The 251,995-nt window shown below is 40.2% G+C and overlaps 2 protein-coding genes across 7 annotated transcripts; one reads left to right on the top strand and one right to left on the bottom strand.

The window, feature by feature from the left end:
- Nucleotides 1–51,587: 51,587 nt before the first annotated feature.
- On the bottom strand, nt 51,588–159,078 carry PIGN (phosphatidylinositol glycan anchor biosynthesis class N). Its single transcript, XM_075052265.1, has 29 exons — nt 159,035–159,078; nt 143,157–143,416; nt 138,116–138,237; nt 136,883–136,981; nt 131,983–132,089; nt 125,223–125,347; nt 123,863–123,993; nt 119,861–119,977; nt 114,998–115,038; nt 113,014–113,073; nt 111,880–111,972; nt 109,925–109,980; nt 95,548–95,626; nt 93,227–93,409; nt 89,745–89,881; nt 88,606–88,705; nt 88,390–88,482; nt 86,899–86,990; nt 81,767–81,878; nt 77,896–78,004; nt 73,746–73,848; nt 71,222–71,324; nt 68,975–69,061; nt 66,236–66,291; nt 65,675–65,750; nt 64,301–64,374; nt 61,348–61,390; nt 59,570–59,622; nt 51,588–52,164 (listed from the first exon to the last, which is right to left on the bottom strand). The coding sequence occupies exons 2-29, from the start codon at nt 143,381–143,383 to the stop codon at nt 52,041–52,043; spliced, it is 2,802 nt and encodes a 933-aa protein (XP_074908366.1). The 5' UTR covers nt 143,384–143,416; nt 159,035–159,078; the 3' UTR covers nt 51,588–52,040.
- Nucleotides 159,079–159,319: 241 nt separating this feature from the next.
- Nucleotides 159,320–245,459, top strand: RELCH (RAB11 binding and LisH domain, coiled-coil and HEAT repeat containing). 6 transcript variants are annotated; one of them, XM_075052490.1, is made up of 29 exons: nt 159,320–160,029; nt 177,242–177,331; nt 185,524–185,595; nt 185,704–185,759; nt 185,870–185,983; nt 188,699–188,902; nt 188,994–189,085; nt 190,056–190,364; nt 194,715–194,790; nt 195,179–195,274; nt 204,146–204,258; nt 208,903–208,993; nt 212,511–212,582; nt 213,323–213,463; nt 214,156–214,320; nt 215,208–215,355; nt 218,490–218,646; nt 219,206–219,329; nt 220,415–220,463; nt 220,889–220,968; nt 221,736–221,842; nt 222,497–222,596; nt 227,525–227,607; nt 227,791–227,854; nt 229,474–229,612; nt 230,556–230,672; nt 231,718–231,806; nt 236,640–236,710; nt 243,125–245,459. In XM_075052490.1, exons 1-29 carry the CDS (start codon nt 159,522–159,524, stop codon nt 243,243–243,245), a joined length of 3,648 nt encoding a protein of 1,215 aa, XP_074908591.1. In that variant the 5' UTR covers nt 159,320–159,521; the 3' UTR covers nt 243,246–245,459. The 6 variants fall into 6 exon arrangements, 4 of the variants coding, with proteins under 4 accessions (XP_074908591.1, XP_074908590.1, XP_074908592.1 ...); XM_075052489.1 differs by lacking the exon at nt 227,525–227,607 and adding an exon at nt 226,711–226,793 and having other exon boundaries at nt 243,125–245,457; XR_012653790.1 differs by lacking the exons at nt 227,525–227,607; nt 236,640–236,710; nt 243,125–245,459 and having other exon boundaries at nt 231,718–231,808.
- The last annotated feature ends 6,536 nt before the right edge of the window (nt 245,460–251,995 follow it).

The raw sequence follows: 251,995 nt of genomic DNA, 5'->3' as shown, positions 1-251,995 counted from the left end.
AGAATGAACGTTCAAAGCAGATTTTTCGCATCCCACAGTGTTTCTTGGTTCCAACCTTCCTAATCAAATAATTGAGGTGAGACAGGAGAAGTCACATAGGCCAGATTTCAGGCACCAGTTTGAGTCTGGCTCCCCCCTCGTGTCTGACTCCGAAGTCGCTACCATCCCTGACCTCTCACGACATACTCCACACCGCAGGCATCGTTTTAGCACACGCTGCTGACTTTTGCTTCTCTGCTGATCGGCTAGGACTGTGTGAAAGACTTTGCTGCTCTCCCCTTCCCCCTCCACCGCCCACCAGACTAATCTGAAGAGCAAATGCTTGAGTTGCTTCTCCTGAGGCTTCCCTTAGCTGGGCAGGGGCTGCCTGCCATCCCTGCCCTCGGCTCTCAGGTACCGGCCGTGGCCCACACCTGCCCACCCCGGCCGTTCAAGGTTCTCCAGGTGGTTTTTTGGTTTGGTTTTTTTTTTTTGTTTTTTTTTTTCAGAAAAAGCCTTTGAGATGCTGAGGAGGGGGGGGTGTACAGTTGTTTTTACAATTTAAGGAGATCCTTACGGCAAATTCACATCGGGTATTTGTGTAACATCCTGTTTTTCGAAGAGACACGCCGAGTCTGGGAGGCACAACTCCTTACGTGCTTCTGTGTGCCAAGCCCCTACCATTCCCTAGATGAGTTCCCCCTTTCCTCCTTAGAAAAAAGTGGGAGCTAATGCCCACAAGCAGTACTATGGTACCAGATCTCCATGGACACAAGAGAGGAAAATTTATTACAAAATGGAAACAAACGTCCCTCCAACTAAGCGCCAGCCAGGACTGCTGCAAATGATGTCCACCAGAGAGGCCAGGAACTACACAGATGTAGAGAAAGATAACCCGCTCGCTGAGATGGATCCCGCAAGGCAGTGTTGAAGACTATTGGCACGATGACTTGGTTAATTATATTGCTATTGTTCCTGCTGTGGTTTTATCATTACAGCAGAGTTTAGACAGCTCAGCTGAGACCAAGACACCCCCGTACACCCCCGTCTCCAGGTTAAGTGGACAGCAAAGAATCAAGTGTTTCTGCTCCTGCATCCAAATACAAGGTCCTGATCCTGGAGGGGCTAGCACACATGCTTAGATTTTAGCATCTGACTCCCTCTACTGAATGGATTAAAGTTAACGTATGCGCACAGCTCCTGGCAGAAGCGCTACCAGATAGATGCAGCAGACAAGGGGAAGGGGAAAGGAAGTGTAATTACTCCCAGGAGGATTCGTGCATTGCCGCCGTCATCCCCCAGGCTGCACCTGTTCTGAGAAGAAGAGTCTTAAAATCTCTAGGGAAGAAATCTTGAAAAGTTCCCAGCAATGGGCTTGAAATAAAGGAAGGGAAACAGATTTCAGCTTCAGGTTGCTCCACATGGTTTATTTTGATAAAACTCTTTTCACTAGGACATGTCAAGTTCTTTGGCACTGCCCTTTTCAGTGCCTACCTGGTAAAACAGAGTAAGAGGGCGCATCCAGCGCCAGGGGTGTGGAAGGACGGACGGAAGGACAGCCCTGTGCTCTGCCCTGCAAAGGCAGCTCTGCTCTGCTGCCCTTTGCTATTCTCTCACCAGTTTGGTTAGATCAAGGGACCTTTCTTTTTCCATCTGGATTTTTTGAGCATTTTTTATAAGGGCATCATACGTAACAGTCAATTAGAGCAAATTGCTCTCAGACACATTCACTCAAGCACAGCTTGTAATGGGGAGGTGGGATCTCCCATCATTCACGGGAATAATAGAAGCAATCCCTACAAATGCTGGGATAGCACTGGGATACCATAATGAAGGTAACTAACTCCAGGTTTCTCCATTATGATCACCTAAGGGACCTCTAATAGGCAATATATTTATAAGACCTCAGAGTCAAACTTTCAGCACTGGGAGCGAGTCACCAAATAATTATAAAACCGAACTGGAGCTTCTGAGCATTTTAAAAATAATCAGCACATGGGGGATCCATTCCATTTTGTTCCTGAGCTCACAGTGGAGACTTAAATCATATTCCCAAGGTTTATTGTGTTACTAAGAGGCCTGGGAACTTTTTTTAGCCTAGTTTCCTAGAGAAACAAAGTTTATATCATGCTGTCTGTGTATCTTCCTGTCTTCCTGTTTTACTTCAGCTGCTTTTGAAATCCTTGGCCAAGCTGTCAGAGGAGGAGAAATCAGGAACAGTAATGTCCCTACTCTTTTTTTTTTTTTTCTTTTTAAAATCACTAATGGGATAGAGGAAAGAAACTTCTTTAAACCCCGCCAAGCAAGAGGCAGGGAGAGCTCAGCGCTTCTCCATTCGGTCCAGCAGCCAGCAAGCACGCTTGCGTGAGACAGCAGTACTAAACGAAACTTCATAATAACCCCCGCTCACGTAGACATCTTTCAGTGGAAAAAAAAATGAAGACTTCTACAGTCTAAGACCTCTGGGACTAATGGGAAAAAATTACATTGACCATTAAAATCGCTACTGAATCAGGGCCTGTCAAACCTCACACCTTGCACAAAAACTTCACAGAAGGCTGTTGCCTAAAACTGTGAGGCAAAAGTGCAGCCCATAGAGATTAAAAAGGCATCTATCGGTGGAAGCAGGTTCAAGCCCCACTGACCACAGGTAATTGTCGCTCCTCATATTGATACCCTGTGATAAAATGACGATGAACATTTTGGCTCATTGAAATCCGACAGGCTCGCACACATTCCCTTGTTCTCTTCCATAAAACACTGTTTTATTGCATGCTTTAAAATATTCAGCAGAGTGAGTATTTTTACAGATTGCTAACCTGAAAATTGGCATGTAAAAAGGCCACATATTTGTGGTAACTCAGTTTAATAAATTGCTTTGAACCCCCGTCTCTCTCTCTCTCCAAAAAAATCTCTACTTAGGAGGAGAGCCTTCACCCCTGTGCTAACATTAAAGGCTTCAAGCAGGAGAAGATGGTCAGTGTGCTTACCATGGAAGAGCAACAAATTCTGTATTCACCTGTATGCCATTCAGCCCACTTTTTGTCCTTGGGTTGGCCGCAGAAATTTGACCAATGATTTTCTCCTGTAATAGTTCGTAAATGCTCATCTATTAACTATAACCTTAAAAATGAAGGTGCATTGACATCTTTAGGCACAAACTGTAGGGAAGTTGCTCCTTCAGTATTGGCACGCTGCCTTTACAACCAATGGGGAGATGTCCTGGGAGATGATTCAGAGCAGGAATCCAGCCTGGATACTCTGGGACACCTTCCGCCTGAGCTAATCTCCCTCCGCAGACAAGATAGGGGAAAAAGCTTCCTGCATTGAAGTTTAGTGCCCAAAGATAGGCAGCACAAACAGTCCCCTGAGGCTCCCAATCCAGGAGAGCACTTGGGCCTGCTGATGCATCCCTTTGCCTCCCTCAAAGTGGTGGTCCAGCCTAAACCAGTCTCAGGGAGCCACCTCGGAGGAGCCACAAACCCCGTGTCCCACCAACCAGGGGCTTTTCCGTGGCACTGCCTCACCGCCGGCCCCTGGGCAGCCTGTGGGGACGCGCCTGAGATGGGCCAACCTGGCACCCCGGCCACCGGCCCGTCTCGGCACGGCATGGCTGAGGTGGGAAGGGACCTCCGGAGATCCTCCTGTCCGGCAGGGTCAGCATCAGCAGGGCGCTCAGGGCTGTCTCCTGCTGGGTTTTGAACGTTTGCTGCCAGTGCAGAGCGCTGGGTAAACACCCCAGGGGGGCTACCGCAGCGGTTCCTCTCTGTACAGTCCTGGATATTGTCTCTGCTGCTGCAGTTGTCAAGAAATGAAAGAGGGAAAAAAAGTGTTTATGAGCTCTGGCAATTCTCTGCAGAGCTGCACTTTTATCTCCCCTTACCCCATCACAAGGCGATGTTTAGAAAAATACACTGATATGAATCAAATCTTGATCCTTTGCTTTTTTACCGTACATCAGGAAAGAGCCATTACCTGTATCTTCTCAATAATTAATAGCTCACTGTATATTAAACAAAAGAGTAAACATCTATGTGAAAAATATTCTCATATCAGTGAACTTAAATTACCAAACCTTGATTATTTAAAAAACCAAAACTCTTCTGTTATCCAAAGCAATGTTGAATTTGTTGCTGGGCATTAACTATATTGAAAGTCCATTAGTTAGACAGCCCCTCATTCATCCATGTTAATTCACTCTCCTCCTCTGAAGTAGCCGAGGTTTAAGAGAATTGCAGTCCTCGTATACAAACACAACACAAATAAATGACATGGAGATATTTCATCATAATTTACCGACTGCAACAACTACTGCAATCACTGTTCAGGACTTGCATACTAGAGCATCATGATGGCCCTTTGGCACTAGCTTACTACAGAATAACTACAGACAGTCCTATCGCTGACAATAAGCTCCATTAAAAAGAAAGTTGAAGTTGCAAACACAAGCATTCAAAATTAGAAAACACCCAAATTAAGGCTGACTGGGCTAGTCCCTCCTGATGTAATCATATGCTTCAGTTACATGAATGTATGCTGCTTTTCAGAGCATCCTGGGCTCCCCTGCAGTTGCGTGGTGGTTGTCCTGGTTTTGGCTGGGACAGAGTTAATTTTCTTCCTAGTAGCTGGTAGGGTGCTGTATTTTGGATTTAGGAGGAGAATAATGTTGATAACACACTGATGTTTTAGCTGTTGCTAAGCAGCTCTTATCCTAAGTTAGGGATGTTTCAGTTCCCCATGCTCTGCCAGCGAGGAGGTGCACAAGAAGCTGGGAGGGAGCGTGGCCAGGGCAGGGGGAAGGAGCGAGCGAGCGGCTGCCTGGTGCTTAATTGCCGGCTGGGGTTAAACCACGACGCGTGGGATCTCGACAGCACAACCCCGTCATCCCGCTCCCCACCGCTGACCTCCCCCGCCACCTCCCCCTGTGCCACCACCCCAGCTCCGTGTCGCGGGCTCCCTGTGCCCTCACCCCCGGTCTCCAGCCCTGGTAGACCACTTTCCACTCTTCAACACAATCTCCCCGGTTTTCCTTGCCAGGCTGTTGGTCACGTTACACTCCGGCAGTTTCCAGCCCCCGTTTCCCACCCCAACTCCCAGACCAGGTTTCTTACAGTGGGGCCCCAGTATTTTCTCCACTCCAAGTCCCCAGCCTCAATCTTTCTAGGCTGCTTTAGTCCACCTGTTTACGCCACCTCCACAAATAAAGGCCAGGACCCTTCCTCCTCGCTGTTTGGGGTCCGGGAGGTGAGTGGCACAGAGCACAAGACTCTGGCTGTGCCAGGAGGCACCGAGAAGAGCATTGCCAAAAACCTCCCGCTCAGTCCCTGCAGCCAGAGACCAGAGCAGGGTCTCCACAGACAGAAGCATCAAAGACGTCAGCAGCCAAACTTACAAGCCTCTACCAGGTGTGTGCAAACTGCGATTTTCCAAGGGTTTATAACTTGGCTGAATCTAGGTATTTTTTGCAGACGCATGAATGAAACTAGATTTTCCACATAACGTTATCACTGCCTGATCGTGGTTTCCCTTTCCAAAGGGATGCTACATCTTACACAAGAAGCTGTTCCGGGAAAAAATTTCCTAGAAAGAGCTGAACAGCCAGAAATATCCCTCCAGAATCAGACTGAGGTAGGCATCTGGCACGGAAAATGTTAGCCCAAAAGGTTAAGTTTTCAACAAGTTACAGAATATGCAAAAAAAGTGGTGCAACTCAACTCCGACATTAATTAAAGAGAACTGAGTAGGAGAAAGGTCATTTTCTCTAGCCTAGCACAAGTACCACATATATTACCCTTAGGGTAGTATAAGTCCACAGTTCACGTTACAGGCCTTGAGAAGATGAAATCGCCCCGCGCTGTGTAAACACTCTAAACATAGTCCATTAGGACTGAACAAACCAGCTGTTTCAGGGTGTTTTACACCCCTTGATTGGTGTTATAAAACCTATGGTTCCCACAGGCAGAATTTGTTGTCCAACAATGAAAGTCCAGCAATCACCTAGACAGGTCCCACCAGGTACTTTAGCAGAGAAAATAAAGCAAGGCGTGGAAGTCTCTGTTTATGCAGACTTGTTTGCTTGACTTGTTTGTACCACACATTTGCAAACCACTGGTTGATCTTGCCAGCCATTACCTGCACCAGAAGCTACACTGAAGCATCGTCAGCTGAGTAACTTTACTCATATAGTCAAGTGTTAATAGGATTAGGACCGAGGGCTGGAATTTCAGTGTCAGATCTGAAGCACGCATGGAAAAAAAAGCACGCTGGGATGTTTATGTGCTCAGCACTAGCGTGGCAGCGAATGTGCTTCATCCTGACGCTTCCTGAAAATGACATCATTTATAATTAACACTACAGCTGCAGATTCACCACGATTTAAAATGAATTAAGTAACAAAGCTCTTTAGGAAATCCTATGGATTTCCTGGGATAGACAGTATGGCTAGTTAAGTATATGAATATGAAGTAAATATGTTTTTTTATTGGGGCTTCTGAAAATGAGAGCACCCTGTCCACTCCTCAGCAGAGGGGATGGCATTGCTGGTGGCTGGGAAGTAAAGTAAATATGTTTTTTTATCGGGGCTTCTGAAAATGAGAGCACCCTGTCTACACCCCAGCAGAGGGGATGGCATTGCTGGTGGCCAGGTAGTACATCAAAAACAATGCTGTCCCCGCAAGAGATGCCTGATCGGACGTCCTGCCCTGGTTGAGGTTACCCTTGCACAGCAGTCTTTCATTCAGGGCCTCATCCCGCAGTTCTCTCACCCCTGAAAGAAGCTTGGGGGATTTCAGCAGCGTCTAATTTGAAGACTAGTCATACAAGCAAACGTCTTCAGGACCAGACCCGCCAAGGCAAGAGCGTTCAAACCTATGTCAGCGTGTACAGAGTCCGGTGGACTGCAGTTGCTGCTGTGTCCTTACGGGCTTTCCATAGCTCCTAAACCCAAGATGATGCTGAGAGCATTTCAGACCTCACCAGCCAGAAAGCCATTGCGGCTGCAGCGGTGCAGACACCCTTGCTGGTAGGGGTCCTACTGCTGGGGCTCCCACTAACCTGGCAGAGCTGTATCCTTTCTACCACAGCCGTGGGAGAGCTTTCTAAACCACTCTGTCTTTTCCCAGCCTTGCTCAGTTAGTATGTGTTTTTCCAAACAACCTACTTATGGTCCAAGAGGCAATAAGCTTCTTATTAAGCTGATAGATCCATCTCATTAATACTCGCTCTCCTAGAGCTCCAGTCAAGTGTGTTCATGTTTTCTAGCACAATGCCACTTATATCACATTTAAGATTGCTGCCAGAAAATATGTATGGAGGTTCCTAGTTCAGACCTCTGGGCTGTGAAACTTGCCTGATCCATGTGTCTAATGTCAGTCCTGTGACATGTCAGATCTTATATATGCCCCCCATTTAAAAACAGTTGTTTAAAACCCTATATTCGCATCTCATTTAAAGGAGCACAGACCTCCTTAGAGATCTGGCTGAAGAGGAAGAAGATGTGGCTGAAGGGCAAAAAATTGCCCAAGCCTCATTTCTGAAGTCAGATGGGACTTACACCCTTAAATCACTAGGAGGCTTTTGAAAAATTTACTGTGTCACTGTCTGGACTGATAAAAATTACCTGTGAGAAAGGCTTTTCTTTTATATACCTTTTTAGGATGGAAAAGGCCTCCCCTTACTCCGGGGAAGAAAGAAAAGGATTTAAGGCCTTATCTTGCCTTTCTCAACTTCCCAACTTTCCCACTGATTAAATTGCTCAGGAAATTAAATTCTCTGAAGAGGCCAAAGGGTGTGAGTCTCAGGGGTGTGACCCTTGCAAGGCCACACCAATTCCCATTAAAACGAGTAGAGGATTTTCCACTGACTACAATAGGATTTGGATGGTCCCACAAAGAAGTTGCTAAGTATCTGTTAGAGCTGACTTCCCAGCCCATCTGCAAGGAATGTGTATGCACTGTGCACACCAATGGTAAAGAGAGATGTGTAGGAGGGAGTAAATTACGTTTCTCCTTTTTACAAGGAAGTTTAGCCTGATTCTCAGTTATTTCATCCCAATTTCAGCATTAATAATGGACCAAACTGCAGAATTTGCTCATGGGAGCCTACATGCGGGTTGTAACACAGCTGCCAGGTTTCTGCCAGGGAGGCTGGAGGGGAAGCTGCCCAAGGCAGAAGGGGGCTTTGGAGAGCACTTTGTTTAAAGTTGAAGCGCTCAAGACTGTTTTGGGCATTCATCATCCTCAAAGAGAAGTGCTTGGCTGCCCTCCATGGAGGGAGGGGAGTGCTCGGCAATTGGACCCTCAGCAGCTGCCAAGGAAAAATAATCCAGAAGGAACATGAATAAATAAAATACATTTTGCTAGTCCTAATATTACACAGCTTTCTTCATGCTCTCCCTCTAATGTTTTAACTCCCTTCCAACTATTTTCTGTTTCTCTGCCAGCCTGTCTATCATTTTCCATGTTTCTTATATTATTTCCTTCTTCTTCATATTTCTTTCCTCATTTTTTCTTTGAAGAGCAGCATCCTCTGCCTTCTCATTCTCTCTTTCCCATGATGTCTTCACCTGTTCTCCCCATATTCTGTATCACCTTGTCCATTTTTTCACTTTATCTGCATTTCTTTCCCCTCCATTGCTTAATTTCCTACTAATTTCTCCCTTTCAGTCTTCTTTTAAAACCATTCTGACATAGCTCCACAATACTTTGCAGACCTCTGAGCCTCTTTTTTTATCTCACTCTTTTCTCTGCAAATGTTTTCTTTGATCATCATCCTCCCAACTTTTAACAAAGAAAAAGCTTTTGACTCCAAAACCATTGCTTATGCTCAAAGGGCAGAGGTGCAACCACCCTCTTCTGGAAGTCCCTCCCCAGCCTCTTGCCACTGACCCAAGGGCAGGTTCCACCCAGGGAAAGGTGCTCTATGGGAGAAGTGACAGCAACATAGCTCCATGCTTAGATCACAAGTGCCCAACCCTCACAGTGAATAAGGATATTACTGGGTAAGTTACCACTATAGCAGTCGACACATGCTAGGAAATTCATTGCTAAAGGACTATGAGTTTGGCTGAAAGCTGCAGACTCTGGGTCTTTCAAATTACATGACGATGGTGCCTAAAGAAAAATGTGGCAAATGAACACAAAGAAAATATTTATAGGCAGAGTTTTCCAAAGCAGGATTCACCTATGTGTGGCAGAGCAAAATTGCATCTCAAAGTCGGAAGGGTTTTGCTTTCTCCGAATGTGTTTTTACGCTGATTTTTGTGTTGCTAGTGACAGATGACAGGAGACAGATTTTCTACTCCATGTGATACAACTATAGCAGGAGTGGAAAAATCCAGTGATCTGCAGGCTCTAAATTCAAGATCAGCATCTTTTAGGCAAATGCCCAAACATAATCATGAGAGAGAGATCAACTTCACTGAAACCTTGCCCTGCTTGGGATTTCGCCTTTCTTAGCTATCATAGCTGTCTTAAGCAATGTGGGCTGCTCTCCATGGGAGACTCATCGGCCCAGCTAGTTTTGATCTTGTTTGCTGTGGCTTTAACAGAGTCAGATCGAGCAGCGTCATTCTTAATGCTAGGATTTTTTTTTTCTTTTCACCTCACGTGCCATAATTCCTCCCCTGCCGCTATGAAGTATATTATTTGGCCTGAATTCTCATAACCACCTTCCTCATCATTGACGTGTTACAAATACAGCACCCTGCTCCAGCCAGATCCACCCCAGCTGGCTCGCTCTACCCTTTATTTTATGAGGAAAACTTCTCTGACATGCAACGGTGGCTCCAGGAGACTGCCAGGTGGCTTCGGGGGAAATGCTCAAATGAACGAGGAGGACCAAGCTGTAAATCTGAAGGGAGGAGGGAGCCCGCCTCTGGTCCTTTGCTCCTGCTGCTCTCAGTGCAGCCAATTCTTGCCTCGCATTGGATTATTTCTGAGCTGTGAAAACAGCTGCAGTTGCAAGTTGCTGCTTGCCAGAGCCTAATATTTCTCCTACCTGTCCAGACATCCCATATAACAAAAAAGTGCTGATGGCAGCATGACAAACCTCTCTCTGGAGCTGGTGCTATGTAGTCATGTCTGCAGCTGAAGAACCATCGCAGCCTCACCAGCGGGTTCGTTCTTGTTGACGCTGTTTTAAGGCATGGGGGGGTGCAATGGAGTTGCCACAGCATGAAAAATGAAAGTTTAAAAAGTGAACATTTAAAGAGCGAGGTTATTCTGGCTATCCGTGAAGTGTGGTCTTTTTTCTGCTGAGTACATGTAGCGCACAGTCTCATTTCATTAGGCAATCCGCAGCTTATTAGGTAAGAAAAGTGTGCCATGGCATAGGGCTTCCCATATGGACCCACCAGTATTTTCTACAGGTCTCACACACTACTAACCACTTCTGGGATGTAGGGGCTTTTTTTGTTGAGTGGTATCAGAGGGGGAGTTCCAGTTTATGGCCCTGGTGATAAGAGCCATGGCTGCTATTTATCCAGAGGTTTCTGTATACTTATCAAGATCGATAAACAGCGGCAGTCACTCCCCAGTGATGCACCCACACCTGCAGAGATTGCTCAGGATGTGGAAGCTGACAAATCTCCTTTTATCTGCTGATGGCTTAACTACCCTTATCCCGAGTGTGCCTCTTTCGGGAAACATCCAGGAGCGTAGTCACACTGGCCAGAGATTTAATTGCTTCTAAACCTTCATCTTCACTGTTGCAATACTGTAGCAGCCGCGGATGATTTTATTTTAAAAAGAAAAAAAAAAACACATTAGTTTGTTCTCATCACCATTATCTCCTCCAGGTAATGTCCCTGCAGGCTGGCCAGGTTTCCCAGTGACCACGAGGAGGACAAGTTTCACTCGCTAACCAGTCCTCAGCATCTCTCCTAGCTTCTTCCCTCGGGGCAACCATGGGAAGGCTGGGATGTGGCTGGGATGTTCCCTCCAGGAGCTGATCGCAATCACGGTCTTTGTCTCCTCTCCTCCTCCATGAGTCATTAGGATTCACTCCCGGTCCTTTGTCTCCTTACTTGGGTGTCATCTGACTGTAATCCTGTTCCTTGTCTTTCCGCCCTCAACTCCTAAGGGCCGAGGTCTTTGTTCGGTCCCTTGTTCTAGCTTGTCCTTTGTTTGCCCAGACTGGGTCCCTGAGGAGCTGCATGCAGATGGGCTGCGGTGGTGACAACCTGCTCAGCCGAGGGTTTTCTCTGGCCTGAGAAGCGGGAAGCAATGCTGGAAGGACAAACACCCCTGGGTGCCACGCTCCGCTCTGCCCCGTTTCTCACACTCCCTCCACTTGGGAGCTTGCCCACCGCACCAGCTGGTCAGGGGCCAGAATGGGTGGTTTTCTCCAAAACTAAAGCCAAGTTCACCTACCTTGGAGGACGACCATCGTAACAGAAATGTCAGTAGTTAACACTCCCATTTCCACCAAGATCAAGAATTTGAATGGAAGGAAAAAACACCAAACCACCAGTGTTGCATTCTGCACATAATCAAAGGGCACACTGAGCAATGCCTCCCTATAAAGCAGGTTTAAACGCCCGCAGTTTTGAGGGAACAGTTTGGTACCGGCGTTGGCTTGCACTAGTAGAACTGCAGGCCAATGCATATTCATCACTCTAATTTTATACAGCTGCATTATTTTCACAGTTTATGGTGGCACCATCTCATTTATGAAGTACACACGGCAGTTACACATATGGCTGTATTATTTTCAGTACATCGAGTGCAATTAGTAATTTCTCCGAGCTAACACTGTCAAAGCTACAGCAGCAGAACACACCTTATTGCAGCTGTCCAAAATTTAAAGCGCCCTATATATGTTTATGCAGTAAGTACATAGCCATTTGTGTGCTTGAATTTCGTTCTAAAATGTTACCAGATACAGCAGGTGAAATTCCCTGTCACTGACTGTGGCTTCAGCTCTTCACTTATACCTGGGATGATTCTAGCATGATCATGGGTCAAAGAATCACTGCCTCTGCCCTGCCCAGAGCCATCATGAGACAAAACACCAACCTGAGCCACCAGGTCTCCTATTCACAGGCCAGGGGATGAAACTGGCCTTTTGAGACATCTCAGTCCATAATGCTTCTCTTCTTTTGAGTCATTTGCCAGTACTGTAAATGACTCTCCCAATGAAGGATCAGTTTCCTAGGGAAAGAGGAACACTGCTAAGTGGGCAGGCTGGGCAAAAGGAGAAAAAGAATACGAATTTCATGGGCGATTGTGCTTGCCAAAAAACGTGCCTGTTTGCATGTCACAGATTTATTCCTAGCGCAGTAGTCATTAGGGAGGGTAAAACCACAGCGATAATGAGAGGCATTATCTAGTGCTGAGAGAACAGATTCAGAACTCTGCTGCAGTCAACTTCAGTGCTGACTTCCACCAGCATTTGCATGCTAGCAAATGTAGCAAAGAAGTGGCTGCTATTCAAAGTTATGAGGAAGAGCAGCTGCCCTTGGTTCCTCCTGAGTGCCCCAAGCGCTTCTGAAACCCCAGCCTTTCATGCAGGTGTCGAGCTGTAGGAAACTATGAAAATCAACTTTTCAGTGCTCCAGTTTCACAGTATGCAAACCAGAAAGAATAAAAGTTACCTTCTGGTGCATTCGAAAACTTGTTTATAGTCTTCTAAGCTTTCTTCAACCCCTGCGTGGAAGGTACCACTGGGATGTGAAGCTCCATGAGGTTTCCCGCAGCTCCCGTGGCTGGTTTTGGGACCATAAGAAGACAAAGTGGCCTCCAGGCCCCACATCCCGATAAACAGATGTTTCTAGCCGTCTTATCTTCCTCCTTGCTCCACAGAAGAATGGATCTATCCTTATCGCCGTCCCCCTACGCTTGGCCAAATATAAAAGTGGTAAAACACCAAGAGCAGCAAACGAAGGCCTGTCGGGGGACTCCGCTGCCTTTGGGCACGTTTCCCTTCACATTCTGGCAGAGCCTGGCACGGAGTCAGCCTCTGACACATAGGGGAAAGTATACCTTTTTTGCCCTACTTTTGTGGCAGTTGTTGCGAGTTTGGCTCACTTTCCCCTGCAGTAATGTTGACAAACACATTTCTCAAGTATTCAGGCAGTAGCATTTCAGCCAGCCCATTTGGGCAATTTATGCTTCAATATTTATAGGCAGTGCTGCACCTCTTGGGCAATAGGCTGAGCAGGAATTTGTATTTAAAACCTTCCAGGACACACTATCCCCTTTTTTATAACTTCAGGTGGAAACTTCCAGCACAGGGCTAAACCCCTTCCACCTTCCCCATGTTCTCCAGCCATGTGGTCTCTGCGTGGGGTTGGCACTTCACTCTCTCGGTCCTGATTTCATCTTCCCTTTGCCTGTCTTCTCTGGCCTTTCAGCACACTTTTCATCAGGCTTTCTTTCTGCGGCATTTTAACATTTGTCTTACCTCGTCAAGAGCAATTGCCTCATGCCAATTTGATCTTTTTGTAATTAATATGTTTTGACTTGAGACAGAGTAGGAACATTGCCCCTCACAGACATTGCACCTGAAAGTTCATGTCCCCAGTTTCACATTAAAAAGAAAGGTATTAAACCCCTGCACTACACTGTGGTATGTGGTTTTCTAGGCTTAAATTGGTGTGTTTCCTTCCTGTTCTGCTTATTGACTCATTTCCTTAAATCTAATTTGAGCTTGTTATTGAGTTTTACCCTCAGACAATACATCAGTGGTGTCCGTAATAGCCATCGATCCAGTAGGAAAAGAAGTGGCAGCAAAAGACAAAAGGTTTTCATTACTTTTGCAAGAGACTACAAATTATTATTTTCTGATGGGACACAAGGAGGAAGAACAGTGGCTAGGACAGCCATGGAGCAGACCACATATTTCTTCCAGGGGGAACCTTGCCTGTCACTCCAGTGTCCAAACATGTCCAAGTATAAACCCCATAGAAATAATGACTTGATTAATGGAGTTTTCATCAATACTCTCTTGTAGTTGAGCATGTTTAAAGATCCCTTATAAAAGAAGAACAGAAGCTGAGAGTGCTTTTTTCAGGAGTTGGGGAAATTAGAGAACAGCTACTTTTCTTCTCTACCTCAACAAACATTTGAGGAGGTTTCTGGTATTCATTCTGTCTGGATCCCGCTGGACATGTTACTTGAAGAAAAAAAAAAAATGTAGAGGAACTCCATTTAAGAGTGGATTAAACATTTCTGTTTCTAATCCACCAGAGCACAGATTTCATCTGATCTTGGTTTTCCACGGTCAGGTAGATATTTGCTCTGAGAGAAGCCTTTGAGTGTAAATACCAAGGATACTGCAAATGTACTTGATTCAAAACCACTTTAAAGCCAGCAGCTGTCTGGCTCCCTTATATCTGGTCCACGAGTGAAGACATTTTTTTGTTGAATGCTTGCCCCTGGCTCCCTTTTAGCAAGTTAAGAGACTTGTGTCCAATGAAAAACATTGTTATAGGAGTGGCTGGCTATTCAGCGTTAGCTGGGTTTTGCCCAAGCCTCCAATGACTTAAGCATAATTTTCTGTCTGCAAGTGCACCCATTTAGATATCTAACTACGTGATCTGCAAGAAGGTGCTGCGGCTCTAGTTTTATGCCCACACTTGAGCATAGATTTAATATTAAACTGCAGGCACCCTACTTGATACTCACATTTAATTGCACCTGAACTGTCAAAATGCAGCCTTTGATCACGGGTGAGTTTCAAGCCCTTGCTTGTAATTAAGGAAGATGTTACGGGAAGCATCAGGCTGCATTTGGAGTGGGAGTAAAGGAAGTCAGAGAACACAGGTGCTCTAGCAGCAAAAGACATCTGGGCTCCGCCCTTCCAACTTCAATAAACCGTGGATTTGCACTGCCATGAAATCATGCTGGTTCAGTGTAGCCCACGCTCAGATGTGGTGCATTATAGGATACCACCTCCTTCGGTATCAGACTCATCCAAACGCCGGTCAGATGAAGGCCCTCCCTGAGACACAATTTATTAGAAGCATTTCACAATTCAAATGTCAACGTAGCATAGAGCAAGCTTTTCCTCTCCCTTGCTCTTGCAGCCTTTCGCTACAATCAAACACCCCAGGAGCGGAGGTGGAGCCTGGCTGGGTGCTGCTGAGGGGTCCCTGCGGAGCGACCCGGCTGGCTGGGGCAGGGGGCTCCTTCCCCTCGCCCTGCCTGACCCAGTGCCACCCTCCCCAAAAACAGAGAGGAGAGCCTCAAGAGTCAAGCCTCCTCACCCTGCTGACAGAGTCTCCCGTTATTTTTTTTGATCTCCCTTGTGGGGACAGCCCTGGCCATCACACCCTGCCTACCTACCTGCACCTCAATACATACGGTGGACCAGATTCTGGAATACGTTACCAGATGAGGACTACAGCAGCCAGCCTGGGTCGCCCCAGCCTCACCAGGGCTTGTTCCTGCACCCTGGTGCTGCTTCATCCGAGGATTTTGGGTTAGACGCAGGTGGCTCCCAGCCACTTTTGCATCGCCTGCCCTGAGGTGACGCCTGCTGCACCGCGGAACTCGGGGAGTTGCGTCCGTCTGCAAATCGCCCAGCCGACCCAAGCCAAAGCCTGCCAGCTTCAGCAAGAGCAGTACCAGGTCCTTAGTAGCCAATTTAAAAAAGAAGCAGCAGCAAAATAAATTAAGCGTGGGGCTTCTGTGCCAGCAGAGGCCAGAGTGCTTGCCGGAAGGGCTGCCTCAAGGAGCTCTGCGCAGACAGATCAATCACAGCACTTTACACCTACAGCCAAATCTTCCTCCAGGTTTCCCTGGCCCAGCTTAAATTCACTTTAATAGCAGCTGGGCTGGTATAAATGAGAACAGAATTTGGCCTTTGCCGTCAATTGCATTTTTCATCTACAAGGTATTTTACGAACACTAAGTAATAAGCTCACACTAAGACCTGTGAGGGAAGTGAGGCGTTATCATGCTATCTCTTTAGAGAAGCCAAAAAGGCCAAATGACTTGCCCAAGGACAAAGACTGCCAAGGCCTGAGTATTTACGAGTCCAGGGCTCATAACGCTTTATCCCAGTGACAGGGGCTCAGGTCATTCTCACAGTGTCTTTACCCACAAATTCTGCATGAAGACACAGCATTTCAACTGTTATTTTGCCCTGTTTTCTGTGCGTGGTTCTTTCTGGAATGCTCTGAACCCAGGGCTCTGCGTCCAAATAACTGGTAGGAGAAAGCTTAAAAAAAAGCCAAAAACCTATTATCGTGTCTTTAAAAGTCAGAGCTTGCTGAAGAGATTGATAAAATACCCACTAACAATAAAACTTATTATTATTGCCAAAAGACACAGCACTATCTCAGGGCCCTGGTCAGACAATCAGGAAAATACACATAGCAGTTTCATCTAGCCTAGACTGTACTACAAAAAGATACAGCTTACTGTCTCTTCTGCCTGCTTAGCAAGAAAGGAATGTCCTCCTGCTTTGTTCTTTGGGAGGAGGAAAAAGCATAAATCATTCTTGTTATTTTTTATTATTACTGTTTGACCTGGCTCGCTCATACCTCAGAAAATTGAGGGAGACACCACTAAAGAACACAAGCTTGCCACACACCTGACTCTGAATTTACTATTGGGTAAAGGGCTGTTTCCCACCCTCTCTCCCAGCCCCGCAGTCCCCATCTGTCTGGTCTCTGCCTCCCGCTGGCAATAAACACGTTCCCAGACCCAGTGGACACCATGGGGTTTATCAGGTCCCCCAAAACTGGTGTGACGGCTGGGCTGACTGCCCTTTCCCACAGCAGCCCCAGAGCACAAAACGGACCTACAAGCAAAGGCACGGCACGTGTCATACTAAAACACGTCCGGACTTGGGTGTCTTCCCGAGTCACATGGATGCACATGACTTTTGGGGTCCGGGGGCCCCGTCCTTGGCACGCACCTCCCGGGCCATGCAGCCGCCGTTACGCAAGTCACGCAGCAGACAAGGAGCAAAGCACCAACAGCAGCCAACGACAGTATCATTAGCTTATAAACCTTGATAAACAGAGATGAACATCTTTTTATGGCAGGTAAAGTACGTAATAGTAGCCATCTCGTGGTTTGTGGTGATAAATGGTATCTCCGATACCCATATTATGGCTTTCCAGGGGTAACCTGCATCGATCAAGAATAAATGCGCCTTTCTGCTGCGGCAGGGTCAGCCGTCTGGGAAGGGAGCCCGCTCGGCAGTGCCAGCAGGGCTGTCCCCATTGCCCCCTTCCCTCCCGCCAGCCCTTCGCACGCTGGCAATCAGGATGACAGCAGCAATTCACCTGTAGCCCGAGATCCAAGAGCAGGAAAAGTCACGAGCAACTTCGTCATCACCTAACGTGCCTCGGGGAGCAGCGGCGAGGTGGCGTCGCGAAGAGCAGGGAGGGATGTTTGGGGAGAGCAGCGGTCGCAGGGTGGTGGTACCCGTGCGAGGCGGCACTCCGCCACGCTCAGCGCCGGCTGCCGGCACCGGTGCCCCTCCGGGGAGAGCCAGCGTCCCAACTGCGCTGCTCTCTGGGCAGCCAGCGCACGGGAAAAATTCCCCTGGGTGGGGCAGTGGGACAAGGGTTTCCTTCTTCTAGCGATCCGGAGAAACTTCTCCTTCGGGGAGGCTGGGGTAAGGTGTTCTCTGGGGCCGCTGTGTGCTAGCAAACGCCTTGGTGATGCAGGGTTTCCCAGAGTGGGTTTGGCTAAAGGCCCTCGCGCTCTTCTGTTGCCATTAGGGAGAAACATTACCTGAAAGTCTGGCGCTTTATACATCAAAGGATGTCAGGGGATTTTCTTTCTTAAATTGCTCGGAGTAAAATTAAGGTAGACATTTTCATAAAAGAGTATAAATTTAAAATCCACTTCGGAGCTGTTGAGTGAAGAAGCTAGGATGCAAAGAGAGGCTTAAACAAAAGCCCCACTGAAAAAAAGAAAAAAAAAAAGATATATACAGAATATTTGTTCCTCGAGGCATTTGTTTTCCCTTTTGAGATCCTTCATGAGCTACTCTGATGTTCAGCTTCCAACTCATGTCGTTGTTTTCAGGAAATTAAACACCATACCCCCAAATTTTTCTTTACATGAACATAAGGCATGCCTGTAAATCTCAGCTGTCTTCACATTTCTTAGTGAGTATATTGCATCTCCTACAATTATCTAAATAAAATGCGCATATCTGTAAGCTAATTTAGCTCTTACACCATTAACTCAGGTTTTATCTGCCTGTTGTTAGGGACGATCACATGTCACGGACGGAAAGCCAGGGGCTTTGAGATGTACAGCACGAGAGATTCGTAAGTTCCCAAGAATCTGATCTGACCCATCCTTAAATAAAAGGCAGGCTTTTCAAGGGGAGGATCCTCAGCACTTCCTAAAATTGCTCAAGCCTCCTTTACAGTGTCTTAGACTGAGCCCATCAATGCAGATCTACCCAAGACCGTGTGAAATCCTAGTATACATGTCCAGCTAAAGGACTCATTTTTTCAAATATCAGACCACACACACCGGTACGACCACAAGAAGAATCCAGAAGAAAACAGGTTTGACTGAATAGGATGAAAGATACACCAGAGGGACAAACATGGTTGAAAATACAAATATTATACAAACAACAAATGCGTACACTAATATACATAAAAGCAAAAATACCCCTAATGCTTGTGGTCCTTTTCTCAAGCCCAACAAACACTACAAAGGAAAATATTTTAAAATTTGCCTTTTTGTCCTAGGGCCTGAAAGTAAAACTAGTAGCTAGAAAAGGAAGCCAAATTTCATTTAATAACCTCCCAAAAGAATTAAAAGCAAACATGCAAAAAGATCAGCAAATACATATGTGTCAAATACAACTCTTTTACATTTTCTTCATTCACAATAAGTCCTGTAGTTACTATAAACACAGGAAAAGGATTTTAAAAAAATCTTTTCAGCCAGGGGTGCCTGCTCAAAAAGAATGTATATTGTGTTGTTTACATCATGGCTGCACAAGGCTGTTTCCTGCGAGAGTGGCTTTGAGTCGCCTCCCGTCCCCAGCAGGACAGGATACAGAGTATTACTACTGTCAGGATGCACCAGGCTACGTACAAGGGGTCAGCACTGCTCCCTATTCTCTGGGTCAGCTCAGGCAGAAAAAAAAGCTAGTTTAAAGTGGCTTTAAACTAGTTGCTCCCAGATCCCGCTCCAGTAGTCATCAGTGTGCTGGGTCCTTCTCAATCCCATAAACAAGCAGGTCGCTCACCTCTGACTAGTAACCACAGAGGGTCACCTTGTTCCAATAACCTGGGAGGGCAATCTGGAGAGCAGAGCTTTGAAAGGTATATGAGTCTGCATACAGCAAAAGTGCCCATCAGACTTTATGAAAGGCCATTATGTACACGTGCATCGTACATGCTAAATTACTGCAGGTTTCAGTCCTAAATACAAGGGAACTGAATGCATCTGAATCTATGCAATTTTTTCACACTCCTTTCTGCACAGCCTTTATGTTCATCTCTCCCCTGAAAAAAACCTCCTTCTAACGCACCCAAAACTCCAGCAGTTTCAAAGAAGCAGGTTCAGCACAGTGGAGAAATGCAAGGATGAGAATCAAGATCTGAACCTGAAACTCCCTCAGCTCAGGCTGCAGCAGGGCTTTGATCCAGAAACACCGCTGGTAAATAAGCGAGTAGCAATTATTTCAATTCCCATATTGTTTGGGGGCCAAGGGGGTGCGCTGCTTTCCGTCAGGAAACGAATCCATGGAGCCCTTTTTTGGGACAGGATTTCTTCTATCCCACACAGTGATAAATAGCCAGTCCTTCTCCTGTACAGCTGCCCTACCTCTTTCTCTGCCTAGGCTTTCTGAAGTAGAAATTCTTAGTTTAGGATGACATTGGGGCTGGTTCTATAAAAATGTCAAATCAAGGAACCAAATCCTTCCCCATGCAGGTGAGGCAAGCTTTCTGGTACTTGAGTGTTACTTAATTCGGCTCACAGTTAGTGATGGGCACGTACTTGAACACAGTTCATTTCTTCAAGGCATGGTTGAATAACGCAGCATGTACTCCCTGGGAGTCCTAGATACTTCTGGAAGTCCTTTGTAGCCTGCAATTGGCTGAAGAGAGAAATTAGACTTAATTTGGAAAGCCAAATTTAGTCCAACATCCTAAATACAACTACTTCGTCCTAAACTGTGGCTTTAGTTGACTTGAAACGCGTTATTACAGAAGACGGCAGTGACAAACTCAACAGCCATTTCCTGCCCACCCACCCCCCGAAGCAGAAATCAACCTTACGCTGAACCTTGCCAATCATGGCGCACTATTAGCGCAGGCAATTATAGATAATCACAGCAATTGCTAATAAAACATTATCAAGTGTAATGGAAGGGGTAATTGCTACCTTTCATTTAAGAAGGTCTAAGATCACGGCAAGATACGATCAAGAAGGACAGCACGGCAGTGATTGCCAGCTCCCCTCCCTATGTGAGGGTGTCCCTTAGGAGACCCCCAACTACAGCTCGGGAAGAGAAACAACAGAGGTGTGCCAACCCTCTGCCCTCCAAACGGCTCTCAGGGAACACAGCTGCAGTAAAAAGTGCCCCCAAAATTCGCTGCTTCTGAAGCACTGTGAACCTGAGTGGGACTGAGGTGCCCAAGAACACCCTAAAAAGATTCCAGCTCCGTGTTTCGCAAGAGAAGCCAACGCACCAAGGGAGCGCTGCGCTCCTCTGCCACGGCAGACCCCGAAGCTCTCTGTGGACCCGACCCCGGGACCTGCAGGGCAGAGCTGCGGCCGGCGATCACGTCTGCGGGCTCTCAGCAAGCCTCTGGTCGGGACGGGGACGGGGCAGCTCTGTGTGCGACTGGCCCCGACCCTTAGCGCCGATCTTCGGTCTCTGTTAAGCAGGAGACCGCACAGCCCCCCTCAGTCCCCCAAGACTGCCAGACTGTTCGGCCACAGGGGCTGAACGCAGAAAGCTGTGGGAATCGAGTGAATCCTCACCTCCAACCTAATGCACATTTGCAAAGGCAAAAGGTTAGTGCAAAAGGTCACCTCTTTACACAGCCATTAGGGAAGGTAGGAGGAAGGTGTTTTTCCAGCTGACCCACTGCCTTCAGAGGTTTGCATTTTACCGCAGTCTCAGACCAATTTCCCACATTCCACATTAAAAAAAAAAAAAAAAAAATATATACGAGCAAACGGTGGCTTGTGTGCGGGGTGACATAGATCATCATCAGCAGTTTCCACTCTGAGGAACAGCTCATACGCACACTTGCTTCCTCTGTCAGAGGAGCTGTATTGAAATGGATGTTTCCTGCATGAAGAAAACAATCCTTCTGTAACCCGGTGTACAGGCACTTAGTTCACTGACAACTGACATGCATCTGAAGTACTGGCTCCCATTGTCTTGGGGATTATCCAGTGAGGAGCCCCTCAAGCCATTTATGCTACCATAAAGGGTAGGCAAAGAGCAGGCAGCACGGCCCCATTTTATGGGGAGAGCGTTTGCACAGGGTGCAGCAGCAGAGGCTAGTGTGAACAACGGAGAAACTCAGCTTGTTTGGCTCATTTTAATGAATAAAAGTAAAGGAAAGGAGTCTCAGCAACGCACGGGAAAGAAAAAAGTTCAGTCTTGGTCCAAAAGTGAAGCAGAGAATGAAATTATTGCTCTTCTACGTGTCTTCTAATGATTCTTACTGATCCTCAAATCTGGACCCTGGCTCAATGCCCAGCTTATGTAGCCTTTTTCCTGCCACAGAGTCCCACCAAAATATTTGCAGTCACACGTTAAAGTACCTTTTATTGGTTTTACAGTCCCCTGTATATTGCTGTAGAAGAAACAGGATTCGAGTCAGTAGCAACTATGTGTTGCTGAGCACAGAGCAAATTCCCAGGGCTTTTTATTGGATTTCTCTACCTGGTACTAGGCAAATCACCCAGGGGGATCAAAATTGCTGCAAAGTCCAAGAGGAGCAAAAGTTTCACAATAAATAGCTGGCCCAGATCCAGCAGGCAGACTGGAGGGCTGCCAGGCTGCCGTTCCTCGAGTAAAGACGGCTGGAATCTGCAAGTCAGGTCCCAGCAGTGCAAGCAAGTTCAGGGCAATTAGCTGGTGGGTTGCTGCAGCGTGCACCAGAGTGGGAAGGAAGAATCACACGGGTCTGCTGAGTAGGTGGCAGAAGGGCAGGGAAGAAGAGCATACCAAAAAGGGGTGACGAGAGAATCTCCATTGGATCAATGCACAGAAAAACCACCTTACTGTTACAGAAAGCAGCATGAAGGCATATGCAAGTATTCAACTACATGGTCCTGTCTGCCACACGTGTGTAAACGGTCACAACAGCGTCTGGCTTAAAACAAGGGCTGGAAAACCATTAAAACAATAGCAAAAGCCCCATCAACTTTAAAATTTATGCTATGCTGGCAATTGGGTCTATAGTTAGAGAGAAAGCACAGAAGAAGGATTTTGCTGGAAATTTTCTGCAACATTTCTTGTGACTTACACGTTGCCCAATTGTCTTTTGAAGGATGCTTTGTGGGGAAAGCGTGGGCAACCATCCTACAATGCCTCAGCAAGGATGAGAAAGACTGTGAAACCTGAGCAGCATGCATACTCCGAGACACACAGTCACACAGAGATTTGAGAGCCGCTATAAATTCGTTACTTTGAACAACTGAGGCATCCTGCCCACACTGCAAAATATCGCTGTTAAGAACATCGCCATTGTGAAGGCAACCCCACGCTGCCAGCGAGGACAGCCTACAGCAGCTGTGGTGGAAGCTGCTTCTCCAATGTGCTCCCTTTTCACACTGCTGCTTTGGGGTTGACTCAGAAATCCTCACCTTTACCTGCAGGACACGCTAGGAACTACTATGAAATACAAGTTTATCAATTCTAGAAATACGGATGTCAAGCATGAGCATCTGGAATAAAGCAATTTAAGAGCAGACCTCTGTAAACTCTGCTATGAGATATAAACCACTTCGATAGACAATCCTTTTTGACAAGGCATTTCCTGAGCAGGACGAAGAATCAAAGTTAGATTCCTAGAGATCGAGGAGCAGTTCTGAGGAACGTGAAAGAAACATCCCAGGCCTGGGCAAGGAGAGAAGCACTGTTTTTCTTCTGAGCTTTTTCTACAAACGTTGCTGAGCATTAGCAGCATGATGGGCGTAACGTAAAACATGCTGGATGAGTAGACCAAACATATGGAAGAGCTATTTACATTAGGCTAATGGCAAGTTTGTGCTTTCAATCTGTATAACGTTGCTGGGGACTTAAATCTCAGTGAAGAGCCCTCTTCCCCTGGACAGCCCCTGACGTTGTCTTACATACCTGGGGGGGAAAGCACCCCCTCCCTTCACCGCAGCATCTCTGTCTGTGAAAATGAGGCTAATAAGACTTGTACAATATTCTGTGATCTCTAGAGGAAGCACACAGTGTAACTCTGCACCAGAGAATTGCCAGCAAATAAACATGGCTTTTCTCTCCAAGTCACTCAAAGCCTCAGGCCTGTATATCAAGTTTGCATGTGCAGTACAAAGGGTAGCAAAATCAGGCACACCAAGCTCAATTGCTTTTTTATCCTTCAGCCCAAGGAGCCCCAGGGTGCATGTGACCCAGGGTTTTATAACTCAGGGGTGGCGGCTGGGAAGAAGAGCACAGAGTCTGCTCTCACGCTCCACTTACATCTGGAAATCTGGATCTGGAAATCACCACTGCCTAAAACCAGGCAGAGCTTTAGCCTCGGCTGTGGCTCGCGTTGCCTTCCCCAGGAGCCACCCAGAGACGTCTCCAGACGACCGGCATCGCGCTGGAGACCAGCTGCCAGAAGGGACGAGCGGGACCGCGGCACAGCAGCCTCGGCCGGGGCTCCTGCCCTCCGTCCTCCCGTCTCCTCCGCCTCGCTGCAGCCAGGGAAACGGGCGGCAGCGACGCAGAGGAGGGACGACCTTCCACAACCGCCGTGCGGAGGAAACCGCGCACCAGCTCTCTGGGGAGGAACGGCTTTAGCCGCTCTTTGTAGAAGACGCCCCGCACAAGCAGATGGCAGCTTCTACCTACTGTCACCCCAATGGAAGCTGTGGCAAGGAGCTGTAAACGTAAACTGTGGAGTTTCCTACCACCTACAGGAAACCTCTAGTATCAGAGAAGTGCGCGTTTCTGTGCGAGCACACGCGTGCATGTGCACACGCGCGCGTATGCAGTCTAATGGCGTTATTTAGGTATTCCTAGGGAAGTGTATGGCGACAGGCTCCATTGGCCCTGCGTGATTTCTAACAAAGGAACAAACTAATCCCTTCTTAGACCTCACACAAGAGAGCAGGACTGAGTAACAAGGCAGCTCTGCCTAGCCGAGCTCCTGGAGTGAGTTCAGAAAACCCCAGCAAGTCAAAGGCTTGATAATCAAACCAGAAGGTGGGAATTCCTTTGAAAGATCTGAGCTCCGTGCCCGCAGTGCTGAGCCACCCGCAGAGGCGAGGAATTGCTTTCCACTGGTGAATTTTGCAGAACCCATTCCTTGATAACAAAGGATACCAGCAGGAACAGCGCTTTTGCTAATTTGTTAGCATCTTTGGAGAGGTTTGGGGGAGAGCATGTTAATGACCTCATATAAACACAGTTCCAGCCAAGGAGACTGTGAGACTCGCAGCCTGTTGGCATGAGGAAAACGAGGTCTAAACCTGACCTAGATGTTCATTAATTCAAGTCACATTCCCACCAGCAGTGCTGAAGTTCAAGTGTACCTCTTCCAACTCCACTTGGATCAAGTTAGCACGACACTTTATTATGTTGTCATGTTTCCACAGCATCTACTAAGGAGCAGATGCAACAGGATGATGGTAAGCTTTGGTCTTGCGGGAGCAAAGTGAATTCTATCTCAGAGCCTTTAAAAGGCACGAAGAGATAAAAGAGAAGCAAGACTTCCTTGAGGAAGAGATGATGTATGGATATTGCAGTGTCAGGCTATGTAAACACAGCTGCAAATCTCCATGCAGAGTCAAGCTGCTTTATGGGGTGTTTATTATACATCTAGATGGATATCTCTTTATATACTTATAGAAAACAAATATCCACATAAAACACCCTTCTGCAAGTGCTACACAGGCCACTGCACCATAAAGAAATTGTTACAAGTGGGATAAGGGAAATGGCTAATGTAACATTATGAAGCATTCAGATCCGAGTGATGACTACAGGTCAGTCATCTCAATGAAATCAACAGCACTTATGTTTGCGTGTGTTACAGTCTAACTTTAACCCAGCACCCCACGTTAGCAACGTCAAAGCATCTGCTACAGTCCTGCCAGTATTGCCACTGTTGGATCTTTTACGCAGCAGCCGGAGGCCATCGATCATCTGCCAACATGCCAGTCAATGCGCAGGAAAGACAATTACCAAAGGAGATAGTAGCACTACAGATTCATTAGACATACAATAGAAATTGGCTGTAAAAGAAATGTGGAGATAAAACTAAATAAAATCAGATGGCTTAGCAAGGGATCCGTCTGGTTTATCAAAACATTTATGGACATAATACCTCAGCTTGCTTTCCTGCATGCAGTCACCAGGGAAAGAAACGTGGCCGGGGGATAAGTAACAACTGCTTTTCGTGGTCAGATTGGGTACTGGGGTTTGCACCTTTTTAGCACGCTCTACACAGAATGCTCACAACTTGCAACCAGCAACTTAGCAGACTGCTGGTTCTCATACCAGTACATCTCTCAAACATGTAGTAGTTGAAGTTCACCTCCCCCCCAATAAGACTAACAATTTTTGGTTTGCTGTATTTATTTTCAGCCAGACCAGCACCCTAATCTCCAGCTACATCATCTTTTCTGCCAAAACAAAGAAGAGGGCAGGAACAAGTAGCCAAGGAAGAGAGGACTATCTCCTTTATGGTGGCTCTTCACAAAACTGTGGTGTGAGCTTTTCAACCAAGTTTGCTGTTCACTTTCCCCTGTACCCTGCATCACTCCTATGAATTCCAGCATCACCTGTATGCACCTTCTTTTCTCTGCCAGCAGAGGCTCAGACAGAACAAAAAAAAGCAATTGGGCTGTGAAGAGTTACAGGTAGGGTCTAGCCTGCCAATGAAGCTCTGGCTGAGAGAACACTGACCACAGCCAAAAGAGCCACCAAGGACTTCTCTACTCTAGGACCGGTATGTGCTAAGTAAAGGGAATGTTTTTAACGGACCTCTTGCCGCTCCCTTGGCCCCATGGAACAGGAGCAGTAGGATGTGGCAGACTGAAGACACAATAGTGTCCGGCCCACTGGTGGAAACCCTCCCACAGCTGGTCAACTGTTGGTGCTGACCCAGCAACACATAGGTGCTTCACTCCTGAGCAGCTTCTTATTGTACTATACACTGCAGAAACCAATCTATCAGAGCACATTTCTCCACTGTAGGCATAGCTGAAGAATTTGGAAAATAAAAGGAAAATTAGGGTAGGTGGCCAAAATAGAAAGCTCTGAGAAGTATATCCATAACCATCTAATGCAGGAAACCTAAAGGTCAAAGTAGTTATGTAGGTATCTAGCATCTTTTGCATAACTATCAGTGATGACAGCATTTGTGGATAACACTCACTCTTTCTAAGTTTGCTTTCTGTATTAAAAAAACAAACTTGATAATCACGTGGGTCTTCCTCACGGTTAACTTCTTACTGTGGCAACTAACCAGACATGCCAACCACCTCGACTCCCTCAAACTAAAGCCAGGTCCACACTTAACATTTTCAGCATAACTGCAGCAAGCAGCTCCATTTTATGATTTAAAAACAGAAGTTGTGAGATGCAGTAACGTGATTTTGCAGTCATTATATATTTTGTTTAAGGGACTCTTACAAACTGCCTCTGTGTAAGGAGCACTTTGCCAGCATTTTACCAGCAGAGAGCTTCTGATGGAGATCTAGCAAAAATATCTAGCTAGATCTAGCTCTAGCAAAAATATTCCACTGCTCTCCATCCCAACAAACGTTATCAGATGGGATGGGAGTTATCTTGCTTATTTACTTTTCCTCTGGGCAGGGCCAGTATCCAACAACCCAGAACTCCTTCAAGGACAATATAAGGCAAGAGTCTGCATCGTGGACGTCTCGGACACTCTCATGCCATCCTGCATCCCCACACACTGAGGGAAAAGTAGGGAAGGGCAACCAAATCCTCTCCCAGGAAAAATGAGGGGCAAAAAAGGTGTAAGATGCTTCCTCCTGCTTTTGTCTCTCTCCATGTCCTTCCTGTACGGGTGGCTCTGGGGAGCATGGTTGAAGGTGTGAGTTGTCATGGGAGGACGAGAAGCAGCATTTCTCACAGCTGAATTTTTGCCAGCATGAGCTGAGGTTCATGAACTCACTCAGCCTCTGGCCCAAGGCTAAGTTCAACTGCATCTGAGGTCTGATGAAATGCTTTTCATAGCTCTAATATCAATTTTTATTTCAGCTGAGGTTTCTTCCAAGGCAGGAGACAATTCCTCCACCTGACTGAAGAACAGGCTTTGAGCCATGTTTACTAATGTATTAGAAGGGATTTGCTTTTGTTAATTTCCACAAATACCAAGTCTGTTCTGCAGGCATAATAAATGTACAGAATAAAAAGCGTGATCCATCCAAGGAACACAGAGGTTCTCTTCTTTTCATTATGTCCAGTTAAAGTTATCAAGATCCTGAACTTCAGGATTTTGTAGTTCATAGCTAAAATTTTCACATTAAAAAGATATTTCTGCAAGTAGATGGCTCTTTATTCTAGGAGACAAAAATGTAGTGAGATCTAATGGCTGGAAACTTAGCTTAGAAACAAGATACAATTTATTTTATTCATCACAAACCATTGAAAGCAATTAGCTGCTAGACCAAACTACCACTGAATAATGAAAAAAAAAAAATCTTAATTTCTGGATTCATTTAATTAAAACTACATGTTCCTCTATAACGTACACTGTAGCTCAAACAGAAGTTACAGGACTGAAGCAGAAATTACTCAGCAAAATGCTATGACCTGCATTATGCAGGTCAGGCTGGATGATCTAATAGTCCCTTCTGGACTTAAATCCTATGAATTATGAATCTAGGGTGCTCTCCTCAGAGTTTCAAAACACTTTGCCAACACCAGGGTATAATCCACTCTCATACTGTGAGCCAGCCACAGCATCATCTCAGCATCCCAAAAGCTGTGTTATTCAGTTTTTATGGCCATCTCTAAAGGGATGAGCTTTACCCATTAGGGAATTAAATATTTCAGAGGAACAGCTACCAGACTTTATACATGGAAAATTTCCCTTTTACAAAGTGACAGTGGGACAGAGAGGCATTATGAGCTCCCCTGGTCCGAGGACCCAAAATCCCTCAGGACCTCTGTCTTCCCCGCAGAAGCACTCTTAGACGCAAGGTGACCTCAACTAACAATATGGTGGTGAAACCACCTCCGATTTTTTTCCCCCCTCACTGAAAAAACAAATAAACTGACCATCCGCCCCACCTTTCTGTATTACAGGCAAAAGACAGGGAGCAGAGGCCCGGACCGTCCCACCTTCGGTACTGCTAAATGAGCAACGTGGCAAGGCAGCGCATGCTCAAGTACACACACCGACACCAGCATTAAACCACATATTTCCATAGTGGGGAATAAATTATCAAGAGGCAGCTTTCAGCTATGCAGGGATGGCTTATCTGAGTTGCATACCAGCGTGGCTGTGGGTCGAACCTGGCTCTATGAAAACTCAGCTCGAGCTTTGGGAGATTTATCTGCCCCAACAGAGTAACACATCAAAGACCGGCTCCAAAGCAGCTCAGCTCCAGGAGATGCCCCACTTTGTACAGCAGGGAGCCCAAGCTCGTCAGCCAAGGTGGCAGAGACAGACGAGCTGTTCCCTCGACACCCTCTCACCGCCGGCGCAGCGAGATGCCCCAGGGACCCAGAGCCAGCCGGTGCCCAGCAGTCCCAGGGTCACTTCAGCAGAGCCGCTGGGTGCCTGCACTCCACGGCACAGTGGATCTCCAGGGATGCAGCGCGGGGTGCTGAGACACGATTCGGAGCCCTCCCCAAAGCATCCAGCTCCCACTCGAACCACGCGATGCTACTCTGGGGGGAAGGATTTGCCCAGGAAGCCCAAAGACCTCCAGTGAGATAGAGTTAACGTGCCTGAACCCAAATGGTTTCCAGCGCGGAGGCAAGAATTGCTCCAGAGGACTTTTCTGTCTGGCATACCTTTCAGATAAAGAAGGGCTGACTGCTCCTGCATAAACCTTAATAGTGAAACAAGCATGTCAACATCAAGGCTTGTGTCCTGGTTTCAGCTGGGATAGAGTTAATTTTCTTTCTAGTAGCTGGTACAGCGTGTTTTGGATTTAGTGTGAGAATAATGTCGATAACACACTGATGTTTTAGTTGTTGCTCAGTAGCTCTTGTCCTTAGTTAAGGGTTTTTCAGTTTCCCATGCTCTGCCAGCGAGCAGGTGTACAAAAAGCTGGGAGGGAGCGTGGCCAGGACAGCTGACCTGAACTAGCCAAAGGGATATTCCATACCATAGAACGTCATGCTCTGTATGTAAACTGGGGGGATTTGGCCAGGAGGGGCCAATCACTGCTCGGGCATCGGTCCACAGGTGGTGAGCAATTGCATTGTGCATCACTTGTCTTGGGTTTTATTTCTCTCTCTTTTTTTTTGGTTATATTCCTTTTCATTACAATTCTTATTATTATATTTTATTATTATTGGTTTTTATTTTACTTTAGTTATTAAGCCATTCTTATTTCAACCCATGAGTTTTCTTTCTTTTTTTCAACTCTCCTCCCCATCCAACTGGGAGGGGGGAGGAGGAAGCAAGCAGCTACGTGGTGCTTAGCTGCTGACTGGGGTTAAACCGCGACAGCTTAGAACAATTGTAACCATGCAAATTTCTAAGGGAATCTAATCACTGCGGTGTCAGAACTGCTGAAGCAAGGCTTGAGAGCAGACAGTAGGGAACGACCCCCGAGAGCATCATCCCAGGCCCCTGCGCGAACAGAGCGTGACCAGGCGGCTGCTCACGCCCAAGTGACTTGTGTAAAGCCCCTCGAGGCACCCCTCCATTGCAATCATCGAGCCCCAGATCTCTTTTATATAAAGCAACCATAGAATGAGCCCAAATGCTTTTCTGTAAAAGCCTGATCCAAACCTGCTGAAGAAGATATCACCATTAACTTCAATACTTTTCCAATCAAGCCTATAACAAGTGTTTTCTAATGTGCTACTCCATTGCTCTTCATGCCCTTTCTCTCCCTTAGTAGTCACACGGCTTTACTATTCAGCTTTATTTTGACCCAAGGTAGCATTTTCACAGGCACACATCATGTGAGTAAACCAACAATTTAACAGGCTGGTGATTTGCTACTGCTCTCATTAGATAGAGCAGAGAGAGCACCCTTGTTTTCATAAACCAGCACTACAAAAACCACAGCCAACGAGAAAAAGTTACGAAGCTTTTGCTCCCATCAAAGAATTTAGCTGTAGGTCTGCTATGAACCCTTTTGTAACCAAGTGAAAAAGGGGTGATGAAGGTCTCTACTTCCTTGCTGAGCCTTTTTATCTGCTTTTGCTGAGGACTCCTTGCTTCTGGAAAGGACTGGGTCCCATTTCTTCCCCACGGCAGACTGCACTAAGGCTGTGTAACGGGATGTATGTGGGTATGAGGCAGGCAGGAGCTATAAGCACTAGAGCACCAGCTGCATCATATGGAACATGGTTTAATGTTTCTGAATCATTGTGCTGAGGTTCTTCAAGACTTGGTGTTCCATATACTGAAACAAATACGCTGCTTTAAATGAGGAAGAAAACCCCTCCGAGTTCAACAAATGCATATGCTTTGTCTCAATTCCCCTTGTGCAAAGAGGGGGGTAGACACCAGCGTTAGTTCAGAGCAATGTACTGAACTACAGATTGTGAAAGGCACAGCTACTGCAATAGTGGAGCTCTATAAATATCTTAAAATAAAAACACATGGACAGACACATGTAGCTGAAGGACTTCATACTTCAGTGGGCATAACCACAAAATACCAAAATAAATAAATTCATCCCTCAAAAGTCTTAAAAATAATTAGGTCAAGTTTCCCTATTTCATCCCCTCCCATTTTATAAGATAATTATGATCAATCAATACACCCAGTTGTTGGAAGCAGAATTCTGCAGCTCCTTCTCTTTTCTTTCTGCATCCAAAAAAAGCAGTCGAGAGAAACAATAGCTAAGTCTGAGCACAGTTAGGTCTGCAATATGCCACTGGCTTTCCTCCATACAGCTCCCATTAAGTCAAACCAGCTGATTAGCTCCAAGATGCCCATCTCTGTAGAATCTCTTTTCCCACGGCCAACAAAAAAGGGGAATTGCTTTTGCGATTGCCTGAAAGAGAACAGCGCTTCTGGAATTTTTTCATGCACTCTCCCTTTATAGAACAGTCAACATAATAGTGCAACATGACAAGATGTTGAGCTGTAGTGCCCAGACAACTTGCACACTTTGCATTTTTCCTATTAGAGATACATCAGTGATTCTGGAAGGGAAAAGCGGGAGAGGAGGAGAGAGAAAAACAGTGCAGAACAGTCAAGTCTAGCCCCAAAAGCCTTTCTGTTTTCATGTTTGTATCAAGATTTAGCATTACAGGATAGTGATGATTTGTAGCATTCAAGTGTTGTAATAAATCTGGCCCTTTTTTAAAAACTGTTTTCCCAGGGAAAAAAAAACAAACCAAAACAAAAACCCCCAAACCAAAAACCAACCAAGCAAAACCCCAACAGACCAGAAGATTACAAACCATATAGCTTCCTCAGCTGCAGATCTCACACTAAGATGAGTAATGGGTGAACAACAAAAAGCAAAACCTTCTTTCAGATCCTTCCTCCCAGCTTATCTGTGAGATATTCCCTCCAGATCACAGCACCAAAACCTGTGAGTTCCATTTCTTTTCTTAATACCAGGAATCAAGAAATGTTGAATTATGAAAGTTTTGAATGCATTTTCCAATTTTCATTTTTATTCTGAACTTAGAGCTGGTTTTAGGCTGGCTTGTCCAGGCTTTTTTGATTTTAAAAATATTTAAAAACTCAAATAGGTGGATATCTATGGAGCTGATGCTTCTGAAAACACATATAAGAACTACTATACTAAAACATGCTTCCCTATGAGGTAGCCATTTGAGTTAGATTTTAAAAGACTGACCCATGAGGATGAAAGGGGCAACACTTTGCTACTAATGTTGTCATCCAGCAAGTGGATCAAGGAAGGAAACTCTTTGATCAAGAGAGAGGACAAGAAAATTCCCTCTCTGACCATTTTGCAGGATGAACATTTTCATCTTCTACACCAGGCTTTCAGGAGGGTAAGGGGTTTGGTTTTTTTTCTCTCTGCACCCTTCCAAACCGGGGCTCTCCCCAGTGCCAACGCAGAGCGTGGCAGCACCCAGAAAGGGGCCCCCTTTGCCGCGGTCCCCCCTCCCGGGGCAGCCTGACGGTTGGGTGCCCGCGGCGGTCCCCGGTCAGGACTCCCAGCCCTGCTCTGGCTCCTGCTCTCCAGTCCCCAGGTGCTGCGTAGCCGGGACCCTTTAAACCAACCCAAGCACCCAGGGTGCCTCTTCAGGACCCAAGCAACCAAGCGGCAAACCCGTAGCTGGATGATGACCCACCTGCCCCGTCTCGCCCCTTGCGGCAGCGCATCGGGGCCACCGCTGCCCTCCGTCCCGTTTGCAGCCCGCAGGGGAGCGGGCACTCCGGAGAGGTTTTGCAGCCCAGCCTATACCGCGACCCCCATCTCAGAGGGTGCCCCGTGCCTTCTGACAGCTCTTGAACCCTTTTAATCTGCAGTGACTGAGAAAGGGGTTGCCCATTGCTGAGGAGCCCCCTGCCCAGGACGGGCTTGTCTCCGTGCTCCAGCACACACGGCTCCATTCAGTCGTAAGGAGAAGGCAGATCGTTTTCAGCCTTTATCGTTGTAAATGCATTGTGAGATTATGGGGAAGGAGGGTGACATGACTTCTAATAGAAATTAGCTTAATTATAAATTAGAAACATTAAAATAGGATTACCCTCACAAAGGAAAGTATTAGCATGTAATTGTTAAAAAAACTGCTGCTCTGCAGACTGTTTTAACACAGGCAATTTAAAACCTCAAGGCCGATAAAAGAATTCACTTTCATTGCTCTTGTTTTCAAGTAGATAAAAACGACAAGATATTTGCATTGACTCCCCCCGCCCCACATCTAAAATGTCACTAAGTCGCATCATAGTGTTACTGACCCATGAGCCGTACTGTAGATGTTTGCTCTTAAAGGTCCACAAAACCCAACCGTTTGTTAGGTGACAACCTGTGCCGGCGGCCCTGGCAGAGATTATTAGCTTTACCATTTAGTTGGCTTTCTGACAGAGATTTTTAATCCTGTGAATCATTTTTAGAAGGGTTACATCAAGCAAACATACACATTTCAAAGCTGCTTTATCATCTATGAATCAAGCCTTGGCTACAAATTATGAACATCATCCCTACTTGAGAAGGGTAAACAGATGTATGTATGTATAGGGATATGACAAATGAGTCCTTCAGACTCATCTTGACAATTAATCTTCTAGATTTACACCCCTTATAAAGATGCAGTAGAAAAAGGACAGAAGGTCACAAGTTGTTTTCCAGGGTAAATCCCTATTTCAGCCCCAGCACAGCTTTGACGTACGGAACTGTTAGCCTGAAATTTGCCAGACATGCTCAGCATTTTTCAGTAAAAACAAAATTAATTGGAGGCTTGTTTTTTGGAATATGGCTCAGTGAAGAGTTACCCTCTGTTGAGACTCTGACACCTGCACTGAACCAATCAGCATTCCTGCACAGAAACTTTCCTGCAAAAACAGTTTTTTCTCTGATAAAAATTTAAATATAGAAACTAGGCAAAGGAGAGCTACTTTTTCAGATAGAAATCACTTTTCAGCAAAACATTTCCTTTTTAGCCTTGCCTTTGAGTTAAAAGTGTTTTTCCAAACTACTTTTTTAAGGCTTATGAAGCAAACTCCGAAAAGGTTGGGCTTTGGGGGAAGGGCAAGGCTTTTCATTAGATTTTCTTTTTATATATGCATGTATATATAAAAAGAACAATGTCGATAAGATAATTTCTGAGAGAAAAATTCTTTATACTTTTTACCAGCTTCACTGCCATCTCTTCCTAATTTAAAGTAGAATAAAAAAAATAGTCTCCACACCCTTCAAACTCCTTAAAAGAATTTTTGAAAAAAAAATAGATTTTTTAAAAATTAGCCTAGACTGCTACTTTTATTCAGCTGTTTGGGGCCCAGATCTGATCTCAGTTATTTCAGTGGGATTTTTGAGACTTTCTGGTTCTGTTGATGTTATGTAGGGTTTTTTTGTCACTTGGTTTCACTGGGAGCAGGACTGGGAATAAGAGAGATGTACTTTAGGCATTTCCCATCTAATGCAAGGGGTTAATCGAAGCAACAAAGTTAGGAGCATTAACTCTGCAGCCTCAGTGGAGGGCAGCCATCCATCCATGGGGTCACATCCATAGGACCATTAGGCAAGTCCTGCGGACACCTTTGGGGTTGAGAGAGACAGGGAGGTAGAGACCGTGTGTACACGCTCATGCCCATCTGGATGTAAAGCCCAAGGAGAAATAGGCTTGGCAAACACAGCAAGCTCCTTCCTCCTTGGAAGAGCCCGTTAGCCCATGCCCTCTCTTTCACGGCAGCAGAACGCCATCGTTTTGGCAGGGCACCGCCGAGCCCTGAACACCGCAGGGCTGGAGAAGCCTCCCCTCAAGGCCACCAGCCAGGGGCTGGAGGTCCCTCGCTTCTGTGCGCTTGCATCTGCCAAAGATACTGATGGAGAAAAATGGCCGCAAAAGCAGCAACACGCTGCCAAAAGGCACATGGCAACGGGTATGGGATTTGCCCTTCATCGGCTACGGGAATCCCAGCATCTCTTCCGAATTCCGAAAAATCTAATAAAATGGGAGTCAAGCGTCGCACGGCGTTGGGAACCATGTCCTCAGATCACCCTTTGGTCGTGTTTCTGCATTTAGGCTGTATGCAAAGTTTGTGGCGAGCTATCAATTATAAATCATAAAAGGAGTTTGTACTGTTAACATTTCTCATAATATATCATTTATAGAGCCACACCACAGTGTTTTCCTAAGCAAAAGCATGCAGCCTGAAGCCAGGAATGAGGTAATTACTTGTACAATAGAAATGTAAATTCAGTAACCTGAAGGGGGGGTGGGGGAAGACAGAAGTGATGCAAGTCCTTACAGAGCCAGGTCCCAGGGATAAGTCACAGGCACCAAGAGACAATCCGACAGGAAGAAGAGAAAGTTTTTCTATGAAGAAACAGGGCAACCAGAATAGTTTCTCTAGCAGCCATCTTTAAAATCAGAGGAATAGGTAGCAGAAGATGCCAGCCCCAGGGGCAGCAGCTAATGAACTGCCCCAAAAAGATAGCTGGGTTGCAGAAATAGCCAAAAAAATACTTAAAGCTAAGTACAATTTTAATAATTCTTTTCTTTTATTACCGTTATCTAGTAGCACACACCCACAGTCCTAAGCAAACATCCTTTATCCTTCAATCTCATCTCGTGAAAATGCTGACTGTCGAGTAAAGTAAAACAAAGCAACCAGGGTTTCCATTCCTACTGGGGTGGAATCAGGGGATTAGCGTGCTTTTACAACAAACAACAGCTGAAAAAAAATATTCCTGGGGTATCACAAAAGCAGCAGTACAGACCTCTGCTTAGCTGCTCGGGCAGAGAGGAGGAAATCTCCTTCAACAGCAGCCGGGCACGGAAGCCCCTCTGATACACAGCAAGAGAGCAGGAAAGGACCCTGAGCGCAAAGGGTATGCAGCACAGATACATTAGCAGCTTTGAAAACCTTTCTGCCTTGTGGTAAAAAACACATAGCAACCCCCCCATACAGCAAGAGCCCAGGACACATACCCGAAGGAGCCCAGGGCAGGAGGAGAATGACCAGGAGGGCCCCCAGCCATCCCAAGTCTCGGGGTCAGCAGCCAGACCCTCATCCCCCAGCTGCTTCCCATCATCCTCCAACCCCCCTGTCTAAACAGGCCACCTGAAACCCATAGCCTGGGGGCACCCCATTTGGGCGGCTCACAACCCGGGGGTCCACCAGCTGTATTTTGGCCAGACCTGATTGAAAACCCCAGTCCTGCACGCAGCAGAGGGCTGGCGGCGGGCACCGAGAGTTGCACACGTTGGAGGGCTGCAATAGCAGAGCGCTGGGAGCAGGGCTGTGGTCCCCATGCAAGTTGCCCCAAAGCAGTGACTTCTCTTCCCAGTTAAAGCTTATCAGCTGGTGCAAATCAGCTCAGCTTGCCCACTGCAGGTGCAGCTGTAGGAATTTACATCCAGCTCTCGTCTGTAGAATGAATCCCGGTTTCCTTTACAGCTCCGAAGACAAATCTGGATGTTTGCTGAGGTTTGAGATGGGGGGTGGGGACATGAAATCAACATCGTAAAATGTTTAAATAAATGGAGACAGCAGCATTTTGAAGCACTGCTTGTTCCTTTAGAGGCTTTGCCAAAAAAAAAAAAAGGCAAAAAAAAAAGCATGACCTTGTGACTTTTTTATAAAACCCTGCTACATCAGAAAGCTTGCAATATAAACAGCTGCTTTTACTGACTACATCAGTGCAGCCGGGCTGGGCTGCCTAATCCTTGGGTAGCAGTGTTTATAAATACTGTTCAGACAGGCAGGTTAGATCAGATTTTCTCATGAGCTCATCCAGGACGGTTAGCTTTCATGGGCAGGCACGTCCTTACCTCTTTTAACTGCCAGCTTTTGAAAGCCAGCCATGCTTTTCAACGAGTCAGTCCTGGGGAGGAGGAGGAGGCGGTGGCAAAGGAGAGTATCCTTCATCACAAACCTGCCATGGGTGAAGCTGTGACTGGATTGATGCCACCGGAGAACATGTCACTCGCTGTCAGCGGGAGCCGGGCCGTTTCCAACAGGCAGAGACAAATCTGCTGCAGAGCCCTGGGCTCTCCTTGGTGGGCACAGGCCCCTTGGGACCAAATTGCCCCTGGGGCACCCTGGTTTTTCTCCGGTGGGGTGAGCGTAGCAGCAAAGGACATGGAGCTGACCTCCCTCCTCTGCACACCGGAGAGCATCCCAGCACCCTGGCAGCCAAGGGACGGGGTCTTCCCATTGCAATGGGGTCTTCCCATCGCGATGCCTTACGCTAGAAACGCCGGTGGGGGAGGACAGAGAGAGGGGACGTGCGTATTTGAATGCGCGTTGCTCACCGTACCATCCACGCCAGGGTTAACACCGAAGAGCAGCAGTGCTTCCAGTTAGACCTCCTGGTGCTGCCGTTCCTGGCCCTCGGGGCTACTAATCCCACCTCCATGGAGGGCTACGTAACCTTAGCTAGAGGAAAGCGTCTTGCAAAGAAAGCATTTACCTGCCGTAGAAACAATAAAATGGAGATGCAATATCAGTAGAGCTTAAATATAGGAGGGTGACTAATTAGATGGTAGCTTTTGATGGCCTGCGCCTGGCAAGAAAGCGTTAACCCAAACCTCCTCTGCCAGGACACACAGAAAACTTCTTTCAGTTTTGCTGCCTTTCAGTTGATCATTACAGAGGTGTTTCACCGCAAAGAGATAATGGCAAACACAGGGCTGCAGCCCCAGGGAGAAATTAATCCACCAGACGCGAGTCGGGAGAAGTCCCCCAAGAAGGGCGGATTAAAGAGCGTTTTGAAGAACGTGGCGCAGGGCCCGACGCCACCTCGGCGCTTGCCCCCTGTGCTGTCCTCACACCGATAGTCATAACAGCCGTCGCAGCTGTGGGCCACGAGCTGCCGTTCCTGTCAAAAGCCATTTCGTGGCAATCCTGCTGTGGGCATTTGACTGATGTGTCAGAAGAGCCCAGAGGAGGTGGCAGGCGGGCGGGAGGTGACATTATTGCTGTCGCGGAAGAAAAGTGCAGCTAATGAAAACTGTGATGCTGTGAACAGTGCTGCTGAGGAAAGGCTTTTTCCCTCCTATGTTTCTGTTCCTTTAAAAAGAAAAGCAAAGCCCAAAGCTCTGGCAAAAAGTGTTTTTCTTATGGGAGCCCACTGAGACATGCATCCAGTGTGAAGCCATTTGAGCTCGCTGGCCCCACTAGCGTTAAACCCAAGGACTTCGTCTCTCAGCGAAGGACAGTGGGCAAAGGGGGCTTTTCCTGCGTTTTCTTGTGTGTCCCTCCTTAGGTGATCCCCAGCTGAAAAAAAGAAGCAGAAAAGAAGCGACTACAGCTGCGCACGCATTCAGGGAGGGCCGGTGCGTGGCAGCTCCCCAGCGAGGGGCCGAGCTCCAGCTACAGGGGAAGCCTCTCACACACGTCAAGCCCACGGGGCACAGAAGCTCCCTTTCTTTCCCCAAATTCCTCAAACCCAAAAAAAAAAATCAAAGCTCAGGTCTCCAGGGCACCCTGCCAGCTTCAAGGGAGTCGGTAGCGAACAGTGGGACGGGCTTAGTGTGGGCCCATTTGGATCACGAGGTGCAGAGACCTGCCTCCCCAGAGGCAGTATTTGCCCAAAAAAGGGTGATCTGCCTAGGTGATTTCTACCAGAGGGCACAAGTTGTCTTTAATCTCCAACTGCCAAGGGCTGCGATAAAGGAGGGGGGGGGGAAGGATGGGCAGAGAGAGGCCAGAGTTATTAGCCCCTGTCCTCAGGAGAGAAGGCTTCCTCCATCCCTCTCCGCCTCGCTCTCGAAGCCAATTTCAGCTGAATTCAAAGGAGTCTCAGAGATATGTCTCAAAAATAATTGAATTTCTACAAGGCTGACGAGACATAGCAGCCTGGGAGAATAAGAGATCCCAGGGAAAAGCACGCGGCCAAGACTGGGCACAACTGGCGGGTGGGTCAGTGAAATCCTTCCTGATTTCTGTGCTATAGATACAGACTCAGCATCAAATTCCGTGGCTGCAGTTTGAAGGTTGAAGGTTTCAGCCTACATCTAGGCTGAAAACAAGCTCCGTATTTTCAGAGGTGATGGGGGTTTGTCATGTATGCTACATGAACGCAAGTTTTCTGCTTGGGGTTGCACATCTTTCTTCACTGATGTCTAATTAGAGCTGTAGGCTTGACGCAGTAATATCTGGTAGCTGACCACACTGGTCCTTTGACCCTTAAAATTAATTCATCAAAAAATGAGAGTAAGATAATCACTTTCAGTTATAATTGAATAGGTGTCACATGACAGCAGACAGAACGAATACTCATCAGTTCTCTTAGTCTACTGATGAGATTACAAGCAGAAAGTGGAGAAGAGAACAAGAATTCCTTCACTTTTGCTTGTGTAACACAAAGCAAAAAGTAAATGAAAGAAAGCAAACAAACAGATGCAAGCCCTTCTTTCACAATGCATTTTACAGATATCTTCAAAAAAACCCCAGCCCCACAAGGATCTCCATTAAAAGACAGATTCAGTTCCTGTCACTTCTGACATGACTTCCAGAAGTAATGCAAGTTTGTTTTGCTTACGGTTCTCTGTGCATAGCTGGTGGTAATTGTTCTTACTGAGCAGTCAGGCATTCTTCTTTGTGAAAAAATCAGTAAATATTTAATTCATAAATGTAAGAGAGGAGATGAGCAAAATATATAACTAATAAAGATAAATGGCTTTCGTACTCATAAGGGCTTCTTATTAAAGAGTCAGTGGAAAAAGTGTTCCTGCTGGGCAAAGAGAACAAAATAAATTGTGGACTTTATACTGCAAACACAGCATTAAAAAAAAAGGAAAACAACATTAATGCATCGTTAAGGCTGAGCGTTTAAATCTACAGAAGCCAGCACAAACATGAAGGAAGATTCCTGTGGCAACGTTAATTGAGACTTATTGCGGACTGTGATATTGATCATTGCATACATTCAGTTGCATAAACAAATTGCCAAAGCTATATGCAACTGGAATGCAAATGAGAGAGCGCAGCCATGTGGCTTCTCCTACAATGAGAGACCCACCAGGTAACGAGTGCAGCAGGTATGGCTGACGGGTCACCTACAGATATACACACATGCATATCTATTACATGTATAAGCATAAGGCAAAAAACCCCAACCCAACCTACCAAATCGTCAAGATACATCTTCTAGTTATTTGTGTTTATTTATTTGCAGGCAAGTTAACAAAGACTGTGGCTAACAATGCATTCCTTTAGTGCATGCATAATTTAATTTGCTTCATCTGTTGTATCTGCAAATGCTGCAACATGACAAGAATGTAACACTCCCAAAGTCGTAAAGTACTTCTATTTAGTCATTTCCATGGCCAGATGAAAACTTTGTTATTTCACGTCCCATATTGCCAATAAAACTGCAGCTGAGCTAACATGCCCCAATCCCTATGCCTGTTTTCCAAAGCACAATGTCCTGGGGACTTATTCTCTAAACTGCCTACGAAGGCAGCAAAACCAGCCCGCAAAAAGACCCCATCCATCCTGGCAAACACATACTAGTGCTACGCTGGAAAGGCTAGCGTCTGCCTCAGCTCCAGCAAGTATCATCGGACCGTATTGGCACCAGGGAATCAAAACCTGGGAAATGGCGTTTAGCCGATGCTGGGGGGAGCATTATTATTTGCATTACTGCGGTTCCCAGAAACCCCAACCGAGATCAGATTCCTGCCGCAGGCAGTACAAAGGTAGTGATAGGAAACTGCCCCTCATGTCCAGGTAGGCTATTAACCTTTCAGAGAAGGGGTAAAGTGTGGGTCATCCTCTCAAATGATTCCCATTTCACAGGGGAAGTACCGACGTTGGCTGTACCTCCTACTGAATGCTGTAGATAGCAGTGGGAATTTTGGTGTCATGACGTTTTGTTCAAAATGAAGTCAAGTGCAAAAAAGTGATCCCAGACACTTTATCAAGTTGCCCGAGGTTGCACGCTGTGACAGAACCGAGAGCTGCCAATTTTCCCACTACTGCTTCCCACAACTAGTCAGCCTCTTCCCACCTTTTTGCGCCTCTTCTTTTATCAGAAAAAAATAATGGAATTGCTCATGCAGTGTTGCATCTTCACTGCTACTGTTGCTTCCAAGTTCCCCAGCATCTGAGCATAGGGTGAAACAGATAGGGGGGACATTCTGCTTAAATGATTTAACTAATCTCATGCAAATGTACTCAGCAGTCTTGATACCCGTCGTGCTTTCACCTACATAACAGCCAAGCCAACTGAATATCGCTCTTTCCAAAGATAATAGCATTTTTATGCATTATTCCTTAAAGCTTTTTGTGCTCACACACTGAAAAAGAGCTCCAGCTGAGGAATAACTGAAGTCAATATACTTAGTCTCTGTCCAGGTAATTATGCATCCTCCTCCCATGTCAGCTGAAGAGACTATGATGATGATAGGACATCATTAACATGTCTATTTTTTTCTCCCTTTTCTTACTTTCAGCATATGGAATGGAAAACTGCAGTTAAACATTTATCATCACATCTTTTCTGGCTTATGTTAGAAACACTGCCTGCCTGCATTATCTTGCATTTAAGAAGCAGGAAGGATTTTGCAGGCAAGACAAAACGTAGAAGAACTGGTTTAAAACAGAAAACAATAAACTTGCCTCTCCTGATATGAATTTATGTGATTTACTGATTTCTGAATTGTCTGAGCCCAGAGGAAAAAAAACCAAAAGAGACAATATATATAGTTTCCTTTAGTAACAGAAGCAAACTCAAACCATTCAAGAATGGTAATGGAAGAGTTGTGAGCTCTTCTTCCACATCCCTCACCCACTCTCAAGTTAATTTGCTGGTGATAAAATCCACCCTCATGTACCTTCTCCCCAGGGAATCAGGATTGATTATGAAAATGAATGGTAGCGGTTTTTCCCTCTTCACAGCTGATCAGGTGTTGCTCCTGCTCACGCTCATGAGCTGACCAATACACAGAGCTTTGAGTGAAGGTTGGGATTTCAAATCTGAGACCAAGGGAGCTGGAGGATTTGGCTGGAGGGAGTGGGGTGGGTTGCATATGAGAAGACAGTCAGCTCGTCACCTCAACCAGAACCATTACCTGGAAAAGCTGCAGCAATGTGGCTGCATACCAGAAAGCCACGACTTGCACATAGGTCCAGTGTATCAAACCTGGCTTTAAAAAAGGAATAATAGAGTTCCAAAAAGTGTAAGCGCTTGAATGTAACAACCAGCCTTTAAGTTATGCTCTTGAGAGAGCATTTGGACTGTTGAACTATCTACAGTCGACCCACCTTTGGATCCATTGGCTTCCACAGGCTTTGAGAAATTCCTGCTGATTTTGGCAGTTGTTGGCTTATATCCAAGGTTCATGGATTACAGAGGCATAAAATCTATTTTGATGCTTTAAACAGATAAGGAGAAAGCTCTAGGCCCCCTCCCCTCTGACTAAAAAAATATGGCTACTTTCATAGCAGTTTTATGTCATGCTGTTTGATCATTGTCCAGTGTCTTTCAAGTTATTTCCATTACGAGGAAAATCGCTGAGGGATTCAGGTATTTTTATGCAACCCTGTTGATCTTGCAAAAAAAGAAAAAAAAGAAATACAAAAGCTTTGAAGATAGTCTGAATCAAATCAGAGAGAATTTCTGTATCGTTTTCTAGCCCACTCTCAAACCTGTAAAGACTTTTCAGCCATTCTCTCCAGATCATATTTCCAACTTTTTTCTGTCTCCAGGACGTTCTAGATCCTTTTTTCTGCTTGTTTCCTGGGTACTCTGGAAAACACACACTCCAGTAACAGTATCTTATTGCTTAGATCTGAATTTGGGCCCTAGAAAAAGCTTTTCACCATCCTTTTCTGTTTCTTGTTAATTATCTAGAGTCTGTGTTTTGGGCACTGAATCCATTAATTTTTATTCCAAAAAAGATTATCATCTTCCTGCATGTCTCATGAATGAAAGACACCATCACACTGACATGCTTTAATTAATCTTCACCCAACCACCATGAACTTCAGACATATTTTAAGAGAGATGGTATCAGCAGAGGTAAAATAAAGAAAAAAAAATTGAAATTATGGAGTCAAAAAGCTTCCCAAAAAACAAAGAACATGCAAGAGTAGCGTGTACTGCTCTGTGGTGATGTAAAAGCCCACAGGGATCATTGTGAAGATTGCATGCTTGACTGAATGCCTGATGAACGTGGGGTAGCCTTTGCTCTCAGGTATCTGCTGGAGATGGAAGTGGTAACCCAAGGAGCATATGTTTCTGACAGTGATATAAGCCCAAATATTCTCCTTTAGAAGGGAAAAAAGGAGAAAGCGGTAGACTTCACTTGTAGTTCTAGTTTGCTAAATTTCACTCAGGCACATGAAAACATTCCCGCATTGTTACATGGAGTCCAAAACCAACTTCGTCAGAATGACCCTGATTTGGACCTTCAACTTTTGCTTAACACTTGTGGTTCAGAGCAGGTTTTTCCACCTCCATCTTCAGGAACTTCCAAATATGCTGTAAGAAAGTGGCTTGTGATGAAGCAAAGTTCCTAACAGGACTCCCAGTGGGTAGCATGAGGCCATTGCAAGACGAATGCTGGAGAAGAGTTTCAAGCTACTGGAAAACGAAAGCACCATTGGGAGGTTGGGGGTTTGGGCTTTTTTTGGCCTAATTCCATTTCCAATTAAGCCATTTAGTGAAAGCAATATTTGGCCAAAGCAGAATGAGATTTTCACAGAACAGCAATAAAATATTTAGTATGTTTATGTTCCCCCAAATTAAAAACAAAACAAAATGGAACAAAATGCACAGAACAAAACATTGTTCTGAAATGGGCAGACTAGATTAGTCCTTTGCTGGAAAACCTCTATTTTTGCCCTAAGTCTGTGAAATGCTAGGCAACTGCCAACTGCCACTTAATCGATAGGAGCTGGGGATGCTCCAATCCCTGACGAGCTCTGATCTGTTCACAGTTCTACTTACTGCTGCCATCCTCATTTAAGCATTATACGAGAAAGTTTTTCCCTTTTATAAGCTCTCTTAGCCAGTCTCTGGTCCTCCAGGTCACTTATGCACATGTTTAACTGAAGTGCACGAGCAGTTTCTTGAACTTACGAGAGGACCCGACACCGCCCCACCGCAGTCAGCAGAGCCAGGTTGTCTGAAGTTAAGCACATGCTCAAGTGCTCTGCTGGATTTTTGGCCAAACTGTCAATCATTTATAGTTAATCATTTATCACCCTGCTTGCGAGCTAGTAGTTATGCTTCAGTGTGCAAATATGTAAATTGCTTTCATAAAGCTCCGCACACCAAGCACAAATAATGCTTTCTCAGCCCTTTACAGGAATTCTCCAGTCCTGTGACATCTCAGATAGATCTGCACTTAGAACTGGCAAGAAAGTTTTACTTCCCCGTTAATTAAACGGAATCATTACTGTGTTCCTCTTCTTAATAGTGAGGCGCATTCACGGACTTGCAAAATAAACAAATAAATAACACTATTTAGTCCTAACCTGACAAGTATCACGCATTTTGCCTTTAGGAGTGTGTACTTGAATCCATCTTACACACACCACCACTCTGAGAGTGAGAGAGCGAGCAAGCTGTCAAATGCATGATAAGCATATTTGCATAACTGTGGCACAGATTAAGTTAAATAACTGCCTACAAGAGGGTATTTGCAATGTATCACAAGGTAATTCTTGCAAACACAAGTGACCATTTTAATTTTTCTTTCCCTCGCTGAGGTTAATTGCTGTGAACTATGGGGGAATGTCACCTCCACTTACCTGTGCCCTGTTGCTTTGTATTCAGAAAGCTCACAGCTCCCGTGATTTTTCACAGAGAGTTAAAATTGCCACGAGGAGAGAAAATATAGTTACTGTGATTCAGTTCCAATATATTGTATTGGAATGATAACCGGCAATGGTGCCTCACTGAAATAGAGCCTTAAAATGCAATTAGTTGCAGTTCTGTAGATTGCAGAGCCAGTTATTCTGCGCTCCTGCCATGGGGCTTTCCATGCATCCACTAATGAAAAGGCTGCTTTCCTCCAAATGTCAGGTACTTTTGCAAGAAATGAATACTGGGAAGGGAAAATGACAGAGTCTGGTCCCTTGCTCTGTAGAGCAATTTTTGTAAAAATTATTATCTGTCAAGCAAACTGCCTGGAAAAAAAAATATGCAGTCAGCCACTTTTTCTAAGAGGAAGCTTGAACACTTCTCAGATTGAGTCGTATTAAAATGAATTAATGCCGACAGCTGGTCTCTCAATCATTAATTACAAAAAAACCAAACCCAAGCTTTAAGTATCATTAAAAAAAAAATCCTAAACAAACAAACAAAAGCAACAAACCAAACAAACAGGCTCCCCCCCATGATAGACTGGCTGCCATCGTGACCTACCAAACAGGACAAAACTCTCCCCCGCACCGCCCTGGGCTCGGGCGCTGACTCTGCAAACGCTCCCGAGCTTCTGCCACAGAGCCAGGCTGGCAGGTGGGGTCCTGGGCCACCCAGGACACAGGCGGAGGAGCAAGGCTAGGAGGGACCCTCGACAGGAACCACCGAAAGCCACGCTCGGGGAAAAAATCTTAGGCAGGGCTCACTCCATGACTTCTTTGGGACTGGCAGGGAAATGAAGCCCCAGGAAACGGAGGAGCTTGGGACAACGATTCACAAGGCTTGTGTTCAGTTCAGGTCCCAGATGAAGATTTGGCCGTCATCCCAAATAGTAGGAGGTTTTCCTTCACTATGTAATTCTCTAAAAATGACACGCACGTTTCATTTCTACTTTTGGCCGTAAATACCAGTCAATTGCCAAATTACATTAAAGCAAGTAAGTTTGTAGCATTTGAAAGGAAATATAATGTGTTAATGTAGGTTAGAAGAGATATAGAAAGATACCACTTGTATGAAAAAATGCATGGGGGTGAAATGGATGTTTTCCTTTCACAGTAGGTCAGATATAACAAGCTTCCTACTCAAAGCCCATGATGGAAAATATCCACTCATTTCTAGAGATCTAGTGAGATGGAGACACAAACATCCGAGCAGCTAAATATAGCTGTGGATAGCAGTGCTTTGTACAGTAAGTTCTAGGGTCTTTTAACTTAATATGGAAATTGACACAAAAATAAAATAACAGTATTTTCAGAGCCCGTCTCTGCTTGTGTGCTCACCGGGACTCACACCGCCAAATTCCAGCCCCTGTTGAAATTACTTTGCAGTTTTTGTCTTGCGCTGTCTCACATGCCAAGAAGGCAAAACAATGATGTCCAGCACAAAAGGCCACGTCTATTGAAATATATAAAGGTTACTCCACAGAAAGTCAATATGAGAACTGTGCTCAGAATGCCTCGTCCTTTAGCGTTTCTGCAAGAGTGATAAGCTAAGTTTAATTAGAGGAGTTTAGGTCTTGGTCAGAGATTTCCCCAACCCTAAATGCCAGGGGTTCAATTTTGCAGCGTTTGTTACTGGACATGTACCCTTTGGACCAGCTTGCAATTGCTGAAGCTTGGGGTTGGGCTTGGGCAGGTACTGCTGGAGCAATGCTGCAGACTCCCTGAGGAGGAAGAGGAGGCGACAAGAACAGCGAAGAGCCGTGCTAGTGACACATGGCTTTCTTGTATTTCTCCTCCCATCTTGCTGTGAGGCAAAAAAATGTTGGACCCAGGTGTGATTGCACTTGCAGTGACTTAAATTTAAATTCCCCAGGTCTGACTCTGCACTATCCTGTCCCTTGCTCAGCCACTGGTCCAAGCACAGGGTGTGCAGCACTTGGCAGCCTGTACACTGGACCACACAATTCAGGTCAGGAAGGACCTCTCTGCAGTGGAGGTGACACGGCGAGAAGCAGGGCTGCAGACGGCAAAAAATTCAGAGCAGAAGCGGGTCCATCACTGGTCATTTCCCATTGCAAGCACATTCGGCTGGGGATCTTGGTGTGGTGCTTTCTGCCTCCCCCTCTCAGAGAATGCCATGGACGATACCCAGCCATTAACACGTTTGTCAGCAGTACTGACCCAAGTGAAAGGTAAACCAGCTTCACCTTATGTAACATGAAAGGAAATAAAAAGAAGAAGAAAAAAAAAAAGGCATGTGCTCTTACAACTCACATGGAAAATAAAATGCAAACAAAATAAAATAAGGTGTGTTTTCCTGTATTTCCACTTGATATTATTCACCTTCAAAGTTAGAAAGTTATGAAGCTTGCTGCCAAGCATAAGTCAATAAATAAACAAATAAAGAAAATATCAACAAGCTTGTTTTCAAAAGTCATGGGAAGGGGGCAAGTGCCATGCTTTCAGCCTTCTCCTTCCCCTTCCCCTTCCCCTCCTCAAATGCTAAAATGCCGTGCCCTGCCCCGGGGCAAGGAGGGAGCCCTTGCTGGAAGCAGCTGAATTCAGAGCCTCTTTAAGCCAATGAACTGGATTCAACGCTGCATGTCCTTATTAATGTAACCAGTCCAGGACAGGCTAGTTGAGGAGAGAGTTGCAAATAATTTGGTGACCACAGCTGCTGTGAGAGTCGGTCCCAGCTCACCAAAAGCCCTGTCTCACAAATGACCAGGGCTGATCCAGGGCTGTCTCACATATGTGGTAGCAGTGCAAGACAGGTTCCCAAACCTTCCCCAGCCATGGCAGCTCACAAAGCGGCTGCCCAAAGACAACACACAGGAGAAGAAAGTCAGCTTCTTGCCTTCAGGCTAGATGAAGCCATGTGATGATAGAGAAGGGGGGACCTGGAGCTGCCCCACTACTGCGACACAGAACACACCCCAGAGTGGGTGCAAGACAGAGACATTCTCCCTTCCCCACCCCAACTGCAGCTCCCCAAAATACTTTCTCCGGCTGGCTCCTGCTCACAGCACTCCACATCTACCAGGATGCAGCAGCAAGCCTGGCACCCTCCACGCTCTCCTCCTCTTTGCCGAACGCATCCGAGAGAAGTACCCTTACCACCTCAAAGACACAGGAAAAGGGACTGCAGGATTCACGCGGACAATTTTGAAAAGCGATGAGCTTTGCACCCTTACAGATTAACTGGGGTGGTAGGAGCTGAAATGATATTTGTATCGTGGCTTGGGCAAACCAGACACCACAGTTCAAGAGAGCAAGGTTTGGATAAGACCATGAACGTTCATTCATATCTTGTCTCATTCAAGAATGTGAAGGCTGTAGCAGCCTTACAACTAACAGCCACGGCATGCATTGAAATTGCCAAAGCTTCTAGAATCTGATTTACTCTGCGAGGGGGAAGGGGAAATCATTTAGTGTGAGTCATAAGAGGTCTTGATACAATCTAAGCTTCATCATCTCTGAAGAAACAGCTCACTCCCTGGATGAATATCAAAAGGCTGCTGTGTACAGCCTTGATAACACAATAGCAGAGAACAATTCCTAGCACTGAAGATTACAAGATCTTTGTATCAGCTACTCTTCAGTGCAGTTCTCTCGCATTACACCACCTGATGGGCACTCCACATTTATGGTTAGCTCTTCAGGGGTCCATGGCTCTGAAACCAAGAAGATACAAGCTTTGCAGAGGTTTTTACACTATGAGTATAGTTTAAAAAAAATTGTGCAGTCCCAGGCATAAATAACAATGCCGATCTGCCTGCCTTTCCCTGCCTGAGGTTTTCGCTGTCTGGAGCCTCACCTGCTCTAGGAGTCAGAGAGTCTACAACTCTACTGCAAGTGAAAGAAGGCAGGCAGGAGGGCTCAAGGCAATTCTGCCTTCATGCCCTTAGCCGAAAACGCAGGGGCTGGGTGATAGCTGCACTGGCCTGCAAGGCTCTGCTGGCTCAGAGGCCCCTTTCTGTGGCCCAAGTCCTGTCTGGGCCCCACGAAGAGGGATGATGCTCGAAGACCCACAAGTAGAGGAAAAGAAAGCTTAAACTCAGCTGAATACAAAATTTTATTCCCTACCTTAGCTCCTAAGGTTGGGGAGCACTTTTTATTGCTGATGACATTTGTTTCTGGAAAGGAGAGGAACACGCATCCATGGGAGGGAAGAGTCGACTTTGTTACACACACCATGGGGCTGTGTAAAGTAGCTGAGTGGGAGAATTTTTGACACCTCCCTGTGCTGGAGTAAACCCAAAAGTGTGGGCCAAGACTCCAGCAAGAGCCTCCCCTGGGGAGACACGGGAATAGCACAGCCAATCCTGCCTCTCCACGAGAGCTGCTCTCCAGCACTCCTGCGGCCTCAGCTAGAAACTGAATTCACAAATGGCACAGAGATGCAAGGGACCAGCGGGAAAAAGGGAAAGGTCAGCTAAGGTTGCTACCACTGTGGCCCAACCAGAGCAAATGGCAAACAAGAACAGACCCCCGCAGAGCAGCACTGGGGAAAAAAAACAACACACGTGTTGCAAATGTTCTCCCGTGCTCATCATCCCCTTTCTGCTCTTACAAGAATGGATGTAAAAAACAAAACCTGCTTTGTGGAAAGAGGCACTACGGAAGCCATAAGCAGAAAGAGCAATTGATGCAGGTTATACTTTGGACAGCCATTTCCACTTCCCCGCATACCAGAGTAGATGGATTACTCCTACCACCATAGATGAGCAGTACCAGACACAGCGGGGTGAGATGCTGTTTTATTACCAGCCCCTTGTGGTAAGAAAAGACATCAGGCTTGAGCTCCTGTGCGTTTTCCTGGGGAGCCTGCAGCACCAGACAGTATGTACCTCTGGTGTTTTCACTTAGTAGGTAGGACATCCGCTTGGCCTTGTCATAGATAACAAGCAGTTTTGAAATGCTTGCAGAAGATGTGCCTTCAGGGTAGCAGCCCAGTGGGTCCCACGTTCCTACTTTTTCAGTCAGTTCCTTCAAATCACACCAATGCCAGCTGTTCAGCTGCTCCCATCAGTGAATTTGCTCTACAAACAGTAGTTTTGCAAAGAAATCACTCCAGCAATGGAGGCTGGGATGCTCAACAGTACAGCTGCCTATAGCTGTGTGTACTGAAAGGGCAGCGCTGTAGACAGCAGTCTCAAGACATCAGTTAGGTCACACAAAGCTGCTGATACAGTACGCCGCAATGATACAATACACCATAGATACTTATACATACGTGTAGACTGGGGCTGAGGTGGGGATAGCTCTCCAATGCAGAGACTCACTGGATCTAAGGAGAACAAGCGTGGCAGATTCCCATACCTGTGCAGAGTTTTTGCTGTAGCGGCAACTTTCCCCCTGCTCACGGTCACTCCTTGCCTTGGCTGTACGGTACAACTACAACAGTGGGCACATGCCACCTTCCAGCGTGCAAGTCTGCAGGTACATTCTGTAACAAATGTGAAATATCTCCTGTGACTGAGGCCAGCTGTGCTACCAACATGCCCAGTAAGACCACCAGACCACTACCTAGTGAAAAAATGACTCCCGCTCCAGTGCTCAGACACTCTCAAGAGGCACTCCGAAGCTGCACAGATGACTGCAGGGCCACGATATGATATTTTTTTTAGCACTCAACAAGCAGATGGAGGTTTGTGACTGGTTTCTCCCAGCCAAACTTCCTGCAGAGGGATGACTAGTTTCCAGAGCGTTAAACAGACATGTGACCATGGCCAAATGCCAGATGGCTGGAAAAAGTGTTGGAGCAGCCCTCATGACGAATGTCTAGCCTTGGCTGCCAGCATCACGTACCATATGTATCAGCTCCCAGATAGGAAGGTCTGGCTGCAAGTTGGGAGTGTGACACAGGGAAATTGCATTGTACGATTTTTAGTGATGCCACCATACAATGGGGCAGAAAGAAAAAAGTTTTTTCTTTCACTCGCTTCCTTTACTGTGCAAAGGGATCTGCTTCAAAGGCCCTTTTATTGATGGTGTAGATGGAAAAAGCTGTTTCCAAGGCTGGACACCTGGCTCTGTGCAGGCCTCCTGATGAGCAGGAAATACAGTTTTTGCTTCAGGAGATACAATTTTTGTGTAATTCTTGCAACAGATGACCTCAGGGAAAGATGAACCATTGAGGTGTATGTGGGTTCTGTAGTTTGTGCTACTTAACTGTGGGCTAGTGGTAGGGAAGCTGATGCTTGCTGTTGGAGGGCCACAAAGTTACAAGTCTATCTCAAAGCCTCATGCAATGGATTTACAGTTACTGGGTCCCCAGGAGCACCCACAACAGCAGAGCCTTTAAGCACCCTCACTCTTTGCTCTCACTTGTAATCAGCATACAACCAGGGGATCTGTGTCTGAGTTTGGTTCATGGCACACCCATTACCCAGGCTGGTGCTTGTGATCAGTAACGGAACACAAGTGGAAAGGAAAACAAGGAAACAAAGGAAAAAAGCCTCTGTGTGGCATTTCTCTATGCAATCCACCAACTCCATCTACAGTTTCATGACTTCTTTATGCTGATCTAACTCTGGGCTGCCACTGAAACAATCAGCCTTGATCTTCCTGCCCATCCTGTCACCAGCTGGACCAGGGAACCTGTCTGAATGCTATTTTACAATTCTTTAATCAGGTTCCTTTTCACTTGGATCAATTACTTGAGCTGGCATACTGCACAGCCAACCCAAGCACAGGAGGTAGCAGGAGAGCACGGTCAGCGGCAGCAATTCGCACCGAGGTTAGCTAAAAGCTGTTGTCTTACAGCAACAGCCTCACAGCGTACCAGTCTTAACCTGCCTCAACATATTCTCACATGCACATTGACACAACTTGCAGAAAGCACAGCCAGTTTCAGAGATATTCAAATGTGTATGCCACATCGGCTACATACAAACCAGTGATCTGCCCAGACTGATTTCATTTATGCTTGTCTGCGAGATGTTTATGCGAGACATGAAATGAAGCAAGGACTTTGCAGGCTCCTCAAGAGAGTAAGCATGTGTGAGACAAACAGCTGGCAGACAAGTTATAACAACCAAAAAAACCCCTAAAAGATGGTTGCCTATTTCTTTTAAAAAGAATTTTGTTGCTGTTTTTATTTTCAGGAAATACATACACTTGGAGAATAAAGCTGAGGCTTTTTTAGCCCCACTGATGTCTAAATGGCAATCTCCAAATGCAAATTTCAATCATGGGACAGCATTTAATCTGTATCAGCAGAGCACTCTGATCCCTGGATGGGATTTTGGCACTCTAGTCCTTTAACATATTTACATTCCAGAGGTGGAGGTTGGTTCATAGGAATTCTGAGGATGGGAACAAGGCAGACACATTTATCACTTTATCACGTGGAATGGTGCTTAGTCCTTCTGGGAAGTTCAAGTCTCTGTGTAGTTAGCAGCTGGGCCAGTCCATTCATCAGCATCATAAATATGGTCAACGACATCACCAGCACATAGTGGCTAATGCTGTAAGGAGGAGACAGATAAAAGAAGTGAGAGAAAAATACAAATTTGAAGAGTAAAAAAAACCCTGAAAAACAACCCTCTGAATATTTTTTTTTCTTTTTAACTAGACCTAATTATTGAACTAGTATGTCATTTTATATATGCTGCTCCTAGAAGACAACTATTATAGCAGCACTATCATGTAAAAGCCAAAGTCTGTGACAAAACAAAATGGTGGGAACACCAGAAAGCACAACTGAGGTACTGGGTGTATTTTTCATTCAAGTGGGTAATTCAGCATATGTGACTGAAACCATTTCAAAACTCCATTTGCTGTGAACTGATAACGCAGAACCTAGGGAGAACTTGCCATCAGGTAGACATTCCTTGGTAGTAAGACAACTCAGATATTTACGTCAGCTGAAGTGCAATTTTCTAGAGAAAACACTATTCCAGAGATGAGCAGCTTTAAGAAAAAAAAGCCCGCTAGTTTTCCAAAAAACATTTCTAAAAAATTGTGGAATTCTCTGCTGTGGTAACACATGGTTTCAAAAAGATTAAACAAATGAGTTCAAGAGTGGCTAATAAACACAATATGAAGATGCAGCTTCTGGGTTAGGAAGTCCTTAAGTCACTAACGATTAAAAGGATAACAAGCAGAGAGCTTGTTCTCCACTTGCTGAAATTCCGGTACCTGATCTTCACTAGTGTTACAGATGGGCCATTTAGGGTCAGACTGAGATTTGACCTAGGATATTCAGCATCCTGTGTTCACTGTCTGAATCGAGCTGCTGTTAATGTAAACCACTAGCCATTAAGAAATTAGAATTTTTTGCAAACCTAGTGACATTTCAGGCTAGAGTTGCAGATGAAGCACTGCTGCATCCATGTCTATCATGCATCCAGTGCAGCTCTTTTTTTTTCTGGGACTAATGAAGATCCTGGCATTCTGACATGAGAAGTACCCATACCTCCTGATGCACCCATACCCACTATTTCAAAGCAGATGGCTCTTTAGGAAGAGTAGGGTAGCTTCAGATTCGATGAAGTCTGAGTTTAGTCACGAAAAAGGATTGCAAGGAGCACTTGCCAGTTTAATGACCTGGAATTTCTGCCAGGGGACTCATTCAGTTTGAGAGTTGAGCCACGGAAGAGCAGTAAAGCTCATAATGCCGACGTTATCAATCCTCACGACCCCGAGACTGACAACCCTGGTGCTAGCCTAGTGTAATTTAGCTCTGTGAAGTGGAGAAGCACCAGTTCTAAACAAAGCTGGGCCACTAACCAGTGGGAGAGAATCAAAGCAATCCAGAAAGTTCACTAATGAGCGGGAGCTCTTCCACAGCCAGTATACCAGCAAACAAAGGAGCTGAGGTCTGACCAAAGTGGATGGAGAACACTGAAAGGGACTTGACTCATGCTACAAGATTTTTCTTTTTTTCAGCTAAGTCTGACAAAATCTTCTCACAAATACCTTGCTCAAAATATATAGTTTTAAGAAATCAATTACAAAAATCCACCAGCCTAAATGGGCCCAAACCTCAACAAGCATAATCCATGCCAACAGCCTGTGGCTTGCACCTGTGTAAACTCCCACCTGTCTGCAGCACAACTGAAAATATTCACTAATGTAAACAACTCAAAATTTAAAATATCGGACAGGAACCATCTTTCCTACCTGCCTTTCCTATAAGCATCTCCCCTCTCCAGCCCTAGCTAAGCAGAGCAGCACACCTATGAGAGCCATAGTGCTGCCCTGTTTCTGTGGGAAAGGTGTAAGAAGACACAGGGGGAGCATGAAGTCCGGCACAAAGCCTGCTTTCACCTGGTCAGTGCGCTTCAGGCTTCGTAGCTGACAGCACATTTACAATAACAAAGATAACACAACTCCCTCAAGAACTGCCCTCGGAAGTCCACCTGGGTGCGTTAAAGGTTCAGTTTCAGTTCTCCATGGGAAAGGACATGGTGCCACCTGAAAGTCAAACTGTGCTTGCAGTTATCCTCATGGCGTAATGTGCCCTTGGGGACTGTACAAGCACCACAGGTACAGAAGTTTGCGTGGCTCTTAAGGGAACAGCCACTCTAGTAAATAGCTGGATGGCTTAACGTCTCACGCATTACTGGTAACACCTCAGCTTTCCTTCTCACCTGGCACCAGATCTGTAGTTTTTCATGTAAGTAACAACACCACCTTCCTGCTAGCTTTCAAAGAAAGTTTGAATGAGAAATCTGAAAATCAGAACCAAATGAAGACCCTGCCTTTATTCCTGCAGACACCCTGAGACAGTCACCAGAGGATCAGTGACTTGCTGCCATCAGCATGGTCCTTACACAGGCATCTGAGTTCCTGTCCACCCCAAATGGAGCTTTTCCAGATGTGGGTGCTAATCAGTGATTTTGGGGGGCATACAGAGGGGCTTTCTCAAAGGAAAAAAGTCTCCAAAAACTGCTTAGCTACCTGTCAGTTGAGGGACTGGGTCCTCTGTATTTTTTGTACAGAAAAGTGCTGCATACACTTCTCCCTTGCTATACTGCAAAAGGCTGAATAGTTATGCTCCTTTATTAAAATATCAGATGTTCAGAGTAAAGAAATGTATATAAATATTATGCCACAGAGCACAATTAAAAACAGTTTCAGTCTACTTGTCACATAATTACAAACAGCCAGCATCTCTAGGGCTATCAGCAACTGGTACTGCAGTGCCTGCAGGCAGCTCTGCTTGGTAAATTAGTTCTCAGGCTGGGGTAATGCTGTAATTAAACAAACAAAGCAAGACTCTTACAGGTATATGCCACAACAGCAGTGGCAAAATCTTGATCCCTATACAAACCAGGGGTGCACCCTTGACTGGATCTGTAGTTACAGTGAAGCAGGTAATTCTCAAAACAAGCTTCCTCCATCAGAAGTCAAACCTGAGCTAATAAGAAAAAGGAGTGAGATTCTAGGCTCCAGGCAAGTTAGACCCATGTGGACGAAGAAGAGACATTAAACAGGTACAGAGAATAGCATAGTGGGGCACAGTGGGGCAATGCTTATAAAGGATGAGATGGGCAGGGACAGGTAATGTTAGAGAAGAGGTAGCTGGTGTAGGGGATCACAGATGATCTAAGGTAAAGCAGCACTGTTTAATGGAAATGTGAGTGCCCTATGTATGGATCAAGGTCAACAGGCAAAGCTGGTGCTAGGAAAATTTTTTATCAGGGAGGAAGACACCTGTTTCGGTGGCAAGGAACCAAAAGGAGAACATATGAGGTACTACCATCTCCTGGCTTTGTTTGTGACAGTGTACCTCAGTGAGAAGTACTAATTAAGACAAAATGAATCAAAGATCAGTAAAAAATGAGGGAGAGCAGCAGCAGGAATCGATCTTGCTCCAAAACATGGCTTTCTCCCAAGACAGGCTAATTCCTAAGATGGCTGACCTGATTAGAAGCTGGGAAGACAGTAAGATAGACTAAGTTACCATAGCAATTAAAAAACTAGAAATAAAACAAATAAAGAAAAAACAACTCGTGCAAGGACTTCGAAGAGCACTCCCCAGAAGAGTTGGAGGACCTTATTTCTACACAACATGCTACTTTGAACTGTAGGATTGTTTCCAAGCACAGACTGAGACCCCAGATTTAGGTTATGAATTTTAAGTCTCCTGCATTTCCAGCCAGGATCCCATACCCTCTCTCCTCTGTTTCGCACAAAACAAATCACAAAGCACATCACTCCTAGCTCCTGTTTTAGAAACTGTTGGTAAACACTGTTTTCCTCCTAGTTATAAGACTTCTGTTTTTAATAGTCATATCTAGAAGCCCCAGCATCCCAAACCTGAAATCGATTCTGTTATCCTAAAACCTAAAACCCAATCTCTTGTGCTTTATCTATGTCCCCTGAACTTTGAAACTGCAGAACAGTTAAGATTGTATCTTTATCTTCCAGCAACTGTTATAAAAAGAGGGAGTAGTACAGTATGTGTCTGTATAAAACTATATAATACTGTCATACAAAGAAGCTTTAGGGTTTATCTTGACTATCTGAATATACAGCTATTTACAAATTGCATATACTGTATAGATATAGTAGGCTTTAAAAGTTATATCTTTCTATCTATAAAGATCTGTAGATAGAGATAGATAAACAATTTTTTAAGCCATAGAGAAATTATTTTAGTGATAAAGAAGCCGAAAAGCTAGCTATTCCATTTATCTGTTATTCAAAAATAAAAGAATCTGTCAGAACACACTTCTCACGATCACGTACTACACACTGATACATCAAAAATACTAGGAAAACGGCATTATTATTTTTATGAAATGTAATAGTGTGTTCTTCTAGGGCATATGATGCAATTTAGGGTGACCTCAAGATATATAGGTAGAGGATAAGGTTAGCAGGCCTCAGAAGCTTGCATAAGCCACTGCTATGAGTTCTGCATTCACTGCAAGATTATTATCCCGTTGTTAAAACAACAAAAAGCACTCTCTGAAAAACAAGTTCACATTGATTTTGGCATGACCATTAAGCAAAAGGGCTTTAAAACTTTCTAAGAAGGCATAAATATTTATGGTAATTGATAATTCACTGAGAGGAGGGAATCAATGGTGCGTTGATAATTTGCTGAATGTGGTAATACATGATGTATGTTGGATCTGTTGTTGTTCAGCATTTCATTAATGATGTGGAAGAGTGGGAAAGTAGAAATCTCTTTACATTCAAAGACAATACTTAAGTGGCATGGTGAATTCAACCGGGAGAATAAAGACATCACATTGTTAAGGCAGGTATGAGGCACAGTAAAATGATGTGTAGTGTGGTTAAGGCATGGTAGAATGAGATGTAAAAGTCAGGAATTAGGGATGAAATTAAAAAAAAGGAAATATGTTAGTTCAGTAAACAAACCCTACTTCCAAACAATGAGAGAGAGCCAGTAGGAGACAAAACATCACCATAAAAAAAACCAGTGAAGGTTGTCTTTTTATTTAAAAGCAGCTCTTACACCTGTAACTTCTGAGCACTGGTATTGGAAACCCCAAGTATTTCCTAATAAGAGTTTCCTACTGAACTTGCACGTCCCTAGTAAGAGAGAGAACATACAAAAGTTTTGAAGCGTGGCAATTAGAAAATCCATAGAAAGCTATCACCACAAAAAAGAATGAGTATGGAAATGTAAGTCAGAAGCTTTGCAAATGCGGCACATATACCACTGGACTCTGATAGACTTTAGAGGAATGAATCCTCACTGGGCAATTAAATTGCTGCTTTTCCACCTATGATTTCAATGATGTGGTAACTAGTAATATAAAACGAACCCTGATAATTGTGCATGTGCGCACACACACACTTCCTATCTGTGCCACAAAAGAAAAAAGGAAAAAAAATTAAAAATGAAAGCAGCTGTCCCTAAGGGTGCTCCTATTCTTTGTTCCATGAAATCCTACACAGGTTTTGTTGAGGTACAAACAGGTAGGGGGGGGAAGGGGAAGAACCGTCATTTCCTTAACTGACTCAGCCTTCTTGGGAAAATTTTGGCAACACCTAAAATGTCAACTGAGATGGGATATTTTCAGACCTTGCTGTCAATGCAACAACAGACAACACTGCAATGGGAATGCCACAGAACTGTCACTGCACTTGCAACAGGAGGACAGGAAAGAGTCAGGTTAGTATCTCTCTCCCACTGGTTTTGGGAATTGCCCAAAACCCCATGAAGCTTATCTTCCCTTTCAGGAATAAACAACAACAACAACAAAATCTGCTGTTGCCTGCTAGTTTTGCCAAGCTTGAGGATCACGTATTAGAAATCTGCTCAGAGGAAAAGGTTTTAGGTGCCAAAATATTGCTCATGCTAGGTAAATGAAAGACCATTTCAGCTCTGGGCCTATGGCTTCACCTCTTTTCTTATGCAACCTAGTAATTTTTATCTTATGTGCATATACACATATACATATAAAACATGTATAAAAAGACTACAATCAAATAACACAGGTGGCAAAGTGAAGCACTCAAAAGTGAAGTAATGACAAATTTAAGGCTGCCTGAGCATTATGCATTATGACATTAATCACAAATTTCTCTTTTGAAAGGACTTTTCAGTGCTTTCTTCAGTGCTCAAAACACACACATGGAGAGGCAGAATTATGGTTGTGCATAATGAGCTCCCCTAAACTCTTCAGGATAAGGCAAACTTCCAGCTGAAACGGAACCAACAATCTATCACCATTGTAAATCTCTACACTATGAAGACTGTATATCAGACAGGATTTTTTTGGGTACTTGTAACAATTTATATTTTTGCTTGCTAACTCCCAATTAGAAAGCTTCTTGCCCAGCAGAACAGAGCTTTTCTGAGGTCTTTAATATCCTTATTAATCTGCACAGGAATTCAAACCAAAGGATGAGGCCATCTGATTTACCATAAACTGACCACAGCAAGGAAGTATGATGTTAAAGCATTGTTTCTTATTTGATCTAACTGTATCTCCTCCCATTAGGAACCTCCAAAAGGTAGCTACAAGCATGAATTTGAACCTCCAAAGGAAACAAGCAGAATACACGTACACACGTGTGTACACACAGGCATGCGCTGGAGGGAAAGCTGGGGCTCAGCAAAGCACAGAGTAAATGTAGACTAAACAGAATATTAACAATGGGTCACTATTCAACTTCTGTTTAAATAACAGTGTCAAGTGACCAGATTGGCTGGATTATTAACACCACATTCCCTACTAAGCTTATTACAGCGTATTATCTATTTCTAGAACTCAGGGAAGGTAAATCTGAAATGTGTATTCCTTGTATTTGTTATTTCTGGACTATTCACAAATAAGACTTAACAGTTGAAAATCTATACCACGATGTATGCTGTGGAGGCCAGTACAACTTATGATGCAAAACAAATTCTCTCATTTTAGCTGCGATTTCTGTGTTTAAATGCTACAAATTTACTCCTCCTGAACTAGGGGGAGGATAAATGCATGGGTCTTGGTAGCCACCAACATATCTGCACAAGGTTCATTAAGTCACAGGGGATTGTATATGGAGGCTTAACTAGATTCAAGACAATTAACAATTTCGATAAATTTCTATTTTAACAGCAATCACGACTAATTAAAATGCAAAACAGGAACTAAATTTTTTTTGCATAATTACTGTTCTTTAGAAATCAAAGAAATCCTACTAACTGTATTTCTTGCCATGCTAAATTCATTACTTCATGTTGCTCTGGCACAGATTTTAAGACACAAGCTTTAGCTTGGGATATGTATACGTGTATGCACATATGTGTGCACATATGTTTTAAGTACAGGGAACATCACTGAAGCATCTGATTAAGGAGAGTAATTGGAAAAAATTACAAGAGTTCTGAGTAGATAAACAACAATATTAACCTATGAGCCTTTTAAAAATGCAATGGAGGCAAAAAACATACTGTACCTTGTTCCAATATCCAGCCAGCTTCCATAATCTTTAACCAAAAAGAAAAAATGCTAGGAAATAAAACAACTTTGATTAGTACATCAACATTGCACAATTTGAAACACAAAATTAGAAACCTTGTTTTCAGGCTGTTTACTCCAAGTTTCTAATTCTTCAAGTAGAACAAGGGCAAGACCTTTCCAGGAATGCTCATTTGGACCAATAGTCTAGGAGCCAGAAATAGATGTAGCATGGTATCAAACACAAATAGTTAAAGATGGACTAAGTTCTGTCAAGCTGGACTTGCAAGAAACAGAAGATTACTAGCAGAGAACTTTTTCAATAAGAAGAACCAAGCCACCTTATTGTTTCAAATAATGGAATCCCAAATAACACCTAGTGCCAAAGAGAAGGCTCCATATTGTTTTCATGGAATTCCACCACAAACTTCTTTGGGCAACTCTGGCAGTTCCCCACCTGTAAAATGGGAATAATGTTGGGAGAAGACAGCACTTGTCTATTAGTGAATCCCCCAGATTCTATCTGGTGGCCCCATTGATTCAAGACAAATCAGTTCTCTCTTTTTCTTTTTTCCCCCACCAACTTTCTCATTTCTTGATATACACACAGCTCCTGCATATCAAACCTCTTTGGTAATATTTTATTTTGTACACCAAGTACATGTTTGCTACTTGTTTTAAAATAGTTAAACCAAAATAGGAGAGTATGTGAAATGCAAGACCTTGATACACTGGGGCTTGCTACACACCAGTACATGCCTGCACTCCTCTTTTGGTTTAGTTAGACTGATTTTATTAATGAAATGCTATGACTGTGGTTTTTTTGGTATTTTAAACCTTTTCCTGTGGAAGTTATAAAAAAATCAGATTAGTCACACAGATTTATTTGAAACTACACAAAACTATACCTTTTCCATTTCTCACTCTACAGACAAATTAGTCATTATTTGTTTTTTTTACTCACTGTTTTTCCTATCAGGTGAGATCCACAGATCACACTGTACAAGGAAATCACATCAGGAATACTTACTCCAAAGGGACAAAACTAAAACAGCATATATGAAGTGAGAACACCAGCTCTACCTGCTGCTTTGAAAAGGTTTCTGTTTACCTTGTGATACCAAGTGGCACTGCTTGCTGGGTTGAAGACAGTTTGAGGGGGCAACAAAAATGTACTTTCAATCTGTAAAAATTATGTTGGGGTATTGTTCAGCTTTGGGTTGTTTTAGCTAGCTTGGTTTGTGGGTGCAAAGTTTCTGAAGATAGCATTTCCTAACAGCTTATTACAAAGGGCACAAAGTGTCTTTTTGGATGTTGCTGATATCCTGGATTCTGACAACTCTAACAGAGCTGGTGGGTAATACCCTTCTCCTTTTCCTCTCTTTTTCAAGGGAAGGTTGGGTGAGTAAAAGATTCAAAATTCCTGAAAAAATTAACTGAACTCTGCACACAGCTAAAACTGATATTCTTATTTAAATTCTTCCTAGGATTTTGATTGGAAAGCACATGAAAAACTCAGAATGATAACTTATTACTTCATTTTTGTCTCTTATTATTATGAGAATATTGCTTTTTCAGAAGCATTAATTACATGAAATTCAAAGAGCAGTGACTGGAGGAGTTTTATCTCTAAATTATGCTAGGATTTCAATCCAATTCACTGCCCTAGTTACAAAAACTTTGAAGTCTGAAAGAAATTCAGATTTCTCTAGATGGAATTAGGAGAACCCTCTGCTTCTTGATCTTATTTGAAGAGAATGTGCAACAACAACTTACCAAAGCCATAATGTCTGAAATCACAAGAACAATGAGGAAAAGGCTGCAAGGGAGAAAAAGAAAAGAACCAGACCATCAACCTTTATTTATGGCCACAGATATTACAAAGCTTATTAAAACCCCCATAAAGAAATTAAAATAAGATATGATTTCTTGCCTTTCAATCACTCAGATACATTTCAATGTATTAGAGAACAGTTAAAATACATGGCTAGGTCATCTGGCATTTGTAATCCCACCCTGCTTGAAGAAGACATTTCACATTAACAGAGTTTCAGTTTTGCAACACAGAAACCTAACACGAGTCATTTTTTGGAGAACAAGAACATCTTACAAACAGCACCTGCCCATTCGTGATGCAGGGGGCTCCTGTGCCAGTTAGGCCAAATAAAGATGATTTAGAAGCTTCAAGATGGGCTCAAGAGTGAGCAAAGCTGTTTGGCGTAGGCAGACAGGTAGTGAGCTGGTGGGTCCTATCCTGACAACCACCCTGCTGGGTACAAAGCTGCTAAAGGAGGTGCTCGTCCCTCCTTCCAGATCTCTGGGTGCCCATAAGCTGCTCTGGGAACACCCAGCATTTTGGTGGCGTGCTCCCAACTCCAGGGGCCTCTCTGTTAGGCAGCAGGTTACTTCTAGAAAGTAGGCTGCAGCCAGTAAAAGGAACCAGAAGGGCGCACACAGAGCTATTTTTTCACCCATTAACCTAATCTTCTTTTCATTAAACTATGTAAATCCTAAATTACATGAAAGCAATTGCTATAACTGGTTAAAACTAGTTTCTAAGTTAATGACACTGAAGCAATGTTGCAAACAGCTGACCCATTAACAGAGAAGTCTTTAACTAGAATACAGTTAATTTATCAGTACTACCATCATAAGTCCATGAAGCTTTTTTCTGGAAAACGTCCTGCTGCAGTGTTGCACGAGTATGAACTGGGGGGACACCCGTACCAATGACTCCTGATGAGGAAGTTTCTGAAACTGTCTATGTCAGCTATGCTTCATTAGTAAATAAGGATGCAACAAACCAACTGTATCTGACGCACTGAAAGGCCTCTTTCCACTTAGCAATGGCTCAGATAGGATGTTGCAATCCTGTAGTGCCTAGGAGGCACTCAACTAGAGGGCTGTTTTCACAGGCAAGCTCCAAGAACATATTCTGACAGAACATTCCCCACAAACAGAAAAAGAAAAAATCTTTAATCTGTAAATGGGGAGTTTAGGAACAATTTGTCCAAATCACAAAAATCTACTTTTTGCCCTTCTGAACTGCAGGAAGCCTTTCACAACAGAAGGATAATGCTAATTTTAGGGCGTGTTTATACACTGCAAAGACAACATTGTCCCCTGTGATGGCTTAATTTATCTAGCAGGGACAGCAAGAGCAATAAAGAGTGCAGCACAGTCTTCAGGACGCGCTGGCAATCAGAGCACAACCTCTCCAGGGATCCCGGGCATGTCTTGTGGTTTCTGCCTTGTTCCTAAGCTGATACTGTGGCAGTATCACTGCTATTGTTACCTGAGCACAGCTAAATGAAGCTGGCACAAATACCAGCCGGAGTTACAACCACAGCCTCATCAAGTGGCACAGACATATTCATGTCCCCTGGTTTAAGAAGTTGGTATCGTCTCCCCTCTCACACACTCAGATGCACATTCCATAAAAGCCTGCAATATCATCAGCGCTGCCAAGGCAAGCATTCACAAGTTAGGAAATGCTGACCTTTATGATGCCTGAGCATTAGAAATGGAAACTGCTAGCTGGTCTTCTGACCAACCCCAATTCCTGAATGCAGCCCTGCTCTTGTTATAAGCCTTAGTAAGGAGTACGAATACCCTTCCTTGGGGGTCTAGGAACAGCCCAAGGATGCTGCACACACAGCTAAGGCAAAGAAGATAAAAGGGATGGTGAGCCTTGTGCTGCCCTTTCAAAAAGAAGGCAGATTTCGGGCTGCCCTGTCTGTCATTAGTACTGGGTGGTGTACAAGGAGACAACAGGCAGGGCACAGGCAGGATGAAAACAAACAGAAAGGCAGAGAGCATCACACTGAGCAAGGGCAGCTTCCTCCTGCTCAGCTAAGCAATATGCAGGAGAGAGTCACTGCTGCCCCCCTGCCACTGACAGCAAGACTTTTGGTCAACTCCACACAACATTCCACAGTGACAAACTCAAAATCATGGGGCTGACAGGGACCTCCTCCTTCTGAGCAGCATCCATAATTTCACATGATGAGCAGAGGATTCAGTCATGTGCATTGGGTCCACTGAAAAGGGTAGCGAGGGCTAGCAGTTAAAAAAAGTAAAAATCTTGAGACAGTGAGAATCGTGAGGGTATTTCAAGTCTGGATACAGGACTCTGCAAGGCTGGGCATCCGTCTCGCATTCTCTCTGAAAAGTCTTCAGAGATGGGGAAAGGACTGACAGCCATCTAGTCCTACTGCAAAAAATATGTAATATTGAACACACCTGAGAAGCACTGAACTGCAATGAAAGGGCATCCAGCAGGGTTGTTTTTTTTTTTTTTTTTAAAAATGCTGTTTGTGGTGAGGTCAGTGCTACAAAGTTAGAAATTGGTTACATTATAAATGTGTATTCAAAAATATTATACTATAGACAGAGACGCAATATAAAACAAAAATCAGACTTTAAATTCTGCTCATTTTTCTACATTATGGGGGAAAAGTGCTCCTTCTGTGTACTGTCAGCAAAGAATATTAAATATCTGATTGTTTCAGACAGGGCCAACACTTCCATTTATACTCATTTATCACTAAGAAAAGAATTCCTGAGCTTGCAAAAATCACTGAACAAAAACCCAAACCACAATAAACAAATAAAAGTAATAACATGATCTACTGCTTTTTTTAAATTTAGGTTGAGATTTGACAATTCTGAATTCTTGCAAAATAGATTTGAAACCCTCACTAATGCAGAAATATAGCACTTACTGTACCTCTTAGAAGACAGTTGTGTTGTGACTTGAACAGCTTCGAAAGCACATGATACCAGAACAAATGGGATTACAACCTGTTTAAAATACAAGCCACATTTTAGTTTATAGCCATATTTACAAAACAACCTGGCAGGTTGTGGAAACATTCTCCTGCTTTTGGAATTATTACAGAATGTGTATGTTACAAAAATAAAATATTGGCGAGAAAGGGTAGAAACTCATTTTGCAGGAAGCACATTTAGTAAATGAATAAAAAACCCCTTCCATGGTCATAGCTGAACTGCAGTGAAATAAGCCATGAGGCAATATGGAAAACTATAATTAAAACACATTAATGATCCTCACTTCATTTATCCATTTTAGCACTACTGATAAATACTTCAACAAGGCGAGAAGACAGAACTATTCAGATCCAATATCTCATGTGACAGGCCGTAGAGCTCCAAGCGTAATAGGACAATCTCATCTCAAACAAAAATATCTGAATATAGAATGTATTCACTAAGGCAGCAAGGATCACACTGGCTCTCCAAAATGAAGTCAAGCAAATGTAAACAGTTCAGTAAACTAAGGACAAAACAAACAAGCTAGAAACATGAATGTTGCCTTTTCCTCTTTCCAAAGTTGACTTGTAATCCTTAAGTTCGTAGTGTAAATGCATTGCTAAAACCTGTTCTCTGGCATTATTGAGTTATGTCCTGCAGTATAACACACGGTATAGCTGTAACTTAAGTCTGCTTTCTCTGGGACTGAAGCACCAGAAAGGCAGAGGCAGGAAATACTGCTTATTTTAGCAATAACCCATAAATACCATGTCTCCCTTCCTGTTTGCCTTTTTACCACTCTGGCAGATCCTTTACTCAAATATTAGAAAAGAGCTCCCACACCTTGCCTGCAAACAAGAAGTGCAATCCAATCTCTGATAGACTATTAAAAATTGTAAGATATAATATTCATTGTAAAATCACAATCTAATCAGTAGGACATTCAAAGCCTGTACTTAATGTAATGTAGATAGAGCTAATAAAATATTTATATCCTCAATGTTTCTGTAGATATTACTCTATAGGGAAAGCTTATCATTTTTTAAATAACTTAAGTCTTTTCAACTTTTAAAATTTCCATTTTAATACAATAAACAGATCTAATGCAGTTAAATTATAGTTCCATGCACTTCAGCTTTTCTCTTTTGGGAAACAGAATCCATCTCTAGAAACACTACAAAGGCTGAAAGCTTCACATATGCTTAAGAAGGCTAATGAAGCTCAAATACATATATACGTTTTTGTAAATTGCATAGTTACAAGCATGTACATGATATGTTATTTATTAAACAGTTCTTTGAGAGAATTTCACTAAGGTAAGATTACTAACCTTCAGCACAAGCAAGCCTCCCATCATAAAGGGACTGAACACAGTCAAGAAACAATAGACAGAAGCAGGATCAAAACTAGAGAAACATGAAAAAGATATTACAACATATCTTTGAAATGGCATTTTCCATTAAAAAAATAGAGCATTTAGTTACCCCTGTAACACACTGTGCATATATACATTTTTAAACAAGGCTGCCAACTTTCTCTTCTCTTGCTCAAATATTAAAATAGCAGGGAGTGCCAACCTCACTCTTCTTTCTCCACAATTTCTCTCTCCTCATGTCTTTTGAGGCACCATGCTGTTGGTGAGCAGCCGAGCTCTCTCTGCTCACGCTGCCAATAACTTCTAATGGAAACTGAGACGACCTCGTAACCAACAAGCTCAGGCTCTTAGGGAACATGTTACAGAGAGCAGAAACAAAATATACTGTTATCATTATTCCACTGGCTATTGCTTTAATTCTGCTGCCCTGATTTTGCTAACCAAATTTATATTTAGTATGCCAACTGCAGGAAGATTTTTTGTACCCTGTGTCTCAAATCAATGAATAAAATTTACCTGTTAACAGAAGCTATGTTTCCGGTGCCAAAAAAGGCTGTCACTATGAAGAAAACCTAGATGTATTTAAGGAAAATACACCACAGAAATGGCTGCAGTAAAACAAACCAAGCATTTTCCCCCCTTCATTGCAATTTACTTTCACAATCCTATCATGAAACTACAAGAAGCTGACCCACTATTACAGCTTTACACTGCATTAAGAAATCCAAAGTATTGTCTAGCTCTACCCAAGATTTCACACATGACTGTGTCAATTTTAAAAGACAGGCACTGCCTGGGGAAGATTTTAGAGCCTGTCTTGAGGCTCCTGCCAGAAAGCTGCAGCTTGTTTTTTCTGGGTCCCTACCTAGCAAGACAGGAACATCCCTGGACCACAATCCCAGCTGTGCATTCAAACACACATGCCTTTTCAGAATGTAATGACATATGCATGTGTACTGCACACCAGAAGAGATGGCTTTATTGAGGAATTGACTGTGGAAGAGGTAGCTGGCTATGAAACAAGATTAAAGGTTCCTATGCTATCCCTCCCATAGATTTGTTGTCTAAAGGTTATGCTGAGTCTATCATTGCAACATGGGACTCCCAGGTTTTTCCTTACTTGAGGGAAGGGAGGACAACTCTGGCAGTATCTGTATAGCTGGAAGGTTTTTTTTATAAACTCTGTGCTTTTCATCTAGGTACACCACTTGCTGCTACATGAGCCCATGAAAGATATTATTCTACCTGCTGAGCTCATTGGGGCCCATTATAGCTCACGTCTCTTCAGTCAAAGAATGGTTTTTAACTGCTTTTTTGCATCAGGTAAAGGGTTAGTCACTACGATTGGCTGCTGTTGCCAGAACTCCCTCTGGTCCTTCCACTCCTGTTGTAACTCCTGCGCTGGATCATTTAAGTCTCTGCACAAACAATTTGCTACCAACTGTTCAGCAGAATCGTTGGGATTCTGAATGCAATATTTTGGAAGGATTAGGTCAGCATAGCTAAAGAAATTATGCTTCCCAAGGGTATCACATCATTTCAAGTTTAGTAACACAGCAGTCTAACAGCATAGCACAGTTCTGCCAGTTAAGATTTATAAGAACAACAGTTCTGCAATAAAACAAAAAAATACCAGTAGCACATAGGTCTAATCAAAATGCTAAGCATAAGCAATCCAAATCTTCTTCTGGAAGATCAGGCTATAAGGTCCCTCAGCACATGCTGACTTTTGGGCCCTATATAAGAACTTTGAGGCAATCTTAAGATATACAGCTCACTGGGTCATAGTTGCAATGTGACTGCTCTAGTAGAAAAGGTTTCTCTTCTAATACCACTATTTCTAAACATTAAATGGCATCTAAATTAAAGGCACAACATCTTTTGAGCAGGTGTGTATCATACCTGGTCTCTGCAAAGGAGACCTGCAAATTGTGTATTTTTTCAGAAGCGGGACAAAATACATTCAAGTGTTATAGATTAAGATGAGATTAAAGTAGTGCTACATTCAAGTGTTAGATTAAAGAAGGTCTATGCTGGAGCTTTAAAAAATGCAATTGGATTGATTGATTTTTGTTTTGGCTAATTTTTAGCATCTGACAGCAGTGGCTTTACTAAAAGTTAGCTTATTTTTTGTTAAAATAGCAAAAGAGCAAATTAAATTGATAAATTTACTGCAAGGTGTCTCAGTTGCTCTTCAGGTATACTCTAAAGCAAACACAAACATTCAACACCTAGCAAATTGTTTTGCCTCCTTCCTTGACATTGAACTGCCTTCTTAATGAGGTATCTGTCACACCTCCTCTGCTGCAGGTTCCCAACGTCCAACAGTGTTGTCCCAAATTCCAACAGCGTAGACTCTGTGACTGTGATCCACCCTCTCAAATTTGGTTATCCTACGAGTTATAAAGCCTGTTTTTGCAGGAACCAGTATTGAGACAACTCCCTCCCCAGCTCCAGCTATGATAACCCACCTGCACTAGAAACCCATAGGTTCTAGACTGGTTCATAATTTCTCTCCCACTTTCACACCCATCACCCTTGCTGCCAAATACCTCTCACTTAACTGCAGTCCCACAATGGAAGAGAAAAATGACTTTATCAACTCAACAGTATTTAAAAAAAAAAAAATCTGCTGCAGTTTCATTGCACTAATGCAAAATAACTGCTATGTTAGTGAACAAACAGCTCTTCCCTCCCAAGCCCATATAATTTCTAACAGGAGAAACCACGTGATATAAATAATTCTAGGCTAGATTCTGGGAACAAGTTTCACTAAGAGCCTGCAGGAGCTTTCCTTCTCATCTCATCTGCCTGGCCATGGCCAATGCCTGCCCCTAACATTTTCTTCCTAACACACTGCCATATTCTAAAAATGAGAAAATGAGAATAAGTTTAAAATCACCTTTTCTAAATGATTTGTGAAAGTTGAATGAGTTCCCTCCAGCCAAAATGTAATAAAACCAAACTGAAAACAGGACTCCTTAGAAGAAAGTTTACCTCAACTTGGTCATAAGAGACCAAACTTTTCAAAGTGGCCAAGGAGCCAGGTTCCAAACCAGTGCAGTTTGTACTGGATTTCTTAATACATTATCAAAACCCATAATGTACAAGGACCATTGTCTTTTAAGCAACATCAGTCAAATCATCTTCACTAGCTTTTGTTTCCAGAGCCTACCAGGCTACAAATTTTGATTGCAGGGCCTTTTGAAACAAACCCATCTTTTCCCTGGAATGCAGCAACCGGCGAAAGGATACAAAGAAGAAAGACCTGCGGATGTCATCTAGGTGGAGCTGTCGAAACTGAGTTATATCAGTAGCATAGGCGAAGTTGAAACCAGCAAGCTGGAAAGACAGCAGAAGAAATCAATACCAAGTATCAACTGATGTACTTTGATTGAACCACCATATTTTTACTGAAACGAATGAGAAATAATCCTACTTCCCTATCAGCTGTTTTTAGAGTAGCACTATGATGAGGACTGCAAACCTTTCCCGTATTTTCATTATACTTTAATGAATCTGCCAGAAAGATTGTACAAGTGAGATGATCAAATGAACAGTGGAGCTTCTGCTGTTATCTACACTAAAAATGAACTTCTGTGCCTTAGACTTATCTTTTTTCATCATAAATATTCCTCCTACACACACGCACTTCTACTGCTCACAGGAGCATGTGGATAAAGACCCACAGAAATAAAAGACTGCAATTATCCTCAGTTGACTTATGTTGTGAGTGAGAATACTAAAATATTCTCCATCTCCTTCAATCAGTTCTCAGCACAGTATCACCTGACCTGAAGAGAAATTGTCTTCATGGAGTTTAAGAGGTCAATGAACTCCTTTTCACTGGGGAAAAGAAAAAATTCAAGTAATAGACATTCAACACTGATAACATTTTAATTAAAAATAATCTCACATCATCAGAGAACTGAGCTGGATTCTCTAATACAAGTTTTACTTTGTGGCATATATTAACAGGCATTCTAAAGATGATTTTTCTAATCTAAAAACGGGAAGCAGGGGTAAGCTTTATTGTTCATTTCATTTAAAACCAAAAGTCAAATGACATACAGGGAGCGACAACAGAAAACTTAATTACAGCTTACTTATGTTCTTTTCGTTTGCATTTGATTAATAAAGTGTTCATCACTTTTAATACCGGTTTAATAGAATTTTATTTTAAAACGTACAGAACATCAGACCACCATCAGACAGGCAAGCATTACTGAGATGCGCTGTTAGAAGATGCAAAAGGTAGAGCGGGTTCTAGAGTAGAAGAGAAAGTACATCCCACAGATTACTCTGCTGTGCTAGAAACCTCCGGTTGCAATCATGGCCTCATGCCAAGTGTACATTTTTACATTCAGATTCCTTCGCTGTCACTTAAGATGCTATGGAACATGCTCACACAAAATATCCTAACTATACATAGCATAAATAAAAGCAATTCCCATTTTTATTTCTGATATTCAGCCTTAAATTGGTAAAGCCTGTTCTTTCTCAAGTTTTAAAACTGTCTCCCTTGCAGGAGAACCACAAAACCACAGTATGTGTCAGCTCCGCTCTGGTGACTGCCTTGGCTCAGAATTCACCTCCTGGCACTTCTCCCTAATTATTATGAACTGTGAAAGGAAGGAAAGATGTGTACTGCCACTTGTCTTACAAGTGACTCTGGCCGCTCCCATGCATTTGCACCCAGGTTCTCTGTGACCTGCACCAAGGACGGCGCATTTGGGAGAAGGGCGGGAGAGCTGTGCTGCACCCCTGCCTGGTTCTGAGCACCCAGACGACTCTGCAACCGGCACTTCAGATCTAGCCAAATCAATGGCATAGCCACAGTTTGTTAAACCCTTGATGTAATCTAAAAGCTAAGTAGCAGTGCAGCAGCATGGGCGTTGAAAACTGCTGACAATATACTAAATTTTAAGGTGAAAGAAGTTGCATTGATTACAAAACTCCCTCTCCAGGCAAATCCACAAAGGTGCTAGTTCCAAGTTAGTCTCCAGCTCCTTGTCTGTCTAATCAGAATAAAACTGTCCCTGAAGAAAGAGTGGAAGGACAAAGTCAAACTAAGATTTCTGGTATTTCCTACGGGCCATTTCAGAAATCAAATTCTTTCTTTTCAGCCTCTCACTTGTGAACGTACCATCAGAATAAAAAAAAAAGTACAGTAACATTGAAAGAGTTACTGTACCTTATGCTGAATTAGCACTATGCTTGACAAACAGAGCTTTGTAGCCTACAGAACATATCACTAAGTCAAACTGATTTCCAGCTTTCCTAGAAATGGCTCTGATGTGGAGTATCTTCAGCAACATAAACTGTAAATCTTTCTTAGAAGGTCACATTCCTATTTCATAAAACAGCCTATATTGGCTTCCCAAAATTAAAGAAATGTAAAGTGTTGCTTTGTGAAAACCACTCAGAATATTTATTATATCCTCAAGGGAAGAAAAAGATAAAGCTGTTAATTAACCTGATATAACTATCTGAAGCTGTTACCTTTGGTTTGAGTGAAAGACCATAGTGCTGCAGTGCTTCTTGCTCCATAGTTATCCACACAAACATCAAACCAGACAGCACCAGTGGAAACAGAGCTTCATACCTGAAGAGTAACATAATAATCTCAGTAAGTGCAGTCACTAACAATTATTTAACATCAAATACTGACGTGTTTCTTTTCTTCTTTCTTCACACAAATGATACACCAAAGATCTAGTAGCATTCTTCCCCTTCTCTACCCATTTCTGAGGAGTACCCAAAGTTGGTTGAAGTTTAAAGCCATACAATAATTAAATGGTAAAAGTAAGAGAAAGCAAGGCTGTTTTAGCTTTGTCATGTTTTCCACCCATTTTCTCATTTGATGGCTGCCACAACATTGGATGAGTGCCCTTTGTGTCATGATTAATTTTAACAAAAGTGGAATAAAATTAAAAAGAAATGGGAAAAAAAAGAATCACATTTGCTACCCATTTGCTGCAAAATGGAAAATTTTCTAATGAGAACTATTTGGAACTGAGGGGTTACAGTCCAACCTAGACAGCAACTAGACATTGTGTCTCTTTAGGTCCTAATCACACAAACTCATTCTGGTCATCTCAGTCTAGTTCCAAGGAGAGACACATCTGTATAATAAAAAGAGCATTACATTTCACTGAAGTGAAATGTCCTTTTCTTTACTATATACCAATCCATCGCAATAGTAGCATCAAGTCATGCTCTAACTGAGGCCGCTAAGCTGTTCTAGCTACAACCCCAATCTCAGAAGATTACTTCTGGCTCCTATAGCACTCAAACATAGCAAACTAGGAGTGTACTTATGTGAAGATTAAAAACCCCAGATAACTTAGGGGTGTAGACTGTCACTGGATAATCCTAGTTTCTCCTTGCCCTCTACATCTCAGTTGCACTTCATGGTGCCTCTCAGATTTTTTTTTTCTTTCAGGATAAAACTATAATACTGACACTGACTGTGACACTAACACTGACAAGATGGTAGTTTTTTTCCTCCTTGGACACACACTTATTTGTCTAAAAATAAGAATATCATTGCAGTTAATCTTGGTATTGTTTCTGTTGTGCCTTTTTATTAGCATAACTACAAAGCAGTTTCAAACTGGAACAAAAAAAATTGGTTAGACATTTCTGCTTTAATTATCAGAATGACAAGCAGTTAAACATGAAGACAATGGTTGGGTTGTCAGTAAGAAAGGTACCTACAATCCTCACAATGGTCTACACTTGTCTACAAATTGAACGTCTTCAACTGAGTTGGTGACAACTGGTTGTATGTGACCATGCCCTTCAATACTTGCACTTAACTGCACCTAGAAAGGTGGTGTAATTACCTGGGCAATGCACTGAGTTATCATTACATAACATAACAGAACACTGAGGAGAGAAACACTGTATACTTTTGGCACTGAGTGCCTTGTTTTTGCTATGATTCATTATTTTGGGGTTTTTGGGTTTTTGTTTTTTGTTTTTTGTTTTTTGTTTTTTAAAGAATTGTTCCAAAATTTGTTGGGCTATTTGAACATTGTAGGAAGACAGCAGAGAGCTGTCAGTGTTTAAGTGGTCTGATGCAGGGCCAAAATACAAAGAGGGAGGTTACCAGCCTCAGAGAGAACAACATTCATGCTTTATCCAGTAGCCAGGACAGGCTAAAAAGGTTAAGTGTAAGAGTGTGTGTGCGGACAGGAGTAAGATAGGATCAAAATCTTAACAGGGAAGTGGGAGGAAGGGGAGGCAGGAGATTAAAAAAGAGAGATGCTTCATCTAAAATGAGAGTATCCACAAGAGGCAGCTATTGCAAAATGTCTGCTGCAAGATGTTTTATTCCACTTAATTTTCCAGTGTAATTAAATCCAGAGGATAAGTGGGAGGGAGGCAGAAAGAATGGTTCCTATACTCCCCATTAATTATGCTCTTAAGAGCTACCGAGTCTGGAAAAAAAGGGTTGGCTGACACAGTGTTTTCTTCATTTACAAGCTCTGCACAGCTATCTTTTATCAAAAAAGAAGCAAGCCCAACTCTTTATGGGGACTAGCATCCCTTTGAAAAAAATTACTTCCATGAAAATCTCTCTGAATAAAATTTTCCCTCATTTTAGGGCTACCTGTTTCCTGTCACACGTCATTTAAGCCATAACTAGACACCAGTGCTGAGCAAACGGGAAAGAAGTTTCCTTTTGTTTGCAAGCAGAAAAGCACATGCCAAAACAACAAAAGACATAAACTAAACCAGACTTGTTTTGGTGCAAGATTGTTTGAATACATACCCTTCCAGCCACCGCTTGGTCTAGCTGAAAGGAATGTCAACAAAACAGTGTTGATAATACAAGGAGGAATATGGAAGTTCCCCTGAAATTTTGTTTAGGAAACTAAACAAGGAGATAAATGGTGAGACTACAGCTGGAAGCACATGTTACACCTTTAACAGAAATGTTCATAAGATACAGCAGTTTCACAATTAGCCCTTGATTTTCATATGTAAGACCAATCCAAACAGAGTAAGAAAGAAGTACCCTGTGCTGAGGAGCAGGTAGGTGGACATCAGGGAGAGCAATATGCTGAACAGTCGCTGAAAGAGAAATGTGGGGCTCAGCAACGGCAACACTGAGGAAGAAACTGCAATAGAGAGAGAACCACGGTCACTACCTGCAAAACATTTCATTCTCGGTAACAAAATAACATTCTCCAAATCTTGACACTTTATGTACAGAAATTCAATACTGGTCATACATGCCTTTCTATTTTCAGAAGTTACTTTTGCTAAAGAAAAAACAGTGTTTGGAATGCTTAATATTTATCAAAAGTAATTTTAGTTCTCTATAATTTTAATTCCCTGGCTTTCTACCTTACAGCTTTTAGAATTTCTCACAAACTGATGTTAATAAGTCCTTAAGATGATGCAGAAGCACTACTTGAAAAAAACGCTCAAACTTGACTATTTAATACTACTCCGAGAACCACTTACCATGGCCCCAAGGACCTCTGGCAGCTCCAAGATTGTGGTTACAGAGCCACTGCTCCACTGGATTAGATTAGGAAACCTGCCACATTTTGAAGTGCAACTGAAAATACTGGTAGAAAAGATATAGAAACTACCAATTTATTAGCTTCTCTACTTGAAAGTTTTAAAACAGGAATATTTAAGGAACTACAGGGGATCTATCTGTCATGATTTATGCCCTTGCTTTCAACTTGCAATGCATTTCTCTAATGCAGGTGTTCGATTTTAAGAGTTGCATGTTGCTCCTTAGTGCAGTCCACTGCTCAACTGCCCAGTCAGCCCAGGTTAGAAGAGTCTGTGCCACCCCTAAAGACACTCCTCTAGCCAGGAAACTTCTGCAGGTGAGGACAGGGCCCAACAGTTTACAGGAGGTGAGGAAAACTGGGAAGAGAGGAAATGGGCTACTAGAAAAGCAAGTAAAGACAAAGAAGAGTAAAGGAAAAGTGGCCATTACCCCTTGTCCTATCGCTACATGCCCTTGTAAAAAGTCCCTCTCCAGCTTTCTTGTAGGCCACCTTCAGGTACTGGAAGGCTGCTATAAGGTCTTCCTGGAGCCTTCTTTTCTCCAGGTGAACAACCCAACTCTCTCAGCCTGTCTCCAGCCCTCTGATCATCTTCATGGCCCTCCTCTGGACTCACTCCAACAGGTCCATGTCCCTTCTATGTTGGGGGTCCCAGAGCTGAATGCAGTACTCCAGGTGGGGTCTCATAAGAGCAGAATAGATGGGGAGAATTGTCTCCCTCAACCTGCTAGTCAAGCTTCTTTTGATGCAGCCCAGGATACGGCCGGCTTTCTGGGCTTCAAACACACATTGCCAGGTCATGCTGAGCTTCTCGTCAACCAACATCCCCAAGTTCTTCTCCTCAGGGCTGCTCTCAATCCATTCTCTGCCCAACCTGTATTTGTGCTTGGGATTGCCCTGACTCATGTGCAGGACCTTGCACTTGGCCTTGTAGAACTTCATGAGGTTCACACACAGGCCCGTCTCTCAAGACTGTCAAGGTCGCTCTGGATGGCATCCCTTCCCTCCAGAATGTCGACCGCATGACACAGCTTGGTGTTGTCGGCAAACTTGCTGAGGGTGCACTCAACCCCACCGTCCATGCCGCCAACAAAGATGTTAAGCAGTGCTGGCCCCAATACCGACCCCTGAGGAACGTCACTCATCACTGGTCTCCACTTGGACATCAAGACGTTGCCCGCAACTCTGAGTGTGACCATCCAGCCAATTCCTTATTCACTGAGTGGCCCATCCATCAAATCCATGTCTCTCCAATTTAGAGACAAGGATGTCATGTGGGACAGTGTCAAATGCTTTGCACAAGTCCAGGCAGATAACATCAGTTGCTCTTCCCTTATCCACCAATGCTATAACCCTGTCGTAAAAAGCCACCAAATTTGTCAGGCATGATTTGCCCTTAATGAAGCCATGTTGGTTGTCACTGATTACCTCCTCATTTTTCATACACCTTAGCAGAGTTTCCAGGAGGACCTGCTCCATGATCTTGCCAGGCACAGAGGTGAGACTAACTGGCTTGTAGTTCCCTGGGTCTTCCTTTTTTCCATTTTTAAAAATGGGGGTTATGTTTCCACTTTTGCAGTCAGTGGGAACTTCCCTGGACTGCCACAACTTCTCAAATATGATGGAGAGTGGCTTAGCAACTTCATCTGCCAGTTCCCTGAGGACCTGCAGGTACATCTCATCCAGTCCCATGGACTTGTGCACCTTCAGGTTCCTTAGATGGTCTTGAATCTCATCTCTTCCTACTGTGGGCAGTTCTTCATTCTCCCAGTCCCTGCCTTTGCTTTCTGCGACTTGGGCGGTGTGGCTAGAGCACTTGTCAGTGAAGGCTGAGGCAAAAAAGTGATGGAGTACCTCAGCCTTCTCCATATCCTGGGTAACCAGGTCTCCTGTTTCCTTCCAGAGAGGGCCCACATTTTCCCTAGTCTTCCTTTTATCACCAATGTACCTACAGAAGCTTTTCTTGCTGCCCTTGAAGTCCCTGGCCAGATTTAATTCTATCAGGCCTTTAGCTTTCCTAACCTGATCCCTGGCTGCTCAGACAATTTCTCTGTATTCCTTCTACGCTACCTGTCCTTGCTTCCACCCTCTGCAGGCTTCCTTTCTGTGTTTGAGTTTGTCCAAGAGCTCCTTGTTCATACATGCAGGCATCCTGCCCTTTTTGCCTGCCTTCCTCTTTGTTGGGATGCATGGCTCCTGAGCCTGGAGGAGGTGATCCTTGAATATTAACGAGCTTTCTTGGCCCCCTCTTCCCTCCAGGGCTTTATCCTATGGTATTCTACCAAGCAGATCCCTGAAGAGGCCCTCAAGTCTGCTCTCCTGAAGTCCAGGGTAGCAAGCTTGCTGTGCACTCTTTCACTGCCCTAAGGGGTGAGCTTGAACTCCACCATTTCATGGTCACTGCAGCCAAGGCTACCCTTGAACTTCACATTCCTCACCAGTGCCTCCCTGTTGGTGAGAAGAAGGTCCAGCATAGCACCTCTCCTCATTGGTTTCTCCATCACTTGGAGAAGGAAGTTGTCGTAATGCATTCCAGGAACCTCCTGCATTGCTTATACCCTGCTGTGTTGTCCCTCCAACAGATATTGGGGTGGTTCAAGCCCCCCATGAGGACCAGGGCTTATGAATGTGAGGCTGCTTCTATCTGTCTATAGAGGGCCTCATCCGCTTGGTCTTCCTGGTCAGGTGGCCTGTAGCAGACCCCCACTATAATGTCACCTGTCCCAGCTCTCCCTTTAATCCTGACCCATAAGCTCTCGGTTGGCTCCTCATCCATCCCCAGGCGGAGCTCCATGCACTCCAGAGCTGGTCTTTGACAGACGGAGACACCCCCTCATCTCCTTGATGCCAGTAAGCTCACAGCCCTGCAGGCATGCGCATGTCTCTAACTCTTCTTGTTTATTCCCCATGCTACAGGCATTTAAGTGGGCCTCCTAATGAAGCTGACTTACTGGCTGGAGTGGCTGGAATTCCTTTGTGCTGCTCTTCAGGTGCTCTCCTGCTGACCTGTGATCCCTCTCCAGGCTCTGGGCATCTATTGCTGGCACTGGCACTTTAATTTTAGAGTGGTGAAAAATCCATGGACTTGTAAATAGTTTTTTTCTTTAATAATTAGGTTCTAACAGATATCAAACATACATTAGCATCATTAGTTCACACGTATTTTGCAAGGCAGCTCTGAAAAGCACTTCCATACACCCCAAGGGTCTCCATCACCAGCTGCAACTTCAAGTTTCTATTGAAATTCAGCAACAACCTTTCCTCACTTTCTTATGCTTAACTGGATTGCTTGCAGAACATCTCAGATCACCCTTATATGGCTCCAAGTGAAACAAAGAGGGAATTTATATCATCATATCCCTAAAAGAGGTCTTCAAGATATTCAGAATATTCAAAACAAAAGATAAAGCTACTTGTAAATCAAAGTTGTTTGTATTACAAATGTACAAATGAGTAATATTTTAGAAGACTAACGTTCCTCAAAAAACCTCACTTAGGAAAGAATAGTGAACACATGGAGGAACTATTAGGAGTCAAATAAAGGAATATGCACAAAAGATGTAAAAAAATGTCAACGCCCTCCACCCAACCTCAAACCCCACTATCTGCATACAAGTTTGAGAGGGAAGATGTTCTCACCTAGAGTCATCCAGCTAATAATTTGATTCAATACAGGCAATCCCTGTTTGTTCTTAAGACTCTCATGGGTACTGCTCACAACATATGTTGAAAGTGCAATACTCAACATCTAGAAAGAAATCAGATAAAAAACCACATAATTAATCTATGTATCTCTGCCATCCCATACTAAATATGTAAATATGCTTTAGAGTTGCAAAAACACATCCTCTGAATCAATGTAACAACAGGAAGTCTGATATGTAGTGTCAAGTATTTCTAGCTTTTCACAATTTATGCTTTTTAAAACATCTTTTTTTTTTTAATTATTATTATCTATTTGTACTATCTTAAAATAGTTTAAACAAGTGCCCTGGATCACTGATTTGGCATGATAAGCTTTCTGTCAAGATTGGTTACTTAAACACTCATGTAAACCACAGAAAACATACGCCCCCAGTTTTTCAAGAAGCACTTGTCCTCAAACAGCAACCACAAAGAACTATCACAACCTCTGGCTTTGCTGCAGGATCAGGTACAGGGTGCAGGGGAAGGCTAGTTAAAGCAAGAGTTTTGCATGGGCAGCACAGCTCCTGTAATAAGAGACAGCAGCAGCAGACCAGATTGGAGGTGGATTTCAAGAGATGGAAAGAAGCTGCAATCTTAGCAGACTGTTCAAATGAAATTGTCTGAACCATCTCAAGCAGAGCCCTCTGCCTTGGAGAAGCAGTGAAGCTGAAGAGGGTTTCTTTTACTTGACTAATTGAAGAGACACCATTCAGTCATCAAGTAGATGTGAAAAACCTTAGGAAAATTACCCCATCAGTCAGTTATTTTTGAAAGATGACAATTATCCAAGAAAATGTTTGAGCCCAGTTTTCAATTGCTGCTATTTATTCAGAACTCTGCAGTTCCACTAAAAGGCAAATCAAGCATGCATGGTACTTTGCAAACATGTGCTTTAAAACTGCATTACAAGGTATAATTGCTGTTGTGGCTTTTTTTAGTGCAAAGCAACTACATAGTGTTCACATCCATCACTTTTTACCATATGAATAGCTGCCATTCCCCTGCCAGACGCAGTGATACCTACTGGTACCTGCCCAGAGGATACCCTTAGCAGTCAGCATCCTTTTTTGGTGCGGTTTCACAGGTGCTCAGTATCTGCTGCTTCTATTTAATTTCAGGCCACAAGACCACATAACTTGTACTTCTGTGTGATATCAATAAGCTAGGCCAAAGCATTAAGCCTCCAAAAGCTCAGGGAATTGGCCCCTTTAGACCTCTGATGTTTATTTGGGATACTTTTGTGGTATTCAGGCCAGATCTCTCCCCTTTGATATATTTTTTCAACTTCTTTTAGCATCATGAGCTCTGGTAATCCCTCTGCTATCCCCTAGCCACTGGTGAAGTCACTTGCACTCACTTTGTGTCATCTCCTGTAATGTATCTTGTGCCGTGGAAGACTTGTGATGACCTGGGCACGTTAGTAAACCCAACTTACTGCTGCTAGATCTATGCCAGCATCCAGGGAAGAGCTCAGCATCTGCTTTTGAGACTCCTGTGTTCACAGTTTAGGTAATGTTTAAACTGCTCTCAGCTTTCACCAACATCTCCAGGACTGTGGAACAGAGCAGAAGCAACTTGGAGATGCAAACTGAGGTCTCCAGCTAAGAATCTGTCTTCTTTTCCCCTTCACAACTTTCTTTGAAGTTCAGAGATTATTCTTGGAAGGATTAAGAGCTGGCCTCTGAGAAACACTCATCCACAGGTCACAGCTAGAAAAAAATCAGGGGTGACATCTGCAGTCCCAACACCTCTCCATCAGCAGGTCTGGCTGGGAGCTCTCTGAAGCATTTAACATGATAACCCATACAGAAAGTGTTAGGAGAACCAGCACCATCAGCTGGACACTTTAAAAGGCACACAAAGAAGACAGACCTGTAGCAAATTAATCTATCTTCTCATTCCCCAAAATGAAGAAACATCAACCAATCTTAGTTTCCTGTCTAGGAAGGAACAACGTTATCAGAGGAAAGCATAACCTTCAGTGACTGCCTCCAAAACCACATATGGGGGAGCTGCCGAAACTACTTATAAGAAACCCCTTGTCAGATGCAAAGCAGGAACCTGCTCATGTGTGGTTATGTATATGAATGTCAGTGAGGTGATCACAGTCTGTCATTGCAAAATAGGTCTGTTGCATCTGACTAGAGGATTCATCGCACCATTAAAACTGCCTGGGAGTTCAAAATGCTTCAAACCACCGTTTTTTAAGATCACCCCCTTCCCTGTCCCCAACAACAACTCAAAAGAAAACATAAAAGGAGAATGAGGGAAATTAATCACCTAGAAATACTAGTCTTCTGGTAAATGTTTTTCTTTCATATTGCTGTCCATTTCAAAGCAACTAAATGCAACCTAACCTCAAAACAAGTTAATTACTTAGAAATGGGTAATGCCTCTGTAATGTCCTTTTCCCCCTCTAAGTCTGAATAATCTCCCCTCCCAATCCTTTCCTTACCCTCAGTATGAATGGTGGATCCCATGTTTTCCATTCCCAAGTAAGCTTTTGAAATAAAAATCTAATAGAGACTAGTAATTAGATGTCACTACTGTAAAATATCCTCTGATAAAGGAGCAATTTGAGGAGCTTTATGATATTCTCCAAGGTTGGGAGAAAAACAAAGATGTTACTCCCTGAACAAGGAGGCAGAACATTTTAATCTAATTAAGTATCCCAGGGCTCTGTGAGTGAATTTCCCGATTCTCTAAAGTTGGCTCAAGAATAGTCTGGCATTACTTTTTGACTACAGATCTATTTCATCATCATCATCATCATTTGTGAGCTTCTCCACGAAGTTACACCACATGAGATGCTGCAGCAGTTATGTGGCAAGTTGATGTCAGCCAGCTGCCAGCTGCCCACCTAGTTGTCCTCTCACTCCTCCATCCAGTACAATTTGTTTTCAGGCATTCCAGTGAGAAATCCACTGCTGAGTATATACTGAAAATATCTGTCCTAAATGCTTAAGAAAGGAACTGATACCTCTTTTCCACAGTTCAGCTGAAAAAGTTAAGAGAAACCACCAGCATATTACGCATGTGTGAGCGCTCAGGTAAAGGCATCTTAAGCATTCATTATTCTTTCCCCTCCTCCTTTTAACCAATTTAAGCTCCATACCTAAACCAGTGATATAATGAATGCATTGCTTAGCTCAGTAAGAAACTCCAGCATGTAAGTCATAACCAATAAAGCTGGTCCTGAAATAAAACCATTATCCTGTAATAAGTTTTAAAAAAACAAAAGAGGACAGCAGACATACAAGGTATTGTTAGAATCTTAAAGGCTCTCTAGAACTTAATTAGTACCTACTATGAAAAGATCTACCTATTTCATGAAGCTATAAAGAAAAAAAAATCTCATCTTTCATCTGAAAGAAGATTTAACCAACAAAAAACCAGCTCAGTATCAGTCTCACTTTGTTATTCAACAGCCAGAAGCTGGAAAGAAGCCCCTGAACCAGCAAGCCTGTGCTTAGTGTGCATGTGCAATTCCTGCAAGGTCATTGGAAGTTACATACGCAGACTGAAGGTAGGACAAACTGTCAAACTCTGAGTAGAGCATAAGAATGCGTATGCACATCTATGTATCAATACACATAAATATGCACAGGATAAACTTTTTGGGAACACAGCATTATGATATTTAAAAATGCATATTACCATGAGCACATGGTCTCCTTGAAATATTCAAGTAGAAAAGTCTTAGGAACAATAATTTTCTTCTTGAAAATTGAACCCTTGGTAGGAACACATTCTTAGAAAGTACATAAAAATTTGCATGTAAAAACCCTCTAACATTCAGAATTACTGAAAAGTAGCAACTGACCTGATAAAAATGTACTTTCAGATCTTCGTTATTTCTGTACTTATTTTCGTTTTTACAAAGAGATACCAATGAGAAGCAAGCGATCAAGAGAGTCAGCAAACCAGTTCCTATTCTGTAAAAACAAACAAGAGAGCAATAAAATCCCAGGAAATATCATAAAAAGGCTCAGGAAATTTTCATAGAAGTGTTCTTCACTAAGATGAAATAATTCAATACAGGATCAAGACTTAATACATTAAGGACTTAAATATCCAACTTTAGAAAAACAAAGCCCAATCCAGAATCAAGTGTGGTTTGGTTGGGGTTTTTTTTGTGGGTTTTTTTTTTTTTGGTAGTGGTTGGTTGTTTCTTTGGGTTGGGGGGGAGGGGCGGTTGAGGGAGTGGTGGTGGTTTTGGTTTTTGGGGGAGTTTTGGGTTTTGGTTTTTTTTTAATACAAGCTTGCCATCCACAAATACAGTTACGCTCCTTTGATGCCAGTGGCAAAAAAACCCAAACAACCACACAAAAAAAACCCCTCTCCATTTTGGCCACATGTCCGATCTGTCATTTTTAGGTACTTTCAATTACCTCCAAATAATATTTTGAACAAAATAGTAACAGTGACCAGTGATCTAAACTTAGTGGTTTCAAGTTTTGTCATTTAACAGGGTAATTACACTACCATTACTATCAAATACATAGCTTTGTTTAAATGCAACAGCAAGACTAACGGGAAGATTGTCACTTATCACAAACACAGGAAAAATACTGCCTGGCATTATTAAGTAAATATGCTAATTATGACACTGTTCCAAAATAACAGACATGATTCACTAAAAGATCAATACTCATACCACCTCCAATTGTCTCCCTTCAGTCATCAAGCAAGCAGAGGAACTGTAAAGGCAGCAGAAGTTTTTGCATATATTTGTCATGCTACAACCTTGATATGGAAGTAGCCAAACCATGCAGTCCTCGCTTCCACTTGTCCCTCAGCATCTCCACTGAAAGACTACTGACAAAAACGTCCATTTGTGACTGCTCCACTCATTGTGTTTTCTCAGACATAAATACAAAACCATACAAATACCTCATGTTCATAGGCATATCTCAATAGCAATTTTCAAGTAATTATCTAACCAATACAGGAACATGGTTGCAGGCTACTCACTCACAGAATGGAGATTGGAATGTATCTCTGGAGATCAGCCTAGTCCAACTCCCTACTCAAAGCAGTGCCAAGTACAGCAGGCTGCTCAGGGCCATGTCAAGCAGGGTGTTGAATACTTCCACTGATGGAAACTTCACAACCTCTCTGGAGAACCTGTTCCAGTGCTCGACCTCCCTCAGTGTAAAAAAGCTTTTTTCATATGTTTAAATGGAATTTCCTGTATCTGAATTTTTGCCTATTTCTTGTCTCTTCACTGGACACCAAGAAGAATCTGTCTTCTTTACTCTTCTCCCCCAGAGAGGTATTTATATCCATTGATAAGATCCTCTTGAGTCTTCTCCAGAATAACCAGTTCCAGCTCTCTCAATCTCTCCTCCAGGATAAGCAGTTCCAGCTCTCACTCACTCTCGTGTGACACGTGCTCTAAACCCTTACTCATCTTAATGGCCATTCTCTGGACCTTGTCCAGCATGTCCACATCTTTCTTTCTGGAGAGCCCAGAACTGGACACAGCACTTTCAGATGTGTCTTGTCAGGGCTGAGTAGAGAGGAATAATCACCTTCCTCATCATCATCCTGGTGATGCCAAGGATACCATTGGCCTTTCCCACAAGTGGCACAGTGCTGGCTCACGGTCAAACCAGTTGGTCCCAGCCTGTCCTGGTGCATGGAAAGTATTTCTGCTCAAGTGCAGGACTTTGCACTTCCCTTTTTTGAACTTCATGAGTTTCTGGTCTGCCCATTTCTCCAGCCTGCTGAGCTCCCTTTGAAGGGCAGCACATCTATCTGCTGCATTGTCCTGGTTTCGGCTGGGATAGAGTTAATTTTCTTTCTAGTAGTTGGTATAGTGCTATGTTTTGGGTTCAGTATGAGAAGAATTGTCAATAACACACTGATGTTTTCAGTATAAACACTACTTAGCAACAACTAAGTCAAGCATTTTTCAGCCTCTCATGCCCAGCCAGCAAGAAGGCTGGAAGGGCACAAGGGGTTGGGAGGGGACACAGCCAGGACAGCTGAGCCAAACTGGCCAAAGGGGTATTCCAGACCATGGGATGTCATGCCCAGTATATAAACTGAGGGAAGTTGGCCTTGGGGGGGGGGGGGGGGGGGCTCAGGAACTAAATGGGCATTAGCCAGTGGGTGGTGAGCAATTGCATTATGCATCACTTGTTTTGTATATTCCAATCCTTTTATTATTATTGTCATTTTATTATTGTTGTTATTATCATTATTAGTTTCTTCCTTTCTGTTCTATTAAACTGTTCTTACCTCAACCCATGAGTTTTACCTTTCCCCCCGCCCCCGATTCTCTCCCCCATCCCACTGGGTGGTGGGGGAATGACTGAGTGGCTGCACAGTCCTTAGTTACTGGCTGCGCTTAAACCACGACATGAATCAACCACTTCTCCCAGTTTTATATCACCTACAAACTTGAGGGTGCATTCTGTCCCATCATCTAGGTCAGTAATGAAGATGTTAAAACAGTATTGGCTCCAACACCAAACCCTGCTGTACACTAGTGACTGGCCTCCAGCTGGATTTTGTGCCCCGGATTACAATCCTTTGAACTTGACAGGAATCCTGTTTCCAGTCCACTTCACTGTCCACTGATCTAGCCTGTACCTCATCAGTTTCTGTATGAGGATATTATGAGAGACAGTACCAAAATCCTTGCTGAAGTCAAAATAAAACATTCACTGCTCTCCCCTGGCTCACCAAGCCAGTCTTCTCATCTTAGAAGGCTACCAGCTTGGTCAAACATAATCTCCCCTTCATAAATTCATGCTGACTACTGCCAATCTCCTTGTCCTTCATATGTTTATAAATGGTTTGCTTCCAGGATTAGTTGCTCAGGTACCTTTTCAGGGATTGGGGTGAGGCTGACTGGCCTGTAGGTGTCTGGATCCTCTGTCTTGCCCTTCCCAAAGATAGCAGTGACAACATCTGCTTTCTTCCAGTCCTCAGGAACCTCTCCCACCAGACATTGCCACAACTCTTCAAAGATTATCACAGTGATTCGCCAGCTCCAGGAGCTCTCTTGGGTGTGTCCTATCAGGCTCCACAGACTAATGCATGTCCAGTTTGTTTAACCCTAACCTGATCCTCTTCCACTAAGGTTATGTCTTCCTTGCTCCAGACCTCCCCACAGGTCTCAGCAGTCTGAAGGCTGGGGTTTGTGATGGCCAGTCTTACCAGTAAAGATGGAGGCAAAAGAAGACCCCAGCCTTTCCCATTTCTATGTCCTTCATCACCAGGTCCCCATCCCAGTCAGCAGCAGGGCCACATTTTCCCTAGTCTTCCTTTTGCTGCTGTACGCTGTCTTGTAGTATTTTACATCCCACACCAGATTCAACTCCAGGAGAGTTTTGGCTTTCCTAACTTATCCTGCATATTCAGACAGCATCTCCATGTTCCTCCTGGGTCATCTGACCCTGCTTTCAACTCCTGTATGTTTCCTTTTTACAACTGAGTTGAGTCAGGAGGTCCCTGTTCATACCATGTAAGTTTTGTTTATGTACTGAAGAAGGCCTGACCTGACATAGGGTGCCACTGCTCAAGAACAGATTTAATAAATGCACCTATTTCTCACTGGTACTCTAATTTCTCCCTCCTATATCTTCTCTCCCAGCATCTCCTTATCTTCAATATCCTGAAGTGTTACATGCACATATATTTTTAATTGTTGCTTCAAGCATTTTCAGCTTCAAAACTCCCTTGACAAGATCCAGAGAGGCACAAACTGTTTCAGAGGTACAATGTTTTATTAGAAGAATAAATAGGAAGATGTAGAGCCTTAGTAAGGTGAATGTAAAGAAGCATCAGGGAGGAAGATCTGAAAGTAATTCAGTTCCATTTTGATTTCTAAGCTGTGCTCAAATGTTCTAAAGAATAAAAACCCCTCAGTTTGGCCCAGTAGAATACATACACGTGTATATACGGCTGAGAGATTGTAATACAGCCAAAGCAAATCAGTCCTGAATATTTCTAACGTGCCCAACCATCAAGACTAAGAAGGGTTTTCAATAGATAGATTTAAATCACAGTGAAAAATACTGAGGCAGAATGTCAATAATTTTGGAAATATCTGGGCTCATAATTCTATCTGCAATCATATATTACTGCTCAAATCCCATGTATTACTGAGGATCAGGCACCCTGGGTCTGATGGGGCACAGTATCTTCTGCCAGACAGCAGAAGGAGCTGTTGCAGTCAAGGTCAATTCAAGTCTCTCTCTGCAGCAGCTACAATGATACCACCAGCCTAATGCTTTCAGGCCAACCACCTGGATTGCATCCAGATAGGAGAGAATGCTTGTATGATGAAAGTGTAGCTCACAAGAGGAGAGGGACAGACGACAAAGATGCACTAGAAAAAAGATGCAAATCAACAACTATAGAAAATCAGACAAGCAACACCAGAAAGGAAAATGCAGAACAGAGAAGCAGAAGTGGAACAATAAGAGACAAAGGAGATACCAAGGAAGAAGAGAGCTCTGCCTATACTATTTGTTCTATTTCCCTGAATATCTCATTAGGTACAGAGTACTATTTGAAGACAGATTATTCAACATTAGATGGAAGAATTCAGATAAAGTAAATTGCTTTTGAATAAATGTTCTTATTCACGTCAGTGCTATTTACCATGTTTGCACCCCAGTGAAGCTCCTCCTTTAATGATGACCTTCATTTTGATGTAAAATTTGCAAATTTTTGTATTACAAGAAATGCTTCCTTTGACAAGAAATTACCGAAGAATGCAAAGAGCAAATGGATGTGGCAAAAGAATTAAAAGTCTATTCTCATTCACATTGGTGAATAACTGAGGTCTCTATAATCATGTTATTTAAATTCTGAATTTCAATACCTGTCTCAGCCAGCTTTCAATAATACAATTCCTCACATATATCAAAAGGCAGCCTAAATTTTGAATATCAAAGAGGGAAATAAAAAGTTTAAAGAACAAGATGTGGTTCTTACACCATAGGAATGTTTGGTTCTCTTCCTACAACAGGCATTAAAGGAAATATTGCCAGGAGCACACACAGAAGAGTCCAGATCAATGCTCTTGTCTAAAAGAAGAAAAACAAATGGGATTTTTTGGAGGTCATGGGGACAGACAATTGTCTAATCAGAAAAAAGTATACTTCAGCGAACTACTAACAGCTACTAGCATCTCCCACAGGCAAAACCCCGCTGCGTCTATCAAGACTAAAATTAACTGAAAAAAGGGCACAGGGTCATTGGTATTACAGCACTTCAATTTAATACAGAAAAGAGTCTCATTTACACAGCTGTCAAAATCCTATCAAAGACAATGAGAATTAAAGCTAAGCTTATACTTTAAAGCACTTTCTCAAAGTGTGGCCTTCACACACATTGCAGTCACCATAAAGCTGATGAGTAACCTTACAGAAGAAAGGAGTAAAACTAATCTCATCAGAAGTTTGCAGCAGCTAACTAATCACCTATTCTCTAGCAATATGGTAACATTTTCCAGTCTTTGAATCTGAATGCCATTTGATTTAACAACCATAATCATCTAAGTAGTTCTCTAAATTCTTTGCTAGGAAGAAAAAATAACCATCCCAGGTATTTTACTTTAAATAAAGACATCAAGAGCTACATCACTTAAAAGTTTTCAAGCTCAAGTCAGATTCAAATTTCTGAAAGGAATTTTTCAGTGCAACAAAACATCTTCTGTGTATACCCAGCTTTAAGACAAGTTACTTTATTACTCAAATACAATAAAAAGAATTGTAAATAAATACAAGCCTTCATCTTGACAGTTCTTGCAGAGCAAGACTTCGCAATTTGACTCCAATTTTTTAAAATTAAAATATTAAAGTTACTCTAGAACTTTAGGTTTTAGGTATTCTGTGAAATAAGAGATGTTTGAATAAACTAATGGAACAAATGTCTCTTATGTTAAAGGTTGTGCCACTTCACACTCATATCTACAAAAGTGGAGTTTTTTCCTGGGAAAAACACTACGGAAAGCCGCCTCTGAGTACGTGCCAGCTGATTGCAGACAATAATGGAACTGACAAGCGTTTTCCAGTTATCTTAAATTTTTTTTTTTTCAAGAAATGATCATATTACTTAAATGGTATCGCTTTCACCAATCACGCATGTCAACACTTTTGTCACTGTGACAATTTGCTAACTGATGTGCATTTCATATGATTTTCAGTCAAGAACTTTTTAGTTATCATTAACAACAGAAAACTGATAGCTAACTCATAGCTACCCCAAAATTCTTAAGCAGTCTTACTACTTATCCTGTATATCTATCTAGATCATATTAAACTCCCTTGCCTTGCTACATGCTGCTTATGACAGAGATCAGAATAAGAGCATAACTGAACAAGAATCTAAAGCAGCATTCCAAAGAGACCCGTCCCAACATCCTAAGATGCAATTAGCTGTTAGCCACTTAAAATGCTCTTTTTAAGCAAAGCAATACAGTACCTTTGCTTGAACACACAGCTGTGTGATTACTGGCCAGCCAGCAAAGACGAGAAGACCAACAGTAAGTGTAGAGCGGTAGAAAAAGCTGAAGACCTAATAAAAAAAATTAAAATCCAACAGAAGACTGAAAAATAAGCACATTAATAAAACTTACAATTTCTCAAAGAGGTAGAAAGCTAGCAATGAGATACCCTGTTGATACATATGAATACTTACTAGTATTTCAATTCCCAGTGTACAAACCAAGAGAAATCCTATAGACTGACCGAGGTGAAGTGACAAGAAATTCGTGGCAAGGTCTTGAATAACCGGAATTCTGTTCAAAATGATGGAACAAGATAATAATTATCTTCAAAAAACAGAAATAACATAGTATTTTGCCTTTGAAGGGTGAGGAGGGGGTCAGAGCACAAGAAATGTTTCAGGTATTGCTGATCCTGCTGGCTGTTTAGAAACAGAGTGGGTGATGGCCTAAGCTCCTTCTGCCCGGTTTTACTTGATATAAAATCTACAATAAAACCCTCCAGCTTTTTCCCTCCCATTTCTGGCACATCTTCACCAGTATTTGGACAAGCTTCAGATTATTCTTTATCCAAATAGACTCTGAGTTTATGAACATTTTTGGTTATGCTGTGCTTAATGTCTGTCATAACTGATGAAACACATTCAGAAGCTTTAGAGAGAAAAAAATCCCCAGTTAGCTTTTCCAGTGTTTTATGGGGCAGCTCATTATCTAACTGCAGTTGGTCTCATTTTCTCTGAATAATACCAAGTTGGTATCTACAGAATTGCCAGTAGATTAGGGAAGTAACAGAAATCAGAAGTTAACAAGTATTTTTGGATCTGGAGTAAAAGGAGACCCAAACAAGACAAGTTTGTTTCAATATCAGAGCACAATCCTCAACATGACCAGCACATGTCCTCCAAAAGCAGCTGGAGTTCAGCATACTTGACACTTTGCAGGATAAGACTATTTCAAAGTTACTGAGGAAAAGGAACAACCTGTCCCATTTTATAACAGCTGCTACAAGTATTTGCCCAGGATTTTAGCACCCCTTTGCTACAGTTACAAGAGTACTAAAACCAGTTCATCCTGCAAAGACATTGATTTACTTTTACTAATAGAAGAGATATCTTCTAGAATTGGCAGCTTTATCAGTCAGTTTGGAAACTATATGTCAAGTGAAATATAAGCCACAGTCCTCTGGAATGTCTCAGGAAGCATTTCAGAAAGTTTAATAAAATTATATCTCACTTTTTCTCCCAAACTTATGGGAAAAATTTAATTATCAACAAAAAGGAAGCACAGACCTGTTTTTATAAAACATTATTTGTGAAATGTATTCTTTACTTACTCTCTCACAACTGCATACCATACTGGTACTGGCAAGAGACAATATACGTAGTATGTCCAAGGACATGTTTGAATCAACAGGAAAAAAGCTATTATCATTCCAACACAGGCAAAACCGTAGAAGAGAAGAGTAGATTCCTGAAAAATAAATGGCTTCCTGAAACAGCAGTAAAATGTTTTAATCTACACACTATTTTCCATTTGTTAGTTACACAGTAAAGCAAATGTTATTTTAACACAGCCGCTCAAGCTGCCCTGTGTCTATGTACACAACTCTGTACACTGTTTCCAGCCAGATGAAAAAAACAACAGTAGTATTTGAAGATCTAATTCTAAATATGTCTCTACATAAGGTCCTGCAGTAAAATCTGCACAGGCAAGCACACTTGTACAATCTTGAAGCCCAATGTATGCAATGTTATTTATGTTCAATGGATACTTGAAATCCAGTGGAAGTCAGAGATGCTAAGGGTCCTGGAAAAAAGAACTCTCTTAAATTTTGATTCTAAAAACAGACTTGGAGCATAACCTTTTGAGTTCAAGTTCATAGCATTACGGTCAAAAAGTTTAATGAAAAATCCATTAGCGCATGTTTCCTCCTCCCACTTGAGACATTTGTAAGATAACTAATTAGAGTAAAATATGAAACATTAACTCCTACTGGAAAAAATTCAACTCTTCAGGATCTAGGGACAGCTACTGAAGGAGGCTTGCGACCTACCTTCCACAGGAGAGAGAGCCTTACTCAGAGAACCTACAATTTCAAAATACAACAGAGGACTAGAGTTGCATGGCACTAAAAGGTTCGTAGCATAGCTAGAACTGTTATTATATTTAATCCTGACCTACAATGCCAGCTTTGGGCTTTTCTGGGGAAAGGGGGAAAAAGAAAAAAAAATTTAAAAAATCACATGAGATTAAAACATTCTCCCTACCATGTACTCAAAGACACACGTTCTCGGACTGAGAGCGCCGTAAGGAGGAACATGAAAGACAGAAAGGAAATTTAAAAACTGGGTAATCTCAGACAGGTAGGCTAGTCCTTAATCATCAGGAAGCAGCAATCTCTTGTTTGTGCAAAGAGGAACATTTAAACAATCACTCTGCATCTGCCTTTTACCTGGTTATTGAACTACTCTTCCTTATTTAGGGACATTCAGTTATCAGTAGAATTACTGGTAAGGGAAGATTATGTACAAGCTATAAATAAACAATTTTATCTTTACATATTACAACTTGACATAGGAAAGGAACCTTTAGTGACTGAGCAGTCTTTAGTGTATGTGTAGGTAATGACTGAAGACACTGTTTTCTTCCACATGAATGCAGTTTCTTTGAATGACTTGTGTAGACAGATACGCGACTATGTTAAATATGCTTAGAAGAAAAGACATTCAATTAGCAGTTCACACAGGCGGGTTAACATTTTTTCTGGGTCGTACCTGCCCCATCCTCTAACTGACATACAACTGCCTTGATCTAAACTGACAGCAAATGCAAGTTCTAAATGATTTTAAAAACAGAATTTCTATTAAGATATACCATTAAAGTAAGAAAAAATATGTCATACAGAAAGCTGACCTAATGCAATTCTGTTTTATTAAAGTTTACATTTGTTGACATATAGACAGAATGAATATGTATAGATATGATATGCATACAATATAATTTATCACTGAATGAGTAAACACATGCAATCAACATTTTATTCCATATAGAGACATAAATATTATGAAGTCCTATCTAGTTGGTCATGCATTGAAAATGGAAACCAGATTTGCATTTTTTGTGGATGTTTAAAAATAGATTAAACAGTTAGGCTTCTTGCAAAGTAAAACAACAGACTACTCTAAAAGAAAAAAAGGTTTTTCATATGCATTGTAAGAAGCCAAAAACTTTTAAAGATGATATATACAGGATATGCAGTTTCATTATTCAAAGGCTCCTTTCAGGTTTTATAAGGCTGTGCTTTGCAGAAGACTATTAGTGAATGGTAGATTAGTTTCTCCGAAAAATTCTTTAAGTAGCTCCAATATTAGCTATAAACCAAATAACTTTCAGCTATGAAGCATTAGCCTCACACTGCGATTCCCTAAGTAATAGGAACACTAAAAAGACACTACAGAAAAAGGCCTTTTACTAAAACTGAGGAAAGAAAAATTCTATAGACAAAGAACTAAGAAAGCTAATTTTTTTTCTGCCAGTGTCACTAGCATAAAAGTTGTCTTCAACAAGTAAAATAAAACATACCAAATGAAAATCTGATGTCAACTAAAAATGTGAAGTTTTTGGTTAATATAGTTATTAATATGCCCAATATCCAGTCTATTTATTGTAATTATTTTGTTCATATCTAACATAACATGTATTGTGGATTATTTCTTCTTAGTTATTTGATGAAAGAAAATGTAAATCATGCAGTACAGCACTTATGAATATTTTCCATTTCAATTTTGTTTGATCATTTTCATTAAAGGCCAAGATTATCTCATTTCAGCCAGTAGTAAAAACCTCAAGATAGCATGATAGGGATTTTCTCAGAGTAATATACTGAAGGCAGTAAAGATGCTAAGTAAGTGCTCATTCTCATTTACATTACTAAATGAAACAATTTCTTTTATTCAGAAACAAATTCTTGAAGTTTAGGTCATTCCCCCGCCCCCCCCCCCCCCCCCCAAGGTTTTAATCCTTCAGTGAAATGCTAGCTTTTTGCCTGTTTACCATTTTGAGGTATCTCTTTTCCTGATGAATAACTGAAAGTAAATGAAATTCCTCGGATTTCGTACTTCATGAAAAATCAAACCATAATAACCTTGTCAAAGTGAACTTCCTTCATCTTTGGTGTCTTCTGCTGCACCCTTGCAAATCACAAAGAGCAAGATGGCAAGCTGATCTGTGAAACCACAGTTCACCTTTCTATTAAAACAGATTATATATTTTAAAAATGCCATGATTGGACTGCACAGCTTCTGAAAACTGATTTCACATTGTCAAAGAGGACAGGAATAAAATAATTTACGTGTTAATTTCTTTTTGGCCTTACAGTAAAGAACAAAAATCAAAATGGAAGCCTGAAGTCAGTATTCTTCTAAACAAGTATTACAACAGAGTGCTGACTTTACTACAATTAATGCTGAAAATTGACTTCTGGTTAAAGACAGTCCCTCTAATAGTTTTAAATCACTATGTTTGCTTACACTTGCATTAGCGTCTAGTAAAATGCACAGCTGTAGGAAGGAAGCAACTGACAAAGCACAATATTGCATACTCAGACTTATACGGCTTAGGAATACTGATCCTAATAAATGGACCAAGTAGTAATGCTACACAGGATTACAGTAGCTAGAAAACTCCACAGCTTGCCAGTTTCCACATGTAGTTAAAAGAAGTGGAAGGTGTGCAATTTGTCCCACACAGAGAGACTGAGCATACATATAATGCTGAAAACTGATAGTAACAAATAATTGCATATTTCTGACCTACCTTGTTATTAGCCTGGACAGTCTTGGTCAAATTGGTATGGGTCTTGATAATGACCAAAATCACGTAAGTTGTCCAGCCCACAAAACTCACTGCAATACTTAGACCCAGGAATAGTCTATCGTAAGTATGGTAATAAGACAAGCCTTCCAAAGCAAGGTTAATCAGGGTTTTGCAGAGAGATACCTAGAGGTGGACAAAACATATAAGCAACAGTTCAGAATAGTGTAAGCTCCATTCCAGAAATCAACTTAACTGACAGCAAGTGGAGCTCAAGCAGCTCCGCCTCTCTCGGCATGTGTGTCCTCTCTGCACTGAGGTATTACGTTTTGGCCAGCACCAACTGCTGGAGTACACACTGCTTTGGACTCCTGCTGGACATGAAGTCAACCATTATTTGGCTCCTTCGCCATCCCCCCGGCCATGACAGCGGTCAGATGGTGAAAGCTACACAGATAGCACTCCTCGACCACCACCTACTACCAAGCACGCCACTTGTTTTTCCCATAAGCGTTCCCATGGTCACTCTCCACAGCCCGAAACACCCGCTTCCGGCGGCTTGATGTCCTCCACTTCAGTAACACCTGATAACCCCAGCGCTTTGCCTAAGCACCAGAGGTGGATTCAGACTGAATGGGAGCCCCAGTTTCATTCACAAAGCACCTGCCTGGGGCTCTCGGGATGCAAATCATTTGGACACAAGAAGGGTTGTACTGAGCCTAATCACAGGTCCCCTTACTCAGTACCTTCACTGGGGAGACACCATGATAAAGATAGTGGGTTTTCCCACCATATCATTCCTTACACAGAGGTGTGCTGACCCCTGTGATTTACCCAAAGATGGTAAGCTCAGCTGTGTAATTTGTGGTCCCTGAGTATTCTCTGGTGATTAAAAGATCTGTAAGGAAGAGTATAATAAGAAGTTGAGCATACATGACAATGCTTCTTTATATGTCCAGGTATCCAGTTGGGACTTAATAGCAACAATCAACAGAAAAAGATATGTCAACTACTGAAGAGATCACAAGTCTGCCAATGGGCAAACTCACCCAAAATCATGTCATTCCAGAGGGTACAATTATGAACGCACATTTGCAACGCAAAGAGCTGCAGAGCTGAGGAGGCAAAGCATCATCTATACCCCGGCAGCTGGTAACGCACCAACCTTTCTGCATTGTGATATAGGAAGCTGAGGATAACCAGGGCACAGGCACAAGCCTGATGTGTTAGTGATCAAGAGTGAACCTGAACACATGGGGCACTCAGGTGAACAACCGGTAAAATTTATATAACCAATACCACAAACTCACAGGTTCTGCTGCTGAAATGTATAAAATATCTCCTATAAGTAAATGTGTGACAGCCAAGTAGTAGTATTAGAAAACCAAAAAGAAAGCCTTCTCCCACAGCAAAATAGATCCATTGATTTAAACTGAGTTATTTCCAATTTACAATGAGGTAAATAAAAAGGTATAAGGTATAAAATAGATTTAGCTGTACTGTGCATAAAATAGTAATTTATTACCCTGAGAAACGTACTGGGGAAAAAGAAGAGCTGAACCCCAACACATAATGGAATTATTCTTCCATGCATCTGGCAGGTTAAATGTAACCTTACATATTCCAGTTTTTCATGTACTTTTTAAACATAAAATCAGTGACCAAACTAAACCTGTTAAAATGAAAGACTTCTTTTTATCATTTAGCTCTACAAATTATTTCTGTAAATGTCAGAATAAAAGCACTGGTGAACTGCACCCATCGAGTACCCTGTTGCACAGTGAGCGGCAGCAAATGCTTAGGAAAGTAATACCGGAACTGGGAAGCACAGAACGATTCCACATATGGGTCCCAGTCTCTGACAAACTGAAATGTGACATTAGAAACAAGAACAGCTGGTTCATGTAAAAGAAAAAAACAAAGCAGGATCTATGATAGAGCAAGACATCATACTTTTTTCCATGCAACTAGCAGCCTAAGAAGTGTGAACATGAACTACATTCCTCAGTTTCTCTCTCAATATACCCTTTTCTACAGTGGAAAATAAAAACATATACTGTGTGTTAGTATACTGTGGAATAGTAACAGTTTAAGAAGTATGAGAAAAAATACAGCAAGTCAGTATTATTCATTAGAAGTGATGTCAAAATGCAAAATTTTGGAGACTTACAGTGGGATTTTATTTATGTTAATGAGATATGCATCATAAGGAAGGAAAAAGGTTGTATTTCCCAGTTTCAAGTTAAACAAATCTAAATATTTATATATATAATAAAAGTTCCTGTAAAAAGTTTCTAGAAGGCATATAGCAAAACCAGACTTACCGCTTCATCGTACTTCTGCTGCTGAATATATAGTCTCGTTTTCTTTAAAAAGTTGATCTGTTCAGAATCAGAAAGTGGTCTGTAGAACAACATAAAGAGATATTAACATTTCTTCTTTACAAGAGCAGAGGGAGAGGCAGAAAAAATTAACTCTGTAATAAAAAAATTATTCTGGAATGAAACATACCAAAATATTCTGAACTTCATTAGAGGTAATTGAAACTAATCCATTCCTCTACATTCATCTTCACACTTGTGTCAACACTGCTGCTGTCTAACTTATCCCAAGATCTTTGCATTACGAGATGTTTCTTTTATGTACGTGTTCACATCTAATACTGCTGAAAATTATCTCTTATGTGCATTATTATTGACTGTTGCTCTGGACAAGAAGCACTAGACATACAAGAATTAAGCAATTCAATTGATTTGATAGATGGTTATAAGCAGTTCATAAACCTGTCAGCAAAGGATGAATTGGTCAGGTTCCACACTAACAGTAGGTGATGCGTAACAATCTTCTCTTTGAAAAATAAGAGTTTGTCTCCTGTTACAGAGGCAGCTGTTAGCAGAGTCCCCAGAGCATGTGATAATGCAGTTACCTGGCTACACTGATGTCAGTGACAAAAACGTCTTTGATTTTAATGAATTTGAGATCAACCTAAATAATTGTAGCAATTCTTCCCTTACAGAAAGCAGCAACATGGAAAAAGAAGCCAGTCAACCAACCTCCACCAAATGAAGGAGGAAGGAGCCATTTTTCCTGTACCATTTTTTTTCCAAGTTAAGAACGCTGGCAGGCCAGAGGATCCCAGGCTTACCCTGGGCAAGTTATAAGCCACAACACAGTCACTGTCACTCTAGGCACCAAACTACCATGGGTAACAACTTTCTGTTAGCTAATGAATGCATATAGCAGTTTTCTTTCATGCCTTCCACAAAACTGCTGCGGCACAGCATCTTCTCCTCAGCATCCCCAGCACATGATGGCCCAGTTGCATGCCTCCCTCCTTCAGACGCACTCCTTCACAACCTCATACACAACCACCAATTTCAGGTTTCAGGCTGTGCCAAATCAGGACTGGCCCTGGGGTCTCACTCCTACTATTTAAATTGGCAGCAATCACCTGTGTGGTCACTCAGCTGAACCACAGGGCCAAGTCTTGATCTTACGCAACGACTGCATGGAAATGCTCATTCCTGCAGCCCCCAAACATTTGGGAACCACTTCTGCCTGCAACCCAGCAGCAGTTGATACATCATCAACAATACAGACATATCATCTTTTGAGCCCTGATATATATTAAAAGGATTCCGGGCCTGAACAACCTGAATTTTTATTACTAATCACATCCTGGTATATTTTGATACCATTTTCTTGAGTTCAGAGCACAGCAGGATTGTGCAGGAGTCTTCTAAAAAATTGGAAAATAGAAGCAGCAATGTATCTTACTTTTGAGAAGAATTGAGGGATGGTATCTATAAACAGGTAGGAAGAGAGGGGTCCAAAGGAAAAGGAAGAACGGAGGAAAAGATGATGACAAGGTGATGGTAAGTGTTTGATCACCTTAACTTCGGGCGGAGAACAGAGGATTTTAGAAAACAGAGTTGAAAAATAGAAGAGTAATAGAAAGTGCAGGTTGTTCCTGCACCTTCATGACACATCCCTACGAAAGCCAACCTTACAGCTCCACAAGCCGAGGACTACCAGTATGCAGCCAGCAAGTGCATACCAAGGCTGATGATGACTTAAGTTAAAATCAATTCTTCAAGTATGCAAACCAGACCCAAGTACTGCCTCAAGGAAACCTGTAAGCCTCAAGTTTTGCTAAGTTTTTTGGCAGGGGAAAGGGAGCAAAACAACAAACCAAGGTGGGAGTTTTCACCATGTGTGGAGATTAATAGGAGGGAAAAAAGTTATCTTAGCTTTTAGGTAAGGATTTTAAAAAATCTGGAATAAATGTTAATCAGCTTTATTTAGGACTTAAATATATCCAAGATGCTCCTATGTTCACTTTCTCATTTTTATTGTTTTACACATACTATTTTCTGTGGACTTTTTCCTTGACATATTCAATGCAAATTTTTAATATGCTAAAATTATCTTTCACTTTATCTTTAGTCATTTAGCTATAAACCCCTTAATTATCTTTTTACTCTCAATGAATCATTTATTATTAATGAACAATAGTCTTTACCTATTCCTTCTTAGATGACAGCACCTGGGATCTCTGTACATGGATGGTGTAACAGAATAAATGGGGGTTTTAAAGAGTAAAGCTTCAGCAAGTCAAATGCAGAAGGCAATTATTTTGTCAAATGGGGTTACCATTAGTAGATGCGTTGTTAATTTTCAATAGCTAACATCATACCACACATATTACCTTACTTCCATATGCACGCTTTTCAAGATGCTGAATTTACAGTTGTCTACGGATTGGTTTTGTAAAGTTTATGAATTCCACAAGAAACTAAGGACTGTTCATATATAACTGCATCAAAATGCAGGTTTCATCCTGAATGCAAGGGTTTATCATTATCTTAAGATATTTTTTGCCTCTGTATTAAACAAAAACTCAAAGAAGTGATTAGAGAATTTTTGCATCTCACACCAGACTAGAAATAAGAGCTACCAAGTATGCTGATTACCTCTCAGTTAAGGAATGGGTATAGTTCACCATAAGCAGTTTATCACCCATTGAGGACTCCCATTCACTTCCTAAAGCTGACAAAGCAGATGGGAGATTTGAAAGGAGCCCCTTGCTAGGTGTAGCAGAAAGCATAAAGAGGCAAAGCTGAGACATGAACAGAAGTGAAAAGTTGCCTATAGAAAGAAGCCAGGAACTTTAGAAATGGTGATTCTATAAAACCTACAAGACTCACTCGACAACAAAACCACAAGGAGAATTTAAATCTGAGAAGTTAAAGCTTGAACTATCCTTAGCACTACTCAATTTTAACTTAAACTTTTTAAAAGGTTTCAAATACAGGACAGATAGCATTAGAAAAGAATAAACTCTGATATCAGAATTACTTCCCTGTGTTTTAGTATGCTATGTGCCAGAGGCACTACTAGCTTGTCAATGTATTCTCGAGGTCACTTAATGCACACATCCATGCAATTAATATTAGTAGCAATGAAATGAATTTACTGATCATTATTAGAAAGATTCTGAACTCTATAAAGAAAACTAAGGTCTGTATGTACCCATCACCAAAATCCAATTCTACCAAATTCGAGATGAATAGTCTTGACTAGTAAAATCATAAGTCTTTTTCCATAACACAAAAACACTTGTCCTATTAATTAACAAATACACACAAAGAGAATTCAGTCAGTGGACTCAACTCTGTCCTCCTATTCCTATCTTGAAAGTACTGCAAAACACATGCACTGCAAAGTGTAGTACTCTGAGGTTACGTTAAAAGAAAAACCAAGAACTCTATGGTCACACATATTATAAACACACATGCATTCACAGTATCATCAGGACTCTAAAGACTTAAGATTACATTCTTCACAGAAAATGATAGTGGTTCTAAAAGAGTAATTTTGTTTTTCACAATGGCTATCAGAGATACACTTTCTAGTTCCAGACAGAAATCACAGCTTCATCCATGAATAAACATAATTAATTATGAAACAAAACAATTGGGCTAATCATGCAAGTGCTTGTAAACTATTCCTTCTGAGATGTTAGCTACGCTTGTCATAAGTATACCTGACAAAATTAATCTTTCCAACACATCATTCACGCTTCATAGAATCTAAGCTATTTGACAGCACTAACAACAAGATTGTGATGAAGTATGTTCACCATAGCAATGTCAAGGGGACCTCTCTTTGGCCAGTGAGTCTTGTTTATCATCACACTCGTGAAATTACCATCCCCAACGGCATAGGTAGCATGCTGCAGTCAAACCGTGAAATAAAAATCTTGGAACAGAAGGAGATGTCTTGCAAATACATCTGTATCCACCACTGCTAGTTTGTTAATTTTATTATGCCTGGTTATTTGGCTAATGTTTTGTATTAATTTTATTGTACAGTAGATTTTCCAGAATTATACTATAAAAAGTAACCTCTTTGGATCTGCAGTAGTTTAACACTTAAAATGCTGCAGATTTAATAATGAAAGTCAAGGAAGCATCACAGACCTTCAAATGCAATGTATAAAGAGAAAGGCTGAGACCTTTGTCTAGCTCACTATCAGATGAAAACACATGTATTTCAGCTGCTTCACTCCACAGAAAAACTGCACACACCTGACTGTTGTCAGCGCTGTGCACATCTACACCCTTCTATCACCGCCTTTTCGCTCTTCCCATCAGAAAAAAAAAAAAAATTACTGTGCATCCTACAAGCCTTTGAGAGCAGCAAGATTTGCAGAAGACATAGTGATTGCATTTATATCACCCCTATCCAACAACAAATCAGAAGTAGCTGCTCAGGAGATGTCAGTCTTCTAACTTTTCACACTGGCTCTTTGGGGGATGGGGAGAAAAGGACCAACTCCTGTTGATGCAAAACTAAAAAAGCTAGAGGATAAGGATATACATCCCTTGAACCTCGTGGTAGCCCTAAGATGGAGCAAGGCCATCTGAATAAAGCCTGCTAGGATTTTGTGTGGATTACCTTCTCCTGAACACCACATAAGGCAGACCTTCTCACTTGCTTTGCTATGAAATTTCTCACTCCAAAACTGTTAGCAGTAAAAGAGGCATCAGACTGCCACTGTCTAAACAACTCGAACAACCTCTTCTGCCAAAGGCCAAGCAATCACAGGTTCTTGTCCTCTTCTCCAGAAAGATCCCCAGCATCTTAGTAACTTGCAACCTGAAAGAAATCGCCCAAGTCAGCGTTGCCCCTCTCAGTGGAAGCTCTTCCACTGGCACTATCCCCCAGCCTCTGCCACCCACCCCTGTCCTCCTGCCACTTGGACACTGAGGGGGCCAGCGCAGTGCCTCGCTGCTCTCACCATGGGAGAAAGCTGCCAGCAACAGAAACAGCTAAGTATGTTCTAACTCTGTTGCCACCTATCCTGCTGTGAGGGGGCCATACTAAGAAGAACAGATGCCTTCCAGTCCAGCAAGTCTGCAATCAGCTGAAATAGTACTTACAGGACCCACTATTACTGCTTTGATCCACATCGCTGCTGGCAAAATGGCAGCTTGAAACTGCAAATGTAAGACTGGCCTGATGCTTTTGCAGGGCTGCTATTCAAAAGTTATACAAGTAATCAAACAACACTTTTTCGAAGCCTTTTTCAGAGTAGCAACAGCCTTCAAAACCAAAGTCAGTGTTCCGTGAGAGCTGCCTTCAAACGTTCCCACCATACAACAGAGACAGCACCCCAAAAAGCATCAGGTGGGTAATGGGAAAGTAGAGACACAGATCTTGCATCGAACACTATTAATTTAGCAGAAACATGATTGCATGGTTATTCCTGCTCCACATCAAATTCACCCCAGTTAGCAACCCATGAGTGCAGAGACTTGATATTAGCAATAGTGCAATCACAAACTAGCCTAACTTTATTGCTCTGTCATTTCTTTTGAAGGTGTGGTGCACAGCCTTGTAGGAGCACAATGAAATGCACAATATAAAACCTTCCTACTTCTCCATCAACAGCAGAGAACCAACAGAAAGTAAGTGAATGGCAAGTGATGCAAAGTCATGGGTTCATTCAGCAAAACATGGAAAAATCAACCAAATAAATATTTCAAAAATCAAAGTCTGGAACCATGATGTTTACTTTCTGTTGAACTTGCTGTGCAGAGTACATGATGCTACTAGGGGCAATGATCAGGAAAAAAATGTGTCACAGTTCTATGGACTTTACCAAATTACATATTTACATGAATTTTAATAGCCATAAGCTTATTTTTCCCATTTTCAAAATGTGTTCAATTCCAGTTCTTTAAATGTACCTACTCAAAAGAAAGACAGACTGAAAGCACATAATATGAGATACAGAGACAGTCCTTTGCATATGTTTTAGTTTTGATCAAAGAGTAAAGTTTCAAAGATTAAACGATTTGGTGGGTAACTCAGTGATCCTTAATCTGTTTAGATGGCCTGAATTTTAATTGTTTACCAAAATATTTTCAGGTAAGCTACTGAAACAGGCAAGTCCTACAAAACTTGATTTTCATAATTCAGAAACAAGATGCATGTAGTTTACAGATACAAAAATTATAGCAATGTTTTTAGTATGCTAAAGCTATGCTTTTTTAAAGAAAATGTACTCCACATAAACCTACACTAAAGGGTTTATTATGGCTTCTTAAAGCCCAGGATCCTCAATACACCCTCTCCTGATGTGTTCTACTCTCTTTTCTCCTCCTGTTCCACTGCCAGGAGTTTCAGTCTTGGAGTGTCTAAATTTGAACTAGGTTGTTGTGTTTCTGGATTTTCTGACTACCATGTCAGATTGTAAATCAGTCAGTCTAGCTGTAGGGTTGTACTTGGTTATCTTTGCAAAATTTTTTCTTTTAAGAAGCATTAAAAAGCACCGCTGCACGCATCAGACACTCCAAAAGAAAGAAAAGGAGTAAGAAAGAAAGTCAATAAGCTCCTGTTTTAAGTTCTGAGGTTTTTGTTCTTTAAAGCATTATGAAATGAAGGGAGGGGACACACACTTCCACAGGTCAAAGATAGCAAAAAGCATCTTTACTGACACATTGCAAAAACTTACCAGTACACATATGCTTTTGCATTCAGATTTATAAACAAGCAAAGGAGGAAACAGTGGGACATCAGTGAAACTGCAGGAAGTGGTCTGACTGCTAATGGTCTAACCCTGGACTGTGAAGTCCTAGAAATTAAAATAACCTTTTAATTTCCACAAATCAGTGTCCCTGATGCAGCATATTCGCATAATAAACAGCAAAGTGCCTTAGGATATTTATGTAAATCCTTTAGATAGCAGAGATGAAAGAAAAAAGAGTGGGCAATCCAACTGTCAGCTGCCGATTCACTGAACAGAGAAACAATTAAGATAACCAGGCTGCAAACAGCAGATTTTGCATGCAAACTACTACAGCAAGAGCTTCGCACAGCCAGAGGTCAGGAGGGAGGATGCCACACGCTGAAGCTGCCTGAGAGACTGGAAGCAAGGATCTAGCAGGGGCAGGAGTTTTGCCTGAAGAGCCAGCAAGACATGATGCAGCAGCCTTGGAAAGGGAAACTGCTTAATAGAGAAGATGAAGATCCTTGAAGGAAAGGAAATGCACCGTTTTTAAAATCTCTTCTATTTCAGTACAGCAGGGGACATGTGCTGGCTAGATAACAATGCCCTACCTATGCTGTAAGTCAGCCCTCACCTCTACAAAACGTGTGATGGATTTATGTCATACATTGAGCTGGATCTAGATATCTGCAGCGTCATAGGTATGTAATGTTGTGCCACAGGTCCTCTTCTGCTCAGTGATCCCACGTGCCAAACCTAAACCTTAGCTATCATTTTCCAACCAGGTGCCTCCAGCGCAGGCAGCTTGTGCTGTGTGTGGGCAGGTACCTACTAGTGGGAGCCCCACGGCCACCGAAACACGTGTTTGGGCAGGCCCCCCGTACTGATCCTGACCAGGAGACCATTGTACATCAAGGAGTCAGTGATCCACGTGATGGTTAACCTGAGTAGGCCCAGGCTGTGCTGCCTGTCCAGCATGGCTCCAGGCTGTGCTGCACAAACTCTTGGCCACAGGACAAACCAGCCAGCTTGTAGTAACCGAGGAGGCTGCAGGCAGCTCCCACTCCGGACCAGCGATTACAGTGCCTGCCTGTCCTCATCTTTATCTAGAAGTTCTCATGTGAACCTCCATTCTGACAGTAGAAATGATTATTAGGGTTGATTTCTTGCAAGAAAATCATATAAGAGCTTGAATGACCAAAAAGAGGGAACCCCTCCACACACAAGATCTGTGCAACACCATGGGAAAACCCACCTGGGCTCCATCTGATGCTGTGCGAATGCAGGGTAACCCGCATCTGAAGGGATGTATGATTTACTTGCTCTCTGTATTCTTCTTTTTATTTTATCTTATTAAAAAAGCTAATTTATTAAGCTATTTGTTATTGGGCCTTTCTTCTTGGTATCCAGAAAGACCCCTGCACTCTCTGACCTCATGCCGTGGTGCAGAACATCCTGTGCCCATCCCACCCCACCACCTGCCTGTACACCCTCCCTCACCCTCACTGCATGAAGCCTCACAAGTTCCAAGAAAAGGCCAAAGGGATTTATAGAAGGAAATAGAGAAATGCACATAAATCTTGTGATATTTTATCTTATACATTAGCCTCTTAGCTCCTTCTAAAGACCTTACCTACTTCCTACTTGATAGTAAATCCAATTATGTCTGGTCCTCCTGCACAGAAGCCACTGCCAGTAAGCTTTTCATGTACAAACTAAAAGCTCCTGAGTGTGCTGCTGAAACTCGAGACCAGCAGGATGCCTGCTTTCTAAGAGGATTGCATCCTCCCTGAGCAGCGTTTAAAAGAGTACTTCAGACAGAGCCCATTCAGTGAAAGAGAAGCTGACATTTTTGCCAAAGAACATGCATTTTATAGCACGGCCATTGGTTTCTCCCTAAAGAGATAATATATATACTATTCAATCAGGTTTTTGTGGTTTTTTTTTTAAATAATATGAAGCCATTATTTCCATTTGAGTACTTCTGTCTCTATAGCACTGCATTTCTATTTTTTGTTCATATGTATATACACAGGTTCCTAAAGTGAAGAGTGGAGGGGGAGAGGGCTGCCAGTCTGTCTCCCTGACACCAACAGGCTAAAGGTGCCCATACTGGGCTGCTTGTACCAGGTGTCCCAGAAGCAGGCTGATGCCTAGATTCCCACTGGGTAACACAGTGAGAATAAAGTGGAGAAAGGAAAAAGCTGGCTGCCTTTCCAGGGTTCACTAGAAGTTGACAGAAGCTGCTGTCCCTCACTCTTGACCACAGGATAAAGGGGCTGAAATGTCTTCCCTGATAAATCAGTGCCTCTGCTAAATCAAGGTTCCTCTGCAGACAAATGGACAGGGAGAGTAATCGCTGTTAAAAATACCCTTCCTTACTGCAATAGCTTCAACCCTTTCCTCCTGACATTCAATCCTTAATGTTTGCTCTTGCAATGCCTTATCATGTGTATCACAAATATCTTGCAAATGACATTTATTTAAACAAAACAAGAATAGGATGCTTCAAAGGATGTATTATGTTTACTGACATTTTAAGGGACCCTGGCCCACTTAATGGTGGAGGAGAAATCACTTATTTCACTTTGCTCCAAAAGTCAATTTTGTGGAAATACCTATTATTAAGTTTTGAAAGGCTATCAGACAGAGGGAACAATGTAGTGCTCTATCTCCAGTCAGAGAAAGGAAGAAAAGAGAGGTATTTGTGCATATGGCATTTCTTTGAAGTTGCTGTACATCTTCAAAGATGCTCTACATCAGGAAAGAACTATTATCTTTTCTATCACCATGATAAATACATGATGCACAACTGATACTTCCTTGCATGAAATCCATGCAAATGTTTAAGGGAGTCATATCTCAGTGCATACTGGAGGGCAGAGGAAAGGGAAAGAGTTACATTTTCATACAGTCATGGAGAGGCACATTTTTAATAAATAGCTGTACATTGCACATAAAATTGCAGTGACTTTCTATATAACTATGCAAGTTATAACTTGATTATACACAAAAAATAAGTATTTGGGAATGATTAAAATGTAGTATTCAAACAATTAAGTTACTTAAAAAATGCAGCATCAACTTGGTATGGGCTTTTTCATATATAAGAAGATACAAACTTGACTTTAAGATACTTAAGCTGTTTCCTGTTAAAAAATAACCCTTATTGATATAAACTGCTCAAGACATTAAACAAAAAAGCACAAGAAAAGCTAGTAGAAAGCAAGCACTGATTATAATTCAGCTGCACACTTTTTTTTTTTTTAATATGATTCTTAAGCTACTGCTCCTGCCATCTTACTGTGAGGCACCAGAACCTGAACAGCTGGAAGAAGAGTCTTCCCTGAAAGCACTGTATACACCAGGCATACACAAAAAGCACTCCTGTGCTTTTATGTAATTTAATATCTTAAATCTCTAGTACCTGTTGGGATAATCAAATTGCATTAATCGGTTAAGAGGATTTTAGCGCAACAATTGATGTCTCATCTACTCACCTCACTACAATGGTCCTCCTTCTACTCCTTATAGGATTACTTTCACAGACCAGAGATGCTAGCTTTGGGAATGTTTTTGCAACAGCAGCATCTGGCCCCTTGGCACACTCCTCTTTGAACTGTGCCAGCTCTGCTGTTGCCTTAAGGCACATCAAATGGTCAGAAAGCTAATAAGATAGTTCACTACTCTGGACATCAGTTTTCCTCTGTCAGCAATCTTCAGATTTGTCCTCCCTCACTCTTCCTTCAAAGGATCTGGCATCTTGGTACCTGCCTTTCTTACACATAAAGGTACAAGCATTGTGCCTATGTCTCAGAACTGTGATAAGAAAAGCATCTGATTTTGCTAAGCAAATAATTTTTGAAAAGTCTTTCATAGCAGGGAAAAAAGGCATGGAGTGGAAGTGGGAAGGAAACTCATTTCAGACAATAAATCCCTCCATGTATCCAACAGGAATTGCTGATAATTATTCTGAACAATTATTCAATATCAGCCTTGCAGGTAACTTGCAGACAAGCAAGGGATGCTCTCTGCTCTTGCATATTCATTCCCCTGGGCACAGGCTGTGCACCTTGCCTCCACAATCAGCAGACACTTGCAGCTGAGCTTCTTCTGAAAAGTATTCCCAACAGTTTCACAGGTAGCATCAAGATACACTTTTACACAAGTTTGTTCCTTGATGAAGGCACTCTGACAAAATGAAACTGGTATTACTGGCAGCCAGACACATCCTTATTAATAGATACAGCTACCCACATTTTAATCTGCCTCAAACCCTGGTCAAGTAGACACTATTGAAGTGTCCATCACACAACACAATGATCAGCTCCATTCTCCTCATCATTATACGCTTGACAGATGGATTTCAGAGAGATGCAGTTTAGATCCAAGCAGGAAAGGGCACATGTCTAATAGCCTCCTTCATTCCCTGCCCATTGTGCCAGCCACACTTCTACTAGGGATGAGATTCCCTGTGGAAATCAGAAGCCTTGTATCAATGCAAGAAACTTTCTCTGTTGCCAATGTTGTGTAAATGAGTAAAAATAGGCTTGTAATATATATATGAACTAGCTTAATACTTTTGATGCAATATATTCAACATACCACTCAACACTGGTTTTTAAGTCATTGCATCTGAAGGTCATGAACAGTTTTCTAGTCACTTGGTAATAAAACATTTGAAAATCAAGCTTGGAAACAGGATTTTCTTCAGAGGATATTAAACTTCTAAATAATATTTCTGGCTGAAAAATTAAGCTGAGGTTAAGTTGTAGTTTCTACAGAACACATTATTTGTGAACATATTGCCCCTCTTCCAGATAAATACATCTTCAATAGTGGTTGCATCAACTTCTCTGAAACCAGAATGTCTCAATGTGAATTTTAGATTCAGATTTCTTCTGGAAATCATAGCTATGTTTCTGTTACGCAGATTCTATTCAACCACATAATTTAATCTAAATTATTTAAGAAAGACAATTCTTAGAGATATCTTTGTTCATTTTCAGGTTATCAAGGTGCTGAAATATACAAAAAAAAAATGACATTCCCAAACAGAATATTTATATTTTCAATTTCTACATAAACGTGATGGTGCCAAAGCAGTTCAGACATGAATCATGCTTCACTAACCTCCAATAAACCAAGAAGGAATAAAGCATTATGCTGGACCACACACTTTCTGAGCTTCAAGTTACAGATTTCAGGCACCAGAAGGATTAGAAAAGGATATAACTCCATTGTACAACCCAAATCAGTGAACAGTGGTGGAAAAAGCTATTCTTGACTTAATGAAAGGACAGTAGTGCCTAGCAGAAACATAGCACAGAACCGTGCTCAGCTGCAGCAGCGGACAAGGCCAACCACAGTTTAACACAAATTAGCGGGCAAGCCTCCCGTTAAACCTGGGCTGACAAGTCCAAATAGTGTATAGCTGTGCAGAAATGCAATCTCCATATCGTTACCAATTACTCTGAAACCTAGCATAGTATACCAAGAGATCTCTTGCTCCAGATACAGGAGTAAGCTATCCCCAACTTTGCCTTTTCAACTTCTCCTGAAAAAGGTAGAGTAACTATACCCTTCGATACCATTTTATCTACCACCAAAGAAACCAGTGTCACAGTAAAGTCAGCAGAAGGGGGTACATGCCTTTCCCTCAGTATCTCACTCTGATTCAAGCAAAATTTTTTTTAAGAACTGATGAGGGTTGCTTTACACTAATGCATCAGATCACGACTTGCAGGTGAAGCCCAGGCTCCTGTTCACCGCTCACACACAGTCAGTCACCTCATGTGAAGGAAGGGATAGATCTGTAGACAGATCATGTCTAAAACTACCTCAGGTTTTCCTTCAGTTCCTGCAAGCTGAAGCACTAGGAAGTTACTTATCTGCTTAAAAATAAGCTGGTGTTCAACCACTTCATCCCAACTATTAGTAACTGGTTGGTCAAGGCCCCTTGGTGGCTTCCCAGACATAGGCCAAGTTTTGAAAGTCAAGGAGACTCATGAAGACTAATTAGAAACTGGGCAACCCAGCCCCCCCGCCCCTGCCCAGCACACTGTGGATGAGTATTTGCATTAATGTGTGCTCTGAGTCGTCTTCTGTTTTCCTAGAGTGAAAATAAACAACATCAACTTGAGGAACCAAAGAAAGTCTTTACCCATAAAACATGCAAACATAGGCACCTTTTGTAAGGTAATTCACACATCCCAGGAATTATTCTGGTCTCATACAAAAACCTTTCCTGGAAGGACCATTAACCCAAATTCTGATTCAGGAAAGTTTTAAGAATACCTAAAGAAAGTAAAATAAATTTATTTTTGCAATGGACCATACCAAAGTAACAACATGTTCATACCAAGTTTTAGTCATATTTTCAAAGTGATGAATGTCTCAGGCATTTCCACTTAAAGCAATCCAACATATCATAAAAAAATAAAGACATCAGTGTCCATAAGTCAATCAATAACACTCAGTTCCTTTAAAGATAAATTTAGCATTAAGAAAAATACATCCTATTTACAGAATCAATCTTATTTCTTGGGGAAAGCTAAAATTTAAGCAAGAGCTGTGAAATCAAACTAATGTTCTTCCCCACAGAATCAAAGATGACTGACCATCCTTTCCATATGGCATTTTTGTTCCATACAGATCAGTAAATTCTTTGATAATGCACCTGTCATTCATAATCACAATTTGATCTTAACATTCATTATGTACCCAAAATTGACTTGACTCGTGTCTCAGAGACTGTCTTGAACCCTTCCCTTTGAAGAAGCTAGTGCTATAAAATAACACAGTAGATCTCTGTTCAGAAAGACAGCAATCTTATTTAGAGATTAAACGTACTTTGCAGGAAGAGATTCAAGCACTTTTTACTGCTCCTATGATTTAAAGATCTTAATTAACATCAGTTTTATTTCCCAAAGGAAAACAGCTGTTCTTTGTGACAAAGCACTTTCAGAGCACTCCACAAACTGAAAGCTGAATTGAACAGTATCACGTGCACCCATAGCAAAGCTTTCACAAACCTTTCGGGGGGGAAAGAAAGAGGAAAAAGCAGCTTTAATTGGTAAGACTGAAGGGTGAGTGGGTCAGTAACTGCTGCATACACTAGAACACAGAGCTTGCGGATACACAAATCACTACAGAGACTCCTTCACAGCCCTGGAAACACTAACACTAGGCAGCATAAATTCTAAAGATTTTGAGCTTCTTTTCTGGATGCCAGGCATTTTGTTTTCCATTAGAATTTAAATCACAGAAGAAACAATTCTTAGTTCAACTTTTATATACATACAAACAAGAACAGATTGTATTTCCTGACCCTATAGGGACTTACATCTCCCAAGGAATGTTAAAAGAACATAGCAAAAAAAAAAAAAAAGTCAGTGAAAATTACCGTGTAGTCTATATATAGCTATATTGTCAAAAAGCTTAGGCAAATAACCCTTAACAGAAAATTAAAAGGAATAGATTTTTTAAAAAAAACTCTACTTCTAATCAGAATTTTTAAAAAGAAGTTAATTGCATAGAGTACTAGTGCAAAGTTTCATAGTCGGATAAACACTATCATTTAAAAAACAGACTGAAGAGACCGAATTTCTGTTGTTGCATCTCACTGAAATACCAAAGTGATAAGACAATTAGGTAAAATATATATAGTTTTTACAGACACTTACTTGAATGGTGTGAACAGAAATGACAGTGTAGTTTCCTTTTTCTGACTCATCTTAACCTGCATAAAAAAAGCATTAAACCATTATGTGCAAGTTGCAACAAGACTAAAAATTGTATCAGGAATCAAACTAAAAAATCACAGAAGAGTTCTAAGACTTTGGAAAGGGAATGGAATCACACTGTCGATATATTGTCCAGGAAACTGGGTGTTACACTGCCATATGTGTAACTCCTCTGAGTTCATGGAAACCCAGACCTGCTCTAAAGTAGGTAAAATAAACCACTCCTCAGCCAGTGATTTTCACAGAAGGACTTCTACAGTTTGCAGGGTAAAGGGAAGATACGGCTAGAAGTGCTACCAGACTTCGGTGACAACCTCCCTTGATAAAACTGGTATTATTTATACCAGATGGGAACTAGTACACTGCAGCATCACTGCCAAAGCAATGCTGTTGGACTGATTAACCTGCACATGGATAAAAATAGAAGGTTTTGATGCCGTCAAAGCCACTTTGCCCAAGGCTTTTCAAAACATCTTTAAGGCCTCCTGCAGCAGCCTGACTTGAATCTGACTGTCGGCATAAAGCACAGACAGGAACTTTCTAAGTGTACTGCTCCCAAAACCTGATAGCTTGAAGTAGCAACCCACACGTCTCATCCTATCCATCCAAGACAACATCCTCTCCAGGGAGTACAAACTGTGGTCAGGTCAGTCCATCACAGGAAAAGTAAAAACCCACTTGTCATGTCTAAGCCAGTGCACTATTTCTGCTTCAGCAAAGAAATGCAAAGGAAATTCACACAAAATCCTTCCAAAACAATGCTAGAAACAAGCCAACAAAAAAGAAAACAGAATATTTAGCACTACAAAATGACAGAATAAAAATAAACCTAAAGAAAAGAAGGACAATAACTTTTTCTTTTTTTTTTTTTAAGTAATCCCCATGACACCAGTTTAACTGAAAAAGACCTGAGTCACATCCTTAATTCTTAGAGCAGCGGTCTTCCAACTGTGGAGGTTATACCAGCACACTTCAACTTCACAGCCAGACGGACATTTCCCCTGCTACATGCCAGCTTTCCACCATAGATTTGGAAGTGACTCTGCTGCTGACACTGCCAACATGGTATTCACACAAACTACATTTGGAGAACCCGGCATTCAAGAGACAGAAGGTGCTGATGGTGCTAATATCTTGCAGGTACTCTCAAGCTACTTCCTTGTTCTACCACTGTCACACAGATTTCCCAACAGGACAACAGTTCTCTCTCTCAGCTTCCTGTCTGTGGAAAAGACAGTTTTCCCTCACAGCATTTATGGCTTGCCAAAACTGAGATTTTTGGATTTGGGACTGTTTCTTATTACACAGTTGTAAAGCATCTAGTGAAACTCCACCTTTTTTGTTTGGACCACATACGAGTTCTCATAATACAATAATATCTGGTATTAGATGAATCAAGACAGAGAAGCCAGAGATGAACACTTGCAGAGCAAAACAACAGATACGAGAGCATTAGCTAAAAGTTAATTAGGCCACTAATTTCATTTCTTTAATGGACAGGTGCCTGTTACCTTTTTGATCTGTTTGTGTACTGATTCTGACTTATAGCCTTCTCTCCCAGCCCCTAATGCAAAGGCAGTATTTCCCTTGTCAGGTATCAGAACTCAGATTCTACCTACATACTGCAAGTAGGTTTACATTAATATTGATAAACATCAAAAGAATCAAGAAAAAATTACTCATTCTCCTTACAAAAAAGGTGTTCATTAAAGTCTTTCAAACTCCTTCAGATATCGCTTACAGCTAGTCAATCAACATCACCCAGTACGCGCATTCAATTTTAGTCCTTTGAATTACTGCATGCTATATACAGCATATATCCTGGTGTAATTATTTTACACATAACAACAACCACTATTCAAAGAAATATTTTTCTTTACCATATGTTTAGTTACCTTAAACTGCTCAAGAATCTGAACAGCGTTGGTAAACATGCTCTCTGCTTTGAAATGAGCACTATTGTTCAGATATTCCACAGGCAGAGTTCCCTGGGGAAGAAAAATACATATATACATAAAAAAAATTAAATGAAGAAACAGGAATTTCTCTAACTGAACTGCAGGCCAAATGAGCAGTAAGAATACTTCAAATTATTGCTGAGAAAACTACTGTAACTCCTTTGAAAATACTCTCATAATTTCTCAACATCACAGGGATGGTTCATAATATCCTAGCTCCTACACGAATGCAAAAAAGGTAAATAACAGAAGTTGTTATTAAACTACATACTATATAGTAATACAACCTCAACCTCTGATCAGAAGCCATTTCTGAAATACCTAAAGGTGTTCTCTATCCAAAGCTTCGCCTGGGCCTGACTCACCCAGTACTCCTGATGGGAAAGCAAGCAGTTCCCATGCCACCCTGTGTTGGGCAGCTTTCTTCACATGACCAGCAATAAGTGCAGGACAGTGGGACAAAATTTGGGGCAGAGTCTCCATAAGAAATATTTTTAAAAAATATGCTGTAAATAGGTGTTTTTAATGTGAAACAAGCAGCATGAGAGCACACTAACGTAATACTAATTGTCAATTAGATATTTATGAGACAACGTTCAGACTATGTAATAATATATGAAAGAAATTCAAAGAAAAAGCCATCCCGCAGTGAGGGCACTCACTGTTCACTAAATTAGAGGCACAAGATACCATCTGAAAAAAGTATGCTAGTTTAAACAAGAAATAATTAAACATGAAATTGCAGGAACCAGCTTGTTTACAGGCTCAGCTTTCATTATCAAAATCAAGTGTTATTCAAACCATATTGCATTTTTACCATCCCTAAAAAAAAAGTAACAAAAACTTTTATGTAGCTCAAGAGTATAAAGTTGCAGACTATAAAACAATCAGCTGCCTTTCCGACTGAAAGCACTATATAATATATAAAAAGACTGAGTTTATACTCTAAACTGAAGACACATACACATAAAGCTAAAACTACAAGCAGTCTCCATACCCTATAAGACTTTTCCAAATCTATAATCTTTGCCCTCACATGCCTCAAGTCTTGTCCCCAACACCTCTTCTTACCACAGAATTCAGGGGGAAAGGCACACCAATAAGGGAAGCCATCAGCGGTGCCACATCAGCCTGTGCAAACAGAAACATTCCCATTTTAATATAATTCCAGCCTCTAGAGCTAATAAATGCAGTTTAATTTTAACGTATCTGCATTTGCAAAAGCAAATGGTACAATACTGTGAAGTTATGACACACAACTCTCCATAATATTTTTTTTGTAGTTTCCAGTAGTCATCATGGTATGATTAGATTCAAAATGTGAGGCTCCACTACTGATAAAGCTTCAAAAATGCATTCAGTTTAAAAAGCAAATATAAACCCCCACAATATTTATTTACAGGAATTCAGTAACTCCTTCACTGCAGAGAGGCATACCACTGTTTATGACTATTTATACCCCAGAAAGAACTAATTTCACATATACAGTTTTAAGCAGTACATTGACTATATATCTCTTTACAACACTCCTCATCCTATGTTTCCATGGTGCTGATTACTCACCTTCTCCCCTTCAGAGGGGGATTCTGCACATTTATTTTTGTCCGCTCAGCCCTCAAGAAGGCCCTTCAATCTACACCTAGGCATCCCATAAAATAAGTTACCATTACCTTCTATTTGTGATGAAAAACACTACCTCTCACCAGGTTTATATTTTCCTTCAATATAAAACTATTCACCAAAACTCTTTGTTTCTCCAGCATAAATCTGAAGAAACTACACTGAAACCACAGGCACTGCTCCAGCCTCAGATCTACTGTGCAGAAGCAGACTCCAAACCATTATTTGTAGAGAACAATATACATGTAGTGTATATTGTAATCAGAAGTCTAGTTTGCTATTTTTACCCATAGACCCATGTGTACTACAGGACAAAAGCTCTGTCTTTAGGGACTCTGTTACCCAGAACAACATGACATTTGAGACTCTTCTATACAGTCTCAGAATAACATTCCCATAACTCCTGCCAGCATTGAGTGGAAAACTGATGTCTAATTTTGTACCAAGGCTTTGCTGAAACAGTTGATCCAGAACATTCCCAACTTCAACCTTCTAGCACGAGTTTATTTCCCTTGTTTGAGCAGATCTGGAGTCTGTTATTCACATATTGGGTTTCACAGGATCATAGGAAGGAAGAAGCAAACAAGCTTCAGGTGCACACATGTACATGTGTTATCATCATGATCTAAAAAGCTTGTCTGATTTAGTATCAAGGGTTAAGTCAATCACCTTTTTTTCTTCCTTTACAGTAAAAATTGTCTAAATTGCTGAGCAGCTGAGCCATAATCACAGACTGGGTTTTAAAAAACAGTTTCACAGTATAGCAAGAATTGGTTTTGATTCAATGACGACAGCAACTTCTGGAAAAAGTGACAAAATACAGACATTGAAATAGATAGCTCTGAAAAACTAAACTAAACATACACACAGTTAACTTAAGTGTAGCAAAAAACATACACCAGATGCTCACAAACTTGGGAAACATGGTCATCAGACCATACTTTCTTTGTGTTTTGCTGGGCACCTTCATAGGAGATACCAGGAGGTGTAAACTCAGCTCCAGGACATTTTCAAAGTAGAAAGTAGAAGGAAAGCATTACAAGTTACTTCTAAAGGTTTGCAAAAACAAATCCCACTCTGAAAACGTTAGATGCTATTCAAGTTACTTTTGGCTAACTGGCACTGAGTTTGAGGAATACCTGCCATATTGTACTGCACTCTTTCTGCAATGGCATATGATCACTTAACTAAAAATGGTGTGATAATGTATCTTCAGGAGGAGAAGTTGTACATAGTGGCCACATGTGTTGACAAGCGAATTAAACTTTTTCATACTATGTTCAGTATGGGTGCAGTTCCTGCAACTCTAAGTAATACATTCCAGGGAAATGCTACGTCAGTGTGATCATTCATTCAAATTCCATAAATTAGTTTAAATCACACAAAACTCATAATTTAAGGTGAAAACTTATGAGCTATTAAGTATGTTTGATACCTGATTGACATCCAGCCTCTTCAAGCTCTCCAGTTTCCATTCTGCAAGAAATAACAGAGCACATGAACAGCTAATATACACAGATTTGAAAGGAATAATTCAGTTGGCATTTAATGTCTTGTTGCCATTTTCTGTAAAGTGTTACTAAAGAAAATTATAATTTGACTTTAGGATGCTAGATCAAGAGGGGTTACAGATGGAACTCAACAGGCAGAAACAGAAAAATGCGTTCATTTCAGCTCATATTTTCTCTTACCTATCAGGATAAACTCCTGCCTGCAATTGTGACCCATATCAGTTGAAGAAAGTCCAACATTTTTATTTTTTTCAGCACAGTATAGAAAGTGATATATTACCTCCTGTGCCAACTAAAAAATTCAAACTCAGGTTTAGGAGAAGAGCTGTTAAATCTCTTCAATAGTTTTTAAAAAAGGTTAACACAAGGTCCCAAATATACTGGTACAAAGCGGTACAAACATACTTCATGTCTGCCATAAGCAATACTGGCCAAGAGCAAGCTCAAGGGAAAAGTTCAATGATTTAGCAATCAGAACAACTACTATGAAGGCAGAGACAAAGCCAAATGTACAAGCCCCTAAAGCTGTGGTGCATCATACAAAAAGTTGGTTCAAAACTGTATTTTCCTGCTCTCCATTAGCCCCTAAGGAAATAAAGAAGAAATTGCCTGTTTTTTGGGGAGGTGGAGAGTTATTTAGAAACAGAGCTTAGCAGGGTTTTGTTTTTCTTTTTTTCTTCACGTCTTCTTTTCCTAATGTTTAAATTTGCTGCCCCACTACCCACAGCAATAATATGAGCAGGAAAAAAAACCAACAAAAAAAACCCCAAAACACCCAAAAAAGACAACACACAGCTTTTTTTTTTTTTTTATTCAAACTTAAAAAAAAATAATCAGATACACAGGAAAACATGACAGGGGCTGAAACAGACTTGCTGATACAGTACTTTAAATATTGTCAATGACCTACCTAGAGCAGATCTCAAGTACAGCAGTAAAGACGTTGGGGGCACCTACCGTCAACTTGGGAACAAAACTTAATGTTGCAACAGGGGCACAGCCACCTTCCTAAGTATACACAGAAAGCTAAACCGGCCAGTTACCGCCCTGCTAACACCACTTGCTGAAATGACACTGCAGAAACAGCACAGATGGAAGCAGGAGTACACCTAGCAGCTCAGACCATTGACGGTGTAGCCATGTTGCCCAAAAGTGTCCTTTGGCTTTATATGAAGTGGAAGTTTAAATGCACCAGAAACAGGCTTCATGCGAAATATCAGTAAACCGTTGCTCAAAGGTCTGGCTCAACCTCATTTATTTTCTCCAAACAGGTGTTCAAATCCTAGATCATACCACCCTTTCTCCATCTTTCAATACACCTTGTCTGTGCCAGATCCAAATCTGTCTCAGTTGAAAATGGCCCAAGACAGGAAACATCTACATTTGCAGTATTGCATGTAGCAAACTTATTTTCAGCAATTAGTTCACACCACTGCTAGCTTTGGGTGTCTGAGTATAGGTCCACTGTTATCTGGTCCCAAGAGCACCCTGAAGAGCAGCCATGTACCTTAACAGCAGAGAGACATACAGTTACACTGAGCTCCCATGGCAACACAGGGGAAGTATTATCGGCATTAACCATGAATTGTGTTAAACCCACACCAAAATGAACAAGTTTGCTTCCTTTTGCTTCCCAGAAAAGGAAATGGGTTTATATTTCTAGAGATATAGACTGTCACCCATATTTCTATTACATAAATGCATTGTTTGTTTTCCTTTAAATAATATTTTCCAATGAAAAACGTTGGAAAACTGTCTACATGCACACCATGTGCTTAAGGTAGGAAGAAACTGTAGCTCTGCTAGAGAAACATCTAGCTTTGTTAGAAGTTTTTACATCTCTGCTTCCCCTCCTCCGATATTCCCAAAAGGCAGAGCCGAAGACATCTGCCTTAAACCAGGAGCCATAAAAGACTGAGCCCAGGAGCTCCCAAGGACCGGGACACACCTGCAGACCGGCCAGTCCAGGTTGTACTCCCGGGAGTGAGGTGCCTTAGGTGTACGTGCTGCCCACGTTGGTTTACGATTCCAGCTGACTCTCTAGGTTTCCTGTACAGTGCTCAGTAGTTTTCCACTCACTTGATAGGGTTTTCTTTCTTTATCCTGCCCTGCTTTTACTGCAGCTCACTGGTCAGTCAGATGTAAACAGTCCAGGGGAAACAGCAGGGAAGGACCAGTTCAAGAAGAGGCTGGGGATGAGGCTATATGAACCAAAGGAAATCTCACGTAAAACCTCAGAAGTAAAAAACAGTGAGGGGTACACTGAACTCCCTCAGTTGTGGCAAAGCAGGCTGAGCCCCCTCCAAAATAGGGATGTGTATCGATGAAAACAACCACCACACATCCTTCTGCTGCAGAACACTGTGCCTTCTCTTACAACTTTCTCTGGATTTGCACCCCAAGGCCACCCAGCAGGGCCTGTGCCGAGGAGCCGGAGAGCAGCTCTGTATTTTTTTTCTTTCTGAAGAAGGGTCAAAGTCAACGGCCAAATGGGTAATACTACATATTACCCACATGATGCAGGGCTGCCATCACAAATCTTTCCAAGATGATTGCATGGCCAGGCCTAAGGGAAGGCAGAGCACAGGTGAAGGGACTGATGAGGAGAAGGCTGTCATCACAGGGCAGACACTGTGCCCTTCCAGCCATCCAAGGAGCACATTAATCTTTCCATGACAAATTGGACAGACTAAGTCCTGCCTGTCGGCACCGCCTTTGGGGGTATCGACCCTTGATGGCAATGATGAGGAGACAATGCACTAAGCTGCCTACAGCCTGCTTGCACTAAACAGAGCATAGGAAGTTTGTCAGCATTAGAAATATTCTGCTGTTTCCATGAACTCTTAACTCGGAGAAAAAAAGGATTGTCAATAGATGCAAGAACTTGAACATTGGTGCATGCAATCACAAATGTAAGTCAGAGACCCACATACATCAGTGACAAAGAAGTCTTGAAAATGCTCTCCTCTCCTGCACAGTTTCAGCTGCATTTGTATGGAGGAGGAAAGGCAAATTCAAAGACCTTTTCAAGAGACCTCTTTTAAGCATCTTTTCTTTCATATGTTAGCTTTTTGAAAATATCTGGGATTGCAACTTAATGGAGTAGCTGAACTGTATTGAGCTGTGAAAGTGCCAAGTTCCATTTCAGCAAGAATTTTTTCTTTACTTTTAAGCTACATAGCCTACTAGAAGCTATAACGTACTACAATAGAGAAAATAGTCACTTTTTAAGAAGATACTTACTACTCAAATAGAGATTCAAACTCCCAAGATACTCAGAGAGACTCAAATCTCCAATAAAGATTATCCCTTGCAATTAAGAACCTGTAAAGATAGTGTCTTAAACAGACCAACAACATGCTCGACAGCTGGAAAGCTGCAGAGGAAGTCCAGAATGAAGGGAGGAGTTTCTGATGTTTGCTTTGGGGTGTTTGTTTTTTTGTCTGCCTGCTGGTTTGGGTTTTTTGGTGTTTTTTTTTTTAAAACCATCAGAAGGAAAATATGAAGCAGGCACAGCAGGATGCAGACACATTCCCTCCTTTAAGAAAATACACGCTTCCCAACAGATGATAGCCAAAAAGCTTTCCCTATTGTGTACCTGGAAGCCAGGTCAATACTCATCTTTTTTTGAAATGCTCTCACACCATTTTCATCATTACTTGAAGTCAAATGCTGAGGTTTGTACTAAGGCTGGAGAGAATCAAGAAAACTGACAACTGTAAAAATCAACTATTACAGATCAACCCTTAGAGACTTCAAGTATACTTAGAAGTCGAGCAGATCAGCCATCACAGACACCAAAATCAGTTGGTTTTACTCTGTTTTCTATTTTTTATTCTACAACTCATTTTCAACTTTATCAGAGAAGTTATAGTTTTATAGCAATTTTATAGTAACAGTTAATCACACAAAGTGAAATGTTAGCATGGTCTATATCTGAGAAGTCCTGTTTGTTTAATTTGTTACCAAATACCTTCTCAAGTGCAGGGTGGGGTTAAAATCTCAGGACTGAAGTTATTTTCACCTGTTTTCTCTAACGTAGCTTGACAAACAATCCAATAAAATAGAAAGCCATTACCTCATCGATCACAAGTAACAACCTGAGAAATTCAAGGCATTTTAAGAAACAGAGCAGGCTATAAGAATTGGGCACATGAAGGAGGAAGAGCTTGCACAGTTTAATCACACATGGTTCTAGAGATCCATCGATATTTCAGCAAGCCAGTATTTATTACATTATATATTTGAAATATTAAATTTTTTTTTTTTAAAGTTTACACTTAAATAAATTACAAACGGGAAAAATAACAGTAAAGAGTCACAGGTTTTCATTAAGAAAGACTGTTTACACTTCCACAACAGCCACAAGGATGCAAGCGAGACAAGACAGCCCTGCAAAGTTCCCAGGGTTATACTGTGAAGCTAGAAAAGAGTCTTAGGACATGTCAACTTATCATGTTTCCGTACAAATAGCTTTTAAGCTCTGGGAGTCTTCCTAAGAATTAAGTCTCCTCTGGAAATAAGTTTTAGGAGTGTGAATAGCCTCCTGTACCCAAAGAGAGAAAGTCTTCAATTCCATGATTAGAAAAGAAAACCAACTCTGATGTTATGTACCCAATTTTGCAATATCCTCCATAGGCATACTCTATCACCTTTTCTTTCCATGCCACACAAAGCAAGTCATACTTATTGTAATGGAACAGAAGTCAGTGAAGATAGACAGGTGTAACAGTTAAACACCTCCCTTTCCACCAAAATCTTGCACTTAAGTTTCATATTTTACCTACCTTTCAAAAAATTGTCTTCAAAGAACTGGGATGTGACTTTCTGTGGATAATTCACCCCAGCACCCCAAACAATCAGTGGTGTTAAAGTTTCTGAGGGATGACCAGCTCCATGGGTTCCTAAGATACACCAAACAAACAAAAAAAAAAGTGTAAACTTTAAGACACATGGTATAAAAACAAACAAAACCTATATCTATGCACACATGTACTAAGTTCTTGTTACAGTATGCATACTAAAATCCTGTTACAGGCAACCTATTCCAGCTTCATAGCTTATTTTTATGCCACTAACAATAAAGGCTAAATTCAAGTTGCAAGTTGGGAAATCAGTGCCTCTTAAGTCAAACCTATAAGGATATGTAACTTTGTATATTAAAAACCCCAAACTGTTAACATACAGAAACTAAAGCCAAAGTATTTGAAAGCCTGAAGGTGTGAAGGAGTTATCTGCTCAAAACACATGCATGTGCCTATCCTAAGCATCCCATGGAAATGAGGGATGACTGATTTGAGTAAAATTAAGCATGTGCCCCCAAAAAACCATATAGAACTGATCTCTGGTCCCCAAATAAGGATTAGACTTCCATTTCAAAACCAGGAGACAATATGCATTGCAAATGTCATTCTTTCCCCAGTGATACAAGTTCATTTTTAAGGTTTTAAAGCCTGGTAACACACTCCTTAAAAATTCATGAAACATGACTTCCTTCCCCAGGGAAATTAATTCCCTCCCGATTAACATATCAGCTGCCAAAAGGAGGATGCTTTAAAACTATGACGTCTCAACAGTAGCTGCACTGAAGCAGAAGCCACACAAGCTTGAAAGAAATACTGGTCATTGAACTCATTGGGTGAGGTACCATAGCACTGAGATAACCCAGTCTCAAACGGAATGACATTGTTATACAAACTCTACACTGGTCACTGCATGGTCTACAAGATTATATTTTTTCCTTGTATTTGCATAGACACACATTCTTCCCTCTGTGTGTGTATACATATATATTTTAATAACTACAAAGGACAGAGAATAACACATTGTTTTAAGGACAGTTTTGTTTTGTTTTTAAAAAAAACAAAAACAAACCAGAATTGGGTATGAAATTGGGACTAGCATTGTGGCTGTACAACAATCACTATGGCAGAGCTGAAGAGTCAGCTTTGCTTTCTTTAAACAGCCCTAAGCTTAAGAACACACAGGTCTGGCAATAAGATTTCTGATGTTCAGAAATCCCTTGTAAGGCACTCTCTGGGCTCAAAAGCAGCACAATTGCTGCTCTTTGCAGAGCTTGGGAAAAGAGCAGATGGAGAGAGCACTTCCTCCATCTCCCAGGCATCAGTTATTTCTTTCTATTGCCCGAGGAAAGTGCAATTTTTGGTGAGCTTTCATTTTAGCTGAGCCACCAGCTCCATCAGTGTTTTTACTGAGACTCTGCCTCCATGAATACTTTAAGGCAGATACAGCTGAAAGAGGCAGCTGTACCCACCCTCCCCCTGTTATAAGAACCAGGTTTCAGCCTGATCTGAATTATAAGGGGGGGGTGGGGGGGGAGTGTATTTCCAGCTGGGTCAGTTCCCTGTTCCACCCCTCAGGGGAAAAGGAGGGAAAGGGTGCTTTTGTTTAGTTTTCTGTTCTCTGGTCCAGCATACCACACAGTAGTACTTGTGCCAGGATGGTAGCAGGAACAAGTGGCCAAGGTGAGGGTGGGTGTGGGACCACCTATGTTGGTGGTCAGCAGTTCCATCTGAGATCAGCTTAAAGCAAAACCATGGGGTCAGACTGAGAAAGCAAGTGTTGTTCTTTGCCAACAAACACAGTTTCTTTGATCATGTCTAGTTCAGAACATGTTCTCTTCCCTAATAGGTCCCCCCTGCCCTTTTAATTTTTAATTTATTATAAAACTGGTGCACATCCCATTCTGCAAATAACAACTGAAAGACTGCAGCAGTTGCTGATACTACAAGCTCAAATAAAAAGCTACTGAACTAGCCTTCAGACTGCTGGCTATGGGCCTAAGCATCATCTCTGGGTTCCCTCTAGGACTCGCTAAAGTCAACTTTAAAGTTATTAACACTTCTGGCAGAAGATCAAGCTTTATCTTCAAGACAGAAAGAGATGACAGAAAACTATGACAGACCAGTGGTCCTCAAAGCCTGAAGATTTATTCCTGTCACCTTTTATTCCCCCTTCAAAGCACCTAGTACATAACGAGAACATCCAGCAGCACACTCTGGCAGCGAGGAAGGCCAACAGCATCCCAGGCTGTGTTAACAGAAGCACAGTCCAGGGAAAGGATTATCCTCCTCTACTCAGTACCTGTGAGACAACCTCCAGACATTGGACCCAGTTTTGGGCCTCTCCAGTACAGGACAGACATAAACCATCTGGAATGAGCTCAGTGGGGGGCCCCCAAATTGGTTGGAGGAGCAGTTGTCCTGTGAGGAGAGGCTGAGGGACTGGGACTTGTTCATCCTGGAGAAGAAATGGCTTTGGGGAGGATGTAACGGAGCATCCTCCCTGTACCCCACTGCGAGGGGGTTTGAGAGAGGATGGAGCCACGGTCTCACTGTGGCGCATAGTGGGAAGAGGAGAGATAACAGGCATAAGTTGAAACAAAGGAAGTTCAAATTGCAGATGAAGAAAACATTTCCCCCGCCATGAGGGCAGGCAAGCAACAGAGCAGGCTGCCAAAAGGGGTTGCGTAGAGTCCATCCTCTGAAGTTTTAAAGGCCCTGCTGGATACAGCCCAAGAAACTGTGTCTGACCCCAAAGCTGATCCTGCATTGAGTAGGTGGTTGGACCTCCTGAGGTCACTATGATCATATATCATGCATATATAAGGAAATATATACACAACTCCCTTCCAAAAAATTATGAAATGATTACTTGAAACAGACAAAAAAAAATTTGCCAGAATTAAAATTTTACTGCAAGTGGCAGTCAGCTCAACTGTAAATAATATTCAAACCAGACTATTTTGCAAATGAGCAGATGGTAATTAGGCTGATTTTGAATAGATACATGATTTTTTTTCATCTCTGATGACAGAAAAAGTCTGCATCCCTTCCATTTAAAAAGTTTAGGATTTCACACACAGAGTAAGATGCTGAATTTTGCCAAGACCATGCCTGAAGCATCCTTGGTTCAAAAGTATCACAGTTAAGAGTTACAAAACACACATAGCATTGGAGAGACTTATCGCTTTCATTAGCTGCACACAAGGACAGGAGTGTGCTTAAAATTCTTGAAAAAAGATGGAAAAAAATTTGTCTAAATGAGTTCACCACCGTAAACTCTTCTCATCTGCCCTTAATCTAGTTATGCCAAAATCGCCTCGAGTCATTTGGCCACTGTGGTCACGCCCTTCACAAGTGCCCTCTGTGGGTACCAGCCTGGCCGGCCACCTGGCTCACTATCCTTTTTGTACTCTCTGCTGCTCCACCTAGTCTCCAGCACCAACCTCCTCTAGAAAGATCACACAGCAGTCCCATCCTTTCTGCTGCACCTAAATGGCAAAAAAAAGCAAAAAGTTCCCCTCCCCCAGTTTTTCACCAGGTCCTGGACAGATTTGCCACCGTTTCCAGGTGCTTCAGAGCACCAAAGTGAAAACTATATCTCCCACATGGGCTGGAACAAGACCAACTTTGCTGTTGGCAGCCAAATAACACAATCTCCTTCTGCTTGGGCTAGTTTTCTCCAGGTGGGCTCTGACAGAGGTGGTATTCAGGTCTTTTTATCCCTACTAGCACCCACTAAGGGAGTTAAGCTCCACCCTATTAATTTTTTTTTCTGTTCAGATATGCAGCTCAGCTGTCCCAGGGCTGATGAGGGCCCCTGCAGCCAATTAACCATTTCCTAATATGCATAGGTTTCATATACAAGCAACACTTAGGATTTCAAATCAAAGCAGGGGCTCCAAAGCTTCTAATGGGACAGAGCTCTGATTGCACTCCAGATACTCACCCATAAACTCACCTGACTCAACATTTAAAAAGACTCACCCCAATCTGTCATTCCATGGTCAGAAGTTAAAATAAATGCAGTTTTTCCATCATTTCCATAGAAATTGTCAATCATCGAAGCAATTTCTTTTACACCCTCATCAACTATTTTAATATTCTCCTTGTACTCCCTAGAAAAATAAGAAAAAATGTTGTTAGATTCAAGGTGGCTCTCACACTTGGTATAAAGCAAGTTATCCATGGTCATAATGCCCAGTCCTTTGATTATAGACAGCTTTATCCTCTACAGAACCTCAAGCTAAGAAAAGGCATCCTAGATGTAAAATCTCTCCTCTTCTAAGTCTTATGTGAGATACTAAATTGTCACAGCACGGTTTGAAGGTTCCTGAAACCACAATCTCAAATGGATGTTTGTTTATATTTCAAATCTGACCTGTCCCTGATTGAAGACTATAATTTAAATCACCCACAACTATCTGGCAAGTTAAGGAGAATGCCAAAACTAAGGAATTCTGGAAAACCCCAGAATTGAATTGTAAATTTCAAAAATTACTTTAAGCCAGTAACTAAATAGCAAAGAAAGATCTCACCATACAGGGACTGTTTTGAGATGATTCACAGATCAGCACAGGTCCCAGACTTTTGTGAAATAGAGGCTAAACCAAAAATTTGTTTATTTTTTGAAGAAGTGACAACAATTAAATTTCAGCCAACTAATTTTCTATTTGCTGCTGTTGCTAAAGCCAGTTTTAAAAAACTGTCTCCCAAAAATCGTAACAAAAACCATGAGACATACAGCAAGTATGAACTTTGGAATGATGTAGGAAATCAGAGCAAGGATTTTGAAAGTATGCAAGGATCAGGTCATAATATACTACATTCAAAGCATGTGAGGAAAAGCAAGTTCTCAAATAACACACTACAAGATGAAATGGTGATGAGTACTGTTAGTCTAAACTCTTCTCTTTGTTCAAGTGTCCTAAGGAAAGCTAAGACATAATGCTGGAATTTGCAGCCGTTATTCCTGAGCTTACTGTTGCCTATAAATTCAACCATACCATTTCGGTCATGGGGAATCTGAGAACTGTTTCCATTTTATATTTAAAACTGCAATTTCCTACATATCCTTTAGATTTTGTGTTGACTATAATGAAGACAATCTGCTAAAAATCAGACTTGAGTACAGGAGTATAACCAGGCACACTGTATATAGCAAAAATCTGTCACTTCTACAGAGGACACCTTAAAAACAAAAAACCCCAGAATGTGGTGACATATATAACTTACTGTAGAAACCCTCAAGACTACAAGTCTTGTTTCAGGCTTGATAAATAGCACTGTTAGAGTTACTGTATGCCTTTAAAACTAATAGGAAAGATATGCTTAATCTCTCACTTACCTTGAGTTTGGCCGATGAGCATGTCCATTTGTGTCTATGCCTAGCAAATGCAGGAACAGAACCACCTTCTCTTCATTCAGTGCAGAGAACAATGTTTGATTACTTCTGGAAGAATTAAAGAAGCTCTGTATGGAATAAGCCATTAAGATATTAATCTGAGTACAATGGAAAAAGATGATAGGCAGCCTATTAAAACTAAAATGCAGCTGTTTTCATGTCAAAATACTAGTAGTTATTAGAGTTACAAAAGAAAAAATTAATTACTTCCCAATTTACTTCTTGGAGGATAACTACCATCAGTATAGTCAGTCCAAAGTTTCATATTATCTAAGGCAACACTCTTCAAGTTGAGCGGTCTTTTTTGTTGGTTTTTTTTGTGTGTGTTGGTTTTTTGGTTTGGTTTGGTTTTGAGTTTCTTTAGGCAGAAATACCAGATAACTGCATATCATCCTGTCCTGGTTTTGGCTGGGATAGAGTTAATTTTCTTTCTAGTAGCTGGTATAGTGTTATGTCTTGGATTCAGTATGAGAAAAATGTCAATAACACACTGATGTTTTCAGTTATTGCTAAGTAGTGTTTATACTAAGTCAAAGATTTTTCAGCTCCTCACACCCAGCCAGCAAGAAGGCTGGAGGGGCACAAGAAGTTGGGAGGGGACACAGTCAGGGCAGCTGACCCAAACTGGCCAAAGGGGTATTCCATACCATGTGACGTCATGTCTAGTATATAAACTGGGGGCAGTTGGCCTGGGGGGCAGATTGCTGCTTGGGAACTAACTGGGCGTTGGTCGGTGAGTGGTGAGCAATTGCATTGTACTTCACTTGTTTTGTATATTCCAATTCTTTTATTAGTATTATTATTATTGTCATTTTATTATTATTATTATCATTACTAGTTTCTTCCTTTCTAGTCTATTAAACTGCCCTTATCTCTACCCATGAGTTTTACCTTCTTTTTTTTTCCCCAATTCTCTCCCCTATCCCACTGGGTGGGGGGGAAGTCAGTGAGAGGCTGCATGGTGCTTAGTTGCTGGCTGAGGTAAAACCACAACACATCCCTTCTTTGCCTCCTGTATAATCACAACAATGAACTATTCCTGTGCACCACTTATGGCTTTACATTTCCATTGATTTATCGATTTCAGGCTGGAAGAAAAGGTCTCAAATACTCTTGCTTTGGAAGCAGGTTCTGCAGGACTGAGATACCAAGCTACAACTTGTTTGCAGAAACTAGATTAAAACAGAACAAAACAAGATATGTTTTGCAAATACATGAACTACAGAACATACATCTGCCTTGCACATGTCCTAGTTAAGTATCCCTGAGGCAAATGCCAGGGGGGATTTTCCCCTCAGACTGAATAAGTCTTGACATGGCTATTCTGTGTTAGACCAGCAATATTACAGCAATGCAAAATGCAGGCAGACAGCTATTCCAACGTGATCTCCTTAGTAACTGCACTGCCCAAGGAAACAAAGTCGAATAGGGTTTTAGTTCAAAGAGCATCCAGAGAACCTTTCAGTACACTAATATAAAGGAAAACGTCTTCAAATTTCACACAAGAGTCCAGGGAAAATGCTGGTAGAGCCAGTGAACCATTTCTGCCACCAAAGGACGTATCAGTCCACCACACACCTGGGCCAGCAGCAGAGCTCTTAAAAACTAAAGCTCACACCTTGCGTAAATGAAAGTCACTGTACCCAGAGGAAGACCAAACTGGCATCAAGAGTATCATCGTAAGCCATGTCAGGAAACCATAGCAGTACGCAATTCCACCTTTTTTTCTCCCTGAATATACACAAGCCACATGGACTAGTATTTGCACACTCTCGACTTCAGCTCTTGGTCATGATTTTCTTTGGATAAAGTCCAGAGATATTTTAAATAAAGATGCAAGAACAAAATCCAATCACATTCAATAGCAATATAATTATTTTTATGGAGATTTCCATTTCCCACACAGGTCCATCCACGTGCACATATTAGACCACAGGCTGAAGAAGCCTTCCAGAGCACACCAGTAATTTGCAGGATACAGTATAATTCTGTTTTCTTATTTTTAATTAAATAAAAGGAAACAACACATCAAAACAGACAAACAGGAAACTCCCCAAATCAAACGCTAACTTGTAGATCAATATTCGAGGCAGGTATTTTTCTATCACAGACTGATTAAGTGAAAGAAACCATTGTGAGGAACGTAAGGCCTGAGCTTCTCCTCTCCCACCAGATGAGTTCCCCACGATGTACCAAAACCACCCCACTCCCCCAGCCCCAGCCACCTCGTAACCCAGAGCAGCAGCAGCCACAAGTGCTTGCCCAACCTCTGGCTAGTTAAGAATGAGACAACAAAAGGAAGATGAGCGTAACTTAAGATGTGGCCTCTTTTCCCAGAGCAAATAGCAAACTTTATCCCAAGGAACAGTTTTTAAAATGGTTTTATGAAAAAAAAAAAAGCAAAAAAGAAAAGGAAATTCACCACAAGGAGTTATCTTAGGCTGATAAAGGTGGTGAGTTGGTAAGCAGGACACCAAACAGTAGGGGCAAAAACCACTTCACCTTGTTCTGGAAGTTGCTGAACTATTTGCCCAGCACTATCCTTGTATCTCCTTGTAGCCTGCTAAAGGCCTCTTCTTTTTGGTACTCAGTATTCACAACACTTGAGACCTACCACTACTTAATACTAGTTTCCAAGCCACCATTATACATTAACTGTATCTTTGTGTCTAAACTTATTTGTTTCCCTTTCATTTCTTGTACTCAGTAATATTACCTCTCTTGTATATGAACGCCACCAAGAAGTTTCAGGGACAGGAGTAAACAACAAAGAGGCTGAGAGAACTCAGTTTCTACAGTCTCAAGAAAAAGCAGCTAAGGAGAGATCTCACTGCTGTCTACAACTATCTACTACGAGGGTGAAAAGAAGATTGAGCCAGACTGCTCAGAGGGCCTTGGTGATGGGACAAGGGGAAACTCACAATCTGAAATGTGGGAAATTCCAGTAAGATAAAGAGACTTTCAAAAATTAGTTTTTAAACCACAATTGTAGCTAGATATTGGAACAGGTCCTCAAGAGGTTGTTGAATTTCTGCCCTTGAAGGTGCTCAAAACTTGACGGGGCAAGGTCTGAGCAGCCTGCTCTAACAGGACCTCCTTCATGCAGGGAGTTGGACTCAATAACCACTACAGCCTTCTTCCAGCCTTCTTTTTCTATGATTCTGGCAACTTTTCTATGGTTTTCTGGCAACTAACAACAAATAATGCCCTGGCTACAACTTGTATGCAATTTAGTAAGATCAGCAATAAGTTTCCCATTAAAACATTCACAGTAAACTGTAAAGGTAATTATAATGTAATACTAATTGAAATATTACAAGAGAAGTTTGGTTACAACTATGTGAAATCTTTTAGTATCATCTCCCTCCTTGGATGGGAGAAAGCAAAGAAGAAAAAAAGACTACCTAGAAGGCCTAGCAAATACATGATTGACTGATGTCTGAGCAAAATATGGACTCCTTCAATGTTTAACATAAGTTGTTGGGGACCGTTTGTTCCCCCAAGACAGAGCCCTCCATGGAAGCACGATCCTTTAATAGAACTGATAAACTGTTGCTAACTGCATGGATATACAGGGAGAAAGAGACCAAAGAAACTTTCTCCTTTCACAAAGCTCCTTCATACATGAATCTAGGACAACTTAAATTGGTTGATTAAAGCTATGCATGCTGATTTGTGCTGATGTGAGAGTTTAAATACTTACGCCAGTTTTTAGATGAAAAATAAACATACAAAGGCAGGATAAACATATATATGCTAGGTTTATATCAGTTGAGCAAGCTCATGCACAAAACTCTACGCATATTTAAAATAAATCACTCAACCATTGTACTGCTAGCTAGAGCAGAGCTATCTGTATTGAAATCAACATCAGGTCATAGCACTGTCTGCAGAGCTTCAAAGTTTAACGTCATTCAGTTCTGGACTCCGGCCTGCCCCCTGCACAGAACGGACAAGTCTGAGGGCTTGGTCTGGACTTCTTCCAGCAGAAAGGGGCAAGGAAGAATGAACTATTGTGCTCAAAATGAGAAAAGAAAAACAAAAAAAGAAACATTTGCCATCTGCACCTACATGTCCATTTAAGTCAGAAGACATCAACTGAATATCTTGAGCGTATCCTACCCTTTGTTCATAATAAATTGTGGTTAGACCATTACTGGGACTCATCTCCAAGCCTGTTTGAGTTCCTGGAATTTTAATTATTTTACCCTAAAAAAAAGTTCAATCTTATAAAACTGTTCTTCACAAAATACTTAAAAAATCAGAAATGCAGTAAAAAGACCTTTTTTTTTTCCCTGTTAACCTAGACTCCCAGTATTTTGCTCCCTAATTTTTCATTAGCACAGACTCAAATTATGATCTAGGTAAAGGTTATTTATGTGAGAATCATTGAGCCACATCCCACTAAATTACACTCAGTCCCTTAATTATTCTGAAGGCTTCAATAAAAAAAACCACCAAAATAAACCACGCCAAAACCCAGAAATAACGCAGTCAATCAACTCCATACCCATCTGGATCTCCAAGCCACTCCCAAGCTATTATCACAGATTAAAATTACTGACTTTTAACCCACCTGCAGATAAAAACCCTACCCAATCTAGTCTATACTCAATTTTCTCTGTCCCAAGAAAGGGCTAGGATCACCTTGTACCATGAGCAGACATGACGGGAACTATCAAGTATCATACTTTTTTTCTTCCACTCACGATTTAAGCATTTTGCTTCTGATCCATACAAATAAAAATGAGTCAGAATTTCACATGTCCTCACCAATTGAGTTATCATTAGTGCTTTTTAAGAGAACAAGCAATTTCAAGGTGCCAGCACTAGTAGCCCAAACATTAGCTAGCCATTCTTCATTTTATCCCCATCTTTTTTGGGGCAGAGGAAGCCACAAGTGGCCCTCATGATGATTGGGACCTGCTGACTACACAATAGAGAGGGAGTACACGTTAGTGGCTTTTACTTCCTAAAGAGGCAGAAATCCAGGGACCACCTTGCCCACCAGAGTTAAATGATATGCTGTTAAATATTTGAGATAAAACTCAAAGGAAGAAAAAAATGTAGGCGAAGCAGAATTTAGATTTCAGCAAATTGTCATTGTAACTTATACATAATCTCACCAGCATAGCTGAGAGTTGTTCGAGTTATAATAGCAGAGTGACCTCAGTTTCAGTCAGCCTCAAGTTTCACGCTTCTGAAACTACCAATGATGTGTAACTGAAGAGATGATAAATGGAATGAGTGTTTCACACGAGCCAATCAAGTGCTATCCATTCACAGTATGAAATTTAGATGGGCAAAATAAGTCTTTAAAATAATGGTGCTGGTTCCAAGGAAAAAGTCATCAGTAATGACATATATATTAAACATATCATTATAGTTTGAAAGAAGAAATGCCATTAGGTGTTTTGAAGCAAAAGAAAGGTAGTACCACCCTCACATACCTGCGCAGCTCCAAATGACAGCAGGGTACAACTTTAAGACAACAGCTATTCAAGTGTAATTGACAGCCTAATTTGATTTGTATTATTCATATGCATTGCAAAATGCAAGCTGGCACAAGTGCACATTCAGGGAGAGCATAGCAGTTAGAAAAAACATCTTTTCACCTGCAAACTCAGAAAATCACTTCCTTTGAAAATTAGCAGACTATAATGAACTTTTCCACCCTACATCACTATTTAAAGCACACCCACCCTTAGCTTCCTAATATAGATGCTGCTTTGGTTTATTAATTTTAGTTTTATTTTTGGTTTGATTTAATTTATGCTGGTTAGCTAATGTTAATGCATACAGCCCAGAGATCTTGTGGGAGAAGTTTTATTATGTCTTAAACTCCATTAACATTGTTATGAGATCCAGAAAGTAACTCACCTAATTGCTCCACTGATATAGATATTTATACACCAATACCCACTATTAGCATTTCTTAATCCAGGACAGGTGAGGTAGCATGGAATGACATGAATATAGGAATTAAGGAACAATCAGAAACTATGTGCCTTGCACTATTAATACAGTGACAGCACCACAGAAAACAGTCATGAACCTGCACTGACCCAAGTCAGCTGAGCAGAGCACCACGTGAAAAAGTTACACTGCTTCAGAGCCTAAACTGCCTCTGCCCCCCCTCCACTTTCCCCCTCCCAAACTAACCATGACTCCTCCGTCAGCCACAGCATAGCATGAACCACAGTACATAGTCAGGAGCCAGCTACGTGCATCAGAAGAAGCCACACTGTATAATTACAGTGGGTACAAGCCTGACAAAAATTAAGTCAATAATATTGTCCACTTCTTTCTCATAATGAAGACTTACCATTTCTGCCACACCATAATACTTGTTATAAAATCCTTAACTAATCACATTCAACATTTTAAAGGGTCTCTAGTACACTAAGGTGGGTTTCAGATTATACATAAATTTAAGACAAAGAAAAGCCAAGAACGTTCTTAAAGGGTACTTCTATTAGCGTTAGGTTTTTTATTAGCATTGAATGACAAATACTTCCGCTAAGCTTCCATTACGCTCATCATGATAATCGATTCAAGTAATTTTTACTTATGACCCCAAGTGGCAGGTGTCTCAAAGGTTTCTTACTTTCTAGTTCTATGATAAAGTTAACATGTTCTATGATAAAGTTAACATCCAGCTGTGCTTTTTATATACAGATAACACAAAAAGATCTCGGCTCACCTTAACATGATCAAAAACCCACGTGTCAAGCTTGGCTGCATCTTGTGCTCCAAAGTCTTCACTTTCTGCTGCGTAACAAAATGTATAAACATGATCTCCAGTAGCACCTGCAAAAACAATAGAGATGGAATAGGAGACAGAGAAAAGTTTTCATCCTTTTCTCATAGTAAAAAATGCATGAATATTAATGCATAGGAGTAGAAACCTATCAAGAGTGACAAACCTGAGAGAAGTCAAAGTTTTTTCCTTATTTTAAACTTTCCATAATTTATGGTTTTTTGAAGCCTGGATACCATTTCAACTCATTAGCTTATCAGCACCTCAGAGGAATGAGGAAAAATGTTATCCAGTATGCTCAGGTGAGGAAATAAAGTACGGAAAAGCAGTTAGGAATAGGACAAATGCCAGCTAAAGCAAATTAAACAGAATTTAGTTTTGAAACAAGGAAGTTCACTGAGAAACTTCTAACAGAGGAAGCTACACATTAAGAGCCTTATTTGAACACACATGGTTTGGGGCGGGGGGGGCATGTTTAAGGAAAGTATAGTTAGCTTTTGGTTGTTGAACTGAATTATACAAGACAATGCCCTATCAATGAAGCCTTTTACACAGGAAAACATCATATATCACATAAAAGGAAGGCAACAGGAGGGATGTAACTTAGTTACTGTACAACATCAATTCTAGGAGGCAATGCAGTACCGAAAGCCAAGTGGGCAACTTCAAAAGACAATATTCAAAGTCTGCATCTTTAAAACTTGGGTTAAAAAAACGAAAAGGGAGAACTACTGGACTATGTTCAGGCATAAAGTACAACATGAGGGCCACTGATGCGAAAACACAGCATCTGGACAAGGCAATTTCATTCTGTACTCACTGTCAAGAAAGCAAAGCAGAGAGGAGGGGAAAATAGATGAAGACCTGGAAGAAAGTAAACTTCTGAAGTCCTAGAAAGATCTGAAGTTAGGTGGGGTTTAATGAAATAATTCAGTCAATGGCTGAGTTGTTACAGCTCGGGGATGCTATTTCTACTGTGACTACATAAACTCCCAGAGGGGAAAATGTTCTTCAATCAGTTGATGGCCAGAGAGAATATAACTCATTTGCTGGATGGCACGATTATATAATGCAGTTTTGTAAGCTTCCAGGCTTGTGAATGAACTAACATCCCCATATAAGGGAGCTGTTTAACCAAGATTATGTCCAAACCCACACATGGGATACAAGTATTTCAGAACAGGAAGATGAAAGCTGGCACAGATTTTCTGGTGCAGCTCCCCCTTGCCCCCCAGGAGACATTACTACTACTTATAACCCAGAACACTTGCTGCAGTTCTCACAGTCTGAGAGAAAAGGAAGAAAATACTCCCAAGCTTTAAAAAGTGAATTCAGGAGTTCCAACTGGTGGATAAATGAGTTCAAAGGAAGAAATAAGCCCTGGCCATCACTGTCAGGATGACTGATGGTCTAAGGAGGGGAGAGTGCTGTTTTTCTGCAGTGCCACAGGAAACCTGAGAAGACCTGTCTTTGAGAGGTGCCACACCAAAGAAACCAAACAAAAGCATGCACTTTGCAGACTGGGCAAAGGAACGCATCTACTACTTACCCATTGCTAATTTCTACCAGAGCAAAAAAAACCATCCCACCCAACTCTGCATTGCTTTGAAGAGAAACAGTGGCAAAATGAAGCCATACTAGGAATGTTTTGCATAGCTTATAAAATAATTGACTTTTTTTTAAAATAAGAAACCCTACTATGGAAAATGTTACAAAATATTATTTTATTTCTGTTGCCTGAGAGGTGGCAAGCAACAGTGTGCCTAATACTTTCTTTAAGACTGGGGATGAGGAAGCAAAGATGGGATAGCAAAGTAGGAGTAATCCAGGGATGAAAACATCCTTTAGCAGTGAGCACAGAGCTCTACTGGGTTTTGTGCTGCCATTACATGAAGGGAAATAACTGAAGGTGCCAGCAACTCCCACACCAGACACCAGGTATTCCTATTGCAGGCTTGCCTGGTACATCGTCTTGTCCTCAACGTCAATATTCAAATATTAGGATCAAGGATCAAGTTATCATCCTCTTACAATAAGATTTACATCCTGTGTAAAGCAAAGCTCTCATTCTGCTAGCAGGGCAGGTACTGTGTCTGACAAGCCTTTCATGGGTCAGAGCCCAGACCAGCAAGAGACTTTTGCTAGCTAATTTTGCATTCACAAAAGAGGGGAAAAAAGAATGAAGGCACAAGGACAGTCAGACACTGAGCCGACAGAGCGTGGGCATCAGAGAGTTGTCAAACACAGCCAGGTGAGGAAGTGAGAAATTCTGCATTTTTCTTGGCACGCTGTAGGAACATGGAACTAGAAGAGCAGATTGAGAGGTCTGTCTGTCCAGAATAACCCTGACAAAGGTTTGTCCCGGTTGTCCCCATGGTTTTGACGATACTCTTCTTCATACTCAAGCTAAACAATAACCCTAGCCTTGCTGCTAGTTTCCAAGAGAGAGAAAGGGAACCTGTGGAACAAATAGCAATCTGGGTGCAAAGGACTAATATCTACTTCCCTTAACAGAAGCAACAGCCTCAGCTCCTTTTTCAGCATGGCATTTAATACACTGGACTATACTCCAACCTAGGCCCCTGACAAAACAGAACAGGACCGGACTGTTCAAGTCAGACATCAAATTCTGGCAAGTGTAGAAGAAATACTCAAAATTTTAAGGAGCATTCTGGAAATAAAATAGGCATTTTCAAAGTACATAATTTTCAGATAATTTCAAGGTTGTAATCTAAAAATATTGTGGAAAATAAGGTTAAAATTAGCACACTGAATTTGTGTAGCTTAAGTAAATTTAACTACTAGAAACTAACACCTTTTAATCCCGCTTAAGATGCAAGTAAACTAGACACCAGCCGCAAAGGTACTTTGGACATTTTCTCAGACTAATACAGTCATTGAGACAAATTTAGATTTCATGCATATCTATTTTGATATTGAAAGAGATCTGTGAGCATTTTATTTACCTTCTCTATAGAATCCTCAACCATGTCATTGAAATATTTTTTTTTTTTATGACAGAAAAAGGACCTGAAGAACATAGATAATAACAGGAAACAAAGGATTTTTCTCTCCTTCCCAAAACCCAGCAGGTGTTATATACTCATTATGCATCATCCAATGAAAGCAGTGAAACAGTTAATAAAATTCTGAACATTCTGGCATGATAAAAATACACGCAAGATGAGTCCTGTGACATCACTGATTTGCAACATAGAAAGAGGGAGTGAAAGTAAGCTATGCTCCCCTATCCCCTTTTTCGCTTTTTTGTAGAAGTAGAGTTAAAGAACAAACATTTGATTCTATTCCCTTCTGTATTATAAAACTTCTCATCTTTGGAAACTCTGTATTATAAAATCCTTTCTGTATTATAAAACTCATCCTCTTTGGAAGAAGGGGAAATACCTTTTTCTACTAAAAGAAGTTAATCTACCTTTCTATCACGAGAAACTGTAATTCATTTTCCCATACAGCATCTACTTCTCAGATACAGTGCTGCACTAAACCCTTCTCAATTTAGAGGGATTTCCCTCCCCCTGCAAAAGAAAGCTCCATTGTTGATGTCACTCAAAACAAGCCATATTGAGAGACACAGCAACAGTATGGTAATTACCCTTGCACATCCCTCCAGATAACATCAAAGCTGCTTCCAAGTCCTCTGCTTATCTTCGTACTCAAACAAAACTAATAGAAGGACAGGGTCTGGGAAATTCTTGAATTCCCCAAATATTTTTCCAAGAACGTATCTCCAAAAATTTAAATAATCTGTGCAAGGGCAGTGTACTACCTTTCCCCTCTCCCTAGCTACCATCACAATATTCCCAAACACAAGCTGTAATCTGAGGTCATGGGAAATTATCAGGAGATGTTTTTACAGCTTACCATAAACTTATGAGGACAAGCAAAGAACAGGAAAGAGGCGTGTGTGTGTGTGGAATATCAGAATGAGAGGGGGAAGACACTGGCGTTCAGAAAAAGTTCAAGAATCACCATGAGAAATATGATGTTCACTTTTTCTAAACCAATATTAGATTCCACTCCTATCCTGCCTATCATATTTTTCTGATTTGTCAATGCCAATACTTAGAAAAGAACAGCAGCATATTACCCTAGCTTGTCCCCTTTTCACTTCAGTCTGTTTTACTCTGAGATTATGGGAAAGGGTGTATATGCCCTCATTATTCCAAGAACAAAACAGAATTAAACTTGGAGATCCTTTAAACATTTGAAGTGTTGCTCAGCAATGTCTGTATGCTCAAAGACCAATTGCACTGGGCTGACAAGACTTTAACACACTGCATGCCGTGGGGAAAAGACCTCAGCTTTAGGAATAGTACCAGGCTGTTCCTACCTGCATATAGTTCTTCCCTTTACACATTATTGTTCTGAAGTAGAAGAAGGATAACCCACAATAAGCTACTTCTCCAGCTGAGACACTTAAAAAGCATGGCTGCAGTTCTATCACCAGACTCACTGGGAGCTGCATGCAGAGGAAGAAAAACCCCAGCTGCAGGCTTGCAAACAGCTTTGAACCTCAAACAAAGAAAAAATATTAGGTTCTTTTAACTAAGGCTGTGTTTCCTTTAGTACGCTGATAGAATTAAGGCCTAAGAATTAAGTAAGGCCTACTTAAATGGATGAGTAATAAATAAGGATATCCTCTTTAAAAGCTTGCTTCTTTTTCTCCACCCAGTTTTGAGTTCACAAACTAGAAATCAGGTATACACAAATATACAAACTGGAAATACTTCATTCACCTTCTTCTCTAACTCAAAAATTATAAGTCTCTCTATTTTACTACCTGATAACTATGTGTTAAAGATTCACAAAATTTAAACCTTACCTTTTGCAAACATTGGCAAAATATCTGGGCTTCCCCAGCTCCAAGTATATTTACTTTCGTTGAAAATGGAGTCAAATTCCACTGGATTCTCCTTCCATCCTGTTAAACAAACATACCTGGATTTACATGGAGTTGCCAGATCTCATTGACTGCTAAGATTGATAGCCCATGTGAAATGTTTTGGGTTTTTTTTTTTCTTTCTTTTTTTTTTAAGTTTCCCTTATATTATTTCGCAATTAACTCCACTTTGTGAGTCTTGGTTGCACTTCTATTTCAACCTCTATTTGCAATTAGTCCCCCATTCATTAAGAAGTGAGCTGAAAACCTAAGCCAATCTCATTATGCAGGGATTCAAACAGACAAAACACACAGCTGGTTTACCTTCTAAACAGCTAAAATTCTCCTGAATTCTAAATCCCCTGTTGACTGAACTCAGTTTTTGGCATTTTCAGCAATAAATTACACACTCATATAACATATTTCCAGCAGTCATGTTCCACCTCATCACAGTAAAACCTTCAAGATGTTCTGTTTCCGTGACAAGGCAGCTGACAGAAATATAGAGATGCTCATAACAGCAATTGCTGCATTTGTAGCAGATGTCAGAAGGAAGAACCTTTTGATTAGGAATATGGACAAGACCAAGTAATTCCTCTTGCCTCCCCTGTCCAAAACCAACACACAACATTACAAGTGTTCAGGCCTGGAAGCCTTGGGGAAAGCAGAGGACCACACAAAAGATCAAGTCAGTAATGCGAAGGCTTGTTCCACATTTTTAACCACAAAGCATGCACTAACAGCTAGCTCTGGACAAAACACATAGTTGCGGTCTTCACTTTATCTTGCTCCTGGTTCTCCAACTCAGCCTAGCAATGGTTCAGCTAAGATACTGCAGTTCACTTCTTGTTTGCAGCATCTACTTAGCCATCTCCCATTACATCCCAAATGATAATCAAAAACTCTTGTTACACGAAGAGGTCATGCGATAAAATACTTCTGCTTTCAGACTCAGGGTGCTAAATTTTACCATGTTACAAAATAGCTTTCATAAGTTAATATTTTCATAGCTACCAATATTAAGAGTGGGAAATCCATCCAAAATTATTCTTTTCCATATAATCTTGGTACACAAACCACTATGCAGATATTTATCAATAATCATCTAGAAGCGCAGCACATCACTGAAACACTTTATTTTGCAGGACAGTGTTCAAAGCTTTAGGACCAGCATACCTTTAGCAACTGCACTGACATCTTCATAAAATCCAGCTATAAGTGCAACGTGCCCTGGCCTGGATTCTGTTGGGACCCGGGTGTGAGAGATTCCCCAGCTGCCGTTATTCTCTAGAATACTCCTGAAAACAGGATACAAGGCAGTTAATGCTTATGACTTCTTTAAAGTACAATGAATTGCAGATAAAAAGAGTGACAGGTAGATGCGAGGCAGGAAATGCAAAAAAAATCCAACCCAGACTAAAGCAGATTTTCACTACCACCTGCTGTGCTGCAAAACAAGCAGAACATTAACCTGCAAATAGTTCTATATTATAACACCCCACAGGGAACATTACTATTGTGGCCCATCAGGACTGCAAACAGATGAGTTTAGCTGATGTTCCAATACGCTTAGAATTAACGTACTATTTTTTCTGCTGCTTTCTGCTATAGCTTACTTCCCCCCCACCCCCAACAGATCGCTTCTGCCTGGTGTTACTTTTCTTTGTTCTTACCATTTAGCTTGAAAGTGTCTAGTTCAATCTTCTCTTACTCATTAAATATGCTCAATTATAATTAGTTCTTGTGACCATGTCTGCCTTCATCTGTGCTGAATATTGGAGGCCAGCATCAAGTGAATTTAAAAACCATGTAAATAGAAGGTGCAAATCATTTCAGCAGCATGGAGAAAATTCAAGTAAACCTTGTATCTTTTGCAATGACACTGAAGTAAAGGACAATACCTTCTTACCACATATACAGAAATACATAAATTGTCTAGGGATTATGCAAATACAATAGATATAAAGCAAAGAAAATAGAGGACAAAGCCCAGGTGTAAGGAACAGCCTCATAAACTACTCTTGTCTGCTGAGGATATGAACAGCTGGAGCCTGTCGGAGAGCAAGCAGTGAACATTACCATATGCTGTTTTCTTGTCTCCATCTTCTGGAAGAAGTAAAAGATTCACTGCCCACCGTCACAGCAAGGGGAGAAAGAACGCAAAACACACCAGGACATACCTTATACTAACTTGTAGGAAAAAAGCAGCAGAATCTTCTGAATAAATTCAAAGCAGTTTTTAAGAGTCAAATCTATCAGGAAATTGTATTTTTTGTTGTTCATGATATAAGCTACAAAACTTGCTATATTTTTTTCGGATGTGTTTTAGCCCAAATAGATTCTAAGTTCATGACTTTTAACTTTATTTTTATCAGAGATTTTACACAACTGTTAATTACAAGATCTGTACACTCTGCTCTAAATATATTTCTCACTAATGAAATAAGAATCAAAACACAACCTAAAATTTCAGGCTCCACTCTAAGCTTGCAGGATTCACAGTTTGCTTGGGGTTTTTTTAATTAATCTTAGACCTCACATTCTCAGGCCTATTTGAAGGCTAACAGGACTATTTGGAAGAGGCCAAATATCACAGTGAAAATTGTAAAAGGTGATATAGCATTCTGACACGTTATTCCTAGCTCTCATTTCAGCTAGGGTTTAAGACAAGTTGTACTAAAAAAAGTACTAATTTGAAAAAAGGATTTAAGTATTAGTTAAAGTGGTTTCTAATTTATTCCCACTGGAGACTCCAATCAAAATGCATTGTGCTAGCATTAGTGGAAGATTTAAGACAAAAATAAAACGCTTTTGGCCCTCCTCACACTTGTCATAACAGGTAGGAATTTCTTTTAATTAGAATGTGATTTTTATTGAGTTGGAAAGTAATCCTTTACCTTTGCTTTTATGGGGCTGTATCATAGGATCTGAAGTCAACAATAACACATACCAGGCAGAAAAAAAAATATAGCCAAATACTGTCATTTACCTGATCAAAATACATTGAGCTATTTTGAGTGATTTCAAAGCCTTTTACTCAGAAGAACCATGTAAAAAATAATTTCCTTGACAGTATAAACATTAGCTACCCATAATAACAATGATGAAGATGATATAGTAATACTGCTGAAACATGACAGGCAAGGAAGAAAACATCTTCTCCAAAATCACCACCACCACCACAGCAATTCAGACCACCTACCGTCCCTCACAGCTATCACAACACTGCTGAAAACCAGATTTTTTTCAAGAATATTTGTAAGAGAAAAGACTAGGTACTGGGCATATATCAGCCAGCAATCTGCTCCAAGCCTAATGGATATTTATTATTAATTTTATGTACCTACTAAAACTTTGCTTCTATTTATAGCACATTGCTACAAGAATGGTTCTTGCTCATTTAAAAATAATCTTTCCTCTTTAACAATGCAGTAGTGCCCAAAGCGCTCCACCTGGATGAGACAAGTAATCTGGCTGTTACATTGACTGCTACTATGAAGTGGATAAGGGACTGAACACTTGGCACTTAGGAATGAATGTGCAAAAAAGTGAACTTTATATTAAATTACATATACTTTGGGTTAGTATTATTGAAAAAGTAAAGCTTAGACAGCAGTAACTTGGCAGAATAAAAAAGGAAACACTTCCAGCAACCAACACCTGATCTTGTCGACCTGTTTACAAGGTTAACTTACAGATGGTGTGTAGCTCAAAGGTTTGGTGACAAAACGCTGAGCCTCTTGCTTTGAAATTGTAGCAGTATATATATATATATTTTGGGTTTGTGTGGCAGAGTTTTGGTAGCAGGGTAGGGGCTGCAAGGACGGCTCCTGTGAGAAGCTGCCAGAAGCTTCCCCGGCTCCGAGTCAGACCCGCCGCTGGCCCAGGCCGAGCCCCTCAGCGACGGCGGTGGCGCCCCTGGGAGAACAGATTTCGGAGGGGAACCCCCAGCGAGTCGGGGGATTGGGATGGGAGAGGAACCCCTCTGCGGGTACCGAGGTCAGTGAGGAGGAGGGGATGCCCCCGCAGGCCGTGGTGAAGCGGCAGGCTGTCCCCCCCCAGCCCACGGAGGGGAGCAGACGCCCACCTGCAGCCCAGAGCGAGAGGAGCCCACGCCGGAGCAGGGGGTGGATGCCCCCCAAGATGGCCGCCGCTCCCTGGGGAAGCCCGCGCTGGAGCAGCCCGTGACTGAAGGACTGCAGCCCGCGGGAAGGACCCACGCTGGAGAAGTTCATGGAGAACTGTCTCCCGTGGGAGGGACCCCACGCTGGAGCAGGGGAAGAGCGAGGAGTCCTGCCCCTGAGGAGGAAGGAGCGGCAGAGACAAGGTGTGAGGAACCGACCTCAGCCCCCATTCCCGTCCCCCTGCGCTGCTGGAGAGGAGGAGGTGGAGAAAATCGGGAGTGGAGTTGAGCCAGGAAGGAAGGGGGTTGGCAGGAGGTGTTTTAAGATTTGGGTTTATTTCTCACTGTCTTTGGTAGTAAACTAAACTGATTTTGTTTCTCCCCAAGTTAAGCCTGTCTTTTGCCCATGACCATAAGTGGTGAGTGATCCCTCCCCAGTCCTTGTCTTGACCCACGAGCATTTCTTTATATTTTCTGCTCCTCATCCCACTGGGGCCAGTGGGGAGGAGTGAGCAAGCAGCTTCATGGTGCTTTCTTACTCATCGGGCTTAAACCACGACAACGTAATACAGCTGAAGACATGCCCTGGACTGCCTAGCCCTACACCTTTCAAAAGGCATGACATGCCACATGTTTTCTCTTTTCATCATTTCTCACATACACATGGTCACACACATGTGTATTTATATGCAGATTGATAGACAACGAGAGAGATGGCACTTCAATCCTCTACTGGCATTTTATTCCACTCAGTGACCTACCAGCACCTTTGCTTGTTACAAGGCAGTTCTTCCCTTCCGTTCAGCCATGTACTTTCAGCACAGGTGACAATGTTTTTACTTCTACAGATCTTGAAATAGAAAGTCTGTAACTCCACAAACAAGGTAAAGCAGAGACAGCACAAGTGCAAGCTTCCCGAACTGGACAAGCTAATACATGGTTTAACTTTTTATTTCTAGATAGGCGTGATAACGCTGAAGGGCAAAAATATCCATTATAACTCTTTCCTAGCCGCTACCCATCACTGCCCCTAGTGATGGGGCCACTACGGCATTCACACCTTGTTGATGGTGCAAAAGACCAACAGTTCTACTGCTAGAAGAAGAAACTGCTCTGGAGGAAGTGTGAAGTCCACTGCTAAAAGACGACATGGAAAACTCACACTGATGTGACAGACATCAGCCACCGGCAGACAGCACCTTACAAAAACACAACAGGAAAAGCAGGTACAAGTAATCCTATATAGACTGGCAAATGCTGTAGCAAGGGCTTCTCAGATTTCTATAGCAGATGCAAATACCCTAACAGCTTCAGATGATTGATAATTCAGGCTTGCTCTGATATTCAAGCCAGACCAGTGCTATTATGCAAAAGTAGTCTTATTTAAGACCATCTACTTTTTTTTAGACTAAGAAATTATTTGTCTTATGATAAAATAATTATCTTGATACAAGGAAACAGGGAAGGTTGGTGAAAATTAGTTTTAAGCACTCAAGGATATGACTTTTAACACTTTTTTGGCAGGACTAGTTTTTCACAATCTTAAACCAAATCATTCCATTAAACAGACACACACTAGAGAGCACAAGACAGGCAGCAGGGTCACGCATGCAGGAAGGGTGGAACAAATAGGAAGTGGCAGCCTGCTGTTAGATCCATTCAGGCCATCTTTTTTAATCACTCCTTAAAAAGCTTCATCAGTAGCTTCAAATTAGAAGACAAGCACATTAATGAACTACTAGTCCTAAACTGAACATCCAGGAAGCAGTTTAAATTAACGACTCTGTTAGGCTTCAGAATTGATACCATGCTGATGTGAATGGAGAAAGTTCACATTCCTGTCTGTTACTGGCTAGCTGTAGTTTTCAGAGGACAATACTGACTCAATTTACTCTGTTCATGGTTTAGCAGCTTTACTGACAACAAGGGACACCAACTCAAATTCATGCATTTCTGCAAGGCTTGTTACTTCAAAGGCAGAGGAAAGGCAGTACCCAAGCCAGCACAGTTGCCATCGTTTCTCTTGTTCTCTTACATAGAGTTGCCTCTGGAAGTGAAATCTTTTGCATCAGTAGAGTTTTCAGATGGACTTACCGCAAGTAAGGTGCTTGGGATGTATTGTTGCTGTTCAATTCATACAGTGAATCTGCCCGCAGTCCATCAGCAACAAAGAGTACGAGACGTTTTGCTGGAGGTGGCAGTGGAGTCTGCTGAGGAGTCATACCATGAACCAGGGGAGAGCTGAAGTAGATGTCAAAAATGGAGACCAAGAACACAAAATGCACAAGGAGACCAGCGAGTATGAAGACTGGTATACCCATGGCAACAGCAGGCTGGCAAGGCAAAGTCCAACACTGAGAAGGAGTGAGAAAAATAGTTAGGCAGATGAGACTTATCAGAATCAATATTTATTTCATTTGTTATAGAATGGGAGTACCATAACCACAGTCACTATCCAGGATCCATAATCAATTTCTGCTTCCAACAAGCTTTTTCCCCAGAAGTTTTGGTCAAAAGTCACTGCATGGCTAATTCAGACTTTCAGATAGTAATTATGTCTCAGCAACTCATCTCTGGTGTTTAGTGGGGTATCAGATGGCTTCAAAAGACCATTGAATCAAGCCAGTTTGTCTGATATTCAGCAGTTTTTTGTTACCTACATCAGTGACAGAAGACTCAGACAATGCAATGTCTCCATGAAGATACTACCCTCTGCCGGCTGATTGCATGACAGTGTTGAGGTATGTTGAGGCAAATACAAGCAAAAGACAGCTAGGGAAAGCCATCCTATAGCAAACATCCATCCAAAATTGCTTTTTCTAAGTTTACTATCAATTCTGGGCTCATTATATTCTGCCTAGAAACAGAAAACTTCTTTTAAAGTAATGAAGATGCTTTGCTGAGGGCAGAACACTATTCCTCTTCTAAAACAGGTGACAAAAGCACAACAGCTGAAAGATTGTTTCATTGATAATTATATTCCCTTTTAAAATGTTTTTTCTGCCCTCTCATCCTCTTAAGTCAGGTTAGGGATACAAATATGTTTAATAGCATGTATGCTGGAAATTACAAGTCTACCACATGTACTGAGGGGTTCGTGCCTACTGAAGGCAAAGCAAATATTTATATTGACTCAGGTAAGTGTGGGATCTGAGCCTGAATGAGGCTTAGTTCTGACAAAGTACTATTAGGTCTGTCCAGGCTGGTAACTTAGTTATTTAAATAGTAGCTAACTATCAACCTCAACAAAACAACACCCCCACTCACCAGTTTAGAAACAGAAGTTCCTAATAGCCTGGAAGGTTCAGATATTCAATTACCTATGTAAATACACACCTCTCTCTAAAAGAAACTCTTTGTTTCAGAATCTAGTCAGTGCTTCTAAATGACAATATATATGTTTATCTTGCTATTTACAGAATTCCAGTAGCTGGACAGACACAGGCAGCCACCGCACAGTAAGACTATAATTCTTACCAAAAAAAGAAAAAAGACTTCACTACCACATAACCTTAACACTGATCAAAATTCTGAAAGATATTTTTAAATAAAAATTCTAAAGGGCCAAGAAAAACAGAGAAAAAACCCACATACTAAAAATATATATTAACTTTCAAAATTTTTATTATTTACTAATGCAAGGAAAATTCAGATCTGTATGCAATTTAACCATAACTTCCAATTCCACCCATTTTCCCTACTCAAACACAGATGCAACAATTCCAGTCCTAATCAGAAACATTAATATAGTAATTTCTCATTTTTGAGATTTGGAGAGAAAACCACATAACAAGATCAAGATAACTAAATACAACATTTCAAAGAGACACATAGTAGTCACACTTAAGTGATCAAACAAAAACTTTTCATTAATCAGGAACTTATGTGCTTCTGTGTCTACAAGTGAGATTCCAAGAGAGACTTGGAATATTTGTAAATACCAGTTTGTTTATTTTTTTATTTTTAAGTACTCAGGGTTTCTGCATGAATTTAAATACATGAAACCACAGAAATACCATTAAGTTGAACACCAGACCTCATTTTATTCAATCAGTTTTATTTTCCATAGGGCTTTTTCTTTTGATATAGTTGTGTTTGATAAGAGAATCCAAACTATTCATGCCTTAAACTGATGAGACTGAACACCCTAATAAACAAAGCAGTTACTTCAATCAGATACTTGCTGTTGTACACTCCCAGTGCTACACTTCTATAGCTTAACATATTCTAAATTCTTCTAATGAAAGTATTAGTAACCTAATTGTTTTCAGCACTAGCTATTTCTCTTTGCTTTAACTCTCCCCAGGCCTGAGCCCTTGCTTGCAGCAGAGTGCAATCAACACAATTCAGATTGAACGCTGTCTTAGACTATAGTGATCTACAGAATTAATTAAAAAAAACCCCACCAAACATACTTTCTTTTGCAACCACAGTTTGACTACATTACACTATTCATCTGGGCACAACACATCCAACTGCTCATCACCATCAGAAGGTTTCAAGACAGGCAGCTCCCAGAGCACCTCCTTCTGCCTCTAGCTTAGCTTACGTTGCTCCTTTAATGCATGACTTGGTGTGTCATCACTGTGACATACCACTGCGAAGAGCATCCTATCCTCAGGCTTACAAATACTTTCCCACAGGTATAAAGTGTTTGGAAAGCTCCTAACTGCATCTCAGCTGAATGCCAGAATGGCACTTGGTGCTCTTTCCTAAGGGCAGTCTTGCTTTCAAACTACTAAGCTATTCGGCAAGGTGTTGCAAAAGAGCACTCATCTGTGGTTAGAGAAGGCTCCAACCCAACAAACAAAGTTTAAATACAGTCAACAGCAATTCTACAGAACCAGTGACCTTCTACACCTTTTCATCTTGACCAAGTTACAACTCAACTTGGTCATTGCAAGCCCAAAGTGCCTAAAGTTCATTTAAGACAGCTGATATGCGAAATACATCCTCTTCAAACATCCAAAGTATCATGGAAGAACAAAATGTTTCCAGTAACTAGTTTTCAATGGAAAAGGAAGTTCTTTATCACTGCCTGGGTTTCTCTGGGACTTCCAAACCAAAGCACCCATTCTACCCCTGTAGGACAAACACCCAGGCTTTTTTGGGCCCAACTTTCCACAGGTCCATTCCCATCTCGGTGTCAGCTCCTCTCAACACATGCTGTGCCACTTGGAGCACACCCCCATTTCTTCTCAGCCCATGATACTGATACCTATTTGACTGTCAAGAAGGGTGAAAGACAAGCAAGCAGGCACATGGATAACATTTCTTGTAGAGATCCTCTTCTCTAACAGCGGAATGGGGCAGGCAGGAAAGATCTGACAAAGGATAGCAATGAGACTGTATCAGAAAAGAAAGTAAAAGAATGACCATGCACATTAGTCCTCTCAAAGGGAGACAGTGCTCAGAGGAAGGGCAAGGTTTGGGTCCTTGAATGCAGAGTTTTCACCCATGATACAGAAACATTAGTTTGCCTAAAAGGTACGGCAAGATGAATGAAAACAGGCAAGTTAATTTCCAGAAAGCTTCTCCCAGAGACTGAAGACAGCCAGAGGGATCCCCCAGGCACACTGCCTGTGACAGACGCTGCAACCACTATGTGTACAGACCAGGTTCTGAGCCACCCTACAGCAGACAAAACGGTAGCCAAGATAATACATTCAGTCATTCATATTCACTGAACTACAAAATTACTTATCAGAGACCTGACAAATACATCTGGAAACAAACAGGTTCAGATATTAATGAAGTAAAGTATTCCCTGTCAAAGAAATGCCTTCACTAGCCCCTCTGAATTTAAAGGTACTACAGTCTAAGACAGACATGGGTGGAAGACAGTTGAACAACAGGCTGAAATGGCCCCTTCCCATATAAAAACCAGTTTGAGAAAGAGCTTGTCTAAGTGATCCATTGCTGCGCAGAAACAGGTGTTGGCTGAATTGCTACCAACTGGTACAGCACAGAGTTCTTTTAACTAAAAAAAGCCAGCACAACAGGAAGTCAAAGAAATCAAAAAGAGCATCAGAGGTACCATTCAGAAGTCTTCTTCAGTTTGCACCTACACTGGTAAGAAAAATGAGGGTGCTTTATCTCTCCTAGGAAGAGAGATAAAGCAGTCACCCCAGCTACAATCTAAGTTAAGGCCAACAGAGCTGACAAGGCCAGACTACCAGCATTTCACTATCAACATTTAATTGTAAACTTCCGGATTTCAGGTGTTAAAATATATGTCCTGCAAATTGGAGGACAACCCTCTTCCCTAATTAGGAATGCCAAAGTCACTTGAATTCACATTTGCAGGTATTGGAGCTCCTTAAATCTAGGATGGGCTACCACCTTTCATTCTGCCATGCAACAAGATAATTTTGTCCATCCATTTCTAGCTACTTGATATGAAGAGTCATTAGTTCAATGGATGCCAAGGCAACAGAGAAAAAACATCTCTTCTTGGAGCAGCCATCCATCCCCCAGAACCGTAGTATTAAAAGTTGCTTTACCATGGATCACTGAACCTTGAACGGTAAATCATCAAGGAAGACAGTGAAGGTAAAAGACAGAGGGACCTCTGGGATTTGTGAATGGACCTCCATAGAAAAGGAGGATTAATGCTAAGCAACGTTTGTGCTGTGTAATTGCAGCTACAAGCATTCGTGGCACGAACAGAAGAAAAAGATTAATATCTCTAACTTCAAGTATAAATTGGATACTTGTGGTCATCTCTCCTCCATTGCACTCTTGCATGAGGGGCCATCACTATGGAGAGGGAAAGTTAATATTTATCTTGAAAATATCCTTTTCCTTACAAGATCTGGACACAATCTTCATGAGTCAGAAAAAGAAGATTTAGTGAAAACCTCAGTGTAGATCTCCTGGCACATCTGGCTTTTTTCTGCCTATGATATGCTCTAGCATTACACCTTTTTCCCCCCACCCATTTCCAAGAGCAGTGGAATCATCAGTTGATCTGTGTTCTCAAAGATGCAATGCAAGGTCTCAGACTGCAAGTCCAAAGAGGGATGTCACTTTGCAGTCAGCCTCCACACCACCAGTGCAGGATCAGCTGGAACCAGTTGACAGCACCTCTAAATTTGAAAATGCACTGATCTTCACTCATCTGAGTCTTCTGCCACACAGAGATGTCTTCCACTCCTCTTTTCTTCCCCCTTTGTGCTTTTGCATCACCATTTGACAGGGTGGTTCAAAAGCCAGTCTGAACCTGCAGATCCAATGTGGGAACCAGAGGCTGAACAGGATCTCATAGATGTTCTGACGGGCCTGTTGGCATCAGCAGAAGCTGCAAATGGAAGCATCAGTATCAAACTCCTTGGTGCCCAGCAGCCTTCTGGCATGCTTTTCTGGCTGAGAAAAGGAGAGAGTAGCTAACCCAGTAAAATTTGGGTGCTCAGCCATCCCTCAAACGTATAGTGTCTACTCTCATACCTTCTGGGCACAGAGAAAGCACAGCTAGCACTGTATTTGTATCTGCCCTAGCAGGAAACATGCTTTTCTATATACTATTTCTCTGTATCTCACATGAGATACAGAAATGAAATCCAGCTTGTAGGGGATACCACACAACGGAAAATAGAGTCCTTTAGTTTTCTCCTCCCCCCTCTGTTACAGTGGTCATCATGAGCACATTTCTCTGTAGAGCCTGGTGCTTCATAGTTCAAGGCAGAAGCCTTGCTAGGCATGCTAAAAGGAAGAAATCACAAGGATAAAAGGAAAAAATGTGGATTAAACTCTAGCTTATAAGAACAAGCAAAAGCCACAGACCATCAAGAGAAGAAAAACAGAAATGTATTAAACACGCACAGCCCTTTTCATTTTGGAAGACAAGGAGCCAGACCTATTTATTACTAGTGCAAAAATGTCTCTGCCCTCAGGTGCCTAGCCATCCAAAAAGTGGATTAACAAACTGTCACTTGGAAATATATCTTACATCTTTCTGTCAAGAAAACTTAAGCCAAGGATATCTCAGCATTTTTGTGTCCTCTGATACTTTCCCAGGCAATCCCTTAGCAAGTGACTTAGTGCACTACCTCCCACAGTCCTTACCTTCACAAAGCAACACGCCAGCTTTGCCCAAATCCTGACTGTATTATTCTAGTTAATTCTGTTAAGCCATTGCCTATCACACCAAGAGAAGAGAAAGAAGCTTCTAGCCTTGTAGATAACAGAGGAGCATGTTGCAACCTATTTGCCACATGCCATTTCCTACTGTCCATCCAAATGTATCACTTGTTATAATACAGTTCAGACAGCCAATTCACCTCCCTACAGACTCAGCCCAACTAGTAAGCTATGTATCAGACTCATATTTATTCTTTTCTTTCTATATTTTTTTCCTTCTGTCATTGCCTCCTAAACTAAATACAGAGCTAATACTGATACTGTCCAACCTCCAGTATGTCAGAACTTAAGCTATCCCAGTAAGGTATTTTTTGTTCAAACAATTTGGAGCCAACACCACAAAGCTGGCATGGATTCTTAAATAAAGACCATTTTTGGATCCTTAACAGAAAGGTACTAAAGATCCACCAAGCCACTCGCTGCCTGTTAAATATGAGTTGTCCACATGAACAGAGCAAGTAGAAAATTAGCACTGCCCTGGCTATGGCAGGGGCTTCAGCAGACTTCAGAGCTTCTCACTTTATTGGATGTTGTACACGAGCAGAGAAAAGAGCAAGCAGATGCAGGGGAGCAATCATTCCGACAGACAGCAAGGCAGAACCATCAGACACCTTTCTTAAAGTCTAGGAGATGAAAGAAAGAAAAGCAGCAAGGACCTCCTGACTGCAATTAATTATTTTTCCAGAATAAAGTGATTCACACGTATTAGAGAAGGGGTTTTTGGTTGGTTTGGTTTTGGTCTTTTTGGGGGATTGTTTGGGGTTTTTTTTCCCCAGAATCCTCATACAGGAAGTTCAGCTAATGGCAGATGGGATGAAGAGACCCTCTCTTTATTTGTACTAGCACCTATCAAAACAATACCAAAAAATCCTGCTATTAGCTGTGAGTTCCTCCATGTCAGTGCAAGGACTAAAACACCCAGACTGTGACAGTGGCAGAGGAGCAAGTCAACTGCAATGAGCCACTGAAGCCCAACCATCAGAAACAAGAAACAGGCAGTTTATTTCACATGAGCTTTTCCCTCTTTTCAAGTTGATCTGTAACTTGCTGACAAGACTTCCCCCCCTTCTTTTTTTTTGACTCATGCCACAGAAGCTACATCCACAGCCCCAAGCTGGATCAGGTTCCTCAGTGCTTAACAGGAGAGCTGACATAATTAAGTGCAGCCCTCATTTTCCCAAAGTAACCTACATCTAAACTGCATTCCTCTGAAGTTATAATCTCTCAGCACTATTTATGAGGCACAGAAAACTGTACTTGTACCACAATACAATATAGTTCTTAGTGAGAAATGTAACATTTCCCTTTTATATTTTTCATTCTTCACATAAGCAATAAAACATACAGAAAATACTACACGGAATATGCCCCATTGGCAGGAATATTTTTTTAAGGATAATAAAGTGTCAAGACAGGGAGCTCAAGATAAATTAGTTATTTCTTTTAGAGGGACCATGCTTCACTAATACTGTCAAGTCTGTTGGTTAAGATGAAGAAAATCCATTGGAAATGCATTTTCAATAAGCATCAATGGCCTTGCTAAGTATCTTTTACAGAAAAAAGAAATAAGACAGGAATGTCTGCAATGTTTCTGGCTGACGAATACATTTTTCAACTAAACAGCATTGTGCATTTTGTAATTTAAACTGTCAAAGTAGTGACTGTACAATTTGTCCGTACATAAAAAATAATCCTTTTGCTTAGGGCAGGGGAGCAAAGTGGAAGTCGTGTGGTCTAACTGACAGTATTTTGCATGGTATGGCAGTTAAACATCATCTAAGATTGTACTAGCAGTCCCTACCCTATTCTTTCACTAATTTAGATTTTTAAAGAGATACACTAGTCAAGAAATGCAATCAAGTCATTCCTGCTGTCACAGCACATACACCTATTGACTGCATAAAATAATTTATACAAGAGACTTGCCAGCCAGTCTCAGAGTAACTCTCTCTCATATCTTTACATCCTACTTAAGAAATCCCAAATCCTCATCTTGACTTCATCATATAATCATACTATGAATAGAAGTGGGATAGTGATACAGTCCCTTTTCCTCCTTTCCAAAATTTCATTCTCTTTCTCTATGGAGGCATAACATGCTCTGCCAGACAATGAAACTGCAACTACAGTATTTCCACTTGCTCTTGCACTGAAGTGGCTTTTGTAATTCAAACCATCTGTTTAAAATTATTTAATGTTCAACATCTTCACTGAGCATTTTAGGGATTATAACAACAAATGACATCTGGTTTAAATTTTAAATGTGGTTCAGTAAAGCACATCCAAAGCTGAGGCAAAGAGCTCAAAGAATATTTAATTTTCTTTTTAACATGACTTAATAATCAAAATTACTCCGCCTGCCTAGAAAAGTCTCTTTTGCCAAAACTTTTCAAGCATAAATTTAACTATGGCCTGCAAGGTGCCAATAAAACATCAAGTGTCCTAATACCTGAACGTATTGCAAATCAGTTACCCCAATGTCAGCCCACACAATTTTCTCTGAATTATCCTGTAAACACGGGAAATCATATCCCTAATCTCCCAGGCACAAAAACATACTTGAGAACAACACTGACAACAGGACAGCACTGACAAAGAGAACAAGCGTACTTCTTTTAGAAATGATGACCGCTTTGAGGCATGAAAGAGAAAACAAGGGCATCACCCTTTGGTAACACTTGTTAGCCAAGTGGAGGAAAAAAAAAAAAGAAAAGTAGAAATTCAGCATTACATCTGCTCAGTATGCAGGCAGCTAGAAATTCAGAACTCAGAAAAAGCAAAACCCAGCAACAATAAACCCTGAGTGGTTTTGCTCCAAATCAGCTATTTCACTGGGCAGCAGCATTTGCGGGGGCCTATGCCTGTTTTCAGGAGGTATTTGCAAATCCTCTTGGGTATTTCTTAATTTCTGAGTCATTCAACAATACTCTATCAGCAAGTCTTCTTCAAGCACTACTGTTCTACAGCTTAACATGATATTTTCATCTCAATATGGATTATTTAGTTCTTTTTGTGCTGCCAAGTGTGTTGCATTACTCAGATTTCTCTATTCTTGCAAAAATTAAGGAATTTTTTTTATCATTTTTTTTCTTGCCCTTTTTGGAGATCTTGTAGATAGATTTTTTTCATGTTACCAGTTTCATGGGATACTTCTGGGGAAAGAATGTCAACCTGAGAGTGTCTAACAGAACCCAGCACACTGACTTCCACAGCTGCTATGGTCAAGAGGCAAGTGGCACTTCAGAGAATGCAAACACATGGAAGGCAGCTTGCCACAGCAATCTTGCTGTCTCATCGGAGCCCTCTCTGACAAACGAAAGCTGAAAGCCCCCTGAGATGTTTTCAAAGAAATTGCACTAAAACTATGCAATAAAGCATGTGCACCAATACAAGCAGCACAGTTCTTCCCTTTAGCTATAAAAGGGACAAGGGTCAAACTCTTCAAAGTCATACAACAAACAATAACATGAAGCACTCAGGGAAAGGGATGGAAAAAGAAATTTCAGCTGCATCGAGCTTTACAAAACCAGCTTGCAAATGTATTCTGTATACACACAGAGGAGAAAACAGCCTTTGACAAACAAACAGTGCTTAAAGTATGTTCCATAGAAGCTAGTATGAATAGGGTTTAAACAAGCTGACAGAAGTTGTTTGTCTTAAGTCACATTTTCTTATCAATATCAACCATTACAAATAAACAGGAATTATGTCAAATAGTAACAAGCCAATCTGTTGAATCTTGCACATAAGCCTCTGAATGCCAATTGGCCAATAGCTTCAGTTTGAAGGTGAAAAAGGACTACAAGACAACCTTCTAACCAAACAGTAATAATTTTCAATACAATTTCAAAATTTCAAAATAAATTTCAATACAATAACTTTCAATAAAAGGAATACATAAGTCAAATAATAGGGTCCCACCCTTCCAAAAGCATTTTTCTAAAAAAAGGACTTCCAAGCTTTTGAGTTCAAAAGTACTACTTAATTATGCAAGCCAGTTGAATATAATGTATAACTGAATACTATTCAGCTGGCTAGCATAATTGATATTTTATATATCTTTACATACCAAACTTCAGTTCACAGCAAAGCTGACAGAGATAGAGGTAAAAGTCTCCCACCGAGAACAAAAACTCTCTTAAAGCCTGAGGTGAACACACACAAGGAAAGCAATCCAAATCGGAGATGCACCACGCGACACAATTCACCGATGAGCGCGGCTGAGAAGAGAACCCGTGAGCCCAGAGGGGAGCGATGGCCGGTGCCCTCCCGGGACAGGGACACCCGCCGCCCCCCCACCCCCGGCGGCAGGCGGGCGCTCTCCAGGGTCCTGCACCGCTCCCGGCCCCACGCAGCCCATCGTCTTGTACTCGGCACCAGCAGAGACCGAGTCCCGGGGAAATCCCACCCTGAAAACATGCCGCCAGGAAGTATTGCTTCGTCATAAAGAAAGAAGCACAAGGGAAAAAAATTCTCGAATTCCTTCACTCACCAAATGAAACAAACTACTGAAAAAAAAAAATTGCAATAGCCAAGTTGTAAAGTGCAGAAGAACACCAAAAGGATGGATTATATTACCTTCAAGAGAGCATCAAAGTTCTCAGCTAGCAATGTAAGTATATACAGTATTTGTCCAAGGATACTTTGAGGTGTAGTAAGAAATCTTTATGCAAAGGAGTCAGCTTCTCTTTAACTCTTCCACTAGCAGCCATAGCTGCAAGGTGTTCACATATAAAGCACTTTCCTAAGTGTGCATAAGACACAAAACCCATGCAGATTATCAGTTACTGCAGCCTGAAATACTTACATTCACTTTAAAATAAAGTTCTTTTTGCTCCAACAGCAATCTCTATTAACAGAATAGTTAACATTCGTTAACATTTATATCAACTTGTAAACACCCTCTGCTGAAAGCCTGTGAGCCTACGTTTGTTTTTAAGACAAAGTCAAGTCACTTTTCATTTCTGTAAGACACCTTTATTTTTCAGCTGCTGACTGACTCTAGTAATTAACAGAGCCACGAAATGATTCCTGGAAACAATCAGTATTCTGCCTCTTTGCAATATGGGGCCCTGGTGATTTAAAATGAAAGCTCCCTACCGCTCAATTTTTTTTGGCAAAAAAATGGCAATAGCTTCACTGTAGAAAAAAAGCTCAGAGAGCAAAACAAAAGCTGTTGGAGACCCAGAAACCTGGAAAACACAGATAGGCAATATCTCTCCAGTTCTTCTATTACATCTTCCCCCCAAAGATGGAGAATCATTTGTAGTTTCCTGATCTCTCTGCTGGCAAAAGAGGGGAGCGATACAACACAGATAGGTAGAAGACTCCAAAGAGATGAAAATTACTATTATGAGACAGACATTAAATACAGTTTCATGTCAAGAACACGAAGGCAAAGTCTACCTATCTCAGTATCTGCTCTCAAGAAGGACACAACCAGCTAGTTTTGAGATGACAGAAAAAGTCTATTATTCATTTCTGTGTAGCAGTTATTCACCTGTACCCTACCATCTGCAGAAACTTGCTTGTAATTAAAAGCATGTCTGAGGTCTTCACAGTCACAAATACTGCAAGGAAAACAAAGCCAGTACAGCTGCAGAGAGTTGTCCTGTCCTTCTCTGCTCCTGCCCACTTATTCCCATGCCAAACCTCTTCCTTGGGCTGGCACACCCATCTGTACAACTGTATAGTCAAGCAGACTGGAGAATGAATTCAACTGAAAATAACCTCAAGAAAAAAAAGGGAAGGAAGAGTAAAGATAACTTTGCTGTAGTTTAGTTCCCCAGTCTAATTCCCAAAACAAACCTCTGTGTTGGCACCATCTGCCAACTGCATCTCCTCCCAGCAACAGTGCTAACTCAGCACGTTCAAAGCATGAACTCAGACTCCTACTTTGTTCTCCAAAGCCTGCATCTCACACTAGTTGTATTCCTTTTATTAACACCATAGTTTATTGCATGACCTCCTCCATAGGCCATCTCAAATCTCTCTTACCCTGCTTCCCCTTATATTTGAACATGACTGAAGAACAGCAGGCAGTATAAGGAAAATACAAGGGGTTTTTTTGCAAAACTGTGCAAATACTAAATTGAAGAGGAGTAAGGTGAAGCAGGCAACCCTCAAAGGCACAGAACAGCAGCATGGAATCAGCACAGCAACATCTCTGCAAGCTGGCCCATGCTTCTGCAGCGATAGGAATAAATAAGATCTTTTCAACATCAAGCCTTAATTGTCTTGACCTTCACAAAGCTTCAATACGAGACACTTAAATTCAGGCCAAAACAGCTTTTCATTTGAATTTAGTACCTTTAGACCTCAGAACTCAAGAATGACTTTATAATGATCATTTTCATACTTCACTTCGGGTTACTGTTTCCCTTCTGTCCTTCACAATGGTGCAGCATGCTAAGGCATACCATCTTAGAGCGGTCTGTTACCCTCTAGAGCAGCTTTCTGTGCAGCCTACACTTCCAGACAACACACTCCATCATCCAGACTAGGGAGAACAAAGCCCAAGCAATTCAATACTTTAGTGTTTGTGGTGTCATAAAAGGTCATATCTTTTATTCCCAAATTATGTCTCCTCACTCAACTGTAACAGCATTTTTTCCTATCTATTCATTCTCACAAAAACATAATACACACATCATGAAGCTTGAACAAGTTTTCTAAATCACTCTTTAGGCTCTGAGTGTGTTTGCTCACTGTATTTTTGATGGTAGGCATCCAAATATCCACTGTTCACCGTAATGCTTCAAAACAACACTTTTAGAGTAGAATAACACAGCCAAACTTTGATTCAAAGGGATTTGGGGCCTTTGTTTTGTTTAATTCAGGCCCTCATCTGACTTCATGGGACATTATCACATTTTTGCTGAGGCTGAAAATATTTCCAAGAGCCCCTTCACACTGCTGTACTGCTTTTACTTCAAATCCCAATTTAAGAAAGTCTTTCTAAAGTCAGTTTCTCTGCGTAAAGCTATGTCTGTACTTAACACACATAACTGTTCACTACTGATACAATCTATTCTCGTTAAAAAATGTGCCCTTAAAACCGATACAGTTTCAGAGAAATGGCAGAGGTCTGTAAGCACAAACTACCAACATTATGAATCTCAACATGTGCGTTATTCAGCTCCTGCAGAATATCAAAATATTTTTGAGGTTAGAGTTTACAAAGCACTAACATTCAATTTTTAAGGTCTGAAGATAAACATAAAAATTGTAACTTCCATAAAGTTTCTTTTGAAAGGAAGTAAAAGTTAGTCTTAAATAAACATACATGGACAAAGATTCTTTCAGGTAGCTCAGTTTTAGAAGAAGAGTTAAGCAAGAGTTGGCAGAACTCACAGATCTGCATTATATTAAAGTAGAAATCAGATTTGCTTCAGATTTGCCTCCATTACTTTGTTCGCTGTCTTGATTGGGAATCCAATCAGACGAAAAAAGCTACCCTACTTCACTGTAGGACTCACTAGGACATGTTAATTCATACATTCCAAGTATTCGGCACATTTTTTTTTTTAAATGAAATCAACCCTGTCTGTAGAAGCTGAAACAGAAAACCCCTTATAGCTTGACTTAAACTGTGCATTCACTCACTGTGAGAGCAGTTCACACTGTACTAGAGTAGCACGGAAAGTAACCATACTTTACACACACACGACCCCACCAAACAGCATAGACGGAACCTGAAACTGGTCATATGTTTAAGTTCATTAAACTTTGAAGCATTAGCTCAAGATTTAACACTTCTACCAAAATCAACAGAGTAAAAGCAAAGACTGATTTTTTTTTTCCCCTACTTATTTTCCATCTCAAGAACTGCAAGTTTAAAAGTTCATGAAAAAACAGGCATAGATGGAAGAAATTATTCATACAACACTACCTCCAAAAAACTCTGAAGATTTTTTTTTTTTTTTTCTACAAGCCTCTTGTATTTTGGATACTTAGCTTGTCAGGTCATTTTTAGAAATCAAGCTGAGATGTATTTAGGTATGTTGTTCTTCAGATATAGAACTCGAGTCCTTCAAAAGTTAGAAGGAAACATTAATTCCAGTAAGAAACAACACAGCTTGCTGAACAATCTGCCTTTCTCAGAATGACTAGCAAATAAATGAAGACAAAAATAATTTGTAGCTATCTGTCTCAAGTAAACCTATATAATGCTTTGTTTCCAGAACTTACACATCTTTTTCCGCCTCACACATCCTCCAAAGCGCTACACTTTCCTTACCAGGTTTTCTTCTCAGGTCTCTCAAAACAATATCCCTTTGGTATACCACATAAGAAACTGTTTTGAAGCATATTGTTACAAACAAACTTTTCTACCTACATTCTTCAGCTCTGGAATACACATTTCAGCTGTATTAACTTTAGCCCAGCTAACCATAAATTATTTTGGAGCAACTGAGTGACATCTGGAAATATTTAAGTTAGTTTCATAAACCCAAACAAATAGAGGAATACTTTTACATTATTTTAGGTGAGGAAGAGGGAAAAAAGTTAGTCCTTCCTGCAACCGCACACAGAAGTCGGCAGAAATCAGTCTCTTAAAAGAAATATAGAATTTAGTGTTTGAACTACAGCTGAACAACTTCAAGGCACATGTAAACATTGCCGATCGCCACTAGAGGCTGCTACAGGACATCAGTAAGTTTTTCCCTCCATTTTAAGGGAAGTGGCACAATAGCATATCAACTGTTATCACGTTTATACTTAACATGCTTTAACTCTCCAGAAAGAAAAGGAAAAGCACAAGATTTCTCTAAGGGTTACTAATTCCACTGGAGCACCAACAGTGAAATATTCTTATTTTATTGTGGTCTGAGTCGAATTTTAAAGCATTTTCGATATACCACCATTTTACTTTATGCTACAACCAGGTCACACTCCACTACTTACTCTCGTTTTGTATATCGACAACATAAAACAGTAAGTTAGTGCAAAAAATTCAACGTTTATTACAGTAAAGAATGTGAAATTGATTACACTATTCACAAATTTTTATGCAAATTAAAAACACAAGGAAAGCACCGATCTTTTATAGCATGCTATCATGATATGAATGGAACAGTTTGCGGTCACAGTACTGGACATTGCTTCTAGATCTTGGTATCACTGCAAAACGTTGCCACTATTTTATTACCAAGATTACAGCCGCGGTTTTGCTCTCAGTTAAGCAAGTAACTCCTAATGAATCAGCTGTACGCAAACAGAGCTCCTATTAGTGGGAATGGGAGATTATTGTCAAAGGAACAGAACACAAACCAACGCTGACCCTGTTGTGCATCATTTCTAGTGAGCTGAACTTCCTTCGGTAGCAAACGCCACCTGTTGCTAATCTCCAGGTTCAACTCGAATTTCTTGCCAGGTAAGAGACAAGGTAACAGCTTCGCATCATCTTTTTAAAACTGACTGCGCCGTCCTTCCAGACACACAACTTACTACCACCCCTGCCTGCACCCTCCCCAGTTCAAGGCCTAGCAGGCACACCTGATGCCGGAGAATGGCTCAGGCCGCCCAAGCACCCGCCCGGACCGGGGGCCCCACACTGGCCCACCCAACACAACCGGGGCACCGGGTCGGTCGAGGGGTGCCTTGGGGCCCGGGCCCCAGCCCGGCCCCTGAAACCGAGCCCCGCACCGCGCCCAGCAACGCCCTTAGACCCCAGACCGGCCAGAGCTCGCCGGAGACCGGGCAGGGCAGCCCTATGCCCACTCCCTCAAACAGGGACCGGGACCCGGGCAACCGACCCGGCTGCAGCCTTCCCCTTCCCCTTCCCTTTTTCCCCCCCGGGAAGCACTCAGTGCGCACGCGCCACGACTCACTCCTCTCTCCGCCCGCCAGCCCCAGCAACTTCCGCTTCCGCCTGGCCGCTTCCGCCTGGTCGCTCCCGCTGCCCGGCCCCGCCCCCCTGTCCAGTCGTGGCCCGTAAAGCCCCGCCCCCGGGCAAAGGGGCCCCTCCCGCTCGTTCAGGCCCCGCCCGGAGCTGCCTCCCGTTTCCCGCGCGGAGGGGGCGGGCGCGCGGCCTCGGCGGGGGAAGGGTCCGGGCGTTGGGGCGCCGTTGGCCGGCGGAGCTCTCGCGAGAGCCGCGATCCGGAAGCGGTAGCGGGGCCGGTGGGAGGCGGCTGAGGAGGCAGTGGCGGCGGCGGCGGGAGGCAGCCGCTGTTGCCGCCGGCGGCGGCGCCCGCAGCAGCGAAGGGGGGGCTGGCAGCGGCCCCGGCCCCGCCAGGAGGGGCTTGCGGCGGCGGCGGTTCCGCGCAGGCTTTGCCGAGGTAGCGCCTTGGCGGCCGTCGCGCCGTGTCGGGCTGTAAGATGGCGGCGGCGGGCGGGGGCAGCAGCGTGAACCCCTTCCTCAGCGACTCCGAGGAGGACGAGCCCGAGGAGTCCAGGCCCGGCGGCGGCGGCAGCAGCAGCAGTAACGAGCCGGGCGGGCCGTACCCGCAGCAGGAGGCGGCGGCGGCCGCGGGGAGCCCCGAGGAGCTGCCGGGTTTGCGTGCGGCGGCGCCGGGCGATGCCGGCGGCGGTGCGGGGGCGGGCGGCGGGGCCGGCGCGGGCCCCGGCGCGGGGGAACCGCCGCGGGTGTCGATGGACGCGATAGCGGCGCAGCTTCTGCGGGACCAGTTCTTGCTGACGGCGCTGGAGCTGCACACGGAGCTGCTGGAGAGCGGCCGGGAGCTGCCCCGGCTCCGCGATTTCTTCTCCAACCCGGGCAACTTCGAGCGGCAGAGCGGCACGCCGCCCGCCGGCGGGGCCCTGGGCGGCCTGGGCGGCAGCGTGCTCGGGGGAGCAGGCGGCAGGGAGCCCGGCTCCGGCCAGCTCAGTAAGTGGCTCTTGGGGGGGCAGGAGGGGGCTCCGGGGAGCGGGGGCAGCCGCCGCTGGGCGCCGGGCGGGGGTGCCTCACGGTGCGGCGGCCCGTGGCGGTGGGGAAGAAGGGCGGGCGGGGGGTTGGGGGGGAAGGAAGGTGGGTTTTGCATCGCTGCTTGTTTTCTGGTACCTGCGTGCGGGACGGGGGGAGGCTGTAGAAGCGGGGGGGCCGGGGGCTGAGAAGATGGGGCGCCAGGATCGATGTTACCCCCGTCCCGCTCGCGTACCTTGTCGAGCCTCGGTCTTCCTGTGAAGGTCACGCGTGTGCCAAACGTGGAAGAAATGTGACGGATGGGAATGTCAGCCTTAGTTTTTAGCTGTCTCGGGGTTTCTTGTGCCTTCTTCAGCGCCTGCTGTCAAGAGATAAGTCGTATGCTGCTAGCAGAGAGAGTTGGGAGTTAAGCCACGGCTGCTACACTTAAAAGTCTAAAAACTGTCAAAACCGGGGCGTTAGGAGCCATGGTGTTATTTCTGCTGATGCATTGGAATGGCTAAGTCATCCAAGGATAAGTCTGAGTTTCACAGGTCAGGCACAACTAATACAATGTTTCCTGCAATTAAGGCTGTCCTGTTTACCAAGCGCCTGCAGTCTTTGACTGACCATTTTGGGATTTGGAGCTGGGTTGGTACAGCTTTTGGGAGGAAAAGTGGTGCAGATATTTGGATGGAAAATCATCACGTACCTGGCCTCAAAAGCTTTTCAGTTTTAATGGTAGAGCAGATGGCTTAGAATAAAATTACTTGTGTGTCTTATCAATGTTACTGTCAAGAAATGTGGAGCTCTAAAAAAGAGGTAGCTTGTGGAAGTGGCTTTGAGAGAGAGAAGCTGCCCAGCCACCTGATTTTTGAGGACTTAATGAACTCATGGGAAGGTACTGAAATGAAAGGAGTTGTGGTTAGCAGACAGCTGAAAGACTTATTTATGTGTATGTGTATTCTGAGACACCTAAAGGCATTTTGTAAATAGTCCCATATTTTTGTTTGGTTTAAAAAAAAGTTTCTAATGTTGCAAAGAATTCAGTTAGACTTAAAATTTGGAAATAACTGATAGTATATAGGTGTCTGGGATAATAGGAGACATCTAAACTTTCAACTTGTTATTGCTTTTCAATATCTTTTTTTTATGCATGCTGTGTTGTTTGTGTTCCGGTTGTCTTGTTTATGAATACTTAGAATTTCGTACTTGGCTTTGTCCAGCTGAGAGCTTCAGTGTGGGCTTCTTCATTATAAGATTGGTGAATGTTGGAAAAACTCATGCTTCAAGGCTTCGAACCGATATAAATTTCTGTTTCATTAAAAGCAGCTTCCTTGGGGATTCCAGTCAATTCATCTGATTGATTAAACATTCTCTTTTCTTTGTTAACATATGTTGTTTCCAGCTATTGATAATGTACATACTCCAGTAGAACTAGAAAAACAGCAGCCTGTGTTAAGTGTGGTGTTATGCACACAAAAAATGACCTCTTGCAGTCCTAGGCCAATGTACACTTATGTGAGAACATCTTAATGATTATTATGCTGACCTGCTGAATGATAGATGGCAATGGGACATCACAATTAAAAAAAGGAGGGAGGAGGCAAGGGAGAGAGAGGAGGGGGGACTAGAACTTATTTTGGAGCACTTTAATAATACTGAGGTGTGCTAAAAATAAGCATCACGCTAGACCTTAGGTTAAAGGTTAAGTGTGTTTTGAAATCTGATATCTACACCAGGTTAGAGTGCTTTTCAAAGGATTTTTTGGTCTCAACAGTGATTCAAAAACCAGTTAATATGAGTGACATTGAAAGGTGACAGATCCACAACAATTAAAAAAAAAGTATTTTTGTATAGCTCAAGTAGATTTTTGAACTTCTTGTCATCAGACTTTCTTGCAGTCTGGGGTCTAGCATTGAGCTAGCAATTGTGACAGTGCTGTTCAGCTGAATTCTGATTAATGTCAACAAGAGCTGATAGTCTCATGCCTCTGAATTCATGCCAGTTTCCAAATTTTAAAAATTAGATTGCAGAAGGCTCTGATGGGCTGAAAAATATATGGTCTTTGCAAGAGTTCTTTTCACTTTCCTCTTAAGCATCTGGTATTATTGGATTTAGGTAGAGGTCTAAGCCATAGGTCAGATCCAGCAGTAAGTTTCGATAGTTTATTAAGTTAGTAAAAAAGTTCAGTTTTGTTGAGAGGTCCCTTCTGTTGTGCCCGCATTCGTGGATCCACACATGGAGACTTGCAGACAATGTATGTGAGAGTAGTGCAGGTACCTTCTCTCTCTTTAACGTGCCAAAAGGTATTTGAAAATAAACCAATAGTTTTCTTCATGGAAACTATTGATGTAGGAAGTAGCAGAGTTTGGCATGATTGGCATTTCAAGGTCACTTAAATTTTATGCTTCAGTGAAAAAAAATTCTTAATGTGGTCAGATTAAAAAAAATAATTCTTTATTTCTGTTGATACCTAAAGTCAGAATTTCTTCTCAGCACTGGCATTGCACCTGCTCCTCCCTGCCCCCAAGTTAGATGAATTTCTATGGTTTTATACCGAGGTTTTTGATAATTTGAGTGGATGCAGAAAAAGCCTGACTGGCAGTTCTTATTGAATGTGAAGTATGTTTGGAATGCTGCCTGAGGATTTCCACCAAGCAATGGAAGGCTTTCATACTGTGCGTTCCTATACAGAATGGGAGAACTTCAGTGCAAGTGTTCATTGGCACTTCTCAGAATCCTTTTAGGCAAGCTAAACCATGAGTGCATGGTGGAATTCATTTTGGTTTTTTTCGGATCTTTCTCTTTATAGACTGCTATGAAGAGATTTTAATGAAGTATCATAGGATTTAAACAACTAGCATCATGTGGTCAGCTAGTGACTTAGAAGCTGTTTTGTCTTTGAACCATGCTTCAGAGCACTTGGTTACAAAAGCAAATGATAGTCAGATGACTAGGATTTCTTAGGTTTTTTGCAAAAATACCCTTACGTTTTCCAGTAGCAGTAATGTCACAGCTGCAAACAGAGATTAAGGTATATTGTAATGAAAAATATGGAAATGTATATTGTGTCTAGCAACTTTGCTCTTCTAGTTTGAAGCAAATTCACTTTGTGAAGGAGTCAGCACTGTTCCTTTAGATGCACAGCACTTGTGTACAGTTATCCTTCCTGTCCTGTATCTCTGCTAGATCTTCCCAAACTTCTATGACAGCTTCTTCCCTTGGTTTCAGTAGCAGTAGCTCCACATCTGCTAGACCATTTTGATACCACTTTTCTAATGCTACTCATGTGAGTGGTATGATTTGGAAGTCCCTCCATACAGTATTCCAGTTCTTTTACAAGGCTTTGGTTAGCACCTACATATTAAATTTAAATTTGTGTTCCCTTCCCTATCATCCTTGCATAAGAAAGTACAGTACAAATTGAGATACTTGAAACTTAGAAATAAAACTGTGGCTCAGATGTCTCATCCCTGTTCCCAAACCTCAAATGTTTTCCCATATATACATATGACCATAATTTGGCTTGAGCATAGTGGGTGAAGAAACTTTTTTGTTTTTTTAATGTGATTGATATGATGCCCTTCGATTGCTGTGCTTGGCAAATGCTCTTTCCTGAAAGGAATGTAGCTTACACTGTTAGAACTAGCTTTAGTCTTAAAATCTGCCATTTATTTTTCCTTTATGGCTACAAAAGCTCAACATTCTCAAAAATTTGATATAGCTTTAATGAAAATCATAAAGAAGGGGTTTGAGCATATATGTTATATTTATGTTTTTCAGGAGATGATTTGTTTCTAGTTATTTCCAAAGTGAAGCTGTTTATAACTTTCTGGGGACTTGATTCCAATTATATTAAGCTAATCTGTGAGTACAAAAGTACAAAGTATTGCTGCTGCTTCATAGTAAGGTCCTGGCTTTGTTTACGATTTGCGATTCTTTTTATTGTTTGTTTGTTTCAGATATTGTGCAGTATCTCTCTGTTTTGCTTATAGCCTTTGAAATTCAGATGCATCCTACTGGAAAAAGCCATGTGGGAAGAGTGTATTGATTATGCTTCTGTGAGAAAGGGGTGTCTCGGTAACAGCTCTCAATCCCAAGTTACAGACATTGTGACTGTGCAGGCCCTTGTCACGATCAGTGTTTCACCAGATTTTTGTTTTGTATGAATACATAGCAGAACAGGGCTACCTCAAAACAGTTTATTATATCTCGGCTTAAAAGGCAGTCTAAATTAGATAGGAAGCTGGGAAGAAGACAAATAACTTCAGTTGTTCTCATGACTAGTTCTTTGTTAGGTGTTTTGGTTTTGTCAGCTCAAGTAGTTTGTTTGTTACCTTATGAAAGTAAGCAAAATATGTAGTCTTGTTGGCTACCTCTCCAGATGCTGTGAGGTGGAATGATGACTTGTGGGTGAGGCAGTGGTTTTACTACCTGATTTGGGAAAGGTGCTCCTCTTAGTAAGGACAGGATGGAAGGGTGCAGATAAATAGGTAATCAAAGCTGCTGGCATCAGCAGATGGAAGAGACTGAATGTTGTCCCTTTAAAAGAAGTACAGAAAACAGTTGAAGGAGTAAGAAGTTTGTATGTAATGCAGAAGTAAAGGGAAGCCGAGTTCCCTGCAGACCTGCCAGAAGATAGTAATGCCTGGATGAAACCTGAGAGCTTTCATAGTGCTCTGATGTTGGTTTTACTGATAGAGAAGCCAGGTGAACTTTCTCCCATTGCAACTGCTTTAAACCCCCCTTCTTTTTACTGACACTGGTATTTCTGAAAAGTTTTCAGTGAGATGCACTTCATAGCTTAAGACCTTCATAGTTTAAGACTTTGGCAACTGTTGGGAGTTGTCAGAGGGGTGAAACCAGGTCTGCTGGAAGCTGTTTCTGATGGATGAGTGGATAATTTAAGTTTTGGCTGACATCTGTGTTGGGGTGATTTGGGATGCAATGGTAGATAGTTAAGACAGGTTAGTCCACATAAGGGTATAACTACCCAAAGAAATAACAAGATAAGGTAGCATGAGATAAGCATGACATTGATGGGCAAAGAAGGACAGACTAGCCACTAGTACTAGGCAGGCAAATACCAAGTTATCACTGTAGCGAGTGTATCCCATATGTTCCTGTTATAGTTTACATTGTAGTAACTTACTTGTGTGTTCTTGTTCTCTTAGGATGTTTACAGATATGCTAAGGGGAATTTAGCTGCTTTAGTCCTGACTTTGTTCTGTTCCTGTGCCAGAATTACTGTTACTTTTCTATGTTGGGGAAGACAGAAGTGAACCTCTGTATAAAGGCACTGTACCTTGTTTAGTTATGTGCAAGTTTAACCATGCCTTGGTTGAAAGCTCCAGCAAAGTGAGCAGACTTTGTGCTGAAGCAGCACATGTTTTCTTCTGGCAGTTTTGCTGTTAGGGCAAGGAGAGATTTTTGGAAGTGGGGGGAGAGAAGGAAAGAAACAGCAGTAAGATTAGCTAGAGCTTTGCATTTCAGAACCAGCCACTGGAAGCTTCTTTAAGATCCCCTGTACATAATTTCAATTCTGTATATTGAGTTTCCTGTAGCTTTTCTTCCTCTGAGAGTTATCTTTTTCTTGACTGAAGATGTGACTTCGTAAATTCTGTTCAGATGAGGGAGTGCTTGCTGGAAATTTTATACGAGATTCATTACCTGATACAAAAAGATTTGTCTAATATTTGCAAGCAAGTCATGATCAAGTAGGTATTGATATCAGTTATGTTGGAAGCTGATCTGCGTGAAGTCCATCATCTCTGTTAATTTAAAATTTGTAAATACTGGACTTCTATGTTCTATAAACTCAGAATTACCAAAAATATGGGAAAATAATATTTTTCAGGAAATTCTTATACTTTCAAACTAAACTAAGATTTGTTACAAATTCTGAGTTAGGTAATTTATATATATGGAACTATTTAAAGTATAGCATCAGAAGTCTCCTTCCTATCAGTATATAAAGATAAGTCATAAAACCTTATGCTCTTGTGTGTTTGAAGTTATAACTCTTTATCTGCAATGTATTACTCCTATTTCATTTTCTAGTGTATTGTGAAGATGCAGGTTTGAGAAACCGAGTTGAATTCTCCTCTAGCATAGGCTAAACCAGAGTGATTCAGTAAAGGTTGTAGGCCTTGTATTTTTATTTATGATGCACATGTGTGAGATGTGGCACAAAGTATATTGAGTTTGTTGGACAAAAAGGTAAAAAAATTGTGTGAAGATTTTTTTTTTTTAAAGACAGACCAAGCTGAAAAAGCCTTTGAGAAATACTGAAGTCTTTCCCCCAGTGCACCATAGGGGAGAGGCAATTTACTTCCTCCCTTCCTGCAATATAAGGCCGCATGATGGTGATGCAACTGATTACTTTGCTGTTGAATTGAAGGAAATACTGTTATGTAAAAACTCACAGAATAAGAATTTCTTATTTATATAACAAGTACTTTTTCATCTCGGTTTGATGGTGGAGGGGAGAGAGAGCTATCAGCTGTTTTGTCATTTGAGTAAGAGAACTCATGACAAAAATAATCACAGAATCACAGCATGGTTGAGGTGGGAAGGGACCTCTGGAGGCTGTCTGGTCCGGTCCCTCTGCTAAAGCAGCGCAACTTATGGCCAGTTGCTCAGGACCATGTCCGGATGGCTTTTGAATATCTCCATGGACAGAGACTCCACAACCTCTTTGTGCAACCTGTGCCAGTGCTCGGTCACCCTCACAGTAGAAAAAGTGTTTCCTGATGTTCAGAGGGAACCTCCTGCGTTTCAGTTTATGCCCATTGCCTTTGGGCCAGTCCCTGGGCACCACTGAGAAAAGCCTGGCTCTGTCCTCTTTGCACCCTGCCTTCAGGTATTTATACACATTCGTGAGATCCCCCTTGAGTCTTCTCTTCTCCAGGCTGAACAGCCCCAGCTCTCTCAACCTCTCCTCATAGGAGAGATGCTTCGGTCTCTAGTTGTGAGTTTTTAATTATTTTATTTAATATATTTTTTAAATTCTGCATAGGATTTAACATGTTGTTAAAACTTAACTGGAAAATTTATTGCTGTCCTGAGATAAATGTGGAAATCAGGGAAAGGGAAACATACTAGAATTGAAATATGAAGAAAACTGAGACGATACAATGCTTGAGAATCAAGATGGGTTATTATCTATACACTTTAAGTAGTTCCTCAGCAAAGACAGCCATTTAAGGACTATATTGATATAATTTTGCTTGATGTCAGAGAGTATAGCAAAAAGCTGGGTTACTGCAGAGAATGGAAAAATCCTTGTAATGCAAGTTAATTGATATACTTTGGGAAATGCAGTGCTGCAACATCGAGCATATGGAGTTAATTTGGTGCTGTTGATGCTTTCTGACTTCTGCTGAAGCCAGCTAGGGTCTTGGGCTGGAAGAAGTACCTCCATGCCGTGTTTCTCCCTTAGCTTTTTTGTTTTGGGAAGATCTGGTAGCTCAAGCACACTGCAGCACATATGTAGGGTGCCAGGCTGGGTTTGATGCTTTTCCCAAGGTCATATGCTCCTGGACTTCAGTGTTCACTGCAGCAAGATTCAAATGGCTTTGTGCAGGGCTGGCTTAATTCCTTCAGACTCTACTAGTTTGGATGCTGCCTGAGACTGTCTATGCAATAAGCTCCCCATAAAAGCAGTATGCTGCTGGTACGGCTGTCCATGAGATCAGCTCGGGTGCATCTGTATCTTAACCCCATTCAGTGAGTGTGTGTTATTTGTGTGCTAGGGTGCAAGATCTATCTGTTTTCTACTTGTAATTTCATCTTTCTCATGAGCTTCTACTGTGTGCCTGTCATGGGAGCGAGGCTTACATCTTTTTACTGCAATGTGCGTGCAAAGTATTTGTTTCGTGTATCTGGTGATTGTTTTTTTTCTTTTCTGCTGTTCTTGGCCAACAAGCATAGGTTAGTTTTCTCCAAGTAGCTTTAGGGTTTTTACCCTTATGTACTTTCTATAGCTTGTTCGTAGCTTGTTAGTAATATGAAATACATAAATGTATTGATCATCTGTTTCCAATCTGGTTCGGATTGCCCATCAGGGACTAGTATTATCTTACCATCTTGAATGACTGTTTTAAGTAATTTGTAAGTGGATTGCTCTGACAGCTTGAAAGTTAATTTTATTCTAGTAGCTTTACTTAACTTAGTTTCCTTTTCATTTGGTGATGGTCTGAGGAGTTCTTTTCAGAACATACCAACTTTGAAAATTCAGCAGGTCTGATTGAGTTAGAACATCTGGGAGAGAGCAAAAGAGGCACTTGTAGTTGCAAAACAAGGTTGATAGGTTAGGTACTTACGGTTTAGTGCCTGATGCAATTAATTACTTAAAGGCTCTTAGTTCCCTCTCAGAGTTACCATAGCAATGTGGAATGTGTTGATCCGGCAAAATTTACTCTTAAAGTTCAAATTGGTTTAAAAAATTTATATATAAGTCTGTTTCTACCATAAGGGTTTTATGGTAGATCAGTTATCTGCTGCCATGGATCGAGTTTGCTTTGCTGGCTGATCCAGCATTGGTAAGCTTGGAACAAGTTGAAACATATCAGAAGTTTTAAATGCAGCAGCCATTTAAGGCTTCTCAAGGTAATATTGCTTCAGAGTTGTCTTGTGAAATTTGATAAGGCTTAAAGAAATTTGCAGTATAATTTATAGGGAATTAAATAGTTTAATTAGTTTATTCATATGTATTGCACAACATATCTATTTTGGTTGCTACATAATGCAGCCACAAATACAAACTGTGAATTGATGATCACTTGTTAAAGTGTTAATGATGTCCGATTCTTTCATTTAATGTAGAAGGGACTCCATTAAAGCCGTTCAGGTTTTTATGTTATTCCACATCTGTGAATGCTGTCCCTCTTTCCAGTTGGTTTATTCACATACACATATGTGCAGTTCAGTACTAATATAGTGCTTAAGCATGTGCAGGTAAGTATAAGAGGAAGTTTATTCTTTCTCCCAGATAGTCTCTGTCCCCAGTTTCCTTGGCTTCTGCTGTTCTGTGCGTGTGATACTGTGCAGGACAGCTGAAAATGCAAGTTATTCAAGGGCATGCTTTTCCAGACCAGTATCTCTAGAAGAGAGCAGGCCGTCTGTTGCGTGGCCATAAGGGCTAGTTTACTCTAGGTCTTGAATATTTAAGGCAGGTGAAATACCTAGTTTGCTGACTACTTTACCACCAACAGAAACAGATCTAAAATATATATTTATGCACTCGCATTTCCTTAGGACTGAACTTCAGCAGTTCTTTTATTGTACCTGTAGCACAGAGAAAAAAGTGGCAGACCTGTGTAGTTTCTAAGGAAACTTCGCCATCAGGATCTGTTATCAGAGTACTTGCTGGTTTGCCTGTATCTCTTTGAACTTAAAAATTAGGTTGGATGTCCTAAATGTAAAGATAAGCTGTACTCTATAAAATGTGTTGTACTGTTGTCCTTTCCAGATGTATATGAAGTTTTTTTTTCCAGCCTTTGATTTGCAGACCCCTTAAAGTTTCAGCTTTAATCTCCTTATGACATAATTTTATTTTGGATGAAAAATTTTCCATCGGAGGTTCCTCTGTGCAAGAAGGTTGTATGTGTATAATCCCCAACTACTTTCATTGTATAGTTGTTCATAACATTTGGAGTCTAATTTACTGCCATATATTAAGATGTAGCATGTCTGTTGGTTGAATTATCATTTTCTTTTTTAATTCATAAGAAAATTGAACCTTGGCAATTCCCTATTTTAATAATTTTGTTCTACAAAACAAATATTTGATTTTCAGTTCAAGAACAAAATACAGCTTATTTCTATTGCTGCAGAGAATTGCATCCTGGAGTCCTACTGGGTTTTTTTCTTTTCTAGTAATAGCCATCAGGATGGTGATGCTAAGGAATAATTTTTGATGGCCTCAGTCATTCGCTTGTGTAACTTTCAGTGTCTGTTTTTATTCAGGAGAAGCTAGAAGGCATTAACCTGAGATGGTTTGTAAGTAGAGTTGTACCCAGGACTGAACTGAGGGATCTTGTTAAGGTTTCTCCCAAGTGAAATCCTATGTAGTGAAAATTTAGTTTAGTGAAGGAAGTGGTTTTTTATCCAGTAAAATTACTTCTGGTGGATCCAAGTTGGTTGTGTGATACTTCCAACACCAATGTTAAAACATTTTAACTTTCTCTAAAGTAAAAAAGAAAAAAAGTAAAATAAAAAAATAGTCTGTGCTTCTGCAGCTCTTCTTGGATAAATATTCAGAAATCTCTATATAAATCTTTTGTTGTATCCAGTAGCATGAACAATGTTCCGTAACAGTTTTTTCCAAGCCTGTGATACGTTGCGTGTTCCTGTTTGGTAAGGCTCCAGTAAATGACAAGTAAAACTATATTGAACTATCAGGTATAATGTCTTCAAAGAGGGTTTTTTGTTTTCTTGTTTTAATGCAAAGTACTGTTTTTTCTTTATTCTCCAAATAGTGATGTGTGAGGGTGGATTCCTGAAGAGTATGGATGATGGTTCTGTAATAGCACGATAGGCGTAAGTTATTATCCAGTCTAATGGACTTTGGACTTTTATTATCTCCAAAAAGGTTGTATCCCCCTATGATATGTGTGATCTGTCTGCCTACAGCTGTTTCTTCCTACATGTAACTCGTGTAAAGCCTGGCATAAACCGGGAAAGATTTTGTCCAAGTATATGGAATATCCAGTGGAAAGCTGCTCTGATCTTGATAGGAAGGATTCGCTTTGCACTGCATCTTGTTCCATATGGATGCTAATCAAAACCAAATTTCCAGTTATTTCTCTGATCAGTTTAAAATGTGGTTAGCCAGCTATTTTGCTCATCAGTTTAAAATAAGGCAACTGTCTTGTTTCAGGGTTACAGATATTTTTCGGTACAAGTGAACACTTAGAGATGCAAAGTGAATTTGTCTTGTACAAGTGTAGTATCATTATTACTTCTTCTTGAATTTCAAGGAAAAAGATGGAGTTCTTGGTCTTCATATGCTCTGACTGGTTAATTTTTAGTACATAATGATACGATTTCCTGTGATCTTGAAGAAAATACAGCAACTTAATGGCTGCTTTATCAACTAGTAATTTTTTTATAATCAATTTAGATGTTTGAGAAGTAAATTCAAAAGCTTCCAAAAGACTTGTTTATTTTTTTAGGGTTTTTTTCTTGAGCCTTGCTATCAAGAAGTAGTATTGCTTGGTTTGTCTATGTTTTTAGCTGATTTACAATGTTATGCTCATGTAAAGATTAATTAAAAATCTATTTTTATAGAAGAGTGCAACTTCTTTCTGCTTAATTCATGTACTGTGAAACTATGGCTAGCGTAATCCCTTTTGGTGTCCTTTTAGGTAAGCTGGTAAAAATAAACTGGTTTTACCATCAGAGTGAATGAAACCTAACCTCTTTCATATTATGTATGTCAGTGGAAGGGGATGTATCACTTTGTTTTACATTTCTCTCCTTATATAGTTATACTCAGCTTTCAGTGAAAGAGCTGAATATGCCTAGGGAACAGAAGCTGTCAGCAGAAATCTGCATGTCATACAGGTGACAGTTCTGGGAATAAGAAAGGAGTTAAAATTCCTTTCCTCTGGAAAGAAGCAATGTTTTAAAAGATTGTAGAAGTTAATAAGCAAAACGTGGTGGTGAACCTGATTTTTAACTTCACAAATGAAATTAAAACCACTGCATTTTTCAACAGATGGATTGAAAAACTTCATGGCTTTCAGTATCAAATATGATTTTTAGCTTTCTGATTTTGTTAAGCCTTTTCCACTGGTAGAGTTAAGAGACAAGAACTATACACAGGCTCTCCTTTGCTATCCCAGTCTATCTCCTGGCATTTCACTAGTATGGGCTATGAAAAGCCTAAGCCTATTTCACTTGTTTTCTATGCACCTGTGGCACTCCCTTGTTCCATATTGCATTGATAGGCTTTCTGGAGTTGTTTACACCTGTTTGTTGCTTTACCATTTCTCAAACATTAAACTGACAGCAATTATTTTTTCACTATTCATTAGGAAAGCTCTTAGAAAAAAGGAATTGCTGATTAAAAAGAAAACTATTTTAATTCAGAATACTAGAGAAAGAAATATAAAAGTCACATGCAGATGACTTGGTAAGAATGTGTGTATCATGACAGGAAAATGGCTTCCCACTGCTGTATCACATTGGGTTGTTTTCTAGAAAAGAAACAGAATTCAGCCAAAGTGTACTTCCCCTTTTCAGTGGTTCCCCCCTGCAAGATTCTGCTTTGATTATTCTTTGCTGGATAACTTAAACCTAAGATTTTTCTTTTTTATCTAAAAAATAATCTGAATAAATATACATTGTTTTCCTAAAAATTTGATTTTTTTTCTTTTCCCCTTTCAGGTCAGAAAGTAGTTTTCTGAATGCTTTAGTTGAAATACTTCCACTCAGTGTACTGGAGTACAACTATTTGTACTTCAGAAAAATGGTGATGTTTCACATTCCTCAAGTGATCTACTTGGCTGAGCACAGCCCTTCCCTTGCCGATTCCTCTCATTCGAACAGCCCTGCTTGTTTTCCTGGTGAATGAGGGCGTTGCATTCCTGGCAGGGAGGTACCTTTTCAACCTCTGATCCTTTGCTGAGCAGGTATATCCTTTATGGAAGTGTAAAATTTGAGGTTATAAGATGTTACTCCATAATTTTCTGGATGATGGCATTAGTCTTAAGAGATAAACCTCTGCTGATGACTGCCTACGAAGGCAGTGGTAAGGAGTGAGTGTCCTGGTTTCAGCTGGGATAGAGTTGATTGTCTTCCTAGTAGCTGGTACAGTGCTATGTTTTGGATTCAGTATGAGAAGAATGTTGATAACACACTGATGTTTTCAGTTGTTGCTAAGTAGCGTTTAGACGAAGCCAAGGAGTTTTCAGCTTCTCATGCCCAGCCAGCTGGAGGGGCACAAGAAGTTGGGAGGGGACACAGCCAGGGCAGCTGACCCAAACTGGCCAAAGGGGTATTCCAGACCATGGGATGTCATGCCCAGTATATGAACTGGGGGGAGTGGGGAGGGGGGAATCGCCGCTTGGGGACTAACTGGGTGTCGATTGGTGGGTGGTGAGCAATTGCATTGTGCATCATTTGTATATTCTTCTATTATCCTTTTATTATTACTGTTGTCATTTTATTAGCATTATCATTATTAGTTTCTTCTTTTCTATTCTATTAAACCATTTTTATCTCAACCCACGAGTTCTACTTCTTTTCCTGATTCTCTACCCCATCCCACTGGGTGTGGGGGGGGACTGAGTGAGCAGCTGCGTGGTGCTTAGTTGCTGGCTGGGGTTAAACCACGACAGCGAGGCAACAGATAGTTACCCCCGCGGTGACATTTTAGGTAGGTGAAGCGATGGGGCAGGCCTGCCACTGTTCAGCTTTGGGCAGTCTTCAGCACAGCCCTGCCAGGCAGCGCGTACGTGCCATGACTCTATTGTTGATGACATATCTGGCAGGCTTGCCAGCCCTCCCCTTCCTGGGTGACATTTTCAGTTAATTGTCTCATTTAGCTTTCTCTTCTCACCTTGTTATCCCATGGCCGATACCTTAGAAGGCTCTATTGGAAATCTCTCTTTGCTGTTTAAACCTACTGTCTAAGTTCCTGTGCAGTGCTTGGCGCTGGTCCTTGAGAAGCTTCAATATGTTGTGCAACAACAGCTCCAAAATTCATCTCACCTAGTCCCAGCGGGGCAAGATCCAGGTCACTAGTGCTGCCGTGGCATTTGATAGAAGCAGCAGGTCCCTTTGCTGCCCGCTCTCCCCTCAGCAGCGGTGGCTCGGGGCAGAGACGGCGGGGTAGCCAAGGCAGGCAAGAGCCATGTGGCACTGCAAGCTTTGCAGCGTGAGTGCAAGGGATGGAGCTGCCGCTTGGACCTCGCCAGCCTGGCTGTGGTGGAAGCCCCTCTTTTCCAGTGGGTAGCAGAAACAGGTAGCCACACCAGCACTGAAGGCAGAGGGAGCTGCTCCCCCAGCGCTTCCTTTCCCACTGCTTGAAACACCTGCTTCAGCGGGAGCTGCGGCACTGCAACCGCGTCTGTGACTGGGGACTTGGCAGGGTATACAGCCTTAGCACTGATGATTCATTGATGCCTGTGGAGCCAGTTTGGCCAGGAGATGTCTCAACTGAAGTGCTTCAGCACTAGTGGCCTCTCATCTTAACAGCAGGAACCACTTCTGTAGCCATAACATGTATTTTAAAGGCAGTGCCCTATAGCAAAGTAGTGGTAGAAGTCTTGTTACACTACTCAAGCTAACCATTTAGATTGACTTGTGTTTTGGAAGCTATCATTTCCCAGCTTGATTGAGTTCTGCAATGTGTATCATCTAGTGGGACACTAAATTGAGAAGATACCGTTCAGCCTGCGTGTGTATACGGTTGTCTCTGTTACTGTTTCATTTCCTTCAGCACTTACTTGGATAGCTGTACAGTTCTCTGTGTGGATTCAGGTTCCTCCAATGTGATACATAAAGACAGTTTTCATTTTAAACCCTATCTTCAGATTGAACACTGTGGACATAATGACTTCTAGCACCTAAATTGGCTTGGTTTAGTAATGACAGCATGCTTGGGGGATGATGATAACTGGTGCAGTACTTCTGTAATGGGAAGGAGAATCAGCATTTCTGGGAGAGGGAAATAATGGTAGCAGGAAACAGGCCATGAGACTGGTGTTCGTCAGCACATCTTTGTTTGGTTTAATCAATCTGAATCCAGATATTTGTGTCTCTTTATAATGCCAACCTGTATGTAAAGAGTGTGTCAGTTGTTTCCTGCTATCATGAACACTGTAATGATAAGGAGAAATCTAAATGGTGAAGTTTCAATCCTACACATTGCTGCTGTATGTGTAGATGTGGTGCTTAAGGCAGTTTCTGAGTGTTAAAATCATAAAACCCCTTGGTTTTATTTAGTTTCTATAAGGACCATTAAGGTTGTAAAACTGATTGATATTCACTGGTTGGGAATTATGAATTGTTGAACATACAACTGCTGGTATGATCTGAAATGGCTTCTGTTGTGTACATCCTGATATAGACTTCGATTACTAGGCAACTTTTTTTTTTTTTTTTCAAGAAGTTTCTGTCTGCTTTGGCAAATAAGTTTGCGTTTTATGGATGGATTTGTTTTATCAGTTGTTGGGGAAGAGCCTTTGCCTCTAAAGCATGCCACTAGTCATATGAAAAAGGTTTTGTTGCTTATGGCTTTGGATGCTGTAATAATTATGATGTGGTTGACTTTATCTGAAAATTTGAGCATTGTTTCTCTGATGTTACCTGCTTCATAAGAGAAATAGAAAATAGAACTGTGAACATGGCAAGACTGCAGGAGGAAACAGTTGTATTTCTGCTTTTGCCATAGCAATGCTCTATATGAGACTGGGTCACTTTTCTTAAATGTCAGCTTTTCATTGAGATCTCTATTTGAATGTTGTCTATTTCTTTAACTCAAGTCTTGGATTTGGTTTCAAAAAGTGATCTTGCAGCTCCCAATGAAAATAAATTGGAGCAGTACTTGCTGAACAAGGTGTTTAATGCTTTGAAAAGTCAGGTCTGAAGATTGTCATGGTGTGCATGCAAAATTCATGCTTACTTTTGAACTTAACCACTCTAAATGTGGTTCCCTGTACATAAAATCTGGTTTATTTTCACAATGGTCCATTTTGCAAAGATGCTGTAAAAAGAAGAGTTTGTACTATGCTGCTAAGCACTACAGAACAGCCTAGAGAGAATTATTAAATCAGATTAATGTCTAGAAAAAATGCAAGTTAGGGTTGTCAGGCACTTTGGTACTGTGTAACTTGACTAGCGTTGGCAAATTTAATGTTCTCTGTAGCTTTTCAGGTGAGCGTAGGTGCTTTAATCGATCTCAGTCCAGGTGTTCTTATTTCAGTCTAGTGCGAGGCTGTGTGTAGAGAGGATGTCACAAGACCTCAAGGGACAGCTTAGGCTCAAATGTACAAAAAAGAAACTCATTAATAGATTCTTGGTTGTTTGGGTTTGGTTTTTTTGGTTTTTTACATAATGCAGAAGGGGGGGGGTAAATACTTTCTGTGATGTCAATCAAATTCTGTCATGACTAACAAGTGATGAAATTGCTTCTATTTCCACTGACAGTTACAAGGCTGTTTTTGACAGCCCTATAGAATTTGTTCTTTGTTAATGTGACAACACCTCTAATGTAATTAAAATTATTTCTGAAGTGCTACATAGAAATTAATTTCAAAAGGAGGGTAAAGATACTAAGTTACTTAATATAATTTCTGCATGTTCAATTGTGTTAGGAATGTGTTCTGTTTGTTTTGGGTTATGTCACCGACTAATTTTGTTGCGCATTTTTCTAATTAAAAAGTGAATGTGTGCCTCAACAGACTTGAATTTATCAAAATTGCTTTCTGTTTGAATCCCCCCCCCCCCCCCCCCCGAAATGAAAAACATTAAGGTCCGATCAAAACCTTATGCTAGTTACTGAATTTCTTGAATGTTTATTTTGAGTAACAAATTAATTCTAGAGTATGAATATTATACCTGCAATAGCATGAACTGTACTTGCTTTGCTTTAATTTTGCTAGGTAATGAATTCCTTTGTAAATGTTGTATTAAGTGGGTATGTACTGAAGTTAATGGCAGGATCAGGAGATATGTAGAAAAGCATTTGGTCACGTTAACATGCCTTAAAATACTATAAAAGGGAAAAGGAAGTAGGGTATTTGGGCTGGTTACAGGTTTCTGTAAAATGGGAACAGAACTGCTTGAAACTTGTTGCAGAACAGTTTGTATCTGTTTGGTTTCTTGTGCTGCTGGCTTGCATGTCCAAGCAAAGCTCCCTGGCCCTTGTGCTGCACTGCTCTGCATCGGCTGTGGACAGGGTAGAAATGCCGCCTTCTGTGGCGAACAAGGGTGAACTTCTTACAGTGTCTGTTCGTTGAACTTGGTGTAATGCTCTATTTTTTTCAGATTTACTCACATACTCTTCATGTAGAGGCAGACTTTTAGAAAATGCAATAAAATTTCAGTCTCGCAGAACATTTACTTAGCCTTTGATACATAGTTTCTGAAATGAGAAGGTGTTTTGACTTTCTTTATCAAAGCCAGTCAGCTCTTCAGGATTTTTTTCTGATATCTTTGTTTTTTTTTTTCTCCCCCACTTAAGATCGTGCCGGAAGCATCAGTACTCTTGATTCCTTAGATTTTGCAAGATACTCTGATGATGGCAATAGGGAAACGGACGAAAGAGTAGCAGGTAAGTTTTTTGTATGATTTAGGAATCATAGAATGCGAACTTTACCATTTGACTTGTTGTTTCTAGCATAAGTATATTTAAATGAACATTTCTGAAGATGACAAGACTTCACTGTGGTTGTTTAACTAGTCACTTAATGATATAACCATGTTTCAGACACTTTTACTGTAATTACTGTAAATATTCAGGTAGGTGTATTTCTGTATGATTTCAGATGTCACCAGGGTAGAAGCAAGTAGTATACTTGAAAATTGTGCCCTGTTTTTAACAATAGAACAGTATCTCGATATTGCCTACTGACTACTACTATTTAGCTGAAACACATGCTGAAATATTCTATGTAGTAGTCTATGACTACTACAGGGGTGATAGCTTTCTGATGTAAAGATCTGTAGCACATCATCTCTTAAATATACCTTATGTGTAGATCAAATAAGCGTTACCAAACCCAGAGTAAACTTGGGATTTTCTTAGTTCCATAAGTCGTCTTTGCTACAAATCTTAACTGTAGTGCTTTTCTTCTCTCCCATTTGATTTCTCGATTGTGTAAGATTGTTTCAAAGAAGTGATGGGGGGGGTTGCCTCTTGCAGTTGTTCTGAACAGAAGCCTGTGGCATTTTTAATTTCAGGTTTTATGATTATCTTGGCAAAGGCAGAGGCTGCTTTTCTCTTATATTTGAAGTTATTATAATAATCTCTTCTGTATGTGAGATTTGTTTCTCTAATCCAGGCTTTTTTCTAAGTTCAGATATTAAGTTATTTGCAGCTTCTGTAGAGGAATCCATAAAAGCTCTCTGGAAACTGCTACAGAACTCTGTGTACTTCTTGCCAATTAATACTGTTTAATATAATGAGCACGTGAAAGTTCTCCATGCTGTGGCCTTTGTTCACATAGTTTAGCTTTATGACACCTGACGTGATGCAAGCTGCTATGTCTCTGTTCCACACTGTTGTCTCTGCTTCGAACCACCACACTTCATCCTAGCAGAAACACTGTCACATTCTTAAGCAAAGAAAAGACTGGTGAAACATAGTTCTGTAAAGGATCTTGATTCTGAAGTTTTTTTGGTCAGTCTGAAATGGCAACCGGTATTGACCCAGAGAGAAGAAACAAAAGTGTTGGGAAAATCTCATTGTTCTTAGTTTTTCTGAAGTAAAGGACTGGATTCAATTCATGAACATGAAGTAAATTCAGATATTCTGGTGCTCTGGTCTGGAACTATAGGTACTTACTGTTCTTCAGTTTATCTGGAAACTTCCAGATTCTTACTACTGTCTAATTACTGTCTTTTTCAATATATGTAGTCGGTTTCAAGGAGGCAATAGTTGTAAATACAAAGCTAATCTTCTAAACAAAGTGTGTTTAAGGAACGCAATTATTTCTGAGTTGTGTCCTGGAATACAAGGAAGAAACAAGCAAATTCAAAATATTTTGATTTTTTTCATCATCTTGCTAGATTTTTCCTCTTTCTAGTCAATTTTTCTTGGCAATAGTATTACTGAAGGAGCTAGTCTGATCTTTGCTTGGAGCTGTCTTTAGTAAATGAATTGGATTAGAGATGCTTATAGAAGGTAAAGACCAGTCAGAATTGACATCCAGTAGAACCATTAATCTTCTGATGGAACATTAATGACAAAATATTGATTACTTGCAGTATGAAATTAATATATCCTTAAAATAAATATTATATTTAAGTACATCCTAAAATAGATAGAGATTTTTGAAGATTACAGTATATTAATTGACCACTGTCATATGTAATAGACAAGAAAATTATATGGCAGGATATATATATTACGATTCTGTGTTCCTTTAGAGATGTTTTTTGAAGAGTTGTTAAGAAGTGACATAAGAACTTGAGCAAAGCAAGACTGGATATTATTTCTGGATGTTTGTAAAGACTCAAAGTTTTCCAAAATATCCTGTTTCTACTTAAAATTCTGGTTCAATTATAATTCCTTAAAATCTTTTGCTTCAATTCCGTTTAAAAACATTTACCTAAGCAATAAACTTCAGAAAACTGATAAGTATTTAATTTGCACATAAAAAAATTATGTCAGTAGAGGTTTCAAAAACTTTTCTTATCCAGTACCTTCTTTGAAAAACCTCTGGCTTATAACTTCAGCTTTTGAAGTAGTTCTTAGCTGCAAATGCACTTTGAAACATAACTGGAAGTCCATCCTGCTTATTTCTTCTCATATTCTTTCTTCTCAGTGAAGAGCTTTGATGCTTAGGAGATAAAATTGTAATCTGTTTTGAAAGCTTGAGGCCATGATCTGATAGTCATATTTTTCTTTTGATAGTTCTCAGAGTGAGGTTTGAATAGTTTCTTTTTGTAAATGCCTTTCTCATGCTGTTATCTTTGTTTTTTACTGTTTGGACAGAACCCGTGATTTCCATATCAGTTCCCTAGTCAAATGAAGCATAGGAAATAAACGTGCATCAGTCACTAAAAGAAACTGGTCCCAAGTCAGAAGGACTTTAAAATTGAAGTTATAACATATCCAGTTACGAATACTTTTATACTATAAGTCAAAAAATCTGCATATATACCATCCAAAGCCATCATATTTCTGTTTTGCTGTTATGGATGGTGTTAGACTTAGCTGCCATAATTTTTATTTTACCAATCCAAAAATTCCTGGAAATACCTAGAAAGGCTCTTGCTTGAAATGGATTTCAGTATTTCAAATCTGTTAGCCCAGTTCATTCCATCTAGCATTAGAATCAAAATTTGGCCTGGAAGCAAACATGTTTTGAAGAGTTGGTGTGATCTTGTCACTTGGGAAATCTGATCGAAGGAAGCTAAGTGAGTCTCTTCTATAATGTTGTTATCAGCTTGACTGAAAAGATGCAAGTCACAAAAGCAGTCAGGATGTGGATGAGCATGACAAAACTAACTGCAATTTAGAAAACATCCATTTTCTTCCTTATCTATCACATCTAAACATAAATATAGAGAGCTGTGTAACAAATTGGATAATGCATTTGTAATTCACTAAGAATTTAAAAAAATATGTGCATCCTTAGAGCTTGCAATTTACTAGATGGAAACAACCTGTTCTCTAATAAGTCTTGAATCTAAATTCATGTATTAAGTGCTGAAACAGTTGGTGTTAAGATAAAGTCAGTACTGAAGGATTTATTAGGCTAAGTAAACCTCCTCCAAATATTCATTTTCATAAAACAACCAGAGAATGGAAAACCTGTTCCATTCCTGTGGAATAAGACTATGCCTAACTTGAAGTCAAATACCCACAGCTTTCAGTGGAAATGGGTCGTCTGACATTCAGTCTAAGGAACTGAATCTTCTGCCTCATCTTGAATTGACTGTGTGCACAAGTATGTTGGTGATCTAAACCGCCTAATTTCCATGATGCAAAATATTTAGTATTGCTAAACTGCCTTTGACATCTACTGTTCTGAGAATCTGATAATTTTAAAAACACAGTGCTGTGTTTTCAATGATAATAAAATTAATTCTCATAATCAAACTCCATTTCAATCACTTATCTTCTTATATTTCCCTGCCTTGGCATTGATTTCTGGCTAGACTATATATTTCTGATTAGCAAAATAAAATACTGCCCCTGTCAGGATTTGAAGGGAAGAGGCAAGCTCAAAACCCACTTGATTATTTTTCGGGATTTCATTTATCTAGACTTAGGTTTGCAGTTTCTGCTTTTTTATAGCCTTTTTATTTATGTTTTTCTAATCAATACTATTACTTGTGTGCAATCAAAATCAGAGGAGGATCTTAAAAAAACAAACAAAACAAAAACAAAACACAAAAGGCATCTGTAATACAACAATCACTTGCTAACATTGTGTGTTCAATTTGTTCATCCTGGAAGTGGGTCTGGTTTTGTCTTCCCATTTCCTGTTGTAAGCCCTGTTAAGCAGTTGTGAGTCTCCTTAATTTCCCCCCAGATCGATAGCTTCCCAGGGTTGAACCTGAAGATGAGTCTGCTGTAGTTCACGTCTTTTCTGTAGCTGGTCCTGTCTCAACTTAAAAGCATTAATGAGGCTAATGAGTCAAGTGTTGGCTTCCTACTCTTAGAATGATAACCAGTTCTCTGTTAGCTTGCTCATGAGCTTTCATGCTGATCATAAATTCTGTAGCTTGATAGTCACCTCTCATGCTGTAGTACTACTTTCTGGTTCAAGCTATTTGTGTTACGCCCTGAAGTGCTTCACACTGACAGTAAATAAGGTCACTTCATTTCTTCTTAGGACTTGTATCAGGGAAGTGGAAATTAGGAAACCTCAGGTCTTGAAGTATATTGAGATGGTGGCTTCATTGCTAACTATAGTTGGAGAATTTAAATTTCTTCTGATTGACTCAATGCATGCGCAAATCCGTCAAATGTAATGGAATGTCATACATGTTTCAGAGGGCATAATTTAGGACATCTAGAGTTTTACGTTTACTTTACAAGGAGGAAGAACTTGAAATGACAGTTAAGAAACAAACAACAACAGAACTTGTAACAGTATGTCCAAATTTGAGGAAAGCTAGGTAAGCACAGGGGCCCTTGGTACTTCAGAGGAGAACTACTTTTAAAAGAAAATGCCAGAATGCAATATAGTGACTTCACAGCTTAAAACTACCTTTCTACTGTTGTCTGAAGTACTTCATACCGAAGTATGCAAAAGTCTGACAAGATAATTCATACATAGAATGTAAAATTATAGTATAATTGGAAAAAATACTGCTATACAAAAGCAAGTACTGAAAATTTTTAGAAGTACTGTTTATTTCTTCAACTTTTTGGCCTTGGCCCAGCAAGACTGCTGTTCATATCCATCTCAACTTGTTCAGTACCCCAAATCACAGGTTGTTCTTTATAGCTAACTTCTCAATCTATGGTTCATTACTTATGAAGTCATTAACGAATGTGAGTGAATAGAAAAGATCCTTGAGAAAGTTTCGTTTTTAAATTTCAAAGCCGAGCAGACAAGCTGCCCGCTCCTGATAGGCACTTCTCTTCTAAGGTGTATTAGGTTAGCTGCGTGAAAACTGAAACATTTAAAATCACTAACCTGAAAGTCTTGGTCAAATGCTTTGTTGCTTGCTGGAAAGATTCAGCTCTTTTGAATAAGTCTAGGTAATTTTTTTCAGAATGATAGCTGTAGTGATTTGAGTTCTTTATAAAAAGAAAAAGCAAGAGGGCTACTTAAATTCAGACTAGTTTTCTCCCCTAAGGCAAAACAGATTGTTCAGAAAGGCCCTTTCCTTGTAGGAAGATTAACCAACCTCAGAGCTCTAAATTTCTGTTCTCTGCTTTCCTGATGTAGAGGAGAATCAGTTTGGTTCTTTCCTTTCCTAGGCTGTCTGCAACAAAACTCCTCTGTCTATCGTTCTTAAGGAGTATCAGCCTCTTTCACCAAGTACTATAATGAGTTATACATGTTATCAGTTCAGTCAAGCATGAGTTAAACTTTAGCTGGCTTTATCAATGCTTTTGAAGGCTTAGCTTCTCTAAGGTACATAAGCTTTACAAGATCAGGTAATTTATTTTAAAAGTCAGTACTTGACAATGGTTACAAAGAAAGGGGTTAGAGGTTGCTTTTTTTTATTTAAGAGCATGTCATATCATCAACAAATGGGGATTTCAAGTCTTGATTTCATTAGTTCACATGTTGAGTTAAAAATCATTATGTATTTTGGCAGAAGATTGCATTTCAGTATAACTTCTAAAATAAAGAGCTTTTAATCATAATTGAAAATTTGATTGAAATTATGTTGTAGCTATTTACAAATATTTATGCGTATATAAAAAAACTACAAATAAGCTTCCTCAAATAAAAGCTAAATTTGTGACTTAGATGCCTCAAGGTTTGTATGATGACAATTATAATGGTGGCATTAGTAAGACTGGGAGATGAGGTACAACTGTAACAATGCTGTGTTGAAGTAGAATTATGTGACATGCTGCGAAGTGACAACTTCTCAAATATACTATGTCCAGAAACTTCCACTGTATACAGAGAAACATGCAGCAGAGTAATCTACTTTTAAGGTTGAATGGGTAAAGTCCTAATGGCTTCTAAGAATTTGCAGCATCATGACAGTTCTCTAAAAATTAATTCTTGCCGTCTGACATGGGTTTCTCTGGCATGAGTTTTTTGGCTTTCTACGCCTTCAGACATGTCTTATTCCTATTTTCCTTAATGGGATTCCTGAGTTTTTCTAGTTTCTGTTGTTTTTCTAACTTTTTTTATTATTTATATCATTCTAGTGCAGGGCACTCCTGATCTGCAACTGTTCTGGTCTTTGCAAATATTTTACAAGAATAAAATGTTAACATAGAGTCATTTCCATCAGAAGAATTACTTAATTTGAATTCTTCGCAATTTTCAAAAACTAACAACTTAGAATCATAACTGTGAATTAGTAACTCAAATGCAAGGAAGTGCTAAAATTATTAGATACTTTATTACAAGAGCATTTTCTAACTTTGTTGCACAGAAGTATTTGCAGATCAGCATTGCTGAATACTAGAGAGATTTTACATATTTTATTCATCATATCCTCAGTTGCGCTTTTGTATCGCTGCAGTAAAATTCTGTGCATCAAACAAATTACTTTCATGTAGCAAATGTGGTGTACTGTAGTTATCCTTCAGTTTTTATGGATAAATGCAAACTGAGTGAATCTTTTTTTCCATGCGTGCTAATTATCAAAAGATTGTTAGTAACAGATGTGCAAAAGAGGAAACCATTTTATTTGTAGTCTTCAGTAGCATTTCTTACAAGCAAGAGCCAATGCATTTTTTCTGTCATGCATTGTTCTCTGTGTAAATATTTCAAAATGCCAGAATATTTCAAAATGTTTCCAGGCAATGATTAAAAATCTCATTAATATTTTCTTACTAAAAGCAGCTGCAATATTTTTAGTTTTGCATGGGAGTAAAGTAAATGTTAGGTAATCTATTTAGAGTAGTTTTAACACTTCAGTATGGTAGCTGCTCTGGGCTCATCTCTTCTAGTTAAGTACAAGAACCCTTTCTGGTAAGTGTATAGTAATTAGATTAATCTGAGAATTAATTAAATGCATGTAATTATCTGGTAATTCCTTAAATAGGTTCCCTTAGATGCTCTAACTGTAAACGGCTATAAAAAGAACGTTTACGGTATGTTTTGCAAAGGTACAGGGTTTTAAAATTTGAAGCCACAGTATACCTGTGACCTCAACATCAAAACACATGTAATTCTGGTGCAAACAAAGCACTACTGGCCATTTTTGGAGGAAACATTGGAACATGAGAAACACATAATAGTGACCAGGGGGTGGGGAGGTGAAGCAGGTGATAGCAGCAGCTAGAATTATGTATTTTTTAATCTCTAAAACTGACTCTAGATCATTGAAAGTTTTGAATAGTCTAGAATCACTGGAAACTTTTAAGAATAATGGAGCAAAGACTTTTTTGTTTCAAGCTTCTCTAAGTACTATAGGAGAGCTGCATATTTTGCATTTTTTTTGATCTTGTGCATCTCTTAAATGTATTCAACTAAATAAAAAATGTTAATCAACTCTAGGGTATTCCTGAAACACTATTTTTAAATAGAGATTTAAAATGAGACTATTCTTAGTAGTAAAATAAAGTATGTTTCAAGTTCTGCCATTTAAACTAGTAAAATTTCAGAGTATGATTTTATTAAAAAAAAATAAATCTGTAGTCTCAATGGGACAGTACATTCACTTCATGTTTTAAGCTTTGCTACATGGAGACAGCTTCCTCTGCTGCCAGCATGTATTTGCTTCATTGAGATCTGTCCTCTCATTGCCCACATACTCCCCTTGCCCCAAGAAGTCGAAACATTTGACAGTATCAGCTGATTGTAAGCGTAGGGAAGAAATAACAAACATTTCCCAGTAATATACAAAGTTAAAAGCAAGCAAAAAAAAAAAAAAAAGACCCCAAAACCCTACAGTGAGTCCTTGTCAGACAGCTTGAAATTTTGATTTAGCTAACTTAACACCAATGAAACTATGGAAAATGTTCACCAGTTTGCTTTCAGACCAACTCTGCTGCATGTGTTCATAAGTTCCATAAAGATTGCATGCTTTCTGTTTAATACAAACTGTATATTTTTTTTCACACCCATCCTTGCTTTTTATATTTTATTTTTGTTTCCCTTGCCTTGGTTGGATGCCTGTGTGTGTTTAATCCAAATCCCTGTCCAGTCCTGGAGTTTGAACTACGGAAAGCCAAGGAGACCATACAGGCCCTCCGAGCCAACCTGACTCAGGCTGCAGGTGGTGTACATAAACCTTTTCTTAAGTCTCTACTTTGAACAATGTAGAAGTAGCTGAGCTCATCCTGTGTGAAAGAGTAAAATTTAGCTACTTTTTTTTCCTCCCCAGAAAATGAAGTTCCTTTGCAGGAACGAAAAAATTATAAATCAAGTCCTGAAATTCAGGTAGGTGGCTGGTGGTAACTGAGCTTTGCATGGACTTTAAGATGGATATGCTTCCGTAGTTGGAAGGAAGATGAACCAAAGATGTAGTGTATTGTTTTCTTTTTTCCCAGGAGCCAATCAGACCTCTTGAGAAAAGAGCTCTAAACTTCCTAGTTAATGAATTTTTATTGAAGAATAGTTACAAGCTTACATCAATAACATTTTCAGATGAAAATCATGATCAGGTAAAGTTTTCTTGTGTTTTTTTTTTTTTACATGACTGCTTTCCATATTCTGATCTTGTAATAAGCTCAAGTGAACTTAAATGATATTTCCTCTGCATGTAGTTCACTTCATACATATGAGTATTCTAAGAGTTAAAAATGTTAGTTAGCATTTTCATATATAAAGCATGGCTTGAAAACACAGCACTTTGAGGAGTATTTGCCGAAAATTTGTAAGAAGGAATCAGAATGCTGGCATTCTTTAAAGGAAGCAAAACAAGAAGAAAAATACCGTGAGTTGTAGGCACTTATACGCTTTCCTGTATTCTGATGGACACCCTTTCAGTTAAATTCAAGGATCTGAATGTAGTAAAATTTTGAACTTAATCTTAAGTCATACACAGCTGATTTGTGCAGGATATACAGTATACTTATTGCTTGTCATCTCTTGGGCATATGTATATATGTGCATGAGTATACTTAATTATACTGTGGCCTTGAATACAGTCTTGGAGAAGCTCTCGGTAATAAGGTGTTATCTTAGATATTTCCAAACATAGATGTGCTTTGACGCATTTTTCTTAAGATGATAAGTTTTATGTTTCTATTGGCTTGCATTTTATGGGAAAAAATTTCTTCAAATGTTTGGAAGGTTCTAATTACATTCTGACTGTTACTGGGTGAACAAAACACCCAGTAACATCAACACTCAATATATATTCAGCACAAAACTGGAATATTGCCAGAAGAATTAAATAGTGAATTCAGTATTAAATACTGAATTTCAACCAGTTCTGTCTATAACTAGTCCTATATTTTTCCTACAGTTCATATCCTAATCTGTAAAGAAAATGAGTTCTTAAATAAAATTTCTGGATAATCCACTTAAGATTTGAGTTTAACAGTGCTAGGTTTCATACAAATACTTGTGAGGATACAGCCCCCAGAAGAGAAAAGATGAATAATTTATCCTTACTTTTTATGTGTTCTCAACTGAAAATGTTTTATGTTGTAAGAAAATTACAAAAAAAAAAGTAAATTTCTTAATTTAAAATGTAAATATAAACGTACTACAATTAACACATAGAATGCACATTTTTTTTCTAGATTATTCACATCATTCTTTCACAAAATAACCTTTCTTTGAATAGGTATATGTAACCAGACTGTGGAAAAATATAGTGAACAGTAGGAAAAAAGTTTAGAAAAAAAATAAAATTAAAAATTGAAATTTAATGTCATTAAAGAGACCATCACAACTCCTGTATAACCTGTATAAGTCCTGGATGTATTCCATCCAGAAGGACCTTGACAGACTTGAGAGGTGGGCCTGTGCGAACCTCATGAAGTTCAACAAGGCCAAGTGCAAGGTCCTGCACGTGGGTCGGGGCAATCCCAAGCACAAATACAGGCTGGGTGATGAGTGGATTGAGAGCAGCCCTGCGGAGGAGGACTTGGGGGTATTAGCGGATGAAAAACTGAGTATGAGCCAGCAATGTGCGCTCACAACCCAGAAAGCCAATCCCATTGTGGGCCGCATCAAAAGAAGCGCGGCGAGCAGGTCGAGGGAGGTGATTCTGCCCCTCTGCTCTGCTCTGGTGAGACCCCACCTGGAGTGCTGCGTTCAGCTCTGGGCCCCCCAGCATAAGAAGGACATGGACCTGTTGGAGCAGCCACAAAGATGACCAGAGGGCTGGAGCACCTCTCCTATGAAGACAGGCTGAAAGAGTTGGGGTTGTTCAGCCCAGAGAAGAGAAGGCTCCCGGGAGACCTTACGGCAGCCCTCTATTCCCAGAGAGGGACTTTTTACAAGGGCATGTAGTGATAGGACGAGGGCTAATGGCTTTAAACTGAAAGAGGGTAGATTTAGATTAGATGTCAGGAAGAAGTTCTTCCCTGTGCAGGTGGTGAGGCACTGGAACAGGTTGCCCAGAGGGGCTGTGGATGCCCCATCCCTGGCAGTGTTCAAGGCCAGGTTGGATGGGGCTTGGAGCAGCCTGGTCTAGTGGAAGGTGTCCCTGCCCATGGCAGGGGGGTTGGAACTAGGTGATCTTTCAGATCCCTTCCAACCCAAACCATTCTATGATTCTGTGATTCTAAAACAGTGCACATGCTTATTTATATATTTGGACATGGAATAATCTTGTAATAATAGGATGGTAACATGTCAGTGAGAAAAGGAATGACATATAGTGATGGTTTGAGACAGGAGGCCCTAGTAGTGCTTACACCTCTACACAATTAATACAGTTATGTCCAAATTTCACTGAGAATATGCACCGTGTCTATCAGTCATATACAAAGCTATTTGACTGTCTGCTTCTGGAAAACTACACATGTTCTTGTGAATGAGATGGAAACAAAACAATACCCCTATCAGTAGAAAGCCTTCTGTCAACTGCACTGGCTTCTGCTAGAATTTGATCAACGTTATATCTGATTCTAAAAAGCATTAATGTCCTAGAAGAAATACATTGTGATCTATGTGTTTTTGGAATGTCCTCTTTTTAGTACATTACCTAGAGCCACCTTGAGGGTGAAACTGCTTTGGGTCGTGAAATGGATCCTTTTTCTACTTTTGTTTCTTGCTATCTGATTTAAGCTTTCATGTCCTTTACTACAATGTAATCTTGATGTGATTATTTTGCTGTTGTAAGACCTGCAGTCAAATGAGGAATAGAAACGAAAATAAAAGGAAGTATATTGTATGCTTTAGTTTCTTTTATTCCTTTGAAGGATTTTGAACTTTGGGATGATGTAGGATTGAACATTCCAAAACCTCCTGACCTGTTACAACTCTATCGTGACTTTGGAAACCATCATGTTACTGCAAGAGATGTGGTGGATGTATCAGTTGGTGTAGAAGATGATGAGTTAGAGGCTGCTACTCCTATACTTGGGAGCGTCCCTGTATTTGAAACAACACCACAGTCAATAGAAGTAAGAGATTGTACAGAAGAAAAGTTTCAGCTGTTTGCAGTACTACTTAAGTATATTGTACTAAACTCTTTTGTTTCTATCTTGTATTTAGCAATGTTTAATAGTGCAAAAATTAGAAGATCAAATTAGTGTGTTAAACAATGAGAAATGGTCTTTGATGGAACAAATCCAAAGACTTGAGAGGTATGTACTTATCAATCTGCTAAACTGCTGTTAAAAGTTGGAATAACTTCTCAATGTTTTTCTAGAACATACATGAAAACGTACAACTTATGCTTGTAAAATTTCTTCAGAGCAGGGGCTGTCCTTCCTTTTTAATATGTGGTGTTTGATTTAGAAAAAGGAAGAGACTTCAAACTGACTATTTCCCTTTTATAACCTACATCATTTAATTTTGCAATCAGTTTTGTTCTTTCAATGCAACTTCTTTATTTACTACTTTGAAAACAGAATCGTATCTGATGTGTTTTGCTTAGGTTTTCTCTTCAGTCAGCTTTATTTCACTCACTACTGTGGTGGGTACAGCTTGCAAACAGAAAGATGTTTGGTTTAACGACTTATTTCAACACAGTTTTTCTTTCTAGAGAGCAAACCTAGTAGAAATGACAGTATCTTTAAGAAAAACAAAAAAAAAGACTTTAAAAGTTTGGTCAAAGCTATAAGATAATCATTCCTCTTAAGAAATAAACCAATACAACATATGGGCAAGTGCATAATTTTTAAGTGGCTTTATTGACTTGCATAGTTACCATTTCAAAGCCAGGTAGGGAAGTATATATTAATTCACCACTACAGTATTTTTAAGTTTTGCGTCCCAGATAGAGTTCTGTCTTGTGACACTTTGTGTCTTAGTGCGAAGATTTCAGCCGGAAGCAGATAACACTGTTGTTATTCACTTGTTTCGTTGATTCACTCTGAGTGCAACATTTTTCCTACTACTAATTATTGACTAAAGAACTCCATTAAACCAGTGCTCCTTAAAACAGCTTGTGTGATACAAGTTATTTATATTAAAGGAATTTTTGAACATAGTGGAGTTGAAGAGGGAGCTCTTCAATATGTTGTCCGTATTTCTGTGCTCCAGCCTTGTGATTCCAAGAACCTTCTCAGGAAAGCTACAAAAATATTTCATTCTTTGCTTTTCCTTTTTTAGTGAAATAGATTTTCTCAAGAATGAAAACTTTGCTGTGTCAACAGTTTATGGTGTAGCTCCCCATCCTTCTTTAAAACAAGTGCCTCTCACAGTCTCAGAGGACAATGGACGGTACTTGGATATCAAGAGCTCTGAGAATGACAACAAACTTGGAAACACTGAGGAAACAAGCCTTTCCTTGTCAGCTGAAGTGGATTCAAGGACTTCTAAAGATGATATGCTAAATTCTGTGCCCTGTAAAGAAACAGAGAAGCTGTCCTCTTGTGCTCCATCAACTAAAGCTGCAGTCCACTTCGATAAACCTAATAGGTTAGTGATAAGTTTTAAACTGAAATGCTTTAATTAAAAACTCTTGTACAGTGGATAGAGATTTTTCTAACAATGAAATTCTGCAGAACTCATAGATCATTTGTGTTTTGAATGCAAATAAAAGACTTAACATACCTTTAGGGTACAGTGCTGATATTTTCATGTTGTTCCTAATCTTTTTAGGAAGGAGTACATTTGGCAAACCTACATTTTTAGTATTAAGTTTAAGGGTTTCTTTTTACCTCCTACTTGTTTCTAAAACCAGTCCTGTTCCTTGCAACAAAAAAAAAAAGCTAAAATCAAAGTGGTGAATGGGAAGACAGGATATTTCCATTCTCTTTTAAATTTTCCTATGTAGATGTGTATAACTCTCCTAGAGTATTTAAGAGAGCTGTATGATTTTTTTTTATTTTTTATTTTTAATAATCAGAAGGGGTATTCGATGACATTCTGCTTTTTGAGTTTTGAATTTGGGGGAACCCTTCACTGGGTAACTATGATTCTTTTAATAAAAATGGGGTACTCCTATTGTGTTATTACATGGAGCCTGAGTTTGTATGTCTGACTGTTTTTGAGAAAGGGCCTCCAGTCTACACAGTCTTTTAATCGTTATAGTGAAGAGGGGAAGTAACATGTTCGTTAAGTAGTAGATAAACCACTGTGTAGCCATCAGGAGTAACACAGACCTCAAACTTAATGAGAGTATGTACAACTTCTAAAATTACCATTGTAGACAAAGATGCCCAAGTAGCTCACTTTACGGTCTTACCGTTGCTGTTCCTCAGGGAGCAGGTAGCCATTCTGCTTTGTATTTTGTCAGTTCCCTTAGCGTTATTTTGCTGGTGTTGATACAGTAATATGTTTCTAGAATTATCTTCCACATGAAAATACCAAGGAGAAATCTATGTGTGATGTTCTGTGCAGATGGAAAATCAGTACAAGCGGGGGGGGGTGGGGGCAAGAAGAAGAAAAAACAAGAGTTTCTACCTCTGCTAGTAATTAAATTTTCCTGCAAACCCTATGTATCTTGTCTGTTTTCTCTGGATTTCCGTAACTTCTGCACTGAGTCCTAGGGCCAGGGGCACTTTTTCAGTGATATCTTAACTTCAGAATTGAACAGGAGGAAAGATTTCTGATTTCTGAATATAGTACCTTAGAGTCTGAGTCTTACTAAAAATTTCTTCTCTCCTAATTGAATATGCTAGTGTTTAACAGGAAAGTAAAACTTGACTTAGATTTTTCTGGAAAATTTGCAGTGGTTCCTTTTAAGCTTTCCAGATTTTTATTTTTTTTTAAATTTCTTTCATTTTCTGGCGGAATGTGTAATGACTATGTAATAATTAAAACTTATGGCTGTCGTACGTTGATTGCCATAAATTTGTCTACTTTTGTCTGTGGCTTGTTGCAAGTTTCTTTTTCCTCAGAATAATTGGGAGTTCTGCGAGGCATTAAGTGCATGAATTTTAGATCGATGGTTTGGGGGTAGTGAGGATGGGTATCAAAATAGGGTGAGATCACTTAGTGTGGAAGGAACTATGAGTATCTCCAGTGGGATTTATGACAATAGTCTCTAGAAAAACAAAATTTGTTTTGCTGCTCACAGCTCTTTTAAATATAACTACACATGGATTTATGTGAAAAGTAGTTGATTAAAGCCTTGAATCCCTATTGAGTTAACTTCAGAGGTCCCCTCAAATGCAGTTCACTGCAGAAATAAGTAATGCAAGTGTAATACGTGGCTATTTTTGTACTGAGTTTTGGGCTTAACGTGTCAGTGAAGGGTCAAAGGAAACCATATTTGATACAGTGTTTTATAGTTCTGTATCACTAAATTGTTTTCCTGGATTATGCACTTGATTTGTAATAATACAGTAAATTTTTTCATTAGAATTCTATTATTTGTTAAGTATTTTGAGATATGTGGGAGAAGCAGCATGATAGAAGTGCTGGATAGTTATTTATTTCAGTCTGGGGTGGTTATTTGTAGAAGCCAATTACTACAATTTATTCAGAATGTATTAAGAGGTATTAAAAACTAAGACTCTATCCTAAAAGGCAAGATTGTTAGTAGTGTAGCTAGGGAGTGGATTCTTGGCATAAACCTTGCCCAGATGGGAAGAGAGGATAGAAGTGCAAGCGAGCCTGCTTTGTGTGACTGCGCTCGGAGCAGCTGTGCGTGCGCGCCCACAACCAAGGACGTGGCCATCGTTGGAAAAATGCCTCGTCCAACAGATTGCAGTAGAAAGCACTAGCAGCGGTTTAAATAGACTGCACCACGTGTATTTATTCAACTTATTTTAGGTGTTGTGGTTTGCACCAAATACAAGGTGTTTTCTGTATGTAGCAGTCACTCCTGACTTTTTCAGTGAATTGACTCTCTTGTTGTCCCAGTGTTAAATGGAATAGATTAGTAGTGCTTCGTGTGCAAGAGGCCTGGGTCTGTCATTGTTTCTGTCCAGCATAGCTATGAAGGATTTTACTAGACTTCATCAAGGAGACGCTTTCTTGACTCTAAATAGAGCCAGCAATCGTAATGGGATCCATGCTGCCTGGAGCTTGCTGTTAATTAACCCACAGGGAAATTCAGTGTCATATTGTCATACTTAGTTAGTTTTCAGTCTCTGCAAAATGGGGATAGAACTTTGCACTTATGTAGGATTTTAATTAAGGTTTCAAGTGGGGAAGGATCTGGTGTTCTGCGGCTCAAATGCTGAGGTAAAGGAGAGCCTGGGCAAAGGGCTGGGCAAGGCCTTGCCGTTCTTTTAATGGTAAGCTGCTGCTTTGCAACACTTGCTCCTGTTCTCCCGGTGTAAATAAACCTTAAAGCCTTGAGTAGAGCCTGTAAATCTGTCATTCAGGAATACTTTTACAGAATAAGGACTAACATATTGTTAAACACAAGTCCTTTACAACTCACTACCATCCGAGTTGTTTAGTAACTTTTTTAAGGTGAACCCTTGCACAAAATCAAGCTGATTGGAACTAAAACCAACTTACTTCATTAAAATTTAAAACGTGTTTTAAAAACCCATACTGTCAAGAAAAAACTTGATTTTAAGTAATAAACATACTCTTATTTATCATATTTTGTAAATAGTCGGAAGAGGAAAACTACTCTGGTATATTTACCCATGTCCTCCTGGATTAGTTTAAACAATTATAAGTAGGAACTTAGATTCTTAATGTGCTTTTTTTGGTTAGAAAAGGGTGAATGATGATGTATTTTCACACAGAAATAGTGTGATGTTTCAGTCTATTAGATAAAAACATATGTGTCCATACACATAATTGCACATGTGTAGGATTTTCTGTGCTCAAGGGTACAAAAAACATTTTTAAGAGTTGAAAGGTGATAACCACTTTCCATATAAGAAATAGGAGTCACCCCCTACCTTAAACTCATATAGTGTCATTAGAGGATTCAAACAGCAGATGATCATGATGATATAGAATGAGATGATTTCTGTGCGTGTTTTGAAAGAGAAATGTTCTTTTTCCTCTTTGAGCATAGTGGATGAGGCAGTGTTAGATTAGCATCTAAATACAGGCCTCAGATAAGGCAGAGGGAGTTATCATTACTGGGAAAAATAGGATGCTGCTGCTGATGGTGCTTGTCTGTTTTATGTAATGGTCAGTCTGGTAATTGTTTTCTGAGAACATTTCTGCCAAATTACCCTTCTCGGACAAGGTTGTTTTGAGACTCTTATCAGGGTTTTATGTGTATGCTTAAGGCTTTGAGTAGCTCAGCTGTGTTGGCTGGTGCTGTGCACGGCCATGAGGCAGTACTTCTACAGATATACATCTACATTAGGGATTGGACAGCAATTTAAGGTTAGTTTTGAGGTTCTCGCTATATGTTTGAATCCAATGTTTAGATCCCAAAGTGGCAGTTGAGCAATTTCTGTTTAATCCTGAAGTTTTAAGTGACTGACTCAAATGTTTTTATGCAATATGCAGAATCAGAGCATTAAGCAAAAAATACTGTTTCTTGTGATTTCTGCCCCCTCCTCCCCGGTTTGCATAATTGTATGCTTCCTCTTGTATTGCTAAAGCTTCCTTTTCTTCATGCGTTAGTCCTATTTTTGTCTGTGCAGCAATTTGGAAGATGTTACATTTTTCAGAACTAGAAGTCACTTCTTAATTAGGACACCCACTTTTTTTCTTGCTACAAACTAAACACCCTAACAGTCAAATATAATTTTAAACCAAAACTTCTGCAGTATGCTTCATGTAAAACATGCTTGCTGAATGTCATTTTATTTAGCTGATCAAACCAGAGTGAAAGGACTTGTTCAGTCACCTTTCTTATCTATGCTTTTTCCCCCCCCTCCCTTTTTGACGATATTTCAGGAAATTGTCACCAGCTTTCCATCAAGCACTACTGTCTTTCTGTCGGATGTCAGCAGACAGCCGTTTGGGATCAGAGGTATATTTCCCAGTTGACATAAACTAGAAGATCCTTTATTCTGCATGGCAGCAATAGTTAAACAAGCACTAATGGCTTTGAAACAAGACTTACTAACATATATGGCGAGATAAATTTACGTGCATGAAACTTGAGATAAGGATATTGTTTCGGATTTTAGCTTAAATATGAAAGCTAGTGATAGACATGTAATTACTGGGAAGTTCTGAGTCACACAAGTGGATTCATGCTTTTGAAGTTACAAAAACTTGGCTTAATGTCTGTGAGTAAATTAAATATTTTCTGGTAAGTGATCAGCCTGTTGCAGTTCTTATAATTCCTTTGAAAGAATATTTTTCTGTTCCTGTGTTTCATTTGAAGAAACCAAACAAACAACTTGGTTTTCTAGGTATCTCGGATTGCAGACAGTGAAAAAAGTGTCATGTTAATGTTGGGACGCTGCCTGCCTCATATTGTTCCTAATGTGCTGCTTGCAAAGCGAGAGGTGAGGAACCCTGAAATTTTACTTTTTTTGTTTACCAGGATGCTTTCTTCATTTTGAAGATGATGTGTCTAATTTCATGAAAGTCTGTTACTTGCAATCATGTTCTTACTTTTGTGCATGCATCTCTGCTTCTAGAAAATGGTTTTACACCTCTGTCAGGTGAGTTCAGTAAACCTGCATGGTATCCTAATATTTCTTCCTTTGCTTAAGGCACCCATTAGCATTCAGCAAGAGTAACTGTTACTGTAGGTCCATCTGTTTGTGGTAGCACAAATGTTTTCATTAGAGAAGACCATGGTTAATGTGTGTTATAAAGAGCAGAGGTTATAAGTTCAAACATTAAATTTGGTTTATTTTATCAGTTTTAACAAGGATTCATGTTCAGGTTCTTTTGCAGCACTATGTACTTCAACAAAAAATTTATTTTACTGTCTTTTTTTAGAAGCTCCATTTATCAGCCAAGATAAGGTTCATAAGAAAATTAGCAATCTTGCTTATGTGTTTTTCTTAAATTTAAAATGAAGCTAAACAAAATTATGAAGAGGTAATTTTTATTTTGAATGTAAATGAAGATGGTGTTTTGCATAACCATTCATAATATATAGTATAGAAAAGGAAGACTGTTATTGAAGATGGAAAAAAAATGACTGGTTTTGTATTGCTTTGTTGTAAATATTGCACACTACCAAATGTGTAAAAAAAATAAAAATCAGAAAATATATCAAACAAAAATTCAATGGCCTTGTAGTTGACACCAAAATAAAGGGTTTGAAGAAGCATAGTTTGTTGAGTAAGTTTTAGTCCTTGTTGAGGGGACCTACAGTATGGTAGACTTAGTAGTGTGTTTTGCATAAGTTCATTTTAAGGCTTTGAAAAATCCTCAAGAAATTTGTACTGATCCTATAATCTAAAATTTTATAACATATGACTAATTATCAGGAGTTGACATGGTGAGTTTGAGATGTACCACGTTTTGAAAGTCTCAAACTTTATAAAAGGTTTTTTTTTTTCTGAGGGGGTGGGGGTGTTAACTGGGTGCTCTGGAAATGGTTCTGTTAATAGTCTTTCAGAATAATTCTGTGAACGTTCCTGGATCAGTGCTTAATTTCTGATTTCTTATTTATTCCTTTCCTTCCCTCTGCTTGGCAGGATGTGGTATTTTGGCTTCTTTTCACAGCTTGTAGCATAATCTGTGTAATGCATTTAATATTTCTGTGACTTTTTAGGCTATTTTATATTTACTTTGTTTTACAGTTCAAGTTACATTTGATTACATGTATTTTTGCCTTAAACAGATCATCTGTTTCAATTTGATTCAAAAAGCCGCAAGTGAGAATTGTGTAACTGGATTGCATGGGGATGCTTAACGTTCCAATTGAAATTTGCTTTAAAAATAGCTCTTCTCAGTTACCACCCATTGCTATAACTATTGTAATGTTCTTTCAGATGTAGTCATGGAATTTGAAGGAAAACTTGGGTAGACCATCTGTTAGTATTTATTAATATCAGTATTACGAAAAGCTAACCTAAGAACTGGACTCTTTTCAACAAGGTACAACTTTGGGTCTTGTCCAAAAACAACCTTATCATGAGAGAGTCTTAGCGTAATTTTACAGACAAGTGGTGTAAAAATGTACCAAAACATCACTAATTTTAGAAAGATGTGTAACAGGCTCAGGTTGTAATGCAAAGTTATCACCAAAGTGAAAATACACAGTAGTAGTATTTAAGATCTTACACTGTCAGTGTGTTAGAAGTGAGAAATAAACATAATTTTGTAATGACTCCCTAAAGAACCTATCTTTTTTCTTTAAGCATCCATCATGTTGAAATGGCTTGCAAGATCTTAAGCTGAAAGTGTTGTGGTATACATTTTCATTTTGCAGTAACTGGGTTTATGGAGGTTGACGGTCTCTCAGTAGGTATTGTCCTTTACCAGAGATTCAGAAGCCATTTCACCAATGCTTTTAACCCTCTTAAGGTCAGTAGCAGCCTGCCTGCCTTGGTAATAAGTGGTCCAGTAAATATTACAGTTGACAGCAGAATGATCAGTTAGTGTCGGAATGTCTGATGCGTTTCTGAAATTACGTTATTTTTCTGCATTGGTGCAGCTTTAATTGTTCTTCAATGTCTGTAGTTTAGGTTCCAATGGAAGATAAGAAAGAAGGAAAAATACAATATTGAGTAGGGTGGCTGAGAAGGTAATTTTAGTTGTTTCTAAAAGAGCAGTTCAACTGGGTAAAATCAATAATGCATAATATAGGATAATTGCCTGAAAGCAATTCATAGTCATTAAAATTCCATGTATCAACATATAAATTTAATTTTGTTTTTTTTCCCAAGTGTCTAGTTTATCCTAACTGCTTGAAAACATGTATGTCAATATTTAGATTTGTATGTGAATGCACCCACAAACAAAGGAGATACTGCAAGCCAGATACTAATTTGAATGAACAGTAACAAAACTGCTAAAACCCTATTCTTCAAAAAAAACCCTGTGGCTGGGTATGCAGTCTGTGATAACACTTCTTGCAGATGAGCAGCTTGAGTTCATAAAATTTCATCTGCATTGGAATCTGCTTCCTCAATTGTGTTTTTACCACTTAAAACTAAAACACAGTTAATATTAAAAAAAAAAAATCAGCCACCTTCTATCTGTCAAGAAGATAAAAAGATTCCTTTGGCTACAATGTAATTAGAGAAAAGCAGTCTTCTAAAATTTTTGCAATAACTAATCAGTGCCATACTGATTTCTCACCCTTTATAAGATGTAGAAATCGATATCTTTTTGTCAGGTAACAGGAGTAACCTTGTTTGTATGTACAACTTCTGTGTTCTGCAGTATGTAGTCCTTTAGCGGAGTTTGTGCCAGAGTAAACTTTTTGGCTTAGTATCAGGATCTTGTTACTCTTGCTCTTAATCAAGAAACACTTTTCCTTAATTATTTATACCTTTCATCTCGCCTATTATTCCAGGGTTAGTTTCTGTAACTTTCATTTGTGTTACACAAACTTAGCAAAATCATGATAGTAATGGTTTACTAAATGTGCACCACTAAATTTTTATACTAAGAAACTGTTATTTATCTAGAGTTCAATATGTTAAGAGTAGAGTTTTGCTTTTATTTCTTTGTAAAGTTGAAGCAAAGGTAGTGCTGAATCTTCAAACTCTGAACGGGTGCCATTCTCGACTCTGCTAGAAGAAAGTAATGCTGTAGACTGTTCACGTTAATGTGTAGTAGCTATGCGTAGACATCACCGAGGCACTTTAATTCTCTGGCATTTTTTTGTAGGTAGCAGTCTCTTAAAACACAGTAGAGCTGAACAGCTTATTACAGATTTTCATCTCAGTCTTACAATTTAAAAGCCATGAAATAATTGGCTTTGTTAAAAAATGTAAAAGAATGCTGTGTCAGAGCTTGGCAGTATATTTAAGTGGCTGTTTCTAGTGGCTGTGTCAAGCAAATGTCATTCTGGTTGGATATGGCTAAAGGCATGTAAGTTTAGAGTTCCTCGGCATGAAAATTGTCAGCCATCAGTATCTTTAAACAGTGTTTCTATTTCACAGAATAGTGAAGAATAGAAAAATTTAAATGAACGCTTAAAATACTTTCTGTTACTCTGTAAAACTTAGATTGTGGTAGGCTTTTATAGATTGTGTTTCTGAAAAATAGGGGTAGTGTTGACCACAGCCTGTTTGCTGGTTCTCTTCTGGTTTGCATGGGGTGTTGGTTTTGGTTTGGGAGCTTTTTTTGTTTAGGTGTGGGGTTGCCCCCCACACACGAGAGACACACATAACCATTTTGTAATTTAAGTCCTTTAGTTTCCCTCTCTGGATATGAGGGGCTAGTGTAGTTTTCTTAGAATGAAATAGCTCAATCTCACAGAGTATCCTTTTCAACTGTAGTCTGAAAGCTGATGTCTTTCAACACCATGTCTTTAAGCATAACATAATTCATGGATTGAATTTAATGTTTATTAAAGGAGTTGACTTTAATGTTTATGAATTGAATTGCCAATTATTACTAGTTTTATATGTAGGTAAATAATAGATATAAACAAAGAAATACAAAGTTTTTTCACACCCATATCTGCATTGATTCTTATGTAAAAGCATCCCTTTGGGATCTACAAGAGGCTTAATTTGGATCCTGGAATAATAGTCTCATCCCATGAAATGTAATTATAGTTGTAATTTTAATATTAGTAAGATGAGTAGCACAAAGTTCTGAGTCATGTATTAATCCTATGATTAAATATTTTTTCATTTTGAAACTAAAAGGATGAATTCTGAACTTCAAATACCTTCTTGCACAAGAGACTCCATATCAGTAGTTTGTTTAGTACCTGCACCTATTTCAGTTGCTGCAGATAAGATTATTTGATTTTATTTACTGGTTTTCAGAGGCTAAGTTACAGAAGAATTTTAACATAACATTGGTTCACAATATAAGCATTGACTATTAGAGAAGATTGAAAGAGCACATTTACAAAATCAATCATAATGTCATTCTGGTTTATATATTATGTTGTCAGCTGTTTGCCATATTATTACATAAATATTTGAAATAATAAAAAAGATTACTATCCTAAGCTATTGAAATAACTAGTCTTGACACTTAACACTAATTAACTTTATACTTTGAGATAATTATTTTGCTTATGAGTACTCCAACAAAAAGACACTAATTAGTGAGAGAAACTAAGTTGTAGAAGACTTTTGTCAGAACATTAAACAGAAAAGTTATAACAAAGGCAACAATACAGATAGAAAATTTCTTGCTACCTTGTAAGAAAATTGTCAGAAAAATAGACAAATGTTTGCTATAGGCTGCATTTTAAAAAAACACAAACTTTAATATTTTGTTTTAATGCTTTTAATATGTAGGAGGAACTGTTTTACCTATAGTTGAGGTGATACCAGTTACCATTAAAAAGCCACCTTCTTTTGACCATAATGAAGAGCTGCTCCATACGTAAATGTTGCCTTTATTGAGAACTTAAATCAGCTCAGATAGTGAATCCTGTTCAAAGATAATGGAACATGTTGTTGTAAGTTAGGGAGAAGTTGTCCAAAGGTACTATGATGAAAAAAAATGGAATTTTTCTTTGGGTAGACCTATGTGGACAGGTAAGCAGAGGTAGAACAGAGAGAAGATGGGCTGTTTCAGTTCTTCTGTGCAATGCATTAGGTCAGCTTCATAGCTTTGTCCGTCATTCACCTGTATGTAGCCTATCTCACAGTAAAAACAAAATAACTATTTTCTCTCTATTCTACATCTGAGTATCTCACAGATATAAACTGCCTCAGATATGAACTTGCCTTTTCAGTAGTGGAGGTGAGACTTCTGACGCATGATATTTTATTTCATCGAGTTGCAAATGCTGATGATGTTATAATGGCAGTCTGCTTGGCATCTAATGGAAAAACAGTGTCATAGTTATGAAAGTCAATTCTCCTGTTATTGTTGACTAATACCAACAGGAACTAATCATTTTTCCTAAGTCAGAGGCAAAAGGGAAAAGAGGGACTTGGGGATGAACAAGACAGTTAGGAAGGATCCCAACTTAAATAGAGGGAAGGTGGTTGGTTTATTTAAAATTTATGTTCTTGCTTTATGACTGTCAGCACAAGTGGTATTCCTTCCCAAGGAAGGCAGAGTGTTTCAAATAGCACTGGAAGTCCTCTCCTTGATTATTAATAATTATATACAGTCTCCATAACAATGTTATGAACCCTCCTCTTGAATTTAAACAGCGAACTGCTAATATTATTGTTTCTTATTGGAAAATTACCACTTTCTACAGCACTTCTCTGCTTTTTTTGAGAATGAAAAATCTGAGATTTATTAAACAAGTCTACATCTGAGGCGTGGCCCTTAGCAACAGGAAGGAATGAGCTCAAACCTGCCTGTAGGTTGTTTTTTGTTCTTAATGATCCTGAGTATCCCGAGAAGAATCTGTCCCCTTTTAAGTCTTTGGGAGACTTCACCTGACCTGGTTTGTCCATCTATGAGAGCAGTTTTGTTGTTCTTGTCCCACAGAAAGTCCCTTTCGCCTCCAGTTTTACCCTCCTGTCCATTAAGTCTATAGGGAGCACATAAAACACTGTTCAAGACTTCTCACTGTTTCTCCACTCCCCTTAATAGAAGGAACTGTAGAAGCACTGATGCAGCGATGCAGAGAACACTCTCTTCTCCCATAGTATGCATGAAAGAATGTGACCAATGGACAAGAACAAACAGCTAATTCCGTCAGCTATAATAACCAGCTTTCTGCAAGGTAAAGAACCAGCCTTGTATCTGCCCCATGTCAATGGTGTTAGGTTACTCGTTAGCCTTTCACACACAAGGTAGTAGTATCTAGGTGAATATTTGGAGGTGTTTTCCTTTCATACAGAGTCAGCTGGAAAAATCAACTTTGTTAACTTCCTTAAATTTGAAAAGAAGCTTTAAAAGAAAAAAAAGCTCATGACTCTGTTTGAAATCTAGCAGTAGTTCTGGGTGAGCAGTTGAGATTTTTGAGTAGATACTCAAACATACTAGGAAAGTGAAGTCAGTGTGATGGTTTCAACAGATGAAACAAAAACCCCAGATCATAAAAAAAAATACATGTCCCATTTCATGGGATATATTCTTTTTAAAAAAAAATCTTTATATGGAGTACTTAAGAATGATTGCAAGAGCAGTTGGATAAAGTGAACTCAGGGTAGATTTCAGAAAGGTAGATCTCAGCAAAGTAACACAGGTTTATTTTGATTTAAAGGTTTTTCCGTGACCTATATTATTTATGGTGAAGTTAGTAATTATGTTGTGTATCTACAAATTGCAGTCTGATTTCCTCTTTAAAAGATCTTAGCTTAATGCGTAAGTAGTGGTATTTAGAATGGCAAAGGGGGGTTATTTTTATAATATTTTTTTCAAATCTTTTTGAGTTAAAACAGTGTTTGCAGAAGAGAAAATGCTTCTGTGAAGTACAAAAAAAAAGTTAAATAGATTAAGCCTCTGCGTTTTCAGAACTTCAAATGCACGTAACCTGAATGTTAGGTATACAAAAGATAAAAACTAACATGCAAATTCTAGAGGGAAAGGAGCTTTCAGCTGAAGAAAGTTATGTAGCTCTTACTGCGATGTAATTTGTAAAGTTTCTTCAACAAAGGTTTTCAATTCACATTAATCTGCGTTGTGCTACACTTATTTAAAAACAAACCCCAAAACTGGCTTAGTTTAAAATATTGAGAAATAGAAATGTCCAAATTGTTCAAATTTATTTCTCATTTCTCCATCTGTACTTTGAGATTTTTTAAGCAGTGAGTAGGATATTTCTACATCAATTCCTCTGTCTTACCATAAATTCCCTAATCTATGCCATAATTGGGTTAAATATTGCCAAAAATATCTTCCAGAATGTTAAAATACATTTTAGGATGTGTCTCAGTCTTCTTCAGGGGGGGAAAATAGCACGCTGAGTACAATTTTTGTAAAATGAAAACAAAAGCCTATCAGGAGTTGACTAGCTTAGGTAGTGCTCTAAAATAGAATATTGTTCTATGTTTAAAATAAATGTAGTAATTGCTGTTCAGGAAAATACAAGTTGAGCAGCGAGGGTGTCTTTCTTTTAATACAAGTTGAGCAGCAAGGGTGTCTTTTAATACAAGTTGAGCAGCGAGGGTGTCTTTTAATGTTGTTTCCACATGTCCAGCTTGTTTAATAGGCTTACTCTCAAGATCATGAATAGGTCACTTTGAATGTCTGCAAGAAGAAATTGGTACCTCCCCGCAAAGTTATTACAAATAACTATAGATTTTTCCGGGCTTTGTATAATCTTTCCTAGTTATTTCAGAAGTATTTCCCACTGTCATCTGCTTATTTGTCATGGCTTATTAATTCAGAAAAAGCTTGTCTGCTGAAAGTGGTTCGAAAGTATGCGGCAGGTGGGAGGGGAAGTCTCCGGATTACTTGCCCATGGTTTCTCTGCAGACACCTAGGTTTGTCTTGTTCTTTTCCCCCAACCTCCCAGTGTGATGTTTGTTCCTAAGATTTTAAATCACATAGAAATTGTGTGTCTTCCAAATTCAATTGGATTAAAGGCTCACATCAACAAGGTCAAGGAAAGGGACTTCCAGTCCATGAGACGTTTAGAAACATTAGAAACATTTGTTTCTTCTGGGAATGAATACCATGAGCTTTGAAGGCATATTTAGAAAGAAGGAGGTCTTCACTATTGTGAACAGCCTTATATTTTCTTTCCGTTAGTGTTTTATGCAGTATTTTCTTGATAGTTCCTTAAGGGAATTGAATTCCTCTAAAAAGAAATTCACAACAAGCATTTTAAAAAATCATGTAGTTCTCAGTCAACACAAAATAGAGGATATCTGTCTGCAGTCACCTTTACCAATGTATGATTCTCAGTGCTTATTCAAACTTGTGCACAAAACTGCGTGCATGCTTAATTGGAAATTTTAATCTTTAACTCCATGGCATCAGAAATAGCTTTTTCTGTAGGAGCTTTGTTCCACAGATGTCTGTGGAGCCTGCTTCAGTTCAGTAGGTAGTGAAGACAATTTAAACCATGATTGTCCTCTAAGTCTGGTTACAGGTGACCTGCATATGTTAATTGTAGTCTTTGCAGAGCTTTTTATTTTATGTGCTTGTTCTCCCCTGATCTTTCCTAGCAGGAAAATAATTCTAACCTTTGTAGACCTTCACTTTTTTCAGGTCACTTAATAAGAGATCGAGACTCTAAAAAATCTTCTCTAACTGTTTTGATGTTATGTGGCTAGATTTTTCTTCTTAGTTTATTTTCCCGTTAATGAATATATGCCCAAAGCATTTTCACTTTGTTTGGTTTTCCCCTACCCACAACTTTTTAGGAATTGATCCCACTCATACTGTGTACCGCCTGCCTCCATCCTGAACCCAAAGAGAGAGATCAGCTTCTACACATACTGTTCAATTTGATCAAACGACCAGATGATGAGCAAAGGTGTGTTTGCGTTTGTGTGTTGCGGGACAAGAAGGAACTTTTTTCTTTGTCAAAGAAGCAGAACTAATAGAAACTGGATATTATTGGATGATTTTAACCAAGTTTCACTTAAGCTGATATTTTGCTGGTATAGTGTTGACAAATTTCTGTGGACTTCAGGACTTTCCATTTCCATGACCCATACTTTCTAGTTACTGAAATGTAAGAATGTGCTTGGTAAGCTTTAGTGTAACATTTCAGTTCCTTTTCTGTTTAAAGATGAACTGAAATGCTTTGTTAAATTGAGCTTTAAGATCATAATTCTTAGCAATGACTGATACAGAAATCAAACCAGCTTTTTTTAAACCTCTGTATTAGTCTATCTTAGTGATCTTTATGTAAGTTAACTACCATGTTTAGTTGGGGAAAATAGGATGAGAAAATAGTACTCTTCCTACTTGCGGTTCAGTACTATGGTAGCAATAAAAAATTCAGAAGACTGAAGCGGTGATTTAGTTCTGACAACTGTTAAGAGCTTTGTTTTATTTTGGTTAAGACTTTGAAACAAAGTATTTTTTTTTTTATTTTGTTTTATAAACTTAGTTCTTCCTTAGTACTCAGGAAATCTGACTTTGTTTCTACCGATCTTGGTAAGAATATCCTTAAGGTTGAAAGACAGTACCCTAGCTGGTATGTTTCCTTCTCTAACTGTGAAAAGATTTTTCATTATCTTCATTAGAGGTGTTTTGTAAAGCATCTGTATCTGTCATTGCTCTAGTCTGTCTTCAGACAAAATAGGCATTATGAAATAGATGGAAAGCATTCCTTTTGAAGATTCTCTGAAACTTAAGTGTTCTGGTGTCTTTCTAAATTGTTCCCATGGTAAAATTTAGAGATGAGGTACAATTGAAAGAGATGGCTTTGGAGACAAAAAAATGCATAAATAAATAAATAAATAAAAGCAACTTGTAGCACAGTGGCATCATGCAGACTGAAATTACAAAAAGATGCAGTCCTTGTTCTACTTCAGATTTATTAGAAATCTGCTTCTGAAACATCTATCATTATCTAAAATATTTTGAATGTCCCATGCAGATTGAAGCTAAATTATTTTGTGGTTGAGAGGGGAAGGAAATTACATCTTGCTTGTAATCTCTTGTACTTAATTTGTCACAGGATTGGTGGCCTATCATGTAGATTTTTCATATCCCTGTTTAGCTGCAGTTAGGTGTGTGTCTTCAGCAGCTGAGAAAGAAGAAAATCCAAGCTTCTTTTTCCTTGAATTTGTTCATTCTTTGTTGTGAGGTAGAGATTTATACCTAAAAATAACTCATTTTCATCAGAAATTTGGGAAGAATATTCTGCCATAATCTCCAGGACAAAACATGTATATACACAATATACATTTACGCATGGAAAAATCATAATCTGTTTTAAAGGTGCAATAACACCTGACTGAAGAATAAGTAAAACTCCATCAAATAAAAGAGATTCTGAATACAAATTAGTTAGAAAACATATTCAGAATTTATTATTAGAATTTCAGTCAGTTTTTTATACTTAAATATTTGTATGGAAGTGTATTATGCATGCTTGGTTTTTATCTATAGAAGTTTAAATAATATTTTAGCAGTCTTATGCAATACGAAGTAAGCAAAGACATTCAGGTTTAGTCACCAGAACAATGGTATTAATTATGTCATACGTTAATTGTTTACCTTCTGCTATACTGTACAGGCCTACAGTATACATTAAAGTAGCAGTTGATAATAAGTTGACTTTTTTAATTTGTTAAAGGCAAGAGACTGAAAGGTGACATTACATTTCTAATAATGAACCCATTAAAATAAGTATTTTACTTTAAATAGTTGACCTTGTAAACTATGTTAACAATTAGGCAGAAAGCCTGTATTCTTGCACATGTGAGAGGCTTTTTGGTGCATGCAGATATAGCGTATTGCCATAGTCTTGTATACTAATGTTATATTTAATAAGGCCACTTTTATCATCAAGTCTTTGCCCATTAATGTACTATTCAACTTTTCAAAATGTCTATCAAATTCTTTTCTACAAAGGAACAAATATGTGTTAGCTTTACTTAAACGTCTTATTGGACAGTTATCTTGGTTTTGGAAGCTAAGGAGCCGTGAAGAAGTCAGATTAACGTTGGGGTCTTTTAGGACAAGGTTACAACATAGTTCAAAATGTGAACTCTTTAAGATTTCCAAGCAATGTACCCAGAAGCAGCACTCTTAATGAAAAGAAGCTAAAATGCATTAAACTTAGTGGATCCAGTATGACTTTCCATCAGTCATATGATACCACCTCTTATAGAACACACATAACTTGCTGACATATTAAGGAAAACTCTAGTAAGTTTTTGATATAACCTTTAGGTGTGACAAAAGAACCTTGAACTGTGTAATACAAGATTGAATTGCTTACCAGTGCATGCAGTCACTTTCTAAAACCTCTAGAAAGAGTTTAGAAGTGTTAAATTATGTCTGTTCTACTCTAACTTCTGCCTTGTTCCTCTAGTTTGATTCTTGATTTCACTTTGGTTTCTGTACTGATGAAGCAAACTAGTGCTCTGCTGAATCGTACTGATTTGCTTTATGTTCCTGCCTAAGTGATCATAAGTGCATAACCTGGAGAGAGCAATTTGAGGAAAGCTTTCCTAGCACCTTGTTAACTGAAGAGATCATTACGACAATTAGTAGAAAGTTTTGCCCATATCCAGCCTAGACTGCAATTTTTGCAACAGCTTAGTGTTAACATTTTTTGTTTCAATGACCTGTTGTTGAGATCCTTACAACCTTTCCTTCCCCCAAAATACCTAATGACTGTTGTCATATACTTTTAAGATGGTTACAGTAAAATATTAAAACATTATTATTTAATATTTTTGCAATATCTTAAAGTTTCTTACTTGCTAGGCAAGGTAAAAGAACATCTGAGTTAATTTTGAGATTTCATGGAACTTTTTTGAGAAGGTTTGATTTTTTTTTTTTAAAATGACATTTTGGTTTTCCCCATATCTAATGCAGAAGATTTCAAGTGATTACTGTATTCTGCTATTTGATTTTTTTAATATCTTATAAAAGTATGTCCTGTTGCCCAGTTCTGTGATTAGGCGCAGTGTGTAGAACAAAAGACAGGCATTCAAATAACTATTTTGTTTCTTGTAGAACTCGGAATTACCACAGGCTTTTGTCTCCATATTGCTATCACCTATCAGCTGTTGATTTTATTGAGTCTTATGTAATCATTGCATTTTTGGTTTCCTCAACCTTTACCTTGATCAAAAGTCTAGTTCTCTGTATGTGGTAGAGAGGAAAAAAAACCAAACACCACAACACAGAACCAAAGAGCTTGCTCAGATTGTTGGCCTAAAGAATGCTGGGGTAAAAAAATCTTTTTAAGAGACTGTTTCTCCTTGAAAAGATTCTCAAAGTGAATGAGTCTTTTTTTGATGGAGTATATTGTATAACTGGTTAAGAAATAACCAGCAGAATCTCTGCCTTTCAACCTTAAGGGCATATTATTAGCTGCAGTAAATATTTAGGAGTTTAGACATGACACTAAAATGGTAACAAATTAATTCTGGCTTATTTTCCCCAAAGTAATAATGAACAAATTCTTAGTAGTGTCCTAATCTTACTGTGGAGGTGATAAAAAGAGCATCTCATGTCCATGCAGTATTGTTTGAAACTGGTTACTTAAGTGTTGATTTAGGCACTAAAAGTAGATAGAACTGGTGACTTGCATGTGAAGTTGGTACCATTTCAATCCTATTAACAGGAGAAATAGTTAGAAGTAAAATATCTTGGCAAGATAAACACTCATTAAATAGAAGTTTATCCAAATGATAGTTAAGTACAATTTTATTGAAATTTTAAGTATATATCTGTGCCTATGAAATTGATGCAACAAGAGGGTTTTCTTGCAAACTTTGAGAAAAGTTAAAAAATGCAAGAATATAAATACAAGTGACTCAGGTGATTGTAAATACTACTGACTGATTAATTGCTTCCCTTTTATAAAGGGCTTTAGAAGATTTCTGACACAAGGAAAATCCAGTATTTTGGGAGAGATGACAGTAGCTTGCATGTTAGAATGTTGCAAAACCATGTCATGAAACATTAAATCTCACAAATGCTTCTAAATAAACGCAATATGTGTACTTGACTAAAGTACTGATATTATGATAGTAAAAAGTAATTTAGATCCTTCTACTGCTTGATGAGTCATAGTATTCAGTACTAAGAATTAAATGAGAGATTTAGTCAGAGATTCCCAATCTCAGACATTAGGAAGTCACAGATTCCCCAATCAGAGATTCTCAGGCTCTGGTTCACAGAGTTTGGGATCTGCAAGATTCTGGAAAAGGCATATTAAATAGAAAACAAGATAGAATCATAGAATAGTTTGGTTTGGAAACGATCTTTAAAGGTCATCTAGTCCAGTCCTCCCTGCAATGAGCAGCGACAATAGTGGCTTTCAATTTAAGATTTAGCCTTTAAGTCAGTGTGTATGGTGTGAAATTTTGACTGTAGACAATTGCCTGTTGCCTGACAGCATCTGCTTTTCCTGTAAAGAATATATTCTATATATTATAGAACTTTACTTTATAAACAGATTAAATCTTTAAATTTATGTTTTCAGACAGATGATACTAACTGGGTGTGTGGCATTTGCCCGACACGTTGGACCAACACGTGTAGAAGCTGAGCTTTTACCGCAGTGTTGGGAACAGGTAACTGATTATTTTGTGCTTTACACTGGAAAATTAGTTAAGAATTCATAAATGTTGAATTTTATTTGCTTGAGGGAGGTTGTTTTGGTTTTGTGTTTTAATGAATGGCAGTTCAAAGTATTTTTCAGAAAGCTACTTGAATGTTCTTTGTGCTTATTGTATATTTTTTATATATAACATTAAAAAGAACTCAGAAGCAGAAAATTTGTCAAAGACTATCTGGAGATTCTAGTTACCTGCATATGTCTGTTGTTTTGAAATGTAGATATGCACATGCTTATCATCAGTGTTGCCTAACCTATTGCCAGGTAGGTGCCTTTGTAACTTGTACTGTAATTTCCAGGCTGTTGGAAATCCATTTTCATTCAAAGATTTCACTCACTGATTTTTATATTGTATTAAGTCCCTGGAGCAGTGTCCACACTTCAGCTAGTTTAAATTCTTAAACAGAAAATTAAAGATCAAAGTAGTCAGAAATAAGTCCCCTGTAGGTGGGCATGATTTTACACCTGTAAGATCAGCCTGAAGTTTACATGTGACTTCTAGAATCACAGTGACCTTTTCCACAGATATTCTAAATTAATAGAAATAACTGAACAAGCAAACTGGAATGCTCTTACTGTTTCATCTGAGGCATAGAAACAGAACAACATGGGTTCATGTGAAAATGCATGGTATTTTCCTACCATAATGAAGAAAAGGGAGTTCATCATTGCCTAAAAGACAGTGAATAACTAAGCCATGACAGAGTGATAATGCTTGCTTTGATGGCACAGTCTTTCTGGTCTGATAATTGTCTACTGTTTCTTGCATAACGCAGCCATCTGTGTTTCACAGTAAAGTCCAAGCTTTAATAGTCTTAATGCTTTCTGACAGTAGAAGTACGTATTATATGTAGCATTTGTGCTTGTATGTATGACTGATGTATCTATTTTTTAAATGAAGGACTCATAGCAGTAGTAGTTGAACACAAAGCACATTTTGTTCTCTTAGTCCTCATGAAATTTAAACAGTGTGTTAAAAAAAAACAGTTTCACCTCAGTAAGAGCACATCTTCATCATACCAGTTTCTTGCTAATTGCTGATGCAAAAGAGAAACAAGTCCAACTGTTACAGTACAGCATGTCAGGCTGCCAAGCCATATGTCATCATGCATTTATTTAATGCAGTTTGCCAGACTTTGTTTGCAGTACTGAAACCAGGTCATTATTTTCTCTGGCAAAATACCAGCTGAATCTCACTGTCACAAGACTGAGTTTGTAGAAGGAGCTCAAAAATACACATAATTTTTTACCTTTTCTCAGTAGATGCTTTAATCATGAAAGCATTCATGCAGTTGGTATCCAACCAAAACCTATTTACAGATGCAAATGACTGGGCCCTCAGAAGATTCAGCGTTTTCATCCACACATTCTGGAGCTCAGCATTATCAGCCTAGCCTTTGCAATCTTTCTACCTGCTCTTTGCAAGTAGAAACTGGTGGCTGGCTCATCTGAGTTTAGATCAAGGCTCTGTGAATGCTAAAAGTTCCCTCGGAACTAGTGACCCGTTAATTAGCTTCCAGAATTGTACTACTGCTTATTTATTAAAGATGAAAGGAAAATAAATGGTAATAAACATTTTACAGTTTAAGTTTCCAACGGCTGATAATCTTCCCTGAACACAAACTTTGTGGAAATTTGTGTCTTTTTTCCTCCAGTGTGTCAGTATGTCTTTGCAATATTAGGGGTGATATTTATATTGCCTTGCCAGTACATGTAAACCAGTTGAAACTAGTCTTTGCTGTTTCCCTCAGGTAGGCAGAGCTCCAGAAGGCAAAGTGTATCTCTGTTATCAGCAGGGAATTTGCATGTGGAAGGATGGAACATAAGTCAAACATACTATAGATATTAAAGCAGCCTGTTGTGTGCCCATAATGTTTCTCATCTATGAAACATCCATACTTCCAAAAAATATTACAGGTGCCCTACTGATGAATGAATGCAAAATAATGATAGACACACTCAAAGAACGCTCTCCCATGCTTGAGACTTCAGTTTAGTCCTGAGGCTCATGATTTGTTCATTTGAGTCTCTTTCAAATGATCTTTGCCACACTTCATTCTTGAGAGTTCTTCGTGATTTCAGATCAGAATAGTGAGAAAGTTGAAGACATTAATACTACATCAGTGGCCGGGTACCATTGTTCAGTATGCTGTGGAAATAAAGTCAAGGTGTCCAAAGTTGATTTATTACTATGTCTTCATCTGTAGTTTCTCTTAAGCCAGTAGAATTGAGAGAATCACAGAATGGCTGAGGTTGGAAAGGACCTTTGAACATCTTGTAGTCCAAGCCCCCCGCTTAAAACAGAGTCAACGAGAGCAGGTTGCTCAAGACCAAGTCTAGTCTGGTTTTGAATATTTCTGAGGATGGAGGGTCTGTAACATCTCTGGGTAACATGTTCCAAGGTTTGGCCACTCTTACAGTAAAGCAGAATTCCCTGTATTTCATTTCCTCTTGTCCTCTCATTGGGCACCTCTGTGTTCTTTACCTCCACATGGGTTTTAGGGACTGTGGACTACTGAAGGCAAGTCTTCCCAGTAAAGGCTGAGACAAAGAAGGCAGTGAGTACCTTGGTCTTTTCTGTGGTAAGATGGTTGTCTTACCAAGGCTGTACACTGCAGAGCAAGAGAGAAATAGTTGCACCACATGTATATCCTATTTTATCTGACAGGATCAAACTATTCACATTTCCCTCTCACCATTTTACCCTAAATTTTTTTATTCACAAAGTATATTGAAACATACCACATGTTTCATTTTACAACCATTACAGGCCATTAAAGCTGACTCCACCAGGATGCAAACTTGGTTCCAAAGTGTCAATATTAAATTTGTAAAGCAGAATTTTCGAATGGCCTTCGAGTGGAAAGGGGAGGTAGCACAGGATCAAGAGGTTCTTGGGAATAGGAGCAGTTTTCAGTCACATTTTAGAGGTGTGTCATGTTTATGTTGGACTCAAGAGCAGAACTTCTATAGCATGCAAGTACTTTTTGACTTGGTACATATGTCTTCTGACCCCAGTTGCTCAGCAAGACCCAGGCAGCTGTGCTATGCTACACTGCTTGGCTCAGAGCACTAGGGGGCACTTGTGTAGTTCTTAGAGAAACGGTGCTCCTGAAGGGCTACACAAGGCAAAGTATTTCATGACATGCCAGCTCAGAAGTTGTTCTTCAGAGTACAGTAGCCTGCGTGCCACTTTCCACCGTTCTTTTTGCTGCATATACATACATGCTGCTCCGGTTTTTCTCTTATTATAAGCTCTATTTTATAGGACAACTAGAGAAGGCTGTATCTACCTTGCCTTTATGCCTCATTGCAAGAATTTGAGACTGCTTAGTACCCATATACAACTTCTATGGGCACAGTCAATGTTTATCTAAGAGGTGCAAACGTATCCCTCCGTTGCAGTTCATTGTAACCACATTTTGAATATTGGTTACTGCAAAGCAAATAGCCATTCTGTTTCTTTTTACCAGATTAACCACAAATACCCAGAGAGACGGCTACTGGTAGCAGAATCCTGTGGAGCTCTAGCACCTTACCTTCCAGTAGGTATTAATACTGAAACATCCTCCCAAGTGTGTATGTTTTGCCTGGACAGTTAAATTGTCTTGTACTTTGTATCACGTATGTGAGATTCAATAAATCACATTAAGGAGGAGATAGCTCTTTATAAAGGAACACAGGTCAATCTATCTATAAAATGTATTTAAAAACAGTATGTTCTGAAAAAAATCATCTTTGTTTCAGTAAAGATGATGCAAAGATAGTTAGGACCAATTAAGGAAATGATCTCTGAAAAACTAATTGGCACCCAATAATAGAGTTCTTCATGCACTGTGGAATGTTACATGAAGAGTGCTGCCAGTCAGAAGCAGCAGCAAAATTAAATCAGTGGTGAACTAGAACTTGAAGCTTCAGAGAAGGAGGAAAATAACCCAAGTTAAAAACCCACTTCTCCAATTTAGCAATGCAATGATTAAAGATTCTAAGTCTAGGCCTATAGTAGTTTTTTGCTGTTAGTTATTTTTGTTCCATATGAAATAAAGGACCTGAGTTCTGTGCTTGGTAGGACAAAAGGCTCTCTAATGAGGCTGCTGACATTTTATATTTATTCTTCTTCTGTTGTGAAAACTGAATGTGTAATATTCATAAAGGGATCTATGGTTGGAGGAAGGCATTTTGTTTGTGAGCACTAATAGAAGTGCAAATTATTTATAAAAATTGATACAAACCCACATTTCTTCTTTTATTGGATTTAACAAGTATGTTTCTTGTTTACAAACAGAAAGAAATTCGTAGTTCGTTAGTACTTTCCATGCTGCAGCAAATGCTAATGGAAGATAAGGCAGATCTGGTACGAGAAGCTGTGATCAAAAGCCTTGGCATCATTATGGGATATATTGATGATCCAGACAAATATCAACAGGTATAATTTGGTTGGGTTCTGTATGTATAAAATGTCTTCTATAGTTATCTCGTAAATAGGGGGATGCAGAATTTCATGTATTTTTATTAAATCTTTCCAGGTACTTTTAAAAATTTTGGTGGTTTATGTGAATGTTAATGTTGATTTTATTGTTTCATCAAGATCAAAAAGAAAACATATACTTGCAAGTGTCATTAGAACATCAGGCATAAGCTGTATACAGAAGTTTCTCTAATAATTCATAATCTGCCTTCAAGAACATACCACTTCATTGCCTACCTGATACTGTTAGTCAATTTGATATCATCACTTGCTAACAGAGATTTGTCTACTACAACAAAGCCTACTTGTAGTTCAACTTAATACTGCCTAATAATGTTTCAGATAAGTGAAAATGAAGAACTTCTGTCTTTGAGTTTTTGAAGGCAGAGTGGAAAAATGTGTTTGTATTGATTCTGATAACTTGACTTTATAGAAATACTAGCAGGATCATTGAGCCACCTACTGTTTACCTTTGTAGATATGGTTGGGACTGTCTGTTCAAAGGTCTCCGTGTACTACCTTGTTTTGTTTTTATTAGTGTAAAGTTTTAAAAATAGATTATAATCTTTTTCTAGTCTGTATGTTTTGTGCGGTAAACTTTAGCACAAATTTTAGGAGAATAATTACATTCTTTATTGTCTTTTTGCCAGGGCTTTGAACTGCTGCTTTCAGCATTAGGAGACCCTTCAGAACGTGTAGTTAGTGCAACACATCAGGTATTTTTACCTGCTTATGCTGCCTGGACAACAGAACTGGGAAATTTACAGTTCCATCTTATACCTACACTGCTTAATAAAATTGAAAAATTGCTCAGGGTATGTGTTCAGCTGTTTCTACATTGGAGAATTTTTTTTGTATCTTTATTACATATGCATGCTTTTTTTAAAAATAGAAAAATGTAAATCATTGATACTTAATGGTCTATGGGGGAAAATTTTTCTGCAGGTTCTTGTTGTAACTCCATAACTTGTACTTGTCCTTTGGAAGAAGGAAAAAAAAAAAAAGGAAAATGAAAACCAAAACCCCCCAAAAAACATATTCTTCTTTAACAATGTTTTGCTTTATAGCCAAATAATCAAAGTGCAGTTCAGAAAATGCTTGCTTGGAGCTGTGACCAGATGATGTGTGTTATTCTGAGTGCATTTGCCCTATATTTAAATTGGTTTTAAGTGTCACATAGTGTAGTTTTTAATGAAGTGCAATATTTATTAAACAAAAAAACAAGTAGAATTGGTTTAGTTAGGTCATTTGCAATTATGAGCCAGTTTGTCTGCACACTTGATTTGGTAGATATCTGGAAAGTTCTGGAAAATAGGGTATCTCATAACAATCTAACACACTTAGTCAGGATGCTTGTTTTCAGAGTACAGGCAACTAATTTATTCAGTTTTTAGATGCATTTGTCTCTGAGACCAAGGATTCACATTTCCAAAATGTGCTGAAAAATGTTCTTTCAGAATATCAGTTATGTTCATCGACATGAATTACTAAATGCCAAAGGCTATATTACTTGAATCTTTTGAGTAGAAGTGACTTAAGGGTGACAAGGGGATTTGGATGGTGACACAAAGCTTGTGGTTAGCATAAATTACTATATAATTAGTGTCTCTGTGTAGAAGCTCATCACAGATGTGTTGATCTGTGCCTAAGCAACAGGTCATCCAAACTGAAAGCTTTTAAGTAAATGTCCTGTTTGTTTCAGGAAGGAGAACATGGCTTGGATGAACATAAGCTCCACATGTATCTTTCTGCTCTGCAGTCATTGATTCCTTCACTGTTTGCACTGGTGCTACAGAATGCACCTTTCACAAGCAAGGCTAAACTTCAGGGAGAAATACCACAAATAGAAGGTAAATGATTAATTTCCAATATGTGGAGTTCTTATAAACTTAAAGTATAATTCAGTGACAAATCTCAAATCACTATTAACTGCAAAGGAAGAATTTCAGGAAGTAGTCCATAGTCTTCATTCACTTGGGATTTGTGTGTATTTAAGGTTACTACATAAACATAAGTTGCAGAATCTATGTGTAAACTTTAGATTTTTATAGCACACTGTCTGTACAATAATGATTTAAGTTTATATCCCCAAGCCTTTTTTCTAATCCACCTGTTCTTTATTTTGTATTTTCATATATAGCAAGTACAGAGAAAGAAATTCAGGGAACCTCTGTCGTGTTGTGAATTTTCTTTCTTTAATGTTGCTGAGTTGACAGAATTTATTTTTTTTTAAAGGCAGATTCCACCATAGGAAGATTTGTCTTGACTTGTCACAACTTTTTTCTTTGTTCTGTTTTTCCCTTTTTGGGAAAACATCTTTCTACTTCCTTTCCTCCTTCTGCTCCTACTTCATTCCTGTGAAAGAAATCAGTGTGACATGAACCCTTATCAGATATTTAACTAATTGCAAATATCAGCTTATTGATGCAGAAGAAATATGTAAATCATGACTATTTATGAAATTATTGTCAGTAGAATAAAGGAGAGCTAAATGGTATCCTTTTGGATTTTTTTTTTCTGTATTTACTTAGCAGTGTTACAGGCAAAATGGCTTATTTGCGCACAGAGACATAGCTTTATGTAATCCAATGACAGTCTTGCAATGAAATACTTTGTTGTCCTAATACACAACATAAATTGTGGAAAAAAAAAAAAATACAGTTTTGCCTTCTGATTTGCCACTTAAATGTTTTTTCATATTGGTGTCCCTTAGCAAATCCTTAAGTAATGCGTCCTTTTTCCACCCATTTCTATGCTTGAGAGACCTGATTATCACAAAAAGTTTTTAATTACTCTTTCATTATTTCTTGCTACTTCTTAAAAGAAGCTTTTGAGAAAGCAAAGCAATCCTTAATTAGACTTCCTAAAGGTTTCTGAAGAATTGATTTCCACTGATAGCCAAAAACAGCTCAAGAAGGCTGGCCTCAGTTTCAGTTAATTCTTACAAATAAAATTTATGAAGTGGGAAAAATACAGCCTAGTGCAGGAGCCTCACCATCTGTTATGTATCTGTGTAATATCTCAGCAGACTCCATGGCCTCATAGTGAAGTTATACTTAGATCAGCAATCCTAGCGTATAGAATGTTTTCTCCTGTTACAAATACTTTTTAAAGATATTTATTGGTAATACCTGCCACATGTGCTGATAATAGTGCTGTGTGTGAAGATGCAAAGCAAGGGTAACAACTTTAAAGCAGAATTTGGAAAGTAGTTAGTGGTATGTTACTGTGCGATATTAATGTGAAAATATTAAACATGCTGTGGTAAAACTTGTTCAGCTGACTTGAGTCATTTGAAGATGAGCACTTTTTTCCTTGAGTGGCTACTACTGAAATAAGGAATTCAAACATTTCAGCCTTCAGCCTAGTCTGACAGTTTCTTCTTCCACAAAAGTGGAGGAAAAAATCTCATGTACTTTTCACTAAACCAGTAGCATTGCAGGAACTGGAAGCTTGCATTCTTGAATTTTGCAGTAGGAAAGATGATGTTCTTGTTGCTTAACTTCATTGCTGAATAATTTTAAGCATGCTTGTCATGAATTGAGAATAATAAAAGCAATGTTGGTGTAGCAGGCTTTCAATCTCCAGATATTTTAATGGTCTAGAATTTTTTTGAGGTCTTGCTTTTTATGTGTGAATTATTCTCTTCTGAAAATTAAAATAATGAAGGAGTTGGGGAAGGGAGTGGGGAGTGTCAAAGACTGCTTCATATATAAAGATTGTAGCAGTTAGATGATTAAAGTGTAGTGCTAGGAGTCAGGAAACCTTGCCTGCAAGTCACTCTACTGTAAATCTGTGGTATGTTCTTAGGGATCGTAGAATGTTTTGGGTTGGAAGGCACCTTTAAAGGTCATCTAGTCCCTGCTCATTGCAGGAGGATTGCACAACTTCAGCTAGATCAGGTTGCTCAGAGCCCCATCCAACCTGACCTTGAAAGTTTCCAGGAATGGAGCATCTACCACCTCTCTGGGCAACCTGTTCCAGTGTTTCACCACTCACTGTAAAAAAATTCTTCCTTATATCTAGTCTGAATCTACCCTCTTTTAGTTTAAAGCCATTACCCCTTGTCCTATCACTACATGCCCTTGTAAAAAGTCCTTCTCTGTGACTAGAGGGCTGCTCTAAGGTCTCCCTGGAGTCACACTGTCAGCTCACATACAGTTTTTCTATCCACTGGTACCCCCAAGTCCTTTTCCACAGGGCTGCTCTCAATCCCTTCATCCCCCAGCCTGTATTGATACCAGGGGTTGCCTTGACCCAGGTGCAGGACCTTGCACTTGGCCTTGTTGAACCTCATGAGGTTCACATGGGCCCACTTCTCAAGCTTGTCCAGGTCCCTCTGGATGGCATCCCTTCCCTCCAGCATGTCAACCACTTAGTGTTGTCTGCAAACTTGCTGAGGATGCACTTCATCCCACTGTCTATGTCATTGATGAAGATACTAAACAGTACTGGTCCTGATACAGACCCCTGAGAGACACCACTTGTCACTGATCTCCGTCTGGACATTGAGCCATTGGCCGCTACTCCCTGCATGTCACCATCCAGCTAATTCCTTATCCACCAAAAAGTCCATCCATCAAATCCATATCTCTCCAATTTAGGGAGGATGTTGTAGAGGACTGTGTCAAAAGACCTTACAGAAGTCCAGGTAGATGGCATCCCTAGCTCTTCGCTTGTCCACTGATGTAATCACTCCATCATAAAAGGCCACTAAGTTGGTCAGGCAGGATTTGCCCTTGGTGAAGCCATGCCGGCAATAATAATTCCATAATGTCCCTGTACTGGCATTTTCTCTTTTTAAGTGAGGTTTATGTAATCTCTTCAGAGGTGGATTTAACTCACTGATTTTTAAAAAGCAATTTGATAACCTTACACAGAAGGCACTGAAGAGTTTCAGATTTTCTTAGCTATCTTTACTGTCATCATCTCCAAGGTATTTTCATCTTCTTTTGTTCATGATCACCTGTCTCTTCTGTTACAGTCACTAGATTTCCCCGACCCGTATCGCCTCTTCAAGATGTGGCCATCATCATTGGAAGCCGCGAACAATTAGCAGTGTTGCTGCAACTGTACGACTATCAGCTAGAGCACGAGGGTACCACAGGCTGGGAGACTTTGCTATGGGTAGTCAATCAACTGTGAGTTAATTTTGTATCTTATGATTCCTGATTTCAAAATGTGTCAAAATTAATAGTTCTTAGGCATGATTATGTTTAACAATTATTAAACATATGAATTTTAAGTATGATTGTGTTTAAGAATTATTAAAGAGGAAAAGAGAATTTTTTTAGGCATTCTAATTTTTATACTGAAATTACTTTGATTTTGTTCAGAAAATATCAACTTTCTAGCAGAATGTATAGGTAACTACTTGCTCCAAAATATTGTTTCGTTCATCTTTGCACTAGTATAGTCAATTCTCTGTTGAAGTGAAGATTGTTGTATTTTGAATATCTAATTAAATATACCATTCTGCAGTAACAGACATTTGAAAATATAGGTCAGACTTTTCTGGCACTTAAATCCTTGCTTTCTTGAAGGGTCAGGAATTGTACAGAACATGTAGATAGTTTTATTAAAATGATAGTGCTCTGTGTGTGTATATATTAATATAAACAGTAAATCTATACAAATATAACTGGAGAGAAACAAAAGATCAGAGTAGTGTTTAATATCCTTTTGTTTCCTGATTTTTAGGCTACCACAGCTTATAGAAATAGTTGGCAAGATCAATGTAGCATCAACTGCCTGTGTCCATGAGTTCTCTAGATTTTTCTGGAGACTTTGTAGGACATTTGGGAAAATTTTTACAAACACTAAGGTAAGATATTACCTTAAATATTCTACAAAAGGAGTACTTTGATGATATATATTCTCCATATTTACGGTGTGTCTGAATACCCACACTTTATGTGACCATTCACATTTACATGTCACATTGATGGTTTTCCATAAATACATGTAAACCTCTATTGGCATCCTTTTGATTTCTGTTTTTGACCATTTTGGAGTGGCCTTCTCATCTTGCCCAACAAGGAAGGATTTTTTTTTTTTTTTTTTTTTTGAAACTATATTCTTCATATTTGCTTTGTGAATGGCGTAGAGAGTGAGAGAGATCATCCTCGTTCTAGTGATTTAACAACTTTCTTTCTTCAGAACAGCATACTCTTCAGTGTTTGTGGCATACATAAGTACTCCAGCCTGGACTGGACTGGAAATTTAAAATTAATGCTTTTCCTGCATGAAATATTTTCTATAGATGGTATCTAAACATTTTTATCAAGGAAATACATCAATTTTCTCAATAAAGTAACTTCTGAATAAAATTCCAAAATATTTTAAAGGGAAATTATAAAACACAAGAGGATTACCTAAAGATAAAATTACAAAACGGAGTTAGGATTATGTGCTGCCTCCAGAGAGGAGACTAAAACCAGCCTCTGGTCTTTACATGCCCCTTCTGTAAGTTATCTTTAGAACCGTTGCTTCTGTAAAATTGTTCTGATACTGGTTATCACAGCTGTATTTTGGAAGAGAGCACTTCACGGACAGCAAAGATACAAAACAAAATTTTTATTTTTTTTATTTTTCTTTACATATAGCTTGGTAAAACCATAAACCCTAAAGCCCAACTAAGCATATTGCCAAGAGACTTCAACTTCTGCTATCAGGAGTGCTAAATACTGCTACCTCGGTGTGGGTACTCCATAGAAATTTTTACTCTTACCTCACGCTTTCAATTTTCATAAAAGCTGGCTATGCTTTTTAAAGGGTTTTTTCTTTCTGTACCTTCAAAGCATCCTTTTTCTGTTGTGTTGGGGGGTTTTTTTATTCTTAATTTTTTTCCTAACTTAATTGATACTGGTAATAGGTTTTCTTACATGGGATTCATCATCCTTTGTGTAGGTAAAACCACAGTTCCAGGAAATCTTAAGACTGTCTGAGGAAAACATAGGTAAGTAGCTTTTTACTCAAATGATTAAAATTTCATCTTAACCACAACCAGAAAAAATCTGTCAATCTCTTGTTCAAATAACATTTTCAAACTGCAGTTCTCAAATTTGTCATCTTTCTGAAATGTTGAAAATCTAATCTTATTCTGAATGGAACACTCTGAAGTTATAGATAGTGTGTGTGTAAAGTACAAATAAATCTGACATCCAAATACCACTTGAGCATTATTTTAGCACGTGTGTGCATGTATATATGTATATAAATTGTTTATGTATATATAAAAAGGTGAATATGTAATATTTAAAATACGCACATACAAGTCTACCTTATGTATATATATAAAATGTATAGCATATATATTTTACACACACACATATATGCATATATATGTACATATAAAACCTAAATTCTTCACTGTTTTGTTAGATTCCACAGCAGGTAATGGAGTGCTAACAAAAGCCACGGTTCCCATCTATGCAACAGGGGTCCTTACATGTTATATTCAGGTAAGTTTGTTTTTCTGTTTCTTTGTTAAATGTATAATAATACGTAGGATTTATTCTACTAAAAAACCCTTAGTGGTTTTTTTGAAAACATACAGTCCTTTGCTGCAAATCTTAAAGTAAATCTTAAAATGACATCTGGCATCTTCACCACTGCTAACTCTCAGACATTGACAGCTGCTGTGTGCCTTTGTCCAGAATGTTACTTATTCCATAAATGAGTTCTTGGCCATTTAACTGTGACCCCTGCAAACATGATTTCACGAAATTTACTGAAATGGATAAGCAGGTAATCGCCATTTGAGGTGCATGTGGAGTCTTAAAATTTTAAGTGTTACCTAGTACTAAAATAAATATTCCATAAATAATACTACCTAATCCTCCAGTAACCAGCAGTTATGGACTGGCATATATGCAGTTTACAGGAAGAAATAAATACTTGATCATCTCATAAAAGTTTAGTGGACTGTGAGCAATCACAAACTGTCAGGAGCCATGAAAATGCTTAAGTACTACTCTTAAAAGTTTCTTTAGTAACGCTATTTGGGTAATTTATGCACGAGTATGTACTTAGTTGATGAAATAGTCTCTTCTTGTGTTTGCTTTGAAAGGTTCTTGTTCTTAAACCCCATTTTTGAAGTTCATAAGAAGATTGTTAAAGGCTAAATCTAGTTTGTTCTTGTTTAAAGTTTGTCTCTTTTGTAGCTGTAGGTCATCACAACGGCAGCAATACTTTTACTCCCATTTATCATTGTACGCTCTTCTTTCAGGAAGAAGACCGCAAGTTGTTGGTTGGATTCTTAGAAGATGTAATGACCATGCTTTCACTATCCCATGCTCCTCTTGATAGCCTGAAAGCTTCCTTTGTGGAACTGGGGTAAAGAATATACCTTGGAGTTGACTAGATATAAATACATTAGAAGTTTTTATTAAAAGCTGCTAATCTGGCTGTAATTTTAATAACCGTGATGCTTTGGGTGAATAAAGAGCATACTTCCTTTTTTTCCTTCATGTTTCACAAAATTTAAACTATTAATCTCTAGATTAAAAATGTAGCGGTAAAAAAATTTCTGAAGCATAAAAGAGAAACAACAAAAAAACAAACAAAAACCCCACAAAAATCAGTCATTGAGAATAAAATGGAAGTTCATTTTGTATTTTCCATGGTATTATGATGTGTTCTAGATATGTATTTACATTCAGTTCAGTGTCATAATTTATTGAAAATTATGTTCTTAGAGGGTTTTTAAAAAAAAAAAAAGAACTTCAAAATGCAATGTTTTCTAGATAGCAACATGTTGCATGTCTTTCAGAATGAGATAAATGTTATGCATCCTTCAGAAAGGATGAATATTGGAGTTTTAGATTTGTTGAGCAATGGATTCTTGAGACTACATTTTGTAGGCAAAGAACATATTCAGGGTTTAGGAGTATTTAGGGGGGTGTTTGGGGATTTTTGTTTGGTTTTGGTGGTGGGTTTGGGTTTTGTTGTTGTTGTTATTGTTTTGATTGCCCAACTGTTTTCTTCTAGTGCAAATCCAGCTTACCATGAGCTGCTATTAACTGTCTTATGGTATGGAGTTGTCCATACTTCTGCTCTTGTTCGATGTACAGCTGCTAGAATGTTTGAGGTAAGTGTTACCCAAACTTTTTTACACCTTTTTTAAAACTAGAGTTTATTTTTAAAAACTGATTCAGATAATGTTGCTACATTCCTGAAAAATTACAAATGGCTTAAATAAGTTGTGTACTGTGTGATGGAGCAGGAAGTTGTGCAGTTGTGTTTATACCTGTTCTCTGTTCAACAGCACATCTTTCATTAAGCAATTTGTCATTAGCCTCTTGCAAGATATATGTGTCGTCTTTGATCTGCTGCTGACTTGATTGTTGCATTCTGATTATTGCATGCTGAAAAACATTTTCCAATTACAAAAATGCATTTCATTGCTAAACTGTGTTCAAACCAGAATTAAATATATTGTCAAATGTGTTTTGCTTAGGTCTGTAGATAAACAGAAACAAGCATCTCTGAGTTTTAACATTTGCTTTTTCTATTCAACACATCATCAGTAGCCTAATTCACAAGTTACCAGTTTTCAATACTTTTTGTGTATACTCATACAATGCACTTGCACTGCAATTCAAACTAGTTTCTGTTGGTGCAAAACATGGTGGTAAAAATATACATTTAACCAATTTTGTATTTTTTGTAAAAATTAAAATAATTTACATTTACTTTACTTGCTACATAGTGACAACTTCATCTTTCCCTTAACATCTATCAATTTGTTCAGGGTAAAGACTGTTACATTTAACTAATAAGTTTGCTTTTATTTCCACATTGTGCCTTTGTCTTATCAAGTGTTAATTAAAAAAGGCATATACAGAAACTATGGCACATACTCCACTTGCTGAACAAAGAGATTACCTTTTTGTTTGTTTGTTTGTTTCTTCCACATTTGACTAATTTGGATAACTTTGCAGTGGACCTCTAGCTGCACCTGCTACCTTGTATCCATTTGCAGAAACAAATTTCAACTCTGCCTCAGAAAAAAGAGCACTTAACATAAACATTAGTGTTCTTTACTGCAACTTTGCAAGTCATTGCAGGTAAAGCACTAAACAACCTGCTTAAGACATATCCTGAGACTTCAGGTGAAAACATCCAACCTTGTCTTTTTTTCTTTTTTTCTTGTTTCTTCTCCCTTTAAAAAGGAGATGGCAATTTTTGGTCATACTTAAAATATTTTTGAGTTGTTGTTTGGGTTTGGGTTTTTTTTTTCTCCTTTTAATCTAACAAGAACATTGCTTATATTTTATATTCGTAATAATAAACTTTTTTTTTTTAAGAACCGTTAGCCAAACATCTGAAAGATCTCAGTTACAACAGGCTGTTGTCTTCGTTGCTATTTCTTTTCAAATTCAACTGCATGTTGAGTATTTTTAGGCAGTCCTGCATGCTATTTGACTGCTGGTTTCCTAGTATGCTTCAGTTTACTAAAGCATAGGCAGCTTCATCGCAGGCACTTTTCTCATTTGAAAATAGTATAATATTGCCACTTCTTTGATAGGGAATTTCACCTGTGTAAAGAGGTGGTAATAGTTGGTTTCACTTTTGGAAGATTTCTTCATTCAAGGAATTTCTGGCCTCTCAAAGGCTGCTGAATGGCAAAGCCCAGCCATTAGATAGTAAAATAAAGCGTATGTCACCTGCAGGGCAGCTATATGAGAACTGTAAAGACTCTGAGCAGCACAGTGGTCTCTACAGCAGCACAGACTGCTGTGATTTGGGCCTGCCAGACTGCCTTACCACACCGTTACAGTCTGTTAAGAAATGGAAGGACACAGGATTGATTTGGAACCCTTCTACTCCTTCTCTCTTTTGGGGGCAGGAAGCTTTGTGCTACCATTTTTAAGGTGTAGTATGCATAAGTAATGATCGCACATTGATCTAGAGGAATCAAAACAGGATAAAAACTTGCATTGTCTGTCTCACTGTAACCTTACATGGCTTTGCCTATCCAGCTGTTTCTGTTGCTTCTGTGTGAATGTTTTCAGTCAGTAGTTATCCATTTGAATGGTGATGCAAACGGATTTGATTGCTGCTGGTTTGAACATGAAGCGCATAGTTGAGTTGTAAGCTTTCTTGGTCTGTTTAGGTTGAAGGCTAGCAACACTTATCTTCAGAATGATACCTGAATTATAAAGCATGTTTTATTTTCTGTGAGACAGAACAATGCTGTTTACCATGCTTTACCATAGTTAGAAGTGTGGCAGCCCACACAGTCATGAAGCTGAGATAATTCTAAATTGTTTGCTAATTATATAAATCTCGAGCATTTTTTTTCAAAGCACTACATTACCTCTCGGCTTTTCTCAAAACTAAGATTAGTAAAGAAAACTCAAGTCCCTATTTGTTCAAAGTTGAAAATAGTAAGCATTCTCTATTGTAATCAATGGGAAAATCGGTAAATCTGTATATGAGAGTAAGATCATAATAGTAGAACAGTGAGCTATGTCCTTAACAGTTGTTTGAAGAGTAGCCCATAAGCTCAACACATCAGCTCTTGAAGTTGTTGCCGTTGTAAATAATCGTGAAATGTAATAATGTTAAAATGTAGTAGTTGAACTGACGTTCGTAATACTTTCTGAATAATAAGTGTAGGAAGTTGCAGCTTCCCCTTCCAGGTGCTTTGCAGCAATAATGCATACATTTTTACACAGCTTAACAATTCTTTCCCCATTCTTCCTTCTCCAGTTGTTATCTATAAGGGTACAATATATTCACTGCATGTGTGCACTCATGCATGCACGCACATACATGCACACACAAATATTGCTTAATAAAAATTGATGCTTTGTATAGAAGGCTTCTGGATAGTCAGGTTCCTTCCAATCTTTCACAATTTACTTTGTTTTAAATTCAGAGTTGGTAAAGCAGGAATGCTCAAACAAATAGCAGAATGTAAAACCTTCTCTAGTTAGAGGGTGTAAGTATTGCCTGCTTTTAGTACTGCATGATACGCTGACAGTTACTGCTTTCCCCATGCCCTGTGGATCTTACGTGTTCTCGTTACACTTGCTGGGGGGAAAAGCATAGAATTTAATTTGTGTTCATGATGTAACTTGAGTAATTAGGATGTAGCTAAATATTACAAAGACATTTCAAAGTTCTCACAGAAAGTACTGATAAACTTTTTATGTTTATCGTAAAACCAGCAAATACATGCAGACTTCCTTACATGAGATACAAAATGGAAATGTCGAGGCTTTTCCTTTTTTATTAATGCGGACAAAAAACCTGTTTTGCTGAATATGGAGGAAGTTTGAAATTTGTCATTTTTGAAAATTAGTAGTTTTTCATATGTAGAAAAAATGTAAATGGCATCTGCTACATATGCAGCAAATGTATGCTTACGTATAGCTACATATGTAAAAAAAAAAAAAGTCACCTATTCAAACAATCTCCACATATTTATGGGTAACAAATTTCACTGTGATCTCAGTTTTTAACATTTGGGATGTATTGCAACAAATATATCTTTTCTTTAGTTTGCAAAAAGACTTGGTGAAATACATTTCATGGATAATCCAAGGATTCTCCATTTTCTACCTGCATAGACCAGCAAGGGAAACTTGGGAAGTTTCACATACATACTGCTTGGATGGCGGTTAAATGTAAAATAGACCTGAATGACTTTGAGGAAGGGTTATTGGCGTCTGGGAAGGTGCAGTTTGTCACATCGTAAAAGGTCTGAAAGGTATCACTCAGTGCAGGAAAACTACATGTATTTGGCCTAGCTAAAGACATCTGTTTTGCGTGTGACAGCAACTTACTATAATAAATAGCATTCCATTGAGTTAGGAACAGCATTTAGATTAAACTGTCAAACTCAAATTGACATCACTTCAGTATTTAATTATACATCGTTATATGTGTAATTATAGTACATAATTATTTGTTAAACTTTTGAGAGTTCAAGTTTTAAAACAGGTGAAAATAGAGAAAACATCATCATATTGTTGAATTTGTCAGGTTTGCGCTGATTGCCAGACCACTTCAGCTTTCTTCATGCCTTTGCATATATAAAGCACTAGTGTAGCAGTACTTGCTTAGCTTCTAATTTTGGTTTGCTTTTTGTGTTTTTTCTTTCTCTCTCTTGGTTGTGCCGTTCTTCTTCCCATGATACTGTGCTCGCTCTTTCCGTGCATCACCTGTGATACCCCCCTGCTCCGACCATTCAGCTGTTGGTGAAGGGGGTACATGAAACTCTGGTAGCTCAGAGAGTTGTTCCTGCTCTCATTACTCTCTCCAGTGACCCTGAAATGTAAGTTTCCTGACTGTCTTATATACCTAGCATCCCTCTTAATACTTAGGAAGAAATAACCATCAGTTCTGTTTCTTCATTCTAGCTGTACAAAAATTGAATTACTTTTAAACAAATTAAACTTTTAAGTTTAATTTAAATTTTAAATTAATCTAAATTTAAAGTTTAACTTTTAAACTTTTAAATCGCTTATGTATTTGGAAATAAAAAGGTTTACTGCAACACCTAGAACTAAACTGGATAAAGTTGCTGAATGAACTTTAAATAGAAAACATAAATCAATGTCATTTAATTTTTATGGGTTTTTTATATTTAATCGTATTCTCAGTTTTGAAATTTGCTTACAACATTTCTAGCAGAAAGCTGGATATTAATATGTTCTGTAATGCTATCAACTTTACTACTGCAAAATTATATATCATCTGCATTACCAAAATGCAAAATAGTTTTGGCTGTATCTAATTTCTGATGGACAACCATAGTACTTAATTTCCTGGACATTCTGATGTGGTATTTCTTTCAAGCTAAGGAGGGATGCTTTGCTAATCTTACTAACAGGTTATTACTAATAAATGCTAGAGCATGAATAGTCTCTTAATTGTTTTAATGTCTTGCGTGGGTAACTAAACTAAGAAAAACCCCAAGAGTCTGCCTGCCCATCCTCAGTCACAGCTAACCCAGTTCTTCAAGTTTACCAAACCGTTTTTTATTGCATGTTGACTGGTTTACAGCTGACTCTTCGAGGCATGAGTGAAGCCTTAGTTGACAAGCGGGTTGCTCCGGCCCTTGTTACCTTGTCCAGTGATCCTGAATTGTGAGTTTCAGATTGAGACCTTGAGTAAATCCTGTCTGTCTTTTTCCTGGTCTGCTTTTTTTGTTTTGTCATTGCTAGAAACTAATGTAACTTAAAGTACTAATTTTTTAATTTTGCTTTATTTTTAATTAATTTTATTCTTAATGTTTAATACATCTTAAAGACTCTATTCTTCTGTTGTAGTTCAGTAAGGATTGCAACAATTCCTGCTTTTGGGACCATCATGGAAACTGTTACTCAGAGGGAGGTAAGACACCTGTTGTCAGGCTGTTGTTTTTGTAGCATAAGAAGTGGGTGATTTTTGATAAATCTGGTAATTTATTAATTAACTTGGAGGGGAAAAAAAAAGGCAGCTTAAATTATTTCTTCCGTTGTTATATCTTCTTCCAGAATGCTTTCCAGTTTTGCAATGGTTTGTGGCTTTTTTGGGGGTTGGGGTTTTTTTTTCTTTTGGAAACAAACCAATGCTATTTTAACTAATAAAAACATATCAAACCAAACATAAACAAAGAAAAACAGATGCATAGGGGAGGAGGCCTGTGCTATAGAAGATGGGAAATCCCAGGCTCAAAATGTTTTTTTTTTTAAAACATTTTTCCAGTACAGTTCAGAAATCCAAGTCCATTATTTTCAAATAAAATAGCTTTACTTTAAAATGCTAACCAAAAACTCATGGTGCGATTCAGTTATCTCTACATAAGTATATTGTACTGTTTCAGATGGTTTAGTATCCACTGTATCCTGCTTGGCTTCCAACTACTTTAGAAGGACACAAGTCTCTTGTAGTTCCTGTCATATCTGCTGGTTTAGCCCATGGTGTCCAAGATGGCATTAAAAGACATCATAGTAACATAACTGAAATAATCCTTGAGGGTAATGCAGATATGCAACTCCTTCTTGTTTTTTAAATTCTGAAACTTTGGTAATAGATCAGAATTCTGAAAAAAGACACCCAGGATTCTGCTGTAAGCAGTAGAAATACTGTATTTTATTTTATATAATAACTGCGCAATCAAATTTCTTCTTAAAGTCCTTTCAGCTTTTTGCAGGGTTTGCATTCTTCCTGTAATTTCAACATATTCTAAAAGAATGTGTTTGAGGAAATGTGAGTAAGAAGTCAGTGATGACTCACAAGTACTTGGAAGATGGATAAGTTACAATTTTGTAGCTTGGAATGCATGCCTATAATCAGTTTGGGAAGAATACTGTTTTGTTACCACACAAAAATTACTGTATCCATTGCACTAATTATAATAAGCCTTAGACTATAGAGGTGATACCGCCTTCCAAAATGTATCAGAAAATGTTATTTTTACAACTGTGAATGCAAATTAAATACTTATGTCATCTTAGATATATTTCTATTTTCAGTTTTTCTAGCCTTTAGTTGAAGAAATCTTTTAAATTCCATTGATTTTTATGATGCTTACTTTTGCATCTCTGTCTTCTGCAGAAAATTTTTCAGCATACTAATTGAGATATATTACAAAAAAAAAATAACATGACTTCAGATCTAATCAAACAGGAAAACTCCAAAGATATTAATAGTAAGAGGGAAAATTTAATAGCAAGTAAAAAATGTGAGTATGAAAACCGAGGAAACTTCAGGAGGAAAGACAGGCTATATGGAAGCATGTGTCTATAGTTAAAGATAGATCAGATTAAAACACTGTTAACAGTCTTTAAAATGTAGAGCTACATTGAAGAGTTTGGAACATCCTGTCGGAAGAAAATTGTAAATTAACGGGAGGTCCGAGGTTTATCATCTGAAACGTGGAAGATGACAGACATGCTCTGAACTGACCTTAACGGTTTCTAGCGTCTTCATTGTTTTGTGTACTTTTTATTTCTCTGGGGATATTTAAGCTTCTGGAAAGAGTAAAAATGCAGCTGGCATCTTTCCTGGAGGATCCTCAATATCAAGACCAACATTCTCTACATACAGAAATCATAAAAACATTTGGAAGAGTTGGACCTAATGCTGAGCCCAGATTTAGAGATGAATGTAAGTTGCGTAAGTGGGAAGATGCAGTCTTCCTCTTTCTGTCCCAAAGCTAATAGTATGCTGGTTATGTTGACTCTTTTTGTCTTTACAAAAATTTTGATGAAAACTCTTGTTTTCAGAGTTTGGTATGTCCCAATATTTAAGACTTTACTAATATAATTTTCACTTTACGTAACATTGGTGTGTATGTAGAAAACCAGCATCTGGTGATGAATGATTTCAGAGCCAGAGGGGACTGGTCACTACACTGCAGAGCAAATTTGAAGTTGTCTTTTTTAATTACTTGACATGTAAAATGCCTTCCTCTACTCCCATCCCCCATTGCTTCACCCCCTGCTGGCATATAAATTTCAAGTATTCCACACATCTTAAATGTAAGTGCATCCCAGATTAACAAAATGGCTTTTTTTTCATGGCCCTGAAATGTAAAGCACATAGAAGAGCAAACTCGATTGTTAGACTGTCTTAAAGATACTTGTAAACAACACAAGGAGCTATCATGAATCCCAACTGCAGGCATCTAGTTTAGCAGGCAAAGCTCATTAGAGAGGCTTCCTCTATAGTCAATGAAGATTTCTCATGATATGCATATCTCTGTCACTAGCTTATCAGCTGTATTAATAAAATAGAAGCATATTTTAGACAGCTTTAGCAGCAGGAAAGTAATACTGTTGCAAAATATTTTCTGTAAACTGTTACTATTTCAAAAGCGCTCTGAGGTACCCTTTTATTTTAGATGGCGTTACCACAGTTTTATTTCAAGTTTGAGTTGATCAGTTAAATCTGCAAAGGCAGTCCCATCAAAAGCCATTATTTGCAGTTCTTATTCCACACTGATGTGTGATGCTTCAGATGCCTGTGATTGCCACTTAGCAACTCTTTAATGCTAAGCAAGTGTACAGAAAGCAATTTCAAATACTTATTGCAATATTTACTTTTACAGTTGTTATTCCACACTTGCACAAGTTAGCCTTGGTCAACAACCAGCAGTCTGTGGATTCAAAGAGACTGGATATCGCTACCCACCTGTTCGAAGCCTACAGTGCTCTTTCCTGTTGTTGTATCCTTTTTCCAGGGGAAGTTTAGCTGTTAATTCTCTGGTGGGGGGAGAAGATTGATACTTGAGAAGTAACTCAGTTGGTCTTTGAATGTGTGATGTAAAACATGATCTGCTCAGTATAAAGAAGAGGTTTTCACAGAAGGTGAATGTGGTGGGTTGACCTTGGCTGGATACCAGGTACCCACCAAGCAGCTCTATCATTCCCCTCCTCAGCAGGATTGGGGGGGGGAATAAGATGGAAAAAACCTCATGGGTCAAGATAAAGGAAGTTTAATAAAGCAAAAGCTGTGCACAAAAGCAAAGGAAAACAAAAGATTTATTCTCAACTTCCCATCAGCAGGCGATGTCCAACCACTTCCCGGTAAATACGGCTTCAGTATGCGTAGAGGTTGCTCTGGAAGACAAATGTTGTAATAACGAATGCTCACCTTCCTCCTCCTTTCTCTTAGCTTTTATTGCTGAGCAGGCATCACATGGTATGGAATATCCCTTTGGCCAGTTTGGTTCAGCTGTCCTGGCTACGTCCCCTCCCAAGATCTTGCCCAGCCCCAGCCTGCTGGTGAGGGGGAATGTTGGAGAGACAGCCTTGATGCTGTGCCAGCACTGCTCAGCAGTAGCCAAAAACTGGTGTGTTATCAACACCTTTCTAGCTACCACTACAAAGCACAGTGCTATGAGGGCAGCTATGGGGAAAATTAACTCCATCTCAGCTAGACCTAATACAGTGGAACTGATGGATACTTTAAAAAAAAAAAAAAAAAAAAAAAAGCAAACAAACAAACAAAAAAATAAAGCCCTTGATCTTAACCAGTAAATTAGGAAAACATGTGAAAAGAAATGTATGGATGTATGAAATACATGGAATTAAATATGTTTAAGATCTTTTTATTAGTCATGAAGTGCCAAATGCTGCTCTGTTTTCTTGGGTTTTGCTACTGTAGCTTGTCTCTGTGTTCAGTTGAATAACATTATCAGAAGACAGAAAAAAAAGGTAGTATAATTTCAGAAGACAATCCTTATAATACCTTAACAACCTGATTTTTAGTTATTTCAGAAGATTTAATGGTTAATCATTTTCTACCAGGACTTAAGTGTTTACGAACTGACATGGAACATCTCTCACCAGAGCATGAGGTGAGCAGCAATGTTTTCTAACAGAGTATGAGATGCAGGTGGCAGCAAAAGTTGAAATGTACTGGTATTTAAAAACAAAAGTTAAGGAGAGCTTAAGTGGTGTCAAAACCTAGCATTTGGGGGGGGGTTGATAAGGAATAGGTCACATGACTTAAAACCCAGTGAAATCTTTTAAAATGTATTTCTAAGCGAAGGACCTCTGCAGAGAAATATTCAGCTGTCAGAAATGCATGTAGAAACATAGATCTTTGTAGACTGAAGAAAAAGGAAATGTTTTTACCGTCTGTTTTCTCATCAAAACAAGGATACACAAAAATCCATGGCCACAATATCATAGAATCGTAGAATGGTTTGGGGTGGGAGGGACCTTAAAGATCATCTTGTTCCAACCCCCCTGCCATGGGCAGGGACACCTTCCACTAGACCAGGTTGCTCAAAGCCCCATCCAACCTGGCCTTGATGCAGATGAAAATTGGTGCAGTTCAGGAGAGAAATGATAGGCAAGGATGAGGAAAGCATAGTCCTGAAATACATGGGATGTATTTCATATCTGGAGTACTTTGTCCAGTTCTGGGCTCCCCAGTACAGAAGCATGGACCTATGGCGGAGAGTCTAGTGAAGGGCCACGAAGATGATGAAGGGACTGGAGCATCTCTCCTAGGAGGAGAGGCTGAGAGAGCTGGGGCTGTTCAGCCTGGAGAAGAGCAGTCTCAGGGGGGATCTCATCATTGTGTATAAATACCTGAAGGGAGGGTACAAAGAGGACGGAGCCAGGCTCTTCTCAGTGGTGCCCAGGGACTGGCCCAGAGGCAATGGTCACAAACTGAAATGCAGGGAGATCCCTCTGAACATCAGGAAACACTTTTTCACTGTGAGGGTGATGGAGCACTGGCACAGGTTGCCTACAGAGTTTGTGGAGTCTCCGTCCATGGAGATATTCAAAAGCCATCTGGATATGGTCCACAACAACTGTCTCCAGATGGCCCGGCTTGAGCAGGGGGTTGGACCAGATGACCTCCAGAGGTCTCTGCCAACCTCAACCTTTCTGTGATTCTGTGAAGCGTAAAACGCAGATTATAATAAGCAGACAAGACAAGACAGGAGCTAACAAGATCTCTGATAGAAGGAGCTTACAGAAAGTAGCAAAAGAGGAGTTAGCAGGAGAAGCTGACTTGAGAAACTTGAAAATCTTGGCCATCTGTCTATGCACTTTTTTGTAAATACTTGAAGAGCATGAACACTAACACAGATTGAAACACATACATATTAAGTCAGTAGCTGAGAACGAGAGATGTAGTATAGTTGCATTTTGGGAAAATCTTGGCAGTGTGAACTTTTCAAGTGATGGAGGAAAAGATTTAATCAAAAAGTGCAAAGGAACATCCTTCTGGTTTTTGAAGGTTAATATTGCACTGTCATGGATTACTTTGTACTTGAGAAAAGCAATTACTTTTTCTTCTGTTTGCAAAAGTGACTTAATTGAGATGACTCTGTTCTGTAGGAGTTCTGAATTCTTGTACTTGGTAACAAAGTCCTTTCTTCCAGTTATATTTTCAGTCTGATAGCCTATAGTATCATTCTTTTATTTTCTATATATTTTTTTTATATATAATATACAGTATGTGGAACTGGAGGTAAATTAATTTGAGGAACTTTCAGACCTAAAAGGAAATAATCTGATTTCAGAAGGCTGAGTCAGAAGGGACAGTAGTGACCTGAGCATCAGTCAAAGGCAACAGAATTGTACTTCCTTACCACAGGCAGCACTGGAGGAGATCTGGCAATGATACTCTGTATTCAGAGAGAGCTGGGAGATGTATTGTGTTTTGGGAAGTCTAAGAATATATCTGAAAGCTGCAGTAAGCAAAAGTTGCATTTAGTTTAATTTTCTTTGTTCTGTCATATTCACTAATGGGATAACTGATAAAAATACTAATACTTCATTTTTGTATAGTAGTTAGTGCAACTTCTAAGGTTTAAGGGCATAGTCAAAGATGCCCTGAATTAGAACAAAAGAGCTTATTTGATTGAGTTTGAGTCTTGTGACTGGAGAAGGAACTGAGGGCTTAAATAGGATTAAAAATAAATAAGAGAAGACAGCTCTCAATCCTCCTTTACCACATTCTGTATCACTGTGATTAATTGGCTTCAGGCATGATGCCAAGTGCTTTATTTTTTTTGCCAGAGAAACATAAATTTAAAAATATTTACTTGTGCTCCAGCGGTTTAGAAAACTCACTACAGCTTTTACTGTAGAATTGGAAATTTGGGGCTTAATCAGCATCTTGCTACAACAGGATGTTTGTAGGCACCGTGATAGAGATCTCTGAGGCTTGGTTAGTTCTAGTGTCTGTCTTTCAAGCCTTCTGTCTTAAAATTATGTTTTCTGAAGTAAATGTGATTCACTGGTTCAAATAGTTTTACATTTGCATAAACAGAATTAACCCTTTTCTCATTTTGATCACTGTGGTGTTATTCACAATTCAAATGGCATATCAGTTACAAAAACACATATTCGCAGAGCCTTAGCTCTTGTGGCTCTAACATCAGTACACAGTTTATGTTCATCTTGGAAATGTAACATTTGTGGAATTGGCGTGTGATCCTGTCAGGCAGCATTTACCACTTATCCCTCATATTTGCTTTCCTTTCATTCACATGAACAGAAGTGCAAGTTGGGCATGTAAGCCAGACCCTCTCATAAAGAGGGCAGACATTTCAGATACTTTGCCAGCATCTCTAATTCCATGTCAAGTCCCTTCTTCCCCCTTCACCACTTGCCTTTTATTTCTTTTCAAAATAATTGGATTTTGAGTTGCATGATAGTGAGGTATAATCAGTACTTGATAAAAATATTTAGTCCATCTGCAGTATTGTTTATAATACTTAAGCACAGGTTCTGTCTCTTATATGTCTCTAAATACAGACTTACGTGTCTAAAATGTCTCTCTTAAAGGACTAATCTAAGTGATTTCATAGTCCTATGACCAAACAAAGAGAACCCAAGGGAATAGGTGGGAGCAGTATGTGCAATACCATAATGTAAAATTGCCATATGAGACTATATTTATACCTTTCCTCTCTTTTCACCCTGAAGTTCAAGACAAATTAATTTGGGGAAGAGGGAACAATTACTGCTCTTCATCCAAGAATTATGCAGCCTTCCTGGAAGGAGCTGTGCAGTGCATGGAGGCTCCATCCTGGTATTCAAATGATTCTAGGTCCTTGCCGAATTATTTTCCTCCTTGATCAAGACTTCATATTGTTGATATTTGGAACACCTAGATTCAGACAGATGTACAAAACAGTAGAAGTGCTCCAATGCACAGGTAGAAATGCTAAGTAACAAAAATTATGGCCACTGTGCTTAGAAATTTCAGTTTTCTTTTGATACAGAAAGAAAACCTTGCTTTTTCACTGGAATTTGGAATGCATTTCTGTTGTACCTCTGTACTCTTGAGTTTAAGTACCTGCGTAATTTTTTATGCAAGTGAAGGACAGCAAATTTAGCAGTAAGAGTTGTAGTCCTGTTAGACTCATACACAGGTTTGAATGCTGCTTTCTGAGACATTCAAGGGTATATAACATCTGCTACCCAAACTGTTTCAAATGTTGAAGTAATACTTTTGGAGAACCAGAGTGAACAGTGGCACAGATCTGCAGACCAGGCCACATCTTATCAGTGTAATAAATGGTTTCAAAGGATATATTGTGCTGCAGCACAATAACAGGGATTTGACAGAAACCAGCTTTTTTATGTATATAAATACATTTTAAAATAGTTACATTTGGTAGTAACCATTGGTGACTGATCTGTATTTTAGGGATTGAAATTAAAAATGTTTCTTTATTTTATATATTCAGGTTTTGGTACTTAGTTGCCTGTAGCTTTTAGATTTTAAGTTGATTGTCTCAAAGAAAATGCTTAGCTTTCTCCTGAGCTGTGAGCAAAGAAAGTTTCTATTTATGCGGTGGGTACATATATATAGATATTTATAGTTTCACACTCTGTGTTGCAACTGTTTTGCCTAAGTGTTTCAAATGCTTTTGTCTTAACGTTTTAAAACAGTACTGTTGTGGAGCAGGGCAGGGAGTTATATACCTGTCCAATGAATTGTATGATTTCTTTCAAAGCCTGCTATTGGGAATTGTTCCTTTATTTTTGGTATGCTGGAGAAGTGTAAGGGGGGGGGGGAGTGGTTTTAGTCTTAAATATTCTGTAGAAACCTTTAACGTTGCAATTGCTTAAGTAAAGAAAAAAAACCTTGATTCACAGAAGCCCTGGGCGACACCAGTGAAATGATACCAAGTTTGCTTTAGGACTTCCTTTCCATTAAGATGCTGTCTCAGGATGCCATCACACTTTTTTTTCTTTTCTTTCCTTGCTTTTTCTTTCATGCATAATGTTGGTCAAGATACAAATTTTAAAACGTACTTGAAAACTTTCTAAAGGAAAATAGAGGGAAGATGAATGTATGGTAAAGTTAATTGCTAATAAATAATAGTATTGTTTGAAAAAAGGAAGATAAGGAGGTGTGTCATAAGTGAGTTTGCTTTAGCTCTATTTTGAAATGCCAAGGGAAGCAGGAGGGAGTCTTGAATTCCTGTAACTATTTAAAAAACAATTTCTTCCTTAAAAGTATTGTGAATGGTTTTGTTGTTGCTAGCCACAAGGCATTGTGAGATAGCTGGAATTTAAGTGCACTTGAAAAACAGCAGAGAAACTTTTTAAACAGTTCTGCTAATGTCAGAATTAGTTGTGGAGTAGATTTCATACAAAATGTTAATGTAAAAGAAAAAATGTCATGTATGTCTCTTCCGTCTGTGTCTTAGGTTATTTTAAGCTCCATGATAAAAGAGTGTGAACAGAAAGTGGAAAACAAGACTGTCCAAGAACCACAGGGGTAAGACTTCCACTTCTCTTTTTTTTCTCTGCCTCCAGAGTAATGTTCTGCAGAGTGTATTCCATAATGGTGTCCAAAGCTTGTGACCAGAAATCCTGCCCTGACATATTCTGTATTTGAAAGCGGATTTTAGGAACTTCAATTCAGTTTGTGGTTGTTTCTGTCTCCAGTGTCAAACACGGGACAACACGTTTTATCGTATGTTTGTTCTTGTTTTTGTTTTCCCATGTTACTTTGTTCTTATCCATTTAAAGAAGTAATTGAATTTCTGTCCTGAATCTGAGAAAGCAGGGAGTGCTTGGCTTAAGTGCTTAGAGCAACGCATGCGGCACGCACCTTGCAACCCTCTTTCACGGGGGTGGCCTGCAGGCTGAAGGAATTGTTCTGGTCAGGGTAATGTCCTGCTCCAGGCTTCTGTCCTTGCTTGCATGTGACTAATGTACACGAGAACGGTTTCTCTGGTGTATAAACTGACCTACCCATGTGAAAACACTATTTAGTAAATATGTTGGCTTTGGGAAAATGCCACCTATGTTGCACTGCAGTAAAACACTCATTCTGCAAATGCACAGTAAACCCAGCTCTCCAGTGAGGCATCAGACATGTGGTGTGTATGTATCAAATTGCCTCCTGGTAGAAGTAGTATCATATGTATGTGGCGCTCTCCTGGTCACAAAAGAAGCGAACAGACCCACAAATTTGGAAAACTAAGCATCATTATGATGAGGTGTATGTGTTCTTTTCCCTGCTTGTTGCCTGGAACAGCATACCAGCAGGTAACTTCTTATAGATTACTATATAACGTAATAAATCCTTAGCAGTGTTGCCAGGAAGAGTTTGAGAAGAAACAGTAGGTATCTGAAAAAAGAGAATCTGTCCTCGGTCCTGATACCATGGGAATGGCCATGGGAATCAAGAGAGTTACTGAAACTTGTTTATGTCATGCTTCCATACCTGTAAGAAATTTATAGAATTTACTTCTTGAAAGAGCTCAGGCAAAATCCTGGAAGCAACCAGTAGTTTAAGAATGACTGAAATAGGAAAGGTGTACAAGAATTGAACAGAAGAGACATGGTGTAGAAAAAGAATCAGTCTCTCATGCACTGAATAAAATCTCTCAGACTTGACTAGTGGTAATTAGCCTGTTTACTGATGTAGTTCATAATGAATGGAGTGTAGTAAGAACTGAATCCATCTGAGAGATGAGCATCAGATCAACTCTTGAAGGTGTACTAGAAAAGAACTTTAGACTTTTGAAGGGAAATTATTTTAAGACTAAAAAAATCCAGGTTCTGCAACAAATCACAATCCGTAGTGTATCTGTTCTAATAAGGTAGTTGGTTCTGTCTGTGGCAATATGATCAAGTAGGGATTGTACTAAGTGCATTCCAGTTGAGTGTCTATTTTCATGATGAAACAGGTATTTCTTTGACATATTAGTTATTCACAGAATAAGAACAGGTTTATTTGACTTAATCATTCCACAGGCATATTCTTTGCTTGCAACATAAATAGCCAGTGAGTCAAGAACCAAAAAACGCATTCACTAATGCTGCTGTTTTTTCCCAGGGCTTCACTTGGTTACTTCCTCAAACTTTGTACTTTTGTCCTTATCCTTTCTGCCTTCTCTTAAATGGAGCTTTGTGGCATGCATACCTGTGTGTCCCATCCCTGTCCCCTGGTAGTCATACACTGAATGCCCATCCCCTTCCTGTATCCTTCAGATTCTTCAGCAGCTGTGCATTTGCTTTTTATTTTTAAAGAATGGTGAACGCTTAGCTTGCCTTCAGCTATATTAAAGGTTGGCACTTAAGCCAGCTATTTCCTCAGAAAACAACCTACCAGTAATGATTCTTGGCAAGATAGAAACTTGCTAGTTGCCCCATTAGACATATCCTACTTTTTGCAAGTAAGCATTAGTTTTATCAAGGTCTTCCCTGTACTATGTACCTTGCATAGTAGATACCCAATAGGTAATTGTGATAAGGAAGAATTAACAGCCAGACTCTTTGCAGATCTGATGCTAAGCAATTGCTGCAGATTCTCACCAACCAACCTGTGTAAGGACATCCCTCTGTATAAGCAGTGACTTCATATTTTGACTAAAAAGTTGATTCATTCGAATCAGTTGCGTACATGGGCATCTGTTACTTTGCAAATATTTCCCCTGCCTGGCTTTTATGGACTCTTTTTTCATCTACAGACTAACCAATATTCTTTTTTCTTTTTAATTCTTTGTGCAATAAAAAAAGCCACCACCTCAGGCTTTGGCTGTGTAAAGAAAAAAATAAAAGCAGTGTATGTATCTAAATAGATAAGACGCTTATGCCTGATAAATGTTTTTTTGGAAGTAAATTAATTTCTTGCTTCTTGAGCAACTTCTTGACAGCCTTTTAGGAGAGATCATTAGAAAAGATGAAATTGATTCCTTCTCAGGCAAACATACTGGGAAAGAAATTTTTCTCTCTCCCAGAATGCAGCAAGTATATGCGCTATCAAACTGGTCTCTTTAAAGAACACCATTAACCTTAACCTGAAGGGTTTTTATTATCTTACCTCTATTAACTGAACTGTGAAACCTAAGGTTATGAAACAAAATTCCTTGGCTGAGCTCCTCCTAATTCTCAAGTGGTTCTCTTCAGTTGGACAGGATTTTTAATTTTTTTATTTTTTTTTTTAAATGTGTGCTTTTACCTCTCTCAATGTTTTAACCTATTTAGTTCATCAAAGCCAGTCTCTGCGTGGCTAGAGTTTGAGTGATCAACTTTTATTTCATGTAGGGTTTAGACTTAACCTTGCTTTAGCTTGTATCAGTGCAGACATGTTAATCTAAATCTAAGGGGTCTGAATTAAAATCCCTGTTACAGAAATATTTTGAAATCACAGTTAGTCCTATTAAGCCATTGCAGAAACAGATAAATGCAAACATGATGCAACATCCAGTGTATTTTCTTTTAGAATGCAGCTGCTGAAAACTTAGATTTGAAAAGGATAAGTCTTCACAATGCGTCACTTCATTCTTTAATTAGCCTTCCCCTTTCTTATTCAAAATCAGGCTATTGTTGCAATCTTCTACCATACAAAACTAACACGAAATATTTTACCGCTGAAGAAATGACCTTTTCATATACATGAATATCTCCTTTTTCTTGCTAAGCTGTTGTGAATTTCAGTTCCTAATTTCAGTGTTAAATATATATTTGACAAAGGATTTAAATGCAGCTAGGAGATAAATTACTGATTTTTGTTAACAACATCAGAATGCATGCACAAAAATAAAACTGGATACAAAAGCAACTGTAAGATGTTGTTGGTTATCTTATCTTTGCCCCTCACTGTTAGAAAAGGTGGTCAAATAATAAGGGGTCACAGAAATAGTTTTTAAAAAAAGATTAAACTTTGTCTTTCTAAATATTGGATAGCCACTTTTGTTAAACATTTTCTTCAGCAATTAACAAGGTATTTCAATCATGGGTAACAACTTACATTACAAACTGATTTTTATAAAATGTCCAGCATGAAGGTTTGTTTTGGCCTAAAGCTTTCCCATAAAACAGGTAGCATGTAATTCATCTAGACGCTGGTCAAAAATGTGATGTTTACACATTATTTTTGTTTGTGGGCTGTTTTTTGTTTTGGTTTTTAAATAATGAGTACATGCAAGGACTTTTCTATAGGACTACTTGTTTCAAATAAGATATATTATTGCCTTGTTGGGTTCTGTGATTACTTTTTAAAGACATGAGACTCATATTATTTGATTTCATATTGCTTTTATTATTATGTTTAGATGTTCCATTCGTATAGTAATAGAAGTACTTTTGAGGCATATTTAAACTCTTAAGTATGTTGAGTGCTGTGGATTATCCTTCTGTTTACAGTAACATAATATTAGAAAACATGAACTTCTAGACACTCCAGTTCTTAATTTTTAATTTTTAACATCAGATGGCTGATATCCCCCAAAACTGTTTTGAAAGTCCGTTGAACATTTCCTGGTTTTCCTCAAGCTTATTCAGGATCATTAGAATGACAGCACAGTTTGCTTAAAACAACTACAGGTTTGTCACCAGTTGCTAGGCTTTCTTTTCTGAAGTGAGCAATTTTTTTTTCTTAATGTTGCTAATGCTTGGAACATACTATATTTCCTAAATCATTTTCCCCTGTTACACACAACTCTAGAATACATCATAGGCTGGAATAGCTTCTTGTGATTACCCAGCTGATAGCAAGTATAAACTGTTATCTACATAATTTATATGCCTTTGCTTTATCATGAAATCAAGGGAAATCGCACAAGAAATCCATCTTACAGTAGTAGTTTTACCTGCTAAGTTTTATTAGCTGGAAATATGGGATTCCTAGTTGACTGTAGATGTTTAATCAAGCCAAAGATGTCTGGCTGTGTGATTGTGCCTGAAAGAAATATTTCACATAAAAAGTTTGTAAATCATTCCAAAACACTATATATGTTCATCACTGGCTGCGAAATAGAATAAAAAGATTATTTTTAAAATAAAATGTCAATTTTTATCAGATGTTGCCTAAAAAGAGATACAGCCTGAGAAAAATTTTCAAAATCTTAAACTTCACTAAAAATTCAGATATCATACTTTCAATAAAATGATGCTTAAACACTAAATATTAGGTAATGAGGAACTTTACAGAGCTTTCAGAAAATACCAACTAATAATATTTACATTGAGATGATTGATTTGGATAACTTCTTCCATTAATAGATGTACTGAAAAAAATACCTGGGAGTATGCTTTGTGATACTCTTAGGTATGCTATGTGAGGCATACCTAAGGCCCTTTCAAGAATCTAGGTCCATTAGGCACTGTGGAAATGCAGAAGACAGGGAGACACTTCAGCTTAAAAAGTAGAAGGGATGGGGGATATATTTGAGGAGATACAGTTATGATACAGTTAAGTTATCTGTAAATCCACAGTACAACTTTAGTGAGAAGCTTCCCTTTTTTTTTTTTTCCAAGTAGTATGTTTAAAAAGAACCAGAATTTGTTACCGTTAAGCACCTTTTTTTGTGGTATGAAATGGGAAAAAATACTGAATGCATCCCTGCTACTTTTGAAGAAATCGTTCAAATTCTATTGAAGCAATTTGAAGTTAACTTCAACTTGACCTGCCTTGATGCAAAAGTATCTAACAGAACTGTTTATGACCTACCTTGCAGACTGAGAAGTCAATTCTTGGAAGCTGGCCTGTGCCAGTAAGACAGATCTTGTGATCTTAGGTCTAATTTTTAAACACAAGAATCCACGCTGAGCTCACAAGGGAGTATTTCACTGGTAACGTTTTGTAAAATTGGCCCTGTCTGCTGTTGAAAAATGTTTGCCATTTTAACTACAAATACAGGAAGTATGGAGTATTTATTAATATTCCTGCTATCATTTGCCTTGTTGCACTCTTGTCTTGAGACAGATTACTGCTACTATGCTGAACAGTTACATATATCTGAAGTTGAACTCACTGATATGTTGTAAATTAAAAAAAACCCAAAACAGTTAATTTTGCAACATTGGGATAATTTCTTAACATGTTCAAAGTTGTAGCATCTCATAGGTCCAGCATTGATGGGGTTGCTCCTTCTAATCCAGTTTGTGGGAAACTTGTGAACTCTCCATTGTCTTCTCTAGTATGTATGAAGTAGGAACACTCAAGCAAAGGTAGTAGGAGTCACATTCACAACAACCAGAAGGAAAAAGCTCTTCACCCAGCGAGGGGTAGACCTAGTAGGACTCTGCCCCAGGGTGAGGTTTACAAGAAGTTTACAAGAAGTTTACAAGGAGATCGAAAGCAAGCTGAACAAGTGGTGTGAAGATTTGTTGTGAGTGACTAGATTGACAGTCCATCCACACCAATTTTAAACTCTGCTCAGGTGGAAATAGTTTGAAAATAAGAGAGTTGGAAATTAAGGAGAGAGGTCACTGTTTTATACTTGCTTTTACTCTTTCCTACACGTCTGCTAATGGTCACTGTCAGAGGCAGGATACTTGGGCTAGGTAGATCCTTGGTCTGAACCAGTACTATTCTTCTATTAAATAAGATTGACATTTCCAGTGAGAACGTAAAACCAATCTTTCACAGAGGTATTTGTCACTAGACCAACTGCCAAATAGCTAACAACTGCTAATGTGGTGACTTCTAAAGGTAGTAAAAAGTAGCGTGCACAAAAATAGTTTACAACTTTTCACTAGGGCTTTGAGGGCGTGATAATTCATTTAACAGTGTGTATTTGGGCTTGATTGTGATGGTTTTTCAATTCTTCTTGACAGACTGGTCTTTTGTGATCTTGAAACCTCTAAAATTCAAAGGCAATTCAGTTGCTTATTAAATAACAGCACGGTGTTTTTTATTTTTAGTCTTATGTCACTAAATTTTTTACTTTCCTAGCTCAATGTCGATTGCAGCGAGCCTCGTGAGTGAAGATACAAAGACCAAGTTTTTGAACAAAATGGGCCAGCTGACTACATCAGGTGCAATGCTGGCTAATGTGTTTCAGAGAAAGAAGTAAGATGGGAAAAGGAACTCCCAGCTAACACTAAGATGGACCTCACAGAGACTGGTTCCTGTACTTGAAGTACTTGCCTTTTAATTTCTTCTGTCTTATGTTCTTGTAGTATAATTTTATTCTAACCTCCAAAGATATTTGCACTGCTTTTGAATATCGCTGTGTATCTGTTAATTTTGGGTTAACTGTGGTTGATATAAAACTGAAATCATAGTCTGTACCAAGTCCCTGTTCTGTGTTCTTGTCTTTCCAGCATAATTTTTTTTATATAGTGGAAGGTTTGTTTTGGTTTGTTTTTTTTTTATTTTCTGACAAGATATCAGCAAATATCTGTATTATACATGGAGCTATTATGACGGTACTTAAAATAATGTAAATTTGAAGTCATTGTCATGAAGTAATAAAAGTGGAGATTACTTATGTATTTAAATTATGAAAGAGTAATGCAGATTTTTTTATTATGTTTCTAAAAAGAAGAGGAAGAGCCACCAGCATTTGTCTGTGCTTCTAGGGTTGTTTTTGTAAGTATTGTGCATCTTGAATCCGGAGGAGTTGCAGTATCTAATGTATGAGACTGCTTGCACTGCATCAGTCTGCAGGGAATGCTCATGTTTCAGATGCTTTATGCTGACATTGTAAATGCTGTACAAAGTCCTTCAGATAAAATTCTCACATCTGTTGTGGTTTTTTGAGGGATGTTTTCTTTTGCTGGAGTTTCTGTTTTATTTTAAAGCACTTTAACAACCAGTCTACACATCCAGAGGCACATCCACTAAGTAAAGGAAAAACACAATAAAGTAATAAGTGTTAACAAATGTATAAGCTACTACACAGGAGTACCAGTACAGTTCTGCAGGCAGAGGAAACTTATGAAGGAGAAAGAGTGCTTTCATCTTGCAGTCAGTGTGCAGTTGTGTATACTGTGAAAGCTAAAATTCAGATATTTTGTTGTTAAGATTGAATCTCAGTTCAAATTTAATTTCAGAGTATTTGAAATTATGTTAAGATGGTTGACATGCAGTGTCTTGAAAAAGTTAAGTAGACTGCATACATACCTAAAAAAATGACATTACAAGGAGTGTCTTCAACTACCAAATATTTTTGTCAGTGAGGAAGCATTAACAACTAAATCCTTTTATTCTTATGCAGCACTTTTCCCCCCCTTCTTTATATCAATGTAAGCTTCTGAAAGTAAACTCAAGTGCATGCATGAACTGGTGTGAGGTAGCAAAATATAAAAGCTCAGGCATTCTCTGACACGGTACCATTCAGCTGGAAGTATTAACATCTTTGAGGACAGGGGAAGTGAAAGGAGTGAGGGAAGAAAGTATTCACTTCTCCATTTTGAAATGGAATACGGATGGAGTAGCACTTCAGGTATTGCCCTTAGATGGAATTAATGGAGATATAGTTTGAGATTTCTGACTGCTTCGTGTCTGTGCCTGTTGGCTCTGCATATACAGTCGCCTGCCATGTTTGTGTTGTGACAGGGCCTGCTGCACACTTGCACACTGTCAGTCCCTTTATGTTGCACTGATTAAACATTGTTCTTCAGATTAGACAGCTCCATGACTACTTCTTGCTTGTTACCATGAAAGTATACTTTTAGCAGACTGACTGTGAAATGGAGACATTCCTGAGGAATGGGAAGTGGTGACGTTCCTCTCTATTGTTCTGTTGTCAATAAAAAGTTTTGTATACCTGCCTTGTCTTGTTACTTCTAGTCTTCTCCAAAAAAGATCATTGCATCACGACAACTGTTACAGGAGCGAGATCTAATGCGCAGAAATTCTTTAGCCTTAACTTTTTTGTACGTAGCAGATGGTAGACTGAACTTGTAAATGAACCATCTCAGTGTGCCTGTTTCACTTTGGATTCTAGTCATGTGGCTTTATTGACATTTTCATGCAGGGTCTCCTCCTCTCCTGTGCCACGCTTTTTTCTTTTTTTTTTTTTCTGTGTCTGTTCCAGTAGATGCAGTGCCAGAGATAGCTCTGTAGTCATGAGACCAAAATGACTTCTTTATGGTTAAGCTCCTACTTTCCAAGGCAGGGCAGCTGCCTGCAGGCTGCCTGTGAGAATGGCTCCTAGCCCAGACCGAACTTCAACCCGCGTTTGGAAGCCTGCTAACTGGCACAAGTCAAAAAACTGACAGCGATTTAACTGTGGATGATTGTGGGATGAGACTCTTGTTTGTTAGTATAAATGTAGCATCTTGACCAGCTAGGTCCAGTCTTTCCAGCCCCTTGCAAAGTTTAGCTTTTCCTAGTCAGCATTTTACTTCATACCAGTTGATCCATGGAGGAGTTTGAGTGAGAATCCCAGGTATACCAGCTCCCCTGTCCTGGTTACTACTGAGGTGAAAAAAAAAAAATCTATGTAGGCAACAAGCCTTATGCAGGTTGTCTTCAGGAGTTTTGTCTCCTAAATTTCAGGTCCCTGTTGGTATATGTTGGTTGCAGGAGGTTTTTTTAAGTGTTTGTTAGTTTACCAAATGTTGACAGGTTTTCAAGAAGATGGCAAGAAGTTGTTCTGTGTGGTGTTTGTTTTTTCTTTTTCCTCCTCTAGCATTCAGGAGTGGGAAAGAAAAGTGAGAAATCTTTAAAGGAAAAAATTACCAGAACATTTTAAATTAACTTTTTTCACTCTTGTTATACGAAACAAGTTTAGTAAGCCTTTTGGGAGAAAATAGTTGATTAAAAGAAGACAGTTGGATATCCAGCATGGAAAGCAATTAATCCCCAAAGGGTTACCCTCAATTGCTTATAATTTTCCAAAACAAGGATTCTGTTAAAAAAAAAAAAAAAAAGTTGGCTTTATTAGCTTTGCCTGTATTTCTACAACTTGTTGACTTTAAATAGGGGATATGTTGAAGATCTCATGCTGCCCCTAGTGTAACTTCAGAATCTTCATATCTTTCTTTAAAGGATTGACTCATGCTTTTAAGCAAAGATGATCAGTGGGCTGAAGGTACATGGCTGCTTGAATTAAGTGTTCATGATCTAAACATGTTTTCTGTAGATTAAACATAAGACTGACTGATATTATGCATATGTTTTGTTCTGAAAGAGATTGTTTTCTAAAACTGCAAATAAGAAAAATTACTCTTTTCCTATCTTCTAATCAAGGTGAATAAAGGGAGCTCTTTAAGAAAAGCTGCAGATTCTTCTTCTGTCTCTTCCACTCCCCTTTCACACCAAGAAGAGGAAAAAATGCTGCTGTTGCTGTACATAAAAGTATTCCTTTGTATGTACATACTCTTGTTAGAACTAAAAGCATTTTTTTGAATGGATTAGTGGCTAGAGAAAATGAGGAAGCTGTTGTTTGCAAATTAAACTGTTAAAATTGAAAGATAAAAATTGTCCATGAAGATCTGTTGTGAAGAGCAAGGAGTAGTTTTTGTAATATATTGTAGGAATTCATTGCTACATAGGGATGATAAGATGATTCAAAATGGTGTGGAAAAAGCGGAAGTGTGGAATATTTCTGTTTTCTGTGTTGTGACAGCGTTAATGGCATTTTTCTGTTCCAGGACTAAGTGGCTCTACATTTTAGTGCAGTTTCTAAAGGTGGGTATCATGCATTCAAAATGTTTTGAGTCATTTCCCATGTGAAACTTACTGATGTTGATGTTTAAGTAAACCATGAAGTACTAGTAAATCTTTGTGGGGTAGAAAATCATTAATATGCTCACGTAACAAGCTGATTGGCATGGAATTGATCTGAGAATCACAGAATTTCTTGCATGAGATGTAAATGCTGATGAATTACAGGACTGCAGTATGGTGCCAGGCAGCAAGACTTCAAGGAAACTGGTTTGCTGGTTTACTGAGTGCATTTGGCTAAGATTTCTAGCAAACACATCCAGATATGTAGCTAATTTGTTTTAAATTATAAAATTGGTCAACAAAGGTGTGGAGGAGTGCTGTTGTTGAGTAAGTAGGCTAATTAAGTCCTGGATTTTACTGCTGTATGCTAATATATCATGTGTTAACTAATCTCGATGACTAACCTTGAATGAATAATAATTTTCCAGAGAAACTGTTTCTAAAGTGTTCTGCCTTCAGTTTTAATGCCAGTCAGGTTTCATGCTTACAGATAAGCTGTAAGAAGAGATGAATCTGCTTTTGTATAGTTTGTAACAGACAGGCAAGTCAGTGGTAAACAGCCTGTGTCTTCGGAGGCATCTGTCTTAACATGCCAAGTTTGAACTTCTGTTGTACTTCCAATGTAGTGAAAGACTTCCTTAGACTGAAGATTTCTAGTTCCTAGAAACCTCATGAGCAGTTCTACCGTAGAAGTCAGTGACTTGAAAAGGTGACTCACAAATTGGCGTTAAGGGCCAATGCCACGACAGTGGTCTGGCTGTTCCTTTCCCAGCACCAGTATAGCATGTGCTCCTCACCGTGTCCCAAAATTATTTTGATTGTGGTCTGGTGCTGCTGCTCTTTGCCCTGCACTTTAATGGAGATTTTTCCCTTTCCCCAAAATCTGAGAAACTTCTTCAGCTTCAGTTGCAGCTGAGGTGGAGGCAATGTGAAGGAGGAGTCCTGAAGTAACAGCAGCTGTAGCGTGTGCCTTGTAGGATTCTGTGTGTGATTCTGCTGGACTTGTTACACCTTCCCTTTAAATATGCTGCAAGGGGATTGGGAAGTGGGAAGGGGGAAGAAGCAACTGTAGCATTTAATAGGCAATAATGTGTCATTTAGATTTGATCCTTTGCTGAGGGATGAATAATGCACTCTATTGATCCAAGTATGAGTCATCTCAATGTTCAGGTGAGTTTTCAAAGAAGTTCAAGATGAAGCGTGCTCTTAGATGAAATGACAGGGTGACTCTGTGGAACTGGTAATGGGGTGTTGCACGGTGTTTCAAAGGACTTACCGTCTCAGTCCTCTCGCTGAGGGGTCGGTGGGTGTTTGCCAGCCTTAAAGACTCATCTCCAGGCAGGACAGAGCAAGCTCCCCAGTTCATGCCAGTATTGCTCTTGTCCTAAGGATGAATATATGACTTAAGTCTTGGAGGTCATCAGGTTGGCGTCTCTTACAAGCATGAACAAACACTCAAAGTTAAAAATTCACCACGACGTTGTATTTCTTTACAGAAGTATGTAGGCATTGTTATTGCCGCAGTGGCTGGTGATAACCTATCAGTTCAATGTGTGCTTGCACGTACTTCAAGTATTTGACACATTTGTGGTGCCTGGTTGTGAGCTTTTTTCTTGCGAATGCTGCAAACTTCAGGTTTTTGATAGGCATCCAGCACTGGTACATTTTTGTGGGATTGTAAAAGGTGTGTTGCATAAACCACACCAATGTGACTAAGAAGCTTTGTTATAGTTGCTCCGTCATGAAAAATACTTGTGTGCTTGAAAATCTCAAGAAGGTCGAGCAATAGTCTATTACGGAAACTTGCATTTCACAGGAAGAAAACGGTTTCAAGTTGATGGCATGATTTTGTGTATGATTTTTATGGGGTTTTTTTAGGCAAATAATAAAATAATTTTTTTAATGGATTAGTTTTAATAGCTAGAGACCTCAGCTGAAATTAGAGCCCCCTGTGCTGAAAGTGTGCAGGTATTTTTCTACCTTTTTTCTCTTTAGCTCAGTGTAGAAAGCTCCACATACTGGATGATGTAGTAAGACCTTCTCCCTGTGGTGGGTGATGGCCCGCTGGAGGCAGCCTTTCTCCCTGGCCGCATGACGGACTCTGTGCATGGGTTGCTGATACTCCATCAGCTGCACTGCGACCCACCTGCCCCCCAAGGCATCCCCCTGATTGACAGGGCTCTTTCTTGGAGCTTATGCTAACTTCGCACATGCAATGGGTTTCTCACTCACCTGCTGAGACGGGTGCTCGTATTTACAAAGCCTGTATTTAGTTTGGAGTCTGAAACCCCAACCAACCTTTACAACATCTAGTGGAAGAAAAACGTTGATCTTGATCCAGCCCTTCGTCTCATCCCCTATCCCTCCACAGGTTGTGAGAGGCAAGGGAATGGAAGCACCTTCACAGCCTTTCTGTGTGGTGTGAAAAGGCATCCAGGGGTGCAACCATGTGCCTTTCAGTTTTGCTTCTCTACCCAGGTTTCCTTCACTTTGTTTCGAAGACCCAGGTTCAACACGCAGCCTCCTTGTCCTCCCTCCCGGGGAAATGGGGCATCCCGAGGGGCTGGGGCCCTCGTGCAGTAAGGGGCAGGGGAGTTCGGCGGCATGGATGAAGTGAAGGAGTAGCGGGGAATGTGAACATGAGCCTACAGGTGCTGTTCAGATGCCCAGGCAACTGGTGTATCCACCAAACCATTCCTTACCTTTGCTTTTCAGGTTGACAGTTTTAGAAAGAAGGGAGTCAAATTCAGGGATTTGCCTGGGAGTTAGTCACCAGTTATCCAAGCTCCTGCAAAAGAGGCATTCTTACACAGATGCTGAAGTGGTTTCATTTTCACACAGTTACAAAACTTGCAGTATTGCATTGAATGCTGTAGTTCTTTTAAACTGTTATTTAGTATGTACTTTCCACTTTTCTCTCTTTAGGAAGGAGGTGAGAAGAGATCTGTACTGACCGCAGACCTGCTGAACAGTCAGCTGCGCTCACGGTTTGTTTTCCATGGCAGGCTTCACCAGGGAAGGGATCCTGATATTTTCCAGGGGAGTATTTTGATTCTGTCGCACCTCTAGGGCTGCACATGCTTTTCCATATCTCTTCTCTAGAAGGAGTATCCCGAAGGCCAGTCCAGTTTAGGCTTGCATGCCACAGTGGTGAGCAGAAACTGGAGGCACCTGAACACTACCGTGAGTTTGAAACGTTCTGTTTTCAAGCATTTTCATTTTATTCAAAATAGGTGTTCTGTAATAGAAAAGAATAAATCTTTCCTATAAAAGAAAAAGCTGACAAGCCAGTCTGGGTGTAAATTTTTCATTTTTGCTTGTGCTACATAGAATGATATACATGATAAAGTTAAGAGCATTGACAGCACTTTCTCCTATACGTTCCCTAGTTCATATTTTCAAGCATTCACATTTCAGTTTCTAATGATCTACTGCAATACATAATTAAGACTATAAAGCACCCAGTAGTGGCTTCTGCGGGTTTTGGCTCAGAAACATAAAATTTAACTCAGAGGAAAATGTCTGAGCTTTCAAAAAGAGGCTGTTTTCACATAGTGGTAGAAAAAGAGAGAAATTTCAGCCTGAACAAGAAATACTTCAGGCAGGATCAGGGGTGAGAAGGCAAAAGGAATTGAGCTAACGTGCAATACTGAACTGTCTGGAGCTCCTCTGTGAGCTGAACAGGGCTTGGCTTTACTCAACGCCTTCAGAGCCTTTACTCAACACCTTCCGAGTGAGCCGATAACATGTCGAAGTGCTCATGACAGTGTGAGTTTGCTCCTGTAAATCTGTGGTTAGAATGAGCAGCTGGTAAATAAACACAGCCTATAGCCTTGGTATTGTGCTAAATGTGAAAAGGGGAAGAGACTTAACAGACTGTTCTGTTTAAAAAGAAACATTTCCTTGTACCTTAAATATGAACATTTTAAAACGCCCTGGCAAGCGTAGGGCTGCGAGTTTTTGGTGATGGGTGGCCATGGCTCTGGCAGAAGGACCTCTGCCCGGAGCTGCTCCGCCGTCTCGCCAGGCTCCCTCCAGGACCGATGGAGAATAGCACCGCTGCCAGCGGCCGGGCACAGACGTTACCCACGCCTCAAGCCTTAACTTGCAAAGCCGCCGGTGAAGTTAGCTTTGCCTGTGTTGCCTACCGGGCAAGCTGTGTGCCATGGCCATTCCTCCCACCCGTCGCCTCCCACTCAATTTCTGTTCAGTACTAGAGCTGTAGCCTGTCCAGCCCAAGTGTGGTGAGACCCCGACTCCTCTGGCACGTCAACGGGGCTCTGACGCTGCCATTGCAAGCTCTACGGCTTGTTAAAACCCATCACCATGTCCCTTGCTCTAGCTCTTCTTGAGATGAACAGGCAGCAGGCCCTAAGCCAGGCACACCGTGCAGTGTCCCTTTGCCCCATCGCCCGCTGTGGAGCACCAAACCCGCTGGTTTTACACCCAAAGAGCCGTGTCGGGTCGGAGAGCAGGCAGGGGAACGTGGGCACCGAGACCTGCTTGAGCGCCGATTGGGCAGGGCCCAACGCTTGCAGAGGACATTGAGGGTGTTAAGTGTTGAAAGGAACGTTAGGAAGATTTAAAAAGGTCTGGATTTGTGGTCCCTGGAAACTATGTAGAGGTGAAGTGAAGGTCATGGCTTCATTTTGCCAAGCAGGCAGACCCTCCGTGCTTGCTACAGGAGAGAAACTCAGCAGCCGTTTCTGTCCTGAGCGCTCCCGGCCTCTGAGCATCGCTCCTCTGAGCAGAAATCAGACAACAGCAGCACAGGTAAAGGATTTCTTTTAATATCCTCTTCATCGTTTGTATTTTAATTTATTTTTTTATTTGCAAGCGCAGAGCAACTTATATATAACTTTTTTTTTTCCTGGTCAAGGGTTAAATCTAAATACACAAGTGAAAGAACAACTTCCCTTATTTGCTCAAGTCAGAAGCATGCTCCTGGCTTATTTCACAGCGGCGTGTGAGCGCAGGGAGGCAGGGAAGCCTCTCACACGGTCAGTCAGCTCTGCCAGATCCGCAGCCCCCATAAATCAGCACTGCCCTGTCCTGCCCCACCGCAGAGGATTCCCGCTCCCTTTGCACGACGAGGGGCATCGCGGTCCGTGCCCGGGTTTGAACGGCGCGCCGCCGGCTGCAGCC

Source organism: Buteo buteo, chromosome 20 (genome assembly GCF_964188355.1).
Source record: "Buteo buteo chromosome 20, bButBut1.hap1.1, whole genome shotgun sequence".
Lineage (NCBI taxonomy): Eukaryota > Metazoa > Chordata > Aves > Accipitriformes > Accipitridae > Buteo > Buteo buteo.
The sequence above is the reverse complement of the archived record's forward strand: the minus strand, read 5'-3'. Positions and strand labels throughout refer to the sequence as shown.

What these genes read in the sequence shown, in the direction of transcription:
- RELCH (XM_075052490.1), top strand. Translation starts at nt 159,522, where the DNA reads ATGGCGGCGGCGGGCGGGGGCAGCAGCGTGAACCCCTTCCTCAGCGAC. An exon ending in TGCTGCTTGCAAAGCGAGAG is followed by an intron (nt 195,275 to 204,145) that starts GTGAGGAACCCT and finishes ACAACTTTTTAG; the next exon opens with GAATTGATCCCACTCATACT. An exon ending in ATCCAGACAAATATCAACAG is followed by an intron (nt 213,464 to 214,155) that starts GTATAATTTGGT and finishes TCTTTTTGCCAG; the next exon opens with GGCTTTGAACTGCTGCTTTC.
- PIGN (XM_075052265.1), bottom strand. Translation starts at nt 143,383, where the DNA reads ATGGGTATACCAGTCTTCATACTCGCTGGTCTCCTTGTGCATTTTGTG. An exon ending in CTGTCCAGGCTAATAACAAG is followed by an intron (nt 89,882 to 93,226) that starts GTAGGTCAGAAA and finishes TTTATTTTTCAG; the next exon opens with GAATCTACTCTTCTCTTCTA. An exon ending in TGGTATGCAGTTGTGAGAGA is followed by an intron (nt 88,706 to 89,744) that starts GTAAGTAAAGAA and finishes CATTTTGAACAG; the next exon opens with AATTCCGGTTATTCAAGACC.